General features: G+C 45.4%; 3 protein-coding genes across 5 annotated transcripts; 1 reads left to right on the top strand and 2 right to left on the bottom strand.

The window, feature by feature from the left end:
* Window positions 1–20,852: 20,852 nt before the first annotated feature.
* SMOC1 (SPARC related modular calcium binding 1) lies at window positions 20,853–201,363 on the bottom strand. 3 transcript variants are annotated; one of them, XM_075927325.2, is made up of 14 exons: window positions 201,117–201,248; window positions 192,425–192,559; window positions 146,360–146,531; window positions 128,944–129,056; window positions 114,265–114,364; window positions 107,897–107,944; window positions 75,161–75,250; window positions 70,998–71,078; window positions 49,155–49,347; window positions 45,651–45,733; window positions 41,908–42,013; window positions 33,194–33,441; window positions 29,627–29,677; window positions 20,853–26,453 (listed from the first exon to the last, which is right to left on the bottom strand). In XM_075927325.2, exons 2-14 carry the CDS (start codon window positions 192,458–192,460, stop codon window positions 26,437–26,439), a joined length of 1,338 nt encoding a protein of 445 aa, XP_075783440.1. In that variant the 5' UTR covers window positions 192,461–192,559; window positions 201,117–201,248; the 3' UTR covers window positions 20,853–26,436. The 3 variants fall into 3 exon arrangements, with proteins under 3 accessions (XP_075783440.1, XP_075783439.1, XP_075783438.1); XM_075927324.2 differs by lacking the exon at window positions 192,425–192,559 and having other exon boundaries at window positions 75,161–75,217; window positions 201,117–201,363; XM_075927323.2 differs by lacking the exon at window positions 192,425–192,559 and having other exon boundaries at window positions 201,117–201,363.
* Window positions 201,364–269,113: 67,750 nt separating this feature from the next.
* On the top strand, window positions 269,114–278,170 carry SLC10A1 (solute carrier family 10 member 1). The gene is given in 5 exon segments (XM_006130297.5): window positions 269,114–269,571; window positions 275,393–275,603; window positions 276,676–276,854; window positions 277,845–278,087; window positions 278,089–278,170. Coding segments are annotated over 5 exon segments (1,137 nt in total). The 5' UTR covers window positions 269,114–269,149.
* Window positions 278,171–283,146: 4,976 nt separating this feature from the next.
* On the bottom strand, window positions 283,147–287,852 carry SRSF5 (serine and arginine rich splicing factor 5). Its single transcript, XM_075927326.2, has 8 exons — window positions 287,692–287,852; window positions 286,874–287,025; window positions 286,355–286,425; window positions 286,060–286,158; window positions 285,736–285,805; window positions 284,432–284,505; window positions 284,004–284,114; window positions 283,147–283,840 (listed from the first exon to the last, which is right to left on the bottom strand). The coding sequence occupies exons 2-8, from the start codon at window positions 286,997–286,999 to the stop codon at window positions 283,594–283,596; spliced, it is 798 nt and encodes a 265-aa protein (XP_075783441.1). The 5' UTR covers window positions 287,000–287,025; window positions 287,692–287,852; the 3' UTR covers window positions 283,147–283,593.
* Window positions 287,853–288,358: the final 506 nt, after the last annotated feature.

A 288,358-nucleotide genomic window follows, 5' to 3' on the forward strand; every position in this document is an offset into this window, starting at 1 on the left:
TGAAAGTTAAAGGGGTTGGAAGTATTTGGGAGTTGGCCAGTTGGTTGTGATTTTTTTCCTCTTGGAGGTACTGCAGGAAACCTGTAAATCCCTCTTACCTCCTTGCTGAGCCCAGAAAGCATTTGAATGTCTTCATACAGCTGCTGAAACTGTTCCCAGTGCCAAACCGCATTTTGCTGGGCGAATCAGCCTTGCTCACTTTGACGGTGGAATAAATACTAAGAGCAGTGATAACATTTTGCATGCCGGGGAGATCAAAGAGCTTTGCAAAGCAACAGCTAGAGATTAAAATGGCCTCAAGCAATTTGGCTGAACAAGATTTCAAGCCTCCAAAAGATGCCTCGGTGCTACAAAAGAATGTTCCTGTGATGGGACAGGGAGTCCCACAGGCAATGTCAACACTTCCAGTGCTCCCCTATGAATGTCAGATACTTGGCCTAGTCAGGTTGAATTTAGCCTCATTTTAAAAGCAATTTTGTAAATAGGTTTTGCTTTTTCCTACCCCTACGTGAGCTGGATTTGGACTGGAATGCATCCAATCTGGTGGGGCAGCCAAAACCAACTGCCCTTGGCTCTATGGTAGCCCTTGTCTGAGCTATGAAGAGTGTTCGCCTTAGTCCTGTGTGGGTTTTCTCCTTATGCTGATGGCTGGCATCAGCTGGTCCTGGTGCTCAGGGGAATCCCCAAACTCTTTCACGCCTTAGGTCTAGCAGGGGGACAGTAGAAGAACCCAGGCACATCCACTACCCCAGGTTTCAGCTCAGTCAGCCAGTCAAGGCTCAACAACTCCTGTAACACTCTGAGCACTTACTAACCTACCTCCCTTGATTGCTGTAGGCAGCTGCAGCCTGTACGATCAGTCAGCTCATCACCATGTGGCATCTCAGCTACTTGCTGGCTGGAGTTTCTTCGCCAGCATCTTTGCTCCTCTGGCAGCTCTGCAAGCACTCAGAGACGGCCCCTAAGCAGTACCAGGCAGTTCTACCAGTAGCCCCTGGGTTCCTGGGCCAGGCTGGCGAATACGCACCACATAAACCCCAAGAGCCATTGTATTCATTTTAACAGTCAGTGGTGGATTGAGTCACTGCCCGAAGCACACAACTCTGGCAAGCTGGCTACCTGCTATTTTCCTGCAAAGCTCAGCTCTGTGTAGGGCTGGCATATGTCAGGGGTTTTTCCGCCCATTGCCTCTTTTTTGAGTCTCCATCCAGGTGAATGCCTGGCATTTTGCTGGAGCAGATACTGCAGCTCAGAAAACTGGTCTGCTTCCCAAGTGGTCCCTCCTCTAGAACTGCATTTGATTGGCCCCTGCCAGCTGCTAACTCCCCCCCCCCCCAGCCACCAGACTCAGATGCCCCTGCCAAGGAGCAGGGGGGCGATCCACAGAGAGACATGAATGTGACGGACAGCAGTCTGCTGCTCCCCACCGCCCACAGTAAAGCCCCAGGTACCTACTCCACCATCCCACAAGTACCAATCCCACACAGCCCCCAGCTACCCTTCCCAGTACATATGTCCTCCTTCTGCTATCCTCCATACAAACACAACTCTTCCAGAATCCAGCAGGCAGGCCTCCCAGTACCCAACCACCCCTCCAGTACCTGCATGCATGTGTATACACACATAGCCTACAACAATCCTGGTCCCCGCCAAGTACAACTTACAGTACACACACACATACTCTTCCAGCACCCCAGGTTCTCCCTTCCAGCATACATGTCCCCTAGCACATGCCAGGACCCTGGACGGCCAGTGACCTGGCTGCACAGGGAGGCTAGTCCCCAGCCCTCTCTCCTGGACCCCAACCTCTCATCCTTGCTCAAGCCCAAAGTGGCCCATAGCCCCAGCCCTGGTGTGCTGCATCTTCAGTTCCTGGGTGGCACATCCGCTGTGCCCACAGCCCCTGGGTTCTGGTCCCCAGAGCACTGGGCAAGCAACACATCCAATCCCAACTCCCTGCGGGAAGAGCACTGGCCTGGGGACGGGAGCACAATAGGCCGGTTGGGGCTGCTCAGCTTCCCCCTGCCTACAAGCCTGGCACTCGTGGTTCTATTCACACATGAATGAGCCAGACAGATTCCAGCTTTGTGTCTGTCACAGTGAGACACAGTGGCCTTGGCAAGGGGTGACGACTAGTCTGTCAACATCACAGCTATTTCTGGAGCTATTTTCTGACAGTGGCCAATCATAGAATCCTAGGGCTGGAAGAGACCTCAGGAGCTCATCAAGTTCAGCCCCCCACCCAAAGCAGGACCAACCCCAACTAAATCATCCCAGCCAGGGCTTTGTCACGCCAGGAGTGAAAAAACTCTAGGGATGGAGATTCCACCACCTCTCTAGGTAACCCATTCCAGTGCTTCACCACCCTCCTAGTGAAATAGTTTTTCCTAATATACAACCTAGACCTCTCCCACCGTAACTTGAGACCATTGCGCCTCATTCTGCCATCTGTCACCATTGAGGACAGCCCCTCTCCAGCCTCTTCAGAACCTCCCTTCAGGAAATTCAGCTATCAAATCCCACCTCACTCTTTTCTTCTGCGAACTAAATAAGCCCAAATCCCTCAGCTTCTCCTCGTAGTCCCCTAATCATTTTGTTTGCCCTCCACAGGACCCTCTCCAATGTGTCTACATCCTTACTATAATGGGGTGCCCAGAATTGGATGCAATACTCCAGATGTGGCCTCACTAGAGCAAATAAAGGGGAATAATCACTTCTCTGGATCTGCTGGGAGTGCTCCTCCTAATGCACCCTAATATGCCATTAGCCTTCTTGGCTACAAGGGCACACTGTTGACTCATATCCAGCTTCTCATCCATTGTAATCCCCAGGTCCTTTTCTGCTGAACTGCTACTTAGCCATTCGGTCCCAGCCTGCAACAATGCTTGGGATTCTGCACTTGTCTTTCTTGAACCTCATGAGATTTCTTTTGGCCCAATCCTCTAATTTGTCTAGGTCACACTGGACCCTTTCCCTGCCCTCCAATATATTTACCTCTCCCCCTAGCTTAGTGTCATCCACAAACTTGCTGAGGGTGCAATCCATCCCCTCATCCAGGTCATTAATAAAGATGTTGAATAAAACCGGTCCTAGAACTGATGCTTGAGGCACCCCACTTGAAATTGATCGCCTGCCAGACATTGAGCCATTGGTCGCTGCCCTGGGCCCAACAATCTAGCCAACTTTCTATCCACCTTACAGTCCATTTATCCAATCCATACTTCATTAAATTACTGGCAAGAATATTGTGGGAGACCATATAAAAAGCTTTGCTAAAGTCAAGGTATATCCCATCCACTGACCTCCCCACGTCCACAGAGCCAGTTAAATCATCATAGAAGCTAATCAAATTGGTCAGACATGACTTACCCTTGGTGAATCCATGTTGACTATTCCTGATCATTTTCCCCTCTTCCCAGTGCTTCAGAATGGATTCCTTGAGGATTCCCTCCAAGATTTTTCCAGGGACTGAACTAAGGCTGACTGGTCTATAGTTCCCTGGATTGTTCTTCTTCCCTTTTTTAAAGATGGGCACTACATTTGCCTTTTTCCAATCATCCGGGACCTCTCCTGATCGCCACGAGTTTTCAAAGATAATGGCCAAAGGCTCTGCAATGACATTTGCCAAATCTCTCAGTACCCTCAGATGCATTAAATCTGGACCCATGGATTTGTGTATGTCTAGCTTTCTAAATAGTTCTTAACCTGTTCTTTCTCCACCGAGGGCTGCCCACCGCCTTCCCATATTGCCTTGCCTAGTGCAGTAGTCTGGGTGCTGACCTCATCTGTGAAGACAGAGGCAAAGAAAGCATTGAGTAAATCAGCTTTTCCCACATGATCTGTCACTAGGTTACCTCCCTCATCCATTAAGGGCCGCGCACCCTCTCTGATCACCTTCTCATTGCTAACATGCCTGTAGAAACCTTTCTTGTTACCCTTCACTTCCCTTGCTAGCTGCAATTCCAATTGTGCTTTTGCGTTCCCGATTACTCCCCTGAATTCTTGAGCAATATATTTATACTCCTCCCTCGTCATCTGTCCAAATTTCCACTTCTTGTAAACTTCCTTTGTGTGTTTAAGCTCTCCAAGGATTTTCCTGGTAAGCCAATCTGATTGCCTACTATATTTGCTTTTCTTGCTGCGCATCAGGATGGTTTCTTCCTGTGCCTCCTATAAGGCTTCTTTAAAGTACTTCCAGCATTCCTGGACTCCTTTCCTCTTCGTTAGCATCCTGCCCATCAGTTCTCTGAGGGAATCAAAGCCTGCTTGTCTGAAGTCCAAGGTGTGTATTTTGCTTCTCTCCTTTCTTCCTTTTGTCAGGATCCTGAAATCTACAATCTCAAGATCACTGCTGCCCAGGGTTGCCACCCACATCTACTTCCCCTACTAGTTCCTCCCTGTTTGTAAGCAGCAGGTCAAGCTGTGCATGGTCCTTGGTCAGTTCCTTCAGCACTTGTACCAAGAAGTTATCCCCAACATTCTCCTCAAACTTCCTGGATTGTCTGTGTACTGGTCTCCTAACAGATGTCAGGTGGATTAAAGTCACCCATGAGAACTAGGGCCTGTGATCTGGAAGCTTCTGAGTTGTCTGAGGAAAGCCTTGTCTACCTCATCCACCTGATCTGGTGGTTTATAGCAGAAACCAACTACAACATTTCCCCTGTTGCTCCTGCTCTAAGCTTAACCCAAAGACTCTCAACAAGCTATTCTCTCTCTATATTCTGGAGTTCTGAACAATCATACTGCTCTCTTACATACTGTGCAACTCCTCCTCCTGCCTGTTCTTCCTGAACAGTTTATACCCTTCCATGACAGTGCTCCAGTCATGTGAGTCATCCCACTAAGTCTCTTGTTATTCCAGTCAAATCATAGTTCTTTGACTGTGCCAGGGCTTCTAATTCTTCCTATTTGTTTCCCAGGCTTTTTGCATTCGTGTACAAACAGCTTAGATAGTTGATTGCCCTACCATCTCCATTTGAATCAGGGGTCCTCCTTTGTTGCTTCTTCCAATGCCAATGCAGGTGGTCGGATGTGAAAGTTCCTTTGGCCTCTTCTGTTGACAGCTGGCCTTGTTCAGTAAATATGAAATGAGAATTGAGCCACTTACCTGCCCCTTGTGACTTCCTCTGTATTCCTGTGCTTTGGGTGCCTGTCCTGGAGGTGCTGGTTGAAGTCCCTGCTCTGCTTGTTGAGAAATGAGTGGCAGTGTAAGCTATTACCTTCAAGTGTTCCACTATTAACTGGGGCCCAGTAAGCTTCCAAGCCCTTCTGTGGCCTGGGGGTTAGGGCGCTTCTGGATCAAATCCCTGCTCTGCCAGGCAGGAGTCCTCTGGTGTGTGAGATCAGAGCCCTTGTAGCTGATTAAGAGGCTATTTGAAGCCCCTCTTACTCCCTTATTTAAAGAGGAATTGCTGCTGGGCAGTAACCCCACTCTTGTCCATCAGGATATAGGCCCATGTTGTGGCAGACCCCAGGGCACGGTCTCCTCCCTGCTCTTTCAAGGGGGGTGAAGTTGAACTGGAGGCTCCCACCTCCTTTGGATAGTCACTTGGGGTATGTCTACACTACCCCGCTATTTCGAACTAGCGGGGTAATGTAGGCATACCGCAATTGCAAATGAAGCCCGGGATTTGAATTTCCCGGGCTTCATTTGCATAAGCCGGGCGCCGCCATTTTTAAATCCCGGCTGGTTCGAACCTCCTCATTTCACAAGGAGTAACGGTAGTTCGAACTAGGAAGCCTAGTTCGAACTACCTAGTTCGTGCCCCGTGTAGCCGCGCTGCACAGGGTTCGAACGAGCGGGGTTTTAAAAATGGCGGCGCCCCGCTTATACAAATGAAGCCCGGGAAATTCAAATCCCGGGCTTCATTTGCAATTGCGGTATGCCTACATTACCCTCCTAGTTCAAAATAGGAGGGTAGTGTAGACATACCCTTGCAGGCCAATCCTGCCTGAATCCTCTCCCTGTGCCAAGACAACAACAGCCAGCCTCTTGAGAAAGAGAGGAGGCTTGGGACCAGGCTGACAGTCACCTAGGAGGCAGGAAACCTCTGTGCAAACCCCTGCTGAAAACACAGCTAGGGGATTTGAACCAGGATCCCCCACAACCCAGGTGAAGAGCCAAACCACTGGACTAGACAATGAGGGCAATAGGTGTAGCTGCTTCTGGGGAGGCAAGCTCCCGAGGCTGAGGCTCCTCCCAAACCTCATCACTGCACCACCCAGGCCCCTGCCCCTTCCCACTCATTCCAGCCAAATTCCTGAACATAAATGTAGCAAATGACCTCTGGGAAAACAACATTCTTCTAAAATGTTTTTCTAAAGAAAACGGAACAGGTTTTCCACTGCATGCCAGATTGAGACAACTGGACATGAAGAAGGTACCTAATTAAAAGCACTACATTCAAGAATAAAACATGTCAGTCACAGGTTTTTTTATATATACCCCAAATTTTGTCAGAGATTTATTTACAAAAAAACTTCATAATAGGGGCAAGTCAGCTACCCTGCTGAATACAACATTAAATACTATGCAACACATGATGCAGCCTCTCTGGTTTCCATTTATCTGCATCAGTATTTCTAAGCTGATTTTATATTTTAAATAAATGCTGAAGCCTTCGTAAAGTAATCGTTCCAGATTACTTCACTGAAACCTTGGCCTCTAGAAACTTGGATTTCAATCCTGAACTCCCCATTGTATATAAATCACTGTGGTGTGCGACCACAGGCTTCCTAACAGTAAATTATGTATAATATTAATTAACCACTTTAGCAATGTGTTTTATTGGTATGATTAAGTGTCTGTAGGGCAACCATCACCCTAGCATCTAAGACTGAGGACATGGTTGAAATGTACTAAGAACAAATAATAGGCTACTACTGTCAGCGTTCAAAGTCCCCAAAGGTGGACACAACACAGATGTCAGCATATGAACAACATCATCATGGAGACTCCATCACACAAGGTATGGCTGAGCTGTCATATCTACTGGGCATTGAGGGCCCTTAGCATCTTGCACATGGTACTCAGATTCTTATGGCCTTTGTCTGATGAGCAGCCCCATAGTCTCCACTTAAGATCTGCCTACATGGGCCTGAAGATGAAGTGACTCACCCTGTTCAGTAACAATGGTTCTTCAAGATGTGTGTCCCTATGGGTGCTCCACTCAGGTCTCGGTGCATCCTCACGCTGCTGATGGGAGATTTTTGCTCCATAGCGCCCCTCACTCCGTGCCTGCACACTCCGTGTTGCGTGTTGCTGCCGTTTGATGGATGCGCGTGCAGCAGGAGCCTCCCTCTGTTCCTTTTCTACCTGAAATCCATTAAAGAACTCCAAGCAGAGGGGAAGACGGGAGGGTAGTGGGGCACCCACAGAGACATACATCTCATAGAACCACAATCGGATATACATAAAGGGAACATTCAGAAGCCTGTTGGTGAGCATTTCAGCCTGCCAAACCACAGTCTGACAGACCTGCAAGTAGCTGTCTTGTCACAAATCAGCTCCACAATCCAGATCCACAGGGAGGCCCTGGAATCACAGTTAATCCGCAAATTCAATTCACATGCTAATGGACTCAATCGTGATATGGGCTGGTGGGGACTCTACCTACTTAGAATAACCACTGAAGGTGCTAACACAGCTCTCTGAGAGGTATCCTTCCTGTCTTGGGAATCTATCTATTGACTTTGATTTTTATCTGCTTAGGTTTAAGTACCCATTCTCCAGATACTTAATGATGCTCTGTCTTCCATCCCCCTCCCTTTTTCTCTTTCTCCCCCCTCCTCTTCCCCTCTCCTATTTATTTCGAGTTTTCATATCCCCAACTCATAACTCTGGTCATCTGAAGAAGTGGGCTGTGCCCACAAAAGCTCATACCACCATCTTCATGTTTTGTTAGTCTATAAAGTGCTACCAGACCATTTGTTGTTTTTTTCCTGTAAGGGTATGTCTACACTGCCACCCTATTTCGAACTAGGGTAGCTAATGTAGGCATTCGAAGTTGCAAATGAAGCCCGGGATTTAAATATCCCGGGATTCATTTGCATCTTGCCGGGCGCCGCCATTTTTAAATCCCCGTCAGAGCGGACTCCGTGCCTGCGGCTACACGCAGCACGGAGTAGGTAGTTCGAATTAGGCTCTCTAATTCGAACTACCGGTACACCTCGTTCCATGAGGAGTGACAGTAGTTCGAATTAGAGAGCCTAATTCGAACTACCTACTCCGTGCTGCGTGTAGCCGCGGGCACGGAGTCCGCACTAATGGGGATTTAAAAATGGCAGTGCCCGGCAAGATGCAAATGAAGCCCGGGCTATTTAAATCCCGGGCTTCATTTGCAACTTCGAATGCCTACATTAGCTACCCTAGTTCGAAATAGGGTGGCAGTGTAGACATATCCTAACAGATTAACTCGACTACCCCCTGAAGCTACTTTCTTCTCCATCGAGTGGTGTCCCCATGGGTGCTCCACTCAGGTGACTTAGTAGCAATACCTGCCAGATGGTGGTGGGCATTGGCATAATTTATGCAGAGGAAGGAAGGGCCGCATCTGCCAGAGATGTGGAAGGTACTGGTCCTTTCTATAGGGCGTAATGTTGTGCAAAGGTGTGATGGGAGGACCATGTAGCTGCTTTACAAACATCTGCCAATGGTACATTATGTAGGAAGGACATTGTTGTGGCCAGCACACATGTGGAGAGAGCCCTGGTAAGTCTGTGGTGGCTGCTTCCCTCGAAGTTCGTAAACTGTGTAAATGCAGCTGGCAATCCATTTGGATAGACGTTGTGCCAAGACCTTGTGCTCTTCCCCTATGTGGCTTGGACCAAGAGATGAAGAGTCTGTCTGACTTTCTGGTTTCTTTGGTTCTATCTAAGTAGAATGCAATAGCTCATCCAATGTGTGCAAGATGGCCTCTTTGAGAAAGTATGAGGTTTAGGGAAATATGAAGGAAAGTATATCAGTTTGTTTAGGTGGAAGTCGGATGTGACCTTGGGGAGGAACTTGGGGTGAGGCCTGAGTATGACTTTTTCTTTAGTAAACGTAGTGAAAGGTGGATCAGCCATGAGGGCTGCGATTTGGCCTACACGTCTTGCTGTGTTATTGCCACTATGAAGGCCACCTTCATGGACAGGTATTGTGGTGATGTAGTGGCTAATGGTTCAAAGGGTGGCCTGGTGAGCATGTCGAGAGCAAGGTTTAAGTCCCAAGGTGGCACTGGGGGATGCAGGTTTGGGTGTATTTTTGGCAGGCCTGTGAGGAATTGCTTCATCATGTGATGTGCAAAGAGAGAGAAATCATCCACAGGTTCGTGGAAAGCAGTGACTGCTGCCAGATGGACACAGAGCTGATGAAGAGACTTGCATCACTGAGGTTCATCAGGTACTTTAGTATGGTAGATGGGGGGGGAGGGCAGTATTAGGAAGTAAACGCTGAGTGATGCAGCACTGTTGAAAACATCTCCATTTGTTTTGGTAGGTGCTTCTAGTGGAGGGTCATCGACTGTTCAGTAGGATGTGTTTGACTCTGTCTGAACAGGTAAGTTCTTCATTTTAGAACCATGGAGAAGCCATGCTGAGAGTTTCAAAGTTTTAATATTCAGGCGGTGATGTTGCGTTAGGAAGTGTAGTGCCATGGGGCGGGGGATCGGTTGATCTACTGAAAGGCAGTCCAGATAGGGGAACCAGGGCTGTCTCGGCCAGGCAGGAGCTATCAGAATTACTGTGGCTTGGTCGGACCAGATCTTGTGGATCACCCTGGAGAGTAGTGGGATTGGTGGGAAAGCTGTAGGGGAGCTGTCCAGCAAATGGTGAAGGCAACCCCCTCCCCAATATCTTGTCCTTCCCTGCTTGGGAGCAGGGCCTATGGGATTTGTGGTTGAGTACGGTGGCAAAAAGATCTATGCACCAGCCAAAGCCAGTCACTAGCTGATGCTGTTTCCACCTTTGTTGCTCACCTGCAATTGTTTAGGCCTATCCTCCAGGACAAAGGAGCTTAGCTGAGTTAATGTAATTAGCAAATAGTTCAGCAAGAACTTTGTGGACTGTTAGCAAGTTTATAGGGAAGCTGCCGCCATCCAAGTCAGCCCAGCAGTAGGAGCGGGCACAAGCTGAGAAGTGCTCATTGCTATGAATAAACTTGGCAATATAATTCTTAAAAACACTTTTAATTACAACTGTCTTAGTTGCACTAGAAGCAGGTAGCTTGCTAAAAGGGAGGCTCTTTGTGGCAATGGCAGGTAGACTCCAATGAAAGAACCTGTGATTGGCCCTCATTTGCCAGGGGTGAATGGAACACTTATCAGAAAAACACAATGTTTAATTTCTAGGTAATTAATATTATGGGTAAAACAATGCCTCCTACCAGGCAGCTGTGTGCTGGGAAGACTTGGCTGTGCTTGACACTGCTGGATACCCCTTTGAATTGGGGGTAACAAACATGCCCAAATCACTGCCTCCTAAGATCATTAGAGCAAACAGTAGCAGTAGTAGTCCCCCGCCGTCCCCCCCAAAAATCTGCAAATTACATCTGCCTTTTGTGTGGTGTGCGAGTGAATATGGGGGAGGAGAGGTGCTTTGCCTGCTTTCCCAGGCATTAATTTGCCCCTAAATAGTCTGATTTTTACATTAGTACTAAATGTGGCTGGCAGCTGTTTTATGGTCTTTGACCTTTCATACCACCAATGTCATACAGCACATCACTCCCCTGCAATTCACTATGCAGCTCTGAAAAAACAGCCTGCCTGAAAAACTAGTTGTGCTGACAAGCTACAGTATGGAGGCACTAACTGTGGCACCTTTGTTGCGGTTGAGTTGAATGTTGCACTACAGCAGGGCTCCAGCCCCGTTAGGATTAATGACATACCCAAAATTTTATTGACACCATAAAGAGTCAGAAAATTAACAAGAATAATTGTCAATTAGTTGGAGCTAATTAAATACCGAGTCCTTTAAAAAATGTGTGTTGAAACTTCCAATTCCTGCCTAAGTGATTTTGAACATACCTAAGAGTGGCCATACTGGGTCAGACCAATGCTCATCTGAAGAAGTGGTTTTGCCCATGAGAGCTCACGATATACTCTCTCTCTCTCTAGCAAATTAATAAAAACATATATATATATATATATGTTTTTGTTAGTCTCGAAGGTGCCACAGGACTACTGGTTTTTAAAATTACAGACTAACACGGCTACCCTTATTAAACTGTTTAACAAACTATGTTAAATTCAAAGCAAAGTTTTTCACCACATGCTTTCAGCAATCTTACTGATCAAACTGCTTTGGTCAGGACCCCTTCTCACAAAATCTAAACAATGTTTCTTTTGTTCCAACTGCTATGAATGTGGTGGGCAAGGGGAGTGAGAGATGCACTTGGGTGCTTGTTCCTATTTTTTTTATAGCTTCAGTCTAGTCCCTCTTGAAAAAAAATTTACAGCTGGATACCAGGAGACAAAAAGTATAATTGGGAGGGATGTTACCAGCTGCTTTTTCCTCACCCATTTGAGCTTCCTTTGTTTCCCTTCTTGCTTGTGGAATGTTACTGTTTAAACACAAGTTAAGCATAGCACACATTACTTTGTTTGAGACGAACCTCTTTGCCAACCTCAGTTTGGAACTTGTGTTGATAACACCATACACTGGACTCTTATAATTTCATACCATGTGCTACACATTTTTTTATCAGGATAAGAATGATCAGCAAATTATGAGTTTTCAAATGATACCTCCCAGGCCATTTGTTCATAGAATCATAGGGTTGGAAGAGACCTCAGAAGGTCATCAAGTCCAACCCCTTGCCCAAAGCAGGACCAATCCCAACGAAATCATCCCAGCCAGTGATTTGACAAGCCAGGATTTAAAAACCTCTAGGGATGGAGATTCCACCATCTCCCTAAGTAATCCATTCCAGTGCTTCACCACCCTCCTGGTGAAATAGTTTTTCCTAATATCCAACCTAGACCTCTCCCACTGTAACTTGAGACCATTGCTCCTTGTTCTCTCATCTGTCACCACTGAACAGCTTGTCTCCATCCTCTTTGGAACCCCCCTTCAGGTAGTTGAAGGCCACTGTCAAGTCCCTGCTTATTCTTCTCTTCTATAGACTAAATAAGTCCAAATCCTTCAGCCTCTCTTTGTAGGTGACGTGCTCCAGCTCCCTATTCATTTTGGTTGCCCTCCACTGGACCCTCTCCAATGCATCCACATCCTTTCTGTAATGGGGGTCCCAGAACTGGATGCAATACTCCAGATGTAGCCTCACCAGTGCCAAATAAAGAGGCATAATCACTTCTCTAGGGGTACGTCTAGACTACATGCCTCTGGCGAGAGAGACATGTAGATTAGGCTACCGGACATAGTAAAATGAAGCGGCGATTTAAATAATTGCCGCTTCATTTAAATTTACATGGCTGCCGCGCTGAGCCAACAAACAGCTGATCAGCTGTTTGTCGTACAGTCTGGAAGCTCCCCTGCCGACATCAAAGGTATTTGTCGACCACCCTGGTATGCCTCCTGGGATGAGGTATACCTGGGTGGTCGACAAATACCTTTGATGTCGGCAGGGGAGCGTCCAGACTATCGCGCTGAGCCGACAAACAGCTGATCAGCTGTTTGTCGGCTCAGTGCGGCAGCCATGTAAATTTAAATGAAGCGGCGATTATTTAAATCGCCATTTCATTTTACTATGTCCGATAGCCTAATCTACATGCCTCTGGCGACAGAGGCATGTAGTCTAGACGTACCCTTAATCTGCTGGCAATGCTCTCCTACTGCTCCCTAATATGTCATTCTTGGTTACAAGGGCACACTGTTGCCACATATTCAGCTTCTTTGTTGTATAAAGAGGATTACAAACATGTGTGTTGTAGACACAGCAATACATTCAGTCACAATTGTTTTATTAGAAAGTCAGCTCAGCAACTTAGAGTCCGGCACCACTGCTCAGGTGGCTGTGTCAGAACTGCTTGTAGTTCCCCCTAGTGTATCTATTTAGATAAGTCACAGTCCTGAAAGGGACATAAGTTTAAACCTTCCCTTTTCCAATCAAAGAATGTATGCAGCTTAAGTCAAGCTATATCGACCTATACACGCTTAAGCTTGGCCTGTTACAATTCATCTCTGAGGTTTTCTGTGCAGTTTGGTGATCTACATGACAATGAGTACTGTCTTTGCTTCTGGTGGTCCAGCTCTCTTCTGATCTGTCACATAGTCTCCTGAACCTCCTCCTCTTCTGTAACATATTGTTGAGGTATCCTGTTTCAGCAATAACTGATTGTCCAGAAATCAATACTTGAAATTTCCTGCAACCATGCATCAAAGCTAAAGTCTTCTTCTCAATTTGTGTATATTGGCAGTTTTACTGAGTGCCATGGAAGCATATACCAGTGGTCTCCAGTGTTCATCATACTGCTGTAGTAAAGTTGCCAATGTGCCTCCCTTGAGACGTCTGTGGACACCTTAGTCCATCTTTTGCCACCATAAAATAGAAGGACAGGAGTCTTCTTAATTAACTGTTCCAAGTTTTCAAATTCCATGTCTAGATTGGCATCCCATGTTCACTGACTAGTTTCCTGCAAGAATGGTCTAAAGTTGCTGATTTTAGCAGTCCACTTAGGTGTATATCTTCTCACAAAGTTGACCATCCCTAAGATTCTTTGCACTCCTTTGTCTATTGGAGATTATGTTTTTATTTGCCTGGACTCTGTTAGATCCATTTGATTCCATACTGTGAGACTTTCTCCAGGTCCATCATAGCTCAAATCCAACATTTACATTTAATCCTACTGCCCTACTAATTTCCAATGCTCTTTGTAAATCTTAGAATGTTATCCAAGTATCCCTTAGCACCTTCTTTCAAATATTTGTTACACTGGCCCCTGAAGTGTGTCTGGTGCAACTCATAACCCAATTGGCAATCTGCAAAAGCAGTATCTTATATATAGTGTACTAAAAGTAAATAAATGTGCTACTCTCAAACTTTCTTCTCTAGGGCACATGGGGAAATGTGCTTAAGCTCTTCGGGGTTTCAGTACACTTTAAAGGTTCTCTTTCTTTTCTACAATTACTAAGCAATGAATCCATTCAGTAAATTGTTCTACTTTTTTATTATCTCTAGTGCAAATAATCAATCTAGTTCCTCAGTTTTTTTCTCAAGGTTAAAGGAACATTCCTAGTGAAATGTATGATGAGACAAATAGACTCTGTCATTTTGATATTCTTTGAGCATTTTTTCTACATTCTTAAAGGCATCCTGAAACTGCTCTTCAATACTTGCTCCTCTAATGAGTATAGTCTCTTTACTAGCCCTAGAGTTTGACATGTTTTCAAGCTCAGTACAGGTGATTTTTTCTTGGCACAATTATACATTTTCAGTATTATTTTTCAACTTTACCACTTGTTGATGTGCCCAGAGTAGAAATGAGCACTCCACTGTAAACCTTTAACTTTAGCTGTCTATTGTCAATGTACTGCACTTTTTTCTTTAAAACCTTTAAATATATATTCTGTAACCACATTTGCTTGAGTACTGATGTCTAGTCTGTAAGTCACTAAAATTCCATTTACTTACTGCACTGACTATTCAAATCTGCTAAAGAAAACTTTGGCTTTCAAATATCAATTACCATTTGATCTGATTATGGACTCAGTGAGCTTTCCATAATTACATGTTTGACAACAGTTTGAGATCCAATATAAATTCTGGAAATGACTCTCCTTCTCTCTGAGTTCTCATGTGAAATTTGTATTTTTCAAAAGTTTAATTTGTCTTGGACAGGCAGTAGTCAACCAATTTCTGAAGCACCGTCTGAGAGCATTTTTGTTCAGCCTCACTTAACTGCATAACATTATAAATAACTAGTGCTTCTGGCCCCACAATATTTGTTTAAAATATATAGCTTCTGATTATCTTCTTTCAACAAAGCAACTTACTTGCATATACATTTACGGTGAATTTTTTTCCAGTTACCTGCTGCACTGGCCGATAACTTCAATTGTAGTGGAACTCTCAGCTCCTAAATTGTCTTTACCCCTCCCCCCCAATCTAATATCCAATCACTCTTATCTATGCACTCCTGCTACCATGCAGCGTTTGTGGTTTTTATGTAGGCAGACAGACTCAGACTCAGTCAGGACTCTATGAAGGTCAGAATATATTGTTTATTATAGATTCCGCTCAGCAACACAGAGTCTGGTGTTATTCCCTAGGTGGCTGTGTCAGAACTGCAAGTAGCAGTTGATGTATCTATTCAGCTAAGGTGGCACAGCCCTTAAAAGGGAATACCCTCTCACCTTTTTTAAGAAGTGAGGGCTGTCGGTAAAATTTTGTTAGAATGAGGCCTGTAGTGACTGTATTTTTATATAAACCACCTAAACCCAGAAAATTATATTATTGAATTGCCTTCTAAAAAACACAGGGCACTATGGGCTTAAAGATCACTCTTACGAGTGACAGCATTGTAGTAGTGCAGTAGCTTCTTTGTAGTTAAGGCTGCATCAGGTCATCTACTTAAAGATCAACCTTTCTAAGTCCTCTACAATTGACTTGCACCATTGGATTGTTTAGAAATTTGGTGTGCTTCAGGAGAGTCAGGGTAACGTCAGAGACCCAAACTTGGAGTCACTAGAGTCAAGGCTTCCAGAGGGCTAAGCTTGGTAAAGAAATAGCAATTAAAAAAAAGTTGCCAGGGAATTTGGAGGGGGGGAAGGAGAAGGAGATAAGGGTCAAAATGGTCTAAATCTGTCTTGTTTACCCAAGGTAGCACATGGCACTCATTAAATCTTTAAAGGATTTAAATTAAGAATGGTATTTAAGAAAGTGGCCATTTTTACACTGTGTGCGCATCAATACAGAAAAGTAGCTAGAGGTTTTCCACTCTATATACATTAGAACTTGCCTTTTGGTAGTGCTCTAAAATCTGTAAGGTTAACCCTTGAATTAACATAGTTAAGGATAAATTAATCACAACTGCAGCTTAAGACAATCACCCTGCACCCCAATCACTATGTCACACACGTGGCTGTCTTTACTCCAGGCATGGGAGAGGATTCTGTTTATAGGAAAGAGAGGTAACTGCAACAGAAATGTTGGTGGATCAGAAAGTGAAAGCTTTAGGGAAAGGCATTCCCTGCTTGCAGTGGGGAGGGGCCAGGCTGGAGAGACAGCAGAGCATGTGTGTCAGGGGTTTAGCTCAGCATGCCACTTGCAGGACAATACATATACAGCTGCCTAAATGACTAACTGCAAACATAATTAACTTTGCCTGTTTAAAAACATAAACCTAGAAAATTCAACAAAGAGGAAGTTAAGGTTGCTTGGTGGGCTGATGTCCCCTTGCAAAATTCTGAGGTGAGCAAAACCCAAACTTCTTCAGGAAATGCAGAATTCAAGTGGCCCCTTTTACTCTGCCCAACCCCATCATTGCTGAAATGTACAAGCTCTTCATCTCCTTCGGCAGCCCATTCACGCTCCCCCACAGGATTCCATCTAATGCTATGAAAGAAAAAAAGGGGTTGAGAAGGAAGGTTGCCCCCATCACCTGCTCTCTCTCCTCCATATGCACACAAGCACCTCTCACACTAGTCCTTGGCACAATAAGATTCAGGAAGGGCCACAGTCTGGTGTACGCTCACGTTCATTGCCAACTCTCCAGACAGAAGACCAACACAAGCAGTTTAAGAACCACTTCACATTCTTTTTCATCTCCCTTATATTTACTTCCATCCCAGGCTTCCATCTCAACCTACACTTCCACTCAGCCTTAGAATCCTCTCAGTCCACCTTTGCTCCCCGCATAACTGCCGCAATTGTGCACTGAAATGAAGCATGCTGTAGCCTGAACATGCATCTCTTCCCTTTCCTCCCACACAAGAGTGAGGGAAACCATAGATCACCTTACATCATAGTCACAGCTCTGTCACACACCTCAAAGTAAGCCACACATCTACCTTTCCGTGCAGCTACACTTACCACCTCCTTATCCATGCTACTTGGACTACAGGCAGATACTATATGCTTTGACTATATGCTTTGACTGCTCTCATTCCCCAGCTCACTATATACAATGAGCCTTTTGCAATAGTCCTCCTGAGCCCTGTTTATTGTATGAAAGACTCATGAGGAGAGGCTGAGGGAATTGGGCTTATTTAGGCTGCAGAAGAGAAGAATGAGGGGGGTTTGATAGCAGCCTTCAACTATCTGAAGGGGGTTTACAAAGAGGATGGAGCCAGGTTATTCTCAGTAGTGACAGATGGCCGAACAAGGAGCAATGGTCTCAAGTTGAAGTGGGAGATCTAGGTTGGATATTAGGACAAACTATTTCACCAGGAGGATCCTGAAGCACTGGAATGGGTTGCCTAGAGAGGTGTATAATGCCAGGCTTGACAAAGACTTGGCTGGAATGATTTAGTTGGGGTTAGGGATGTAAGCAAGTAGCCGAGTACTCGAGTACCCAATAAGACTATGCTTACTTGGTAGTCAAGCCGAGTACTTGACTAATCACCGCTTCACTTGTTGTCTTTGTATGAGAGGCGGGGGGGGGGGGGGAGACGAGGACAGGAGCTGGTGCTAGGGAAAGCCATCTTAAAAGCCAGTTACCCCTAGCACCATCTTCATGGTGCCGCCCCCCCCCCCCCACTACTGCCAGGTGGCTCTTACTACATTTAAAATGCAGAACCACAACAGTCCCAGACCAACACAAAACAGCACTGGTCAGTTCCAGCTCATGCCTGGTCTGTGAACTATTCCCCTCTGTGGCACTGCAGTTTAAATGTAGTAGGAACCAAGCTGCCTGTGTGCCTGGCTCTTACTGTATTTAAACTGTAGAGCTGCAGCAGGGGTAGTTTCTGCACCGGCAGGAGCCAGGACCCAGCACCTTCCTTTATTGACTAATTGTGATTAGTCAATTACCTACCTCTTAACATCCCTAGTTGGGGTTGGTTCCACTTTCAGCAGGGGGTAAGACTAGATGATCTCCTCAAGTCTCTTCCCAATCTAATCTTCTATGATTCTATGACATATACAATGCTGCATTGAAGTAATGCATACTGGAACTTGAAGATACACATGCAGCTCTCCCCTTTGCTCATACACAGTGGAGGATGCAACTCTGAGCTCATCAGACAATCACAGCTCGTTACACATACCTCAATGCAATCCACAAGTCCTCATATCACAAACACTCCTTTACCACACATGCCCAGCTACTGCCTTCACCATTTTATGTCAGTACACCTAATATACTCCAGGTGCAATGAGTATCTAAATTCACCTTCGCTACTGCTAGCTTCAGGGGAACACAAGGGAGGCAGCATAGATAAATTATGTAATAGAAGTAGCTAGAATCCTGTGGGTGAGTGTGAATATGCTGTAGAAAGAGGTGAAGAGCTTGCACATTTCAGCAGCTGTGGGGTTGGCAGAGTAAAAAAAGTATGTAGTCAACTAAATAGGACACATTGGGCCACTGCTGACCAAGGGAAATGCTGTGCTGGTTTTCAGAAGTTTTGAGTTTTCTCAGCTCAACATTCTGCAAGGGGACAAAGTATCACTAAGCAACCTGTACTCAGCACTAACCTAAGGTTTTTCTGCTATGTGTATACTTGTGCTGCAATACATATTCATTGCTATCTCCACATCCGACCTCTTCAAATCTCAAAGCTTTTCTGAACTAAAGCTAGCTACAGCCTAGCGGTGTGGACTGCTTAAACCCCCTAAAAATGAAAATGCCCTTTGAAATAATTCATTCAAAAGAGGAGCATAAGAAAACATCAGAGTTTATAGAACAGGCCTGATAAGAAGGTTGCAAAACGATGTGCATAACCTGCATGTCCATGCTGTCTAGTACCTATTAGATGGAATAGAATTTCTAACTTCTACATTTTCTGAGTTTGGTGGTGGTTGTTTTTTTAAGAAGTGTTCTTGTAAGGTATTTTCCAAATATTTTGGTGAGTCTTCTGCTCATCCATCTCTCATTTACACAGGGGTTTGGAGTATGTTTGGGAGAGGAGGGGTGAGAGGTGTTTTTGCGCCTGGGAATTGGTTACAGGGCCTAGATTTTGAGAGGCTAAAAAAATCCATCTGATGCATTTTTATTATTTATTTCAAAGTTCAGAAAAATGAAATTGGAATGAAAGCTCTCTCAGAACAGCTCTGGGAGACACAGCTGGATTCCATTCTAATTCTTGGAGCATCAGCTGAACTTTCAGCTAAAATCTAACTCTGAAAGTCATACTTACAGATAATGATGGCAGAAATAACACAGCTGCAGTTTCAGATCCCAGGTGGATTTTATACAGTTAAGTTTGAAAAAACAAATTGACCATATTTACTTTGGACTCATTGAAAGATTGTTCCTCACAGTGTCCACTTTGCAGTTTACTTGTCTGTCTAGAACTAGAGAGACTGAGTGGCATTGCCTTTGGTGTGAAGAAAAATACATTTGCTGTGACATAATATTGGCACTTGAACATTTCAGGTTCTGCAGATTTACATTACACATTCTTTAATCAAAGCTGGTAACCTTGGTTGTGAGTAAAAGCTTCCCAGTGTGATCCTATTCAGGGCTGTCTGAACTGCAGAAACAGAACCAGTAGCTTTATGATGGGCATGGGCCACATTGTTGATTTCATTCTGATAACTAGAGGGACATGGTGTCAAGCAAATGGCTGACTTTTTCAAAAGTGGCACCTGATTTAGATGCCTCCTTTTCTGGGTGCCCAAATGAGGCACTTTAAAGGGACCAGCTTTTCTAAAAGTGCCAACCACCCAGCACCCTGAAAATCAGAACCCTTTTACGGGCACCCATGAATAGACACACATAAAAATTATTATTCTGTTTTGACCATTTTAATTCCTTCCTACTGCTTCAGTAACTTTCCGTTTGGACTCCCACTGATGTCCAGGGACCCCCAGCTCAATACAGGTCTCACCTTCATACCTTACCTGAGAAATGAGGGCCTGCTTAAAAAAAAAAAATACTCCTGAGCTTGGATCTCCACATGAGTTTAATTAACTCAATCTGGGAGTGTGGAATGAAAACTGAGGCCAGGAGACTCCCATGGTTTGGGATTCACAGATAGCATTTGACTGAGCCCTTCTAGAAACTCAGATGGGTGCAGACAGGAATGCAGGGACAGATTCATCACATTCTACTCCGCACTTAGGAAAATTCAGGTCCCATCTTCACAGCTCAGGCCTGTCTCTGTACTGGAGCCAGAACAAAGACCTTACTCAGGACATAGTCTGAATCCACCTGCCCTGAATGTTCTAACTAGAGGCTGGTCAGGAAGTTATTACCAGTCACTATTAAAACAGTGAGAGACTGTGCAGCCATTTCATAAGATAGGAGAAAGCATGTGTGACCAACACTTTAAAGAGCAATAGCTCTTTTCACTGATAAAGGTTAAAAATCCTCATGACCTGTAGGTGGCAGTAGTTGCTCTACTATTCAAGTCACTAAAGAAACATACTTATATAGTGACTTGCCCAAAGTATTTTACAAACTATGCAGACAGTACAACTGAAATGTTGCCACTTCTGGGTAAAAAGCTGCAGGGACACACATCCTTCTTCCTCTTTGAAGCCTCAGGCCCTTTAAGTGGTCCAGGGCTAGCAAACATTTACCACTTTTGACCAAGTTTCACTTTGTGCTCTTGGGAGTGTTTCATACTTCTTATATAGGCAACATTTGGGGGTGCGCCCCACGTGGATCAAAATAACCTACGGGTTGGTGTGGAGGGACCACTGTGAACAGAAACCGTCCCAACCCTTGCTTGGGGAACTGTCAGGGTGTGATGCAGAGGAGGGGGGATCAAGCCTGGAAATTAAAGCTCCACGGGAAGTCACCACAAGACTAAAGCAACATTTATCTGTTTTATTACAAAACCAGCCAAGCACTAACAAACAATGCTGTCAACAGAATTGTTGGGCGGGGGGAGGAGGAGAAGGGACAATACCAAATTTACTTCACCGGTTCTCTGTGAACAAGAAAGTATCTCCCCTCCACCCCAAAGAGAACCAGTACTGGATGTCGACTTACTCTGTAAGGCCCTGGGCCTCTGCTCCTTTGTCCTGGTGTTTTCCCCTCTTATTCACAGCAGCAATGAACATATTCAGAAGCATTCACAAAGGTCAGAGAACATGCAAAGTTCTGCTTTCATGTACACATGTCTAACCAATTGACTTTATGGAGCTGTACTGGTGAAAATGAGAACAGCATGTAGCCTACTACTGCTGGATATGGATGTACTCGGCTTCACTTCCTGTCAGACAGGGCTGGCTCTTAGCTCTCCAGTGGGAATCGTAGTGCTGCTGCTGCTGCAGGACTTGCTGTTAACATTTGTCGTTTCAGTTCTGGGAGAACTTTGAGAAATCTATAGTCACTGAGCAGCTCTGATATGGACAGTTAATTGACTGATTTATGCCTGAGGCATAGTTACCTCTAAGGTATGCACCTGCGCAGGTGCACACCAAGAATTTGCCTCCTGCCCACCTCCTCAGCAGAGCCATGAAGTGGCTGCTCAGCTGCTCCAGGGCGGGGCCATGTGGCAGGCAGCTACCCCACACCAGGAGCAGCTGGGTAGACACAAGCAGCCCAGTCCTAGCTTCAGCCCTTCCCCAGGGCTAGAGCTGTGGCCAGGATGGCAGCTGCCAAAGCTGAAGCTTGGGCTGCGGTACTAAAAGAAGCTCCTTGGCCCCGGGCCAGGAGCAGCTATGCTGCAGCCCCAGCTCCAGTTTTGGCCCATGGGGCAGCCACTCACCACGCAGCCGCGCCCCAGGTGCCAGGACTGTAGCCAGGGCCACGGTGCTATTTTTAGTACCAAGGTCCTGGCCCCAGCCCCAGCTGCTCTCAGGGTGGGACCACAGGGTGGGTGGCTGCCCTGTGTGCCAGGATTGGAGCCGTGCCATGGTGCAGCTGCTCCTGGGCCAGGGTACTAAAAAAGAACCGTGGTCCCAGCTCCAGCCCCGGCACATGGGGCAACTGCCCACCACACAGGCCAGCCCCAGCACCAGGGGGCCGAAGTGGGTTGAGGGGTGCAGGTGTCAGGAAGGCAGAAGGTGAGGGAAGAGGCAGGGGGAGAACTAAGGGGAAGATGGGGGGTGAGGAGAGGCAGGGACTTGCGCCAATGGGAGAAGAGGGGGCCCGGAAAGGAAAAGAAAGGGGAAGGCACCAAAGGGCAGGGTGGAGGAGAGACAAATGCCAGGGGGCCAACAGACAACAATGAGAGGAAAGGGCGAGGGCGAGGGGGGGGGAAGGTGTCACTGGGGGTGGGAAAAGGGAAGGGGCAGGGTGATGCTGGGAGAGGAAAGGGGACGGGCAGAGGAAAGGGGCAATGGAGCAAGAGGAATGAAGATGAGAGGGAGGAGTGGGTGCCGGGAGAAGAGGGGTTGAAAGGAGGGGTGGGCATGGGGAAGGCAGAGGATGGAGCAAGTTATGTGTGAGGGTGCAGAGGGGCATGAGGAGAACTGGGGCAGAGGATGGTGAGGGAGTGGGCACATGGGAGAAAAAGGGCAAGAGGGGCAGGTGTCGGGAAGGCAGGGGCAGTGAGGGAAGGGGAAGGCACCGGGAGAGTGCAGGGGGTAAAGGAAGGTGCAGGTGTCAGTGGGATTGTGGAGGTGAAGCAGAAGGGCAGACATAGGGAGGGGAGGAATGGGCAGCAGAGGACAGAGAAGAGAGGCAGGGTAGGTGGGTAGAGGAAGGTGTTCGGAGATGGGATGGGGAGAGGAGCTAGAAGAGGGGTGGGCACAGGGGAAAAGGGCAGGTGCAGGAGTTAGAGAGGATGGGGGGTGGGGCAAGTCCCAGGAGGGCAGAGGGGAGTGAGAAGGGCAGGAGCCAAGACAGCAGTGGAGGGTGAAGGGTGGGGGGGGCAGCAGCAGGCACCAGGGGAACAGATGGGGCAGCAGAGGGGAAAAGGGAGAGGTTTATAGCTTGGGTGCCATGGCGAGACACACTAGTGCACAAGACAAAACTCACTCTGCTCAAGGACGGAAAATCTTAGAGGGAACACTGGCTACAGGGCCAGGATAGTCTGTGCGACTGCACAAAAAGCTAGATGACATTAAAGCTGTAATTATGGTCCAGCCACACAAGATCACTCAGCCCCTCATGTGCGCACAGTAACAGGCAGCACATGCTATGCAAGAGACTGCTCAGGACCCTATGCAAACCCAGCAACTCAGAATGCTGAAAGTCTCTCTCCAGTGGGCATGGAAAGGGAAACGGCATGCTGCTTGATTCCCAACCCACAAGTAGAACAAGGCTGGAAGGCAACCCGCTGGCAGATTTCATCACCAGGTTCGGATGCTGGCCCCATAAGCCAACAATAGCTTGGCTTCCTCGAAGATGTGCACAAACTAGTAACTTGCAGACAAGTGGTGGGCAAATACTACTTAAGCACTCAGACACCAGGGAGGCGGGGAGGACAGCAGGACAAAGGATGCAGAAGGGTTTAATTGGCAAAGACACAGTGTGCTCAGTGGCTGAAAGTTTTCAGTAAAAAAAGATTCAATGAGTCTTAGCAAAGCATCAGCCAGGAAGATTGGATTTAGGAGATTTTACTGCCCTGAGCAAATAGGTAATGACCACCTCTACCAGCCTGCTTCTGCTGCTGAATATCTGCAGCTCTCAGAGACTTTATGAGAGAGCCCACCCTCGCATCCAACCCTCTGCTCATGCCATAAGTGAGAACGGCAGCCAGAGTCCATCATTCCTAGAACTAATATACAAAGAAAGGAGTTTTTACAAAACAGGTTCATTCTTCATTCCTACAATAGGATTAGAGGAGGAAACTCATTTCTCATTATACACCAAGCCAAATCATTTCAATGCACATATACTCCCCTCTCTAAGAGTCCAGGGTATATAAAAAGGAAAAGCAAAGAGAGCACGTACAATGTGCTGCTGTTCAGAAAGGACAATGGTTCCTCTTATGGTGGGCTTGGGAGCTCCGTGCTTCAGGAAGCCACTTGTGAAGTTTGTTTGGTCTGGATTTAAAAAAGCCCGAAACACTTTGACCAAACCTGCTCTCATCCAGAAAGCCCCACGCTCTGAAATCCAATGAGCAATTTATTTTTGCAGTCGAGCCCTGCTCCCTCTCAACAGTTAGTTAGTGAGCAGTGTGGTGTGAACCTGTGCCGAGACATCAGGACATTTGGGTCGCGACACAAGCTGTTCAGCCAAAGCTGCTTGTCACCACGTGATGCCATTGCAGTTGCCTCTGAGTGCGCTGTGTCACAACACCGAGTTGCAAAGCCACGGCCGCCAGCATGATGCAAGGCCTTTCTGCCACACAGTGCTGCTGTGAAGACATGTTGTGAGGCCTGGCACTACCATGAGTATCCATTTTAGGACCCTTCAATGGTATTGCACGCAGAGCTTTCCCAGTGGGCAGGACAGGTTGCAAACCCAAACGGGGGCCTGCTTGCCATTTCTCATTAGCCCAAGAGCAGATTTCTTATCGTGAGCGTACAAGTGAGAGAGAAGGGAGATCCCATTCTCCACCTCACGTGCAGCAACACAGCAACTACCTTGTGAGCAAAACATCCAAAGTACTTGGATAACAATGTTGCCAGAGACCTGCTGCTTCTCTTGCAGCACAATGCAGACAGCTGGTAGTATTGAGTTGCCAGTTTTGGTTGGACATATTCCTGGCGGCAGGCGGGGGGGGGGGGGTCATCACATGACACGATCTTTAATAAACGTTAATCTTTAATTCTTGGAGACCCCTGGAGGGTTGGCAACCCTAGTTTGGGTAGAGAAGAGGTGCATGAAAGCTGAACAGAAAGGCTGTGGTCCAAATCTGAGTGGCAGGAGAGCACGTTTGACATCGGAGAAGCTGCTGTAAATAATGTGGTCCTCTTCCCCAGCATGCACATGGTCAAACAGCTAGACATGCACAAAGCAGGAATGTGTTTCCCATCATGCTCCATAAACCCTACTGCCTAATGCACAGACCTAGCTGATTCCGCCACAGATTTGACAAGTGCGTCTGAGATGAACAAGACAATAACTTTGGCCACGGCACCACAAACTGAAGTGGTCACCGTGACCCCTGAAAGCAGCAGCCTGTTCAAGCTTCAATATTTCCACTGTTTCAATAGTGTGCACAATTACAACTTCCACTAGACACATAAGAATCAGAGCATCATGTGAGGTGGTTACAATGACCTAATAGATCACACTGCCACATGGGAAGATAGTTCTGGATTCACATGCAGCAAGCACTGGAACCCGTGGTCCACTGAGCAGCTATCGTTCAGCGCATAATGAACAATGCTTTCCTAAAGAGCATGGGCTAAAACAACAGCGGTGAAACTACCAACTCCCCGCCTTTTGCTATATCTTGCTATGAGGACATATGAGTGCTCATCTCTTCACTGTCGCACTAAGCAGACTATAAAGGGGCTTAGAGGCATTGCTGAGCTACTTCATGCTTTGTCTTTTGTATTCTGATCTGAACAGGCGGTATTTCCATGGTCACGTTGTGACACGAAGACGCGTGACTTCTGTGCCTTCCTCTTACTCCACTGCTCTACCAGGGCCTACACCAAGCTTCCCTACTGATGGCATCCTCCTTGTTCTCCTAGTGCCACTAGATTCCCAAAATATGGCATCTGCCGTGCATGTCGTCTTTGTCTGGTTTGGCAACCAGTTTGTTGTTCTCCACTACCCAATCTGCTGCTGCTCCTGGAGCCATCTTTGTGCATCAGGTTTGAGCTTTGCACCCATTCCTTCTCATTTCTTGGCAGTTCTCCAGTGTGTTGATGGAAAGGAGCATTGCTCTCTAAGGCCCAATCTTGTACATTGCAGTGGTTCCTCAACTCCACTGGCAGTTGGGTGTATTCTCCACTGGGTGTATTAACTCCAAGGAGGCATCTGGCCGACTGCATGAATGAAACTCCCGTGCACATCTGTGAACACAACCTATGCCAATACACTTGCTTTTATGCAAGCAGAGATGCTAGAAAAAGAGAGCGCAATTTGTGGCCAGAGGTTGGATAGTTTGCAGACATCACTACATTACTGGATACCAGAAGTCAAGGTGTCCCTTTTAACTCTAACAGCCTATGAAATTGAGGGGAGGGACCAAGCAGTGACTCCTACCCCTGTACAAGACAACTGTACAATTTACATATATATTTATATACAGTATATAAACATCTCTTTCTTCTTGAGTCCCCATGAACTCAGAAACTTAAGTTGTCAGTAGCTGTCCAATTTTTTTTTTTAAGTCATGCTCTCTTTTTCCCACTCTCCAAAGTATTAGATAATGGCATTAACAACAAACCAAAAACCCAAACCAATCATTTTAAAAAGTGCAAACATTCTGGGTGCCACTTCTGCTATGCTGGATGTTGCCAATGCCACATGCATGGTTGCAGGCAGCAAGGTGTCCGTCTGTCCATCCTTGGGTGGCCCTCCTGTCTTCTATTCAGATCTGCTACTAGACCAGGCGTCCTACTGAAGCGGGTGGGTCAGGCAGAATATTGGTGGGGGAGGTGAGAGAAAAAAAACAAAATTAAAACCAAAATTACAGACTGAGAGTGTAAGTGTGCCATACACAGCTGCAGTACACAGCTTCTGTGTGACAGAAAAGGCTTCTGGAGGACAAAGATTTCATAGAAATCTGCACAGCAGAGAAGGGCTAGGACTTAAGGAGAAATAGCCTTGTGGAACAGGCAGCTTTGAATGAGTCAGATACACAGCCTAAGGCATGGCTGTATTTTTAAAACACAAAGCCTCTCTGCTCATTCCCTGCTGGGGAATGGGAGAATAGTCTGGGAACAACCACCACGCCCTCTCTTTCATCTAAGGCTCATTCTTGTTTCCACTAAAGAGCAGAACTCCTATGGATTCCAGTGAAAGTAGGATGGAGCTCTCACTGCTCTACCAATATAAATCAACTTCAAGGGTGATCATCTGGGTTCCTTCCCCATCAGAGAGCAGGTCTGTGAGGAATTAAAAAAGCATCTCTCTCTGGCCCTCCAGCAACAGGACCCAAAAACCTCTCTGCTAACCCCTCCTAGCAGCATTCCTGGACAACATGCTCTCAAAGCCCACTGTGCTACTGAAGGCCTGACTCCAAAGCTAAGACTGGGGTTTTAGCAAATCCTGCAAACTGAGAGCATGGATTCAGTGGAAGGGGAGAGATGTCAATACTTAAAAAGCTAAAGAGCTCTGGTAAGATCTGGGGGAGCCATGGCACTGAGGTTAATTAGTTGGTTGTATTGAGGGTCAGATCTACTGCTGTTATGAAATCCTGAAGCTACAAACTGCTGCCATGTGGCTCTAATAGCAACTGTCTGAGATCAGAAATTCCACTGAGCAGCATAGGGCTAGGCAGAGAGCTATTGCAAGCAAAGCTGCAACTTGCACTAACACACTCATCTTTACTTAACTGGAAATGAGTGAGAGACAACGTAGCCTTTTACTTTAATGGAGTTACACATTTTCCCCAGCAGTATTGTATATCTCCTCTTGCGGCTTCTCCAGTCCTGTTAGTCAAGACTGGCATACTGATGGTGTTCACTCTACTGGTCCTTGCTAGCACAATGGATCAGGTTGTGGATGGCCCTTTTATAGGTACACAGAAGGTTTATTGCAGGAAGGACGCAGAACTACAACTCTGTCACCTTCTGTACTGGCCAGCAGAGATGGTCAGTCATGGAGAGCAATTGCATTCTCTTACATGGCTGCTTAATGACCATATTGCACATATGCCAGAGGGAGCTCACGGAGGACTAAAAATTGCCAACTTTACCTGAAGGCAAAGGAGAATGTTCCTGCAAAGTTGGATGTAAATGCATTTTGAGTTAATGTCCGTTAGAAAACTGTCCTGCTTTGAAATTTTGACTCGCCTAATACTCTTTCTAATCTAGTCTCTAGCAACAGCAATTAAAATATTTTAACAAAAATTCTTGTAACTGATATCTTCTCTTGTCAATTGATCAATGTTCTAAGGGTTACAGTTACATGCAAAATACGAAGATACAAGATCAAGATAACTCAGAAGAAATGTAATAATCCATGGGTGAAAGTGACAGATTGTTCAATTATTTTAATAGATGCTGAAACTTTAAAATCAGAAGAGATCATTCTATCACCTAGTTGGACCTCCTGTCTATCACAGGCCATTGCTTTTTCACACTGTACCCCAGTACTGAGCCCAATAACTTGTGTCTGACTAAAGCAATTCTTCCCAACAGGCACCCCTAAGTCTTGGCTCAAAGACTTCAAGAGCCAGAGAATCCACTACTTCCCTTGGTAGTTAATCACTTGATTGTTCAAAATGCCTGCCTAATTTCCAATCTGAGTTTGACTTCAGCTTCCAAGCAATGGTTATGCTTTTCTCCGCTTCATCAAAGAGCCCTTTTGTACTCAGCATTCTTGCCCCATGGAAGTACCTGGATACTGTAATTAAGCCACCTCTGAATCTTCCTTTTGCTAAACTGAACAGGGAGAGCTTTACGTTTCTCATGGAAGTTTTTCTCCAGCCCTCATAATTTTTGTGGCTCTTTGTGCAATCTGTTCTATTTTTCATCATCCTTTTTAAAATGCTGTGCAGCATTTCATTATCTATCTGACCAATGCCATATACAAAGATAAAATCATCTCCATAGCCCTCATCACTACTACCTTGATTATACATGTAAGAATCACTTTAGCCCTTTTTTGGCACAGTTTATGTTGAGTAGTTTGTACTGTATGATCCTTAAGTCCTTTTCAGAGCCACTACTTTCCAGTTCCCCATTCTGTAGCTATGGCCTATATTCCTTGTTCCCAGAAGCATGATCTGGCAAATGTATTAAAAAGCATTTTGTTTGAATGGGCAACCATTCCTAAGCAACCCAGATTACTTTGTGCAACTGTCCTGTCCTCATCATTATTTGTCACTATGCCAATCCCTGTATCATCCACAAATTTTAAATTAGTAGTGATTCTATATTTACTTCCAGGTCATTAATAAATATCAAATACCATCAGTTCTAGAGCTGATCCTGATGGAATCCCTCTAGAAACAGTTCCATTCCACATTAACATACCTCAGGACATAGTTGTCAGTTAGTTCTTAATCCATTTAAAATGTGTTTTATAGATGCTGAACAGTGCTAATTTTTTTAAAGAGACTGTTGTGTGGTACTAAGTCAAACATCTAACAAATGTCTAGTATATCTATACATTTACCTTCACCAATGACAACTGTATTGTGCATTTCTTAATTCTTGTAAAGAATCATGTGCTTGTTTATTATGTGGGCAACATAAAATTTACCATGTCCTTCAACTAGCTTTCGGAAATTGTAAGTATATGTGAATAGGAAGCACTGCTGAATAAGACCTGAAGTAAATGTAAGGTTCCTTAATAACATACTTTACAAACAGTGGATATTATTATCCCCATTTGGAAAACTGTGGCTCAAATTTAAAAATTACCCAAAAATCACACAATTTGGCTGGGAGAAAGGGGGGAATGAAACAAAGTTCATTGACTCCAATTCCACATTTTAACTTCTCTTAATCTCTTAAACTGTATTGCAAAGTCAACTCATTGGACAGATGTCAGGCAAGAAAATAGGGAAGGCCTCATGAATTTTAAGGTATGTGAGTGTTAAAGAAGAAAAAGGAAATACTTACTGAAAGGGTTAATGCCTTGTCTTTTTCCATGGGGGAAACTGCTAGCACTACCTGCAAAATCCAAGAATATTATTTGTTTAGTACTATGAACAGTTTGGGGTTCTTCTAAATTTCAGAGATAATTTTTGTAAAATGCAATGATTGTTCTGCTAATAACAATGGAAGATAATTGCTGACTGCAGTGGGGTGCAGTAATGTAGGAAGGCTCTGGGCAAAACTCACTTATATTTACACACATGTATCTCAACAGTGCATCTCAGCTTTGGCTGCATCATCTCTGAGCCCTGATCTACACTAGGACTTTATTTTGAAACCCCCTTAAAGTCAAATTTATAAGCAGTGCGTCCACACTATCAAACCCATTATTTTGAAATAACAGGCCTTGGAATTCAAAATCTGTACTATTGCTTTTTATCAGGAGTAATGCTAATTCCAAAGTAGTTCTATAATGTGGCTGCTCTACTGCTGGTATTTTGAAATAACTACTCCCCAGAGTAAATCAAATTAAATACTCCCTAGTGCTTCCTGGGGCTCTAAGCCTGAGGTAGCGTGTCCATATTAACAGAAACTGTCTCAGACTAATTTTGAGGCTTCCCCGTAGTGTGGACACGCTAGTTCGAATTTGTTAAATCAGGAGTTAAGTTGAATTTAACTCTAAGGCCATGTCTACACTAGGAAACTATTTTGAAATTAGTAGACTTTAACTGGATTAAAATATAGATGTTAAAGGTCTTGGATTACATTGTAAGTAGTGTAGATGCCGCGTAAGATTTCTCTAAAGACCACCAACCTGAATGAACAGTTTTATAAGGTGCTCAGACTGCATGAATGTATGGCTCAACCTTATTTGGATCTCTGGAGTCTACAATGTTAAGCCAAAGTGTTCATAGTTGGATACTTACATCCATATTCAGGTACTGAATGAGAAGAATGAGAGAAATGGCCTGACCTTCTATCAGGGGGTACACCCCTGTCAAGGGGTTCGGCCCCCTCCTAACGGGCCTATATAGTACCCCAAAGTCCCAACGTAAAAGTCCAGGCCCCTCTATCAGGGCATATAAGGTACTACAGGCCTAGCCGCTCTGAGAAGCCTCCCCTGGCCTGGGGTTTGCTTATCCAGGGTAGGGGAAAGGGGCGGTGGGGGGACCCAGGCCCTCCCTCTCCACTGGGTCCCAGCCCAGGGCCCTTTAGGCAGGGCCTATGGCTCCTGCCCGCTTGGCGGGGGATCCGGCCGATACACACCGAGCCAAACTTTATATCCTTTGCCCTGGGCTGCTTCCTACTGCGCCCTGGTTCTCCCCGGGCCCCTTTTCCTCTGAGTCGGTACCTGCCGGGGTTGTGGGCGCGCTCCTGCCGCCCTGGGTCGGCGGCTGCTTTCTCCGTGTCAGGGTCAGGCGCGGGCGGCAACTCTGGTCCCACCGGCTGCAGGAACACTGGCCCGGCCTGGTCTCCTCCCTCACCCTGCGGCCTCCCTGACTGCAGGGCTCCTTCTGCCTTTATACCCGGCCGCTGCTGGGAGCATGCCCAGCAGGGTCGGATGGGCGGGGCTTCCTCCGCCAGCTGGGCCTGGGCTATCCCCTGTTCGTCAGTGCGGGGCCTGTCCGCCCCGTCACACCTTCCAAGGTGCTGAGCACCATAACAGTCATTGAATTCAGTGGGAAGGTGCACAGCACTTCTGAAAGTGAGCCCATGTGTGGCTTTTAGATGCTGATTTTAGACACCAAAATTCGATCATTTTGGTCAGTATCTGAAATCTGAGGAAAGTCAGTATGCCTACTTCCAGTCAGAACCAGAAAGTGTGCTACCTATTTCTATGCCAGGCTGGAGACAGATGCATGCACGATTCTGGGACTTTGCAGTAGGTTTTGGCTCTCTGATGTGCAGTCTTTTTTCTTCTCAATATTTTGGGTGTATTACAGAAGCAAGCACCCTTCCTATTTCTCCCATCATTAGCCACATACATTTAAAACACTCCCTTCCCCTGGAACTCTCATTAGTGGAAATCACACTATAATATATAGTAAGGCTCCTTACACACCCCTAAGCAATTCCTCCAACATTGCACCCAAGTCTGATGAGAAAGAACTCAGAAGCCAAGCCTACTGTCTCACGGGAATTAGACCTTCCATGAAATCAGGGGTATGAAACAGCTTCCACATGAGAGATTGATAAGACCCCTCCCCCACCCCCCCGATTAAGGGGGGATATTATAGAGGCCTATAAAATCATGACTGATGTGGAGAAAGGGAATAAGGATGTGCTATTTATGCCTTCTCATAACCCAAGAACTACAGGTCACCTGATGAAATTAATAGGCAGCAGGTTTAAAAACAAACATAAGGAAGTACTTCTTCACACAATGCACAGTCAACCTGTAGTTCTTTCGAACATTCTAAAGCCATATAGTACTAATGCTGATTTCACATGTTAATTTCAGTGGTAGAAAGTAATAAAATTAAGGAATACAGTTACTATGACTGTCCATAGCAAGTTATAGCGGAATAGAGAAAAGCTTCCATAACACTAGGGAAGCCAGCTGATTTAGTCCTCTGGACCAACAATGTAACAGGCTTGCATTAAAGTTTATAATATATGCACATAAAAGATGTAACATTAACATTAAGATGCTAACTTCCAAACAATCCCTGACTCCCTCCCACGCAGTGCTCAGTTGGAGCAAATTAGTTTTGCATGTGGCATCAAAGACAGGGCTGATTGGGAGAAGAGCATACATGTACCGGCCCTCTTCCCCCAATGGTTTGGCCCATGAGCTATAACTGTAGCCAATGCCCACACATGCCCATATGCCCCAACACTAGGGATGTAAGCAACTAGTTAACTATCCGAGAAGAATAAACGTATCGGATAATCGACTAGTGATGTGACTAGTTGCTTCCCCGCACTTGAGGAGCAGGGACTAGCACTGGGGGGAGCTGGCTTAAAAGCCATGTTCCCCCAGCACGGTCTCCATGGGAGACAGGGGAGGTAGAGGCACAGCAGGAAACGGCATGAGTGGGGACTGAAGCAGTCTCCACTCACGCCGCTTCTACTGAGATTCTGCTTTTGAAATGTACATTTCAAAGGCTCAGGTGTTGCAGAGAGCACTGGGCCAGCAGGGAAGTCGTCCTGCGCTCTTTGCAGGGCTTCCTTTTGAAATGTAGCAAGAACCCACCGGGGCTCTTGTACGCTTCAAAGGTGGAGGCACCCTTATAGACTAATCAAATAATCAATGGAAATCGCATCGACTATTCAATTGGTTAATTAATCTAAATTTAACATCCTTACTCAACACAGCATGTTAAATATACAGAACTTCCTGTGGTGAACATCACTGGTTGTGCCCTTTCCTTCCTTCCTTATGCACTATTGCAAGACAAACATTCAGTAAAATAATAAAATAACACAAATTAAGTTTTGAAGGGCTCACCGTTAGAAACACACAATCTTTTTGCTTGTAAACTGAGCAGCTCAAAGATTCAATGCCATGTTGCTGATTTTATTTTCATTCAGCGCACTAGACTGCCTTATGGGATATGTTCCTCCACTTCTGAAAGGAAAATAGCTCACCTCCATCCTTACCAACTCCCAAGCACCCCTTTAGCTCCAGCAGTGAGATAGACTTGTCCTTGTTGAGGTCGCAGTAGTCAGCAAAGCGTCGAGCACATTTCTTGGGCTTGGCTTTCTTCTTCACATACCGCTTGAAGGGCTTCATCTCCCGCTTGTTGATATCACTGCTGCTATTGTTATCCAGCTGGCTGAAGTACCAATGTACCACTCGTTCCTCCAGTGTGTGACTGGGATCTGGCTCAGAGAACCTAGAAAACAAAATGAGTCCCCAAATAACCAGAATGTGCTTGTTAATTATTGTAAATGCCTTCTGCCTGGCCACATGGCTGGCTCAGTTTGTGACAACCTGTATCACATTTTGCCTCCTATGACCAGAAAAAGTAGATTCCTGGTCCATGAGGCTGTTATTTTTAGGTACCCTTGGTAAATGTTCCCTTATGACCAGAGGTCTGAAAACACCTCCCTCTATAATTAAGTTTCATAGGCAAGGGTTGGTTTGGGAAAGGAATGAACAGAAAAAGAATGGATTTGAGCACCAGTGAAAGGTAGAAGATGAAGAGCCCTAATGAACTACATCTTTTGTGTATCCACCGAGCAAAGACAACATGAGCAGCAGCAATACACACTTCTCTACCACTTTCTCCCAAGCACTATGCCTCAGCCTCTCTTCTCTGGTGAGACAGCAATTCAGTCATCATGGCCCATTTAGTCCTTGGTCTCTCAATTGAGACTGGCAGCAAGAGGAACAATTAGTACTAAGCATGTCAGTAGTTTCTATGATGTGGACCCCAACCATTAGGAACAGGATCCAGCTTCTTGAATTCATTCATGCAAGATGAATTTATTTATTTGAAAAAGTCTTTGGACAATTGTGCTGTGTCAATTTATGTGATCTCACCACCCATGTTTTATTCGCTGAATGGTTTCCAGAGGTGGCCTCCCTTCACTGCAGGTGAGTGTAGAGAAGGGCCAAAGCAGAGTAAGACTGATTAAAACAGGACAAGGACTTTAGTCTCTCAAGCCTGCTGTTTTAATCCATCCCAACGACAATAGGAGGAAGGCTGGGTTGATTGACCTATCAGGGAAGACTGTTTAGTTTAGAAGGGAGAAGACTGAGGGGGGGGGGGACATGATTGCAGTTTCCAAGTATCTAAAAGGGTGTCACAAGGAAGAGGGGAAAAAATTGTTCTCCTTGGCCTCTAATGGCAGGACAAGCAGCAATGGCTTAAATTGCAGCAAGGGAGGTTTAGGTTGGACATTAGGAATAATGTCATAACTGTCGGGATGGTTACGCACTGGAATAAATTATCTAGGGAAGTTGTGGAATCTCCATCACTGGAGATATTCAAGAGCAGGTTGGATAGACATCTATACTGGATGATCTAGATCAGTGGTGCACAACCCGGGGGTTGGTGGTCGCAGCTGTCTTGCTGGGGGTGGGGGGGGAAGGTCGCAGCTCCAGGACAGCTGCCATTTTGTTTTCCCAGCTCGGCGCCTGATGTACGCACAGCGAGGGGAGTGGCCCAGTGCTTGAATTTAAAGGGACTGCAACAAAATGTTCTGGCCAGCATTTTTTTTTTTTGCTCAACCAAATTTTCCTGGCCCTTGTGGGGGGGGGAGGGTCACAAATTAAAAAAGGTTGAGCACCACTGATCTAGATGGTGTTTGGCCCTGCCGTGAGGGCGGGGACTGGACTTGATGATCTCTTGAGGTCCCTTCCAGATCTAGTGTTCTGTGATTCTATGATAAATTCAGATTATCGTGAGGGCCTTGGGTTCTCTGGGTGCAGTATAAATACCTAGGCTCAATCCCATTAGAGGAGAAACTGCAAAACACACTGAAACAAAATCTGTGATCATCTAACCCCTGGTGTACACTAGGGGATAAGTTTGAATTCGGATATGCAACTTCAGCTATATTAATTGTGTATCTTAGGTCAAAGTATTTTAACTCAAATTTTAGTGCCACCCACACTGTGGGAAGTTGAAGGAAGCATCCTTTCCCTTCGGCTTCCATTACTCCACACAGAAGCAGGACTACCGGCATCAATGGGAGTGCCCTCTCAGTCTGAATTAATGTGTCTTCACTGGTCCTGCTAATTCAAACCCCGGAAGATTGACTGTGGCTGTTTTGATGTTATCTGTAGTGTAGACATGGCCTTAAAGACTAGTGGTCTCCTCTGGTGTGGGATAGCAAGGATGACATTTTTTCTGCTGTGCAGCCAGCAGGGGTTGGGGAGGGGGAAAGAAAGGGCTGCCATACTTCCAGCCCTCCAGCCTTCTCGGCATCCTTCGGCAAAGCAGGTACTGTTGTTTAAGCAAGTGGGGGAAAAAGACACATCAATCCGCACTAATTCAGAATAGTAAGGGGGCGGCATCTACAGCATGGCATGGAAGGTTGTGATCAGAGTATGGAGGAAGATGGGGATCATTGGCAAGCTTTACAAGTGATACAAAATAGATATATAAAGGGCAGCCTCTGGCCCCAACATCTGGGTAAACCTGAAATAATAAATACAAACTAACCTTAAAAACCAGGGGGAATAAAAACTACAAACCAGTTTTTAAAGATTTTACTTGCAGAATTCAGTTCTGGGCTGTGTAGCAGACCAGCACTTGGAATTACAGCACCTGCTCAGTGCACAGTAGAAGTCAGGGAGGCTGGCTTAGCTCTCAGAGCCAAAATACCAGCCAAACCACTGAAGCCATGGGAACATGCAAAACAACGACAGTATCATGAAGGTGAGGGGCTGTCCTCATTTTTCAGAGCCTTGAAACTCTGCATGAGGTACAAGTTGCCAAGGCTGGGGAAAACACAAACCAGATCTTGTTGTGACTTGCATTTGTGAATGTGGACATTGATGCTTTTAGTTTTTGGAAACAAGATGGCTATTGCCTGAGGACTGGCTGATTTCCCTGGACTTAGGGAACACCTGAATGTCGGTGTTGTCAAGGAGAGTGCAGTTTTGATCACAGGACAATGGAGCTAGGCTAGGACTCCTGACTGGAATGAGTCCTAACTGGCCTTACCTCCTACCTGCAAGAACACTTCCCTTACCTACCACATCTGCATGCCCTGCTGCTATGTCCTGGCCTCTTCATAAGGCTGGAAGTAGCAGGGCTGACGTGGGCTCATGGCAACAGTGGAGAGGGAAAAGGATGCAGAATTCAGAGCAGCGGCCAAAAGGAGACCAGGCAGGAAAGTGAGGATCTCTCTGTTTGTTGGAAGGACCAATAGTGGTGCTGGGTTGGGGCAGGAGCCCAGGCATGGAAGAAATCTCCCCGTGTTCAAGAAACATAGGAAGAGTGGGTGAGAAGCAGGGGCTCTTCTTGGAAGAGAAGGGAACGACAGAGAGCATGGGGAGTGCAACCAACTCCAATGCCTCGGTAAAGAACACCGAGGTCAGGTACCGCCCCCTGGGATTCTCAGGGTTACTGTAAACACACCAAAGCATGAGGCTAGGGTACATCAAACATGAGCAATCCAGCCAGTGCAGTGGCAGTAGTATGTGTGGACAGGGGAGGATAAATCCATAAGAGTTACTTTAACCAAGGGGCTGGTAGTGGGGAAGGGAAGATGTAGCCCACATTGGTCTTTAATACCCACTACGATTGCTACAGAGCCGCTAAGGTGGCAACCTTCCCCTGACTGCATAGATATAGACCAATTTAAGAGAGAATGGAACAGAAGAGGCTTAGAGGGCTCCCTTAAATATTGCAGCTCAAAAGTCCAGTGTTTCTTTGGTTTGCTATTAAACAACACAACAAAAGGTGAGATGATGACACACTGCCTCAGCATCCTGAGATCATCTGTGTGTGCAAATATGTCTCATGCTTCATCAATGTGACATGGTTTTAGGTGATCTCAAATCACCGCTGTGTTTCCATGCTCTGAGACTGCATTGTGACGCAACATCACTATATTAGAACAGCTAGATTGTATCTGGAACTAGAATTGTCCTGCAAAACACAAGTGCTCACAGGTTGTGGGACAGACTGGCAAATTGGAGAGGACATGCATTCCCACCACTGAAAAACAGAGAGAGTTCAAAGGATCATATGGAAGCATAGGCCCTTCCTGAGCTGGTTCTCTCCTGATTCAATCCACCAGGGACCATAGAATCATAGAATAATAGGACTGGAAGGGACCTCAAGAGGTCATCGAGTCCAGCCCCCCGCCCTCAAGGCAGAGAGACAGAGAGATATGTCACTTGCTCAGTATATTACGGTATCTTACTCTGACAACATCTGTGCTACACACTAGCCACATGAAAAGTACACAGGATACTCTAACTCTCTTGGAAAGGTGCAGTAACTGCTTGTGGAAAAGAAATCACACCGAACACCCAAAACAAAACAAGCCATGCACCCAGCACAGGACGTCTTCCCAGAGTTGAAGAGCACAGTTAGGAGAAAGGCCAGGGTGTTTTTGATGTGGTCAGTGAGAGAAGGCTGTGTGGGGAAGCAACCCATACAGGAAGGATGATTAATACTTCAGACAAACAAAAAACTGTTTTGCCCCCCACCTCAACATACTGTTAAGCCATCCAACAAAAGCAGGTCTTCAAAAGAGGGGTATGTATGTCATCATTTTGACAGAAGAGAATTAACAGACCTCAGAGAGATTGCCTCACTTTTGCACCCACTGTGCTAATAAATGTTTATATACCAATAAAGGAAGGAGCCTGGTCTATACGTCAAAGTGCATGGGTGGGAAGCAGAATTCCTAGGTTCCAATCCCAGCTCCCACACTGACTCACTGTATTGCCTTGGGCAAATTATTTCCTCGGGCAAATCATTTCCCCTAACTACATCTCCTTCTATAAAATGGGGAGAGCATCCATCCACCTCATGAGTAGAAAGAGAGTATTAATTTGTTAACTCACAAGCGCTTTGAGATTCCTGGATGAAAGGTGCCACATAAGAGCCAAGTGTTCTTATGACTGCTTTATACTTCTGGTAAAACACTGATGCTATTTAGTTAAACTGGCAAACAGACAAAAACGCAAGGAGGTTATGTAAGTACATGCGTGTTTTTAAGTTATTGTGCTGAACTCTGAAGCAGAGCAGGTGGGAACAATCTGAAAAGGTCAGATTCCTGAAGTGATGTCTGTGCACAATCAAAAACATCTTTAAGCCCCCAGGGCCAGAGAGTCTGTCCTGCTAGCAAGATGCAAAGAGCTAATGCAGCAGCAGAGAAATAAAGGATAATGTGGAGGAGAACAGCAGTACCAGACATCACTTACTGTCAGGACCACTGCATTTATTTACACTATGTGCAATCTCATTATCTTCCATAGGATTGCAGTGGGTATTGATCAGAGCACAATATGCTTCTCAGTGATTGGAAAGGGTAGATGTAGCTACTAAATTGAAATCTGTACGCACAGTGGCTGTTTCCAACTCACAGCAGCCTCATCATTTCCAAAGACAAGTGAGCACAATACACAATAGGCATGACTGATGTAATGTCTACGTCTATGTCTAATACAAAATAATTGTAGTTAGTGACCTACTATAAATAGTTAGCTAGCATAAGACTGGATGAGAATAGTCTTATCACCTTTCCTGTCACCCTGGCTTGCTATGCACAAGAAAAACTAAAAGGTATGTGCACGTTGGGAAACATGGCATGTATCTTTTTGAATCATCCTTTGTCTGGCAATGACAGAAGCTGCAGGATGGAAGGATGTGAATAGTGCAGTGCCACAAAGTCCATGGTTGCATACACAGGCTATTGACTATAAATCAGAGGAAGTTGGGCTAGTCCTGTGCAAGCTGGGAGGAAGAAGAGGAGAGGAATGCAAGGCTACTGGTAGAGTTAGGGAGGCCACATCTCCACTTGCTGGAGGAGCAACGCTCTGGAAATCAATCCTCCGAGGTTCTATTTAGTGGGTCTAGTGAAGATCTGCTAAATTGCTGAGGGCACCCCCATCGACGCGGGCACTCCTCACTGTTGTGAGCAATAAGGAAAGTCGATTACTTCAGCTAATATTAAAAAACTCCTCCTCTCTCCCCAATTTTCTTCTCTCTTCTCAGGTGTGCCCTGCCGTGTCAGAAAAGTGCAAAAGTTCACATTTATTATTGGCACAGTGACAAACTTTTGGTCCAATATCTCGTAAACCAAATGTGTTACAAATTATCAGGGATAATAATGAGTGTTTCAGCCTTTAGAGAATTAGGAATACTTCTTTCTACTAAGAAAAACCTTCAGTTTCTAGCACTAGTGAGAAGTTGGACATTGGAGATTAAAACATTATTGATAATAAAAGCATAATTTGAAGTCATTTTTAGAAATTTCTGAACTGTATTAGAATTTTTTTCCGTGGTAGGACTGCATTGCAAGACCTGTTATACGAAGGCAGCTTATACTAAGACTCTCCAGACAGAGATCCAAAACAAATTTACCAACACATTATTTAAAAGTCTTAGATTCCCAAGACACTTTCCCTGCAAGATGTATGGCACCAAAATTGTGTTCTGATGGAAAAGTTTGAGGCACCACCTGTGGAGATGGCGTGAATAACTAGTGCGTGTAGAAGTTTATGCCAGAAGAGTTGCTTGCATTTAATTATGGCAGCAGGCATGCAAAATATTTGGGTGGTGGAGCAATTTGCCTCACTTGGAATGGGCTGCTGAAAGGTTTCTCTTTTTCCTTGCACACTGGCTGTTGACACTGTAGCTTGAAACAAATCAGCATGAAGATTGTGAAGAGCAAGGTAGTGAAGGATGCTGCAAGAAAGAGCCCCATTTAAAAAGTTATAAATACTTGGAGACTTAGGAAGTAAGGTTTTTATAAGGGTAGTTGGTTCTTATTGACATCTCTCCTCCCTACAATACAGCTTTTTGATCAGCGTTATTTGCAAGAGTGCTGATTACATTGACATAGGCAGAGAAATCCAAAAGGGATGCTAAATCAATATGAAATATTCTCTAAGTCTTTCCTTCACCCACATAGACCATTTTTGCACTATGCCATTTCACAAAATAGACATTCAGAATTCTTATAAATTAGGAAGGGAACAATGTCTTTCCACTCTAGCATATTTAACTTGTACTGCTGTACAACCATTTTTCATTCTGAGATGCTAGGCATACTGGTATGTCATGGACTGTGCAATATGCAGTTCATAGATTCAACAGTGATTTGGCAGACTTTTGAATACGTATTGCTGTATAATGACCAGTACCGAAAACAACTGGGCATAAGGTGAAATCCTCAGAAATAAATATTTGTATCAGGCAATTAGAAACTATTCTATTCCATTTTGTATTGTAAAAGATGAAAGTCTGAGACATTTGTACATGTGTAACATCTAACACATACATGGCTCTCACTCCTCCAGACCAATAGGATGTGCCAGAGTGCCTGCCCTAAATAACACACACCCCTACCAGCATGTCTGTCATGCTCTCTTCTAGACACTTCAACATGTTGCGTCTTTCCACTGATGTTAAACACGTCCATGTTATCCAACAGATCATACATAAATCAGAATAATAATCCGCTTGCCTTTCTATACACTAAGACCTCACCGCCAACAACATATTAATCCTCACAACATTCCTGTGAGGTAGGACAGTGTTGCTGGGCAACCAGAGGCACCGAGACAAGAACAAAATGACTCATTATTCCTTGGAGGGGGAAGAAGGGAGCAGAGCTGTTGGGATACTTCTGCTCCCTCATCTCCTTCCCCTTCTGTCAGAATAGTGTCGGCTGCTCCTTCTCACCCCTCCCCCAACCAATAATTCCTCTTGGCTCCTAAGGGAAGGGGGAGAACTCTTCTTACCTCCCACAGCAGCCTGATTGGCTGCTCTTCCCCAGGAGGTGAGAACATGGGGAAGGCATCATAGGGGTTTTCCCCACAGATGCTGGAACAAGCGGTGCTGGTGGTGTTGTCACATCCCATGGTTTAAAAGCAGCGTGCACTCCTTGCAAGACGGGGGCAGGGCAGGATGAGACTTGGCACGATTCCCTCACCCCTAGGCCCAGACTGGCCTGGAGGCAGGGAGAGGCACAAAGTCTCCTCCCGCCCTGCTAGGGGCTTGGCACTTAGCTACCCGCCAGCTGAGCAGCAGCTGGCAGTTGACTAAGGACAGTGCTCCCTTGCAGGGCGGGGCAGACTTTGCGTACTCCCCCCGCCCCCAGGTTCTGACTAACCTGGGGGGCAAGGGAGGGGAGTGCGCGAAGTTTCCCCCCACCACCAGGGGCGTGGGCGCTTAGAGGGAACCACCAGCTGTTCAGAACAGCTGGCAGTTCTCTGTGGAGGGTGGGGGCAAAGACTTCACATCCTCCCCCAGACCAATCAGGGTGTGTGGGTGGGGAAGAACTGGAGTGTGTCCTGGCCCTGCCCCTTCTGCCTGAGGCCCCGCTCCTTCCAGGGCAGCCTGGGGAAATTTCAAAAATTTCTGGAGTGGCCCCTGGTCAAAAATTATTGTCCACCCCAGCTTTATGTAATACAGGATGAAAGACTTCCTTCTCCTGAGCTCTCATGACACTGTAAATGGGATGTGCTGGTCTTTATGCAGAACAGCTCCACAAGAGCAAGCACAGGTGATCAGGGTTATAGTGACAGAACAGAGTTTGGAGCTGTGGCATTAGTTCTTCTTAAAGCCAGTAGAATTAGGTGATCCCTAGTTGAAAGCAAGAAACCCTCTCCCTACTTCACCTGTGTTCAGACCTCTCATTCATGTCTGAATGCTTTCTAGACTCACCTCCCACCTCCAGCAGGTGCGGCTGAGTTAATGGCCTGTACCATGTCCGTAGTCAAAGCATCCAGTAAGCTGGTGATAAATTCTACTTTCTTCCCTTCTGGACAGCCTGCAAAACATGAAGAGGAAGAATAACTTGAGAACACAGAGTCAGTCTCCCAACCCTGATTTAACCCTCTTCAGTGTGGAGATCGTGGTATCGGTAAGGTTTAATATGGCACCCAAGTCTCTAACCAATGGGAGAAAAATCCTTGAACAGCTTTTAGCCTCACACATATAGTCAGCTTGTTCCAACCACCTCCAGATCTGCCTGTGTTTTGCATGAATACTACTTTTGTTCACGTCTGTCCTGGCTGGTGCCCCCAGTTGTCTGCCTTCTTTCTCACTTCACTAGTTGATTCCTCTGGGGTCTAGTAATGGCCTCAGATCACCAGCTTTCCCTGTTAAGCAGCATCAGCATTCACTGCTGATTCCTGGCATGCGCACGGTAACCCCTGCCAGAATGACAGCCTCCCACCAAAACAGAACACCTCTGTCAACGCTTTCTGCATTCCCAAACGAGCACACACAACCCATGACAAAGATCTAAAAACTTACCACAATCGCTTTGACAGTTGAAAAGGACCTGCAAATTATTATAACTAAATTCTTCTTTGCAGTAAAACAGACTCAATTTTCTGCCAGATTCAACCAAAGGAAAACAGTTACAAGCATCTCCCCATGTCATGTACATTACACACACACTCACCTGTCCCTTAGCACTCATTTGGCTCACAGTCCAGAAAATGTCAGCAACGTAAAAGCTAAGCTGCTACGGCAGCTGGAGTAGACTACTCACTTAAAGAGCTTTTTGTTGCAGAAATGAGACGGTTGAAAAACTGTGTGCTAAAAATCATCTCCCAGAGGTCTCAGCATCTAACCCTCTGCTGGGACTGGCAGTGTTGCTTGCAGGAAAGGGAATGACAAACTCTCCTTCCTTCTTTCTCCTGGGTCTTGTGGAAACAGCCATGGCATTATTTGTACAGCATAGCGTGCGTGCATACACATATGTGCATATTTGTGTGTGCGCATGTGTCTCTCCCCTTGGGATCTGCAGGATATTTTATAAGAGCAATAAATGTAGTGCTTGCAGTGATGTAAGCTTTAAAGGATGGGGTGACAGTTTGGACAGCCTCACCAAGTCCTCCAATAAAGGTGAACCTCTTGGACAATTAAGAATAACTGAAAGGGTCTCACTCGTGTTTGGTTTGGGGGTATTACAAAGCTGGGAATATAGCAATGGGAAAGAACACCCTATAGCTCTCCTCTCTTTTCCTCCTTCACTCCATTGATATAACTGTATGTATCACTAATGGCTCCCAATAGCTAAACCTGGTTAAATCAATGACAATGTGATAGAAACTGCCAGCCTGAATAAAATGGGCTGGTATATTGAGTACCTACAATGGTACATAGCCAGTCTGTGACTGCGAGCAGCAAAATACCCCCACAGGCCAGTGATGGGACATTATATGGGGAGGGCTCTGAATGACTGCAGAGAATTTTTTCCCAGATGTCTAGAGCAGATTTAAACTAGTATAAATGGTGGATTCCCTGGAACTTAAGGTCTTTAACTCATGGTTTGAACACTTCAGTAACTCAGCCAGCAGTTACTAGCTATTACAGGATTGGGTGGGTGCGGTTGTTTGGCCTACTGTGTGCAGGGGGTCAGACTAGACAGTCATGATGGTCCCTTGTGGCCATAAAAATCTAGGGCTGTGTCTACATTGGCACCCTTTTCCGGAAAAGGGATGCTAATGAGACCAGTCGGAATTGCAAATGCCGCAGGGGAATTTAAGAGGAATACGTGATCTTCCGGAAAAGGCTTTATATTCCGAAAGATCCCATCTAGACTGGCGCTTTTCTCCAGCAAAGCCCCGAGCCGGAAAAAAGCAGCAGCCATGTTCATGTAAATACCGCAGGGGATATTTAAATCCCCCGCGGCATTTGTAATTCCGACTGGTCTCATTAGCATCCCTTTTCCGGAAAAAGGTGCCAATGTAGACACAGCCTAGGGGTCTATAAATGGAGTCACAAATGAACAAATACAACAACAATTCTCAGACAGTTTACAGCTGGGGTCGGCAAACTCCCACCCACCCCACGGGGAGGCAGCGAATCCTGAGCTGCAGTGGCAGTAACCGCAGTGCAAGTCAATTCCTCCTTGACACAAGTTTCACCAACTCCATGTCGGCAGGCAATGCTCTCCCACCAACATAGATGCCGACATTCATTGGGGTGGTTTAAATATGCAGACAGGAGAGGTCTCTCCCATGAAGGAAAAGCAAAAAATGGCATGCACATTGCGTATTATGCTGGATTAAGGCTATGTCTACAGTACAGACCTTGCAGAGGTATAGAAGTAGTGGTACTCCAGCATAATACACAACTTGTATGCACATAGCAGGCATTACTTTTTTGCTAAACTAATTTTAGAAAGTGACTATGCCTGCCTTAAATTTGTTCTGCCTCTGCTTTTCCTTCACTCCACTTTTCCTTTCCATGCTGCTGAATCTTGTATCTTTTCTTGTATTTTTCAGCATTAATTTTTCTATTCTAATTCTCCAGCAAGTTTAATGAGCAAGTTTTAATTTCCTTCCCCACCATCTCCTAGTTCTCTGTTTTGTCCTCCCCTTTCTTAATTGTGTTATTTCAATTTCTCCTTCTTCCTTTCCCAGTTTCTCTCGTTCTCCCTCTATTCTATGAGCATTTGCCTCTCGACTTATAACTTCCACTTGCTTCTTTCTCCCCCTCACCCCACCTCCTGCCTATATACCATTTTTCTATCCTCAGACAGCCTGCATTTTCTTAAGTGTTCAGCCACGTACATGTACTAAATTGAGGCAATTTCTGTCCCCATGTCCAAGCTCCATACAATTGAAGGGAAAGGGCCAATTTTCATCTCTCCCTCCAAATGGCAAAGAAAGAGGCAGCAATTAATGGATACAAAAGGGAATTAGGAATCATAGGGAACCACTTTTTACACAGACACACCAGCAAGTTTGTACAATGTTCACCTTCTGCTCTAGGCAGGGGACTATTCTGAGTTGTAAAGAAAGAGGTGAGATTCTGGGACTAGGTGGCCAGGAGCAGCTACCAACCAAGCTGAGACCTGTAGCAGGCAGGAATGAGGGTGGAACTGAACCGACAGGCTGGAAAGGAGGGATTCAGCCTAGCTGAACTGAGCAACAAGAATTGATCACTATAGTACTGTCCTTTGTCTGCATTATTAGCAAAGGACTGGTTGGCCAGCCAGTCATGGCCAATCTAGGGGCAGCAGCTGTGAAGGTGTCACTGACTAGAAAGAAGTGGCCCTGTCCAGGCAAAGATCAAAGACTTTCTCAAGCTTGAACCTGCTGGTTCTAAGAGTCTCATTGAGCAAGGGATGGGTTACTTTCCCAATACAATTTTTTTTCAGGTATATTGCTTTGCTGTCAGAATTTTGTTTTCAAATGGCATAGATACACTAGGAAGGAAGGGAAGACAGGTGACAAGCCAGCCCATAGGAAACCTTTTCCATCTCCCTATAAACTAGTAGTGCCTCTACCTAGTACATTTCTTGCAAAGGACTCCAAAATGTGAAGAGACCATAACATACATACATATCAGAGAGAAAACCCATCAAATCCCCATTCTCTTAACACAGATTTTCCCCTTCTCTTGCTTCACCAACATTAAAGACAGATGGATGTCTGCTCCACTCTAACCTGGAAGCTCTCGGTCCTTGAATGGATCATCAATCTCTGTGCTCTTTGATCTAGCATCACTTTCACACACCGGTGTCTCATAGCTGGAAATGGGAGAGAGGAAGGAAGTTCAACCATCTGATATAATTACAGAGACAATAGGTTGCCATAAAGAGATTAGTGAACATTTCAGTCTCGCTTCATTATCCTAGTGCAGAGCGCGAACACACAAAAACCACAGGAATCCAAGGGGGAAATAAATGGACTCAAACTCAGCCTTCATACAACCAGGGTGATTCCTGTAGGAAGAGGGAAGCTAGAAAAGTAAATAGCATGTATGTGACTTTGCCTTATATCCCTGGCCTCTTCCCTTCTCTTGTTGGAGAGCTGTCAGGCTTCTCGGGCTTCTCAAGAACTATTCACCATCAGTGCTTGCCTAAATGGTAGAAGTGGCCAGAAAACTTTATGAACTTCAGCTGGCCAGGAGGTCAAGCTCCTTTCTGTTACATGTGAGCTTACCCACAGCAAGCCAGGCAGTCTGAAACCTAGACATAAGGGGAGTACAATGCATTGTACCTTGCAGAGTATATATTTCAGCATGTAAAAGCCTGTCTATTGAACAGAACAGACCAGTAAGATCATCTCTAGAGCTCACAGTAACTAGCAGGTCAAACAGTTCAAGTTCTGTTCCTTCCCTTAAAAAATTCTCAAAGAGCCCAGGAATGAACTTTTTCAACCCTTCTCTGCCCTTCTGAACAACAGATGTGTTCACAGAATTACTAAAGGTTGAACCTCTCAAGTCCAGCACCTTTGGGACCTGACCTGTGCCAAACCAGAGAATTTGCTGAACCGGGGAGGTCGGTATTGTCTAGCAGCATTACCAACACTTCCGCTGTTTGCTGGGCTCTGAGAAGACAGTTAGGAGTAAATTAGGGGCTAAATAATATCACAGAACATGAAGAGCCGAGACTGAGGGCTGTACACAAACATTATGGGACCACAGGGAACTTGGCCACACACATGATAAGTAGACATCTGGCTAACTAAACTCATGCTGGACCACAGAAATTGCCAGACCAGAGAGCCAGACTAGACGTGTTCAAACTGTACTGCTAACAAACCCAGGTTCAAACTCACAGCGGCTAGTTATCAGAGCTTGCTAGCGCTACAGTTTGCTCCTGTGGAGCTTTCAAGTTGTGTTGTGCAACAGATGTCTCCTGGAGAGCTTTACAATGTGCACACACAAAGATTTCAATATGGAATCTGTGTCTGTATTGAAATCTGACTGCACACAAAGTTTTCAACTTAGAGCTTTTTAGATCAGTACTAGCCATGACAACTTAGGTTCAGACTGTTTCTGGCCACAACATGGAACACAAGGCTGGGGATAATTCAAGCCACTTTCTTCCCAGTTGTCCCTGGCCATTGGCTGGGTGGTACAACAGGCCTGCAGCTTGTGTCCTTGACCTTAGGGACTGTTTTCTTCTAGTGCTCTAGAGCTGCAAGTCAGCTCAAAGACAGCAGGTGAGTGGAGGAAAGAGAACTGTTCCTCCTCTGAACTGGCCATCTTCTCTGGGTGGGCAGAAAAACAGAAGCATGTTGTACCTAAAGGATGGCCAAAGGTAACACTCCTTGTGCAGAAAAGGACTCCTCAATTTCCTCTCATGGGGATTCTGCTCCTCCATGATGCACACATGTGCCAATCCAACGCAACTGAGCCCTTAGTAGTCTAGTTAGTATCAGTGCTGTTAGTCTCAAGGAAAGCCGTTGCCACCATAACTCAGGAAAACCTCATTTCCCGGTGTCTATAACTCAGTGGTGGTGCTCTCTGCAGATAAAAACCAGGCTCCATCCTCAGAGAGGACCAGCCATTCTGAGTAGCTCAAGTTGTAAAGTTCAGCTGTGTTTGAGCTTTGTGTGAGCAAAAAAGATTCTTCAAATATAGTTTATATGGGAAGTGGTTGTTTATTTCACCTTTACATTAACTCTCCACAGTTTATTGGATTCGGGGGGGGGGGGGGGGGGAGAGGAGACTAAGAGTGATCAAGGAATATTTGAGCCAGAATTCTGCATTTTTCAGAACATTAAAAGCACGTGAAAACAGTGATAATGAAAGCCTGGACAAATCCTTAAGTTTGATGTGTGCTGCTAAATATGCTATAACACAGGTATTTTCCTCTCTGCTTCACTGAGTCCAGCATACACAACTGGAATGAATGATATATTCTTCCCCACTTGAAGTACATAAGAGTAATTAAAGTAGTGTGCATTCATGGGGCAAACACACATTTTCTCTTCCTCTGCCCCTCACCCTGCAAAGTAACAATATTTAGCACTCCTCAAGTATTTTTCCTCCCTATGCGTATGGATTAGTTTACTAGACATAGGAAAATGAAGTGGCGATTTAAATAATCACCGCATCATTTACATCAAAATGGCTGCCGTGCTGTGCCGATCAGCTGTTTGGCGGCACAGCGGGGCAGTCTGGACGCGCCGCGGTCGACAAGGAAAGCCTTTGTCGACCGCTCCGGTAAACCTCATTTCACGAGACATAAAGGAGTGGTCAACAAAGGCTTCCCTTGTCGACCACGGCGCATCCAGACTTCCCCACTGTGCCACCAAACAGCTGATCGGCACAGCGCAGCGGCCATTTTGATGTAAATGAACTGGCAATTATTTAAATCGCTGCTTCATTTTCCTATGTCTAATAAACTCATCTACATGGCTCCGTCGACAGAGCCATGTAGTCTAGACATACCCTAAGTCTCCCAGAGCTTTTCTGCTCATTTGACAGATGGAGAAACTGAAGCAGAGAAAGGTGAAATGGCTTGACAGTGAATCAGTAGCACAGCCAGGAACAGAACTAAAGTTTTCCAATTCCCACCCATATGCTTTATTCACTCACCTAAAGGTGCTCCCTTATGCTGAGATAATGGCAAAGATTAGAAAAGCTGAGTGTATGATAGGGAGAACCTTTCTAGTGCCATGGTGTTCAACCAGTTCTGAAGCAGTAGTCACTATAGTGGCTACTGCTATAGCAAACTAGCCACACCCAACAGCGCAAAAAGCCACACGTGGCTAGTGTGTTGGATACCATGGTTCTAGTGTATCTGTACTTGTGACTTTTGTGTGTGTGTTTGGAGGGGGGTTCTGTTGGAATTGTCCTTTCACCTTGCCCTGTTATTAAGTTCTGACAAATTCAGCAAACATAACAAAAATGTGAGATGCTAATTAGTCTATCTGGCTGTAGAAGCTACTCGATCCAAGAGAGGGGGAAATATTAAGAAAATATTAATAGTCATTCAGATAAGGAGGCTTAAGCACCCAACTCATGCCCAACTATGCTGGTTGCTAACTAGAGCATCTTCTGTTCTAAACAGGAAACTAGATTGGATAGCTCTGGCCTCTTCTGGCATGGCAATTCCCAGATTCTGATTCTTTTGTTTTCTCTGAATTGGTGCCTTCTCCATCATAATTATTTCATACTCTACCATACAGGGCAGGTTCACAGCGACTTGCTCTCACCGGGTAGAAGTACCAGGCAAGGGGCGTCCCGTGTCCACCAAGACACACCAGCAGTACCCTGTGGACTGATGACACTGCACTGGTTTGTACAGCCCGCCAGGAGCACACTCTGGGATGACAATACCCTCGCGGGGGTTCTGCCTGGCCTCCTCCAGGGCACTCTGTCGCTCCTGGTCACATGAGTGAACTTTCTCTGGAAAAGAAAGAAAAACAGAAATATCCCCCTCCGCAACAAATCATGGCTTCAGAGCAACTTACAGCGCTCATGATGCTAGTCAGTCTTGAGAATGCTAGATCCCTTTTTCTTCCCTAGGAAACTCCAATATTCAAAAAGTTCCCCAGCATGCACAGGGAGCTGTGTTACATTCCGGACCTGAAATCCTCCTCCTACTAACGACAGTGGCTACTTGTGAAGGGGTGCACCAAAAATATTTTCCGCTCTGGCTGTCAAAATGGCTAGGGCTTTTCCCACGTCCTAGAGAGAGTGCATTTTCTGTACACCCAGAGGGAACAAAAGATGGTCCTACCCTATCATGCCTCAGGCTTCTATCAAGTGTGTTAGAGAACAGACTCATTTAGCTGGCAGAAGTAGTAGGCTGCTGTGCTCTACATGGACCAGTGTCTGGGAGTGTGGGGGGTGGGGGAAGGTGATGAGACACACTTTACAAACCTATAATGTTAACATTTATTTAACTGAAACAACTGAGAGGAAATTTCTGTTAGAGAACTCAGATGTGTCCATCTGGCCTTTAATCTGAGGGCTGAGAAAATTGTTGCTTCACATTCTCTTGTCAACTAAGGAATCTAGAAAAGAATGGAAGACTGGATATTCATAAGGTTAAAAAATAGGTAGAGAACATCCCAATAAATGGATTGGATTTTCTTAAAATGTGGGAGACAAATGCTCCCCCATTCCTTACCCCCTTTTGCAGGTCACTTTAATAGGCCATATTGCCTGAAATCTTTTCCCATTTTCAGGGGCCACTTCAAGTTTTCAGTAAAGAAAATAACTCAGAACCCTGATAGGAGGTGTCTCAACCTGAACTTGTTGCCATTTTGATGACCAGCTGGGACATGCTGTATTACACAGCTGTCTGGTCTTTTGGGGAGAGAGCAAGGGGTTCCAACCACAGAATTAGTCTGGCAGTTCTGAATGCAGTTATTGGGCACAGATTGCGTCAGTTACCAGAGAGAGGCCAGGGCACCATGATTTCTAAATTGTAACATAGCAACCAAAAAAAAAAGGTTCCAAGAGACGACAGATGCCCTCCATCCCAAGCATTTCAGACCCTCCTTAAGGTAGTGAATAAAATAAAAAAAGATACTTGAACTTTGTCACACACAAATGAGATTTAATGTAAGAGCCTTAACTATGTGCAAGTCTGACTCAACCAGAAAGAAACTTGATTGGCAAGAAACAGGGGAGGAGGGGGGAAATAAAATCAACACAACTGAAAGGGCTCAAGTCTCGGCTGATATTTAAGCTGACTTCATTTTGCTGACAGATTTCACATCTTAAAAAAAATGTGACTGTTCCTGAGCTGTATGCAGACAGAGGAGTCATTCAGTAAGAGGTCTGTGGGCTTCTTAACAAATCAATTACATCACAAGGGGCCAGCTTACTCAAGGTCCCTGCCTGACAACAGTTTACACCTTGGCCATCGGGTGAGGGGTAATTCATTTTGTTTGACGAAGCAAACAAGGCAGCCAGGATTCCATGCCTACGATCACCCCATTTTTTATTAATTCTATTTATTTAATAACCAAAAGAAAAAACTCCATTGAAGGGAAGTGCATTCCAGGCATTTTTCTCTCTAAATCCCCAAAGCTTCCTCAGTACACAAATTCTCTAGAGTCCTTTGAGTCTTGCAAAACTGGCACTAAAAGTGCCCTTTGGGGGGGGGGGGAATAAATACCAAAGCTTTTTTTGGCCCCACACTCCTTGTTATAAATTAATCACTTTTCTTTTAATCAGATGTAACCATAGTTTATACACATGCACAGTACTGTGTGAGCATACATCACTATGCAAGTATATGCAGTGCACAGATGTGCATTCTATACCAGTGGTCATCAACCAGTAAATTGAGCCTGCCAAACAAGTTGATCCAGCTGGCAGAGGCCCTGCCACTTCCCTGGCCTATCAGGGCCTGGAGGCGACGGGAAGCGCACAAAGTCTCCTCCCACCCTGCAAGAAATGTGCGGTGCTTAGAAGCCTTGCAGGATGGGGGCAGGGCAAGAGGCGATTCTGCCCACTCCCCCTGCTCCCCGGACTAACCAGGGTTTGGGGGTAGGGGAAGCGTGTGAAGTCTCCCCACACCCTGCAAGGGGCTCAGCAGTTAAAGTCAACCGCCAGCTGCTGCTCAGCTGGTGGTTGACTAAGCGCGGTGCTCCCTTACAGGGAGGGGGCAGAGAGCAAGAGACTTCACGTGCTTCCCCTCCTCTGGCCCTGATTGACCTGGGGGCAGGAGGGAAGCTCGCAAAGTCTCCTCCCACTGCCAGGGGCATGGGCATTTAGAGGGAACCACCAGCTGTTCAGAACAGCTGGCAGTTCTCTCAGCTGGGGGGGGGGGGGGGGTTAAAGACTTTGCACGGTCCTCCATCCCCAGACCAATCAGGGTCTGTGGGTGGGGAAGCCAAGGAAGTGTCCTGGCCCCTCTGCTTCCACCTGAGGTCCCGCCCCTTCCAGGGCAGCCTGGTGCCACTTCAAAAATTTCTGAAGTGGCCCCCGGTCAAAAATTATTGCCCATCCCTACTCTAGGGTCTCACACCTGTGTATTGTAGCCTACTCAATTTTGCCAGAGCTGTGAAATGGGACTTCTTTACTAGCAGGTAGCGGCATATTTGCTATATCTATCTACTATATATTTGAGAGAGTGTCTGTACAAGAACTCATCCTAAACGATAAGAGCTGGGCCCACCAAATTCCATATGCAGCTTCCTCTTATCATAACTTAAAGCAAGGTCAGGGTTGTGCCAGGAAAATTGGATATGCCTGGAATGGGATTGCTTTTCAGAAAGTAACATAGAAAAACTGAATCACCAGACAGAGGAAAGGGGCCGGCTGGGGCACCCCACCCCCCCAGGACTGCCTCTTACCTCAAGGCACTCTTTATGGAGAACAAGGGGGTTGAAGCTCTCCCCCCCCCCCCCACCGACCGATTCATATGGCAACATTGTTGACTGTTCCCCTTTGTCAGGGAGTGAGGGGATGTGCACAGTTTGCTGCATTCCTCACTCTGGCTGGGGAGTGCAAGGGGCAGATGAACCTGGATCTGCCCTAGCTGGGGGACATGCAACCCTCTTCCGGCTGTACCTGTGGGAGCTGTAGCAGCTATGCTGAGGCATGCTTCTCACCTAGCCCCCAAGCTGCTGCGGTGAGGGCAGGCAGGGGTAGTCCTCTGTCCCTGGAGAACCCTCATCCCCAGCCTCACCACAGAGCAATGATTTAAAATACAGAAAAACAAAAATTAATTGAGTTAAGGACCTGAGCAATGCCGGGTAAATCTTCTAGTCTATTAAATAAATATGTCCTCAGTTTCACCTTTAGTACTTTCATTGGCCGTGAATAGAATTTGCAAGTGATATAAAATTGTGAAGCAACACCTGCAAAAACAGATAAAATACTCAGCGTTCCATATCTAGACACTCATGCAGTCACAACAGTTGCTGATAGCTAGATACGTAAGAATGGATAAAGTACAAAAAATAGAAAATAAAAAGAAATTCAACTTGGACAAATATATTAACAGGAAAAAATCTGAAACATTTTATAGGAAGCAATCTCTTGAAAAGCAGCACTATAATGCAAATTAGCTGGGATTGTGAACAGCTAACTATGTCCACTGCTATGTGTTAACAAAAAAAGGTTAATGCTCTTTAGAGTTAGATTAATTGATGCATCGTGCTAGAAAGCACTAAGCACTTATGAGATTGCTTTTTAGCTAGCATAAATTGGCACAGCTCGGGTGACTTCACTGGTTTATACCAATTGAGACTCTGACCTACTGTGCCCATATCTAGGCTCTTTATTACAAGAGACATGTGGAATTCAAAAAGTGACAGTGATTAAGGGGTTAGATGGATTAATTTATGAGGAAAGATTGAGAGAGAACTAAGGGCAGTAATTTTCAGAAGCACTTAGCACTGGTCAAACTCCATGCTTATTTATATCAATGGAAGTTTTACCATTGACTTCAACAGGGAAAGAATTAGATTGATGACGAGGGCTTCTGAAAATCCTAATCTAAATAACGTGTAACTTCCACAAATGGTAATGTCTAAAGGCTATGACAACCAATTATACGAGTATTAACATATCTAATGGAAAGGAATTGTTTAGACAGGTCCAAACCTCTTGCACAATGTAATGGAAAGCTATTACAACAATAATTTATACTTCCATAGCACTTTCCACCCAAGGATTTCAAAGAACTTTACAGATGTTAAATGAATTAGCTTTGGACCTCCCTGAAGTAGCAAGCAGTACTCTTCCCCTTTTATAGAAAGGAAACAGTGGCACAGAGTGTGTAAGTGATATGCCCATGGTTGCAGAGAAAGTTGGGGACAAAACACAGGTTAAAATTCAAATCTCCTGGGTTCTAGTTCTGCACTTAAACTGTAAGGCCAAGCTTGCTCTTATCAGGAAGGGTATGTCTACACTACCCTCCTAGTTCGAACTAGGAGGGTAATGTAGGCATACCGCACTTGCAAATGAAGCCCGGGATTTGAATTTCCCGGGCTTCATTCGCATAAACTGGGCGCCGCCATTTTTAAATCCCTGCTCGTTCGAACCCCGTGCCGCGCGGCTACATGCGGCACGAACTAGGTAGTTCGGAGTAGGAAGCCTAGTCTGAACTACCTAGTTCGTGCCGCGTGTAGCCGGGCGGCACGGGGTTCGAACAAGCAGGGATTTAAAAATGGTGGCGCCCAGTTTATGCGAATGAAGCCCGGGAACTTCAAATCCCGGGCTTCATTTGCAAGTGCGGTATGCCTACATTACCCTCCTAGTTCGAACTAGCAGGGTGGTGTAGACATACCCGAACAGAGTAAATAAGCTGGGGGGAGTTCCCTGATGCCCAGCTCTGGAAGAGTAAGGAACTGTGGCTAATAGTGGCCTCTCCATTGCTTGAGACATTTAAAAGTAGACTAGAGGAAACACTTGTGACTGTGCTGTAGACACCAAGTCGGCACCAACACAGAAGCAAAGATATCCAAACAGATTTCCTGTAATTCTCAGATCTCTGATTTGGTGAAGATCTGACATCATCGTCTAGAGTTAAGGCATTTGGAATGCCAAATAAGCAGTGAGCCAGACAGACACCTGCCATAAAATTCATCTGCAGCCCCCCAAAAAGAAGCTTGTCCTCTCAATGAAGTGCAGGGTATCTAGGAGCACAAATCCTTATTTGAGATAGCAGGAGTCAATAGGCAACAAGAGGCGAAAAGAAAGAAGAAACCTTAAAACATGTATGTATCTTCATTTAGTGAGAGAAGAGCATTTGTGACAGTGAATGGGAGCAGGATCGACAATACTACTGTAACCATTTTAAAAGAAAGACACTGTCACATGGTCCTATTTTCTGCTGCAACTTGTGAGAAGCTGTCAGCAAAAAAGGCCCAATAGCTCAGCCAAACTACTGCTGCTACTTGGAAACAAAATATCTGGGAGTCAGCAAATTAAGGCTGCATTACCCACTGACAGCAAGAAATAGAGATGGGTGACAAAGAGGGGGGAGTCAGTGGCAGAAATATCCATTTTAACTGTAGCTGCTCAGCTCCAAAAATGCTAACTACTATTTTTCACTCTTGACTGCTTTTAACATTCCTTAGAACATTTTAAAAACTGGCATCTTTTGAAACGACAGGCTCCAGCAAGAGAGACGGGGACAGGCCCGTCCCTTGCGGCTTATTTATTAAAGAAATTTTCCCTGGCAATGCTCTTTTTGAGAACTACATCATCACATTCCCAAAAGGTCTCTTGCTGTCTCACATTGAGAGAAGAGCATTTGTGACATGTTGTCTGACACAGCTCTGCCATCTCCACACCGAAACAGAAGTGGACTGATGAAGTAAAGGACTCATCCACTGTCTAATTAGCCAGATGATTATTAAAGAGCTGCAGGATTTGGTTATGCCAGGCAATGCTGGAGAAGAGCAAATGTCAAGAAGCACTAGTAGAATACATTACAAGCTTGCTTACACTCCTGCTTGGTGGGTAGATATTGATTTGTTGTTGCTCAGTGGTTAAACCCCCCTCCCCCCAAGACTTTCCCAAAATCTTTCTGTGTTAAATCATCTAAGCAATACAGTAATTGCTTAATCCTCTCTCAAGAGCTGATGAAATTTAGCAATCAAGCAGTCACTGAGTCCACTGGTTGAACACAGGTCCCCCAAAAATTCAGAGTTCCATTCCCAGCTTAGTGGAATATGTATGTGGATAATCACTTGATGGAGATATTAAAGTTTTATTCTTAGCTCTGCTGGATTTGTTAAGTAAGTAAGTCACTGAAGACATCCATGCCTCAGTTTCCCCATTGCTTACATGCCTCTTTTAAGTTAAATTTATCAATGAAATTGCTTTGAGAGCTTTGAAGGAAAGCACTAATACGAAGTCTTCTATTATTAATTGCTAAGGTAGCTCTGGTGCCAGTCAACCTTATTATCCAAACCAAAGTTCTCTCTAAGCTGTGCGGCCATACAGCTGCCTAATAAGCCCCCTGAAAGGGCCCAGGGTTACTGCACATGGAGCTGCCATGGCAGCTCCCTGCTGGGGCCAGAGGAGCATGCCTCTCCCCTGGTTGTGGCAGCTCCCTGCTGGGGCCAAAGAGAGGCATCTTCTCAACTCAGAGCCCCCTCCCACACTCTGAACTAATTGGTCCCATCCCCGCCCCAGATTATACATGTGCAGAATGAATTGTGTTATGTACACAAATACAGAGGTGATGTGTTGCACATCTTCTCCATATTGGTGCACATACCAAAATTCATTGCACCCACAGATATAAAAAAAAAATTAGAGGGACACTGATCCAAACCCATCAGTTCCTAGTAACACAGATGAGAGTCCATGAGGGATGGGAGTAGACTGGTTTAGGGTGACAAAGTGTCATGATTTTATAGGGACAGTCCTTACTCTCCACCCTTGTCTCAGTGTTTCACACTTTGTTTCTGGTCACACAACAAAGATCAGTATGAGCTGCCTGAAAGGAAAAGCATTTTGGAGACAAGCTGATTCACAACATAACCCAAGCTATTCAGTCTACAGAACTGCATCACTTTGCTCTGCCTTGTGAAGTGCGAACATGCCTGTGCTGTAGAAGCAACATACAGCATCTTCTCTCTGGCTGACGCACCAGGATTTCCTCACGAGCAGTTTCCTCTGAGTTCTGCCTGCAGTCCTGCTTGAGCCTGCATATTAAAATGCAAACAAATCCAGGAGGATCAGCTATAGAATCACTCTGTAGAGATGGTATTTGGCTCACAGCCTATTGCTAGCCCATGGACAGCAGGATCAATCCCTGATCTCTTGCCTGGTAGCACATCGTCAACAATGCAATTATGAGATCAGCCCAGCTAGAAATATAATTTTTAATTAAAAAATGCTATCTTGCCTAGCCAGTGTCACTTCATTCCAAACTCTGCTATAAGACAGGGAGCTAAACAAGAGTGCAGCAGCTGTCGGTGGATGGGATGAAACATCACAGACTTAGAGCCAAGACCCTTCACTTCTGTTACTAGTTCTGCCATTGATTCACTAGCTTTCAGCACGTAAGGGCCTCTGTGCCTCAGTTTCTAGATCTATAAAATGGGAATAACATTTGTTCATCTCAAAGCAATTAGTTCATTGAGTCTGATTCTCATTTGCATTTAGGCCAGTTTATACGGTTGGGGTAGAATCAAGGGGCCTTAAAATGTAAGATGATGTAAATTACATGAATATCCAGGCTCTTTGAGCAAGCCAGAGCAGTGCTGAGGAGGCTTAATGTAAGTGAGCAACATATTCATTGTGGTTTCTAGAGCACTGAACCCCAGGACCAGCAGGTGCCTTTCTGTCCAGCTATGACACTCAGAAGTAATGGATCAGAAGGAAGAAAAATTCTATCCAGGAAGCAATTTCAACAGGAATTGCTGCAGGTTTGCACCCCTTCTACTGCAAACACAAAGAAGGATTTTAAATAACCAGGAGGTACTGGCACACACAGGCTGGCAGGCCTGCTAAACCAGCATGGTGAACAAATACTGGACACCAATGTGCAAAGCAGGGATGTGAATGGAGGCGCAGAAACTACCCCTTCTGTTTTCTCTAAAAGCACAATACCAGCTGAGCAAATATAGGCCCTGGGTATAGTATACATTTCTCCCCACCTCTTACTCCTAAGCAGCACCACCACTGCAGCTTGTCTCAATTTTGGACACCTGGAAGAACATTCAGGGTTTATTTTATTTTTTAAAGTAAAAAAGAAATATTCTCTGCAGGTGTCCCCACTGCACACATTCAACTGCCCTCGCTTTGACTGTTCATCTCTGAGTAGACAACAGGGAAAACAGTTGCTGTATATACTGCACACTGCAGAATTTTGCCCATTGATTTATGATGTTCCAAGTGACTTTTATCAGGTGGCACATTAGATCTAAATTATTCAGAAATTCCCCTACACACACACACACACACACACACACACACACACACACACACACACACCCTACTGATGTGGCAAAGCTGCATTGAGTTATGCTGCAATATAACTAATTATAAACTATTCAATATACTCTGTGGTCCCCTCAACAAGGAACAGGGGTTAGCAGAAGGGATGAAGCACCATTTTGGGAATAAGGATAGACTTACAGAAGGAAGCACTTGCTACTCAGGCCTCTTAAACAGCAAAGGGACAGTGTGCTATTTTTGTGGGAATTAGCAGCTGCACTGCTAGGGAAGGGTCCTGCTATGCAGCACTCCTAAATTTTGCAGGAGCACAGCTCTGTTCTACTTGGATGGCAGCCACCTATTGCTGCAAGCCTACCCCTCCAGCCTGGCAGGCAGTGTTGGAACCTCTTTGGCTGCCTCGAGCAAGCAGTCACACAGCCCTTGCAAACCTTCTAAAACAGCAGCCAGACAAGTCAGAGCTAGAGGACAAAATGACCACATTATTTTTATGCATGCAGCTCACCATCCTGGCAAAATGATAAATTACAGCTACTATTTTGCCTGGCCACATAATCCTGTTACACACAGGACCCTGATTACATTACAGCTCATTAGATCACTTTGGAAGTTGTTTTGGTGTCATTTTGTTGACTTGATTGGATTAGCAGCTCATGGTACATAGAGATTGAGACTCTTTCTTAGATCCACATAGACCACTGAAGTCCCATTACTCAGGAAGCCTAAAATCCCCAATGACAGAGCCTGAACTCAACCCCCGGGCTGCTGAAGTTCCCAAACTTTTTGGAAATTTGCGTATGAATTTCACAGAGAGCCTGGTTTTCATTGAGCACCTTAGTGCAGTTTATCTAAGCATTAGCTCCAAAATGGCCAAACCACAACCCTGAACGACAACCCCTCTGAACTGAAAAGACTTGTACCCAAATCCAGCTATGAACAATGCTTCAGGCCAGCTCTACTCAGAGGATATGTCAAACAGGAGATGGATGGAAACAACAATTCGTCTTAGATGTTCTTGTTTGGGGAGGGAGCCAGATTACTGCATTCCCTTTTGTCTATGAAATTCCTCGTCATCAAATGGCAGCTTGTGGCATAGGTAATTCCTGGTTGCCTCCTGGGCTACAGCTGAACCCACTTCTTCACTCCCCCATTGCTTTCACTATTCTATCTTCTCTTCCTTTGCACCACTGAGGAGGAATAAGCATTGGACAAACCCTACCTGACTATAACAATGTGTATATTTCCACCCCAGCCATTCAATAACCATGGAAGATGACACTACATCCCCATGTTTTCATAGAAATAGTTTTTTAAATATGAATATGCATAACTTGAATATGCTTTAAGCAACACAAATCAAGTAACCTATCACTCAAAAGCCTGTGACCCCTTGAATGTATATATTCTATTTGTGTGCATGTATTATTCTTGTACGTGACATTAGAAATATTAAGTGGAAACCTGCTCATTAATCTAGAATTTCTAGCGAGAGCCAATGGCTTCATTTTACCTCAAACTCCAAACTATGGTTAGTCCAACAATGGCATGTGACCAAACTACTTGGTGCCAGAATCCATCTTGAATCTGGTATTTTCCATTGGGATGAGGTAACATGTTAAACAAAGGATTCCTGCTCTGGGGAAATTCTATTTAAAGAATGGGAAGCAATCAACAATCGTCCTCAGCTGGCTTTTGAAACTGCCTTGCCCACCCTAAGAGGATACACAAGAAGAAACCTGAAAACAAGGAGCTCTAAGGACACATGAAGCTCTTAGACCCAGAGAAAACATCAGCTGGGTCTTGAAGGACTTCACCTGGAATAAGGACTATGGTGAGAATTATGATCTATAATGATCTCTCTGAATGTATTGGGATTTGCTGGTGTGTTTTGTTTATTTTAGATTAGTAGCTTGTTTAGATCTGTTTTCACTTGCAATCACTTAAACCCTACTTTTTATACTTAATAAAAATACTTTTGATTAATACCAAACCTAATGTAAATAATTGTTACCTGGGAGGGAAGTGACAGCTGTGCATCTCTCTTTCATGGATAAAGAGAGCAACCTTATGAGCTTTCTTTTACATGAAGAAAGAGATTCATTGGGGTGTTGGTCCCTTTTAAAGGCTGTGCTCCTGGATGCTGTGAAGTCCTTATAACTGATTCCTTCCAGAGCTAAGCTGGTTCAGCATCTATATTGCTCAGCAGGAAGGCTGCTACCCTAACTCTGTGCCTTGGCTGGGGGAGACCAGAGCTTCTGGCTCAGCAGGTCAAGGTGATGGATTGCCCAGGGGGCAGGAAAGTGGGCTCAATGGTATGATCAGCACACCAGGTGAAGCCCCAAGGGAACCTCTGATCAAATCAGCCTCCCTCCCCCTTCTGCCTCTCCTGGCCCACCACCACTTTTTGTTAGCATCAGGAACTACTGTTGAGGAAAGTCACTTGCCTCTGATGGCTGAACTATGCAAGAACATTTTCCCCAATAGTACTGGGGATAAGGGACTATATGTAGGGTGCTATATGTGAGACAGTTTTAAACTGTGGCAGGCTAATTTACATTAAGCATGATTTGGCTGCCCACTACGATAGCCACCTTTGGCACATGGCTACACACAGACCAGGGCACGAATGTGGAGGGCAAACTAGTGCATGAGTGCCATGCAGGGTGGGAACAGCATCCCATAGGCATATACATGTGCATTTTTGTCACTACTGAGGGAATTCTCCCTGCAGTTTCACAGAATCCCTGCAATATAAAGTAGCCTTTGTAATGCCAAATTCACTTCTCTCCCGTCCCTCTCTCTCCATGGGCCAAAAATATCCCTGGTATAGTCTCCTGGCCTCAGCAGAAGTTCTTCAAGAGAATTTGACCCTCTTGTTTTTTATTTTAACCCTAAAAGGAAATCTGTGGGGGTTTAGCAAAGAGCTTTGCTCTGACTCCTGGCTATACCTCTCTTCTGCCCACCCCCACCCCAGCCGATTTTCCTTAACAGGCAGCTGTGGAGGTAGCAGTTATGACTGTGCATAGAGTAATTTGTTTTCTTTCTTTGGGAATGATTTATCACAGAGCACTAAGGGGTGCTTCATTTATTTGCCAGCTGCATATAGTTTAGCACCTAGGATTGCAAACTGATTATTATACTTTGTTATTTTTCCCACTTGTATACTTTGCACCTTTTCATAAAGTGGATTAACTGCTCCCTAATGGCACATTATTTATGTCTTTCTGTGCTGACTGGCTGGCTGGGAAGGGTCCTGTCTCTAGACTCTTCCAGTGCCCTCCTCCCTTCCTCCTCCCCGATTCATCCCCCTCATCTCAGACACTTCAGCTCTGCTGAAATATCATACTTGCTAGTGATATATCTGCCAACTAACTTTTAAATAGCCTCTAGGTAAGTGATGGAGTCTGAATCCCTCTGGCAAAAGCCAAGAAAAGAAGATGTGACTGGACTGCAGCTGTAATACGAGAGAGGAGTATGCACAGCCAGAAGGGGAGCTGCATGTACGTGCACACGTACATTCACAAACACACTATACTAGTGAAGGATCATAACTAGTACAACTGCTTAACTGGCCTGCAAGGCAGCAATTCAGCAGGAATCACCATTGATTCATCATGAAAATTAAGTAATCTGGATAAAAGTAAATCAAGGATTTTTAAAAAAAAACATGTATTTTTAAAATCAGCAGGTATAAAACAAACCTAAGGAAGTACTTCTTCACAAAATACATAATCAATCTGTGGAACTCATTGCAGGGAGATGCTGTGAAAGCCCAAAGTATAACTTGGTTCACAAAAGAATTTGATAAATTCCTGGAGAATAGGTTCATTGAGGACTATTAGCCAAGATGGGCAGGGGTATAACTCCATGTTCTGACACAGAAGCAGGGAGTGGATCACTCGATAAATTACCCTGTTCTGTTCATTCTTCGCTCCTGAGGTATCTGACATTGGCCGTGGCTGGAAGGGAGAATACTGGTCTAAGATGGATCATTGGTCTGACCCAATATGACCCTTCCTATCCTTCTCAAAACTTGTTTTGATAAACAAACAAAAAAGGATTGTACCAGCACATTTAACTAATAAAAAAATGCTATGATGCGCATATTCCAATTTCCATCTAAATGTCACTCAAGACAAATCATGAATAGAAAATTAACCTAGTAAATATGAAATGCTTCATTCACCATTTTCTAAAATAAAAAATAATCTGAATAAATGTAAGTATAGCAATATAATTTCTTAAACAAGTATAAATATAGTAAATCCTCCTGGTTAACAAAAAGAAGCGCTGCATTTCATGTATAGGCTGTATTTAGTTTTAAAGCAACATTTTTACAGCTACTAACCAGGTGAGGGGAAAAAATCAATATTTTTTAAAGAAAATAACTATAAGTACATATGCAACACACAAAATAAATCAATGATTAAAACCATGATTAAAATGAGTGATACAAAATCAATCCTGCTTGTAACTGAGTGACTTTACATTGGTGAATTTTTATACCAATGAAGGTTTCTCCTCGGTGCTGGCTGCTTAGTATAAGTTGCTGGCTCGACACCCAACAAAGGCCAAATGGAAATGTTGACTATAGAAGAAAGCACAAAGAGGGTACCCAACGGCACTGGGGAGAGGGTTAACTTAACTTGGGTGTTGTAGTTCAACACTTCTGGCATATTGAGAAAATAGTGTATGGGGAGGCATGGATTCAAGACGTGGGATTGCAGCCAGGAAAAGACATTTGATGGATACATAATAGTATGGCCACAAGGTCTCCAGCCATCTGTTCCCTCTATCAATCAGAGCCCTTTCCTGGGGTGAGAACTGAGCTTTGTTCTCTCTCCCTTTTAAGCCCTCAGGGACCAGTCATGTTGGAACAGTCCCATACACATGCCAAGAAGAGTCAGAGGCTTGGAAACAACACAAAAAGGACAGGGGGCACAGAGAGAGCACATCTCCTGTGTTTACATAGATTCTCTTGGTTCTAGCCAATCTTGTTTTGGTTTCACTAAAAGGAGCTCTGTCTAGTTATATTGTCTACATCTCTGGCTGATGCCCTCTCCCTTGTCTGTGAGGCCTAGTGATGCTTGCGCGATGCTCGAATGTGCTGTCAGTCCATGGACTTTGTGCCAACTACCAGCCGATGACTGAGGGCACAGTCTGGGGTGTTCTATAATCCACTGTACAGTGGTGTGGTAAATTCACTATGACTGACAGAGAAGAGTAACATGTTTGAGACAAAAGCAGCCAGCGCCAGTCTAGCAGTAATGGAGTGGGAGCGAGAGGCAAGAAGGCAGTAAAAGCTGGGCCCAACAGAGGCAGCTGGACTCAAAGGTCCTCTCAGACAGTGGGATGGAGGAAGGTGGAAAGTTCCATGAGTCACATGGGGAACAGCATCTTGGCTGGGGGATGACTAAAACCTGATGAGAAAGCCAGGTTATACCCTTTCCTTTCGGCCATCAGACGCTAATAGCACCAAAACTAGCAGGAATATACCCATCTACTCCCACCTGGTGCTTCCTGCAACTTTAGGCCACCAGGACATGAAAAAATTTACTTCTGACAGCACATGCTAATTAGCTCAACCAACAAATTGAAAGAGTTCAATGTCTCCCTGTCCTTAACACTGCATATAGACCTTGAGTTAAGGTGTAGGCCTACCACATTCCTGGGAGTTGGTTTTATTGGTAACAAGACAGTCAACAAACTTCAGTCTAAACTTCTCTTCACTCTCGATAGTGCCTAGCATTTCTCTCCAGTCTCTCCTCTGTCCCAGGCCTTTTATATCCTGATTGGACTCACCTGCCATTATGGCTCAGCAGTAATCATACTAATTCTTAATGCAAAGCTATGGCATCTGAGGTCCAAGTGACTCAACAGAAGAGTCCTGTGTTTGCACAGAGGGACTTAGTTTGCCATCCTGTTACAGTGACCAAGAATTGTCTGGTTAAGCATGTACACATGTATCTACATCTACTTCTTGAGAATTCTCACTGTCCTGTGTGCTCAAGTAAGGCGTGCAACAAGGTGATAGATAAGTGAAGAAGGCTGTTAGCTCTTAGGTTATGTCTATACACCAGTGGGGAGATGTAAATCCTAGCATGGATAGATGTGCACATGCTAGCTAACACCTAAAATAGCAGTGGGGCTGCTATGGCATTGGTGGTGTCTCAGGCCAGTTTCTTGATATGTACCTGGGGCCAGAAGACGTTATACTTAAACTGCTAGCTCAGGCTGCCACCAATGATCACTGTGGTCACACTGACTTTTTTTGTGCTAGCTTGAACTTAACTAGCGCATGTGTCTATCAAAGCTGGGAAGTGCACCTCCCCACTGCTGTGTAAACATATCCTCTGTTGTAACAAGCAGGTGCACACAGCCTAGCAAGTGGCACAAACAAAGCCAAGGGGGAAAGGGCTACAATGTGCATATGGGGGATGGGACTGGGGAAACTGATTCATCACCCCAAGGACTAGTAGACATGGCTCCCTATTCCACTCCTTAAGCAGATTTCTGGACAGTTGGAGATGAACTTTATAAAACCCAACCTCCAGCTATGCACATGATGCAACCACATTGCACCTCACCATGAAGATCTGTGGAGACCAACTTGGAAGATCTCCATGGTGCACATGGGGGTTCAATATCCCCTTGTGGGGTCTCTACTGATTTTGCTCCCTTAAACATCGGCCACCTGGATTTCATGCTGCTTCACGATGTTGTGCCTCCACGCAAGATACTCTGAGGTAAATTAATTTTTAAAACACATGCATTATACTATTCTGGTTTCTGTACGTTTATTTTTTCATAGCTCATTTATAGCTTTGCTCTGTGTTAGAAGTGTTTCAAAAAGCAAAAAATTGTCTCAGTGGAAAGCAGTAGTAAAGAGCACAGATGGCCTCTGGGTGCCAGAGTAGAAAAGGAAAACCTACAGGGAATGGCACCCATCCAAGGAACAGAATTGAGAAATGAACAGCAAGATTCAAAAAACACACACCTGTCTTTAGCAGCTAACCTTAATATATTACTCATTCTTCCTTTCAAGTAACGTCATGTTAAAAACCCTGGTGATTGCACAGTATTTACTTGAGACTACCACTGCTGGTTTTCCTAGAGCAGTTTATTTTTCCATGCATGAGCTCATTACATCACCCTGTGGTTTTCTTAAAGGTTGTCAGGATAGTTTGGCTACAAAAGGACAACTACTGGATTTATTTTATTGAAAATGAGATGAGTTTTCAAGAATTGCCCCAGAATAAGATTTTTAATAAAACAGCAAGAGTCTTCACTATAAAATATCAAAGATTATAAAGTGTGGGTGAGCAAGCAGTGCAAGAGCAGCTGCCATCTATCTATATTTTAAAATCACAGCACGTGGTTTAAAAGCCCATTTACACATTTTGCTGCAGTGGTAGTAAGAAATGGAAATGGCAAGTATATGTGGAGCATGTAACTGAGAGACTGTGGGGTCTGGTGGATCTATCTGGGAGTCAGATAGTAGTCCCAAAGCCCAATCCTGATTTAGCCACTGACTCCTTATTTTACCTCTGGCCACATACTCATCTTTCTGTACCTAAGTTTCCATTTTTATGGAAGTGGAGTAATACCAATTCACTTGGTTTGAATAGGAGGAGGATTAGTTAATTATGGTAAAGTGCTACATATGATATGAAAGTGTTATATCTGTAGTATACAAGAAAACAAAAGGAAGCAGAAAGAACGTGCTGTCGACTACTCAGTTACAGGTCCAGAAGCAGAACAAAACTTGAGAGGCTAGGCTACTGTATTTGGGGATTTGTTAACCGAGTCACAAGGTGGGAAGGTGCTAATGAAAGTGGTTTGTTTGTCTTGAGGAAAATAATAACTGAATTTCTATTGCTTTTATGAGTACCCAGTTTTGCGGTTCATCCCCCACACAACAAATGGAAGTTAAAAAGAAAGTCAGCAATTTATTGGAGATTCTAACAGCTTCCTCTGAAACATTTGATATTGGCCAAAGACAGGACACCAAACTATATGAACCCCTGATCTAATCTGGTGATTCTTATGTTCCTATCGTGATGAATGTGGCCACAAAGTCCTGTTTCCAGGATGGCCAATGCCAGTGCAGACTGGAATGACTCACACATCCTGTGAAAGTGGTATTTGCTTAAGCCTTGTTCACAATTGAAGTTGTGGCCAAAATATTATTATGGGGAACATGTGCATTAAGTAAAGGCATTTGAAGAATGTGAAGATGAAGGCATGAAAGGCTGATTTAGGCTGGTATAAAGAGGGAGTACCTGGAGTAATGAGAAGAAACAGAGACAAGAAATGTAGGCTAGACATCTGGAGAATAAGTTCCATTAGAAGCTGTGTTGTCTACCCTACAAGTCGGGTGAGATTCCCAGCTCACTTAGGCATTCATACACTAACTCAGATGAGAGCTAGTAACACCAAAAAAACCCTGGTTGTTGGCAGGTGGGATTGAACCTCAGGCCTCTGAAGTATAACATATGAGCCACTAATGCATGAGCTAAGAGCCAAATGCCTCTTCTCTAAGACTGTAGCAGACTCATTAATCTCTAAGTAGTCTAGAAGGAGACAGAGCACCAAACCCAGCAGGCATGGGTTACACAAGAATGCTAAAATAGTAAGGCAGACACAGTATCATGGGCAGCAGCAGAAGCCTATGCTTGCTGCTTCAAGTATAAACCTACCTGAACCTTGTGGGTACATACTTGGGGTGACTAATCTTATGCTGCTGCTGCCACTGCTACCTCAGTTTATAGTACTATTTTTAAATGTACTAGCTTAGATGTGAGCTAGCCCGAGTGCATCTATGTGACCTGGGAACCACACCCCTACCTCGTAATGTAGATGTAGCCAGAGAAGGGAAGAATCTCCCACAGGAAGCGATGGGAGCTTTATTGCTGGAAGCATTTAAATTACAATAGAAAACATTAGATGCTGTAAAGGGGGCAGAGAGTAGTCACCCAAGAAAGTTTTCCACCCCTAATTTCAATGAGTCCATTAAAATGCAGAGACAGGGTAGGTAAATTCTTATGTTGTCTTAATTTGAGAAGCTTTGGGCCCAGAAGCAATACAGCCACGCAAATGCAAAGAAAAACTGGCAGAAAAACTTACCGTGAACTGTTGAAAACAAAAAATACAACAAAAAACATTCTGCGTAATGAGATTTAAAACTGCTGTCGGTTAAGTTATCAAAAGCATCCACTAATTTTGGATGCCTGATTTAAGATAAATAAATACCTCATCCCAGGCATTCCAAATAATGGAAGCAATTACCATTCATCATATTTTCAAAAGTGCTCCTTGTTAAGCCTTAGTTCATACAGGCTACGTCTAGATTGCATCCCTTTTTCGTAAAAGGGATGCAAATTAGACATATCACAATTGCTAATGAAGCGGGGATTTAAATCTCCCCCGCTTCATTAGCATAAAAATGGCTGCCACTTTTTTTCAGCATGGAGCTTTGCCGGAAAAAAGCGCCAGTCTAGATGCGGATCTTTCGGAAAATAAAGCCTTTTCCGAAAGATCCCTTATCCCTCTTAAAATAAGCTCCGTGCCGAAAAAAAGCAGCAGCCATTTTTATGCTAATGAAGCGGGGGAGATTTAAATCCCTGCTTCATTTGCAATTGCGATATGTCTAATTTGCATCCCTTTTACGAAAAAGGGATGCAGTCTAGACACAGCCATATAGTGCTTTCCTTCCATAGCTTCCAAGTGCATGTCCCTGTCCTTCAATGGGAGACAAAGATCCAGAGTAAAAAATACCATGAAAAACAACAGGGAGGGAAAAGGAATGTGTCATCTGTTCAGTAACCTCTTCCATGATCTAGACTTTCCTGAGGTCAGTAATTCACTGCAACAAACATGACTGCAGGTTTGTGTGGCAGTATGAAAAACTGAGTCTAGAATTAGCAACTTTCCCCTTTTACAATGTATTATATACTTCAATAGGGTGGCAAGGACATCATATGGAGGGCAATCAATTGTGCTCCCTGAGATTTTTTTTTAACAACTCATTTTATTTTGCTGTGGTAGGTGTCTTTTTGGTATTCATTTGAAATTCTCCATCTGAATTTATTTTTGGATTAGTAATGTGTGTAATTTCTCCCATTACAATCTCCGAGTTCATTTATAGTCATTAAAAAAAAAATCACCAAGTAAGAATGAAATGGACCTAGCATAAGCTGACAAAGGAACTCCTTCTCAAGCAACACTCCCTCTTATATACAGCCATCTCCTCAGGGAAAGCGTGAACAGACAGCACTTGCAGCATGCCGGGAAGGTCAAATGACCTACAGAGCTAAGCAAGAGTGGTAGACATATTCTAGAATCAAAGACCACCACCTCCTTCCTTACAGAGGATACCCCATTTTTTAACTTTCTCCCTCCCAAATTCAGATCTGGGAACTGGAAGCAAGAGTCTTTCATTTGATCACAGATACCAGGAAACAGGAGGTTGTTAAAATACACAGATCCAAAATCAGATAAGGCTGTAAATAGCAAAACCACCGCTTTGGATAGCACCAGATATAAATTGGTAGCCAGTGAAGTCCATGGAGCACAGATGTGGTTTCCTCTGCATTTAAAACACTGTCTAAGCCAGATGGCCAACACTTCTACACCAGTTGAAGTTTTTGAATGGCCTTCTACGGTGGTCCCATGAGGAACCCGCTGCCATGAAGGCACCCAAAAGAGTCAGGATTCTGGTTCTAGCTTACTTTAGCTACATTACCTAATTAAGCTTACTTTATTTTTTCACTTTAGCTCCATATCACTCTCAATTTGAGACTGGGAAGAGGCACCATCAGGACATGAGTGGTCCCAAAGGAGGGAGTTTGCCAGACAAGAGGAGATCAGGCCTCGGGCTCTCCTGGGGCTCCCTGCCTGATCACTGGCCTGCCTGGTGCACTGTCCCCAGCCACTAGCAGGAGCTCCACTCCCAGATGCCACCCCACTCTAGCCAGTGGGGCTCCCTTCCCCTGGCCAGGAGCATCTCAGTGCTCCAAGCTGCAGGCGCTCCCTGTCTCTGGTAGGTGGTGGCTCTGCGCCTCTAGCCAAAGGGGCTTCCCTGACCCCGTCTGGTGATGGCTCCACGTCCCTTGAGGCAGGGCTCCCCTCCCAGCTCTGCTCTGGATGCTGGCCATGCTCCCTGCCCCCAAGCCACTGGCCCTCCAGGATGCCTGCCGGCTGAGCTCCCAGCTGCTGACAACCTCTGTGGCCAGGGCTCGCCGGTCCTGCCAGACGATAGATTTTGCTGGGCCAGAGAGTCCCTGACCACAGAGGTTCAAACTGTAGCTATTTGTCAAATGTTAAATCAGTATCTTGGTCATCTCCTAGCAGCCTCCTCCTGTCGCACTTCCCAATTCCCATATAATTTCCCTCAACCCTAGCCAAAATATTCAGCAGATCAAACTATCACCTTCACCCACTGCTCAGATCTCACTCCCTGCCTCAAGTTCCAGCTTTCCATTCTCACACTTCTGCTCACTTAGGTCTTCTTAGTGCCAACTGGCAGAGCACACAAGTGGTGCACAAGGATTTACAGGGATCCCCTGGCCTGGGATCTCCACCACAGTGTGCCAAAGGGCGGCATGTGAGGGCTCTACCAGCAGCATACACTGGCCGTCCTAACCATTGGGAGACATATACATGGATGACAGTGACAGAGTTATGAATCTACAGTTAAAACTACATTCTTAAGATAAATTAAGACAGGTCACCTGAAGATGACAAACACTCTGCTCAGGCAGGAGGCAGTAGACATCTCTCTCCCAGCTTGACCATTGGGTCTTATAATGTAAGTGCATTTGCACAGGGAACTAACAGCTAATGGAGACTGACTTTGACAAGAGTTCATAAAAGCTACAGAAAAAAAGCGCGCGCACACACACACACACACACACACACACACACACACACACACACACACACACACACGTGAGTGTGTCCTGTTTATGACCAAGATCAAAGAATGAGTCTGGCATATGAGAAGAATGCAGTGGGACACCCAACTATCCTTCATCTGGGAGACAAGCTGTCAGTTTGTTTGGGAGGCTCACAGTCACCCTTTTTACTGAACATGGGGAGAAGAATATGGCTGAGCTCAAATTCATTAGGAAAAGATCTTGTTGATTAAGCATTAAAATCTATAAAGAGCATTGTGATTTTATTTTACATGTAATCAATTACTTCCAATGCTTTACCTAGCTGCTATTATTTCAATCTTTGCTCTTTGTTAAACTTAGATAGCTCAATGAAAAGCATGGTTAGGTGTTGCATGTTAAGTGGAATGATGAAATTGATAAGATGAGATTCACTGTTCCTTTGTGACGTAGCCTAAGTGCAGAGGGCCAGCACAGCTGGCATTAGCTGAGAGGGGAGTGCTTGTTGTCTGTAGCAGTGAGTGCGCGGACAGCCAGCAGATACAGACAAAGCTTCTTCACGCTAAGGGCAGATGGTAGCAAAGTGCTTCACAGCCCTGGGTACTGCCACGCTGACTTACATCTCTGTTCTCATTTCTGCCTCCTCCACCTTTTGTTCTTTGTTCCATCTGAGCCTCTTACCTCCCTGATCCCGGTGACCTTTTCACATCTCTCTCTGTCATTCTTCTGGGCCGTTTTTCACATGTGGAGCTTCCTCCCAGCCTGCTACACAAAGCAATAACTCTCTCTTCACTCATGTACAGCTCATGTCTATTGCAAAGTCCACCAAGGAAACCCCACCTAAGAGTCACTGTTGCCCACTTATCCAAAATACCATTTCAGATGCATTGGGTGATCATAGCTACTTAGACTGGAGCCCAAGTTCAGCAACAATCTCAGTTTCTTGGGAACCACATGGAGCGCAATAAGGATGCTCTCAGGAAAGTGTTAGCTCATGGAGTTGTAAAAAATGGTTAATGAAAGAGCATGGGAGTGGAATGAAGCCTGACAGTCTGGTACAAAGCAAAGGGGGAAGAAATCCAAAATTTCCCTTAGTATCCCAAGTTCCTGTTTTAGGGACTGTAAACTCTCCTCAGCATATGCCTAGTATAAAGCGAAGAGACCCTCTCTTGTTGCCTGGATTTCCCTTGTAGCTGCAGCAGGGGAAGTATGAAGTGAGACATCCTAGAGAAAAAAGTGACCATGCTGCTTAGTTAACTACCAAATTTTTGAAGTAGGCTTTACCTGAATTTCTTATACTGGAGCTGTTCAGTTTGGAATCTTTGATAACCAAGTGCTTGATCCAAAGTGTGGGAGCTGTGATTTCTGAAAGACAATGAGAAAGACTTAACAAACATGTTGGTTCCACTAGTGGGGAGGGTGCATGATGGAGATGGAGATATTCTGACTAGTCCATTCTAGTTCTTGGGGTTTGACATGTCCACCAGAGAGTTCTTTTGTGCATTTTGTGTGGTCTGGACCTTTGCCTATCTCCCACCACAGGCACACACACAACATCTTCCTCTCTTTTCATGTATTACATCTGTTTTTCTTTCCTTTCCCCTAACCCACAGTATTTTGACTCATACTCTTCAGCCCTATCTCAGAAAAAGTACAGATTAATTTGTGTGAAACTGCAAGCTATGTTTTCTACTAACAGATGCATGATATTCAACAAAATAGTTTTAAATCAGAAACATAAACATTACTTAGATCCTAGCGAGCAACTCAATCACCCTCTTTGACAATTCCCTTTTAAAATACAAAAGCAAATAGATAAATAAAGAGAACTACTAGAAGCACTTAAAAGAAAGCATGTTAAAGAAATGAATCTACTTAAAGGACATGCATCTGATGCACTAAACCAAAACACATACAGATAGTGCATTTTAGAAAGTGCTTAGAGATCCTTGGATGAAACATGTTATACTGTTCAAGTTCAAAGTACAGCAAGCCCTGCCATATGCAACCCCTCAAGGGACTGAAACTGGTTGCTTAACAGAGATATTCAAATCAAGGCTGAGCAAAGTAATTGATGCTTGGTTTAAGTAATCTCTAAAAGTAACTTTTTAAAAACTAACTAAAGCATTCTCTATTGAAAACTGAAATATTTTTAAATAGTAGGGTCAGATTTATTTATTTTTAATATAAAACATTTTACAAGGGTTTTTCTGTTTCCCTATTGGCATTTATACAGGTCTGTCCATCAAGGAAGAAGCTGATGGACCATATATAACAAACTAAGAATAAAAAATAAGGGCACCAAATATACAAAGTAAACAAAGTGAAAGGTTAGGAGAGGAGACATTTCTCTCTCAGATACAGCAATCATAGGAGGGTTTGCTTGTAAAAGGAGAATAGAGGAACTTAGTTATCTGCCCCAGCCTTCCCAAATCAGGGTCTCATCTTTGTTTATTCTTTTCTCCTTGTCCCTTTGATACAGTTTGACTTGAGAGTGAGTCAAATTTAAGGGCAAAGTTTCCAGGAATGTTCTACTTCCACAAGTGGTGTCCCTTAAAACAAAACAAAAAACAAAACAGAAGTTCTGCTCTCATTCAGACACCTATGTACAGTGATTAGGCTTCCAAGAAAGCCTAGCACTTTGGGTTATAACCACATTTGGAAAAAAAAAAACCTGGCCTCAAACATAACCCAAGAGCTACCATCTAAAGCTGACCTTTCCATTTTCCCTAACAAAGATAATTGATGCCATTTAAGGGACTATTTCCAAGTAAGATTTTTCCCCTTTAAAGAATATGTGGAAATGTTAATTTTAAAAAAGTTACAACATTGTAACAGTAATTTAGAGCTTCAGGGTTTTGCTGCCAGGTTTTGCGGTTTGTATCTTGCTAAAGAAGAAACTGTTTTCAAACAGATTTCATGGAAAAAGCAGAGCATTTCAAACTCTAAACATCAAGTCAGCTTTCATTTTAACTCTCTGACATCCCAAAACCCAATGCGATACTCAAAAGGAGTTTTCCTTTTTGCATGCCATCTGAGTAATAAAATGCCTAAAGGCAAACTTAACTCCCTTACTTCCACTCCTGCAACCACAGTGCTCATGGTGACACTTGTGCAGCCCCAAGGCCTCCATGGCAGTAGCGTAGGTCTAACAGAGGATTTACTAAGACCCCATTTCTGGGCTAGAGGTGTTCACTGATTCTGTATACATAGGGTGAGATTTTCAAGAAGAGCCTAAAGAAGGTAAGCAAACAAATCCTACTGAAATTCAGTGGGATCTATACATGTAACTTTCATCTTCGAGACCCCAGCCATAATGAATAGATCACAACAATGATTTGACCTTCTCGGTCACGTCATTAGTTTGAGACTCTGATGGGAGATGACAACGTAATAAGTCTTACTTATCCCTGTTTCCCAGTGGGGCAAACTGACAGAGAGATAAAGTAACTTAGCTGAGGTCACACAGAGTCAGCCAGAACCAGAACTTGGATGATTCCCAGTCTCACGCTGCCTCTCCACTGGGTCAAAAGGAATGCTGCTCAAGTTAACAGAAGGCCTAAAATCTGACCCCTTCTGTTACAAGAGACATGCAGGGTACGGGGGGGGAAAAGTGACTGCATGACATATTGAAAGATTCGCCATAAAAAAAAACACAACATAAAGCATAGCAGGTAGGTACATAGTCCCTCATTATGCCATACAAACTTACTGTGGCCCATTTTCCACTTGGTTTCACCTACAGTCTCAGTGCAGAATGAAGGGTCCTTTGAATGACCAAAGTTTGGAGATTTCAAAGTGTCTTACACAGAAGAGGCAGATAAGAGCTGTTAGGCTCTATGGGCGTATCTAGACTACGCAGAACAGACGAAAGAGGAATTTGCAGAAATTTACATATCTTCTTCTGATCCCACTTTTGAAAGCAGAGCTTTCGAAAGTGAAAGTAGTTTAGATGCATTTTTTTTTACAACTCCCCCTCCCCCTTTTTTGAAAAGCCGTTTAAACTTAATGTTTTGAGGAAGAGCAGCTTTTCAACAAATGGGGGGCGGATTCACCGAAAAAGCTGCGTCTAAACTACTTTCACTTTCGAAAGCTCTGCTTTCAAAAGTGCAGTCAGAAGATATGTAAATTCCCGCAGGATTTGCATATCCTCTTTCGACTCTTCCACATAGTCTAGATGAGCCCTACATGTCCTCTGGGTGGCCAGGGCGGGACTGTCTCTGCAGCATAGTCTGGTGCTTTATCTGAATGATCTAAGTGCTGGGGACTTTCATCATTCCCTGAACAAGCTTCTGACAGGGCTTCCACAGACTAATATAGTGCATTGTTTGGTAATTATTCCTGTAGTTAAGTTCACCTTTTCTTTCTGCATTCACTACCACTATCTTGGGGTAAGCTGAAACATCAGCAGCATGCTGTTATTACAAAGAGCAATTTAATACAATACCAGAGGACTGCTAGAAGGAACAGGGTCTTTTTATGTAAACAGGAGACTTGACAACTAGGTTTTTGTTTCCTCTGTTTTGTTTATGTGGGAATGCAGTATTTTGGGCTAAGTATCTTTTTTGTTTTTTAAAGCTGGTACAAAGAATTTTATAAAAGCTAGGCCCATCCAAATGGAAGTGATGGAACTGCAATCACTTGCTATTACAAAAGCTTAATGTAGTAAAAAAAAAAACCCACCAAAATGTAAAACCTACCACAATCATTTATTCAAATGAGATGAAGGCAGGGAGAGAAGTTACCCACTATACCACCTGTTCTTGCCAAATCCCTTCTATTTTTAATTTCAACTCCATCTTAAAAATCTTAGGGACAGCATTAAAATCTGCATCTCTTCCCTGGCCAGGAAATTCTAATGGTTCATGCTGAAGGCTTTGGCTTTGGCCTTGGCCCAACTCTAATTATGAATGATCACAGTAATTTCATTTTAAGGATTCCAATGAATTGAGACAACAGTTCCTCAAAAGTCACTGAATCAGAACATCTGAAAAAGTAAATTGTGTCGGTAGTCCATAGATTAGGTGGGCCCTGAACGCTGATTTCATTTACTTAATAGAAAGAGCATCACTGAAGGCAAGCAATAAAGTTCCCAACATTTTTCCTCCAACTCAATATTGCAGACTGCAGGTCAGTCTTTTCCTCCCTTTGGGGAAGCTGCTGTGCTTTGCAGAAGTTATGAAAGTCCCTGCACTGATACCACAGAGCAGGAGGAAGGATGGGACATACAAAGCCACCATTGTGACTCAGCGAGCATTTTTTAGCCATGATACCTTCCTCTTTGAGGTTATCCAAAAGATCCATCCAACTGGATGACCAAGGGCATTCTGAACTGTAGACAACTTATAAGGTTCAGGGTGTTACTGCTTTGTAGGTTAATATCAGAGTTTGAAGAACAATAAATGTAAGGGAGGGAGAAAAAATATGTATGAAAGGGAGGCTCTTACCTTCACCATCAAAAATAGGCTGGGTCTCCATAGTGGGCGTGGGCTTCGAACCATCATCTGAATTGAGAGTTAAAAAGAACCGAAAAGAAACTACCATTATTGAGGTAAATACTATCTACTCTCCAGTACAGTTGAATGGTTGGGATTTGTACATGGCCCGGCCAAGTCCAGGAGAGAAGAGACAGACAGACAAGACAAAATAATGTTTCAGAGTTTACTTGGATATTAGTGGAATGTTGCAGTATACAGTAAACATTCAGTGATCACTATCTTGAAATTTGAGAGAATTCCTCCCTCCCCGTAACACTGACATGAACCACAGGTATTTTCCCCTTCTCTTTGATGCATTGATATCTTTTGGTATCAGGTGGGCTTCCTCTCACACAATTGGTATCCTGTGATACCAGGGAATGGGGAATTAATGGACTCACGTCTTTCCCATTAGCATCTTTACTAAAAGAACTCATCTTCTGAAACTTACCCACATGGCGCCTGGCATCACCAGTCACTGAAGCGCTGTTAGAAAAGGGCTGTGAATTATTTCTTACACTGGTAATGTCAAGCTGCCCTCTCTCTCCAATGTGATAAGAGATAGAAAGATAGGAAGAAAAACTTCTGACATTAGCTTTCCCTGATACATCATGCTCCAATGTCTGCTGGCAACAAGAGTGGAGTCTTTCCCTTTTAAAATCGTAAACCAAACAATTAAATCCACACACACAACACTACCGCGGCAACATAGGCAAAAGATTAGCTGCTGGTTACATTGTGTAGACAGGCATTGATAGTTAAGTTTGGATTCTGGTTGAAAGTTTACCCTTTCAAAGGTATGCAGTGTTTGAATTTTTTATCCCTTTCTGGCTCCATCTCTACATGGCCTTAAAATACAGCATATGTGGTTGTAGAGGAGGACATAAAGCAAAAACACTGAGTTATACTGAAAATAACTGGGAAAGTCCATTCAGCTCCTCAGTTCAGTCTTGTGATACAGCATTGTGGTGCTGTAGAAAGTGAAGGTGATGAGAAAACCTGGATATTTCTAGCATGTTGTGCTTTTTGAGAACTTACATCACAGCCTGTTACATGACCTCACACCAGACACTGATGGGGAAAGAAAGTGAATTCACAGTTACAAAGGACCTAGCAGAATATCTGAGTCTGGGGTGAGAGCAAAATCAGTAGAAAATAAGCCTATTGGGGCAATATTCTCATGATTAAAGTTTTTTTTTAATTCATTTCATTTTAAATACCTTTTCATTAGAGCATTTAGTATTTATTTCTAGGTACTTTAATGAAAAAGAGAACCCAAACTGAAAAAGTGTGATTCAAATTCCATTCCCCCTGTACAATTTCATGGAAGAAAAGGAGATGGGAGAAAGTGAGTAATGGAGGACTGCTATACATTTTTGCCCCTTTGATTCATGCATTGTCCATATGTTCAACAAATGTAGTTTGAATGCATTTGAACACACAAAGTATACAACTTTTACCATATGATGTATAAAACACCTACATTTCTGGACAAAATTCTCAGAGGAAACGACCAGCGCTAGAGGAATAAGTAGAGACTAGTAACTTAGTACTTAGCAGCTCACGGGATCTGGCTTGGGAAAGGCTGCCATTTAACATGGGTTTTGCTGACATAAAAACCTTCCACCGTTGGGCTTTAAAGTTAGCAAGCCCTTGTGATAAAATTACATCAGTATAGTCCTCCTTTACAACGGTCCTCTGACGCCTCTCACAACTTCATGTAAATCGCATGCCAAACATGCACATCCTAAATGTCTTCTTTAAACTAGAAGGGATAGAAATGCCTTTTTTTTTTCTTAACAAAAAAAGGAGGGTGGGGAGACTAGCTGGATAGACCCTGGCTGAATGCTAGTCTGATGTCCTGCTGAGTAACAGCCAAGTCCAACCTCTATTCTGGATAGCCACGTATATTAAGTAAATATACATTTGTAATTTATTTCCCTGTAGAACAAACATTTATTTATTCGAAGAGTAGGGGATTTGTCACACCAGCTCAGGTCATGGATTCTGCCAGTCCAACGCACTGTATCCTGACAGGCATGTTTGCCCCACGTCAGTGAAAAGGGTTAAAGCAGCTCTTGGGGAGGACTGCAGCTTACCTGTGAGGCAAGTGGCTAGACAGGAAGCTGTAGTCTGCTACCAAGGCAAGTAGATGGACTAAGAACAGCTGGTCCCCAGAAGGGGGTGAAGAAGTGGCTGCAGGCTGTGCCCTGAAAAGGCTTCTGCAAACTGGGGACCAACGCAGGTCCCAGCGATTAAGCGGAAGTGATGGCAGGCAAGACCTCACTAGAAGGCAGCACAATGTTGAACTGCAGAGCTAATTCCCAGTATGGCCAGCAGGAGGTACTACAGTGGGAGCCCCACCTTGTTAGTGATCAATATTTTAGTCTTTAGAGAAATGTGGAAACCTCCATAATAGATCTAGTCATGCTTAATACTTGATATAAAGTGATTTCTTTCTGTCCCCTGCAGGAAATCAGCTTGTTACCTGAAGCATCAGACTTGATAAAGTAAAACTAGAAATGTTACCAATCAAAGTTATCCAGCTCTTAAAAAAAAAACAAAAAAACCCACAAGTGTCTAGCCTCAGTACTGGGCTTCCTTCATAGGAGACAGTGTGTGGGTGAAGAGGTGGTTGCAAGAGTAGCTGGACTACTATTTACATGATGCAACAGCCTGACTAAGCCATGTTGTGCATGGCGGGAGATGTAGCCTAACTAGGGAGCCCAGCCCATAAGAAAAAAAGTGTGTCAGTCAAGAACGCCAATGAGGCAACAATGAGAATCAGTTTAACATTAAGCTGAATTTTAAAAAAATATTCCTAATTAGTCAATATTCCTAGTTAGTTCAACATACAAATAAAACATTACAAACATTACTCATACATACTTCATTTCAATTTTCTTGACAAAAGTATCAAAAAGTTTTGGAAAAGTTGAAATTCTATCATAATTCAATTATGGAGAAATTATATTCTGCCAAAAAGCCTTGATGGAAAATTCCTGACCAGGTCTGTACAAACAATGGATGAAATCCTGATCCTTTTGAAGTCAAATCAGAATTTTGTCTTTAGTTTCAGTGAGGTCAGGTTTTAACCTAACAAAGGAACAAAAAATTTTATGAAATTTTAAGGGATAGGTTTTGCCTTCAATTTAAATTTAGAATGTCTATATAGGGTCAAACCCTCACATGGATGGTTGAACCAGAAAATAAAACAGGAAAATGAAAGTGAAATTGTCCTGTTAGTGACAAAAGCTGAGGGAAGTGAAAGAAGTTCACAGACAGCAATGACGATGAAAAGTAAACCAAAGTGTTCTTAAGTAGAAGTGATAACATTTTTAGTTTAGAGATTTTTCTAACCAAAAATGGCCCCTTTATGGATGTGGAAATTTTCCAGTGTTTCCAAAAAAAACCCAAAATATTCTGGCTTGTAAGATGGGGAGGGGGAGTGGAAAACTAAAAACTTAAGACAGGAGCTTTTAATTTTTGTCAAAATTGAAAATTCCCAGTTAATTCATCACTACCACCATTTTGCTCCGTATCAAAGAATTTTGAACTTAGTTTTACAACAGTTCTTAATGTTAATGTTACTGAGTATTACTCTTCATAACAGTGATAAGGAAAAAATGTAGGTACACAGGGCAAATACTTTCCTAGTGTAACTCTTTTGGCTTCATAGGAATTAGAAATTGAGGGCCAAATTGCTCTCTATCTTGATGTTATCCCTTTAAAAATAAGGCTGTCTAATGAAAGGAAAGTTAATGAACATTCTTTGTCAGAACAGCATGCTGAACTTCAACATGATTCATGAAACCACAGCAATTGCTTTTCCATACACACAAATTATTGTTCTTAGGTGAGAACTGCTTCGGCTCCTAAGGATTTAGAAGTCAACATGACTCTACAGCAAAGATTACCACATACAACAGTCTGAAAAACATCTAATTAGGAAAGGACTGGGCATAATACCTGACAGTATATTAATAAATTTATTTATAATGTTACCATGAATGCTAAACCACCAAGTAATTCCAAAATTGTTTTTCGCGTGTAAAAACAATGAGTCAAATTAACAAGGGTGGGAAAATACCCACTCCCCAAAATAGATCTGAACCACAAATTTTGTATCCAAATTTGGATCTGAACTTTGGCAAACTTCAGCAGTTTAATCGGGGGTGGGGAGTTGTTTTAGTTTTATCTCAGAAAGAAAAACAAAACACTAATATACACAAGATTTTTGGTAAATACTGACTCCTTCTCAGGAACCCAAGCCTTTCCTTTAGATTTATCCAGAAATAGCCATTGGTTTTCACAATAACATACCAAGTAATGTTATATATTATATATAAAATAATAATCATCTTAAAAATTAAGTATCTTGATATTACAAATAGAACCTCATATACCTCTTTTCCCCAGTTAACTGCCATAGCTGAATTTGCAGTTACTAAATCCATTATGGCAGCACTCAAAACCATGTTTTCCAAACATAAGACTACACAGTACCTGTCCTGTTTAAGGAACTTGATTCCTCCTCACATTGATTTAAAAAAAATACAGCAGAGTTGAACTTGTCAAAACACAGGGACTCCTGGTATTTTTCTGTTTGTTTGTTTAGGGGGTCATGTAATAGTCATGAAACAAGTAGTACATTTTATTTTACAAAGTATATGCTACTGTTGCTGAAGCCAGCTGCATGTCTGAGGCCAGAGGATTTTTTTCAGTAAATCCATGTTCCCAACAAGTATTACTAAAACTTGTTCTTTATTTCACAATGCTTTCAACTTGGAGCATAACAGCAGCTACAATATTGCCTACTCTCATCTGACTTTTTTCACTCCAGCCACTGCTCATCACACTGACCTCTCATTCCTCTGGTGTCTTTGTTCCTGGTAAACTACTGAGTGAATTCCAATTGGCATAGCAGTAAGTTATAAAACATTTGTACTTATTTAAAAAAGCATTCTGGTTGATTAAATGAAAGCCCAGGGCATTTCAGATTTCCCAGAAGTTCCTAGCATACAACAATATTACAGGTAAAAAACAGGATTATGTAGTCCATTTAAAATGCCAAAAAAAAGTTTCATGATTAATTACAATCTATTTACTCCTGCAAGGAACTGAAATACCCTATAGCTTTTAGAAAAATCTACAAGTGTGGCAGCTCTCCATACAGAATATGTTCAGAAGGACTTAAGAATAGAATAATTATGTACTCCCTAGCACCACTAGATGGCACCATTTCCAGGTATGCACCTACTCCTACTGCATAAAGAGAACTTTGTTCTTGGCTGCAGTTTCCCAAAACTCTGGGTGAAGAGGGAGCATCTTTGTCCTATGGTTGGGGCGGTGGGTCAACCTCTGAATTGGGGAGACTAGCCTCCCATTCCCAGCCATTTGGCCTGCAGCCCCAACCCTTCCATGCCCACCAGAGCTCAGCCCCAGCCCCCACTATGGCTCCTGGACCCTGCCCAGCACCCCTAACTCCCCCTCTCCGCACCGTGCATTGTGATTGCTAGCCCTGGAGTGCCTGAGAGCCACACATGTAGTCCCAGCTACACTGGCTGGCCTGACCCCCAGTCGGCCTCCCTGCCCATGAAGCCTCTCCCCCAGAGCTGAACCACCAGTCCCAGGGCTGGGTAGCCAGAGCAACCCTAGTGCAAGGAGGACAGGTGACAGGATGTAACCCCCCAGCCTGCCTCAGCCTCTGGCACTGAAACAGAAGGCGGAAACTGGCCTGGAGGTGAAGCATGGGCGGGGCCACCTCAGGTAGTTTAGGAAGGCAAAGCCTTCCCTTGCCTACACTACCCACTGCCCGAGCCTACCCTCATATCCATAATAACCCAGCACAGATGATGGGATCATCTATTTCACGTCTCATGTTTTTTCCTGCCATTCAAAGAACACCGGTTACCTCCGTCCCGGCTGCTGTTCTTCAAGATGTATTGCTCACATCCATCCCTGTTTAGGTTTGCACACATCCACGTGTACAGCCATCTGAAACTTTTGCCCTATCAGTACCAGTCAGGTTGGCTGTGGCACCCTCTGTGTCACCATATGCATTGGTATATCAGGCACCACTGGCCCTACACCCACTCAGCTCCTTCCTGTCGTCAACAACAACAGAGGGGCAGGAGGGTGGGTAATGGAATGCACATGAGCTACACGTCTCAAGGAACAGTTAGGAACGGCAGGGAACCAAGTTTTCTTCTTCGAGAGCTTGCTCATGCCAGTTCCCTTCTAGGCAACGCACAAGTGTAACACCAGCCGCTGGGCCTGGCAGCAGAGCCCCCAGCACGCAGGGCTGGCAACAGAGCCTGGGCACACAGGGCTGGCACCTGGGACTCCAGGTGCAGAGCAGGCAGCAAAGCCCCTGGAGTGTGGTGAGGAAGCCGGGATCCTGGCCACTAGGCCAGGAGCCTGGGGGTGCTGCAGTACCCCCTGAACCTCTAGTTCATGCATCTATGCTTCTTGCTGATGTAAGACATTGTAGCAGTATTGTCCATCAGGACTGGAACCACCTTGCCCTTCAATTGTGACTGAAAAGCCTGATATGCCAAGCGAAGCACTCTGAGCTCCCTTTCCCCATCTACCTTTCCCCACCTCTAATATCATTAACTCACAGACACTTACCTTCCTTCCCCCCTGCCCCCTGCATCCCCCTTCTGTTCTGAAATGTGATTTGTCCTTTTCATAGGTGTTCACTTTTTTTAATTGTATCCTTTGGTATATATGGTTGTGACTATTTTCTTCCACTATTTGATCTGAGGAAGTGGGTCTGGCCCACGAAAGCTCATCATCTAATAAACCATCTTGTTAGTCTTTAAAGTGCTACATAGTCCTGCATTTTGCTTCAGCTATACCAGACTAACACGGCTACATTTCTATTACTATTCTGAGATCCCTGACACTTATGTGGAGAGTGTGATTGACCTGCAACTAGCAGCAGTGTATGCTCAGCTAGCCCAGGAGACTTCCTAGCCCAGGTCTGAGGTGTTGGAAACCAGGGTCAGTGAGGGGGAAAGTACTGTGAAGGAAACTCTCCAACACCAATTTGAGGTCCAAGCATCGTACCAGTGATGATCAGATGTGATCCAGTACCTTAACTACCAGGTGTAGCTCATGCCTGTTGGAAGTATACACTGACATCAGACACATCTGCAGTGGCCAAAGATGGAGTCGAGCATGATAGACCTCATAAATAGAGGCTGTCAGGTAGCCTAAAAACCTTAGACAAGTGTGTTGAGCAGGTGGCTCCATAAGGGAGATCTCTCTAACACAGCTTGGAAATGAGCCACCCATATGATGTTGAGGACCACCTCTATAAACTCTATTCATCACATTGGTATGAGTGTAATAATAAAAACAAAAATCCATCACAGATGGACATGATTTGTTGAGGAAGAATCAGTATGGCTTTTGTAAAAGGAAATCATGTCTCACCAATCTACTAGGATTCTTTGAGGTGATCAACAAGCATGTGGATAAAGATAATCTGGTGCATATAGTGCACTTAAAATTTTCAGAAAGCCTTGGACAAGGTCCCTCACTAGAGTCTCTTAAGCAAAGTAAGCTGTCATGGGATAAGAGGAAATGTCCTCTCATAGATCAGTCAGGGTATGTCTACACTACTCCGCTAGTTCGAACTAGCGGGGTAATGTAGGCATACCGCACTTGCAAATGAAGCCCGGGATTTGAATTTCCCGGGCTTCATTTGCATAAGCGGGGAGCCACCATTTTTAAAACCCCGCTGGTTCGAACCCCGTGCAGCGCGGCTACACGGGGCACGAACTAGGTAGTTCGAACTAGGCTTACTACCATTACTCCTCGTGAAATGAAGCCTAGGAAGCCTAGTTCGAACTACCTAGTTCGTGCCCCGTGTAGCCGCGCTGCACGGGGTTTGAACCAGCGGGGTTTTAAAAATGGTGGCTCCCCGCTTATGCAAATGAAGCCCGGGAAATTCAAATCCCGGGCTTCATTTGCAAGTGCGGTATGCCTACATTACCCCGCTAGTTCGAACTAGGAGGGTAGTGTAGACATACCCTAACTGGTTAAAAGATAGAAAACAAAGGGCAGAAATAAACCATCAGTTTTCAGAATGGAGTAGGATAATAGTGGTGTCCTCCAGATGTCTGTACTGAGATCTGCACTGTTCAATGTAGTCAACAAAGATCTGGAGAAGGGGGTAAACAGTGAGGTGACAAAATTGCAGATGATACAAAATTACTCATGTTACTCAAGTCCAAAGCAGACTGCAAAGAATTACAAAGGAACCTCACAAAACTGGGTGAATGGGCAACAAAGTGGCAGATAAACTTCAATGTTGACAAACACAAATTGGAAACCATAATCCTAACTATACATACAAAACAATGGGGTCTAAATTAGCTGTTAACACTCAAGAAATAGATACTGGAGTCATTGTGGATAGTTTTCTGAAAGCTTCTGCTCATCATGCAGCAACAGTCAAAAAAGCTAACAATGCTGGCAGTGATTAGGAAGGCTAGATAATGAGAGAAAATATCATAATGCCTCTATAAATCCACAGTACATTGACATCTTGAATATTACACTCAGATCTGGCTGCTCCATCTCAAAAATGGATTTACTAGAATTGGAAAAGAATCGGAAAAGGGCAACAATAGTTATTCGGGGTATAGAAAAACTTCCATATGTGACGTGATTAGAAAGACTGACTTTTCAATTCCGAAAAGAAATGACTAAGGGAGGACATGATAGAGGCCTATAAAATCATGACTGGTGTAGAGAATGTAAATAAGGACGTGTTTATTCCTCATCACACCACAAGAATTAGGTGGTCAACCCATTAAATGAATGGCAGCAGGTTTAAAACAAACAAAAGGAAGTATTTCTTCATACAATGCACAGTCAACCTGTGGAAATCTGTGTCAAAGGATGTTGTGAATGCTAAGAATTAAAAAGAGAACTAGATCCGTTCCTGGAGGATAGGTCCATCAATGGCTATTGGCCAGGATGGGCAGAAATGCAAAACCATGCTCTGAAGTGTCCCTAGCTTCTGTTTGCCAAATGCTTGCAATGGGCAACAGGTGGAAGATCACTTCATTACCTATTTGGTTCATTCCCTCTGAAACATCTGGCATTGGTCACTGTTGCAAGCCAGGATACAAGGTTAAATAGATCACTAATCTGAGCTAGATGGCCATTCTTCTGTTTAATCCCAGTAAAGAAAATCTCTCGGGGATGCCAAAGGAAAGGAACACTACTCATTTTTTCCCTTTTTAAAGGGTGCAATAAAATAAATAGATTTTTAAATCATGCATCCATCCAGGCTTCACATTACTGTGCAAACAGGAACTAGACAATTAGAAATATTGAGAGCCCAAGGACATATAGACTTCAATCAATTTGCTCACATTCAGAGATGCAAACTAACTGGGTTAGCACTAACTGTGCCCAAGGAAGACACTTTTTTTCGAAGCAGGTAGCATTTGTCCTGCTCTGGTCCACAGAGGGTGGACATCACAGGCTGGAATAAAAGTGCATGTGTTCTTTCTAGGTGAGCTTGGGAACATGATCCATGAGGGTGATCACAATGAGGCTAGAATTCTCATTTTACTGTTGAATATCACATTGCAAACTAAGTAAGCAAGGCCTCATTTCAGCTACTCAGTGTTCTACAACTGCCTAGCAAAGAGTTTAATATCTGGGAAAGTCCATATGAATATCTTTGTTGAAAGAACATTAAAATGGCAAAAGTGAACCACCAAATAATAAAAATTAACATAACCCATCCAACCTCAAGTCTACCCCTTTAGATGCACATATTACCATAAAGCAGGGAGTCTCAAACTTTTTCCACAGCAGGGATGACATAAAAGATTGCCTTGTGAGTCAACTTAATAAAAGAGAGCTTTCATTCTGTTATTTTCTGAAATTTGGATAACTGATTTTGCAATCTTTACTTTTTTTTTAAACCACTATTTGACTGAGCCTCTGAAGTTTTATTATAAATTATGGACAGCATCAGAACATCGCTTTAAGACCGATTTCAAGATCATAGCAACAGAACTTTGCATTATTTAATATGCATCTCCACACTGGAAGAAATGTGCTTTTTACAAGTTCTTAATAGGATATAAAATTCCATACAGCTGTTCTACGCGGAAACATGTTGCCAAAAAAGTGAAATATTAGTGCTCATGCAAGTATAAGTTTTTAAAACCTTATTATTTGGCCAGATCTAGACAATTTTTTCCCCGTCAGGCAACTGAAAAGTATACGTGCCTGATCTCCCTACCAGCTTTCTACACTTCTCTGCACCATAAGCCACTGAACTTCTACAGCTATTAAGGAAAACAGTTTTACACACACCCACACAGAACCTTCACTGTCTTCATTTTCAGAAATGCCTCACTCCCCTCTCCCCCCCATCCCGCTTACACTTAGCAATGACACCACCAGACCCTTGCATAGAGACCAGATCTGGAACATTTTACCTTTATAAAACTTCTGCTTTTCGGCCTAAACATGCAAAGACTCTTTAGGAACAGAAATGCACAGGAAGCTTCCCTCTATGGGGGCTGCTGTGCACTCCAGCAATAACAGACTCGCGTGCTTCTTAAATTAACTGTACCGTATGTTGTGCAAATGCTTATGGCATTTACTGAATTAGCCAAGTAGAAAGGGTAGCTTCCACTGGGCCTTCTGGAAGGCATTTGCTTTAGCCTTTCATGCTCCCTCCCCTTTTCACATCTTCTTGCAGGTGCGCCAATGTGGAAAAAAAAAAAACCTCTCAGACCCTGAGGACTTTGTGGTCCAATACAGTCAGGGCATTTGTGACAGCACAATTCTTTGCCCTACGAGAAAGCCTGTCCCACGCACAGTCCATTCTTCGACCCCTGATGACACGATTCAAAGCCTCTTCTGTTTGGCTTTTTGATTCCTGATTGACACATTCACTGCCAAGCGGAGATAAATGCTGCTAGAAGGACAATGTTGATCCGCTCCGACTATTCTTGTGAAGGACTTTCAGAATAATAAACAAAAAACATGGGTGCGCTTAAGTGCCTGAATAGAACTTGAGACAGACAGAGAGGGACTGGAGTGTTTTACAGAGGCTGGCAAGTCGATTGAAGAGTTAATTGTCTGGGTGTACAATGAGTTTATTCTGACTGCAAACAAAGAGCTCTCTCTTCCTGGTCCTGGTCCTTCAAAAGCAATGTGTCAAAAGGGCCCAGAGCAGCACTCTGTATTAATGGCATCACTCTGGTCTCTGGGATTCAGTGACTTTAAAAAAGAAAAGCCTTGCATCCTGACATTTGGATGGTATCTCTGCAATCCAAAGTCCTCATTTACTGCCCAAGTTCTCAAAATCCAACAAATAATTAGCCAAAACAAACCTATCTATACCCCCCTGCCTCTTTGTAGCCATTAATAACAGGCTTTTTTGAAAAAATAAAGAACTACCAGGCAAAGTTGATTTTGGAGGTAGTGTCTATTATTTGGTATGATTTTACATATCGATCATTATACATTTTCACTAGAGGCGGGTTCAAACAAAAACTCTGAATAGCTCAAATTTTGGGGTGCTTTCAGAATCCATATCTTCCAGATCAGAAATGGTACTATAACAGGTCAAACCAAAACCAGGTGCAAACTTTCCTGAGTTGTGGGAAAGTTTAGCTCCAGAGATGAACTCTGAAGGTCAAACTCATCTCTACAGTAATTATTACTTAAATACCTGGCTTACTTTGCACAATTCATGCCAGCATTAACAGAAAAGCCCTCCCCAATACACTGCATGATAGGCAATATGACCAAACAAACCATTGTATCATGCTGATTTGGTAACAACTGTTCTGGGATTTTGTTTTAATGTGGGGGAGGGAGGAACCATGGCTTTAGATTAATAATGAGTGAAATTCAAAAGGTTCTGAGGGTTAGTCAGAAAAGCACTCAAGTATGGATGCTTATCCGAGCTTACCCCATATTGCAGCCTTGATTTTTGGATAAGAATTGTCAGCCTCTTATAGCCAGAAAGTGAGCTAATGAAGAACTTGGAACTGAGATATAAAACATTAACAGTTTTGAAATCTTTAAGAGGGTCAGTCTGATATTTTGGAGAAAAGTTTGACTGGATGTAATTAGAGCCAATTTATTTGACTATCTCCCAGCCCATCTCTTTCATACCACTGGTGGGCATAGGATCAGATTTGGATTTGGTTTAGTTAAGGATTTGCATCTGAGGTCAAAATCAAGGGCTCTGCACAGAGTTCTGAAAATCTCCTGATCTATTCTTATGAATATTTAAGCCATAAATGGAAAAGATATTGCTGCTTATCTCATGATATCCCCATCATTTTGGGCCTTCATAGCCACATTCACACAAGAACTGCAAAACAGAGCCTCTTTGGGGTTTTAGAAGTCACAGGGAAATAAACCCACAAAGCTAGGTTTCAATCATGCTCCCTGAAATGCAAAAGAGCTCATAATTGAGGCTGCAGTGTTTAGTCATCTCTAGTTTAGACAGAAAGTTGCACAAAAATCTTTATTTTGATTCAAATAGAGAATAACGCCATTTCTAGACTACCGAAGCAACCGTGCCATTGTAAAGGTTGCTCATGTAGCCACTCTATGCAGATGTGAGAGAGCTCTCCCATTGATGTAATTAAATCACCTCCAAAAATAGCCAACATAGCGCTGTCCATACCAGCACATCTCTCAGTTTAACTTAAGTGGCTCTGGGTTTTTTTTTCAGACCCCAGAACAACGTAAGTTCTACCGAAAAAATGCTAGCACAGACAGCCTTAAATCATTCTCACAGAATGAAGAAATTAATAACAATGTACAGGAGATAACGTATTATATGTATCTCCCTCATGTGGCAGTCTCACATCTGTAGTCTCAGAGGGGTAGCTGTGTTAGTCTAACTAATAAACACTTTTAAAACAACAAATAGCTCTGCAGCACCTTAGAGACTAATAAAAAAATGTAGATGGTGTCATGAGCTTTCATGGACACAACCCACTCTTCAGATGAACGGAGAAAGGGGTCCAGGGTATAAATAAATAGCAGAGAAAGAGAGTGTATGGGCAGGAAAAGAGAAAGAAAAAAATAGGAAAAAAATATTGCCAATTAGAGTGTCTGTTCTAAATGAGGCTAACAAAGTGGGCTATAAGTCCCCGGTGCTTAGCTTTTTATGCCATTGGAGTGACGCTGCACCTCTGCTTTTTAAATGTATTAAGAGCCTGCAGTTAAAAGGTAGAGCCACAGCAAGGTTAGCTCCTGGGGCCACTGCATCTCCCCTGCTTATCGACTAATTGACCAGCTGATAGAAATTCCATCGACTACTAGACGATTAATTGATTAAACTAAATGTAACATCCCTAATTTAAGGAGGATGTGAACGACATTTAAGAGGATAGAGGTGACAAAGATGGCTTATGGGACTGGGTAAGTAAGGATAAGCAAGGCAACGGTTTTACAGCACCCTAAGCTTGCAATGACCAAAATACATTTCCATCTGATGGCCGTTTGTTAGTCTGAGGCTACATCTACACTACAGCAGGGATCAATGCTTTGTAGGGTTGCCAGATGGTTTCAACAAAAATACTGGACACACTTGACATTACATTACAATCTACATTACATCTTATTTAGAAAATACCAGACATTTATATTTTATCATTGATATTTTCTCAGTTTGTTTCCCCGAACAGAAAGCTCAAATACTGGACTGTCTGGTTCAAAACCAGATACCTGGAAACCCTAATGCTTTGAGATCAATCCACCAGCGGTAGGTCTAGCGATGATCTGCCAAATGGAGCACAGATCCAGTCAACCCCATTACCCTACCTCACATGAGAAGAGCAAGGAATGTCAAACTCACTGCAGTGTAGACCCCACGGTAACTTGACTTTAGGTAGCTCTCCTCTAGCTATCTTAAAAGCCAAGCAGATCTCAAAAGCCAAGGACTGAATGAGTCATGGAGACCACTCCCAGGTTTGAGGCACATCAACAGCAGAGTCTGGTAAAAGTCTTCACCACCGGCATCTATGTGTCCTTCCAGCCACTGTCAACCCAGCCCCTTTTCCCTAAAACTAAATTTCATTAGAGAAGGAACCAATAAAAACAGGCTGAAAAATTTAAAAAAGGGAGCAAAGGAGTGAAAAACCCAGCAAACAAATCAACCAAGTCCTGCATTTATTTAAAAGGGATGCACCAAGTGCAAGTCAGTGCAGATTTTGGCCCACTGACAAAGGGGAGATGGGCCACTTTCCTCTAGAAAATAAGTACTTATCCTGCCCCCAAGTAAAGTGGGAGGAGTTATGCTCCAAAAAACCTTCTGAACTCTAGATTTTGTGGGGTGATTTATGGTGAAGTGGGAAGAGAAAAGCATCACAAGCAGAACAATAATGCTGTCAGTGCGAGGTAAGTCATAAGCTCACTATCAACAAGCATCACTGAATACACTTTTTATTAGAGATGTCATTTTTCCCAGAACAGGCCCACTCCAGAGTGCTAGCATTATCATCTGAACTATAAAGTAAGCGATAAGGTCTAAATTAGGACACAAGCCCATGTTCTCTCTCAGTGCACAGGGCAATGACAAGTCCTAAAACCAGACTGGGGTGGGGAAAAGGAGGAGCTTCCCACACAGTGGGAGACATTTTATCTGATCCTGTAAGTATTGCTAGTATGACAATAAGGGTGTGTCTAGACTACATGCCTCCGTTGACAGAGGCATGTAGATTAGCCAGATCGGCAGAGGGAAATGAAGCCGCAATTAAAATAATTGCGGCTTCATTTAAATTTAAATGGCTGCCCCGCTCTGCCGATCAGCTGTTTGTCGGCAGATCGGGACAGTCTGGACGAGACGCGCCGACAAAGAAGCCTTTCTTGATCGGCACAGGTATGCCTCGTGAAACCAGGTTTACCTGTGCCGATCAAGAAAGGCTTCTTTTTCGGTGCGTTGCGTCCAGACTGCCCCGATCTGCCGACAAACAGCTGATCGGCAGAGCGGGGCAGCCATTTAAATTTAAATGAAGCCGCGATTATTTTAATCGCGGCTTCATTTCCCTCTGCCGATCTGGCTAATCTACATGCCTCCGTCGACAGAGGCATGTAGTTTAGACGTACCCTTAGACTGAGAATTCCGGGTATCTCTTAAAACCAAAATATATTAATTTGGAACGTTAAACCCAGCTCTTGTTTGCTGGTGGACTAGTGCAACTTTTATATGGGGTGCGGGGGTGGAATCTGCACAGATCTTATTTGAGACACCATCATTTTTAGCATCCAGACTCTTTGCTGCCCTTCCTTTCCACTCCCCACCACACAAATCTTGCTGCAGAGCTTTGTGCATTCATTCTCTATACCAGTGTTTCTGAAAATGCTCCGCAGAATCACTCTCAGAAACGCATTAACTGGCCGCCCTGGTTTGTTTATTTACCAGCGCCACGTCCACAGAGCCTAGCGGCTCCCATTGGCTCCGTTTTGCTCTTTGCAGCCAAGCGGAGCTGCAGGCAGCGGTGGGCACTTCCCACGGCTCCCCTCAGCTGCAACGGACGAAACAGCGCCAATGGGAACTGTGAGGCTCCATGGCCGCAGCGCAAACAAACCGGGGCGGCCAGCTAATGTGTTTCTGGGAGTGATTCTTCAGAGCGCTTTCAGAAACACTGCTCTCTACCACCCTAATGGCTCATAGCATAGGCAACAGCAACCACCACACTACTTGATTAAGATCTATAGTGCACAGAATACTGCCTAAAACATCTTCTTGCATGGTCCTCAGCTTTTGTAGAAAATATTTGTCTCGTCTCCCCTTCCACTCAAGTCCATCATGTCAGTTGCTGCTCTGGAATTTGCAGAAATTACCAAGTTGACAATGCCAGAAGGTACAGGAGACCTAACACCTGTGGGTATTTAAGGAGGGAGCACATATTTAAAAGGCAGGCAACATCTGCTTTTGAAGGGGTCTCCCTGAACAAAACTGCTTTTAAATTGCTTCAGGGCAGTCAGAAAAAAGAGAAGCCTAGGATGCTTTTTGCACTGAACTCCATGTGAGCTTTGCCTGTAAGGACTAGGACCATAAATTAGTATTTTTCAAAAATTTTTACCAGTTTCTCAAAATATATTTTTAAAAAGGCTTCCTCCCTCTCCTCTTCCAAACAAGCCCATACATACTGCCCTTTCCTCCTCCACTCCAGCCCTGGTCTTTCTGAGCTAAAGTCTGTATACAATCTCTTCATATCTTCAAGGCATAGGGCCTGGAATGGGGGTGGGGATGCCAGTAAGTTTCCTGGATCAATGGCCATTTGAAATTCAGACATATGGCTGAAGCCCTACAGCTGCATGTGTTAATTACCACACGTGTCCCCTGTAAAGCAGTCTGTTAAATACAAAAAGAAAACAGGAGGAAAAAAAGCTGTTCCAAGGAATTAAGTAAATAGTCTAAATTTTTGACCCCACTCTTCCAGACACATGAGCATGTATAAGAACACAAGTTGCTTTCCTAACTTCCTCACCACTTCTCCCACACAAACACCCCGCCACCCCTGACACCTGCATGTTTAGGAACCAGGACACCCTTTTACAGCTCTAATCATGTGCACTGAACCTAGGGAAAAGTTATCTCTAAGCGTACGTTCACCCCTCTGCCCACTCAGGCCTCTTCTCTCTCCCCCCCTCCCCTCTCCTTGTCTCCTTTAAAGGACTAATTCCTGGCTGACAACCAGACTAGTCTTGGGCTTACAATACGCCTTTTCATTTCCTCACAGGCAAAGAGAATGGATACCTCACTAGCTATGTCTGTAGCGCATGTGTGCAAGTGAGAGGAAGGGAGGGAAATTATTCCCCCCCTACCACCCAAGGTTTTTCTTTAGGACCACAAAGGGGAGAATTCAGAGCTGATGGGAGCAAATGCAACTCCGCTGATTCTGGCCCAGTCTGAATTTGTCCAGAAGAGTGTAATAATTCCATAATAAAAATATAATGTATAAACAGTCTTTGTATACTGGGGGGCAGGGGGCTATAGAGGAACACAGTCTAGGACCTCAAAAGAATCTAGCATGTTAAAAAAGATAACATGGCTCATAAGGGTTTCAAGAAAAAAAGCTAGAAGAGCAGAAGTAACGCTCTTCAATCTCCACCTCAAGTTAAAAAACCACCCCCATTATACATATGGGGGGGCAGATTCTTGGGGCCAAATTAATCCCTGGCACAGGCAAGGGTGAACTACAGGCTAGTTCCTATTCTTTGCTGGCATTCTGGTTGCACCTAAAGACTCAGTCAGCATCAGGGCCACAAAGAGCTAGGCACTACAGATTGTAAGCTCTTTGGGGCACCGTCTGTGTCCTCTATGGAGTTCTAGACGGTAAGTGCCACCAGTCACCACTGCAGTCTGTACTATACTGACAATAAATGGGCAGCTTGAACTCTTGAGGGGAAGGACTGGATGGCCATATGGTGAGGGATGCTTCCATGGCCCCTGGCTGTCTCTGTTCATTGGACACTTTAATCCCCACAGCTGTCAATTCACAAGTATTAGATTTGTCCCCACCCCCCAACTTTCCTGTAATCAATTTGCAGGCATAGGTGTTCAGTATGCACAGAATTTTCCATGTCACAACATAATATATCTCCCCTGTGCAAATTAACCCTATGGGGCCAGTGGGACAGGGAACAGAAAGTCAGGAGAGTACTTCCTGGTACTTTCTATAAATCCCTGTAGTTCTTGGGTCCTGGACCCCTGCTGCATTACACTAGTTTTACAGGAGAGAATGAAAAGCTAAAATATATAGTACAGGCAGTCCCCGGGTTACGTACAAGATAGGGACTATAGGTTTGTTCTTAAGTTGAATTTGTATGTAAGTCGGAACTGGCTCCAGATTCAGCTGCTGCCACTGAAACTGACCAGGGGCTGACTACAGGAAGCCGGAGGCAGAGTTGCTCTGCCCCCAGCTTCCTGGAATCAGCCTGATCAGTTTCAACAGCTGCTGAATCTGGAGCCTGGGACAGAACAGCTGGGGCGCTGCCCAGTAGGTTCCCACAGGACCAACCTGGCAGCACCCCAGCTGCTCTACCGGAGGCGTCCCGCAACAAAAGCCTGGTCTGCTGGGGGAGGGGGGCACTAGCTGCACCCCCTCCCCCCCCAGCAGACCAGGGAGACCCGAGAAAAGTCACACAGGCGGAGGGACCCTGCTGCCTGTGCGGCTTTGCTCGGGTCTCCCTGGTGTGCTGGAGGGCACAAGCTGTGCCCCCACCCCCCCCCCTGCTCCTGTCCCCCCCCCAGCAGACCAGGGACACCCGAGCAAAGCCGCCGCCTGGGCCGCTTTGCTCGTTTGCCCGGGAGCAAAGCCGCCCAGGCAGCGGGACCCCCGCCACCTGGGCGGCTTTGCTCCTGTCCCCCTGGTCTGCTGGGGGAGGTCCAGCGGCTTTGCCATAGGGCTACGTCTACACTGGCCCCTTTTCCGGAAGGGGCATGTAAATTTCACGAGTCGTCGTAGGGAAATCCGCGGGGGATTTAAATATCCCCCGCGGCATTTAAATAAAAATGTCCGCCGCTTTTTTCCGGCTTTTAAAAAAGCCGGAAAAGAGCGTCTAGACTGGCCCCGATCCTCCGGAAAAAGCGCCCTTTTCCGGAGGGTCTTATTCCTACTTCAAAGTAGGAATAAGACCCTCCGGAAAAGGGCACTTTTTCCGGAGGATCGGGGCCAGTCTAGACGCTCTTTTCCGGCTTTTTTAAAAGCCGGAAAAAAGCGGCGGACATTTTTATTTAAATGCCGCGGGGGATATTTAAATCCCCCGCGGATTTCCCTACGATGACTCGTGAAATTTACATGCCCCTTCCGGAAAAGGGGCCAGTGTAGACGTAGCCTAGGTGTTTAAGATTCACCATTAAAGGGTGGTTCTAGTCTGAAAAGTGACCCAGTAACAAATGCTACTGCTCTCTGTGCAAACTCAGATGTGATTCTGAGAGTCAAAAGAAGCACTCATTCTCTCTCCTCACCACCCCACAACTCCTTAGCAGTACTAAAGATTCTGCAATCTAAATTATGCTCTCATTAACAGCTGTAAAAACCACTGGCTTTCAACAGGTATAATGGATTGGAATTTAATCAACAATTCTATTGAGAATGCACAAGGAAAATCTAACTCACAATTTTTCACTCCCTCTTAGCATAAAGGCTCTTTGCCGGACTAGTTAGAATAAGGAGGAGTTTTTAGGCTCCTTTGAAAGTCCCAGCCTTTGTCATTAATGTGTGTAGATAGGATTGAATACCTACAGCAAGCAGATCTGCAACTTAAGGAGGTATTTCTATTGAACCACTTTTCAGAGGAGAACCACATAAGTACACACTGGAGCTGGTCAAATCTTTCCATCCAGATGAACTTTCACAGAAAATGTTTTACAAAAACAATTCAATTTCAATTAAGTTTGATTTCTAAAGAAAACTTTTTAAATCCATGTTCTCATTCCATTGAAAAGGGAAGGTGAGTGAGGTAGTATCTTTATTGGATCAACTTTTAGAGCTCTATAGAGCTCTTCTTCATGTTTCTTTCACCCACAGAAATTGGTCTAATAAAAGATATTACCTCACACACCTGGTCTCAGACTCTGGGAACACCACCACTACAACACTACAAACATTGACAAGTTTACAATTTCTGCAATAAAATTAAAATGAAATGCATTCCAATTTCATTACTATGAAAAACTGATGTTTTGACCTGCTCTGATCATAAATGGGGAGGGTCACACCACTTATTAAGGTTGCCCAACAGTTCCCATTATAAGATCCTGTTTTCGGTTACTTATATCTTTGTCAAACAAAGTTTACCATGCCAGGTGTCTGCCTGAGGCTGAATTTATTTAATTTAAATTTCAGCCAAAACAGTTCAGCTGTTTTCAAGAACAAGGCTAGTGAAAAAAATGTTTTGCACATGCAACCTTAATTCTGGTATTTCCTAACTATAGAACTTGACTTTTATATTTTAACATATTTTGTTGTAATATGCATATACCCACACATAGAGAGACTAGCAGATTACATGTTGTATTGGTGTCAAAGCTAGATTTGGCTGAATATTTATAGATTATTGAGATCCCCCTGCTGAGTGACAGGACATTAAGATGTTTCATGGGTCTGGGATCAGTTTAGCCCTTGCAAATAAATTAGTGGCAAACTCAAGGTATTTTCTAGTTTTTTTTCAAATTTACAAATCATACCCAAGACTTGTTTATTCTGAACAGAAAAGGCTAATGAATGCACAGACAATTTCACTTAAAATCACCATGGAATCAAGCTCTGTTGCCACAAAACCACTCCTCTGTCTCCTTTTCTTGGTCCCGGTTACTATTTGTTCCTCTTTGCCTCTGCCCTGCACTTTTCACATGGGACACCTTTTTCTCCAAATTACTAGCCATAAATATTTTTGTTGCACTGATTTTCCCCAGCTGCTTCTCATTCTACTGGGTAACCTTGATTAACTTGGGAGCATTGTAAGAGACACAGTTGAGCAGCTCTGTTCAGTGAAGAGATGCAGGAGGAAGAAGAGGTAGTTAAGCTGCTGCCCTGTGTTTTCTTCTCCCCATGCCAGCCCAATGGGCTGGGACTCTATATGATTCAGAAAACCCAAATGAGGACGCATTACAGATAATTAAGTGGCTGGCATCAGCCAGTTAGCATCTATTGACATTTTGCAAGAAAGTTTCCACAAGGCTATCCAGGCAAGTAACACAGCCACAGTCTGTAAGATCAACCACTGTACATCTTAGTGCTACAAAGTAGTTGCATCCGTTCCCCTGTTACCACAGCACAGAGGAGATTTCCCTCACCGCAGCTGCCACAAGCTGTTAAGGAGTTTGCTACAAAAGTAAAATAATTTGGAAGCAGTGAACATCCAGGGAAGGCTTCTGCAACTTCAGGAACCAGTTCATATCTAGATTTCCACCTTATTGAGCCCAAGGGAATATATACATCACGACATGTCAACTTAGTATCATGTGGGACTCTCCAACTGAAAGTAATTGTTATTAGGTCTGGTCCACACTCAAAATTTAGACCTATTTTGCTGCACTGCTCAGTAAAAGGAAGATTTCACAACCCTAAGAAACAGTTAATCCAACCGCTAGAGATCAGTTTCTATCTTGGAAGAGCAGAGAAATAAGGGGTGAACACAGGCCTCAGGGGGAAAAAAAAAGCTTGACCTTCTGCTCACAAACAGGGAGGAACTAATAGGGGAAGTAGAGGTAGGTGACAACCTGGGAAGCAGTGATCATGAGATGGTAGATTTCAGGATCCTGACCAAAGGAAGAAAAGAGAGTAGTAAAATACACACCTTGGACTTCAAAAAGGCAGATTTTGACTCCCTCAGAGACATGATGGGCAGAATCCCCTGGGATGCTAACATGAAGGGGAAAGGAGTCCAGGACAGCTGGCAGTATTTTAAAGAAGCCTTATTGAAAGCACAGAAAGAAACCATCCTGACACGTAGCAAGAGAGGCAAACATGGTAGGAGACCAGATTGGCTTACAGGGGAAATCCTTGGTGAACTTAAGCACAAAAGGAAGCTTACAAAAAGTGCAAACTTGGACAAATGACCAGGGAGGGGTTTAAGTGTATAGCTCGAGAATGCCGGGGGGGTTATCAGGAAGGCGAAAGCGCAAATGGAATTGCGACTGGCTAAGGATGTGAAGGTTAACAAGAAAGGTTTCTACACACATGTTAACAAGAAGAAGGTGATCAGAGAGGCTGTGAGGCCCCTACTGGATGAAGGAGGTAACCTAGTGACAGATGAAGTACTCAATGCTTTCTTTGCCTCTGTATTCACGGACAAGGTGGGCTCCCGAACTAATGTGCTAAGTGACGCAAGATGGGATGAAGATGGACAGCCCTTGGTGGGTAAAGAACAGGTTAGGAACTATTTAGAAAAGCTAAACGTACACAAATCCACGGGTCCGGACTTAATGCATCCAATGGTACTGAGGGAGTTGGCAAATGTCATTGAGGAGCCTTAGGCCATTATCTTTGAAAAGTCGTGGAGATCAGGAGAAATCCCGGATGATTGGAAAAAGGCAAATGTGGTGCCCATCTTCAAAAAAGGGAAGAAGGATGATCCAGGGAACTACAGGCCGGTCAGTCTTACTTCGGTTCCTGGAAAAATCATGGAAGGGATCCTTAAAGAATCCATTTTGAGGCACTTGGAAGAGAGGAAAGTGATTAGTAATAGTCAGCATGGATTCACAAAGGGCAAGTCATGCCTGACCAATCTGATTAGCTTCTATGATGAGGTAACTGGCTCTGTGGACATGGGAAAGTCAGTGGATGTGATATACCTTAACTTTAGCAAGGCTTTTGATACGGTCTCCCACAATATTCTTGCCAGCAAGTTAAGGGAATGTGGATTGGATAAATGGATGGTAAGATGGATAGAAAGATAGCTAGAAGGCTGGGCCCAGTGGGTAGTGATCAACGGCTTGATGTCAGGATGGCGGTCGGTTTCTAGCGGAGTGCCCCAAGGTTCGGTTCTAGGACCGGTTTTGTTCAATATCTTTATTAATGACCTGAATGAGGGGATAGATTGCACCCTCAGCAAGATTGCGGATGACACTAAGCTAGGGGGAGAGGTAGATACGCTTGAGGGCAGAGATAGGGTCCAGAGTGACTTAGACAAATTGAAGGATTGGGCCAAAAGAAACCTGATGAGGTTCAACAAGGACAAGTGCAGAGTCCTGAACTTGGGACGAAAGAATCCCAAGCATAGTTACAAGCTGGGGACCAACCAGTTAAGTAGTAGTTCTGCAGAAAAGGACCTGGGGGTTACAGTGGATGAGAAGCTGGATATGAGTCAACAGTGTGCCCTTGTAACCAAGAAGGCTAATGGCATATTAGGTTGCAGTAAGAGGAGCATTGCCAACAGATCCAGAGATGTCATTATTCCCCTTTATTTGGCTTTGGTGAGGCCACATCTGGGCTACGTCTACACTGGCCCCTTTTCCGGAAGGGGCATGTAAATTTCACTAGTCGTCGTAGGGAAATCCGCGGGGGATTTAAATATCCCCCGCGGCATTTAAATAAAAATGTCCGCCGCTTTTTTCCGGCTTTTAAAAAAGCCGGAAAAGAGCGTCTAGACCGGCCCCGATCCTCCGGAAAAAGTGCCCTTTTCCGGAGGCTCTTATTCTTCAAAGTAAGAATAAGAGCCTCCGGAAAAGGGCACTTTTTCCGGAGGATCGGGGCCGGTCTAGATGCTCTTTTCCGGCTTTTTTAAAAGCCGGAAAAAAGCGGCGGACATTTTTATTTAAATGCCGCGGGGGATATTTAAATCCCCCGCGGATTTCCCTACGACGACTAGTGAAATTTACATGCCCCTTCCGGAAAAGGGGCCAGTGTAGACGTAGCCCTGGAGTATTGTGTCCAGTTCTGGGCCCCCCACTACAAAAAGGATGTGGACGCACTGGAGAGGGTCCAGCGGAGGGCAACCAAAATGATTAGGGGGCTGGAGCATATGACTTATGAGGAGAGGCAGAGGGAGTTGGGTTTGTTTAGTCTGCAGAAGCAAAGAGTGAGGGGGGATTTGATAGCAGCCTTCAACTTCCTGAAGGGAGGTTCCAAAGAGGATGGAGAGAGGCTGTTCTCAGTAGTGACAGATGGCAGAACAAGGAACAATGGTCTCAAGTTGCGGTGGGAGAGGTCCAGGTTAGATATTAGGAAAAACTATTTCACAAGGGGTGTGTCTAGACTACATGCCTCCTTCGACGGAGGCATGTAGATTAGCGAGATCGGAAGAGGGAAATGAAGCCGCGATTAAAATAATCGCGGCTTCATTTAAATTTAAATGGCTGCCCCGATCTGCCGATCAGCTGTTTGTCGGCAGATCGGGGGAGTCTGGACGCGATGCCCCGACAAAGAAGCCTTTCTTCATCGACACAGGTAAGCCTGGTTTCACGAGGCTTACCTGTGTCGATGAAGAAAGGCTTCTTTGTCGGGGCATCGCGTCCAGACTCCCCCGATCTGCCGACAAACAGCTGATCGGCAGATCGGGGCAGCCATTTAAATTTAAATGAAGCCGCGATTATTTTAATCACGGCTTCATTTCCCTCTTCCGATCTCGCTAATCTACATGCCTCCGTCGAAGGAGGCATGTAGTCTAGACACACCCAAGGAGGGTAGTGAAGCACTGGAATGGGTTATCTAGGGAAGTAGTGGAGTCTCCATCCCTAGAGGTGTTTAAGTCTCGGCTTGACAAAGCCCTGGCCGGGTTGATTTAGCTGGGATTGGTGCTGCCTAGAGCAGGGGGCTGGACTTGATGACCTTCTGAAGTCTCTTCCAGCTCTATGGTTCTATGATTCTAAAACCAAAGGGAGGGTAGTTTAGGTTACTTTACATAAATGGAACTCTCCACACAGAAGCTTATCATGCCAGCAAAAAACTGGTGTGCAGCTAAGATCGGAGACTTTTATGGAGACAGAACTCTTTGAGGAACAACCCTGAGAAGAGAGGGTGACCGTTCCTATCAAGAATGCAGATGAAAGATTTGCCAAGATACCAGCTTCCTCATATCCAAGTCCTCCTTTATGCCTCACTTCTTCCTTGGAGCTAGTGTGAAGGAAGCCTACTGAAACATTCAAAGAACTAAACCAGTTGCAAGGGACTCGGGCCTGGCTTCCCAGTAAACGTCACCATCCCCACTCCCATCTATGGGATTGCGGACTGTTTTGGCAAAGAGCATAGTTTTGTGCTTGCTGTACAAGGCTGAGCACTTTTTTATTGTTTACACTCAAAGCTGGAAATCGCAAGAGATCTCATAACAAAATAAGCCTCTTCTCGTGTTACCAATGGTTACATTTCACTAACAACATCATAGGACCTTTTGCAGCATGAAGGAATCTCAAATAGCATCTCCAGGTTTTGCAAAGAGAAATAAAACCGCACTTGAATATTATACTTAATGATAATGTAGTTTATAAATGTGAATAGGTATTTAAATTGTTAAGTATATTGATATGGCCCTGACAGCTCACCCACAGCGCATTTATCCTTGCTTTGCATTATTCTGCTGAACATTAATTATAAAATCAAACCTGGCTTCCAGTTTTCTCTACCCGGGTGAGTAAAAGAATAACCTAAACACCTATTTAACAGCATTCAGGAGAAACAGTGTCAGCTTACTACAAGGCATGCTTACGTGTTCTTATTCACTTGAAAGCCATATCCCTTCTAGCTTCCCTCGCCTCTCTTTAATTCACTTGTTTTGTTGCCAGTTCTAAGCCAGCACATGGCTGCATAGGTCTGCTTTCTACAGCCTCTGCATCCTGAGCTGTGTGCTTTCTAAAGACTGCTTGATGACCAGGAACAGCACTACTTGTTGGCGGAGTTTGCGGAAGCTTGTGCATTGAGATCAAGACCTTGATGTTCATGGGAAGAAGAAGGAAGTTTTATTTTTGTGCTTGTTTTGCTTTGAGCCCATGTCACAATATACCTTTGGCCAGAAAGGGGTATACAGGCAGTCCCCGAGTTACGCGGATCCGACTTATGTCGGATCCGCAGTTACGAACGGGGCTTTTCTCGCCCCGGAGGACTGGAGCGGCGGGACGCCCAGATGCGCTGCAGTCCCGCCGCCCCCGTCCTCCGGGGCGAGAAAAGCTGCTCCACGTCTCCCTGGTCTGCTGGGGGGGGAATCCCCCCCAGCAGACCAGGGAAACGCGGAGCAAAGCCACAGAGCACGCCCGCAGCGGGACAGCCCGGGTGCGCCTGGGCTGTCCCACTGCGAGCGTGCTCCAAGGCTTTGCTCCCCGTCTCCCTGCAAACCAGGGAGCAAAGCCATGGAGGACGCGGGCGGTCCTGCCACCCGCGTCTCCCTGGTCTGCTGGGGGGGTGGGGGGGAGTGCAGCTAGTGCCCCCGCTTCCCCCCCTCCCAGCAGACCAGGCTTTTCTTGCCTACGCCTGGGGTAGAGCAGCTGGGGCGCTGCCGGGTTGGTCCCGCAGCGCTACTCCTCGGCGCTACTGTACCAACCCGGCAGCACCCCAGCTGCTCTGCCCCAGGCATCCTGATTGAGCCACTGCTGGTCAGTTTCAGCACTGGCTGAATCAGGACTCCTAGGGCAGAGCAGCTGGGGTGCTGCTGGGTTGCTCCAGCAGCACCCCAGCTGCTCTGCCCCAGGCATCCCCAAGTCAGCCGCTGCTGAAACTGACCAGGGGCTGACTACAGGAAGCCCGAGGCAGAGTTGCTCTGCCCCGAGCTTCCTGGAATCAGCCGCTGATCAGTTTCAGCAGCAGCTGACTTGGGGACGCCTGGGTTTCTTAAGTTGAATCTGTATGTAAGTCAGAACTGGCGTCCAGATTCAGCCGCTGTTGAAACTGATCAGTTTCAGCAGCGGCTGACGCCAGTTCCGACTTACATACAGTTTCAACTTAAGAACAAACCTACAGTCCCTATCTTGTACGTAACCCGGGGACTGCCTGTACTGGATTTCTTCCCTGCTTGAAGAATCCAATCACATGAGTGCACTTCATTGCCTTTCAGAACATAAACACTAGGTAGTGTGGGACAGCAGGGAGCCCACCATGGTGGGAACTACATTAAAACTTCTAACACTCCTGGGCTAATCAAGGTAACGCAGCAGAGTAGGATGCAATTGGGGTAAATCAGTTTAGCACAAATTCCTTATGGCAAAGTTCTAGTGATTTGGAGTTAACCGGTTTTCCAGGTGTCAAGTACAGGACACATGCTGTAATGAGGTAGGGATAGAGAGATCAAAGAAGAGACCCAGGGACACTTTATCCCACTCAGACCCAGACAGGTAGTCCTGGGATCTTCTTCAGAGAGGGTACTGGGAAAGCCTCTTTCACCTCCACCTGGGCAAGTGTTAGTATAGAACCCACCACCAGACTAAGCTTGCAAGAGGCCTCTTATCATACCATTCAATGCTTTTATCATTAAAAACTTTCCCTGGGTAGCCAGTAAGATACCAGTGTAACTTATTACACTGGTGGCAGAAAACAGCATATCTATCTCCCTCTTCAACTGCTGGAGAATGAAGGAGGAAGTGTCAGAAATCTATAAACATCTAGACGACTGGTTTCAAACTTTTTATATTGGTGACATCTTTCACAAAGCACGCCACTGAATGTGAGCCGCCTATATCAAAATAACCATCTTGCAACCCTAAAAGTGTCACAATCCCCAGTTTGAGAATCCCTGATCTAGGCCAATCCACTTATACAGGGGCACTTTGTATTGGTGCTGCGGATGGGAGGAAGAGAGTCACATATTCTCCCAGAGCACAAATCATTTCTAAGATTACAGGTGAGGCACATCTTTTATTAAAGCTCAGAAATGTATAAGACAACACTAGCCCTGAGCAATTTAAGGAGGCTGGTTCCTTATCACAGAAGGTCACATGACTAAGCAGACTCTTCCTGGAAGTTATTCATGATTAGTCAGTTCTTCCACAAAATGTATAGAGCAGCCTTAATCCTAGTCCTCCATTAGCATGGTGAGAGGTATGGCATAATAATCTGAGTACACTAGGAGTTTGATCTTGCACTGAAGGAATCAAGTCCTTCAGGGAAGGACACAAACAATGATCTCATCAAGCTCTCCCAGGCCTCCTGACAGCAGGGGGGCCAGAGGAGGTCTAGGAGGGCAAAGGGGGTAATTGCACAGAAGCCCGGCATTTCAAAGAGGCCAGGAGTTCCTGGCCACCACCATTGCTACTGTAGCAACGGTGGTGGCTGGAGCACTGGGCCCCTTTGAATCGCCGCAAGAGCACTCTCCACCCGCTGCTCAGGATGGTTCTGAGTGTCAGTTCTCTGCCCCTTCTGCCTGAGGCCCCACCCCTTCCAAGGGTTTGAAGCCAGCCCCCTCCCAAACCTGCTGTGACTGTTGGTCCCACTGAGCTCTCGTCTGGAGAAGCCTACAGCTCAGAAGTTGCCTTACTCTGGATTGTATTCACTGGTTTATATGGATTTTAGACCTATGCAACATGGTGATAAAACAAAGGCAGATCTTAAATATCAGAAATTCGTGCCTATGAGCTAAAACAACCCTAGCTGCAGGCTATGCTTTTCCTAGGGATTCCTTTATCAAAAAGCCAGTAAGCGGTCAACCATTGGTCTGGCTAGGCTGAGTAGCAGGTACCTGAGTAGCAGGTACCTGAGTAGCAGGCCTGCAAAAGGCATTGATGCTTGCTTTTGTCTTTCCTTTTACAAAGTCTTCCCAAATATACCATGCAAGTCAACAAGAGTGTCACTGCTTAGTTCATGAACTCATCCCTATGGCTGGCTGGCTCTTGAGCGAATTCTGCAGGCACAAGAGGGTTTGTCTTTGCTTCAAGCCCTACGTTTCTAGGATTCTGACATTTCCAAATGATAAAAATGTTTTTTTTCCAACCAAAATAGCTTGCCAAAATTGACACTAATTTGTGAAACACTTCAGCCAATCCGCATCCATAATTTGTGTTTATAAAAAAAAAAAAAAAAAAAAAAAAAAAAGTTTTACCTGAATAAAAGCTACACCTAGCTCAGAACCCCGACTGCTCCTCTGCATCCAAGCTCAGTGCTCTGGCTTTCTCAGGAGCAGGTACGCTTGCAGTTGGCTACTTGTTCCTGCCTCTGAGAAGATTCAGACTCTTCTGAGTAGAACTGGGTAAAGTTTTTCTCAACCCTTCTGTGCGAGCGCACACACTGATTCAGGTCAACTGAAACATTTAATACAATTAGTATCTATTTCAGCAAGTATTGGTCCAAATAAGCATACGTTTTGGAAAAGTCAGACTCTTTAGACTCAGACACGTGGGGCTGGAAGTGGCATAGTTTTCACAGAAAAGAGACCCACCGGAGATTAGCAAGTAGTCTGACAATTAAGCCACTCACCTTGAAAACAAAGACCTGGGTTCCAGAGTCCATATGCTGGAGCAGAGATTCAAACCAGAGCCTCCCACATCTCAGGGGAGTACCCTAAGCACTGGGCTATTAATGGGGTCCTACCAATTCAGTCTATTTTGGTCAATTTCATGATCATAGGATTTTAAAAATCGTAAGTTTCATTATTTTAGCTATTTACTTCTGACATTTCCTGGTGTGGTATTAACAGAGATCCTGACCCAAAAAGAGTTGTGGGGTGGTGGCAGTACTGCTACCCGTACTTCTGTGCTGCTGCAGGAGGCAGTGCTGCCTTCAGACTTGCAGCTGAAGGGTGGCGGCTGCTGGCCAGGAGCGCAGCTCTGAAAGCAGAGTCGCTGCCAAGCAGCAAGGACAGCATGGTATGTTATTGCACCCTTTCTTTTGTGCTGCTGTTGGCAGCACACTGCCTTCAGAGCTGGGTGCCAGGCCAACAGCTGCTGCTCTGACCACCCAGCTCTGACTGCAGTGCAGAAGTAAGAGTGACAATACTGTAACACATCCCCAAAAATAATCTTGCAACCCAACCCCTCTGCAACTTCCTTTCGGATGAAAACTCCAAATTTGGGAAACACTGGCCTCACCATGAAATCTGTATAAAGTATAAAACAAACAGCACACAAAAGACCAGATTTCATGGTCCGTAATGTTTTTTTCATGGCCATGAATTTGGTAGGGCCCTGGCTATTAGATACATTGGGGCATCCCAAGCAGTGGTTTTATGACTCTAGCCCCTCATTTCCTTTGTTTATGAATAAAGGTGCTTTTCCACCTTCCATTTATTAACTATTCAAATTTCAGTTGAACTTGAACTGATGGTTTGGGGGGAGGGGTATTATTATTTTTCAGAACTGGCAGGAAATAAAAAAGGAGGCAGTTATTGGCACAACTCTAGTTCCAAGAACTCCAATAGCTCCTCCATAGAGCTCTCAGCAAATAAACTCTCAGGAGAGTTCTAACTGGGTCCAACTGCTATACCAATGCAAATGACTGATCCAAGCAGGCCCTATTTTTCTGAGGATCCTTAGGATCTAGGGCAGATGGCCACACTTGGGTCTCGGCAGTCTCTTTCTTCTTCACTGTGCAACCGCCTTATGCCAGCATGAATTTTAAGACCAGAAGGGACCTTTATATTCATCACATCTGACCTCCTGACTAACACAGCGCAGACCACTAGAAACGGAAGAGTTGCTTTAACCAACAGAAGGGCACATAGCAATGAAAGAGAAATTCCTACAAAGACACATGTGTTCTCTATAAATCTGCCATTCATATCAAAACAAAGTAACTGACTCAATACTCAGTGAAACATCTTTTAAATTTAAAACAACAGAAGACGGGCAAATATCTCCCCTTCTCACTCCCAACATTTACTCATGAGTCTTATAAATTAGCTAGTGATGCTACAGAACTGTGTATAGGTCAAAACTCCATCACCCAGACTTCCCTGGACCAGCATTGTTGGGGTGACCCGGTGGCCTGAGGCCAGGAGCATTGCCAGACTAGAGGACTGCTGAGGTGGGAGTCCAGAGCGTCCCCCCTCCTGGAGCAGCAGCGAGGCCGCTGTGGGGAAAGCAGAGCCACTGTGGAGAGACTGGAGCCCCCACCAGGGGGAGAGTGGAGCCGTGGGTGGCAGTGGAGCCACGGGGTGGAGCAGAGCCCCTACCACTTTGGGGAGAGCAGAGCCACAGGTGACAGTGGAGCTGCCGGGGGGGAAATGGAGCCTCTTTCCCCATTGGCCTCCCCTACTCCAGCAAATTCCATGGTTCAGGACCAGTGAGGTCTCAAGGGTGCCAGACCAGGGAAGTTCAACCTGTACAAAACTTTGCTTACTCTTGTGATGGAGAAAAGGAAGACGCTGGTTGCATGCATAAGCAAGCAGGAACGAAGGCATGGTTACAGTGGCTGAGGTATTTATACTGGATCTAAGGCACATTGAGCTGGAAGGAATTGGATTTTTCCCTGAACTGCAGCTTCAACTGAAAATGGTTCCGTGGCTGGGCACACCATTTTTGCAACAGTGCTGTGCAGAGGCAAAGCCAAGGAAAAAGGATACATGTTTCTGACAAGGTTAGCCTCCAATTTGCAGTCTCCTGCACTATCTAGTCCCTCCCTACTTCCCTCCTTTCCTGCCCTGCCCCTGAGTTACTGCATAAAGGGATGAAAGGGAAAGAAATGGAGCACAAGCTTCCTGCAACCCTGTGGAAATTAGAGTGATACCAACTGCTTGAGATTCTAGCCTTGCAGTCAGCAAATGAAAGATCAGGAGAGATCTGTGAGTTTGCAAGGGCTGCAAGATAATCAGTGACCCAAGCAGCAACTTAATTTGCCTGCACTGTAGGCTAATACCTACAAGGAGAGTCTAACAGGCACCTGAACATACATTAATATATCCTGTTATACATTACTTCAGATTTAATACGTTACAGATTTACAGAGACACACTTTGCCTAAAATAAGCAGCAGGCTGACCAGTATTCTGCATTGTTTTATCTGAGGACAGCCAAATATTTTCTATCCACCTGTTCTCTCCCTGCCTCAAGCTGAGCCACATAAAATCTTGCTAAGAAATACCCTACATGTGCAAATATATGCTGGTGAATATACACAGGAGAAGAAATGAATTCTTGAAATGTATATTGATTTGACAAAAAAAATGTAGCATGTTCCCCTTGCTCCAAAGCCTCATCAAATTAAGATCAATGATCTAATAAGCAAATAACTTTACAATTTTAAGTGGTTTTGAAGACACCCCTCCATGAAAAAAGTTCTTCTGACTTCACAAAACAGGCATTTTCTTGGCAAAGCATCAGTGGTTATTGGTTTAGAAAAGAAAAAAAATAAGAATCCTACATCAGTTTCCATAGCAGTTATTCCACTTCAAGAAATGGCCTTCATCCTAATCATAAGAGTGTGAGACTGCAGAAGGCAGCATATGTCAGAGCCATTTTTTAGAAGCAAGGATAAACTGTGATGACACTAAATGGGGAGAAGGGGGTGCTGTATGATGGGGAATGGGCCAGGAACCAATGATTTCCCATTATACCCATTGGTCCCCAAACCCTTTCCCATCAACATCCGTTATCCTGTTTGAGACTTTTCAAAGATGTTGTACAAGACAAGGAAAGTGTATAAACTATAACAGGAGTGGCTGTGATATTTTCTAATCCTTTAATTTAATACTTTCCACACAAAAATTCATGCAGCACCTAAGGGTGCCATTTTCACAAGCATTCAGCCTAAACCTGCTTCCACTGAACTCAATGGGAGTTTTACCTGGCAGAGCACTTCCGAAAAAATCTCACCTTTAGTGACTTGCTCATGACTCCTAGAGTCCTGTGCTCTCACCACCTGACGGCTTAATAAATAAGTGTCAATAATAAAAGACAAGGCAAAAAATACAGGTTAATCTCAATCTGTTGCCCCTCCAGCAGACTCTACATGCCCTGTCATTCTCAAAGCAGAGTTCTATCCCATGCAGTGGTGAAAGTAACTTAAAATTTCTTACAGCTACTGTCCTATTGCAACCCAGGTTCCTGCCAGCTCTTTAAATAGCTCCCTGCTAGCTTTTGCTGCAGCTCAGCCAGCTCTTGCTGGAGCTGCATACTAGGATGCACCTGCTTAGTTTCACCTCTAATCCCATGAGGGCTGTGTTTTGGACTTGATGCCATCTTATTCCACATGCTTATTTCAAAAGCATGAGACTATTCTAGGACTTCATTTTGAAATTGAATTTCTATCAGATCTCAAAAGGTCTGGCTGGGCAACCCTATTCAAATAAATAAATGAACACTTTACTGAAGCACAGAACTCCACTTACCTTTCCTCCCTGAGTTACCCTGGCTCGATGGCTTATCAGTTACTGAACCTTAAAGGGAAACAAATAAAGACATAGTTTGTTTACAGGCAGCATGACAACACAGTCACACAAATATACTTCAATAGCCTGATCCTAGGGGATTGGTTTTTACCTGGCAAGAACTCCATCTAGGGTTCCAAGACCCCACTGTAAGAGTTCATGGCCAACACTTAAGGCAGTACAAGAGACAAATATTATGCATTAAGGCTATCAAAACAGGTCAAATTAGACAAGAGAGCTTCAGGCCTCATCTACACTACAAAGTTTTGCAAAATAAAAGTCAGGCTTCATTGACAGGACACTGGAGGCATACACACTGCAATGCCCTTCTACCAACAACACAAATCTTACTTTGCAGAAGAAACAAAACCATTTCGACAAAATGTTTTTTGCAGCAAAGTGATATCCACAAAATATCAGTGGAGACATCATGGCTCTGCAGGTGGACCCCCAGCTAACTGCGGGGCACCTCCTTTCCTTTCTCCACGCGCTACTCATGCAGCTCAACCCCACCCTCCCTCCTCTGCACACTGTGCACCGCCACTTCCAGCAACTGGATACTAGTTCAGACTGGTGGGACCAGATCATCATGGCACTGTGGAATGACCAGCAGTGGCTCCAGAGTTTCCACTTGCAGGAGGACACCTTCACAGAGCTGTGTGAGTGGCTCACCCCTACCCTCAGGCAACAGAACACCCACATGAAACCATCCATCCCCCTCCAGAACGGAGTCGCCATGCTGGACAGCTACCAATCTGTCGGGAATCAGTTTGATGTGTAGAGAACAACTGTTGGGACCGTGGTCATGCAGGTATAGGTCTCTCGTGCTATCGTCCCAGGAGGCTGGTGAACTGGGGGAACGGGGTTCCCTAGGGAAGGGGGAGGTGGAAGCCCCTTGCCTGGAAGGTTTTCAGTCCCGCCTTCACAAAGCCCTGCCAGGGGATGGAGCAAGTTGGGGTTACTCCTGGGGGGGGGGAGGAGCTCAGAAGTCTCAAGGGCCCTGGCAAACCCTGTGATTCCCTGTTTGTCTCCTTCTCCAGGTGGTGCAGGCCCTCAACACCATCCTGCTGCGCAGGATCATCATGTTGGAGGACATGCACCCCATCATCGCTAGCTTTGTCACTATGGGCTTCCCCAACTATCGAGGGGCCACTGACAGCTCCCATATCCCCATCCAGGCCCCTGACCACTAAGGCATCCAAATACATCAACCAGAAGGGGTACTTTTCTGTGGTGCTACAAGCCCTCATGGACCATTGAGGCCGCTTCACTGACATCTACAGCAGATGGTCGGGGAAGGCACACAACACCCATGTCTTCTGCAACTCCAGCCTCTTCCAGAAGGTGCGCGCACACGCACATGCACTTTTTTACCATCAGGTTCAGGGACGTGGACATGCCGATGTGCACTGTAGAGGAGGATGCAGCCTACCCGTTGCTCCCCTGACTAATAAAGCCCTACACTGGACACCTGGACTCTACCAAGGAACATTCTGATCCCAGCCTTAGCAGGGTCCACATGGTTGTGGAGGGCACTTCCATCCAGGTAAAGGGGAGATTCCGTTGCCTCCTCAACCGCCTGGATGTTGTCAAGCGGAACATCCCCCAAGTAGTGGCGGCCTGTTGTGTGCTCCACAATATTTATGAAAAAAAAGGGGGAGACATTCCTGCCAGGGTGGGGGGCAGAGGGCGACTGGCTCGGCAGGGCCTTTGAGCAGCCGCGCATGGCTGCCATCCGACAGGCCCATCAGGGGCTCTGCATAAACAAGAGCCCTGAGGGAGAGTTTCACACAAGGACCACAGTGACACTCCCTCCAAGCCTCCCCACAAGGGGTCTGTGCATTGCCCCTCTTTGCCCTTCCTCCCACACCCCTCCCTTCCCCTGCACAGACAATAAACCACGCTGTTTTGGAACAATAAACTGTTTTTTTAATTGGGGTATATGTAACTGGGAAGGAACTGGGGAAAGAACCTGGGAGGGAGGGAGGGAGAGAAAAAGGAGGAAAGACTCAGGGGTGGGGCTGGGAGTGGCACCTGCCTTGAGTCGGGGCCCTCGATGGCCATGTGGGGGAGGAGGGGAAGATGGGGGGAGGGAGAAGAGACGCCCAAGGATCAGGAGCTGGGGCAGGAGCAGCCACCAGGAGTGGAGGGCAGGGGTAAAAGCCATGCAGACGGTCTGGCCCTGCTGCAGCAGCTCCTGCCAGGGGTTTCGTTGCAGCTCCAGGTCCGCCTCCATTCTGCAGTCCTGCCAGTCCAGGAAGTGCTGCAGGGCATAAAGGGAGGCAATGTGCTCTCACTGCAGGTCATTCTGGGCTCACCTGCGCCTGCAGGTCACGTGGGGTCAGGAGGAAGACACAGGAGGTGTAGTACGCGCCCTTCTCGCGGTTGGCTCAGCTGTGTAGAACAAAGAGAAGGTCAGTCTTCCCGGGAGACACGGTGCCTGAAGCCAGCCCTCGTCCCACCACGGCGTTAGGAGTAAGGCCAGCCTCTCCAGGCACCCCGTGAGCAGGAGTGCAAGGCTCCTTCCCGGCAGGCTCCTGGGGCTGTGGACTGGTGCTCCATGTGCACAGGCTACTGTGCAGTCCCCAGGCTGAGAAGGCTGAGCAAGGAGCACGAAGCCCCTCACCACCTGATCCCTCCCCCTCCGTGAGTGTGTGTAAATAATGTAGCTCACCTAATGGGCCTTCCCCGCTGTCATCCGATCCCTGGCTGGCATCCTGGCTGGTGATACCGGCTCCACAGCTGGGATGGCTTCCTGGATGGCAGGCATTGTGTCCACTGGCCTCCTCCTCCACCTCCTCCTTCTCCTCATCCCCAGCCACACCCTCTGGGTGGCTCATGATGGGCATCTCTAGCCCTGAGTCCACAACAAGAGGAGGGGGAAATGGGACTGCCCCCCTCCCAGGATGCAATGGAGCTGCCCGTAGTAGGGGCAGGCCTGGAGTCCTGCCCCTGAACAGGAGCTGCACTCCCTAGCCTTCGTGCAGGCCTGGTGCAGTTTTGACCTTCTTGCACACCTGCTCCTGTGAGCACGTGTGGCCCAGGCTTTTGACCATCTGGCCACAAATGTCCATATTCCTGCACCTGGTGTGGAGATCCCGCTGGTTTTCTTCCTCATCCCAGATCTCAAAGAGATTCAGGATCTCTGCACCAGGCCAGGTCCTCCTCTTTTGGCTCTGGGCAGGGGCTTGGGAGCTGCCTGAGGTAGTGCTGGCAGCTGTGGAAGGCTTGGCTGGAGCACTGGGCTCAGCCATGTCAGCAGGGAAGGCTGTGCAGGGTCCTGCTATGTAGCACAATGCAATTATGGCCTGCTTCATGCCACAAGCCCTTTCCCTTCTGCCTGCAGCTTTAGGAGAAGCGGAACGATAGAGGGGAACGATAGAGCTCTGATGAGTGTGGACAGAGTGGCTACCAAAGTAGCGGTGTGATTTCCTGGAGGCCCCTTATTTCGAAATAACTCCATCTGCCTCAACTACACACATGCTATTCTGAAATAGCTATTTTGGAACAGGCATTATTCCTCGTAAAAGGGGGTAACAGAATCCAGAATAAGACGTCTGTGATTTCAATGATATTTTGAAATAAAGGGCTTGCTGTGTAGATGCTCTCTATTATTTCAAAATAACGCTACTGTGTAGATGTGCCCTAAGAAACCAAACCTAAGAAACCCAAGGGTGGCTAGGAATGCAATCAATACATCACAGAGAGAAGGGAATAGTAAAGGAAGAATTGATTTCTAAGTGTCAGGGGGGACGAGTCAGGTGACTAGAGGAGTTGGAAAAAGCCACTGAGCAGAGACAGTATGTTTGGGGAGAAGAGCTCTAAATGGGGCCTGGATTAACCCAGATAGTCTCTGTCCCTCCCTGAATGTCACCAGCTGCTATTGAGGGAACACGGCCCTGAACTGGTGCTGGCAGGAATTTGAATAAGGAATTGATTTAATTTTGAAGTGATTTAAAAAAAATCACTCTTAATAGTCATGTGAAATAGAACATTCTGTATTTGTTTCTTCAGTCAGTCTTAAGATGCACTGTCAATCAATTTCACATTAAAAGTGCAATTGGAGACAATGGCTATTTGGACAAATCTCTCCAAAGTGAGAAAGTTAAAAGAAAAAGCAGTGTTCTTGATTTGGTCCTTTTGGGAACCACAAATACAACTCTCTATGGGCTTTGAAGTGTCCTACCAAAAAAAAAAAAAAAGACTAAATTTTCCTAATGACAATAAAGTAAATAAGAGGGAAAAAAATACATTATCAGAAAGAACCATTCTACCAAATTATAGAGTGAAAATGTAAAGTAAACCATATTTCTGAAGCAAGCCAATTTGCCAGGGCACTTTATTTTCTACAGAAGATTACTCCAAAAAAAATATTTTCACACTTGGAGGGAAATTGTACATCAGGCCTATAAAGCATCAAGTGTTGTCTCAAGTTTCATTGTTCTCAGCCAGGAGTCAGTGCAACTCCTGGTTGGACAGAAATGTGACCTTCACAAATCTACTAGAGCAATGCACTGAGCCTTCCTCATTACCACGTGCTACATGATCATGACAAGTAAGTGAAGAATTTACTTGTTCTTTCTTCAGAATAGAATGGAAATTTACACAGCAAGGTGAGTATGGAGAATATATTCAAGATGCAGGTGTGTATATCACAAGGCCAGAGCTGTCTGAGGGATTTATATTTAGCACTTCTGAACATAATACAACTTTCATCATACACAGTATTTACAAATGCACTTTAGTGAGATGTCATGGGGACTCAACTTTCAAAGCCAAAGCAGGAGTTATCATTTGTAATCAGTTTTAAATGTAAGCATTAAGATTCTGGGTGTTCGAGTACAAGGTTCTCATGCTACAGTATGTCATCTAGCTCCAGTAACCCATAGCAGAAACTGGAGTATGGTCTCCCTTGCACTCTAAGACCCGCAAACTAATACAATTGCTGCCTTCATATTCTTACCTCTAGATACCTCATTTGATCCAATGGTGGGAGTCTGAGGTAATTAAATCACCCATTTTACCAGCTTTCAATAGTATAGCCATGATACAGAAGAGTAGCACTAGCTCAGTGGCATGGCAAGAAAAATTCTCCCCCCTGACTTCTCACCTTTTCATGACTCTACCATCATCTGTGAATACTCGTACATTCTTCATTTTGCTGTACAATCATTGCTGCCTCAAAACACCCTCACCTCTGAAGGGATCCTCTCTCCAAAGACCAGAGTAGAGCCAATACTGGTTTGCATGGCTGGGAAGAATCTTATTTTATAGTGTTTCCAGGCACTGCTGCAATCTACTTACTCTTTCTTTCTTGGAGTAAGAGAAGTAGCACTAAGGGTACGTCTAGACTACCGCGTTTTGTCGACGGAAGTTTTGTCGACAGATACTGTCGACAAAACTTCCGTCGACAATTTGCGTCCAGACACATGGAGTTCTGTCGACAAAGCAAGCCGCTTTGTCGACAGAACTCCGTAGTCTGGACGCAGAGTTACAGGCAATAACACCTTCTGTCGACAGAGTTCTGTCGACAGAAAGTGTTATGCCTCGTAAAATGAGGTATACCAGCGTCGACAAAACCGCGGAGTTCTGTCGACGTTATGTCGACAGAACTCCGCGGTAGTGTAGACGCTGGTATTGTTTTGTCGACAAAAGTCCACTTTTGTCGACAAAACTAGGTAGTCTAGACACACCCTAAGTCTTGACATCTAGCAGACCTCTCTAGCATGAACTGGAACAGCAGCCACGTATACAGAAGGGTCAGCAAGTCAGTAAATGTGAGGGGTGAAAATAGCTCATGACTTGAAAGTCATGTCTGTTGTGTTGCAAAAAAATGGCAATGCTCTCAAGAGAGGATCTAACTCTCTTGTCCTTCTGCACTAACTGAATAGTATGCGAGCTTTCCTTCCCACAAAGAACTTACCACATCTGCCGTCGTTAAAACTGTATTGCCCCATTCTTTAAACACTCCCATTAATCCTCTGATGTATAGTTAAAGTAAGAAGAGAACCCATCCCTGGGTTTCATGCTGCAGTTGCACTCCTCTACCTTAACAACTATCTTCTATAAGCCTTTCGTTGCATGTCTGCTGCCCAATGAACAACTGAGCTGCCACAACCATGACTGTGATTGGAAACACAAAGGTCCCACGTGGGCTAACATGCACATAACTGAGAGAGTAGTGGGTACAGTTGCAACTTTGGTTTGGCAAATTAGTAAAGCCATTCGCAGATTCCAAACAAGTGGCACTAGGAACAGAACTCACCCCTTCTCTTCCACCAGCATTTTAAAACATCAAAAAATACTTATTTATTCCCCCGCCACAGTACCTGAACATACAGGAGTTTTATTCTGTACAGAAGAGCCACTGATGGGTTTGCCATCAGGAGTGACACACCAACAGTATCCGGTGTAGGTATGGCATTGCACCTGTTTGGGAAAGGAAAGAGCAATGACTGAGACGTACCATTTCTCAAAGTATCCTTCACAATGCCCTTCTATCTTTGCTTTTGTGCCTCATTGCTTACCCAGCACCTTAAAAGTGAACCTCAGCTTGGAAGGCCCATCCTTTCATCATGGGAGTTTGTGAATAAGAAAGGCTTTTTCAGTTTTGGCAGACACTGGTTTGGACAATCATGGTGGTACTTGTTAGAATAAATGAGATGAAACTTTTGCCAACCCAGTTCACCTGTCTCCAGATCAGGACTTTAAGCAACTGTCAGAATCTCCTCTGAAAACATTTTATCTATCGTGTGGCATTACTGCCCACTCTGCCCCATCATTTAGCTCATATTTATTCATGCCACCATTTTACTTACCATTCTCCACACCTATAAATGGATATGACTGGTGTTTGTACTAGCCCTCTCGATTACAGTGGGTTAACCCTATCTCCTTTAGCCGTAGACCCAATGTCACAATGAGTGGCAGATGTTTGTGAGCACAGCTGTTTTTCCAGTCACAGGACAAAGTGATAGTATGCCTTGTTTTGGAATTACCATTTCTGCAGCTGAATCTGAACACTCCATTTTCCGCACCTTAGCATTCCAGCTCAATGGATAAGAACAATTATAATATGTTTGCATTTGTGTGTGGCCATGGATTCTAAAGCTACCAGCATGATATCCCTAGTAATGTCAGTGTGGGACATTGGTCAGGTGGCAGGTAGGGTTGCCAGATGGTTTAACCAAAAATACCGAACACACACACAACACGGCCCCTTTAAGAAATGCTTTTGAGGCTTTTTGGCCCTAACAGGCTGCTGACAGCAGTCTGCCATCTTGTCTTCCTGCTCCGGGCCAGACAGCTCCTTTGCGGAACCAGCTAAGCACCCGAGATTTTTGACTCCTGGCCAGCGGGGTTGGGGAAATTAGAAAATACCAGACATTTTAGGTGTCCGGTATTTTCTGAATTTTTTTTTTTTTTTTTTTTTTTTAGCAGCCAGAAGGTGAAAATACCAGACTGTCCGGGTCAATACCGGACACCTGGAAATCCTAGTGGCAGCACAACTCTTACTACATTAAACTAAACCATTCCAGATTTTCATGGAGGAGTCAGTAGCTGGCTGGAGGTCAACAAATCTTTTCACTTAACATTACAGGCAAGCAAGAGATGCCACAAGTGGCTGCTATGCCATTTGCACTGCACTAAAAGGCAGCATTTGAACTCCAATCACACTTTCAACACTGGCTAGATTTGTATAGGAGTACTTCCAGTAACACAGTGGTGGGCATCTATTCACAGTACATCTCTGTAAACTTAGAGAAGGCTCCTTACACCCAGTTCTGCAATGAGATTGGCCTAAGGAGGGCTGGACTCTGCCTGTCCATCTCTTTTTCAAGACTTCTAAGTAACATTCCCATCAGTCCTCTCCATGTCTGGTGGGACAGTGGTACTAACCCGCTATTGCACATCCCTCATTAGGGGTCACTTCAGACTCAGGGTATTTGCAGTCCAAGAGCTGGACCCAATTCTCTAAGATAGCCAAGTTTGTTCAGAGATTATGATGAGCTTTTAAAAGGTTTTGCATATTTTATATTAAATGTGATCTATCAGCAAGTATAAGCCCAGCAGTGTGTGTTTGTCTTGGGTTATAGTAACTTACAAGGCAATCATTTTGCCTCAAACCAAATCCACATCTAGAGGCCAAAATCAACAGTACGTATATGCGCAGATGCACACACATTTCTCGTCACTGTTCTTGCCGTTTGCACACTTGCACTATTATTCCTTCCAGATACATCATGGAACAGATTGCATTTATGGTGTATTTGAGTAATGAACAATTCATTGCTTTTTAGTAATGATTCTTGTGAATGCTCAGACTAGAGAAAAAAAATGTTAAAGTATAAAGGAACGGTTTTTCAATGTATTTTATGTTTATTTTGGTAACCACATTTTTCAGACACACACACACACACACACACACACACACACACACACACACAAAATTGTGCTGGTGTAAAGAGCACCCCCAGTAAAAATCTTGTCCGATAATTAGACTTACTGAGATTGGGATTTTAAATCTGTCAGAGAGCGTTACATATAGTCAATGACATTTTCTTTTGCAAGGCAATATTGGCAGAGCTCTTATTTCAGAGATGGCTAGCATATACTACAGCATTATCGTATGGTTTCTTCACTCAGTGGCTGTGTCTAGACTGCATCCCCTTTTCCGTAAAAGGGATGCAAATTAGACACATCGCAATTGCAAATGAAGCAGGGATTTAAATCCCCCCCACTTCATTTGCATAAACATGGCTGCCGCTTTTTTCCGGCTCTGAGCTTTGCCGGAAAAAAGCACCAGTCTAGACACGGATCTTTCAGAAAATCATAGAATCATAGAATCATAGAATAATAGGACTGGAAGGGACCTCGAGAGGTCATCGAGTCCAGCCCCCCGCCCTCAAGGCAGGATCAAGCTCCGTCTACACCATCCCTGACAGATGTCTATCTAACCTGTTCTTAAATATCTCCAGAGAGGGAGATTCCACCACCTCCCTTGGCAATTTATTCCAATATTTGACCACCCTGACAGTTAGGAATTTTTTCCTAATGTCCAATCTAAACCTCCCCTGCTGCACTTTAAGCCCATTACTCCTTGTCCTGTCCTCAGAAACCAAGAGGAACAAATTTTCGCCTTCCTCCTTGTGACACCCTTTTAGATATTTGAAAACCGCTATCATGTCCCCCCTTAATCTTCTTTTTTCCAAACTAAACAAGCCCAGTTCATGAAGCCTGGCTTCATAGGTCATGTTCTCTAGACCTTTAATCATTCTTGTCGCTCTTCTCTGCACCCTTTCCAATTTCTCCACATCTTTCTTGAAATGTGGCGCCCAGAACTGGACACAGTACTCCAGCTGAGGCCTAACTAGTGCAGAATAGAGCGGCAGAATGACTTCACGAGTTTTGCTTACAACACACCTGTTGATACAACCTAGAATCATATTTGCTTTTTTTGCAACAGCATCACACTGTTGACTCATATTCAACTTGTGGTCCACTATGACCCCTAGATCCCTTTCCGCCATGCTCCTTCCTAGACAGTCGCTTCCCATCTTGTATGTATGGAACTGATTGTTCCTTCCTAAGTGGAGCACTTTGCATTTCTCTTTATTAAACCTCATCCTGTTTACCTCTGACCATTTCTCTAACTTGCTAAGGTCATTTTGAATTATGTCCCTATCCTCCAAAGAAGTCGCAACCCCACCCAGTTTGGTATCATCTGCAAACTTAATAAGAGTACTCTCTATCCCAATATCTACATCATTGATGAAGATATTGAATAGTACGGGTCCCAAAACAGACCCTTGAGGAACTCCACTTGCTATCCCTTTCCAGCAGGATTTAGAACCATTAACAACAACTCTCTGACTACGGTTATCCAGCCAATTATGCACCCACCTTATCGTGGCCCTATCTAAGTTATATTTGCCTAGTTTATCAATAAGAATATCATGCGAGACCGTATCAAATGCCTTACTAAAGTCTAGGTATATGACATCCACCGCTTCTCCCTTATCCACAAGGCTCGTTATCTTATCAAAGAAAGCTATCAGATTAGTTTGGCATGACTTGTTCTTCACAAACCCATGCTGGCTATTCCCTATCACTTTATTACTTTCCAAGTGTTTGCATACGATTTCCTTAATTACCTGCTCCATTATCTTCCCTGGGACAGACGTTAAACTGACCGGTCTATAATTTCCTGGGTTGTTCTTATTCCCCTTTTTATAGATGGGCACAATATTTGCCCTTTTCCAGTCTTCTGGAATCTCCCCTGTCTGCCATGATTTTTCAAAGATCATAGCTAAAGGCTCAGATACCTCCTCTATCAGCTCCTTGAGTATCCTGGGATGCATTTCATCAGGACCTGGTGACTTGCTGACATCTAACTTTCCTAAGTGATTTTTAACTTGTTCTTTGTGTATCCTATCTTCTAAACTTACCCTCTCTCTGCTTGTATTCACTGCGTTAGGCACACCTCCAGACTTCTCGGTGAAGACCGAAACAAAGAAGTCATTGAGCATCTCCGCCATTTCCAAGTTCCCTGTTACTGCTTCTCCCTCCTCGCTAAGCAGTGGGCCTACCCTGTCCTTGGTCTTCCTCTTGCTTTTAATGTATTTATAAAAGGTCTTCTTGTTTCCCTTTATGCCTGTAGCTAGTTTGATCTCATTTTGTGCCTTTGCCTTTCTAATCTTGCCCCTGCATTCCCGTGTTGCTTGCCTATATTCATCCTTTGTTAGTTGTCCTAGTTTCCATTTTTTATGAGACTCCTTTTTTATTTTGAGATCATGCAAGATCTCCTTGTTAAGCCAAGCTGGTCTTTTGCCATATTTTCTATCTTTCCTACACAGCGGAATTGTTTGCTTTTGGGCCCTTAACAACGTCCCTTTGAAATACTTCCAACTCTCCTCAGTTGTTTTTCCCTTCAGTCTTGCTTCCCATGGGACCTTACCTACAAGTTCTCTGAGCTTATCAAAATCTGCCTTCCTGAAATCCATAACCTCAATTGTGCTGGTCTCCCTTCTGCCTTTCCTTAAGATCATGAACTCTATTATTTCGTGATCACTGTCCCCTATACTGTCTTCCACTTTCAAGTTCTCAACTAGTTCCTCCCTATTTGTTAAAACCAAATCCAGAACAGCTTCTCCTCTGGTAGCTTTTTCAACCTTCTGAAACAGAAAGTTGTCTCCAATGCAGTCCAGAAACTTATTGGATAGCCTGTGCCTCGCTGTGTTAGTTTCCCAACATATGTCTGGATAGTTGAAGTCCCCCATCACTACCAAATCTTGGGCTTTGGATAGTTTTGTTAATTGTTTAAAAAAGGCCTCATCCACCTCTTCCACCTGGCTAGGTGGCCTGTAGTAGACTCCTAGCATGATATCACCCTCGTTTTTTACCCCTTTTAGCTTAACCCAGAGACTCTCTACACAGCTATCTCCTACGTTCATCTCCACTTCAGTCCAAGTGTGTACATTTTTAATATACAAGGCAACCCCTCCTCCCTTTTTTCCCTGTCTGTCCTTCCTGAGCAAGCCGTACCCTTCCATACCAATATTCCAATCATGCGTCCCATCCCACCAGGTTTCTGTAATACCAATGATATCATAGTTGTATTTATTGGTTAGCAATTCCAGTTCTTCCTGCTTATTACCCATACTTCTCGCATTTGTATATAGGCATCTAAGATACTGATTTGATCTTGCCTCCCTGTTGTGCCCTGACCCTCCTTTCTCCTTGCCATTATAGGCCGTAGTCCCCCCCATTTCCAACCCATCTCCCAGTCCCGCACATTCAGCACTTACCTGTGGGCTTTGCTCACCTGCCCCCGACAAACCTAGTTTAAATAAGGAATAAGGGATCTTTCGGAAAAGGCTTTATTTTCCGAAAGATCCGCGTCTAGACTGGCGCTTTTTTCCGGCAAAGCTCCAAGCCGGAAAAAAGTGGCAGCCATGTTTATGCAAATGAAGCGGGGGGGGATATAAATCCCCGCTTCATTTGCAATTGCGATGTGTCTAATTTGCATCCCTTTTACAGATAAGGGATGCAGTCTAGACACAGCCAGTAGGTATAATAAGGGATTTACAACACTTTGTGCTCTTTGCTTTAACTACACAATTCACTTTTATTCTTGTTATATACATAAAATTGCGTGTGCGCAATGTGCTTTCTGGGAAGTACAGCATATCTGAATATATGCAATATCTGGAACAATTGGGCAACACGGTGTTGCACATGTAATTTAGATCACATGGCATTTTTTCAGCCAGTCAGTTTAGAAAAATATTTAAGTGGATTTTTTGTTTTACTACAATTAACACAAAAACACTGACTATAGAATGGTATTCTATAAGCTGTTTGTTGGCATTCATGTGGGGCAACTGAATTATTCAAAGGTGAGTTATACCCAAATGTGCTGATAAAACTCCCTGACACACAATCATGCAACCTTTGTACGTTACATACATTAGAGGAATTTTTCAAACTGATTCCACTTTTCGTAACCATCTACCTGTAAAGTCAAGTAGCTTAGTGGCTATGAGCTAGGCCACACCCAGAAATCAAGGCCTGATCTAACCTCCATAGACCGCAGTGGAGAGACCAGATTGCTTGAACAGGCTTTGGCTCGGGTCCTGCATAAACACAGAAAAAGAATGAACAGGACCTCCGTCTATGGCCTTGTCAACTTCCCTATGCATGAAAAGGAAGCAGCCATCACATCAACTAGTCCATGCCCCTTGTTCCCATTACTCTTCTAGATTTCTATTTTCTTTCCTCTTCCACTCCTATTTTCCAGGCAGATAAGGGCTCCTTGTGCTGGCAGAAGTGCTGTATGATGCCTCAGAGCTGTATGGCCAACTCCAAATATTCAGAAAAATGTCAGGCCCCACAAATATTCTGAGAATTAGAAGTTGGGGTTCATTTCCTTGTCTTCTGTTTGATTTTTTTGTGATCCCAGGGACACATTTTCAAGCTTTTCTCTACAATCACGAAAACCAGAAAATTTCAGGAGGCAGGGCTTGAAGTATGCCCCCCAAAATCGTAAGCCTCGTGATATAAAATCTCAGAAGCTTGCAACATTGCATCGCACTGCTCCTCCATCATTATACACTGAAAAGCTTCCTGCTGCTGCACTGAGACTATATGTGATGCTCAATGGCTCACAAGAGACGATACTGGGATCATCTATGCTTCGTCTTTTATCCCCTCCAGCATAGGGCTCAGACAACTACCCAGGAAAATGAGAACAGACAAAACCTACCTAAACTAGCTTTTGTTCAAGTCATAACATTCGGAGATTAAGGTCCAGAACACTAGATTTGACCACAGAATATTTAGAAGTCAGAACAGTGCTGTTCCAACAACCAAAGAGAAATTATGAGCCTGGAAGAATGTAACCAATCTCATTCTCATCTTATATTTCTATACTTAGTATTTACAGAAAAAGTAAGATAACAGATGTTCTAGCACTACTTCCAATAGCAGATAATTGGAAAAGTTAGTTTCTGAGGTCCGCTTCACCCCAATCAAACCAGATGATAGTTGGAAAGATTTATGTAGGCCTCACATCTCAGCAATGTTGAGAATTCTTGGCATTTTCCACACAGTTGTGTGCCTTCCAAATAGTATCTGAACTTTTGATGCTTATTTAAATCTAATCCATAGCTTCATGATTTACCCATAACTGTCCTCACCCTGCACAATGGCCAGACTATACAACATGGTTAGTCAGAAAAAAACATTAACATTTCATAGTAACTCTGCCTTAATCAAAAAGTTTCGCTTTTTTTTAAGTGCTAGTTTGCGGGAGTGGCGGAGAAGGAAAGAACTGATGCCTTATGTCACAGGTCTCTGTGGAAATCCGGAATTGAATTTAGGTGTCATCCTCCTATAAATGTTTAATATCATCTACTTTTATTGATAACATTTTAAGTTCCGCTCCTTTTTGCTCCCCTCAGTCTTGAAAACCAACAGTTATTGGGAACAGCAATGGACCCTGGTCTGTCTCATGCATAGGCAACAAAATCATTAGTTAAGTTCCAGTCTTCGTTACTGGTGAAGACGCAGGAGTCAAAGACACAGCTAGACTGTCAGAACCCACTGTGAATCTGTCTGAACATTTTAAGTTATAAACCTCAAGCATATATGAGGATATGAAATGACTGAGAAGGAAGTGATTGAACCCAACAATATTTTTACAAGTTTTCAGAACAAATTAAATTTTAGAAAAGAAACCTACGCCTACTGGACTTAAGTCATTAGGCAAGAAGAAGCTATCTCTATTCTTCAGGAGTAAGGGATGTGCCATCTCCATTATGCTTCGATTGAAGAATGAAAAGCAGAAATGATGCATCCAAAAATTGCTTTATCATTGTCACCGAATTAATTAAAAAGTGCTACATTGGCTCCCTCTATTCCCCCCACCCCACCCAACCATACAATATGTGAAATCAAACAGAAGCTAACACTCAAGCCATAGGAACCATGAATAAACTCCTGCCCTTGTCAAATTCATTAGAATATGAAAACATTAAAACTGTAGTCACTGGCAGACTCCTCTGCCTCTTAATTCTTGTCCAGAGAATGAAGCTATTGTTGTGGTCTCTTCAATACCACACTGGAGTTGCCAGAATGAGATTCCAAACCATTCCAAAATCTTTTAACAAGCTGGCTGGATCACACCGTTACAATGATTTGACAAGAGAACCAAGGGTTTGTTTTCCAGAAGATAGCCTGGAAATGGCAGAGAAGTTAGTTGTACGTGCCCGTGTGAAGTAGATATTAGGGGGCTAAACAGTAGCTGGATTAGCTTCAACCCATCTTTTTGGGGTTAGGGAAAACAAACTTCTTATAAGAAGCACTAGGGTGCCTGATATAGAACTGGAACAGCTCTGAGCAGCACTGCACCAAATATCTCAACAATGTTCAGACTACACAATAACTGCTGTTCAGACAGGGTGTTTGATAACTGATTCGTATCCAATGGCAGATTAGAAACAAAAAACAAACACTTCCTGATTCCTTCAGTAATACAGAAGGGCAGGGAGCAGAGGCAAGAAAAACATTCCTTTTACATTCAGAACAACATTTCCTCAAGAAAAGAAAAACAATTTTAGTTTTTAGAGCCCAGTGCAAAGGCAGGGAATGTACAGTGGAACTACTCCATACATGCAGCATACATGCCCTCCGTCCCCACACACACTGTGCCAGTTCCATTCAAATGTAGCTAACAGATACTGTAAAAACAGTTAAGATGATCTAAACAGTACGCAGATTTCTAAAGCCAGAAAGGACTATTCAATTTAATCTAACCTCCTGTGTAACCCAGGCCATAATCCCTCATCCAGAAATGTCTGGATTAAGACCATAACTTCTGTTTGCACTACAGCATTCCTTTTAGAAAGACAAAGTCTCTATTTATAGCCTTCAAGTGGTGGAAAACCCTCAACATACTAAGTGGTTCTAATTGTTACTCTTTTTAAATGAATTGCACCTTATTTCTGGACTGAATATTATATAGCTTCAATTTCTCATCATTGGCTCTCATTATGCTTTTTTCTGCTGGATTAGAGAGCATCAGAAATTCTTCCCTATGCAGATACTTCGAGACAGACATCTAACCCACCTTTAATCTTCTTTTGGGAGAACTGCAGATATTGAACACAAGTCTTTCATTAGGAGGAATGTTTTGCAGACTTCATATGATTCTTATAGCTCTTTCACATCTTTTGCAACTTTTTCCAACATCCTTTTTTAAACCACAAAACTCGTGACAAAACCACTGCCACTTTTCCTATACGGTGCATACCAAACTGGAGTAGGGAATACAAAACTTGTGAGCACAGGGAGATCTTTAGTCTTTGGTTTGCTTCAGGAAATGCCTCGTGTGGCATGCTCTACTGGCAATTCTAAAGAAACAATCTTTCAGAAAGGCTCCAAAATTGGGGCTCAGTCCTAGTGAGAGGTTGAACATTCTCTGCTCCCCCAGAAGTCACTGGGAACAGAGGATACTCATTTAGTATGAACTGATCAATACCTTGCAGAATTGCAGTCTAGAATCTTGACATTTCAAAGGGAAATGAATCAGAGCTGGCAGGAATAAGCAACATGCAGAAGTCCTGCCAGAAAGTCTAATTTGGTAAGGAATTAAGTTACCATGAGGGACCCCGTTACAAAGCAATGTTCTATTAAATCAGCCTTATAGAGGTGGATGTTAAGAGTGTCTCAGCCTGTTTAACGTGAGCAAAAAAGACATTCCTGACAATCAGCAGCAGTGTAATTACCACGTCTCAGGTTATTTTAAGAAAAGCACATGTGAAGCACTAGATTTAAGAGCACACGCTGTACCACAGCAGGCTGGTAAGACCACTGCGCCAGCAGTTGCTTCTTGGAATGAAGAAATTCCAAGTGAAGTAAGGCACTGGGAAAAAAAATGCTGCTCTTCTAGGATTGGTGTCAACCACATTTATGCCAACTTGCAAAGGAAAGGGACTGAACTTTGACAGTGGAAGCAAGAGGGACAAAACGAAACATGCCACAGAAAGCTACATGGGGTCATGCATCCAGAGCAGCAATGAGATTATTAACGTTCCCTTTGGTTTGTCCATAAAGGATTTTGTTTAAGCCTTAAGCCATCTTTTCTGCAAACCTGCTTGAGGGAAAACTATGAAGAATGCAATTCTCCCTGAGCCCATGGCAACAAGCCCTATGGCACTGAACTGCAAAAAAGTACAGCTTACCCAGTACAGTCTGTATTATTTAGGAAGATCAGATCACAGCAGGTTAAATACAGCTTGAAAACAAATGGCATTTATGCAAAATACACTAACAAAAAAGAACATACTGGAAATAGGAACCACTTTAAAGGTAACATGCAACTTAACATTAATTCTCAGCTGCATGCAATTAATTAATGGCAGATGAAATCCAATGTTGATAAATATAACGTAACACATATTGGAAAACAATCCCAACTGTACATATAAAAATGGAGTCTAAGCTAGCTGTTACCACTCGAGAGAGATCTTGAAGTCATTGTGGATAGCCAAAGATTTTAATTTAGTATCCATTTATTGTGTGGTGTCATTAATCAATATAGCCATACTACATGCATTAATTGTATGTAAGAATTGATTTGTAGGATAATAGAAGTAGAAGACTGATCAACGGATTTAGAGCAACTATGCAGTAGACATGGGTAAGACAAGCTGAAATGCAAGAATCTGGAGACTGAGGCCTGCAAGATACTAGTTTAGCTATTTCAGGCCTTAAAGAGACAAAGAAATAACCTGAGAATTATGGGAAAAGAGGTACCAAGTGGTAATATTGTCAAAGTTCTACTCTGAACTCTGAAGGTTAAATTATAAAATGCTGTAACAACAAATATTGTCTCCAACAAGCATGTTAACCCTAAGATAAAGTTGATACATCAACCTTAACCAGAACCTACACAGCCTATAGAATTGGAGTACCTTGTGTTTCTAGGGAACAGAGACAAATAAGAAAGGGGATTAACACGTTCATGTACATGTGAAGAATGTAGGTACAGACAGAATTAGATTATAAAAAAGGTGTCTAGAGTAGGAAAACGGAGTTTCCTATGGGAAACTCCATCATGAATCAGTCCATGAGAGTGCTAACAGACTTTAACACTATCTGGGACACTATTATGTCTGTAGTTATAACTGGTACATCTCTTTATTTGGAATTGTATATGCTGTGACATTTATGATTTTGTTGGTAACTTAATAAAACTAAGATAGATGTTCTTGTAATTGCACCTGTTATTTGCCTATGGTTTCATGTATTCCTGTGGGCTTTAAATACAGCAGAGAACTCTGTTGAACTTGAGACTAGCCATGAGAAATGAGCCAACTGAAGTATAATTAATTCTTTTTACTGCTCCTACACATTGTCCAGATGTAGGCTTTTATTCTATTTAAATATTAATGTTAGGAACCACTGGGAAAGGGATAGACAAGATGACAGTAAATATCATAATACCAACATATAAATCCACGGTATGCCCACACCTTGAATACTGCATGTAATTCTGGTCACCCTCTCTCATATAAAAGCTGTGTTGGAAATGGAAAAGGTACAGAGGAAGCACAACAAAAATTATTAGCAAGATGGAACAGCTTCCATGTGAGAGAGATTTAAAAGATTGGGATTCTTCAGCTTGGAAAAGAACAACTAAAGCAGGATATGCTAGTGGTCTATAAAGTCACAAAAGTTGTGGAGAAAGTGCATAAGGAAGTGTTATTTACCTCTTCATACAAACATATGAACCAAAGGACATCCAACAAAGTTAACAGGCTGACAGTTTAAAACAAACAAAAGGAAGTACTCCTTCACACAATGCATAGTTACCCTGTGGAACTTGTTGCTAGGGGAGTTTGTGAAGACCACGGTTTAACTGGGTTCAAAAAAGAATTCAATTAATGAAAGATAGATCTATCAATGGCTATTGGCAAAGACAGTCGGGGATGGAACCCCATTCTCTGGGTGTCCTAAGCCTCTAGCAGCCAGAAGCTGGGGATGGAAAAAAGGAGATGGATCATTCATAATTGCCCTGTTCTGTTCATTCCTTCCATTGGCCAATTTTGGAAGACAGGATACTGGGCGAGACAACTCTGATCTGTCCCAGTATGGCCATTCTTATGTTTGGCATAGGTTGGACCTCTCTCATTCAGCACCCTCAGGACCTGAGAGGATTTGCCGGACCAGGGGAGGTCCCTCCCAACACAGCCAGTACTGAACTCCTGCACCCTGTTAGGGCTCCAACCCGGCATCGCTGCTGCCTGCCCAACCATGGCTCCCCAGGCTGGAGCCCCCTAGCTGGTGCTGCCGGCCCCCGAGTTCCACGGCTGGAGCTCTGCAGCCGCCGCTGGCTCCTGCTACCTCTCTGCTATAAGGAGCAGAACTCTTCACTGCACCACCCGCCCCTCTGCACCCCCCTTCATGGGGCTCCCAGGTGAGTCGCCAACCCCCCTGCCATGCTCCTGCACCATGGCCCAATCTCCCGCACCATGGCTCTACCTCCCAATACCTGGGCTTTGTGGTCCAGGAACATCCCTGGTCCTGCCAAACCACGGATGTTGCCAGACCAGAGTGTCCCGGTTAAGGGAGGTACAACCTGTACCAAGTATGCTGTACAATAAATGCTCACCTAAGAGCTCTCCAGCTACTATCAGCAACATATTCAATACTCAGGTTGAGAAGAAAGGGCTGTCTATCAGCAAGTCTAAGTCCAGCAGTCAGGGCAGAAATTCCATCCCATCTTCTGATGTTTAATCTCTAGCTGTTGAAGGACAACTGATGGGGGACACACCAAAATTCAGCTCCAAAAAGAAAGAAGGAGGTGACAGGATTTTGGGCAAAGGATTGCTCATTCTGCCCTCAGTCATACCACCTCCCATTTAGGGAAATAAATCAGAGTTGTCTGAAGATAAAGTAACATACACAGCTGACACCTAATTAGCTTGTGGCTGTCTAAAAGCCTCCAGGGAAGAAGCCAAGGTGGGGAGCAGAAGGAAAGGGAAAAAGCAGGGAGTAGAAGCAGAGATTTAGCTTTTCCCTCCCTCCCGCCTGCAGCGGTGAAGGACCAACTGCATATGATGAAACAGTGGTGGGAACAAGACTCTGAATAAACTGCACCAGTGGTTACTTATCCTAAAATCTCAGAGTGACTTTGTGGACCTTGCAGCAGGACCTTTTGGTTCCTGCCTCTGCTTTCTGCTACACATACCAACCTCAATATAATCTACATAACCATGTACAAGGCTACATCTTAAAGACTGGCTCAAAGTGATGATATGGGATACTTGCCATTTCACACACACCCCATTTGTCACCTCTCCCAGAAATAAGGTACATATTTTACACAAATAGGCACAAACGGTTTAGGAAAAGAGGATAAAAAATAAAGGATCATACATGTCAGGAAGTTGGCAGGATCAATAAGATTGTATCCACTTTAAATGTAGAAAAATGCAGATGGACAGACAGAGGCAAGTGATGGGGGGGGAATAAAATAAGGATGAGCTAGCTTTGTATCTTCAAGAATCTCATTATTTGTGGGGGGAGTGGGAAGATGGAGAGATTTGATATTGCAAGGAGCATCCTTCCTCTCCCCTTCTCCAAGACATCCTGGATTGTTTAAACTGGCCCCAAAACTTTCCTTCTCATCATTTTGAAATCAGCATTAAATAATACTTAGACTTTTAATGTATAGAAACATTTTATACATGGGGATTTGAGGAGTAATTAGCTCACTATGTAGCAGGGAAATTCTATCCTAATTTTATCCATGGGGAAATGAATGCAGAGAAGTTATGCTACTTGGACAAGGTCACAAAGACAGGATTAGGGCCTCCAACTGCTGGCTTAGAGCCCTGTGCCAAGTCCAATAGACTATTCATCTCTCCCATTTACCCAGCTTCAGGGTTGAACTGCACATGGCTTCCTTTTACCTCCCTAGCCACTAGTGAGCTACACTGTTCTCATTAGCAGCCACGGCAACAGCCACTCCAGATTGCTGCATGCCAGAACATCAAGACTAAATTTCTTTTACCCTTTTAGTCCTTTTTCACCAAAACAGGTGAAGTATGAGCAGCAGCAGAGGAGGCTTGTCCCACCCTGTCCTGTCAGGCAGCCTTACCCTGCCATGGAAGAATGTCCATGTGGCTCAGGCTCATAGCACATTAAGTCCCAGGACAGATAGAGGACCTAACAAAGGAGCTAATTAGCACAGGTCATGCTGAAGGGGGATGCTGATGTACATGTCCTTTCGGTTCAGGAGTAGCCAACACTGTATCTTGCACAGTCCAAACAGCTATCAACTGGCAAGGCCTTTTGATCTCCAAGGCAGTGAGGATGTCTGCCTACCACAGTCTATTTTTACCACCTTGTCATCATTCCCCTTTGGTCAGACACTAGTACCGGTAGTTAATTCCTGCCAGCCAGAGGAAACGGCAACTGATATAGTCTGACTGAAATCTTACTTGTGTGAATGATCCATCCTCATTGCATTCTGGAATGAAGACCGCTTCTTGGGGCTTCTTTGCCTGTTCCAGCGCCTGGACCCTCTCTAATCGACACTTACTTTGGCCAGCATCTGCAAAGGGAACCAAAAGCCCACTCTTATTTTAAATAGAAACTGGCTTTCCAGAAGATAGAGAGAGGCTACATTCAGCTGCGCAAAGATGCAATGGGAAGCTATGCAATAAGACTTGTTTTCCCACCATCTTATGTTAGGAAGACAATCATTAGGCAATTTAACATCCCCTGGAAGGAAGACCCACGAGCTCAAAGGAACAGCCACAGCACACTTTTGTAAGCAGTAGCAAATGTTTATGGGAAACATTTGTTTACATTCATTCCTGGGAGACACTGACTCTGGTATTTGTTAGTAGAGGCCAAAGTCTACAGGAGTTGGAAGTCTACCAGAGCAAGCAGGGGAGTGCAAGACACTTATAACCCCTTCTCTCCTTGGATGGCTGCTAGCCAGTACAGGCCAAGCATTAGGCAATGCTGGCAGCAAAAGGGCCATAACCACAGCTCCAGAGGGGTGAGCCAGTCAAGCACATCCCACAGACAACTTTGGCAGGTAAGGCCAATACAGTTGAAATTGAAGAGCCTCTCAGGCAAGGATGTGCTATCACTAGCTTCCTTTCCTAAGGGGTAACTCCTACAATCGAGTACAATCTGGCTGGAGGGTGGGGTGCAATGTATCCCTCCTGCATCTCAGAAGACCGAGGGGGAACGTGATAGCAGTTTTCAGGTATATAAAAGAGTGTTACAAGGAGGAGGGGGGAAAACTGTTCTTTGGCCTCTAACAACAGGACCAGAAGCAATGGGCTTAAGCTGCAGAAAGGGAGGTTTAGGTTGGACATTAGGAAAAATTCCCAAAGGGTCAGGATGGTTAAACACTGGAATTAATTGCCTAGGGAGGTTGTGGAATCTCCATCACTGGAGATATTTAAGAACAGATTAGACAGACACCTGTCAGGTATGATATAGAACAGTGGTCTCCAACCTTTACACACCCAAGATCACTTTTTAAATAACAGAACAAGCCAAGATCTACAGCCCTGCCCCTTCCTTGAAGCCCCGCCCTCTCTATTCTCCACCTCTCCATCACTTGCTATCCCCAACCCTTATACTACTGCTTCCCCCCCCCCCCCAAATTCTTCTGCAGGAAGGGGCTTTTCCAACATTTGGCCGGTCTAGACTGGACCAAATGTCAGAAAAAAAGCCTTCTTTTGGAACCCCCCCTTATTCCTCGTGGAAAGAGGAATATAGGGGTGACCGAAAGATCATGTTTGCTCTTCCGCTAAAAAAAGCGGAAGAATAAACACATCCTTAGATGCAGAAGAGTTTTTCTGGGATGTCTCTGGAATCCTGAAAAACTCTTCAGTCTAGCTGTACCCTCGCTGGATTGAGACAGGATGTGTAGGCTCTGGGGTGGGAATGAGGGATTTGAGGGTGGGAAGGGGTGAGAGGTGCAAGCTCTGGGAGGAAATCTGGATGCAGGAGGAGGTGGATGAGGGAACGCTGGCTCGGGGAGGGGGCTCCAGGCCGGGCAGTGTTGGGGGTCAGATGTAGGGTTAGGGTACTAAGCAAGCCACAGACTTCTGGATGTGAGGGTTCAGGAATTTGGGTTAGGGTATGTGAGGGGCTCAGGCCAGGGGGTTCCAGTGTATGGTAGGCTCAGATGTAGGGTCTGGGGAAAGGGAAGTGCAGGAGGCCAGATGGGGGCTTGGCCCCAATTGGGGTTTTGTTGGCCAGGCTTCATTTTTAAATAAATGATATGTCAAACACAAAAAGTTTCTGCGTTGTCTTTATTTCTGAGAAGGGCAGGGAATCTGTCTTGTGTCAGGGGTCACTGAGCCACAGAAAAGTCAGTTGTGGTCACACAAGTGAGAAGTAAAAAAACCCTCCTCCAACCTCCCCCCACCCCAAGCTTCACTAATGTGTCCCCAACTGTGTTGGTGGGAGCAGGGGACATAGTACTGGGGAAGGGTGCTAGCGGGGATAGAATTCTGCTGCTGGGGGCAGGGGAGAGGGAACAGGGTTCTGCAGCTGGGGACAGAGTTCTGTGGCTGGGGAGTGGGAAGAGGGGGCAGGGAACACAGGCGCAGGGGGCCGGGAGTCTGCTGCATCTGCCCCCCCCCCCCCCTAGGGAAGCCAGCATGCGCCTCCTCCGGGCCCGACTTCCCGCTCCCGCAGCACGGGGGAAACCCCCGCGCATGCCTGCTCCGGGGCCAAACCCCACCCCGTGCATGCCTGCCCTGGGGCCGACTCCTCACCCCCCCCCCATAGCACAGGGAAATCCCCGCGCGTGCCTTCCCTGGGGCCAACTCACCCCTCCTGCAGCGCAGGGAAGCCACTGCGCTCCTCCTCCAGGGCAGACGCCCCCTCCCACAGCGTGCCTGGCATGCCACAGACCTGTGGGAGGGGAGCAGCCAGTGCACTTCCAGAAGAACCCCCGGAAGTGGCACGAAGCTGCAGGACTTCCGTCCACTCCGTAGGAGGCTGGCACTACCTCCATTGTCGCTGGAGGTAGGTAGTGGGGCTTCTCGGGGGTGGGAGGAAAATGGGGGGGTGGGCCGAACGCCTCGCGATTGACCAGTCAATCGCAATTGACTGGTTGGTGACCATGGATATAGACCGTGCTTGGTCCTACTGTGAGGGCAAGGGACTGGGCTTGATGATCTCCCTTCCAGTTCTAGTAATCTATCTGATGTAAGTCAGCCACAGAGTGAGCTGGGCTTGTGAGGGGTTAAGGTCTCAGCTCTGGCCTGTGTTTGAATCAGGTGATAGCACAGTTTGGAACCTCAACCCTTTATAGGCCCAGCTTATCCTGTGACAAAGGGTAAACAAATACTACACTTGATGAAACCTTGAGCTGATCACTTACAGTGTGTCAGGGCTACTCCCCACTCTGGCAATCTGAGTGCATAAGATGTGGGCCCACAAGGGACCTTAAATACTGTGCCTCTATAGGCTCTGCTTACAAAAACTCCTCAGGTCACACATTTACTGACTTTGGGAGGTAGTTGCCACCATCAAGTGATTTAACCTTTGGGGGGGAGAGAACAGGAAAGAACTCTTTAATTCCTTCCCCAAGCTCTTTTGCCCCCAAGAGAGCTTGAAAAAGAAGAAGCAAAAAGCACAGAAAAACAAACAGTATCTCTGATAGATGACCTTGAAGGTTAGGCAGACACACAGAACTCCTGTTACCTTCCAGGACCCAAGAGTCAAATCATTGCCTTTATAAAATCATAATTTTTTTTAAAAAAAAACAAAAAGATACAGTGGATAAAGCATACTTGATTGCTAGGTGTTACAGAGCAACTAAGAAAAGAACAGATCAAAACCACAAAGAATCATAGTTTTTTGGGCTGTAACTTAGGGTAGGTCTAGACTACAGGGCTCCGTTGATGGAGCCATGTAGATTTGTTTGTTCAGCAAAGGGAAATGAAGGCGCGATTTAAATAATCGTGGCTTCATTTAAATTTAAATGGCTGCCCCGCTCTGCCGATCAGCTGTTTGTCGGCAGATCGGGGCGGTCTGGACGCTCCCCTGTCGACATGAAAGTCCTTTATCGACCTCCCCGGTAAACCTCATCCTACAAGGCATAACGGGGAGGTCGATAAAGGGCTTTCATGTCGGCGTGGGAGCGTCCAGACTAGCGCGCTGAGCCAACAAACAGCTGATCAGCTGGTTGTCGGCTCAGCGCGGCAGCCATTTAAATTTAAATGAAGCCGTGATTATTTAAATTGCGGCTTCATTTCCCTCTGCCGATCAGCCTAATCTACATGGCTCCATGTAGAGCCATGTAGTTTAGACACACCCTTAAATGGTGAGTGGGGGAGGGAAGGCAAAGATTCACACAGAGAAGTTTAACCAAACAACCAAAAATAAAGAAAGATACCCTGATCACAAACTAAGACACTTTTTTTCCTTCTACTTATGATCCGTGCTGATCCGTACTTCAAGCCCCAATTCACTCCCATGTCCATATTTCTTATAGTCATGGTAATTCTGATTACTGCATCTGCTTCCTCCATCCCTTAATTTAGAATTTTTTTTTTAAACAAAGAGAGCAAGCAAGGTATCTAAATACAATTCAAAATTTCTGCATTGTATCCTCATTAGCTCTTCAGGTCCCCTGCCAACACCCTTGCTAGCTACCTGATTTTAATCCCTTAGTCACCAGATGCTGGCCCAGCACTCTGCCTATCCATCACACAGGGTCACAAACAAAACCTTCCTCTGCCCTGCAATGGTACGGTATCGTGTTAGCATTTACTTGATTTAAAAACCACACTCTTAGGCTGTGTCTACACTGGGCCACTTATTCCGGAAAATCAGCCGCTTTTCCGGAATAAGCTGCGAGCTGTCTACAGTGGCCCTTGAATTTCCGGAAAAGCAACGACACTCTACTGTACAAAATCAGCCGCTATTCCGGAAAAACTATTCTGCTCCCGCTCGGGCCTAAGTCCTTATTCCGGAACACTGTTCTGGAAAAGGGCCAGTGTAGACAGCCCAGTAGTCTTTTCCGGAAAAAAGCCCCGATAGCGATCGGGGCTCTTTTCCAGAAAAGCGCGTCTACATTGGCCACAGACGCTTTTCCAGAAAAAGGGCTTTTCCGGAAAAGCAGCCTGCCAATGTAGACGCTCCTTTTCCAGAAAAACTGAAAACGGAATAGTATTCCGTTTTAAGCAGTTCCAGAAATTCATGCCAGTGTAGACACAGCCTTAGAGTGCTGTTGGTAGAGTTTGGAAGAGGACTGAAAAACTGCAACTTCTTACTCAACATGTCTGCTCTGCAGAGCCAGATTCACCTACCCTTATGTATACTGAGTAGCACTTCCCCCACCATGGATCCCCATTTCTATGATGCTTCTCAGGGAAAGGATGGCAAGATCTGAGTTTCTAATTGATACTTGTGTTCCAGCAAAGCCAGTGATCAGAATTGAGGCGTCACTGTATACACATTGTAAATGTACAGAAGATAATCTCCATAGCAACAAACTTACAATCCAAGTCTAGGCAGAGACACATACATACATACAGAAGGGAGTGGAATTGAATGACAGTGGAGTGACAGTTATCCAGATAATATAATTGTTTAACTTTGTACTTTTAACACACCGCTACATAGCCCCCATCCTTCTGGCTTGTATCACGTATCCATGAAACAGAAGTCACCAATACATAAGTATTGTGCTTTAATGCACCTTGCAACTGCTTGTTTTTAAATTAGCGTATTGGTGACAATCTAAAATAAAAGAGCAAAAAATTGAACAGAGAAGAAAACAGCTTTTAATGGGGGTATAGTTACATTAGGTAGTGATCTACACATACAGAGCCAGACTCCTCATGTTAGCTACACTGACATGCAAGGTTCTATGGCGATTTAAGACAAGCGGATGATCTGAATGATAATATAACAGAGAAAGAGAGAACACGGGGTGAAGTGGAAAGGGTGACCAACTATCCAGTTTTTCACTGGAACTCTCAATCAAAAAGGAATCCGGTTGGCTCCAGCCAGCAATGTTGACTGCGCCATTGACTGTCTGGTAGGCAGTATTGCACAGTGGTGCTGGCAGGCTCCCTACTAGCCTCCATGCCATGTGGTCCCCAGGAAGCAGCCAGCAAGTCCCCTCTCCAGCCCCTATGCTTAAGGGCAGCCAGGGGGCTCTGCATGCTGTCTCCTCCCCAAGCACTGCTCCTACAGCTTGCATTGGCCATCTGGCCACACTCCCACGTGGCGCTGGAAGAGCGACAGGCTGCTGCTTCCAGAAGTTGCTCGAGGTAAGTGCCGCTTAGAGCTTGCATCCCTAAGCCCCCTTTCCATGCCTCAGTTCCCTAACCTGGTCCCCCTCAATCCAAGCCAAAAGCACCCCCTTGCACTATTCCTTACCCTAGCACAGTGCCCCTCCTGCAGCCTGAATGCCTTCGCCCCAGCCTGGAGGGCTTTCCTGTACCCCAAACTCCGCGCCCCTGGCTCAAACCCAGAACCCACAACCGCAGCCAGAGCCCTCACTGCCTGCTACTCACCAGACCCCTGAGCCAGCCCACTGAAAATTAGTGAGTGAAGGTGGGGAAGCAAGAAACTGATGGAGGGGGATGGAGTGAAAGAGACATGGCTTCACAGAAGGAGCAGGACAAGTGTGTTTGGTTTTGTTATAGTTGCTGTGACGGCGCGTTGGGGTCCCCCGTCTCCTGCACCCCGAAATGGCACAAACAGACTGCACCAGCCGGTGGGCTAGAGGAAGTTTATTGCCTCTCCAGGATACAGCACAGCACAGATGTAGTCTGGTCACAGAGCTGGGCTAGGATGCCTCAGGCCCCCTTGAGATGGGGGAGACTGGGCCCCTAAACTCCAGCCTCTTTCCCTAGGCTCTCCTCCATCTCCCAGACAGTAACTAACTAAATTCCCTTCCAGCCCTGCCCCCCAGTCAGGGCAGCATTCCGCCTTCCTTTGTTCCTCTCCATGGGGGGTGTCTGGCCACTGGTTCAACAAGTTTGGCACTACCTTTGCATAGTGAGGTTTTCCCTGCTGGATCTTGCTCCAGACAGCAGGGGTCACCACAGCCCAGCAAGTACCCCCACTACGTCACAGTTGCCAACCCCAGGAGGGAGCAATTCTAAGACCTCACTCGTTTGTTGTAAGGGTTTGGTCAAAGGTTCTCCACTTCCTCCTCCTCCCCCTTCACTGCTGAAAAGTGCTGCAGGTGTCCAAGCAAGAGGCCTCTTGCTGAGCCACCCTGCTCCCTGCCTCCTTTCTACTCACCTCCCCTGGCTTCCAATCATCTCCATGGCTCCAGAATGTCATTAGCTTAGACAGAGCAGATAAGAGAAGGGGCTGAATCTACAGGGCTTTGTATTTCTGCGCAGGGTTTCAGAGTTGTGTTGCAGGATCTTTTTAGCACCAGCACCGTAGGGGTCATGCTCCATTTTCTTTTCCCTTGAGAATGAACAGGGAGCTCAGAGTGAGAGAGACTCAACCTGAGGAGCAGATCTCAGCATCTGGAGCATGCTGACAGCCGGGCTCTGGGGGAGGGGGAGGGCACTGGATTAGAGCAGGGACACTGGGAATGACTGGCTCTGGATAGAGGAAGGGGATTGGGTTAGAGAGCGGGGGGGAGCTGAGGGTGCCTGGCTCTGGGGGAGGGGTGAGGCATTGGGTTACAGCGGGGGGGGGGGGGCTGTACCACCTTAAACTCAAAGTCTTCATGGATTCAGAATAAGGCAGCCAACACAGATGTCATTTAAATTCAAGGGCAAAAAAAGAATCAGCATGTATCTGATTTACACTAAGGGAAGGTCCTTTCATGGATTGAGAACTGGTTAAAAGACAGGAAACAAAGGGTAGGAATAAATGGTAGATTTTCAGAATGGAGAGGGGTAACTAGTGGTGTCCCCCAAGGGTCAGTCCTGGGACCAATCCTGTTCAACTGATTCATAAATGATCTGGAGAAAGGGGTAAGCAGTGAGGTGGTAAAGTTTGCGGATGACACCAAACTGTTTAGGATAGTCAAGGCAGAAGTAGACTGAAGGACTCCAAAAAGATCTCACCAAACTGAGTGATTGGGCAACAAAATGGCAAATGAAATTTAATGTGGATAAGTGTAAAGTAATGCACATCGGGAAAAATAACCCCAACTATACGTACAGTATGATGAGGGTTAATTTGGGTATGACAAATCAGGAAAGAGATCTTGTAGTTATCATGGATAGTTCTCTGAAAACTTCCACACAGTGTGCAGTGGCAGTCAAAAAGGCAAATAGGATGCTAGGAATTAAGAAAGGGATAGAAAACAAGACATAGAATATCTTACTGCCCCTGTATAAAACTATTGTACACCCACATCTTGAATACTGTGTACAGATGTGATCTCCTCACCTCAAAAAAGATATTTTAGCCTTGGAAAGGGTTCAGAAAAGGGCAACTAAAATGATTAGGGGTTTGGAACGGGTCCCATATGAAGAGAGGTTAAAACAACTGGGACTTTTCAGTTTAGAAAAGAGGAGACTGAGGGGGGATATGACAGAGGTATATAAAATCATGAGTGGTGTGGAGAGGGCGAATAAAGAAAAGTTATTTATTAGTTCCCATAATAGAAGAACTAGAGGACACCAAATGAAGTTAATGGGTACCAGGTTTAAAACTAATAAAAGAAAGTTCTTCTTCACACAGCATGTATTCAACCTGTGGAACTCCTTACCAGACGAAGCTGTGAAGGATAGGACTATAACAGAGTTTAAAGAGAAACTAGATAATTTCATGGAGGTTAGGTCCATAAAAGGCTGTTAGCCAGAGGATAGAAATGGTGTCCCTGGCCTCTGTCTGTCAAAGGCTGGAGAAGGATGGCAGGAGACAAATCGCTTGATCATTGTCTTCAGTCCACCCTCTCTGGGGCACCTGGTGCTGGCCACTGTCGGCAGACAGGATACTGGGCTAGATGGACCTTTGGTCCGACCTGGTACGGCCGTTCTTATGTTCTTACGTACACTGTTTCTTTAAAAAAAAATTCAAAGGATATTGTTTGCCAAGCTGAAGCATTTATTCTGATGTGTGGATCCCTTGATTAAACAATTGAGGTAGGGAAAGATGACTAATGTTTTGTCTTCTGAGAAAAGCTGTGACCACAGCTAGCATCTCCGAGAACACTCGAGGGGGCGGTAGAAAGACCAAAGGGGAGGACCCTGTATTGGTAACGGTCCTGACCTATGACAAATCTGAGAAATCTCTTGTGGGCAAAGTGGATGGTTACATGAAAATATGCATCTTGAAGGTTGAGGGCTGAGAATCAGTCCCCTTTGTCCAGTGCAGGTATAACAGTTGCAAGGGTCACCATTCTGAATTTTGTTGAGAATGAACTTGAGTTTCCTGAGATCCAAGATTGGTCTCCATCCCCCTGCTTTTTTTGAGATGTTAGGAAAAATAGTAGAAGTCTCTTCCTCGATATTCTGTGGGGACAGGTTCTATTGCCCCTAAGGTGAGTAACTTTTGTACCTCTCCTTGTAATAGGGGTTCATGAGATACTTCCCTGAAGAGGGACAGGGTAGGGAGTTGGGTAGGGGGTATGGATGTGAAGGGGATTGTGTAACCCAGTTTGATACTCTCCAGAACCCATTTGTCTGTAGTGATGTGGACCCACAGTTGGTAGAAGGGCCTCAGGTGGTGATGGAAAGTGACTTCTGAATGCACTGGATTTGTGGGGTGGTTGCTAAAACCCCCAACCAAGACTTCAAATTTGTTGCTTGTGTGAAGTGGAGTGAGTGTTGGAGGACGGATTCTGTTGTGTTCTTCTGTTGGAATGTTGCTTGGGCCTGCTGTCTGTCTGCTGTTGTCTGTAATAGTTAGAGTTATAGTCTCTTGGCCTTTAGTAGGGGACGTATTTGTATCTCTTGTTAGGCAGAGTGTACATCCCCAGAGTGTAGTACAAGAGTCCTTCATAGAGTGTAGGACTTCATCTGTCTTTGTGGCAAACAGCTGGTTTCTATTAAAGGGAAGGTCCTTCACCTTAGCTTGTAATTCTTTTGGGACCCCTGATGACTGCAGCCATGAGGCACTACGCATTACAATTGCTGTAGCTGTGGCCCTGGCTGCTGTGTCAGCAGCGACATCCATAGCAGCCTGGAGGGCAGTTTTTGCTATAGATAGACCCTCCTTAATAATGGACTGTAGGTGCAGTTTCTTATTCTCAGGAAGGTCCTGTGCCAGCTCCTGTAGTTTAGCATAGTTTGCATGATCAGTGTTAGCCAGGAGGGTTGTATAATTCGATATGCTGAATTGGAGAGTGGTGGCAGAGTATACCTTGCGGCCAAAGGTATCCAGCCGCTTATGCTCCTCGTCTCAGGGTGTAGACTTAAATTGTGGCTTTTTAGACCTGTGATTAACCAAGTTTACAACTAGTGAGTTTGGTTGGGGATGTGTAAAGAGGAAGTCCATGTCTTTTGCTGGGACAAAATATTTTCTGTCCACCCTGCAATTTGTTGGGGGGAACGGAGGCTGGAGTTTGCCAAAGCACATCTGATGGTTCCAAGATAACTTTGTTAATGGGTAGAGCTATCTTTGAGGATGCCATGGGTTGTAGTATCGTAAATACAGCAGGCCCCCCACTTTGCAACGGCCCGATTTATAAACCCTCACTTACGACCTTTTCCATAAGTGCGAAAGGGGCCTAAATCCCCCAACTTACATCCTCGGCCCTGCATTTACGATGCCGTACGAACACCTGTCATAAATGCAGACTCCAGTTACGATGCCCTCACTTGCGAAGCTATCTCTGGAGCTGATTGTGTCGCAAGTCGGGGGCAGCATGTAGTTTAGATTGGTTTTTTTGCACCTTTTGGAGTGTAGTGTCCTGTGACAGAGCTACCCATTTAAGTAATTCTTGAAATTGTTTTAGATCATCCGCCAGTGGAGAGGGCAATACCTGGAAAACTGCCTCATCTGGTCTAGTGGATGTGGAATTGTGTGCGGAACTCTCCGAGTCCGAGTGAGATAAGTAATCATTGTCATTGCAGCCAGCCTGTGTTATTACTGGGGGCAGGTGAGACGGTGAGGAACGTGTGGATATACAGGCAGTCCCCGGGTTACGTACAAGATAGGGACTGTAGGTTTGTTCTTAAGTTGAATCTGTATGCAAGTCGGAACTGGCGTCAGCCGCTGCTGAAACTGACCGCCAGTTCTGACTTACATACAGATTCAACTTAAGAACCCCAAGCGTCCCCAAGTCAGCTGCTGCTGAAACTGATCAGCAGCTGATTCCAGGAAGCCTGGGGCAGAGCAACTCTGCCTCGGGCTTCCTGTAGTCAGCGCTGGTCAGTTTCAGCAGCGGCTGACTTGGGGACGCCTGGGGCAGAGCAGCTGGGGTGCTGCTGGGTTGCTCCAGTAGCACCGCTCATCGGCGCTACTAGACCAACCCAGCAGCACCCCAGCTGCTCTGCCCCAGGCATCCTGATTCAGCCACTGCTGAAACTGACCAGCAGCGGCTGAATCAGAACGCCTGGGGCAGAGCAGCTGGGGTGCTGCCGGGTTGGAACAGTAGTGCCCAGAGCGGCGCTGCAGGACCAACCAGCAGCGCCCCAGCTGCTCTGCCCCAGGGTCCACAACAAAAGCCTGGTCTGCTGGGGGGGGGGCACACTAGCTGCGCCCCCCTCCAGCAGACCAGGGACACGGGGAGCAAAGCCGCAGCAGCAGCGGGGTGCCGCACCTCTGAGGCTTTGCTCTGGCAAAGCCTCAGAGGCGCGGGACCCCGCCGCTGCTGTGGCTTCGCTCCCGGTGCCCCTGGTCTGCTGGAGATGGTCTCCAGCAGACCAGGGGCACCGGGAGCAGCTTTTCTCGCCCCGGAGGTCGAGGTGGCGGATCGCTGCCTGCGAGCTCTGGGGCGAGAAAGCCCCGTTCGTAAGTGCGGATCCGACATAAGTCGGATCCGCGTAAGTCGGGGACTGCCTGTAGTCAGGAAGCACATAGTTGTGTGCTGTGGTAATGCTGAAGCTGTATCTCTTGGGTGGTAAGCATGGGAGCAATGTGGTCAGTACCCCTGTCATGGTTCCCAAGAGGGCCACTGAGGCTGAAATTGTTGTGGAGGATACATCCATGGCTGGCTAGCCAATGGGAGATGTTGTAGGGAATGATCCCGCTATGAATGCCAGGAAGCCATTGATCCTGATGAGGATGAACGGCACGATGAAAATCCACTCCTATGTCCACTGCTGTAGTCAGTTTGTGGTGAGAGCAGAGTAGGAGAGTGGGGAGCCCTTTCTGGCATATGAGTGTGCCCCTGGGCATGAGACACCAGCGAGGAGTGCAGTGAGCAGGGTCCTGGTCTGAGCGGTGTGCCCAGCTGTGGGGATTTTTGTAAATGACGCATCTTACGCAATGCTTTTTTATGCTGCGGTGCCAAAGCGCACTTCAGTTCGGGCTGACCAGGGATGGACTGTTCATTCATTGTAGAGGTGCCTGTGGGAGCCGGTCGTGTCATATGCGGCTTTTCTAGGTGCCGCTGCCTCAGTAGCACTGACCGATGTGAAGTGCTTATGTTCTGACTCACTCTCCTGGCTGGTGCAGACTTGCACATCTCTGTGGTGCTAGAGACTGACAACACCAGGGAACGAGAGGCTCGGGACACTGCAGAGTTCAGTTAGAATCCAGTGGAAGATGAAAAACAGAGGACATTCCAGTAGTAGTAGTTCCACTTAATTTAATTCAGAATAATTAGGACTGCCTGTATAAAAGTCTAAGCCAGTAGTAGTAGTCAGGGAAGCCTGGAAACTTGAGCGCCTTTGTGGGGTGGTGAAGCTGCTCTGTCAATGGGCTTCTGCTGTCCCCTTGTGTCCTCAGATTTGTCCCATGGTGGTTGTAGAGTTCTCCCAGAGGAGGTTTTTGAGCCACATTTCATGGTTTTTCTGGCTTTGGCTGTCATGTTCTGACAATGCGGACACTTATGTGCTGTATGAGTCTCTCCCAGGCATTTAACGCAGGAGGCATGCCCATCAGAAATAGGCATTGAGTCCCAACATGAGTGACATCTTTTAAAGCTGGGGGAACCCGGCATGTTGAAGGAAAAAAGCCTCAGCAGCAGCTCTTTTTTTTTTAAAAGTAAAGTAAACTTTGAAAACTGTTGTTAACTGACTAAACGATGAAGAAATTCTAAACTAACTATGGTATCCCTTTGTTTTTCCTGTCAGAAAGAGCACTGCTCTGACTCCATCTTCAGCCGAGGATGGTAGAAAAAGAACTGAGGGGGCTTGTGCTGCGCACGCACTCAGCAAACGGCAGGAGCGCAAGACACTGGATGCACAAGCGCAGCACGAGGGGCACTGCTCACCAAAAACCTCCAATCAGAGATGCAAGGACACACCAAGACCTGAGTGGAGCACCCACAGGGACATAACTTGATGAACAGCGATTTATTTCGAAATTAGATCAAGACAGGATATGCAATTAGCATAGCTCAAATTACGCATCTTATTGTGACCTACTTGTGCAGTGCAGATGCACCCCTAGAGTTTAGTTGTTTTCAGTTCATTTTAGTTAGCACCTTCTATTCAGAAGTCAGTCATTATTCCACAGCAAGAGGGCACTAAATATCTTCTGAGACTGGGAAGGTTTTCCATCCTGCTGTAACATACAAGCAACTGATGTAGCAATATTACACAGCTATCCACACTTTAGGTTCTTATGGGCACCCTTATTCATGGAGGGGGGGGGGGAAATCTTCATGCACCACTATTCAATAAGTTTCTATACTGGACTATAAAGAAATTGAAGCACCAGGGGGTAGCCGAGTTTGTTTTTTTTCCTGTACCGACTAATGGTCTGGTTGCACTTTATAGACTAACAAATCATGTAGATGGTGTCATGAGCTTTCGTGGGCACAGCCCACTTCCAGACTCTGATCATCTGAAGAAGTGGGCTGTGCCCATGAAAGCTCAAGATATCATCTACATGATTTGTTAGTCTATAAAGTACAAACAGACCATTATGTTGTTTTGTATAAAGAAAATTAGAGTAAATTGCAGCTGTACAGGGCCAGAAAGGCCCAAGCACTGTAGAGTTCAGTTAGAATCCAATTCCACTTAATTTAATTCAGAATACTTAGGACTGCCTGTATAAAAGTCTAAACCACTGCTGTCTGTCGAACACTGGGCATCCATGTCTAAGTGGTCTGTAAAAGGTTATCACTGCCATAGAATAGTGGATTTTGACCTATGTACTACCAACCCCTGAAAGGGTCTTCAAACTAAGTCCAAGATTTCCAAAGGTTCTGCACCACTATTTGACATTTTTTGGAGGTTCTCAAGCAGAAAAAAGGTCGAGAGCCGTTTTTCTAGCTTGTTGTGAAATCTTTAAAGCTACAAAGTTTCATTTGTAGATTGCAGCATGATGGGCTTTGCAGTTAGCTATGGGACAGTTTCACTGGAATGTGCTAATGACATTGAAATGTTTCACAGAATCATAAAGGATTTGTCAAAAGAAATCACCACAACATTCCCATTTCTAGAAGATGGAAACATGTCATTTCAGCTTTAATCTTCATTTAGAATGGAATAAAAACATTTCCATTTTAATCAAAATATTTTGAGAATATTTTGTTTCATGAAAACTCCTGTGATTGACTTTTCATCCAGAGTTGGGGGAGGAAGGGGGGGATGTTTCAAGATCTTGAATTCACTGTGGGATGAAAATTCTAAATAGTTTTGTTAAACTGTGTCCAACTAAAGCCATTTGGTATCATCTCAGTGACATTGTGAAGAATAATTAATGTTTGAAGAGCTAAATATTAGCACATCACAGAAACACACCCCCATTCTGAAATCAATGCAGCACTGGGATAGTAAGTAGTGCAGGGGGCACTCTGTATATTAGACCAGAGGGAAATTCAGAGTTTCCCTACCACATGAAATTCCAATATTTGTTTGATGAATGCGAAGGAGAAAACCAAGCTTTAAAATATTTGCAGTTCATCTTTTGAAGTAAAAGGTTCAAGTCTCCCATCTCAGTGTATGGCCAGAAGAACTGAATAAGTACTCATTCACTAGTTGAGACTGGCCAAATAAGGAACTTGTCAACAGTTTCTTCATTTCTTTAAAAAAAAAAAAAAAAGAAAAGTTACCAGTGTGCTTGAATGTCCCCCACACTATTGAAGGCTGTGTCCCCCAAGTAAAAAACTGGCTGAATTACCAGCTGAATATTGGCCATACTAACCTTTGTTCCAGTAACCGAAAACAATTGACAATGCTCCCATCCTAATGCCTTTGGCAGTACACATTAAACCTCTCAGCTATGTCTACACTCCACATTTTTGCGGCAGAAAATATGCTAATGAGGGACTCATTTGTATGAGTCATGATGTCAGTCGCATATTTTCTGCCAATTCTTTTTGTGCAAAGGGTTTTTGCACAAGATCCTTATGTCTCTCCAGGAGAGGGATAAGAATCTTGCGCAAAAGGGTTTTTGTGTGCAAAACAGAAGCAGCTACACTGCTTCTTTTTGCACATATTTTCTGCCACAAAAACATGTAGTATAGGACAAAGCCCTCTAGTCCAGCAGCCTTGGAACCTGGACAGATCCAAATGAGAATTTTCTGGACCATGGGAGATCAATATTGTTTAGCAGCATTACCAACCCTTCCACTGCCTTCTGGGCTGTTAGAGGACATTCAGGGGTATATTAGAGCTACAGAACAGCACAGAACACTGAGAGCTAAGACTGGTGGCTGTAAAAAACTTTATGGGACCACAGGAAATTTGGCCACATCCATGAAAAATGGACATCCAGCTGACTAAAATCATTCTGGATGAAGGATGTTTCCATACCAGAGGGTTACGGACTAGAGAGGTTCAACCTGTAGATGACCCAAGAAAGTTACACTTTTTTGGCTGAATGATTATATCTGATCGGGCATCTCCACAGCCTATGGAACCATCTAAAGCAGATGGTTTTCATTATTCAGAAGGCAGCTTGCGATGCAGGAAGGGACTTTTGAATCATGACAGGTGCTCAGTCTTGCAGTATGCCAAGACATAAGAGTGTATCATGTAGAAGGGGGAAAAAAACTCAAATGTTTAGGAAGCTCAAAATTAGTAGGGAGCCTTTTGGTGGGGGGTGGGGAGCACGTCTTATAGTTCAACTTTGTTGCCAGACTAATCATTTCTAAGACAAAAGATTGATGTCCCTGAATGAGAAGCTGTGACTGCACTGCTCGATCGCACTGAAGGGATAAAGAAGCTGTGAGAGAGAAAGTGCCCCCTCCACCTGTGCACACAGCTTCAAGGGTGGTAGGAAGAACAAAGAAACCAAATAGAACCATGTTGCTAATTCAGTGCAAAGATACTTTCCTTGCTAAACTTACCCATCTTTGGGTACACATACATCCATCAAAAGTACACCTACTCCAGACAGCAAATAGGAATGCAAACCCACTGGAGGAGAGGGTCAGATCCTGGATTCTCTGTGTAGCCAAACTCACAGCCCAATGGACACGGATTAGTCCTTTGTTTGGGGATATACCCTACTTCAGTGGTCTCCAACCTTTTTACACCTAAGATCACTTTTTAAATCTCAGAACAGGCAAAGATCTACCGCCCCGCCCCTTCCTTGAAGCCCTGCCCTCTCTATTCTCCTCCTGTCCATCACTTGCTATCCCCAGCCCTTACTTACACACTCTGATAAACAGTTTATTTTTAAATTATGCGATACATACAATTAAAATCACGTGTTTATAGTTATGAAATAAATGGTCTGTTTTTTATTCGTGCTATTTAAATCTAAAATGAAGCATTTATAATTATACATTTTGTGGGGACAGAGTTCTGCGGCTGGGGGCAGGGGAGAGGGAACAGGGTGCTGGGAGGGCAGAGGACAGGGTTCTGCAGCAGGGGACAGAGTGCCAGTGGGGACAGAGTTCGGGGAGTGGGGACGGGAATGGGGACAGAGTTCTGTAGCTGGGGACAGAGTTCGGGGAGTGGGGACAGGAATGGGGACCAAGTTCTGTGGCTGGGGCCAGGAGAGTGGGGACAGCATTCTGTAGGTGGGGACAGGGGAGTGGGGACAGCGTTCTGTAGGTGGGGACAGGGGAGTGGGGACAGCGTTCTGTAGGTGGGGACAGGGGAGTGGGGACAGCGTTCTGTGGCTGGGGAGTGGAGACTGGGGAGCCAGTGGAGGCAGAGAGTCCCCTGCATCTCCCTCCTCCCAGGATTCTCCCACCCTACCCAGGGAAACCAGCTCGTGCCTGCCCCGGGGCCAATCCCTCCCACCCCCCACGCAGGGAAGCCCCACGTGTGCCTGCCCAGGGGGCCGACACCCTCCCCCCCCGCGCAGGGAAGCCCCGCGTGCACGCCTGCCCCGGGGCCAACCCCCTCCGCGCGTGCCGGGAAACCCCCTGCGCACCTCCCGCGGGGCTGACTCACCCCTCCTGTGCAGTGCAGGGAGCCGATGCTCCCTCCCACAGTACACCTGGCCGGCAGAGCAGCTAGCGCACTTCTGGAATCGCCGGAAGTGGCGCTTAGCTGTGGGACTTCTGAAGCCAACACTACCTCCGTTTTCTCTTGAGGTAAGTAATGGGGCTTCTGGGGAGGGTGGGAGGGAAATGGGGGCAGGGCGGATAGGACGCCTCGCGAGTGACTGGTCAAGGCCTCACGATCAACCAGTAGCTCGCGATCGACCTGTTGGTGACCACGGCCCTACTTCCTCTGTAGTAGTCAGTAATCATCCCTTCCTCCATCCACTAATGGGACAGATTCAAAGACTCAGAACTCAGCATGAAGATATTACTTCAGTGGGTTACTTGTGGAATATGGTACTTTTTAATATATACATGTCAGAATTCAGCCTTAGAGTAAATAGGAAACCCACACTCACCTCAAAATAACCAGCGTGTAATTCACTTACCTTTGCATCTGCCTCGATGCACCACACTCAGAGCTGAGTCCCTGCATTTGGCTCTCTGGTAGTCACACATTGACTCGTAAGTCCTGCCATCCGAGGCGCAGAGAGGTTTGGACTGGGACCGGGAGCAGTGGAGGTTACATTGTGGGTCTCTGTCACGGTCACTTATTAAAAACTGAAGGTAAAAAAAAAGTGGGGCGGAAGGACACAAAAAACATTTGGTTTGTTTAAGTCAGCACAGACACTTGAAGAAAGCAAAGATAAATGATGCAGCTTAAATTCTTGACCTCAGTGTTGATTTTCACCACAAGAGTGGCTTGATTTAAAGTGTATTTTATTTTTGAAAGATAACACCATTCACCTTTTTTTTTTTAAACAAACAATACTACCACTCAGTGTGCTGCCTTGGAAACAGTGGGTATAAAGATGTAAAACCAAAAACAAACCCAACATAGGAAAATGCTGCACTGGATGGACTTGTGTTCAGATCACTTTATAATAACGGCCACCTGCTCCATGCAAACATGCAAGAAACACTGCAGGAGGCAAAGGTGGGGTAATCTGTATTAGATATTGGCTTAAGACCTGAAACAGAAAATCACACAAGAGGTCATCCAGCCAGGGCCGGCCCACAACATTTTGACACCTGAGGCAGGGAGCTCAAATGACGCCCCCAAGCCACTTTTTCTCCAGTCTGCCTGCCATGTCTCTTGTGCCCTCCTTCCTCCAGCACAGCACTCCACCATCTCTGTGCCTCTAGAGCAGAGAGAATACATATGCACCAGCAGCAGACAATTTTCTACACTCTGGGTCCTAGTGGCGCTTCCCACGCCCCCAGAGTCTGGCACCTGAGGCGGCCGCCTCAGTTCGCCTCATGGTAAGTAAGGCCAGCCCTGCATCCAGCCCACTTCCCCTGCACTGAGTAGGGACCAGTTGTCTCTAGGGCAGGGATGAGGAACTTAAGGCCCAGGGGCTGGATGCAGACCCCCGTTTCCCTAGATCTGGCCCCCGAGGCTTAGGGCTGCCCCCCCCCCCCAACGCTGGGAAGCCAACGCTGGGTCTCCAGCCCCCCCCCAGGGCTGGAGCAAACAAAACCTACCAGCTTGGGCTCCCCTGGGCTCTGGTGTGCGAGGGGAATATGGGAAGTGTCTTTCTGCTTGTCAAATTGGGAGCCACAATAAGGGTTTTTTGGATTTTTTTGCTTCTCACTTGTGTACAGCTCTCTACTGATTTTTCTGAGAGTCAGTGGCCCCAGACCCAAAAAAGGTTCCCAACTCCTGCCCTAGACCATCCCTATCAGTGGTTTAACCTGTTCTTAAAAACCTGGGGGGCTGCAGAGCCAGTGTGGGCTCCCCAGTGTTGAAAGGGGAAGCCCTAAGCCTTGGGGGCTGTATCCAGGGAAGCTGGTGTTAACTATCTTTATCATTAGATTAGAAATCAGGAAAAGCTTTCTAAGTGTCCTTTGAGGCTGATTAAGCCAATTACTTCTGTCTGACCTTCAGTGGACACCAAGAACAATTGACCTTTTTAACAGCCCTTAACATCTAAAGATTGTTTTTCAAAGGGATATAAATTATAATAAAATATGCATATATCTCAACAACTCTAGATGTCCCTTCTTTCCATAGAGATCTACAGTACATCCCAAACCCTGCCCTGAAGTGGCGCATTTAGGGTGGATGTACTTTCCATGAAAAAGTATTTCCTTTTTCCCCAGTCCGGACATTGACTGTCTACTTGTTCAACATAAAAACAGAAGTTGCCCCTCCCTACCATGTGTTATTTTATGTATTTCATGTCCCCTCTTATTTGTCTTTCTAAAAGGTAAACAATCCCAATCTTTTCATTCAAGAGTTTTTCCAGGTTATTGTCCTCATCTTTCTTTGAAACCTCTCTAATTCTGCAATATCCTTTCAGACACAGTGACCAGTGTGGCACACAGTGATTTGTGGAATGGCATATTTTCCATATTATTCTCCATCTTATTCCTCCTTGTGTCACAAAACCTGATTTGCTTTTTTAACTATAGCTGCACATTGAACGGAGGCCTTCATTAACCTGTCCACATTAATACCAAGGCTCTTTTCCTGTATTAATATGAACCAAGAAACATTTGTTGCCAGCACGCTGCTAGACTACAGGTTCAGTGGTTTGGGTTTTTCAAGTAGCCCCTTTTGCTTTTCCAATTTCCTCTTGGCATCTCTTATCTTTGGCCTTGTTTATTGGTAGATAGTGTCAGGCTTCAATTTCTGTGCCCATAATTATTCTGATTGTACAACAAAATTTCACTGGAGCTCCTATAATGCAACTTGTGAAGACCAGGCAGGAATTAAACTCTAGTCCGCTCCCATATTATACTTAATTTCACCCTTCTCAAAAGCACTTCCCTCTGCTGCCAGCTCAAGCCTGGGAATCAAAGTCTCTTTCTCAAGCATTAGTATCTCAGCCTGTTGCCAAAGCACTTATGAGCACAGCAGTCCAGAGCTGGCTAGCAAGTGGGCACTGACTGACACTCTCCTTGCATATACAAAAGGCACCGGTCTCCCAGTGCACTAATAGCTGGATTCTGAACAGGGAAATGTGAGTCATCACCATAATCACCTTGGTGTTCTAGCTGTCTACAGAACTGTCTGTTTTATGCTTAGAGGTTAAAGCTGTTGGAGGGAAAAAATGCCTACCATTCTAGTTTGGATTGGTTTTTATTACTACAAAAGACGCACTCCTCTGGTGCTATTATTATTATTTTAAAATAAGTCATTCATTCAGTTCAATAAGCTATAGAAGGTTTAAAAATCTTAATATCACAAACCTATCAAATTCATTCTTGTATGCCACTGAACATTTGGGTAGAAGTGAATTACTAGAAATCTCATTTGAACATCAACTGGCAAAAGTGAGCTCCACACTGGATTTAATCTGGATGTTGAATGCCAGTTTTATTCTAAACTTAAAAAACAACAAATGGTCTGGTAGCACTTTATAGACTAACAAAACATATAGATGGTATCATGAGCTTTCATGGGCACAGCCCACTTCTTCAGATGACCGGAGTTTATTCTAGATACCCGTTTGCCTGGGACCTGACAACTATCCAGTGGTAAAGTCCTTGAAGTTCATTCATTCCTTTCCTGCATTACCCATCCCAATTGAGAAATTCAGATTTATTATTATTTTTAAATGTTGGGCCAGGTCTTTGTAACATTATAGGATTGGACCCAATTTCTGTCTATTTGTCAGCATATACTAGGTTAGTTTAAATTTCTCTAAATTGCTATTCATCTATTTGTACCCACTGTAGGGCTAGAAATTTTTTCTGTGACCATCCAGTCAGGTGTGCTAAGGTCCAGAGACAGAGCTGGAGATTAGAGAGGTTAAGGCCTCCTACAAATTTGTGATAACAAAAGCAATTAAGATTGCTCTGGGGTTTCCAGCTTCCCATACATACACGGTTTTAAGAAGGAGTTTTAAGATGATAGGGTACATCTATAATCATTATAACAAAATGATAAAAAGGAAGAAAGTCATTCAAAAGCCATTCCCCATCAGGAGAAACAGGAGATTTTTCACATAATCCATTCGAAGGGCTTGAGCAGTTGGTTTAAAAGTTACATTATTGCAAACTCTTCAGGTCACATACTGAGCCCAAGATACCAAAAGACACCCTAAAACGGAATCAGTGTATCACTACACACTACCGCTTCTAATTTTCAGGCTGCAAGCTGAATTTCTAGAAGTTTACTAAAACAAACATTAAGTGGACTCTAATGAACCAATTTACAAGAAATCAAAAGCCTTTTCAACATTTGGAGTACAGTAGCACCTACATGGCATACAAGATAGTTTCCTTACATCTAGAAGGCCAATCCTGCAAAAAAGAGTAACAATCTAAGTAGTAACACAAACTGGTGCTTGTTTTATTGAAAAGTACATTCTGCTGAAAAGTCTGTATTAAATTCCCAAAGGATATAGAGTTCTGTATAGTACATGTGATTGGGAAGTAATCTATTTTTTAAATAATCCAGGAGTATTGCTAGGAGAGCTAGATGTCTTGGACATGTTGCTAAAGGGTTGCGTAATCTTACCTGTAGAATACAAATTCTAATCCAGCCCAAGCCATGGGTAGAGAACTAAAGCCATTTTCTTCAGACAGATCTGTTCGCTTACAAGAAAACAGATGGTTCTCAGATCTCAGTCTAGTTGGTGGTTTTCAGGACACTTTTGAGTTGTAGTGTGAACACTTTGCAGAAGTCTTTGTCACAGACAATAGTGATGAAAAGACCATCTGTTGATAGTTAGGGAGTCCATCATTTTAGTTTGTATATACAGTACTAGACCTGCAAGGCCACCTCACCATACACCCCTTTCAGGACAGCCTGGTAGTATACTTGCTAATGCTCTGCCCCATTTCAAATTTAAACATCATTATTGTCTGTCCCGGTAGCGAACCCTATAGAAAGGTCAAGAAGGGAACATGGTGTGGATGCTGAGCTAGATTTCAAACCCTGTAAGTGTGTGTAAGGCACTACAAAAGAGCATGAGAGGCATCCCTCCCCACCACAAATGCCTACAATTTGTAAGTCAGAATCTCACAATGCGAGGAGAAACTTAGAGGAAGCATTTCTCTCCCAGGACTTAAACCCCTCCCCACTGCTAAATTAATTTACACAGGTGCTCACTGAATCACTTCCCAAACCAGTTTCAGCTTCTTCAGACTTGAAAGAAAGAGATAAGAGGTCAGAATAAAGCAACATTTGGCAGCAAAGCATATCTGCTTTTTTTCCCCCCACACCTCAACACCACTGCTGACAAACAACACATGCTGATTAGATGGCTTTTAATGACTGTGAAGGAAAGCAGACTCCCTGCAGCTGCACAACAGCTGGAACCACTTGCGTTAGTTAGCAGAGACAGGTCTGACCCCACAAGTGAAAATGAGTTTGGTGGTCAATCATTCTAGTCTTCCCCCTCCTCTCCACTGTAAGCACAAACTCTTTAGTGTGGTCCTTTCTGAAATGGTAGGCTCTACTGAAGCAGCTGCCCTGAAACAGAAATAGAAGATTTGGATTGAAGAACTAACCGAGTGTGGAAGTAGTCACAAAGCATTGGCAGAACAGTATTTCAGAAGAGAGGTGCGCAAGATAAAAAATGTGCAAGTTGGCAGAACCTGTAGGGAGGGACATAGGCTGAAAAAGATGGGGAAGCAGGATGTAACATAGGTCAGAACTGAGGTAACTGAGGTAACCATGACGGCCAGAAACATTTTTAAAGTAAAGCTGAAATTCTCATATAGTCTCACCACTTCAGGATATAGGTTTAAGAAAATTCCCCCCACCCCCTCCCAATATAACGAGACTCACAAGCAAGTCACATGAATTGGCCACAGTATGTCTGTTTCTGAAAGAATGTTAGTGAAAGCCCTATCATTTGGCCATTTAATATTGCAGTACCCCATTTTTAAGAAAACTAGGGCACTCAGACTTCCAATATCTGTTTAACTTATACAGCAAAAAGATAAACTTAAACTTAAACAACAAATAGTCTTGCAGCACCTTAGAGACTAACTTTGAAGAAGTGGGTTATGACCATGAAAGCTCATGATACCATCTACATGTTTTGATAGTCTTGCAGCACCTTAGATACTATTTGTTGTTTAAGTTTTTCCAGTTACAGACTAACATGACTACTCCTCTGAAGCATTTCAGCAAAGACAGAGAAAGAGACCAGAATGTTCCCATAGATTGGTGAATAGGGCACTTTCCTATAATGTGGAAAACTCTCATTCAAATCCCTTTGCTTCAGGCAGAGACAAGTCTTAAACCCAGGCCTCCACAGCTTGGGTGAGTGCCCCAATCTGTGGGTTAAAGGTGGCTGCCTCCACCCCACTCCCTGAACATTGTTAAGCTAGTCCCACTCCAGTTTTGCCTAAGTGACATTTTTCATTTGCATAAGACTGATCACGACAAAGTTTCATTTTCACTATACTCGAAAAAAAAAACTTCATTAAAAGTTTGAGTTCTGGTTCAACCTCTGATTTATTTTTCCTTTGCATTGCCAACAAGCTACTGACCCGAGCAACATTTGAACTGGAGAGTCAGAAATAAATCATACATAACCCAATATCAGTACCAGAGTCAAAGATGTTCAGAGGGCTGAGTCTTCCTGAAGTGTTTGTATTTACCCTAGTCATGTCCAGAGCTGCCACCACAAATAAAGGAAGAATTCAAAGGAAATTCTCGGAATCTGACCTTACTTCTAAGAGCTCAGCCTTTGAATTAGAGGGAACAAGGATCAGATCCTTACAGAAATTAGGAATTACTATTATCTAAATTCCAAAGATGATTTGAGAAATAGTCTATGTACACAATCCCTTCATCACAATCCACATGGAACAGGATGGAAGATGTCAAGGTACTGGATAATTAGATGTAGTTCAGTTTAAATTGAACTACAAGTCGTGCCATTTAATAGGACAGAATACAATTTTTAAGACACATCAGTATCTGGCGGTTACAACTTCTGTTTTTGTAAGTCATTGCAAGTTTGCATAGCTAATCAAATGGTGTGTTTGGCAAAACCGACCCTAAATCATAAAACCAGAATAGGAGTGTAGCGCTCCCTCACTTTCCAATGGGGAGGGAGGCCACACTACATCATTGTTTTGTGGTTTAATTCTTGGCCTTGTATTGCACTGCTCAGGCCAAGTCATAAACAATCTACAGTTCTAGGTAGGGATGTAATAGAGTAATAGAATAGTTGATTAACTGATAAGCAAAAGCTTCTCGATTAATGCTATCAGCAACACACATTTAAATGTAGAGCCACAGCTTCGCTGCAGCTCTGCATTTTAAATGTAGTAAGAGCCAGGCAGCCCGGCTTAGTCCCAGCTCATACCAGGTAGGGGACTACCCCCACTGCCGTTCTGCAGTTTAAATGTAGTAGGAGCCAGGCTGCCTGCCCTCCTGGTTCTTACTACATTTAAATGACAGAGCTGCAGCAGGAGTAGTTATCAGACCCAGTGTGAGTGGGACAAAATGCTTTAACTTCCCCTTATCGACTAGTTTTGTAGTTGATAAAAATTCTATTGACTACACAATTAGCAAATCACCTTCTTCTTAACATCCCTAGCTCTAGGCCCATCTGACAGAGGCAAACACACTGTCTGAGGCCCTTGTTTCTGCCCCTGGGCGGGGGAGCAATTTGCAGAGTGCAGGGATGTTAAGCAGCGATACATTTGCTAGCTGAGTAGTCGATGGAGCCCCAGCGAGGGCTCTTGTGCATTTCAAAGTTGGAACACTGCATGGAGCCCAGGGCCAGAGGGAAGTCCCATTGACTCTGGGCTCCCCATGGGCTCCCCGCTGGGGATTCTTGTACATTTCAAAGCTGGCACGCCCTGTGAAGCCCAGGGTCAGCTGGGGACTCTCCAGCTGATCCCAGGCTCCATGCAGCCCTGCCACTTTGAAATGCCGCAAGAGGCCTGAAGCCAAACTCCCTGCAGCATTCAAAGCGGCAGCACTGCACGAAGCAACTAACCGTGGCTCCATGCAGCACTGTTGCTTTTAAGTACCCCCTTTTTCTCCCCCCTGCTTTGCTGCCTCTATCTGATAGAGGCAGCAAGTGTGGGAAAGTGACTAGTCAACTATCCTGTCATCTAGCCAATAAGTATTTGCTTATCGGATAGTCGACTAGTCCTTACACCCCTAGCAGAGTCTCTTGCTTGAGCAAACTATGGTCCTAGCCCACAGGCATGGCTGGATGGTAGTAGGCTGTAGCCTAAGCCTCCTAGTGCAAGGAGCCAGCAAACAGTCAATTAACTCTAGCCCTTTGGGAAGGCCAGAGCAAGAAGTCCAAGTTAAAGCCTGCTCAAGGGCTCAGGCAGCTAGCAAGCAAACAGTCCGGAAGTCCAGATAAGAGGGAGCACCCACACAGTCTAGGGGCTTTGAAAGAGGTTTACACACCTAGCACACAGCTTAGGGTTCTAGCAGGGGCTCCCCACAACACAAGTCTCCTAGTCAAACGTAGGAATCAGCAACCCAGGGGTTGCAATGGCAGGGATTCCCACCTTACTCTACCATGTCTCAGCCCAAGGCCCTAACAGTCCCAGAGGGATCTGCCACTGAGTTGGTAGAGTCCAGCCACAATGCAGCACTGGAATGGAATTGTGTAACTTTGTTAAAGAGACTAGAAGTACCCCTTTGTTCCATGCTGCAATTCTGTAAACGTACTGTTTGTGTGAATGAGAAAATGTTTTAGGAGAGATAAGTGTGAAGGCCACTGCATGCTCAAATGGTCAGAGGAGAGGCCGGAGACTCAGAAACACCAAATAATAATCAAAGCACACTGAAGACGCAGACTACCCGGGCAGATTGACGAATCCTGAAGCTAGAGGCAAGCACCCCTTGATAGGGAACCAATCCCAACTTTCCCCAGAAAGACAACACCCAGGAGGGGTCATCAGCATCCTGATATCAGATGATTGTGAGAACAACTTCTTCCCAATAAGCATACGTCATAGGAAGACTGACTGTGATTCTGAATGATTATTTACGGACCGACATGAACCAGGCTCCTTCCTCACACCCGACCTATCTGGCCAATAGGTTGGGCCGAGCAACAGACTGGTAACTATTCCATCAGCAGGATGTGTGTATGTGCAAATGCATACGCTACTTTGTTATATTGTCAATAAATGTGGCGTGGTGCCTTATCCTGTGTGCTTCTTATAAGCATAACAGCAGTATGCTGACAGATATGGTCAATCACGTAGCCAGCCAGTCAGCGGCAGCTCCTACCACCCTGGGCATTGGTACCGCTGGTATCCACAAATCTTTGGGGTACACAGCATGGTAGTCCCAACAACTCTTCATGTGAGCTTGTCTCTTCTGGGGCAGGATGCAGCAGAAGGCAGGTTCTACTCCTGGGTGGCGCAGCATGGCAGAGATGTCTATCTCTTCCTTTGGCCATGCCCAACAGAGCCTCTCTAATACTTCCTGTCCTGGTACTGCCTAAAAGAGGGCCTGGGCAGGTTTAGCTCCACCCACCAAGGGAAATGTAGTGCTCCCTTGCTCACCAGTACAGAGGGAGGCCACTCTGCCTTGCTACCAGGAGGTATCCTATTTAACCGCAAGTATATTGAAAATTAAATGCTGAAATACATAGTTCTGCTTAGCTTGTATATCAGTTAATACAAAAAATTTTTGCAAATCTTCTGCCCTAGGAATCAGCAATTTCAAGGCAAAAAAACTGGCATCACAACTAGTATGTTGAGTAGTTATGAGCGTAAGACAGTAACTGGGGAGAAGATATTTCAGTAGTAACTCACAGCAGAAAGTGAAAACATGTTATTCTCCTGAAAAGAAGATTTTTGGCTGCACTAATATTAGCCAAGATTGTATGGGTAGTCTGGGAAGCAGGAATGCACCCCATCAAGAAATTAATTTCACTCATTTAAAGTAGCAGCATTTTAGCAGTAGTTAAATGATATGCAACAAATACTGGAGCCATTAGAAGTTTGCACTGAAAAGAAATACAAGCCTAATCTACAAATAAAGAAAAATTAAACACACCAATGAACAAATACTTTTATGGGATGAATTTAGTGTCACCTCCTACCCCCAGTATTTAATTTTCCAATTATAAATGCTGGAAGAAAATGGGAAATCCAGATTCTCACCTATAGTCATGACAATAAATTCTGGTCCCATGAAGTCCATGGAAAAAACTGCTAGTAACTTCAATAAGAGTAGAATTTTATCCTGAAAGTTTTACTGTTTTTAGTAAAAAAAAAAATCAATGTTATTTAAAGAGAGTCCCCTGCTTGTTCAGGATAATTCAAGAATGAAGCCATACACATTGAATGTCATAGGATGTAGGTTATGCAAGTCATAGCTTACTACTGGGAGGACTAAAGAGATGAGGTTGTATTTTCCCTCCTCACTCTCAGGTAATAAATCAGTTACACCCTTGTTGCCACAACATGCTGAAAAATCAGCTATTGTAATATAATGGGATGCATCTTCTCTGAAAACAGCAAGGTTTCAGGGATTTAAAGCCAATAGGATGGAACAAACAGTAGAACGTACCTCCAGCTAAAAGAGATTTTGAACAACAGTGTCACAAATATATTTACAGATTCTTATGTTTATAAGAACAGTTCATCAGGGTTAGCCACTGACAGGCTGCCAGACTTTACCTGAGCTTCCACAAGCAGAGTCCTGCAGCTACTAGTGGCTGCCGATCGCTGTTCCTTGCCTGACAAACCACATGCAGCCCATGGGTTCCCCATAATCCCTATGCCTGTTTGATGTAACCTGGAAGGCACATCAGGTTGCTAGAGGTTATACCAAAATTCAAGAAATTCAGTTTTAAATTCTTAAAGTGTTAGAAGATGCAAGTGAACATAACTCAATGCAACTATATATTTAGGTCTCTCCCCTCATTCCCCATATATTCTGTAGGCCCCATGAAAATTTGGTTTGGTCATTCCATTCACGGAGAAAAGAAAGCTGTGAAGCCCCATCAGCATTTATTTTCTATCATCCATTTCCATAAGAAGTATCATTTTGCCAACCTTCCACTTGTGCATTCCCATAATAATCTACTGAGAACTGCAAGACCTCTTCTTTTTGCCTTTATTCAGTTAGTGATTAATGAGTTTAGAAACAGCTTAATTTCAAAATAAATCAAATAGTGGTTGTAATCTTGGAAGTGCGTGTGTGATATGCATGCCACACTGCACCATTTGGAAAAACATAACCAAGTTTGGGTAAGACATTCCTTTAAGATTTGTCCCATAGCCAAGAGGGTATGGTTTCCTCTAGTTATTCTGATCTGCAGGGTTTTTTTTTTAAAGGTGTTATTATTTAAGTGATATGGTAGCGATCTTTAATTTCTATGGGTTGCTATGCTTTGGTTAACTTCACAGCCTGAAGTTATTTAACACCACCATATCCTGCAGACTTTATGCAATCACTCTTTTCCCAAGAGCTTGCGGAGATGAGTAGCTAGGGGAAGGCACAAAACACTGTTCCATCTATACAGTTCCTGTAACTCCAGAAGCCAGCCCTGCTACAATATAGCTTAGGTGTTCTGCAGAGAAAGGACCAGTGGTGGAGACACCAGGTGCAAAACATGGCAGGGTGCAGTACCCCCTCACTTCTACTTCCCCATGCCTATGGCTTCTAGCCTGTCCTGTTTTAAAGGGACAGTCCTGTATATAAGCCCTCCTGCAGGTGTCCCAACTCTCTCTTTAAAGATGGCAAACTGTCCTATATTTTGCCACCTCTCCTTCCCCCTCCCCCCCATCAGTATTGGTGAGTCCTGCTGCTGTCTGGATTCATGCTTGCTAGTCACCTGCCCATGAGTGGTGACTAGGGGAGAGAGGGATGCAGTAGCTGACAATGGGGTGGGTGAACAAGGCTGGTGATGAGAAAAGATCCAGTGCATGGGCGGGTTGCTTCAGGCACTGTAGAATTTGTCACCCTCAAAATTTTAGTTAGTGATTACATGTGGATGCTTAGAGAGAGACCAGATTCTAGACTGGATGGGCGGCGAAGAGTCCTGTGGCGCCCTATAGACTAACTGAAGTGTAGGAGCATAAGCTTTCGTGGGCAAAGACCCACTTCATCAGATGCAGATTCAGACCAACACGGCTACCCCTCTGATACTAGACTGGATGGGTGTGAATGTGTGAGACCTGCCCACAAGAAAGAAGTTTCTTCATAACTTTCTAGCGCTTGTCTTGTGTCTTTACACATATTTGAACCTTTAGTATTGTAATTCTGGCGGTAATCAATGTATTTATTTAATTCTGCTAAGGAGCTCATGGCTTTTGTGCCCTATGGCAGTAAGGTGCACACCCAAACGTGTATTGTGTGGACAGATATTTTCTTTCGTGTTTTAAAATTTGACCTGATGGCAGGTAGATCTTTCAAGATTAGTCTTTGTTTTAATAAGGGTATGAGCTGTCCCTATGGCATCCTAAAGATGTTAAGATGAGGGTATAGTTTTAAAAAGTTTTAAAGTTAGCTATACGGGTAAAATAAAATATTTTTCCTTTATGCACTGTACATGCACAGGAACAGAGGTACACTGACAGACCTTGAAAGAATTCCTTCTAGTATATCAGATGGAGCCAGGTTCTGAATGTCAGGTGGATTCTGGTCTTAAAGCAATCAATGTATCTCCTTTTAGTACAGTGGGTTACACTGACACAGAGATCCTTGTGTTATTTTAACTAGGTGTACAAGGTTCGGTTTAAAAAGGAAAAATAATCTGTTAACCAAAGAAAGGATTGAAGGCAGCATGGAATTTAGAGCAATGTGGGGGTGGGGGAAGAATCAGGACATGCAAAAGAACTGAAACTTGTATTTCCACTCTAAGCAGGATTCCCATCCCCCCTCCCCCCGAATTCCCAAGGGCTGCCTAGCTTTAATACTGCTACTTTATTTGGCTATTTTCTCCCCTTCCCCCATACCTATTCAAGCCAAACACTCCTATCATTTCCAGGGATATAACCAAGAATGGTTTTGGTCCTTTTTGCATGAAGTTAGTGTTGATGAGTATCAGAACGACAGCCATGGCGAGTGGAGTCTTGTTCTCAGAAGTGGTATATAGCCTGGACAGCAAGAGGGAAAGTTTTCCCACCACCTTTCCAGTCCTCTTCAAGCTCTACCTGGAGGACCTCGACCCTCTTAAAACGGGATCTACCAGTAAAGGGAACAGTTAGGTGCTAGTTGTGATGGAAGACCATCATAATAGTCACGCTAGACAGGTAGAAGATGATGAAAGCTTTTTATAGCTGACCTCTATATAATTACATGGTATACCCCTCCATCTTGAATACCACATGCAGATGTGGTCAGCCCATCTCAAAAAGATATATTGGAATTGGAAAAGGTACAGAAAAGACAACAAAAACATTAGGGGTATGGATCAGCTTACATATGAGGTGAATTTAGCGGTCTCTTTTCCAAACTGAAAAGACCTAGACTGGATTAGAGGTCTATACAATCATGAAGGTTGTAGAGAAAAATAAGGTGTTATTTACTCTTCATAACAGAAGAGCTAAGGGTCACCAAATGTAATTAACAGGCAGCAGATTTAAAACTAAATGAAGTATTTCTTTTCACAACATGCAGTCAGTCAATCTGTAGAACTTTTTGCTAGGGGATGTGAAGGCCAAGGCTAAACACAACATCACCACCCCCAGCCCCCCCACCCAAATTTCCATCCTATTAGCCAGGATTGGTAGGAATGGTGTCCCTAGCCCCAGAAGCCAGAAATGGGAGACAGGGGATGGATCATTTGACGATATTACCTGTTCTGTTAATTCCCTCTGGGGCACCATTAGCCACTGTTGGAAGTCCGGATACTGTGCTAGATGAACATTTGGTCTGACTCACTACATCTGTTCTGATATTTTTATAACCAGATATCAGTACAAACTTTCAGAAAAACCACCAAGAAACTCCTCAGGAAGCAGTTCTAGAATAATTTAACCAAGATGAAGTTCCTTCCTAACCCCTCTCTGAATTGCTTGCACCCTGAAGCTAGGGATGTAATAGTATAGTCGATTAACTGATAAGCAAAAACTTACAGGTTAATGCATTTCCCTCCCCACACCCTTGCCAATAATTTTCTAGCAGGCTGGCCAGCTCAGCTCTGGCTCACACCAGGTCCAGAACCTACTCCTGCTGCAACTCTGCATTTAAAGTGTATTAAGAGCCAGGCAGGCAGGCAGCCTGGCTCAGTTCCGGCTCATGCCCCGCGGGGTCCAGGAGCTCAGACCCACCTTAGACAGTGGCTGCAGCAGCACTGGGCAACAGGCAGACAGTTCACAAGGGGAGCTGGTTTTTAAACTAGCTCCCCTCCTGGACCAGTTCCCGCCTGACACTTTGCACTGCTTCCTCTGATATAGTAGCTGCTAGCCCTACCCCCAGGGACTACAGAATAGTTGACTAACCAATAAGAATTCATGAGGTTACTCGACTATTCAATTAACCGATATTTAACATCCCTACCTGAAGCATGAGGGTTCAGATTCTGCCAGGTTATTTCTGTTTATATGATGTAACTATCTGTTCTCATCCACCATGCACATCCAGGACTTTATGTGAGTGTTTCTAAAACACAATACATTTTAGTTAACTTTGTTATAAAGAAGTTAAAGGGATCCTTACTAGGGAACAGTAGGAAATAAAGTTCAGTTACTGAGTGCTAACTCCACAAATCTAAGAAAAACAAACTAAGCCAATGGTTGCATCTACTTCCTAAGTCAAGTGCTATACTACTAGCACACAATCTGTAATCTCAAAGTGACTGCTAGTGGGTTGTACCAGTGTGTGAAGTTGTTCTGACCTATTCAAACCCAATCCTTTCATGTTTAGGAAGCAAAGTCCAATTTAGCTCCCAATTTACTAAAAATTAGTGGGGGCCGGTAAGGAAGGGGGATAATTCTTTAAGATATTTCAGTATCTAATGTTACTGCAACAAACTGCTTTCATTTTAGTTAAGGTGACAATGCTATTGTATTGTTAGCTTTTTCTCGATTTTTTCCTTTTTTAAAAAAGCTGTTTCAAAGAGTCAGGCTCTTTCTAAGCTAATAGCATGGCACAACAAGCCAAAGGAATCTTGACGGAGACTAAAGTTCTATTAATATGAAAGGTCTTTTACCAATGAGTTGACAAGGTATTTCCAGAACTTAAATGAAAAGGAATGATCGAGATTTTCCTTTAGGAATATCACGCATGTAAACATGCTACATGGAGTGCCAGCAAGCCATTAACATGGCCATTGAAGTATGCCTTCCAGAAAAGGAAAAATATCTATAGCTATTAAATCAAGGCGGGAGGGGCAGAACCTCCTTTTCCTCCCCCTCCCCCTCCCAAGAGAAGATCCCTATTACCTATATGGACATTAGAGGAAAATCCTCTCATTCCTTACTACTTATTCCTCCCCAATACAAGTCAAAATTCATTTTTTCTACATGCTTAATTCCTACATCCCTGCAAAAACTAAAACAGTGTTTTTAAAAGTGACTTAAATGTTAACAGAAAGATTTTATCTGTACACTTGTATTTCTTTCAGAGTCCAAAGGTTATGGACTGGATTTTGGCTTAGGCTGACAGATTTTGCATAATTTTGTACTGTTTTAGTGCTTGGTTTCTTTTAATCATAAGGGAGGCTGGCCACATAGTGAACTATTTTCACGCTCCCAGCTTGGACTGGCAGGCAATTCTTAAGGAAGAAGTCAAATTTGCAGAGATTCATTTCCAGCTGCACTCTACATTTCACCTCCAATGCATATAATGAAGTTTCCAACTTTATCAATCACCAGTATTCAGCTGCTTGCAGGCTCACACTGCAAGACTGAACTGTTTTCAGTGTTAGCCCCAAGCACAACCTAAGTAACAGAATCAAATATAAGGGCAACATGCACCTCTGTTCTTATTGCCAAACAGCTCTGCTCCAAATTCTGTCTTCCAAAATACATACTGAAAAAAGTCTTCAGATCAACTTTCAGAAGCATTTTGCAAGCCTGTGAGGGAACGCCAAGCTACGGTGTGCATGCAAGTCCCTTATGTCTGTTAATATAGCATAAACCCAGGCGCACACACTCTATTTTTGTAGCCTGTCTTGCTGAAGCGGGGTAGCACACCAATGTCTCTTAACATAAGACAGCAAGACCTGTGCACAATAAATCCTTGACACAGAATTGGCAAGATTATTGGGTGGTCCTCATCTTCTTTTGGAAAAGGTTATTGAGAAAGCAGTGGCAAAACATCTGTGGCTATACCTAGATTCCTCATATTTTCTGGATCTGTCTGTCTCAAGATCTGGCTGCAGTATAGAAACAGCCCTGGTCTCATTGGTCAGCAACCTTCTTCTGGCAAGAGATACAGATCAAAACAACTATTACAAGGACTATCAGCAGCCTGATACCTGTTCTGAGTTTAAGGTTTTAATGAGACATTTTCAGACTGTAAAATAGGCATTTTACATGAGCAGCAGCACTCGGGAGAGAGAGAGAGAGATCAGGAGGTCTATGTTGAATGGCTCTGTTCAAAGTTCAGCACATTCTTAATTCATGGGTTTGAGAGACTCCTGGTCAGAGAGTTATGTTATCTGGTCAATATGGCAAGGAGATGCTATATGAAATTTCCTTTCTAGCCAAGACAGTGGTTTGCACTGGTAGTTCCTAAGAATAAGGCCTGGATGAAACTCTATCCAGAAAGCAGGCTGGTTGGAAACATCTAGAAGAGACGGCAAAGTTTAGTCTCTGTTGTGGGCATGGTAGAAAGGAATGAGGAAGATAGGACATCTGTCCTAGATCACTAAGGAATCTATCAGATGAATGGCTGCTTCTAAATGAAATAGCAGCAGTGGCCAAATGTATTTCTCCATCTACAATCGATTAGAAGAATGTAACCTCTCCTTTCAAGATACAAGCTTGATATATGTGGATTCCTGCAATGGTGCTATAGCGGATGACTATGTGAAAGCCGAAACTACTTGCAGAACATGGTGGCCCTCTTGCTTAGTGGTGCTTAGTGGTCTTTTCTAGCTTTCACTTAATTCCTTGGGATAAGAGAAAAAAAAAGAATTCCACCATATTGGTGGTGACTTCCAGAGTTATGCACGGTATGACTTAGAATTCCCAGTATCTCTGGTGATTGTGCTGATCCCTTTTTAAATCAGGTGGGTGAGGGATCCTTAGGTCTAAAACTAATTCCTGGCCTATCCAGAAGAGCTCGCATCTGGACAGCCCATGAGGGATTTTCCTGAGGGATACAAGACAAGTGATCTAATTTCTTTCCTTTGGAGGAGGTAGTGCAGTTTAAATATTGTTGATACTAAACCAAGCTGCTCTCATACTAAAATGTACTGATTTAAAAATAAATAAAATTCTACATTGACTAGATTTTTTAAAGTTTTAATAGGCCTGGTTTAAACTAGGCCATTTTAAAGGAAAGTCTTACAATTACCACCACTGGTTTGGGCCCACCTACGGTGGCACCAGGGTAGACAAGTTATTAGCCAACAGAAGGGTTAGACTGCACAGGGCTAGACAGAACAGTGTTTAGAATGCCTGATGTAGTAACAGACTGCTTAGAGCACTGTCTAGACTAGTTCTCTCACTGTTACAATAATCTACATAACTCAGCCACTCCTAGAAACAGCAGCAAATTTTGTAACAAGAATCCTAGTGCCATCACAGTCCAACTTTACAAAACAATAGAAGCACTCATTACACCCTCAGCCACAAACTCTGCCTGGGGCTAATAAAAACTGCTTAGAAATCAGTATGATCAGAAGTCACAGTGGTTTACGCAAGTCATCGTGTCTCAAGAAGTTTAAAAAAAAAAAATCTATAAGAGATAGGAAACGAAAGGATTGCCTAGTGACTAAAATGTGGGTTTATGTGACTCTTGCAGCTCTTAGCATATGGTGTAGACATGCTCCATGATCTTGCAGAAGTAGCTAAGCTCTATGCCTCAGATTACATTACAAAAAACAAAGTAGGAATAAACACTTATCTACGGGGCACTGTGAAATAAAGCGTGGGACTGGGATCCCACTGCCACTTCTGCTGTTGTGGCAGGATCTACTGCCACAACAGCAGAAGGGGGATTAAAAAAAATTCACAATAGGGCTCTACTTGAAGCTTAGAGAACTGTACAGCGAGTGGACAGATCTTCATATGCAAGACACTACAGAAGTGCAAACTTTTACACAACTACATAGTATCCGAGGACACCAAAAGTGCCCAAAAGTCAGATGAATTCTCTCAGAACTTTAACCTTCCTCTCCACGTTTACACTAAGAATGTAAGCGACTAGTCAACTATCCGATAAGCTTTTGCCTATCGGATAGTCAACTAGTCCCTCAACTAGTCGCTCCCCTCCTTGCTGCCTCCAACAAAGGCAACAAGGGGGAGGGGGCGGGTGAAGAGCAGGAGCCGGTGCTAGAGGAAGACAGCTTAAAAGCCAGTTCCCCCCAGCACTATCTCTGTAGGGAGAAGGGGCAAGGATGCAGCAGGGCACTGATGGTACTTCTGCCTTTGAAATGTAGCAAGAGATGGGCTCTTGCTACATTTAAAAAAAAAAAAAGAGAGAGAGAGAAAAGCAGGAGCTCGGTGCCAGCCGGGGGACTCAAACAGTGCCCCTCTCTCCCAGCAGCGCTTTGCTTTTGAAATGTACAAGAACCCTCCCAGGGCTCTTGTACATTTCAGAAGCAAAGAGTGCCGGGAGCCAGCAGGGACTGCTTGAGTCCCCCACCGCTGTGCTTCTGCCTTTGAAATGTAGCAAGAGCCAACAGGGCTCTTGCTACATTTCAAAGGCAGAGGTGCCCTTATGGACTTATTGAATACTCAGTGCAAATTACATTGATAGAACTAAGGATGTTAAATTTAGATTAATCAACTAATTGAAGAGTCAATGTGGAAGTTCAGTCTTCTCCATTCTCATGAGATGCTGAGGGCTGAAAAAGCCTGCCCCATATTCCAAATGCACCCATATTACATACTGAAAGGTCACTGGTTGATAACAGTATGCAAAAGGTGCTGTCGGCATGGGTTGAAGTAAGTAGGCCCGACAGCGACTGTGGTCCCAGGAGCAAGGTGGAGGGGCAATTCTGCATCCCTCAGAAGGGGCAGGGCAGAGAGCAGTCAGCCCTCAGCACCGCCCAAAGCGAGGCGTCAGAGCCCTATGGAGCAGTGCTCCCACAGCATTTCAAAGGGGCCCAGAGTTCCTGGCTGCTGCAGTCACTCCTGTGGCCAGGTCCCTGCGCAATTGCCCTCTTTGTCCTCCACTGCTGGCAAGCCAGGTTAAAGTAGTCACTATTCAGTTTTGAGCAACTGTTTTTGCTTGATAGCTTCCTGGCATGCACCACTTAGCAAACAAAAAGGCACCAAAAAGATAGATTCACAGAAATGCATGTGACGTGTAACCCTACTGTTTGCTTTATGATCAGAGCACTTCAGTAACTGACGCTTTTGGTTCACTCTCCATTATTAAAAAAAAAAAAAAATTGGGGGGGGAGGAGGATTGGGTTTGGTTCAAACCAAAAACAGGATTCCAGAATTTTTTTTGTGGGGGAGGGGGGGAAATCAGAGGCACTGGAAAAATTTGATTTACGTTTAAAAAAAAAAAAAACTTTAAAAAGGGAGGAACAGAGTAAAGGAAATGAAGGGCTAGATTCATAGAGGTGACAACAGTGCAACCCTTCCTATGCTCCCACTTCCCAAGTTAGTGCCCTAACCACTGGCTAAATGTTATAATAGGGCACTGGCAGCACTACCACCACCTCCTACGTGAATGGTGCCTAAATCTTATAAACTCAACTTGCAAAAGCTTTTCAAAAAAAGAGGGCTTGTTTAAACATTCCTGAATTATCTTCCTGTTTGTTTTAGCCAAAACACTTAGACAAGAATCTACATGAGTTCTCCAAACATTTGTCAATCTGAATCTGCATTCAGAAACAAGTCTGGTTAGCCAGAAAGTTTTCACCCAGCTCTAATTAGGACCTCTGTGTCACAAACCCAATGTAAGAGAGGGATGAGAGAGTCTGATTAGTGCCTTATTTTAAGATAAGAAAGCCCTTTAAAACTGAATGACTCCTTTCACTGGCTCCTCAACCCCTGACTACTCTCCATCCAAGATCTTACAAATTAGATATGTCCAGTATGGCTTACATGAGTTAATGGGAGGCCACCAATGAGGAGTCAAGTGCTGCTATCTTAAAAAACAGCAGAGGCATGTAGATTAGGCTACTAGACATAGGAAAATGAAGCAGTGATTTAAATAATCGCCGCTTCATTTAAATTTACATGGCTGCCACGCTGAGCCGACAAACAGCTGATCAGCAGTATACTGTACCTGACCACTTCCCACCAAGCTTTGCAATACCTGATTCAGTTCCATAGGGTTTGAAAGAATTAATAAATTTGCATCAGTTCAAAGCATACAAAGGAATTTCAGCTTTAGAATTTAAAAAACCCATGCACAAATGTGTTGAAAGATCTACTCTAGGTGGTTTAAGTTGACCAATATCTGGAAATACTGAAAGCCAAGTTAAGTAGGGTTGGTTTTGTTTTAAAGGTCTAGTGATTAACCAGGAAGCATCCTTTCAACATGAAATAGATTTTTAAAGACTGGGTAAACAGATGATTAAAACCAGCCTTCAAAAATATTTGTCTAATTTTGGTTTGGGGGTTTAATGCGCAGGTGATCTGTTGGTATGCAGGTCAGCCAATGATCCAGTGGTCTCTTCTGGCCTTAACCTCTGTTTTGCTTCTCCCCTCCCTCTTCCTATGCTCCTGATTTTCTAAGGCCAAGATCTTTTAACAGGATACAGGTGCAGCGTTCACACCCTCACCTTGCAAGGATCCATGCACAACACTGAGACTTTAGATTACAGGCTACAAAGTAGAATTGTGCTTTCATGTGTGGTCAGTACTTAGTAAACTGCTGAAGCTAGCCAAAAAAAATACCAGCAGAGGCACAATCTCCTCTTCTACCCCTCTTCCCAGGGATAGGAAAAACTAGTGATGTTTTATTGGACCACTCCCCCTGTCCCTTCCAAAAAAGTCACGTACACACATGCTTCACCCAGAGGGCATACAATTGGAAGAGACTGAACTAGACTTTATACAAGTAGAGGTACCTCTCCTATGCTGCTTGGAGATCAGGATGAATCATTTTATCCCCAAAAGGGCCACAACTCTATTCACTGTTAGAGCAAATTTCAACTGCCTGATCACGTGCAAACAAGGTGCAGTCCTCTACTTTCTGGCTACTTACTAACACAGCTCTTGGCTTGGGCCAAGTTTGCGTAAGGCCCTTGGGTGCTCTTTGCTCAGACGTGCTGCTGTTGCCCACTAACAAGCCATTGAAACATTGGGATGTTTAGAGCATACCCGGCACATTCCACAGCACAGTAGGTCTGTGTAACCTGCAACATTTAGCAGTGGTCAAATGCTTAATAATTTGCCAGAAAGTTCAGAGTCCTAGAATTTTCCTGCTAAAGCAGATATCACAGGTTGCCTAAACCCATTTAGGCCCAGTTCTGATCTCACCAATTTTTACTCCGGTGACTTCATCAGTCGCAGTAGAAGCTACACTGGTGTAAATGTGTAAGTTCTCTGGCCCAGCATACTGCTCAGGAACATATGACCAGTTCACTGTATACAATTACACATCTGAATGCTTTCCAAACTCCTAAATGCGGGGGGGGGGGGGGGGGAGAGAGAGGGGAGATGGAAATCTGACTTCATAGCCTTTTATTTCTAGCTGACCAGTAATGGCTGCAAGAGCCTTTCTGGTGGGCTTCTACATTTTGCTTCTAGTCCCAGCACCTTGCAGGTCCACTAAATAAGGTTTTTGTAATGGCTTAACTTTTTCAACCCTCAAAGAAAAGGCATTCAGCTCAATTCAAGAGACAAATATATAGTTACTGGTGAAAGTTCAGTAGTTTCTTACTAAACTAAATGTATTCCCTTAATTCTGGTCAGTCTCTACATTGGTTTTTTGGACTTCTGCCCTGCCCAGGTCCCTTGCATATTTTAGCACTAAAACTTCAAAATACCCAGACGTCCCATGCGCCACAAACTCACTCCCTTTTAGTTCTAAAACGTATCTGTAGCACCTCGATTTTAGGAAACAGCCTCTTGATGGAAGCTTGCAGAGCTCTGAATTCTAGGTAGTGTTACAAGAACCATAATAAAAGAAGAAAGAAGCAGAACCAAGAAATCTACTCACCTCACAAGAAGATTATTCACTTTGTGAAATAACTGATATTCCATGAGATAACGTGGCACATCCCCAGGGACACTAAAGTGCTTTGGTGTCCTGCACATCTCAGTCTTTTGGTAGCAGTACCCTTGTTGGCCACACCACAACAAGCAGCTACTCCTGGGCACACAGCCAACCACCACCCAGTTCCTTCTCTACCCCAGAGGATCAAATTCAAACGCTGAAGCAGAGGGGAGAGGAGAGTGGGTAGTGCAGCACCAACAGGGACAACCATCTTGAAGAATTTCAGTTATCGAACACGGGGAGCAACTTCGTTGAGAAAAGTGTCCCTATTAGGGATGTTAAAGACTAGTAGACTATCCGATTAGCAAATGTTTATCAGATAATCAGTCGACTAGACGATTCCCTCCCCCTTGCTGCCTGGGACTCTTGTACATTTCCAAGCTGGCATCCATATGCAGCCTGGAGTCAGTGGGACTTTCTGCTGGCCCCGGGCTGCATGCGGAGTTCTGCATTCCTCCTTTGAAATGTACAGGCTCTTGTACATTTCAAAGGAGGAATGCGGAAGTGCCTATTGACTAGAGGAGTAGTTGACAGAAATTCCATCGACCACTCAATTAGCCGTTAGTAACATCCTTAGTCCCTAAGGGCGCTCCACTTCAGGTAACTGAAAACCAGTGCCCCTTGATGTAGAGGAGAGGCTTCAAAGTTGGTTTGTATTGTAGAGATCACAAATAGCCCAAAGTGAGCTTCTGCAGCTGACTGCTGTTCCAGGGTGTATTGTTCGATGAAAGTATGCATGAACCCCTAGGTAGCTGCCGTACAGATAGATACATATGGGGGGGAGCTATGGATGTGGATATTACACACACACACACACAAACACACACACACACACACACACACACCTAGAGCTATGTCCAGAAGGAACATGCAAATTGTAGTTTTGGTAACATAGCTTGATACAACTTAAAAAACAACAAAGTCTTGCAGCACTTTAGAGACTACACAAAACATATAGAAGGTGTCATGAGTTTTTGTGGGCACAACCCACTTCAGATGAATGGAGTTTAAGGAGTCCAGTTTTCAAACAAATAGCACAGAGAGAGGATGGGGGGGGGATGAGAAAAGAAAAAAAGGAAGTAAATTGTCAAATACAGCATCCATGCTAAATGAAGCGGACAAGAATACTTAGTACCCACTTTAAGTATCCTTTGTTTGGTTTTATGATGTCATTAGGATGTGGAATGTAGCTGGTCATCCAGCCAATGTCTTTGTTTAGACTTCTGTTGTAGGACTCAAACTTGTAAATGAAATTAACTTCTGTAGCTTCCCTGTCGAGGTGGCTTTTGAAAATGGTTTGAAATAATACGGTGACTGAGATCCATTAATGAGTACCCAGGCAAGTTTAGATACATTTAGAGATCTGTTTAGAACAGCTGTTTGGAAATGGTTTGGCCTCTGGATCATTCTGTTGTAGATTCAATAACCCTGGATGATTTTCTGAACATTTTTTTTTTCTTTCTACATAGAATGTCAGTGTTCTGTACGTGGCTAGCGAGTGAAGGGATGTGTCCCTGTTGTCAGTATGTGCAGCTTGAAAAGAATACAGGGAAATAATTAACCCATTTCAGATGGAAGGAGGCGGCAATCCTGGTTATGAATTTAGTGTATGGGTGTAGGGTTACTTTGTCTTTGAGGTATAAAGAGGGTGTGCCATTAGGGCACACAACTGATGTGATAGCTACTAAAAAGGCAGTCTTCATGGGTAAGTACAGTAATAAGCAGGTTGCTAGCAATTCAAAGGGTTCTCCAGGCCCTCAAGTCAAACAAGGTTGAAGTAGTGTTCTCAAAACCCTTGAGAAAGTGCTTGGTCCAGGGGTGGGCAATAGGGGAAAAAAAAAAAAAAAAAAAAAAAAAAGCAGACTGCTAGGCCACCACTGCTATATTTACCTATGCCTCCCTAGGTATCAGGCAATAACAGCTCTCATCAGCTATGGATTGCCATTCACAGCCAATGGGAGCAGTGGGAAGCAGTGTGGGCTGGGACACCACTTCCTGCCACTGCTATTGGCTGGAAATGGTGATCTGTGGCTGAGGTGAGTTGCAATCACCTGATACCTATGGGAAGTGCAAGTAAATATAGCAGTGGCAGCCCACCAGGGACTAACCCTGGCAGACCGGAACTTGCCCATCCCTGGCTTAGTCAGTGGATGGGTAAAGATAAGCATTTTGAACTGCATGACACTCCAGTATATTTATTGTGGACATCTGACTCCAGTAGCGACCATTGGCCCTTGATGGCCTTGTTGGCCAAGTGTGCCCCTCATCTACCAGAGTGACATCCATGAGGATAGGGACTGATGATGTTTCCCTTTGGAAAACAAATGTCTGCTCAGGCATTCCTATGTCCACCACCTAAGTGATTCTTTCATTCTGCTGGGCATCCTGAGCTGCCAGTTAAGTAGAGAACCTGAGGAACGTATACAGTGCATAGCCAGATTTGTAGATATAGCATATAGCCTGGCATGTTTCATGACAAACATGATAACCAACATGCATCCTAAAAGTTGTAGGCATATTCTGGTGGATGTTTGTTGACAGTTTCTTACTGTTACAATGTTTAAGGCAAGAAGCTATTGTTGGGGTTGCTGGGCTAATGCTGAGACACAATTGAGGTGTACCCCTAATGGATTGGGGTGAGGTTGGATTTCTGTAGGTTGATTTGTAACCCTAGGTTTGTAAACAGGGTTAAGGTGATGTGAGTGGCATGGACTGCCTCACTGTGGCTACATCTAGACTGGCATGATTTTCCGTTAAAAGCATTTTTGGAAAAGAGCGTCTAGATTGGCACGGACGCTTTTCCGCAAAAGCATTTTTTGCGGAAAAGCATCCGTGGCCAATCTAGAAGCACTTTTGCGTAAAAAAAAGCCCCGATTGCCATTTTCGCGATCAGGGCTTTTTTGTGCAAAAAAAGTCTCAGGTGTCTACACTGGCCCTTTTGTACAAAAGTTTTGCGCAAAAAGGACTTTTGCCCGAACGGGAGCAGCATAGGATTTCTGCAAAAAGCACTGATTTCTTACAGTAGGAAGTCAGTGCTTTTGCGGAAATTCAAACGGCCAGTGTAGACAGCTGGCAAGCTTTTCCAGAAAAGTGGCTGATTTTCCGGAAAAACTGGCCAGTCTAGACACAGCCTGTAGGTTGGTGCTTTTAGCAGGTAGGTAGCTGGACAGGGGAACAGTGTCACATGCTGCTTGTAAAGATGTGATGTTACCCAATCAGTACTTTGGAGAAAATGCTTAAAGATGTAGAAAAGCAAAAAGGAAGCAGAAAGAAAGGGAATGGAATAGCCCTCGGCTACGTCTAGACTGGCGTGATTTTCTGCAAATGCTTTTAACAGAAAATTTTTTCCGTTAAAAGCATTTGTGGAAAAGAGCATCTAGATTGGCACGGACGCTTTTCCGCAAAAGCATTTTTTGCGGAAAAGTGTCCGTGCCAATCTAGATGCGGTTTTGCGCAAGAAAGTCCTGACTGCCATTTTCGCCATCAGGACTTTTTTGCGTAAAACAGTTTTCAGCTGTCTACACTGGCCCTTTTGCGCAAAAGCATTTCCGGAAAAGGGCTTCTGCCCGAACGGGAGCAGCATAGTATTTGCGGAAGAACACTGACAATCTTACATTAGAAAAAGCGGCTGCTTTTGCAGAAAAACTTGCCAGTCTAGACGCAGCCCTTCTGTATAAGATTTCCAGAATCCACTTGTCTGTGGTGAGGGTTCTGCAGACTGTGTAAAATGGTGTAAAGGGAGTCCCAACACAGGCTGGAAATTGGGGAGCGTGGGACTCGAGTCCTCTACCAACCCTTCAAAATGATTGCCTAGAAGCAGATGGCTGAGATGTAAACAAGTGGGGCTTTGTCTGAGAGTGTCTGGTCAGGTGCTGCTTATGGCATTGATCATAATGCTGTTCAGGCTGAGTGTATGAGGCAGGATGAAATCATTTGTTGTCGGAGCTGCCCTGTTTAAGGTTGTATGTGAGTCCTTTAGGGTGTGTAAGGAGATATCTGCTTTCTGCAAACAATTTTTGCCCCTCAACGCACAAGTCCTCTGGACTGTCTTAGGGAGGCTGGAAACCCTCTGCATGACAATGGATGTGGTGATGGAGCAGGCTGCTGCGTCAGAATTCAGAGAAGGCTGCAGGGTAGTTATGGTGAGAAAAAAGCCTTCTACTAAATCAGCTTGATTTTTTTAAAATCAGCTGGGATGTGTTAAATAAAAGATGACATCTAAGCAGGGAATGGGGGGGAGGGGAGCGGAGGAGGGGAAGAGAACGGGAACGATAGACACTGCTCCAGCCAAGCCATGATGGGGAAGGGAGGGGAGGAGTGGGGAGTAGCCCCACTCCCTTTTCATTAGTTTAACCAGTTAACCAAGTAAATGAGATTTTACATCACTGGGTAGAACAGGCCTAGAAAACAAGAATTTCTTTTCTATTTTGCACAGAATGTCAACCTCATTCCAAGCAAGACCTTGGAGGGTAGGAAGAGGGACCACCAGACACACCCAAGAACAGCCAGTAACTTAGGGATCAGGAGCCTCACCTGGGATATAGGAGACCCTGTTCTAGGGATGTGAACAACTAGTCGACTATCCGATAAACAAGTGCTTATTGGATAGTTGACAGGCTAGTCGATTCCCCTCCCCCACACACCCCTTGCTGCCTCTATCAGAAAAAGGCAGACGGGAGGGAAAGAGTAGGGGGTACTCCAAAGCTGCAGCAGTGCTTGAAGCCTGGGGCCAGCCACTTTGAAACACCATGTGCAGCCCAGGACCAGCTGGGATGGCCCCAGGTGGCACACAGCATTTCAAAGTGGCAGGGCTATGTGGAGCCCGGGATCAGCTGTGGACTCCTCCAGGCTCTTCACGGCATTTCAAAGCAGCAGCACCGCACGTAGCCCAGGGTCAGCAGGGGAGTCCACAGCTGACCCCACATGGCGCTGTCACCTTTGACGTATAGCAAGAGCCTTTAATGTACAGCAAGAGGCTGTTGCAATACTTCAAAGGCTGAGGCGCCCTTATTGACTAGTCAAATAGTCAATGCAAAATGCATCAACTAGTCAATTAGTCGATATTTAACATCCTTAGCTACAACTAAGAATAGAAGTAGTCTCACGCAAGATTCTTTACCAATACACACACCCTGTAATTTAGCCAAATAAGATCTTTAGATACTAAAGAAGCCTGCTTGATAAGCTAGAAGACTTTTCCCTCAAGATAAATTCTAGACCAAAACCTGGGAAGATGCAACATCTTTTCTCTCTCAGCAGCACTTAATGTTCTCCCCTAGTCTGGGTAGAAAGTAGTAGTGTGGGAATTCTTGCATTTTCCATAGCCGCCCCGCCCTCTAACCCTACTCCACAAGTTAGACAGAAATCTTGTAGAGAGGGTAAGAGACTGTCCTACATTAGAAGGAAACCAGGAGTTGGGGGTGTCAGGGTTGACCGTCAGTTACCGTTGCGTCTTATTGCAGACTGTCTGGCTGGAGACAGTGGTGAGCCAGCTCTAACAGTGGTGAGCTGGTCCAAGACCTCCTTAGCTGCATAAACAAGTCGAGATAATTAAGCCCAAGGATACGATGTGTGGGGAACTGAACAGCAGTGGTGTCTCCTGCTAGAATCTGCCTGTGGATGTTTATGCCCCTCAGAAATAAATAGTTATAAAACGGCCAAAAGGCCCTGCTTGAACAGACAGTCCCACCTGTGGCTCTAGGCCGTGTGAATGCCCAGGAATTCCCCACACTGGAGCAGTGCCTACTCCCAGCCCACAAGATCACGGGGCGGGGGGGAGGGATTGTTGGTAGCAGAAGTGGCATAAGCATTGGATCATTGCTTGCTTGCTTCTCCGTGGTGAGAAGTACATATTTAGTAATGCGTGACAGCTGTAAGGCATAATATGCTTTGGCAATAAAACCTCTTATGCTTATGCACCCGGTGTGGCTTCACTGAGTGTATCCGAGCCTCCCAATTGACAGGCCCCTGTTGCCCACTTACCCCTCATGAGCACTCCCTGGCCAAGTGTGTATGCGCACTCAGTAAGTCCCACTGCTGCTCTAATTCCGTGGGCCACCTCCCCCACAGCCCTCACCTCAAGACTTCGTCCAAAGGGAGTCCCAAAAGAACAGCCCAGAGCACTATCTGCTCTCCTCAAGCTCCAGCAAGGAACATTCTTGCTTTGGCCCTCCAGATCTTATTCTGGCCTTCTGGCTACTGACTGCACACCGTTGCTTTAGGCAGCTTGGAGGACCTCTACTGCCCTTTTTTGGGGAAGGGAGTAGCAGGGCCACAAGGCCTCCAGCAGGGGGCCTGGCCCACCACATCACAAAGGCACATGTATCCATTTCAGATTTCTGAACAAAAAGTCTTGACTCTGCTCCTCTGGAAGTCCAGCTGCCTTTGGATTTATTGCACATCTACTAGCAGCTCTAGATCATTTGTCTTCTCTTTGAAACAGCAGACAACAAGTGGTTGAGGTTCTCAACTCCAGTTTAAGAAAAGAGATGTTAGATATTTGAGTCTTCACAGTTCCTAACAAATTGATAACGTGCATAATTGATTTGCGATCGCTTTACCACATATACCACCCTCCCCTTTCACACATTCAAATCTAAGAAACCCATAAGAACTCCTTGGCTCACCTCAACTCTAACAATAGCGCATGCCAAGTTCCCAGACACCAGGAGTAGCACAAATTCTATAGAACAGAGCTACTCAACAGGTAGCTTACAGGCCAGATGCAGCCTACAGCCCATTTGTTTGCAGCCCGCAGTGCAGTAGGGGATATGCGCTTTAGAAACTAAGTTCCTGGACTGCCATTGCTCATTAAAAGTGTTATCATTTGGGTAGAAATCGGGTAACTATTGCATTTTATTAATATCAGCAGAACCAAGTTAAATGGGGCCTGGGTGTAGCGTAATCTTGGTTTAATCTTTGTATTCATGTCCAGCGTGAAAGCAGCTATTTGCATATATATGCGCATCCACACAAGTTGCAGCCGTCAGCATATGCTGCGAGTATCTTTGTGGGCCTGGGGCTTCCAAAGTTGAGTAGCTCTGCTCTAGAATGTATTAGTTGAGCTGTTTGCAATATGCAGGCAATAAAAGCCAACAAGTGACCTGACGAGATACGAACCATATCAATCCCAGATTTATCTCCCCCACCCCGCATGTGTTAAGTCATTGCCTCATGGCGATGTTTGAGTTCAAGGCAGAAAGGAGTCACAGGCACTTCTGTCCCATTTGCAGACAGCAACATTGTTAGATTTCCCCATTGAGTTAAATCAAACTGCTGATGCTTTGTTCCAGATGTATTACGCCCATCAACACCTTGATACTAGATGGGAAGGGAACGCTTTGACATACTGTCCATATGGACAGCACGTTTTCATTTTCATGGATTACAAAACTAAACAAGGAGAAGGCCAAATGACAACCCAGGCTTTAGCCATAACAAGCAACAGGGGAATCTGAAAAGTCCAGCATGCATATAATCATTTCACTGTTCAGTTTCAAGCAAATCCTTATGAATTTGATAACTGAGAATAAGCAGCAGCTGTCAGGAATGCAGCAGATTGGCAGTGGGATTGTTTTAATAGTCAAAATTGTTTGGTACCAAGCTCAGAGTCCCTCATTAGTCTAGTTGAGCTGTTCTCAAAGCGTTGGTTGAAACTAGGGATGTGACTAACTAGTTGACTATCCAATAAGCAAATGCTTATCAGATAGCTGACATGCTAGTTGACTAGTTGCTCCCCCACCCCCTTGCTGCCTATCACAAAGAGGCAGCAAGGGGGCGGGGCAGGAGGGAGTCCTTCAAAGCAGAAACACCACTTTGAAATGCCACAGGGAGCATGGGGTCAGTGGGGGACTGCTTGAGACCTAGGGCTGTTGCTAAATTTCAAAGGCCTGAGGGACCCTTATCAATTAATCAAACAGTCAATGCAATTTGCACTATTTGATTAGCCAATTAATTGAAATTTTACATCCCTAGTTGAAACCCCAAAGGGGATCATGACCCCCTTTAAATGGGGTTGCCAGTGATGGCTTATACCTGTGGGACCCAGGGCTGAAGCCAAAGCTCAAGTGCTTCATCATGTCAAACCCATCTGATGGCTTGTTATCCTCTCAAAGAAAGCTTTGTGGAGAAAGAAGCAGTGGACATGGTATACCTAGACTTTAATAAGGCATGCACAGTTTAGCATGACCTTATCAATGAGCTAGGGAAATACAAGCTAGATTGGGCTAATGTAAGGTGGGTGTATAACTGGCTGGACAACCATTCTCAGAGTGTAGTTATCAATTTCACAGTCATGCTGGAAGGGGTGTAACAAGTGGGGGTTCCACAGGGAGTCTGTTTTGGGGCTGGTTTAGGGTTGCCAGCTGGGCAGTATTGATCTGGACAGTCCAGTATTTTTGCCTCCTGTCCGGTTAAAAAAAAGTCAGAAGATACAGATACCTAAAATGTCTGGTATTTTCTGGGGTTCTCTTCCCCCCCCGCCCCCCCAGGAGGTGAAAACACTGGACACCTGGCAACCCTACAATACACTCAGTAACCGGGCCCAGCCCTCTGCCCCCCCCTCCCCCCCCCCGCTTACTTGGTTCCACAGGGGCTTGTCTTTTGGCCGGAAAAGAAAAATAAGATAGCCGCCAGCAAAAAAGCCTCTTTAAGGGTCCATGGTGATTTTTGTTGTTGTTGTTGTTGGCTTAACTGCTGTCGGGGTCTTTTTTGCTCAATAACTTTGTTCTCCCCTTCTTCCCCCCCCCCCCCCAAGAATTTTTTCCCCCAGTGTTTTTTTTTTTGGAGGGGTCATAGTGGATGACAAGTTAAACATGGTTCTAGGATGCATGAACAGGAGTTGTGAGCAAGACACGAGAAGTAATTCTTCTGCTCTGCACTGATTAGGCCTCAATCGGAGTATTGTGTTCAGCTCTGGGCACCACATTTCAAGAAAGATGGGGAAATCTGAGAAGGTCCACAGAAAAGCAACAAAAATGACTGAAGATCTTAAAAAAAAAAATGACCTATGTGGGAAGGCTGAAAGAATTGGGCTTGTTTAGTTTAGAAAAGAGAAGACTGAGGGGATAGGATAGCAGTTTTCAAGTATCTAAAAGGGTTTTACAAGGACAATGGAGAGAAATTGTTTTCCTTGGCCTCTCAGGATAGGACCAGAAGCAATGGGCTTAAGTTGCAGCAAGGGAGGCTTAGGTTGGACATTAGGAAAAAACTTCCTAACTGTTAGGGTGGTTAAACAGTGGAATAAATTCTCTAGGGGGGTTGTGGAATCTCCATTACTGGAGATATTTAAGACCAGGTTAGACAGACACCTGACAGGGATGATCATTCTAGACACTACAGTCCCCTGCCCTCACAGCAGGACCAAGGACTTGATGACCTCTAGAGGTCCCTTCCAATTCTATGATTCCATACTTCAGCCCTGAGTGACAGGGCCCAGATTGCCTTTCAGACAAGTGCACAATATTATAACCACACAAGAATGTGTATATCAGTGCTTTCCCATTGTTAGAAACCAAACAATTCCACTTTTGCTAAAGTGGGTAGCCTGTGGATCAGCACTCTGTCTGCTGTGCAGTGAAGTTCAGCATAGCCATCCCTGAAGCATAGCAACAACTGCTAAAGCCCGCATGGCAGTTTATTTTTCATTCCAGTAGGAATTCATAACATGCTAATGAATTTTGATGTGTCAAAAAGCAGCTTAAATCACTTCAAAATGACTTTAGCCTGGCCACTAGGAAAGGTGTAAATTAGGATTAGGAATGGAAGGGACCTATTAAATCAGCTTGTCCACCTCCTCAGCTAATGCCAGCAAAAGTTCCCAGCAGCACATACTCCAGTGCTGCTTTCTAGTAGATCCTGCACTTTATTTCATTAAGCATCTTTTATACAAACTTACACCATTTAGGGTGTTACATTAGGAATAAAGAACAGTTAGAAAAAAACTACTGTTTAATTGAACTTTCATGATCTGCACATGCCTAAACTGAGTAACTCAGGCTATCTCTACATAGTGTTATTTCAGAATAACAGACATTTAAAAACAACACAGTCTGCATCTACACACAAGCAGTTATTTTGACAATGTCAAAATAATGTTGAGTTGGAGGGCTTCTTACTCCAACTCCTGTAACCCTTATTGTACAAAGGATAAGGAAAGCTGGAGGAAGTGCACTCTTGAAATAACTGCTGCATAGACAGAGCCAAGTCAAAATAAGCTATTTTGATGTAAGCTATACAATTGACGTAGCTCAAGTTGCATAGCTTATTTCCAGTTTAGCCCTGATGTGTAAGTGTGCCCTAAGTGATTTTTTTTAAGCTTTGCTTTCTGTACTGTTTGTTACCATTCACTGAGTCATGTGTAGAGTAAGGCACCTTTCCCAGAGAACTTATCTTCATTTAAGAGCTAGAAAATACCAAACACAGCACACCTTTGGTTACAATATTAGCGTCCCAAGCAATGCAATTTCCAGGTCACTGTTCTTCAGCTTGCCGGATGCTTTCACCAAAAATCCCGAACATGGCAGGAGAAAAAAAAAGGGGGGGGGGGAGGGAAGAGGGGAACAAAATTTGTTGAGCAAAAAGAACAAAAAACAGGTTGCTGCACCTTTAAGAATCCCTGCATTCCTTGCTTCCTCCCCCCCCCCCCCCCCGCACCCACACGAGTGTATATATTTTTTTTTTTTTACCAGGACAGGAGCCAGAAATGACAGACAGACCTGGCAAAAACTGGACACCTGGCAACTCTAACTGTTCTTGATACTCCACCTGCATTCTTTGTAGCTCTCAGATTTAAATAAGCTGCACTTTGAGCAGAGTGCTGCAGGAAGGCCTGGCCATCAGTAGAAGAGCTGCATATAAACAAATCAAAGTCAGCATCACACTTTGGCTTTAAAGTGCAAAAATAAATGCAAGGCCATGTTAAGGCTTGGAACCCACTGAGGCAGAAAATGAATCCCTCATGAGGCTTTGGGGAGAGGAGTTGGTTGCAAAGGCCTCAGCCCTTTGAGACTCATTTGTTGCAGGAAAATGAATAGATCTTGGGGTGTTCGAAAGTTTAAAGAACTTTAGCCTTCACCAAAATGGTTAGTTTCACTGCTCTTGGGAGGCCACTTGCGGTTGTGAAATCATTAGCCTTTGTGGTCCCAACAAAAGGGAGAAATTTAAAATAAATATTGAGGCAACAGGAAGGGTTCCAACTTCAAAAAAGAGCAAACTCTGCAAGCAGCTGATAATCAGAGATAAAAACACTGATCTTGGTCTTTGACATACTGGATATCTACCAGATAACAGAGGAGGTTCTAAGCACAGGCTTTTCTAAGAGAAAATAAATACACTGACTAGTCATAAACCCTGACGGACATTTAGTTTCCTCTCAGTCTCTGAAAATGGGCAATAGCTTATACAGTATCACTTCTATCAGTGTAGTTTGCATTTATTTCATAATCATGCTGTTTTCATTTACCTAGGGCCCACAAGTGATGTCAAAAGCCACACGATTATGATCAGACTTCAGTATGTAGTGACAACTCAGCAGTTCTAGTTTTGCTCCTCTCAGAAGAGTAAAATTAAGGACTTGTCTGACAGCTCCACTGGCATTTTAACCTGGGATAGTGTCTGCTGCTATACCCAACTCCAACAAGCTGAAAGAGGGGAAGACGTCCAAAATGTAGAGGTTTTAATATTTAATAAAGTTACATTGATGGTCATAGATTAAGGGAGAAGTTAGTTTCCTTTCAGATTATCCATGATTTTATAGCAGAAAAGCACCACTTCTGCCCTTCCCCTTTTTCCCCCCTCCCTCCTCCAATTGGCCATGTAGTGCATCAAAGTGGTCCCCTTCTCCCTCCCTTGATGGAAGCAGTGGAGCAGCCAGCACTATCAAGGCTTGCTGGAGTCAATAACTGGAGGCTTGTTACTGGGATTGTCAAGTGAGTTTAAGGGAGTTGGAGTGCCAAGCTCTTGTAGAACATCAAATGGAATTTGGTTGCATAAGCTCCTTGAGGTTTTGAAGTTCCCACCCCATATGGCTTTGTCTCAGAACCCACCCAGCTGGCTCTACTACCACGGGGCTTAGAACATCACCCCACTATCTGAAACCTCAAGAGCCTCCTGGAAGCCAAGATCCCAGAGTACTTCTCACATCTTTCCAGAGGTCAAAGGCCTAAGCTTTGCACTACCCAGCTGTCAAAACCTGCAGGTCGCCTCCTCAACTCACCCAGATCCAAATATCTAGGGTGTATCTATACTGCACCCTATCCCAAAATGAACTGCAAAAATTCTGTAGCTTCTGGTTCAATCAGGAAAACAAGATGGCCACCAGCAAAAAGCTTCAACGGCTTTTCTTAAAGGGGCCATGCTGGGTTTCTTTGCTTAACAACTCTCATGGTCTTTTTTGGTTTTGCTCAACAAGTTTGGTGTCTCCCCCCACCCCCCACAGAATTTTTTCCCCTGGTGGTTTTTTTGGGGGGCAGGAGGGGGTCAATATTTTTAGTCAAACCATCTGTCAACCCTAGTAAATCCAGAGATCTATGCAGTCAAAATTGTGGCTGAAGCAGGTGTCTTTAGGGCCCAATCCAGCCTTTGTTGGAATGTGAACTCCCCTTATCTCCATAGTAAACTGCTTTGCTGCCAACTAGTTCCAAAGTTGGGCACCTTCATATTATAGGTGCTGAACTACAATGGGAGCTAGGGCACTCAGACACCCCTCCTCCCCTCCTTGAAGTGGATTCCAGGGTATACAGGTTCAACCACTCTCAGCATACCCACTATACAAGTTGTTCTGAATGTCACCAGAATTGCTGACCACACTGCAGATTTCAGAGGCAGCCACATTTGTTTTTGGAGCCCACAGATGAGTAGATTGGGAAATATAGGCCGGAAATAGCTTTAAACCCTATCTTAATCTCCTTCCTGATAACATTCTGGACTTCTGTTCCCCAGAGTGCTTTACGTTAACAATGTCAGTCCCATCCATCCACTGTCTTTTCTTCGTCTTGTGCTACCATCTTACACTCAACTTACCTTTTAAAAAGAATACTTACACCATATTATGGTTAAAAATAAAGAGACAGTTTGATAAAAAAAAGCAGAGAGAATATTTCCTTCCCAGGTCTAAATAAATGGCTCAGCAGTTAACCAAGAAGGAGGAGGAATTGAATGCAAGTGTGATTAATTGCATTGTGTTTTAATCTTCTTGTGTTGATTGACACCAAGTCAGAGGTGCTTTGCCCTCCCTTTTTGCCATGAGAGCTATTGACCTTTCAGACTGATAAAGAAACATCTGCTTTTTTGCTTGTTTTTCTTGTGTGGTTTAAGAGTTCATATTGCAATTATCAGGGTTGGTCCAAGCTTCCACTAAAAAGGACACTTGCCAGTTATTTATTCAGCCCTCTAAATAGCCTCTTCAGCAGCTTGAAACATTTCTGAAGCATTGCCATTCAAAGTAAGTTTCAAGGGACAGTAAGATGCACCCGCAGTTTTTACAAGCCAGCCAATGCTCCAGACAAGATCATTTTCATGAACAGGGAAGAGTTTTTGTTTGTCATAGACCAGGGGTGCCCAAACTTTTTTCGAAGAGGGCCAGATTTGATGAAGTGAACATGAGTGAGGGCCAACCATTTTGCCTGACATTCTTTGAACCATTAAAATTAAATGCAAATTAACTATTTTATGCAAAGTTTATTGCAAACGGCATACTTTTCATTTCGTCACATGGATGACAAATCTAAACAGGTGTTAAATCATTCTGCCTTTCATATCTGAAGGCCAGATGAAAAAAAATCCAGGAAGCTGAAATATATGTCAGGAACATTGTAAAGTACATTACATATTATTGGTAATAAACGTTGTCTGTCAACTTTTAAGTTCAAAAAATATGAACAGGAACATAACACCAAGTATACATGTTGTGTCCAAATATATTTATAACTGACTTAGACCAACTGACATTAACTGAGATTTTACAATGTATTCATCTCAATACATATGGATTCGTTGGGGGCCATAAAAGATAGATATTGCCAAATTACCTGGGGGGCCGTATTAAACCGGAACACGGGCCGCAATTGGCCCGCGGGCTGGACTTTGGACATGCCTGTCATAGACCATCAAACAGTTTTGCAAGTGAAGTATTTAGCCGTTGCACCCTTGTGAGCTAAGAGGGCAATAGCTTAACTTTGGAATTAGAGGCCTACTCACCAACACTCCCGCAGAATGCTTGTTGAGTGGCAGGAATAGGGACCTGGTCTCTGTCAAGGGAAGGCTGCCATTTTAACCACAGAATAGTTTTGCCAACTCTTTTCTTTGAAGTGGCCCATCTCACTTGTTTAAAATAGGATTTTTCCAGCTATGCAATGAGAGTCCCATCCTGAGAAAAAGTCAGCAACCTCTCTCCTACTGCCTCCCAGCCTCCACAGACCTGGGCCTCTATACATGAGTGTCAGGAAGAAGACTGCCAAATTGATTTGCATGGTATTCTCCTGCCCCCTGCCAAGAAGGCAACCCAACTGCACTAAGTTGATGGAGCCCCATGCAGTCAGCTCCTTGTTTACTCAGTCAGTGGAAATCCCCTCCCTCCAATACCTCTTTATGGGGAAGAGTGCTTATGACACTTCCTGTAGTTATGTAGGCTAAACAAGGCTAGGGTTGCCAGATGGCTTCAACAAAAATACTGGACACACTTGACAGTCTATCACAATCTACATTACATCTTATTTAAAAAATGAGACTTATTTTCTCAATTTTTTTTCCTCAATGGAAAGCTCAAATACTGGACTGTTTGGTTCAAAACCAGATCTGGCAACTCTAAACAAAGCACCTCACCAAATGCCCTCGCAAAAGAGAACCTTGTCCATGCCTACTATGGGTCTGCTCTGCTCATGGGCAACACAAGACCTCCCTTCTAGGCCCATGCAGCTCCCATTCTTTCTATGGAGAGCAACAAGCACACTAATCCTCAAGGGACACTCTAGGGAGAGACTAAAAGCCTGTTACAATGGACAATCACACCAGTCACAGATCCACATTAATCCAAAGCATCAATATGCTCCATCTTACTATAGATCATCACTCTGCATGCTCGTACACTGCAAAGGATGTGGTTAGTGAAAATAAGCAGTTTTTTTAAAAAGTTAGAGATTCTAGTGATGGAAAGTTGCAGTACTGGAACACACACACACACACACACACACACACACACAAAATCACAGCACACAGTTTAAAGAATTCTAGTACAGGTTGTACCTCCCTTAATCAGGGCTCCTTGGTCTGGCAACAGCCACAGATATTCCTGGACCACAGAACCCAGCATTTCTGTCCCACCGCCGGACGAGGCGCTGGCAACTCGGGGGGAGCCCCAGTGTGTGTGTGGGGAGAGGGGGTAATGGGCACCCTAGTGGCAGCCAGGGAGCTCTAGGCGCAGCAACAGCCAGGGAGCTGCAGAGCTCTGGCCACAGAGCCAGGAGGCTGAGGAGCTCCAGCTCCAGCAGCAGCAGGGAAGGTGGCATCTAGAGAACCCAGGGGGCTGGGGCAGCAGTGGTGGCAGCCTGGGTCAAGAAAGGATAGACCTCCTCTGGTCCAGCAAATCCCCTCATTCAGGTCCCAAGGATGCCAGACCAGCGAGGTCCAACTTGTCTCTAGAACACTACATAAGTAGACACTCTCAAAAGTATATGAAAGTAACACCTCAGTTCCTTGACTAGTATGGGAGCTGCAGCCTGAAACTAAGCCTGCTGCCTGCCTGCTCGTAAGATGTGGGTAAGAGGTAAACCCTGGTTGGGCAGTGGCTCATGTGGGTTGATCACCCAGTGATTTACCCATTGTGGTGAGGAATCAATACATCTGACCAGCCACTGCCAGATCCACATTTCGACCAGAAAGTCTGGCCAACAACAGGACACCTGGCAACCCTATAGTATTTAGGGAGTATTGTAGAATTGTATGTTTTTTCATGGGAAGGGTAAATATGAGAACAGTGGGGAGAGGGTTAATCAAATTCACTCTGGTCTTTATGTCTCCAGAGAAGTCACCTCCCCGGAGAAGTTTGACTAAAGCAGTTTTAAACTGATTTAGGCCCTTCTTCCTGATCCAGCAAGTAGACAGGACCTCTGGTCCTTCGGATTGGAAGGACTGGGTGCTTGTTCTAAGCAGAAACCGTGATGAACTGGTAACAAGGAATCCCCTTGGGGGGCAGGCTGAAGTACTGTTTCTGCCAGGATCCATGTTAGGGTTGGGGTTAATTCTAGTAATCTTTTAACATGTTGGTTATTGTGGTTTGCTCGGTACAGTTTTACCTTAAGAATAAATCTAGACATGCAGAGGAAGTTGTGTTACTTCAAATGTAGTGATTATACCTGCTAATCATTTCCAAAAAGAAAACGAGTGCCCTTGGGCAACCTATCTGCACTGAGACCACTATGCTGTAGGCATGGAACTATTCAGCCTGGAAATATCCCAGCAAGAATTGGAGAACGATGTGGGTCTCCACCTAAGAAAAGCAACAGTTGAGGAGCTGGAAGCCTGAGTTTAGGTGCTCTTGCAGAGGAGCAATATTGATGCAGTTACCCTGAACTGGACAAAAGGAAGCCATAGATATGCCTTTTCCTAGATTTCCACCCTAGCACATAGAACCAAAATGTGCTTAACTAAGCAGTGTATCCCCTAAACTCAGATCTACTCAAAAGAGTGCCCTCCCCATCATTCGACATTCCTCCTATTGTTGGCTCCTGCAGGGACTTCACACTCTTGTTGGCATCCATTATACAGAAGCATCTGATGCAACAATGTGGACTTTGGTTACTTCACAGCAGGATTAAAGATACAAATAAAGTCACTGAATTTTGTGTTGAACATTAACAAGTGAAATCTTGGTTTGCTCTCATGCAACAAATCATAAGGGAATTACCTCCATGTTGAAGTCTACCTCTAAGCATCAGTCATTCCAAATGGTGGTTGACACAAGGTAGGGGGGATTACTACTTAATAGCAATATTCAAAATTGTGAACTGGGTTTTAAGTCTTCCCTAAATATAAAAACTAGTGGTAACGAATGTGCAATTCTTCTGAAATACATGTATATTCTTTTTTGTACAATAGGTGAATGAGGACTGACTGGAAGAAGGGATCGGACAGTCTTTACCATCCAGCTATCAAAGATTTGTTATCTGTTTCCCCCCCCCCCCCCCGCCAGAGATGAGCTTTTGCTTCCTAAAAATTTTCCAAAATAATCTGGGACAACTATAGATTCACCACAAACAGGATTAAAGGGAACTCTCTCTTTGTGTGGTGCATGCCAAACACATGTAGAAAGTGCCGGACAGTCTAAGGAGTTCTGTTCTCCCCTTGTAGGATTTTGTTTGAGATTTAAGGGAGGTTTTGTGGAAGTGGGGGGGAGATGGCGAGTGGCTTACATTGAAAAGAGCCTTCAATTCCTGTTAATAAAGGTCTCTGCAATAATTGTTTCTTCAAGTTGGAGTAAGATTACGAAAGTTCTAGAAGCAAGAACCTTCTGAATTCAAGCACTCACCACTTGGAGCATAAAGTTCTTGCCAGAAGCTTTCCATATGTAAGCATCCCCCAAAGGTAGTGCCAGAGGACGGGTGACCCAGTGTCAAAATGGAGACTTCGGGGACTGTGAAGACCTTCAAAGAGATCTCACCAAACTAAATTATTTGGCAACAAAATGGCAAATTTAATGTTGATATATGTAAAGTAGTTTAGCTCCAAGTACTAGAGAGATATCTTTGAATCATTGTGGATAGTTATCTGAAAACATCCATTCAGTGTACAGCAGCAGTCAAAAAAGCAAATAGAATGTTAGGAATCATTAAAAAGGGATAGAAAATTAAACGGAAAATATCTTATTGCCTCTATATAAAACCATGGTATGCCCACATCTTGAATACTGCATACAGTCAGGCTACGTCTAGACTGGCCCCTTCTTCAGAAGAGGCATGCTAATTTCTAACTTTGGAATAGGGAAATCCGCAGGGGATTTAAATAAACATGGCCGCCGCTTTTTTCCCGGCTTGGGGAAAAGCCGGAAAAGAGCGTCGACTGGCGTGATCCTCCGGAATAAAGCCCTTTTCCGGAGGATCTCTTATTCCTACTTCGAAGTAAGAAATAAGAGATCCTCCGGAAAAGGGCTTTATTCCGGAGGATCGCGCCAGTCTGGACGCTCTTTTCTGGCTTTTCCCCAAGCCGGAAAAAAGCGGCAGCCATGTTTATTTAAATCCCGCGTGGGATATTTAAATCCCCCGCGGATTTCCCTATTCCAAAGTTAGAAATTAGCATGCCTCTTCCAAAGAAGGGGCCAGTCTAGACGTAGCCTCACAGTATATCAAAAAAGATATACTGGCATTGGAAAAGGTTCAAAAGAGGGCAACAAAAATAATTTGGGGTTTGAACAGGTCCCATATGAAGAGAGAGTAAAAAGACTTGGACTTTTCAGCTTAGAAAAAAAAAAAGAGGAGACTAATAGGAGGGGATATGAGAGGTATATAAAATCATGACTGGTATGGAAAGTGAATAAGGAAAAGTTATTTACTTATTCCCACAATACAAAAACTAGGGGTCACCAAATGAAATAGGCAGCAAGTTTAAAACCAAACAAAAGGAAGTTTGTCTTTATGCAGCACACAACCAACCTGTGGAACTCCTTGCTGGAAGATATGATGAAAACAAGGATTTTAACAGGGTTCAAAAAAAGAGCTAGATAGCCTTTGATGGACCTAACCTCCATGAATCTATTAGTCAGGATGGGTAGGAATAGGGTCTCTAGCCTCTGTCTGGAAATGGATGACAGGAGAGGGATCATGTGATGATTACCTGTTGTGTTCCCTCCCTCTGGGACATCTGGTATTGACCACTGTCAGCATGACCTTTGGTCTGACCCACTGACCTTTGGTCTGACCCAGTATGGCCATTTTTATGTTTGTTCTTATGTTGGGCACTCCCTACCCTCTAAGTAGAGATCCCAACACAAGCAAAAAATGGGTACGTGTTGTGGAACTAGGGATGTCAACTGTATGATTTAACTGATAAGCATTTCCCCCCCTTGCTGCCTCTGTATCAGTTAGGAGGGGGTTAAGAGAAGCAGAAGCTAGTGCTGGGGAGAGCCTGTCATGGACAGAGGCTGGTCCCCAACAGCAGCCCCTGTTCGGCAGGTGTGAGCTCCCCATGGACAGCAGCCTCTTTCTGCAGGCACAGCAGCCTCTTTCTGCAGGGAGCTCAGATCCCCCCACCCCTCCATGGACAGGGGCTGCTGCCACTCCACACTGCTGTCTCTGATACAGAAGCAGCAGTGCAGAGTGGCAGGCAGCCAGTCCACGAGGGGAGCTGGTTTTGAACTGGCTCTCATGGACTGGATCTCACCTGGCATCCTGCACTGCTGCCTCTAGTGCAGGGGACTACAGAATAGTCAAGTAACCAATAAGAGTTCATGTGGTTACTTGACTATTCAGTTACCCAATTTCTAACACATCTGTGTAGAACACCACCCCATTACAGAAATATGGCAAATTACTTTAAGACAGGGAAATTCTGCCCCACACCCCAGAAAGAATACATCAGTATCCTGGTTGCATAGAGAATCACTAAAACAACAACAAGAAGAAGTTTGCCAGCTTAGGCTTCCCATTTGGGAATGCTACTCATTCAGCTACGAAAGCTTTTAGTGGTGTCGATCAGAACCTGCTTTACAAGCCACATAGTATTTGCCTACTCGATTCTATTTTGTGAGCTTTTAAGAAAAAACCCTTGAATATGAAAACCTCACTGTAGCTTCATCCCATGGTGTTTGTTTTGATGCCAGCAATTCTGTATTACAGGCAGCTCTTGAAGGGCCCAGCTCCAGGAGTCTGCCAACCAGGACAAAATTTTGAAATACTTATATCCTCCATGAAATGGAATTATCCTTCTCCACCTAGGCTATTGTGCTGTGCTTGAAAGTCAGGCCCCTTTAAGAAAACAAGTTGGGTTTTCAAGAGTTGAATCATGCACTCACTAGTCACTCGAGGCTTTTGGTCTATGGGCTCAGATAAACGTTAATATGCCACCACTACTAAGCTACATTTCTTGCTCCTCCAGAAGAGAAAAAAATGCCACCACCCACACACCCTAGTGTCTCAAGTGTAACCTGAGTGACACTGAGGTGATTTTCAAGAGGTGGCAGAAGCCAAAATTGTTGATCCTCCTTGCCTTGTAAATCCATACATGAGCCCTCCTGGAAGGATTCAGTTATCACAAGCCAGTTTCAATACAATCTGCCTTTCTACTAAAGAGAAGCTCTGACCAAAAAGAGAACAGAACCTTGTAAGGGTAGCATTTCAGTGTTTGAACGTGGCTGTTACTGGAAGGGTTCAAATGCATAGTTCTGACATGTTTGGGCTTCAATGTTTTGCTAATGAGTGCCATATTCTATGGAACTTGCAATAGACCATCACAACCAAAGCTCATACATATGCAGCTGTTACACTGTTTTCACAAGCAGCATTCACTAGAAGTAAGGAATCTGTGATTATGTTGTCACCTTCCCCCATCTCCAGCAAGCAGTATAACCTACTCTTGCTTCCTTTATATTTTAAGGAACAGCACCTTTGGGTTTCAGGCTGTCCTGCAAGGCTCTTAAGTCATAGTTCCAGTGATATTCCATGTGCCTCTGAGACAAGTGCTGGTGTTCAGCTAGACAGCATAAGTGGCATCAGGTATAGAACAAGAACTTTCCTAGCCAAAAAAAAGCAAAGCCACGTAAACTAATCCACAGAATTTCTGTGACTTCAACTAAGGAGGCTTCGTTAAAAGTAGTAGGGCTTTTTCTGCTATGAGACAGCCACTGCCTGGAGACATGAACACATAATGCACTCCTGAGCCCAGTCACCAACTGGATCTACCAGTAGATCTTGGAGCCTCTGATAGGGGATCGTGACAGATTTGGCCGGGAAGCTCTCAAGTGGCTGCACTTCAGTTGCCCCTGCAGCCACTGCCATGCTGCTCCTGCCCTTTGCCTTGGAGCTGCCCCTTAGAAGCCTCCTGCTTGCTGTACAGGATGTGGGAGGGAGAAGGGGGCGCAGATGTCGAGGTGTACTCCCTATCTCCACCCAGACAGAAGGGGATGGAGGGAGCCTGGCAACACAAATCTGTCACTCAGAGAGAGAGAGAGAGAGAGAGAAAGAATCCGAGACACACACTGTCCTTCACTCATCTCCTGACCCAACACATGTGGGGGATTGTTGTTATTTCTTGGACTGCTTGCAAAGTGGGTTAGTTTGGGTTTGTGACTGGTCTGTGCATTTCATGATTTTCATTTCTGATGCTTAAATTCAATTCTTTAAGTTCTAAAAATTTAACCTGTTGTGGCTGGAGTAATTATCCCAATGGTAATTGCTGCTTCTGAATGTGGCTAGCATGTCCCTGCAGCCCATGAGAGAGGCAGAGATGGGAATCGCCACATGCTGTCCTTGCCTGCAGACACCACTCCTGCAGCTCCCACTGATCAACAGGGAACTGTGGCCAGTAGAAGCTGTGGGCTCAGTGCCTGTAGATGAGGGGCAGCACATGGAGCCATTGATGTACATGCCAGCTGCTTTCAGGAGTGTTGCAGTGCCAGGGCAGGAGTAAGCCTGCCTTAGCCACACTGCTCCATCAGCCAGAAGCCATCTCAGGCTCTGAGTGGGCACCATTTAACTGTTTCCTGAACCCCTGTCACAGACCTGAACCACCTCCTGCATCTAACCTCCTGCCCCAGACATGAGTCCCTCTGCACCCAAACTCCTTCCCATAGTTTGCACCCTGACACACCTCCTGGACCCCAATGCCCCACCTGGGGCTAAGCCCAGAGTCCCTCCCACACTCCAAATCCCTTGATCCAAGAGAAGAGCCTGCAACTTAATCCCTATGCCCTGCCTGGAGAAAGTGAATGAGGTTCGGGGAGAAGGGGGATGGAGTGAGCAGGGTGAGTGAGGTGTCGGAGAAGTGGTGGAGCAGGGGCAGGGTGTCAAAGAAGGGGTGGGAAGGAAGTGGAACAAGGGTACTGGGTTTGAAGTAGATCTTACATTGCACTTACATTGAAAAAGTGATCTTGTGGTCAAAAAGGTTGGAGACCACTGCCTTAGCCTTTCCCTCATCGCCTCCCTGGCCCCTCTGTACCAGCATGCTTGGATAACTGTAGCTTCACCTTGCTCAATAGCACAGAGTAGTTTTTAAACCTAGTGCCAAAGGGACACCATTGCCAATAGCGATGGCAGCCTCAGCCATGCCACTTGCCAAAATCCCAGAGTAAGTGATCCAAGATAAAGGGCAGAAAGGTCTAAGTGACATGGAATTTAATTCCATAGCCTTAGCTTACCTAAATGGTAACACCCAAACAAAACTAAGATACCAGGTTTATGGAGGGACAGGAGCTACTACCCCCTTTCATTTAAGTGGAGAGTTTGAATTGCTGCCAAGAAGATTGCAGACTGCCTACAAATTCAGGAAGTTACAACTTTAAAGTGAATCTAGTGTAAAACTAATGCTGTCTTCACAGCCACATGTGATAACACTGTTTAAACAGCTGAAGCAAGAGATCCCTGCCATAGCAGAGTGATTTTTAACTTGTGGTCTTGGCAGACCCTTGAGGAGCTGCAGACTATGCTTGATTTTTCAAAACTGTCTGTATCTCTACTCAGAGTTAGGAGTCTACAAATGAAAGACTGACGACTGCTGCCAAAGCAAGTTCTTTAGCTTCATTAATGTGTGTTCAGGAACTTTACCTGTAACTGCAAGTAACAGGGTCAGGGACTGTATCTTTAGTACACCTACCCACTTTTTATACGTTAGCAGCCTTCATTAAAGCAAAATGCTAAATTCATCACTTGCAAGAGACAAATAGACAAGTAGAAACTCAGTTAAAACCAGTCTATTCCCAAAAATGAGGGTTTTAAGTGAAGTCCTAAAATGTAAACCAGCAGTAAAGTTGCTGAGAAAGCCACGGTAGTTGGTTAATCAAACATTTGATCAATAAATTTCTCAAATATTTCAGAATGAAGAATACTAAATACTGTAAAACTCACAGAATGTTAGCCCTGGGGTACCATGCTAAATAGATCTCAGAAGTTAAGTCAACTTCTATCCTATTAAACAACTGCATAACCAACAATGCAAGTCAGATCAGCACACTGAGCTTCTTGGGTGCATAGCAAAAAAAGCCTACCAGCTGTTTAAGGTTAGTCTTTACATAATCCAAATAGTAAAACTCTTCCCCTCCCCATCCCCAACAGCTGTCAACATCCTAAAAATCCAGCCACCCAAGACAGGCCTAAAGAACAATTTTAAAAGAGCTAGAATTGCCCTCAACTCAATGAAGTGAAGATCTTATCCACTCATGATTTAAACATGAGACGAGAAGCAATGCATAATACTATAGCAATTCTGCTACAACAGAAATAGTATGATGCTCTGAGGAATCTGGTCCAGAGTGTTGCCTTTTGGGGTGTACTTAGTTTTCCAGGACTGTAGTCTCTCCAAAAGGAACCATTAATGTTTCAGTCATTATTAAAAAAACCAGACAGAATTACATTTAAGATACAGCTCAGAGAAAGGAGCCCAAGCACCAATCATTAGGACAATTTTAATCCAGATCTGAACTATGCAGTGTGGACCCAAATCTTTTCAGTGTAACATACTAAGCAGAACTCCAAGCTAAAACAGACTGCAGTCTCTTATGATGGTACAATGGAGGGAAAACAGATTACCTGTATCAAAAAGCAGGTGGAGCCATCTCCCTTGCAGGAGGTAACAGAATGCTTGGACATTAGAACACAGGCATCCCTCTACCATTTTACCATTTCAAATTCCTTCAGGTGTTGTCTGTGCCTCTTTTGGAGAGAGGAGATTGCAGTCATCTATTTCAGTTCCTCGTTAATGGAAATTGTAATATGGGGTCCTTACTTATTGCCAGCTGTAGGGAAAGTTATTAAGCTGTGGGGACGGAGGTGCCTGCCTTCACTTCTTTCCAACACCAAGTGAGAAGAGCAGAGCAAGAGTGCACTATCCATCTGGTCTACTATTGGATGAACAAGTGCTACTAAATGGAACATAACAGGTTGAGATTTGTAGAGGGCCATCCAAGTGTTCTCCTCAGGCTGGAGGCATCACTGTCACTGATGCTCTGAAGACCAACAGCTGGAAGGGTAAGCTGCCAGAATTCATGGGTCTGGCTCTTCCATTCCAGCAGAGAGAGAGAAAGGGGAGGGGTCAGAGTAGAGAAAAGACACCAACTAACCTTTAGCCATCTGTAGAGCGCTCTCATTGAAGACATTCTTACCACTTTTCCATATGCAACTGATCATAGGAATATTAGACTGCACAGGAAGTGTAATGCAATCATGAGAGACCAGAAGTAATTGAAGAGAAGAGTCTGTTAAAATATCAGCCACATTATGAAATTAGATCAGGAATTCAAGTTATTTCTAGGGAATCCTAGGTACTAAACTCTTAATAAAGATTCTCAGTGAGAATCTTTATTATGAGTCTGAAAGCTGGTGAGACTACACATTCAAAATGAGGTGCTTTCTGCACAGCAAGTCACTTTGAAGCCTAGAATAGCAGCAAATAGACTCAAGCTGCTGTCATAATTGTCTTATACCAAGAGATATAGATACTCATACTTGCTATTGGTAAGCCCATTTTGAGCGCCACATAAAACCAAAATGAAGCAGCAAACCCATGTATCAGAACTCCAGTAGGGATATGGTGTCACGACAGTCAATTTGTACAAGAGACCCACCAAAATCACTCTGAAAGCTTATTCTGTTTTTACTTTTACTTTGCAAACACTGGCCCCTCTTACCTCCTACATATTAATATTCATACCATTTACTGGGTCTTTCATTTAGCAACAGAAGAAAAGCAGGATTTTAAAAAGCCACACAGCAACTAGATGGAAGACTCAGGCACAGGAGTAATACTTGAAACTACTCCAATAATTTGAGTGGCTAAATGAAGTTAGACAAGGTGGGTGAGGTAATCTTTTATTGGACCAATTTCTGTTGGCGGAAGGTACAAGTTTGAGCTTACATAGTTCTTCACATCTGCGGTAGGAAGCAGAGCATTGGTGTTGAAACAGTCTTGTTTAACAGTTAGAGGTGCTGAAGGCAGAAGACACATTGGCTACGTCTACACTGGCCCCTCTTCCGGAAGGGGCATGTAAATTTCAGCAGTCGTCGTAGGGAAATCCGCGGGGGATTTAAATATCCCCCTCGGCATTTAAATAAAAATGTCCGCCGCTTTTTTCCGGCTTTTAAAAAAAGCCGGAAAAGAGCGTCTAGACTGGCCCCGACCCTCCGGAAAAAGTGCCCTTTTCCGGAGGCTCTTATTCTTACTTACATGCCCCTTCCGGAAGAGGGGCCAGTGTAGACGTAGCCATTTAGATTACTATTTCAAGCCAGGGAGCATGGTAGCAGCCCCAGCATGTATGAAGAAGAAACTCTTGCTTAATAAACACTCAGGCTGTGTCTAAACTGGCAAGTTTTTCCGCAAAAGCAGATTTTGCGGAAAAACTTGCCAGATGTCTACACTGGCCGCTTGAATTTCCGCAAAAGCACTGACTATCTAATGTAAGATATTTCTGCAAAAGCACAGACTATTATACTGCTCCCATTCGGGCAAAAGTCTTTTTCCGAAAAACTTTTGCGCAGAAGGGCCAGTGTAGACAGCAGAGATTTATTTTCCACAAAAAAGCCCTGATCGCGAAAATGGCGATCAGGACTTTTTTGTGGAAAAGCGCGTCTAGATTGGCCACAGACGCTTTTCCGCAAAAAGTGCTTTTGCGGAAAAGCGTCCTGCCAATCTAGACGCGCTTTTCCGAAAATGCTTTTAATGGAAAGCTTTTCCGTTAAAAGCATTTCCGGAAAATCATGCCAGTGTAGACGTAGCCTCAACTTATTAACAGAAGAAGCAACAGAAATGACCACCTCCAACATCTTTCCCCAACTGTTATTTAGCTCATCCTCTGCTTCATCCCCCAGATGTAAAGTATTACTCTCTATAAGCTCAAATGTTCCACCAACAGAAGTCGGCCCAAGAAAGGTCTCACCTACCTGTTGCCTGTTGTATCCTGGGACCATCACAATTACAACTCTGCAAATTGAGTAAATTAGTAATAAAGCTTTAAGGATTGAATCCTATATTCACTGCAAGACATAGTGCCTACTGCCCTGCATAGCCAGATTTCACCCAAAACCAAGAGGCTGCAGAATCAAACCTTACAACTGCAACTAAGGAGTTAAATATCAGTTAATTGAACACTCAGAGGCAGCATGGGATGTCAGGTGGGAGCTGGTCCATCAGGGGAAATAGTTTAAAAAACAGCTCCCCTTGTGAACTGGCTACCTCAGATAAAGAGGCAACAGCATGGGGTGGCAGCAGCCCCTGTCTAAGGGGGTACCTGAGCTCCTGGACACAGTGCAAGTGGGAACTAAGCCGGGCTGCCTGCCCACCTGTCTCCTAACACACTTTAAATGCAGAGCCTCAGCAGAGGTACGTTCTAGACCTGGCATGAGCCAGAACTAAGCCAGGCTGCTGACCAGCCTGCAAAAAATTTACTGACAAGGGATGGGGAGGGAAATGCATGCAGTCTATAGTATTAACCTATAAGCTTTTGCTTATTGGTTAACCAGTTAATCAACTACACTATCACATCCCCAAGTGCAACCTTTTCCACTTCTAAAAAGAGTGTTTCCTGAAGGGTATTTCTCTTCACTTATCACAGATCTCTTCTCAGGATCAGAGAAACACTGTGGGTATCCCTCTTTTGAGAGAGGGATGCAAATGAAGACATTAGAAATGGCAAATGAAGCCAGGATTTAAATATCCCGCGCTTCATTTGTATATTAACGTTATAGCGCTATTTCAAAATAACAGACGCTGTTAAGACGCAGGAATTTCAAGAGAAAACCTCTCAAAATAACCCTTATTCCTCATACAATGAGGTTTATCAGTTATTTTGAGAGAAGGGTTCTCTCGAAATAGCTGCATTTTAACAGTATCTGTTATTTTGAAATAGCACAATATGCAAATGAAGCACAGGATATTTACATCCCAGCTTCATGTGCCATTTCAAATGTCTTCATTTGCATCCCTCTCCCAAAAGAGGGTGCAAGTGTAGACATACCTTGTATGATGTAGCCTAGCAGCCATAAAAAAATTAGCAATTCAAATAATTTGTCATGAAAATGGGAATCTAAAGCTTGGCACCTTTAAACCACCGATAGCTTTATTGGCGTGCCTAACTCCGTAGTCACCAACCCGTCGATCGCAATCAACTGGTCGATCCTGGGAGCCCAACCAGTTGATCGCGAGGCTTTCGGGGGCCCCCCTTCACTGCCCCCCCCCAGATGAATGGCACGCTGATGCTACCTCCAGGGACATGGAGGAGCGCAGGCTTCAGTCAGGGTGGGGGGGGGGAGGAGGGGGGAGTTCTGCAGCTGCACACCAGGTCCCAGAAGTGCACGGGCTGCTCTTCCTTCCCCACCTCACCCCTCCCCAACAGCCAGCACAGTACCTAAAATGCCGGTCTATCGTGCGCTGGGGACTTTTCCCCACGTGCAGGAAGGCAGCAGGGGAACAGAGGGTGGGGGTCCAGGACTGCACTGGCTCCAGCTGCTCAGGCGGCCTGCGCTGCCATGGGGAGCAGAGGAGTAAGGTGCACGCTGTTCAAGTGGTTGGGGCTGGCGCAGTCCAGGACTCCCCCTCCCTCCCACGCAGGAAGGCAGCAGGGGAATACAGTCTCCTGCACACCAGCTCCAGCTGGCGTGGCCCAGGACTCCCCCTCTCCCCATTCCCACCCCACACAGGAAAGCATCAGGCATGCAACAGACCAGTGTTTCAGGTACTGAGCCGCTGTTGGGGGGGGGATGGGGGAGCAGCCTGCACATTTCCTGGGCCTTGGCACGCAGCTGCAAGATCCCCAGGTACCAGTCCCTGTCCCCTCTCCCTACCCAGACCCCCACAAGTACCCTGCCCCAGCATCCACCAGCACTCTGTCCCCTGCCCCAGTCCTTTGCCCTGACACTCAGTCCCCAACAGCACAGTTGGGGCCACATTAGTGAAGCCTGAGGGGTTTGGAGGTGTTGTGTTTTTGTATCTCACTTGTGTAGCCCCTTGACTCAGACAGGTTTCCTGCCCCCTCAAAGACAAGGCTGAAATCTTGTGTTTGACATAGTATTTTATTTAAAAATGGAACCTGGCAAACAAGTCCCCCAACTGGGGCCAAGCCCTCATCTGGCCACAGCATTATACCATTCCTGTACCCCCCTCCCACCCCAACCCCAAATCTGAGCCTACCATATACTGGGAACCCCCTATCCTGAGCCTCTCATCCCCAAACTCCTGCACGCTCACATCCTCAGTCTTCTGCCACAACACACTTGCACCATTCACACACACTGCAAATCTGTGCCCTGAGCGGATCATACTCCCAACCTCCCAGCCCTGAGCCCCTCACATCCCAACCCAAACTCCTGCACCCTCACAGCCACAAGCCTGCAGCTTGCTCAGCACCCCAACCCTTCACCTGAGCCCAACACTCCCCAGCCTGGAGCCCTCCCCGAGCCAGCATCCCCTTCTCCACCTCCTCCTGCATCCAAATTCCCTCCCAGAAATTGCACCTTTCACTCTTTCCCACCCCTAAATCCCTCATTCCCACCCCAGAGCCCGCATCTCCTATCTCAACACAATGAGGCTAGACTGCTGGAGTTTTTCCAGCAAACACACTCTTTTGGCAGCCGCTGTACTCCTTGTTCCACAAGGAATGAGGGGGCTTCCAAAAGAAGGGGGTTTTCCGACACTTGGCCCAGTCTAGATGGACCAAATATCGGAAAAATTTCTTCCAACAGAATTATTGAATAAAAGCGGCAGTGTAGCCATGCCGTGAGAGTGTATAAGGGATGGATATAGCAAGTGATGGAGAGAAGGGGAACAGAGAGGGAGGTGCCTCAAGGAAAGAGTGGGGTCTTGGGGAAGGGATGGGGTAGATCTTGGCTTGTCCTGACATTAAAAAGTGATCTTGGGTATAAAAAGGTTGGAGACCACTGGCCTAACTCAAGATCATCTGAAATGGGTTTTGCCCATGAAAGCTCATAACACTATAGATATTTGTTGGTCTACAACTACTGTTTTTAATCAGGTGAGAGATTACTACAGGCAGTCCCCGACTTACACGGATCCAACTTATGTCGGATCCGCACTTACGAACGGGGCTCTCTCGCCCCGGAGGTCGAGGTAGCGGATTGCTACCTGCGAGCTCCGGGGTGAGAAAGCCCCGTTCGTAAGCTGCTCTGGTGCCCCTGATCTGCTGGAGACCGTCTCCAGCAGACCAGGGGCACCGGGCGGGTTCCCGCGCTTCTGAGGCTTTGCCAGAGCAAAGCCTCAGAAGCGCGGGAACCCGCCGCTGCTGCCGCTTCAGTCCGGGTGCCTGTGGTCTGCTGGGGACCGTCCCCAGCAGACCACAGGCACCGGGACTGGAGCCGCAGCCGCGGGGGGATCCTGCGCTTCTGAGGCTTTGCCAGAGCAAAGCCTCAGAGGCGCGGCACCCCGCTGCGGCTCTGCTCCCCGTGTCCCTGGTCTGCTGGGGGGGGTGGGGCGCGGCTAGTGTGCCCCTCCCCCAGCAGACCAGGCTTTTGTTTTGGACCCTGGAGCAGAGCAGCTGGGGCGCTGCCGATTGGTCCTGCAGCGCCGCTCTGGGCACTACTGGACCAATCCGGCAGCACCCCAGCTGCTCTGCCCCAGGTCCTGATTCAGCCGCTGCTGGTCAGTTTCAGCAGTGGCTGAATCAGGACGCCTGGGGCAGAGCAGCTGGGGTGCTGCTGGGTTGCTCCAGTAGCGCCGAGGAGCGGTGCTACTGGAGCAACCCAGCAGCACCTCAGCTGCTCTGCCCCAGGCGTCCCCAAGTCAGCCGCTGCTGAAACTGACCAGCGCTGACTACAGGAAGCCCGAGGCAGAGTTGGTCTGCCCCAGGCTTCCTGGAATCAGCGCTGATCAGTTTCAGCAGCAGCTGACTTGGGGAAGCTTGGTGTTCTTAAGTTGAATCTGTATGTAAGTCAGAACTGGCGGTCAGTTTCAGCAGCGGCTGAATCTGGACGCCAGTTCCGACTTACATACAGATTCAACTTAAGAACAAACCTACAGTCCCTATCTTGTACGTAACCCGGGGACTGCCTGTAGATGGAATTTGAATTTCAATATGCTAATGGAACAGGGGGAGGGGAGAGAAGAGAGAATTATGCTACACAACTTTTTAACAAGCTACTTGAAGAGGGGGACAAAGATTTACTAGTTAAAGACACAAAATCCATAATTATACCTCAAAGAACCCATACTTTAAACTTTTAAAGACACAGGTCTTTGCAATACACGTTGGCTACGGCTAGACTGGCATGATTTTCCGCAAATGCTTTTAACGGAAAAGTTTTTCCATTAAAAGCATTTGCGGAAAAGAGCGTCTAGATTGGCATGGACGCTTTTCTGCAAAAGCACTTTTTACGGAAAAGCATCCATGCCAATCTAGACGCGGTTTTGCGCAAGAAAGCCCTGATCACCATTTTCGCAATCGGGGCTTTTTTGCGCTAAAACAATACCACGTTGTCTACACTGGCCCTCTTGCGCAAAAGCATTTGCACAAGAGGGCTTTTGCCCAAACGGGAGCAGTATAGTATTTCCGCAAGAACACTGACAACCTTACATGAGATCGTCAGTGTTCTTGCGGAAATTCAAGTGGCCAGTGTAGACAGCTGGCAAATTTTTCCGCAAAAGCAATTGCTTTTGCGGAAAAACTTGCCAGTCTAGAAGCAGCCAAAAAGCTATGAAGCCAGATTATCTTTTCCCACTGACTGCAAAATTCTTTGGAGAAAAGTGAGTTCATTGAATTCATGGGGTGAGTAGAGACTCAGTAGCCGTTTGGATTTTAGAGTCTCTTGAAGTGACTTCTATTTTTTTTTTTTTTAAAGGATACAGTTCATGGAGCAATTAAACTGGCTTGTAAAATACAGTATATAAAAAAGGCCTACAAGGAACCTGATAGACAGGCTTGTTGTGCCATTATGCAGGCTGGCATCAGGATTTGTTTGTTTTATTCCTCATCTCATCTGTTCCTAATTAAGGCTCTGAGCTACTTCATTGAGGAGGGGCCATGTAAGTACCTAGATAATTAAAAAAAAAGAAAAAAAAAGCTGTTGAAGAATCTAACTGCCCAACATCAGACCTTTGGGAATTGGAAATTAAGTGCTTCACTATCAAACAATACAGTTTCATTTAGAATTCTTATGCATATCACAAAACCTTGTGTTTCCTCCAACTTTCAAAATTCCTGTCTCCAAGGATTTATGACACACACTGGATCTAATCTACCACATTCTAACTGCGGCTGTTACACATCTGGTCATAAAAGGGCTACAAGGTGCAGTTGAACACAAGGACACTTTTTTTTAATGGGGGTACAGGGCATCCCCGCTATAAGTCGCTCTGGTATCCATCCGTTCCGCACTAAAGTCATTGACACTTGTAGGAACTGATGCATTGTAAGTCTTCCCAAACCCCCCTCTTAAGTCATGCCAAAAAAAAAAAACCCCACACACACCACCCCAATTTGCACAAATGGAGCTCAGACAAAAAAAATTCCCCCTCTAAGTTGTTTTGCTAGAAGTCCAAGTTCTTTGGAACATGTCTTGGACTTATAGCAAGGCTGGCCCATAGCTAGTTTTTCCACAGCATTAAGCGTTTTTAAGTGAGTTTATATTACTCAGTAATACGGTTTAGTATGACACTTCAATTTCATGTAAAAAAATCTGATATATTCTGAGTGGAGAGTCCTACATAGAGCTTACCCTTATAGTTAGATTACATACTAATTATTCCAGACCAATCAGCAAAAAGGGTATATAAACCGTGCACCTAACATGTTTACATACAGATTAAGTTTTTCCACTTACCCGAAATTGTTTTTATTGCAGAATTTGACTTTAACACAACTAGTGTTTTACAGCTTTAGCAGTCAGAATCATTACCCAGTCTAGGAGACCGGCTGCAGGGGTAACATGTCAGCTGAAATACTGTATTTAGAACAGAGGTGTTCTTCCCCCAGAGCAGTTTAATACTCCGGTAAGTAAAATTAACAGCCTCAATAAGAGTCAAGCATATATTCAAAGACAGGACTAGAATCTTAAGGGGAGAAATCGTGAAGGCTGAAGGCATCTAGAAGGGATTCATTTAATCCCTACTTGGAAGCCTAACAGGGAAAGTCCCAAAGCTATGGTCTGGGAACCAAGTGATCCTATTAAACACAAAGCTAGCAATATAAAAATAAAGCACGTTAACTTTGTCCCCTCTTTTGTATCACTGGGGGATGTGTGCACCTGGGCTCTTGATTTTAGGGATCTTCCAAACAGCTAACTATATGAGTGCACTGCCGGAGTCTCTCCCCGCCTGTGAAGCAGAACTCCAGAGGCAGCCACAGGTACTGGCACTAGGGGGGTGGGGAGGAAGAGTAGGGGAGGAGAGCCGCCTGCTGCATCCCCTGGCTTCATGTAGTTTCCGTCTCACGCCGGGTTTGCAGTCGGGGTCAATGGGCTGGCAACGGGTCAGATGCCCCTGGAGGCAGTGATGGCTCAAGCCCAGCAGGGCCGGAGTAAGCCCACGAGCGACGCTCCGGCGCCCATTGGGGAGCCACTCTGGGATGGGAGGCAGACAACCGGCTCCAGCGTACGTATCAAATAGCGAGGTGTGCGCGTCCCGGGGGGGGGCGGGGGGGAGACATAACCAAAGCAGCCAGAAGCACCGCAGGACCGCGAGCGAGGCTCCGGGCCGCCGAGTGCACAAGAGCCCGCAGCGTCCCGGGCAAGCCTGAGGGGTCAGTGCGGGAGGCGGGGGCACCTGGCTAAGGACCTGCCCGGGCGCGGAGAATGCAGGAGTCTCGCACTTACCCGGGGCCCGGTCGCCCTGTGGCTCCCGACCTGAGGCAGCTGCGCCAGCAGCAGCCCCAGGAGCAGCTGGGGAGGGAGGAGGCTGCACCAGGCTCTGCAGAGCCGCATCGCCACTTGGGTGGGGGTGGGGGTCCAGACACGAGACACCCCCTCGCGGCTGGCCGGGCTGCAACTCGCTGCTGCCGTCAGCCTGCGGGACAAGAGGCGCCCGGAGAAGCCGGAGGCAGGAGGCAGCTCCGTGCCCTACCGGGGCGTGCGGCGCACTCGGGCAGCCCAGCTCTACCCCGTCCAGCGGCGCCAGGTCGAGTGCCTCAGCCCGGGCCATTGGGATCCCCGTTATAAAGACGCTGCCTGGGCGGGGCCAGGCAGGACTGACTGGGGGAGGCGCCCATCACAGCGGAGCGGCGCTGGGCGAGAGCCAATGACAGCGAGAGGTGGGTGTGCCCCCCTCCCCTCCTCTGCTGCTCCCCCTGCGCGGAAGGGGGCAGCGGGCTGCTCGGCTTGCCCCCTGCGGCTGCATGTTTGGGTTCCAGCGGCGGGGCTTCCGAGGGACGAGCAGCGCGAATCACGGAGAGGCACACGCGGGTGCAAAGCACCGTGCACCTCCATCGCCTCACCTCTGTCACTCGCAACAGCTGGGATCAGCCACACCAGCAGTGCCCTAGCCAGTCCCTTCCCTGTGCCCCGGGAATGCTGCTTGTGCACCGCTCTCCCAGCTCCCGCAAAGGAGAGGCTGTTTCTTTGGTTTATGACCGGTTGCACTCTCCAGTTGTCCTGTGCGGGCACACTGCGGGAAGGTTTGCCTGACACTGAAGGGTGATGGAGGAACATTTCCAGTTCACCTGCTTGTGATGGCCTAGAAACCTCCATGTAGGGTTCAGGAGCTAGTGGGAGCATCAGGTGATCTAGCAATCAAAGGTACAATAAGCACACCCCGGTATTTTCCTCAAACCCTAATTCTTGAGCCTTTATAAAGTCCAGTCATTGCAGAGGGGTGGGGAACAGTATGTTCTTACAGAAGATAGTAAATGGGTGGTGAGCTATGCCTTCCCCAAGGCAATTTGTCCCTATACCTGGTCCTATAATGTGTCCTTTCTGTCTGAAAATCTGATTGGGGCTTCAATCCTCAGCCCTGCTTCTTGCCCCTTGCACTTGGAGGAAGTCTGAGGCAAAGTAAAATCCCCCATGCTGAAAACCATGCAAGGTATCTATTCTGTAGCACACTTCAGTAAAGGTTGGGCTTTGCAAAGCTAGTATTTTGTGTCAAATTAGATCGAACACTATTTCTGACCCTTTGTGATAGTCAGGTTCATTTGTGTGTGTTTCTGTGGGGGAACGGAAAATATAGTCAAGTCCATATCCAGGCAGTGAATGAGCCAGCAGTTCATTTCAGAATGGATAGTCTCTGGCCAACTTGGTCTGTTCAGCAGAAGTTGGATTTATCTGTAAGCAGTTAGGCAAATCTGGTTTACACAGTTATGTTTAAAGCCAGCGTATTATTCAATTGTCAATTGCTACTGATGCACTGCATGCTGTACAAACAATGTAGAACTAATTACAGAAACACGTGAAACTCAAAGTACATCTGACCCAAGTAAACAAAGACTGGCGTGTCCCTTCTGCTGACCTGGAAAGGCAGCCATTCATCCCAGTCCCCTATCAGGTAATGAATAGGAGCCTCTGGCCCAGTGGAGTCTGGTAACGCACAGGGATGTCAAAGAAATGATGTGCTTGGTGTGTCAAAGAGGGGGATAATGCACTAATTGCATCATTTTCCACTACTTCCTATAGGCCTACTAATGACACAACATGAATGCCAGATTCTGTGCACTTCAACGCCTAGCAAAAGGGAGAGGTGATGGGTGGTGGGGCAGAGGTGTCAGTAGAGGGGAACTAAAGTCAGAAAAGATCAGCCAGCGGAAGTGGAGTATTTGCCTTTTTGGGGGCCTGGGATATCCCATGAATTAGGCTTTCTTATGTTTGTTTATTCCTCTCATCTTTGAGAGATGTAAAACTTGATTTTAAATGTTCTTTCCAAGTTTGATATTCATGAATGATGCTCTGCATGCTGCTGGCACAATACCAATATATAATCATTACCACTGTTCTTGAAATTGTAATCAGGAAGTCCTTTGCACCAAGAAGTTTCCTGTGATTCTTTGTGAGAATGCACAAGACATGCATGATCATTTCATTAGACTCTTTTAACTTTGGCTTATTCAATGATCTTATAAGAACCAGCCAAAATGTTCAGTAGTTTGGAATGGGAAGAGGCAGATGCCACCCACATGACAAAACTCTGCTATCTGGTTCATGTTCTGTAAAGATGGCATCTCTCTGGAAGCTAGGCAGTTAGCTGAGTGGTTACTTCAATTAAAAAAACAAAACCCTAATACAGAGAAATTTTACTTTCACCTACTCTGGGTAAACGATATGGCACTTAGAAAACTCTGCCTGTAATCATTTTTATTCCAGCTCACAGATACCACTAAGCACTAGGAATATACCATTATCCTAACCCGCACCATTCTCAGGCTTCAGTATAGCTGTGCCAGTTCTGGTTAATCCTGACCTACAGCATCCCCTACTATTCCAGTCCAGAGTCTTTCCTGGCTAGAGCACAATTTATGGAATCTTTTTAATCCCGCATATCCTGGGAAACATGGTATGAAGGATTAAAGATTTTGCCAGGCCCAGAAAAGTGCTGTGGTGTCTGTGTGGGATTGGATGAGGATGTGGCAACGTAGTTTTGCAACCGTCACCAGGGAAGCAGCTCTGCAGCAGGCAGAGCAGCTTCCTCCTCCATATCATGGGTGTTCCCAGACTAGGGACACCTATAGTACAGAGGTTCAAGTGCAACATACTCCTACTCTATACTGGCATCCATTTAGATTCCAGGACACGTCAGCTCTCCTAGACCACATACCATTTGCAGCAATGGTGTCCAGCCTGGCCAGTTCAGAAGAGCTAGAGTAGCAGCATTAAAAATCATGGCTAAATTTTAATGTGGGTAGCTACATGCTGCCTGCCTAACATTCCTCCTGCAACTTCAGTTGAACATTCTTTTCTTCTGTGCTAAACTGTTGTGTAGCTTTTTGTGTATTCTTAAACACTTGGTTTTTTCCATCTTAGAAATGGCAGCATCTCACAAAGGGTAACATGCTTCCTATAAATACCACTAGCAATGCATGCTGGGATTCTCCTCTAGATCAATATAATTGTATTATATTAAATAACACTGTGGAGAGATAGCCACTTTGTTAATCCTGCATAAAGAATAGCAACCCTAGTGGCACTGAGGGTTGTGATAAACTGATACTGAGGGCAGCAATACTCTGGCACTTAAGTAAAAATTCCTGAGTCAAAATCTCTCTACCATCATCATCTCAAAAGGGTCAAATTCCTTTGTGTTTAAAACTTTTTCTGATGTTATGTGCAACTCCCTCCAAAGCCAATAGTCCCTGCCACTAATGGTCATCTGCTGTTTCTCCCTGATAATGCACAGCTTCTGTGCTGGTGGCATAGAAGGCTCCATATAGTTCTATGAATATATGAAAACCTGCTTAGGGCTAGAAGAGACCACTAAATCATCTACTCTGAACTCTTGTTGAGCAGAGATCATTACATTTCACCCTCTTTTCCCTGCATTGAGCCCAATGACTTACTCCTATAAAGCTTGTCTTCCAGAAAGGCACCCAATGTTGAGTTGAAGACATAAAGAGAGAGAGAGAATCTACCACTTCCCTTGGTGGTTTTGTTCAAATGGTTAATCCCTCTGACTGTTAAACATTTGTATCTAATTTGACTTTGTGTAATATAGAATTTGATGTGCATATAGTATACTGCTATGTCATCTGAAAAAATCCCTAAGGAAGCAAAACAAGTTAGCCTTATGGAACGATCCTTGCAGTTTAATTGTCCACTGGGCTCTTCAAGAATGCCTGTCAAATGGGAAGAGATTGATTTGGGCATCAGGGAATTCCATATGCACTACTAAGCCTGGGGGAGTTGGGTGCCTCGCTGCCTCCCATAGGCTCTTTTGAAGATCCCAACCATGACTTGTGAGGACATGGGCCAAATTATCTGCTGGCAGAGCTCCACTTCAGTCAGTGATGTTACACCTGCAGAGAGCTTAACTGAGAGTTCTGAAATACTAAAGGAAGATAGATGAATGGTTGGGTGCTGTATAGCAAGTTCCAATGAGCCCCAGCATCCTGATACTTCAGAAGGAAGACATTAACCCCATCCTAACTGCACCTAATCAACTACACAATGTTGTTGAAGGTGAAATTCTACATCAGTGCAATTTGGGCTATTTGACATACCCAATAAGCACCTTACATCATTATCTCAAAACACTGATATCTGCATTGGAGATTGTGCTGAGTCTGCATACAGTGTTTTTTTTGAAATATTATACAAGGTAGTTATTAGTTATCTTTAGATAGTTACCTATCTCATAGAGCTAGAAGGGACCTTAAGAGGTCATTGAGTCCAGTCCCCTGCCCTTGCAACAGGACCAAGTGCCATCCATGACAGATTTTCCCCAGATCCCTAAACAGCCCCCTCAAGGATTAAACTCACAACCATGGGTCTAGCAGGCTAATGCTCAAACCACTGAGCTATCCCTCCTTCCAGTTAAATGTTTAACTGGACATATGTCTGTGTTACATGCCACAAAAATTACTATCCTGACTTGAATTGCATTGGAATAGACTGCAGAACCTTCACAGGACTTGTCTGTTGACCTATGTCTAGTAAAAGTCAAAGCCACATTTGCCTGTGTTTAATGTAAGTGATTGTTCTGACTTACGATAGACAATAATTTGCTGATTTCTAGGAATTATTACTACTTTAAGAAAAGGGAAAATTCAGTCCTGGATTAGTATGTACAGCTCCTTTGAAGTCAGTGGGTGTTGCAACGATTCCCAGCAAGGCTAAATTTGACTCTCTTTGCATAAGAAAAGAGAAGATTTTGGTTAAAAGAAGGAAGCAGGAAATATAATAGAAAGAAGAGATGCAAGTTTGAGGAAATCTTTTGAAGTCTGAAACTCTTGAATGCTCTGGATAATTATCATAGATGTGTGATCTGATATTTTCAGTAGCATATCCAGAAAACCCCAAACAAAGTAGTACTGGGAAAAGAAAACTATCTGGCCTTGGCTTATAACAGGGGTGTAGAACCTAAGGCCTGGAGGCTGGATATGGCCCCCAGCTTGCCTGGATAAACCTACAAAATTTACTAGGCTGTTCTCCCTGAGGCTCTGGAGTGCGAGGGGAACATGCAAAGTGTCTTTCCCCTTCTCCATCGAGGGCCACGTCAGTGAGGATTTGGATTTTTTATTTGTTTTGGGGGTTGTTTTTGGAGGGGGTTGTTTCTTGGTTTTCACTTGCATGCAGCCCTTGACTGATTTTTCTGTGGGTCAGTGGCCCCCAACCCAAAAAAGGCTCCCCACCCCTAACTTATAGAAAGAAGGTGAACATTATTGGATCAAGCCTTTCCACCCTCGTAGCAGATTGCACTGCTAGTGAAAGTCTGGGTTTAGAGTGAAACCTGTCCCTGGTGAGGGGGGCTAGCACAAAGCCTTCCACTGTCTAGAAGCTGCGAGAGGGGAAGAAGGCTTGCCAGCTCAGCAGTCACACAGCGATCCATGCCAGAATATGCAGTAGGGATGCAAGAGGGCAATTTGAGGGTGGGCTGGGGAAAAGCTGCAGATCCACATTTTCATCACAGGTCCACTGGCTCGAGTAGCCCACACACAGGCGAGAGTAGCAGCTGTGGCGTGCAGGAGATTATACAGCCATCTTAAACTGGGGATGAATTTCACCTTGCCTGCACAGAGCCTGAATACTTGGGCTTTATTTAGGTGAAATGAATTTTATCCTTATTAAACCTAAAGCATAAAATCCCTGAAATGATTTTATTTCTGAAAGGAATGAAATCACTGTGTGTGACAACATGACATTACTATGACTCTGCAGACATGGTGCTGCTATGTGTGGTACTAGGGGAATTTGCACTGGCAGGATAGCAATGGTTGTTGGACTCCCTATAGACATATTGCTGGTAACAGTTTCTACACGGGATTGTATTAATACAGAAGATGTGTAGAAAAAACTGCTGTCGAAAAAGCGATCGGAAGAATGTATGCAAATTAGCACCACATTTGCATATTGTCTTTCGAACGTGCTTCTTTTACTTGGTTGTTAAGACACTGTAGCACTTTTTTGGTTCTCTCAGGCTACGTCTACACTACGGCTTTTGCCGGAAGAGGTAATGCAAATGAAGCGCAGATTCGCATTTTCTCCCACTTTATTTGCATAATCTCTTCCAATCTGTTTTTGCACAAGGGGTTTTTGCACAATAACAAGCAGTGTGGATGTTTCCTTTTTGCTCAAGATCCTTATGCCTCCCTGTGACGGCGTGTTGGGGGTTCCCCGTCTCCTGCACCCCGAGATGGCACAAACAGACTGCACCAGCCAGTGGAATAGAGGAAGTTTATTGCCTCTCCAGGATACAGCATAGCACAGATGTAGTCTGGTCCCAGAGCTGGGCTAGGATGCCTCAGGCCCCCTTGAGTTGGGGGAGACTGGGCCCCTAAACTCCAGCTCCTCTCCCTAGGCTGTCTCCTCCATGCTCCCCCACAGTAGCAACTCACTCACTAACTTCCAGCCCTGCCCCCCAGCCAAGCCAGCATTCCACCTTCCTTTGTTCCTCTCCATGGGGGGTGTCTGGCCACTGGTTTGCATAGTGACTCATCCTGTTTTGCTGGGTCGTGGTACCCACGGCAGCCAGTGGGGGTTCCCCCAGAGCCAGCAGCATAGAAACCAGCCAGGTACCCCCACTACGTCACAGTTCTCCCCCCTCCGAGAGCGAACTGAGCAGGGTCACTCCGCTCGTGACCTAGGGAAGTTCGGGTCCTCTGCGTGGGAACCCGCCCCGGGGACATGGGTGCTCCCCTTGACTCGGGCCGGCCGTGGCGAGGCCCCACATGAATTGGCTTCCCTCCGTCCACTCGCCGCCCCGCTCCAGGGCGACTGGCCCAGGCCTGTCCTCGGGGGTCACACCCACCCTTCCGCTGGCCTTGATCTCTGGCCAGGGTCTCTCGGGCTGGGGCCATGAGCCCAGCGAGCCTTCTCTGGACAGCCAGGGCGGCTTCCACCCCCGATGCTCCATCCAGGGGGGTCTTCCCCTCCCATAACTCTCTCAGCAAGCCCAGAGGGTCTATCTGGGGTAGAGACCCCCAAGCCGCTTTCCTCCTGTCTTGGGCCTTCCCGCCCCTTTGGCAGGAGTCACAGGACCGGCAGTACCGCTGCACGGCTGTAAAGATTCCCGGCCAATAGAAGTGCTGGAGCAGCCTCAGCCGGGTGCTCCGGATCCCCCGGTGGCCCCCAACGGGGACATCGTGGGCCAAATACAGCAGCTTGAGGCGATACTTTCGGGGGACGACCAGCTGCCGCTGGACCCCCCATGCCCTCGCCTTCCTGGGGGGGAGCCACTCACGGAACAGGAGCCCACGCTCCCGCAGGAATCTCTCCTGGCCACCTCTCCCCCGGGGCTGAGCTGCATGGAGGCCAGCCTGGTCCCTCAGCCTCTGCAAGGAGGGGTCTGCCTGCACCTCAGCCTGGAATTCAGCTGCTGAGGCAGGGATCGGGACCTGTCCCCCACCTCTGCCTAGGTCCGGAGTCCCAGCCTGGCTGGACCCCGTGTCCACTGGGATGGGACCCTGAGGACGCTGCCAGGAGTCCTTCCCTGGACCCACGTTGTCAGCCCCCCGCTGGCTCTGGCTCCGGGTAGTGACTAGAGCCCGCTGGGATTCATGGGGCCACTCCTCTAGGTCATTCCCCATCAGCACCTCGGTGGGCAAGTGCGGGTGCACCCCCACTTCCTTGAGGCCCTCCTTGGCCCCCCATTTCAGATGCACCCTGGCTACAGGCACCTTAAACGGGGACCCGTCTATGCCCTTCAGGGTCAGCTGCGCGTGGGGTAGTATCCGCTCCGGGGCCACTATGTCGGATCGGGCCAGAGTCACCTCCGCCCCCGTGTCCCAGAAGCCCGTCACCTTCCTACCATCCACCTCCAGGGGTATGAGGCACTCGCTCCGCAGGGGCCGTCCTGCCCCCACCCGGTACACGGAGAAATCCGCCTCCTGAGAATCAGACCTCCCAGGGGAGGTGCACTGAGCATCCTTCCCCTCTCTCTGAGCTGAGGTTTGCCTGCCAGCCCCTGCCTCTGGGGCAGCCTGCCCTTCCTCCCGCCCCAGCCAGTTAACCCTGGAAAGTCCCCGGTCCTGGGACCTGGTGCACTGAGCCCTCTTGTGGCCTTTTTGCCCACAGCGCTGGCAAGTTAGGCTTTGGGTTGTCTCTGTCCAGGCCCTGGCTGGTTCTCTGGGGCGCAGACGACCTGTTCCTTGGTCTCGCCCCGTAGTTGACTCCCTCCGTCGCTCAGCCGAGATCCGGTCTCTGCGCGGTTCCCTCTCTCTCCGGGACTCCCGTTCACACCCGGACCGGCTCTCCGTGAACTCATCCGCCAGTCTCCCGGCCTCCTGGGGGTTCTCTGGTCTCCGGTCCTTGAGCCACAGCCTCAGTTTGGGTGGGCACACTTCATAGAACTGCTCCATCATGACCAGCTTGAGCAGCTCCTCTGCGGTCTGGGCTCCGACTCCAGACACCCACTTGCGGCAGTATTGCGCCAGGCGGGAGGCCAGATCCACATAGGTCTCCCGTGGCCCTTTCTGTACCCCCCGGAACTTCTTCCTGTACATCTCGGGGGTCAGCCCGAACTTGTGCAGCAGGGCCTCCTTGACTCGGTTGTAATCCCCTGGCTGTAGGTCCTCCAGCTGACTGAGCACTCCGGCCGCCTCCTGGTTCAGTGTGGGGACGAGCTCCTGCAGCCAGTCAGCCGGGGGGACCCGTTGCAGTCCACAGGCCCTCTCAAAGGCACTGAGGAACCCGTCTATGTCACCCATGTCCTTCAATTGGGCCACCACGAGCCTCTCCAAGCGTCTGGCAGTCCTGGGACCTTGGGGCTCATCCGCACTTGGCGCAGCCGGTGCCCCGCCGGTTCTCCGCTCTGCCATGGCCAGCTCATGCTGTCGCTGCCTCTCTCGGTCCTGGCGCTCCTTCTCTCGGTCCTGGCGTTCCTTCTCTCTGTCCTGTACTTCCAATTCCTTCATCCGCAGCTGGATCTCCAGCCGCCGCAGCTCCGCTGGGCTGGCCCCTGCCCTAGATGGGCTACGGCTTGCAGGCCTCCCGGGAGACGCTGTCTCATCTCTCCGGTGGGTTCCAGCGCTCCTCCCCCTCTCTGAGCCTGACACACTCTCAGGTGGGGTCTGGCTGCTTCCCCTGGGGACAAGATCCTGGCCCCGTGGCTGGTCATTCTCTTCCAGCTGGGTAATCAGCTGGGCCTTGGTTGCTTTCCGCACAGGCAAGCCCCTCTCTCTGCACAGCCCCACCAGCTCTGTCTTCAAGAGTCGGGCGTAGGCCATCTGCCCGCTGGGCCCCTCTGTGCAGACTCACCAGTCTAGTGCTGCAGCGCCCCACGATTCCCAGGAACCGCTTCGCTCTGTCTCCAGCACGCCTGGCTCCAGGGCTCTTGCTTCTACTGCGCCTTGTCGCTTGCCGCTGGGAGCTTCATCCACGGGGTGCAGTGCATCCCACTTCTGACACCAGTGTGACGGCGTGTTGGGGGTTCCCCGTCTCCTGCACCCCGAGATGGCACAAACAGACTGCACCAGCCAGTGGAATAGAGGAAGTTTATTGCCTCTCCAGGATACAGCATAGCACAGATGTAGTCTGGTCCCAGAGCTGGGCTAGGATGCCTCAGGCCCCCTTGAGTTGGGGGAGACTGGGCCCCTAAACTCCAGCTCCTCTCCCTAGGCTGTCTCCTCCATGCTCCCCCACAGTAGCAACTCACTCACTAACTTCCAGCCCTGCCCCCCAGCCAAGCCAGCATTCCACCTTCCTTTGTTCCTCTCCATGGGGGGTGTCTGGCCACTGGTTTGCATAGTGACTCATCCTGTTTTGCTGGGTCGTGGTACCCACGGCAGCCAGTGGGGGTTCCCCCAGAGCCAGCAGCATAGAAACCAGCCAGGTACCCCCACTACGTCACACTCCCCCATAGTGTACACGTAGCCTTACTGTATTTTTTAATTTGGGGTATACATTTAAGTTGGGCCTCTATTATGGTGTTTCTGAAAAGTTTCCATGCAGCTTGCAGGGATTTTACTTTTGTCACTCTAACTAACCCCATTTTAGTGTAGGTCCCCTTTCTGAAATTAAATGTCACAGTGTTGGGCTGCTGAGGTGTTTTTCCCACCACAGGGATGTTAAATTTTATTACATTATAGTCACTATTTTCAAACTTCCAGTTATATTTATCTTTTGGACCAGATCCTGAACTCTACTTAGAACTCTATCAAGAATTTCCTCTCCCCTTGTGGGTTCCAGAAACAGTTGCTTCAAGAAGTAGTCATTTAAAGTACCAAGAGATTTTATCTCTGCATCCCATCCTGAAGTGACATGTTCCCAGTCAATACGGGGATAGTTGAAATCCCCCACTATTATTGAGTTTTTTATTTTGACAGTCTCTCTAATCCCCTTAGCATTTCATAGTCACTATCACTATCTTGGGTCAGATGGTCGATAATATATCCCTACTGCTATATTCATATCAGAACATGAAATTACTATCCCTAGAGATTCTATGGAATATTTTGGTTCATTTAAAATTTTTACTTCATTTGATTCTACATTTTCTTTCACATATGGTGCCATTCACCGTCCCCTCCTCTCCTCCCCCCGCATGATACCTGTTCTGTACTTCTGATATATTCGGTACCCTGGTATGACTGTATCCCATTAATTGTCCTAATTCCACCAAATTTGTATGATGCCTATTTTATCAATGTAATCCTTTAAATAATAAGATGAGTGAAATATAGTGTCATATTAGACTTCTAGTTTTGTGTATAAGCACTTCAAAAACTTGTTACTATTTATCTGCCATTTCCTGATGTTAGACTCTTTTTCATTTGATTATTTCTCATCTGATCTTATCCATACTTTATCTATATTGTCGAATAAAATAGGAACCCTGTAAACATCACATCTAGACTATATCTATTAAACCTTCTTAACTATAATAGTACTCAGCACCTTCATAGAGATTTTCATCTTTACAGGGCTATACAAAACATTAGAAAGGTGAAGTGATGGAAAACCCTTTCCAAGAAGTATTAACTAGGTCAACAGAAGAATTTTTCTGTCAATTTTCTAACTATATACAAATGGAGATAGGTTAACCTAACTACAGTAATCAAGATAAATGTTTTCACAGGCCTGTACCTACGTCAGTATAATTTTTTTATGTAGACTTGGCCTTAGTCCCAAACAAAAGTCTTTTTTTTTTTTTTAATAAAGAGTTGAGATTGCAAGTGCATTTCAGCGAAGTCTGGCTAACACCCAAACACTGTTTTACACTTCAACTCTATACCTTTTAGAAAACCTGAACAGTTAAAAACCTTAACTTCATTCTTTTTTAATTTACTATATGTACACAGACATGGATATCATTTATTAAATGTGCAGTAAAGATTTTTGAAAGGAATATGGCCATATGGTCTGGTAAGTTGCAGACTTCTGTACATTTTGTTTTTATTGAAATAAGGTATTGGACCACAAGAATGTGGACAGCTTTGAAATGACTGATCTGGCTGGTGTTAAGAAATATGTTGATCAGATGGTTTTGCCAGTTTATGAAAGTATAGGTAGGTATTGCAATACAGAAGAATATTTAATATGTTTTTGTAGTGAGTAATATTTGAACATATGTATGATCCCTTGAATCTAAAAAAAGAGGGGGGATTTTATTGTTGGGGGTAAAGTTAAGATTTGGCAGGCAGTGACAAGTCAGTTGCGTGTCAGTGAATCTCCAGGGATTAAACAACATTGGGAAACAGAGTAAATTACCTAATGGTTTCTTACCAAGCTCGCTAAAATCTGGTCGGGGGCGGGGGAGGGGGAAGGTCCCAGTATCATTTTTCCAAAGAACATGGAGGGTTCTAATGGGGACTCCAATGAAATGCTTTTTCAACCTTAAAGTTGTTAGGGAATATCTCCGTTTTTTGAATAAGCTACACCGTTTAAGTTTCTGCTGGCATAATACGAGCTGCAAGGTTAACCAGAACAGTGTTATAAACTCATTGAGCTGTATCTTGACTGGCAAGTTTTTCCGCAAAAGCAGGTGCTTTTGCAGAAATAAAACTTGCCAGCTGTCTACACTGGCTGCTTGAATTTCCACAAGAACACTGACTTCCTACTGTCTGAAATCAGTGCTTCTTGCAGAAATACTATGCTTCTCCCGTTCGGGCAAAAGTCCTTTTGAGCAAAGCTTTTGCGCAAAAGGGCCAGTGTAGACAGCTCAGATTTGTTTTGTGCAAAAAAGCACCGATCGCAAAAATGGCAATCGGGGCTTTTTTGCAGAAAAGCGCGTCTAGATTGGCACAGACGCTTTTCCACAAAAAGTGCTTTTGCAGAAAAGCGTCCGTGCCAATCTAGATGCTCTTTTCCGCAAATGCTTTTAATGGAAAACTTTTCAGTTAAAAGCATTTGCGGAAAATCATGCCAGTCTAGACGTAGCCATTGTTGTCTACACTAAGCAGATGTGACTAAATACACACAGCAAGCACTTCTCTCCCCACCCAGGCAATTTTCTGACTATATCTGCCCTTTCAGGATAGAATGCAACTGCCATTGGGATATTTTCACATTGCAATGATATGAACTGCACAAGTCAGCTAGTAACACTAAAGCAGGGTTTCCCAACCTATGGGTCGGGACCCAAATATGGGTTGCCATTACATTTCAAAAGGGTTGCCAGGTGTCTTCCCAGGTGGCTCTTAAGGAGCCATTCACACATTTTTTGAATTGTCCTGGGTCACCAAGTCTTTATGAATTGTCAAAATGGGTCCCCATCTGGAAAAGGTTGGGAACCACTGCACTAGAGTCACTAGGAGTAGTACATCTACACCGCAACACTATTCCAAAATAACTTAGTCCAAATCTACACAGCAGGCAGTTATTTCAAAATAGCATCAAAATACTGTCAAGCTGAAGGACTTCTTACTCCGACACCTGTAACCCTCATTGTCCGAGGAGTAAAGGAACTCAGAGGAAGAGTGCTCTATTTCAAAATAAGCGCTGTGTAGATGCTCCCTATTTCAAAATAAGCTATTTTGAAATAAGATACTCATTTGACATAGCTCAATTTGTGTAGCTTATTTCAAGTTAAGCCCTGCTAGTATAGACTTGAATTTGTTTAATGAACCTAATTGTAGACATAACTAAATAAATGTACTGAAAGATTTAACTTTTCAGAAGTTGTTGCCTATTGGTCTTCTTTCAGGGACAATTCTGATTCTGTCTGGATTGTCCCATGTGTTGATACATAACACAGCTCAGACCCATATTCTATGAGGCCCTTTCTTCTATCCTTAGGGCTGGTGGAAAGAGAGGTGACAATAATAAGCAAATTTTAAGATGCCCTAGTCCAACTTTTTTTTTATCTGAGTCTAAAAAGTGGCACATTTTCTATAGTGCCTAGTAGTGCGTATGGCCTTACCAAATTCACAATCTGTTTTGGTCAATTTCACAGTCACAGGATTTTTTAAAAAGTAAATTTACATGATTTCAGCTATTAAAATCTGAAATTTTTCAGTCCTTATAGGGTTTCTTATCCAAAAAGGAGTTGTGGGAAGGAGGTCACAAGGTCATTATAGAAGGGTTGCAGTACTGCTACCCTTACTTCTGCACTACTGCAGTCATCAGTACTGCCTTCAGAGCTGAACAGGAGAGACTGCTGACTGGACGCCCAGCTCTGAAGAACACAACTGTCAGCAGCAGCCCAGGAGTAAGGATGGCATGGTATACTATTGTCATCCTTACTTCTGCGCTGCTGCCTGATGAGCTGGGCCTTCAGTCAGCAGTCACTACTCTCCAGCTGTCCAGCTCTTAAGGCAGCAACGCAGAAGTAAGGGTGGCATGATATGACAGTGCCAGCCTTCTGCGCTTCTGCTGATGGGGCGCTGCCTTCAAAGCTGAAGTGCCCAGCCAAATGCCGCTGCTCTCCAGCAACTCAGCTCTGAAGTCAGTGCAGACATGGGAGTGGCAATAGCACAGTCCCCCTTGAAATAATCTTGCAGCCCCCCTGCAAATCCCTTTTAGGTCAGGACCCCTGTCACGGGGCTGGGAAGAAGACCCTGTTCAGGTCTCTATTCACAGATGAATTGCCAGTTCTCCAGTGCCTGGGGTATTACTGTTACTGCTGGTGTCCGGAACCGGACAGGTCTCTAGATATGTCTGGTCTCCAGCCTCTGTGGTAGCGCCTCAGCATCTGAGCAGTCACTGGGCTTTGCCTGGAGCTGGCAAGGCACGTCCTCTCCTTCTGGCCATCAGCCCCAAATGAGCAGGGCTGCTCTCTTTTATAGCAGAGCAATTCAGGCATGCCCAATAAGACTCCGTGGGTGGAGCCTTCTCAGCCTGCAGGGCTAGTTTAATCCCCTCCTGCCAAGTGCACAACCCCAATTTAGAAAAATCAGGTCTCCCGCATGACATCTGTGTAGTAAAAAGTAAAAGCAAAAGGCGAGATTTCATGGTCAGGGACATGTTTTTCATGGCCATGAATTTAGTAGGGCCATGCTAATGTGGTAGGGATTTTTCCTTTCCTTCGCAATAGTGGAAGGACACCAGTGTCTTAACACTGACATCATCTGATCCCACATTCAATTGCAGCCTTAAGAACCAACTACATGCATCTGAAGTTGAGCAAGGTTCAAACCTTTGCACTAAACTGGTACAGAATTTATGTATATATAATTTCCCACCCATTTGGTATACCAGCTGCTGAGCCACATGTTCAAAGACCACATACAAGCTGCATGACTAAGTTCCAACATTGACACAAAGGAAATGGGAGCAAGAGATGAGGACAGAGAAGCTGACTGGAAGCTGGAGTGATCCAGGCTGAAAGCAGAGGTTGGAGCAAGTTTTACAGATGTTTCCTTCTCATACCCAGAAAGCTATAGCTATATGAGACTTCATAGGCTAAATTAGTAGAAGCTCCAAAAAGGAGGGTTGTCTAGTGGTTAGAGCAGATGACAGGTTGTCAGTTCCCAACACAGCCATTGATTTGGTGGGTGACCCTGAGAAAAAGTCATACAACTGCTTTGTGCTTCATTTCCCCTGTTCTAAGATGCAATTGACAAGATTTGTAAAGTGCTTTGAGACCGTCACATGAAATCCCTTACATGCCAATGCAACGTGTTATTGAATTCGCGTTCAACATGATTCTCCAGCTTACAAAAGAAGTCAAAGTGAAAGATTACTTATTTTCCCCCCCTCCCCCTTTCTATTCACCACCACCACAGGGCATGTTGATCTGAGGAAAGGTAACTAGGCTGCTAGGCAGGATTCCCACCTATTCTTGTTAACCTTGCAGAAAGACCAAATAATAACATTGTGACACTGCTTCATTATGATGCAAAGACATAAATAGCATGAAATTGTGTCCATCACATACTGACACAGCTTTATCGTGTCACAACACATCTTTTTTCCTAGGGGGAAAAAAAAAGAGTGGGGATTCTTTCCACTGTCTTACAAGCCAAACTTGCAGAGCCCTGGACAGAGCTATGAAATTCAGAACTACTCTGTGGATTTCAGTTCAGATGGCTTCCCTGTCAGCATTCTGCACTAATCCAACACTGTTTATCCTCAAAGACCTCACAGTGCTTTAAAAACGTCATAATCCATTGCTACACAATACAGAATGGATGCGTGTATTTTGTATGGACACTTCATAATTAAAATTGGAATTGAATTTTACGATAATTTTACCCATCATTGAAATGAAGCTGCCCTTAGAGTAGAATGTTGAAGCTCTCCAACAGTATGCAATAACACCACCCAGCAGTTTGGAACAAGAAGTGAAGGAGGCAATTTCCAAATGAGGTCACAGAAGGGAATTCAAGGAAGCAGAATGCAGTTTCTAGAGTTTGAATTTGGCCCAGAGACTAAAGCTACTAGCTCTACTCCTATGAGAGCTGCCAGGGAATCTGCAGTCAGCATAGTCAGTTGTGGCTTCAAATGGAAGAAGTCAGCTCTATCATTAGCTCCCCATAACATCATGTTGTGTGATTGGTTCAGAACAGATTAAAAAGGGAGGAGCTCTGCAATCTCTGTATACTAGACTATGAACCTCCCTGCTCCATTACTAAATCCCAGCTAGAAACTGTAATCAAACTAGAAATATGCTGGAAGCAAATGCTAGCGCAAAGTACCCCAAACCATAACCCCAGAGCTAAACACTGGGGTAGTTTGGACCCAGAGTCAAACACTATGACTGGCACTTCTCTCAATAAAGGGCTGAATCAAATCTGAACACTTGGGGCTGTGTCTACACTGGCATGAATTTCCGGAAATGCTTAAAACGGAATACTATTCCGTTTTCAGTTTTTCCGGAAAAGGAGCATCTACATTGGCAGGCTGCTTTTCCGGAAAAGCCCTTTTCCCGGAAAAGCACGTCTACATTGGCCACAGACGCTTTTCCGGAAAAAGGGCTTTTCCGGAAAAGCAGCCTGCCAATGTAGACGCTCCTTTCCTGGAAAAGACTACTGGGCTGTCTACACGGGCCCTTTTCCGGAACAGTGTTCCGGAATAAGGACTTATGCCCGAGCGGGAGCAGAATAGTTTTTCCGGAATAGCGGCTGATTTTGTACAGTAGAGTGTCGTTGCTCTTCCAGAAATTCAAGGGCCAGTGTAGACAGCTCTCAGCTTATTCCAGAAAAGCGGCTGATTTTCCGGAATAAGTGGCCCAGTGTAGACACAGCCTTGATGTGTTTGGGGTTTTTTGCATCGGGATCTAGATCTGGAGTTCGGAGAACAAGCACATCTCTTAAATGAGACATACTGACAGGAATTTATGCTAGTCAATCCAATCAGTCTGTGAATATCGCTACTCTTACACTTTAATTATTATAGATGTATAAAAGTTATCCTCTGACACCTGCCAGAAACCACATAGGGAGAGAAGCCATTCAGTAGATAATTGCCTGCAGAACTTTCTGAAGATCCCACTGAGGTACATATAACCCTTTTTCTTTTGATTGATAGACATTGCTGGGGAAACTTAACAGAACAGATGTGTGCACATGGGTGCCATCAAAGGAATGTTAATGCTGTTTCCCTCTCCACCACACACACTTATAAAAAAAAAAGAAGCTATTCTAAAAGACATGTGAATCCAAAATGAAGGTGGAGGGGACTTCAGGGATTAAGGGACATCTGAGGAAAGCAGTATAAAATAGCACTAAACACAAAAATCCTCCCAACCAGCCCACTTCCCCGCCCACACCAGTGTCAACAAATATGCAACCAATTAATGCAATTTCAGAGTTATTTATGGTGCACAGGAAAGCAAAGTCAGGGACCCTGAGAAACAAGGCAGTAGGGATAAGAAAGGGTTTCCCCCCCTTTTATCCCCTCCCCATTTGTAGATATTTAAATTGACTTGTGGTGTCCATGTGTCTGGTAACCAAGAGCCGGTCTACTCTGCTTGCAGGTGTTATTTGCTGCATGGGGGCTGGTAGGAAAGTGGGTGGTGGGAATTCAGACTGTGACTAAAAGATATGGATTGTTTTTAGATAGCCTCCTTTGCAGCTCACAATAGCTCTCATTTAATCCTCTTCTGATGACCCCTTTTGACAGCAGCAACAAAATTTGCACACAGCACTTAAAAAAATATATTTTTAATTCCAAGGATTTGATTGTTCGAGGTGACAGTTTTGTTACTGTTCAATGCCCTGCACAAGAGAGGTTTTAATTAGAGCTATTGAGTGGTTCGAATTGGCACAATTAGGGTAAGCATTAATGATTGCTGCATGTGTTCTTTTGAACAGTAAGGCCCTTTTTTTGTCCACGGACAGGAGGGGGTAGCAGCTAATGAACCAGGAGAGTACAAATGATCTTGGCAAAGTAGGGGCAAGTGTAACACATACTGAGGATGAAGTGAGGAGAAGTTTTTAAAAAGTCTTTTGTGGGCCATATCCTGAGCACCTCCCAAGAGGTGCTGAGCACTTTCAATTCCCATTTATCTCCTCTTAGGGGAGTATAGAACTTTGACAGGGAGACAAGAGGAAGGCTTCCTACTGGCAAAGGACATGCAATACTTGGTGTACATATAAAAAGGCAGAAGATGCAAGGAACAGAAATAAGTTTGAAAAGATTTATACAGGAGTACAGTCGCTATGAGCGGCTCTACGAGCTGATTCAGTTCTAAACCCTGGTGAGGAGGCAAGAACTGTCACAGCACCTGCAGCTTTAACGTAAAGAACAGGCAGCTTAAGGAATGCTTTTGAAGCTCTGTCCTTGCAAGTCTTATGAGATCTGCACATGCAGAGTCTTTAACATCTGTATTCAGCCCCAGCTGAGAAAGTTTGCTGGCCAAGGCAGAAAACATCTTTGGTGCCCCTCTCTTGAGTAGCCAAGCAAAGAGGGAGCCAGCCAACGAACCAAGCAAAAACAGCTAGCCAATCAAAATGAAGAAAAAAAAACAAAACCAAAAACCCCTAGTTAACTGTCAAGCAGCACCAGAGCAGTCCGGCGCTCCCTAGGGGGAAATAGACAGGGCATCTGGCCCACTTGCCCTCTCCAGAGTAGATTGGGAATCTCCTCAGAGATTTAAGAATTTCCCTCCAGACCATAGCCATAAACCAAGTTCAGAGCTGAGGTACCTTCCCTTCTGCCCGCACTTTCTGCTGCTCGCTGTATAGCAGCAGTTCCAGTAGCCCATCCCCATCTCCTCACTCTGGATCATGTAGGAAATCCTGACAGAACTAGCTGCCTAGATCAGTGGTGGGAAAACTGAGTGGCCTATTGGAAGTCTAGGTCCAGCAAGATGTTTTGTTTATTGTTGCCCATGTGCAGGATTGCCAGATACCACTGGTTTCCATCCACATAGATTTTTTTCCTTACCAATATTTCTCAAGTAACACACACGTAAAGCAAGGGTATGTGAAGTGAGGTGTGTGCTGATTGTACACAACATGGACTGTGAGAGCCGTGCACTCCCTCTCCATCCAAAGTGGTGCTACAGTTCAATCAGCACACCCTGAAAAATCAAGGTACACAAGCACAATTAGCAAACCTATCCTCTCTCGGGTATTGTTATGACAATCAACGGAGATGGAGAAGGGTCACTCATGCTGTCCACTCACTAGCCTAGGTTGCCCATCACTGGCCTAGAGGCTGTGCCTCCTCTAGGCAGCATGGTCATAGCATTTATTGGGCAGGCAGGTCCTTCCCAAAGTCATAGAGGATGGGGCATGATTTGCCCCTTTGGGAGAATTTCTCTTTACAGGTCAGATGCAAAGTTCAATGAAGTCAGTCCCCCAACTACAAGGGGCTTTGGATCAAGCACCACGATAGGGCCACAGAGCTCTTTTACTTTGAGATTGGAAGTGCAGACTGCTCAATGCCCCATTTCTTGATATGGTGGCTCCTTGCTGCCTCCCCTTGCCTTGAACAGCAAGTAAAACCCACTCCCCTCCAACAAGAAATTGCCTGTACATTTTGCAACACACATTCACACTCATACAAGAACTGGATTCATTTTTGGTCTGTAGTAAACACAAAGAGGTCAGTCAGGGAACAGGGTTCTACTGTGCTGGGGAGGGGAGGCATCATACACACATGGCCCCAGTCCCAAGGAACAGGTATATTAAAGCAACACTAGCACCACCAGTTTTAGAACCTACATACACTCTACAATGAGACTGTTCCTAGGGTACATCTACACTACATGGCTATTTCGGGATACTGGAGGTCTACACAACGTCTATACAAGCCACATGTTATTTTGAAATATTTTTGAAATAAAAGGTGCACTATTTCAGCATTCTGGTAACCCTTGTTCCACAAGGGTTAAGGGATGTCTTGAAATAGCACATTGTTTCAAAATTTGGTACTGTGTATATGTGCCAAGTTTCAAAATAAGCTATTTCAAAATAGATTTGCAATAAGATATGCAATTTGCGAAGCACAAATTGTGTATCTTATTTTGAGTTTTGGGTTCTGTGTAGACTCACCCCAAATTGATTTGTTTTCTAAACCATTATGGGCCAAATTTTCCAAAGCAGCCTCTCAATATGCCCATCCAGAATGGCACACCCCATGCTTTCAAGGCCTCCCTTTGCACAACCAGAAATTCAAGAGCTGCAGAGAGCAACACCACAAATTGCATAAATTCACTTGCAAAATCTGAATCAGGAATAGATAAAACCTTGGGGGGGGGGTTCAAGAACAAGATATACTGTCAGTTAAGACTAAGTCAGGTATTTCACCTCTATTATATACAAAAAAAAAAAAAAGCTAAGTTACAAAATATACTCAGACAGATGGCAAGGGATCATTTGGGTGGTTAAAGGACTGGTTTACCATGTATTTCTGTAAATAAATATATACAGGTCAATATTTAAGAATCTGTTGTAAGACACTGCTTAACTCGTCTATAAAACAAGCAATTTATTATATGTAGATTTGCAGCAGTTTAATTTTTACATTTGATTTAAATTTAAATTACTGATACTGTTGCATTCCAATGGCCAGCTGCAGCTTAAGGCGGATACATGACCTATTGCTGCCAACAGCTAATATTGATTCTCAGGTATTTTAAATTGAGGAAGGATGTGGCTTGTCCTAGGCACTATACCCTCTCTGCTCAGAAGTTGTGCATGCCACTACTGTACTGTGTTGTAGAGGGTGGAGTTGCCTCTGAATTGGGAAGGTATTTGTCGTGTGACAATTAGAATCAATTTGCTTCTTCATTCTAAAATCCTGTCTGAAAGATTAGTCATAATCATAGCTTTGAATGTGCTATCTTTCTGATATCAAACAATTTATGCCCTCTTTCTAATCACTGTTTAATCTGGAATGTATCTAAAACAAAGTACTGTAGTGAATTTTAACTGGCTAGGCAACAAAAGTGAGGCTTCCTTCTTGAACACAACCAGTCTCAGAGGGGTAAGATTGGTACAGCATAACATTCCCATGCACAAAAGGTAATACTGATATGAGCCAGATGTGGCTCTTCTGGAACCCCAACTCAGCACCCCCCTGCAGCAGGGAACCAGCGTTGGCACTGCAGCCTTATGGTGTCCCCCCCACAAGACTGGAACACCAATGCCGGATTCCTGCAAGAGGGGAGGAGTGGGGAGGAGAAAGCCCCAAGGGTCTGCGCCAGATCCAGTGCGTAGGGAACAAACAGGCTAAAAACGGCTCGGCCCAAGAACATTTTCCTTCTCCCTGTGTATGTGAAACCAGGAACCAAATATGATTCCCTGGGGCTGCTTTTTTTGTCCTCCCCCCGACAAACTTCCTGGAGGCCTTCGCCCCCCCCCCGTGCCCAGACCCACCACCCCCTGACCAGCTAAACAGCCTGCCCCCCAACCCCTGGCGAAAATCCCCCCTGCCCTCTGCCTCCTGGCCAAAATCCCCCCTGCCACCTCAGTCCTCCCTGCCCCTACCCCCACTATGGGGCTGGAGCTCCAGGGGAGTGAGATGTTTTGGAAGGGGTTTTTTTGCTTCTCACTTGTTTGGTCCCCAACTGATTTTTCTGTGGGCCAGTGGCCCCCAACCCAAAAAAGGTTCTCCACCTCGGCCATAGACAATACTGAAACCTTTTGGGTTGGACATAATATTTTACTTTATTTAAAAATGAAGCCTGGCCAACAAGCCCCCATCTGGCCACAGTGTCATAATGCTCCTGCACACACATCCCCCAACACCAACCCAGAGCCCATCATACACCTGAACTCCATGCCTGAGCCCCTCATCCATCCACATCCCCAGTTCCCTGCCATAACATGCCTGCACCCTCACACACGCCAACCTTGTGCCCTGAATCCATCATACGCCTCAATCTCCTGCCCTGAGCTCCCTGTACACCCCAACCCAGGCTCCTGCACCCCCACATCACCAGCCCCCTACCATAAGATTGTCAGAAGACATCCTGAATAGATGCATGGAGCTGGATTTGACCAGTTAGGATATAAACATCGAAGAACTGTGCAAAAAGATACAGCAGCAGAAGTCCCATTAAATAAAGTCTATAAGTACAATGTTTCATTTGTGCTATAATTAATCATGATCACTTGTTCTGAATTTTTATGTAGTTTGGCTCTTGGTTTGAAGAGGTTGCCGACCCCTGTTATAGTAGGTCGTTCCTAATGTAATGTGATAGCTGTAGTTAAGCTGCAAGTTTCTACACTGATCTTCAGTCTTCTGTTTATGTATGTACACACCCTGCCTCTTCCATACTGGCATCTCTCGCCCACTCAAATTTTCTCTAGTTAGCCATCTCGCTTATTGTTCAGATACATTTCACAAGAGAAGTCAGACATTAAGAGATCCCCATGCTCTCAACCTCACATCCAATAAAACCCAAGTATCGGATTTTTCAATGTCAATCCATAAGTTGGCTGGTGTTTTCTGGAAATGAAGGCCTGGATCACTCTCCTCCAGACAAACTTGGTCCAAGTTGAAAGAAAAGCCTAGGCATATTTGCGTAAATTCAGGTTCCATGATCAAAGCTCAGCACTGCGACAATAGATCATGGTAGTTTCATCATAGGATGGTCCTTAGTGATGCAGCAGGGCTCTGTTCAAACACAAAAGTTATTTCCAAGGTAATGACAGCGGTAGGACTCTCTATGGTGCATGCCAGGGCCTTCAGCTGCACTGGACTAATTATGCAAATTATTTATTTAAAAAATTAATAAATGATTTTTAATAAAACCCTGCTTGAGGGCTCTCCATGCCAAGCCCATAGCTGACTTTTTTTTTTTAAATACACACCAACTAAGAGACTAAAGAGGTGTCCATCAGAAAACCATTCACAAGAACTTGGGGGCTGCTTCTATGCAGGCAATAGAGACCAGGGTGCAAGTGGTCAGACCTACTTGGCAGAGACAGTTCAGTAGCCAGTACCCAAGCAAAGAGTTACAGCCAGAGTCAGGAACCAAGAGCTGGAGCCTCATGTCAGAGGCCAGTTATCAGAAATGAAATCTGATCGGAGCCTCAGAACCTGGTTACTTGGAGCAAGGCAGGGCTAGGGCAGAAGCAAGGCTAGGAACAAGCAGTAGCAAGAGCTATCACAGCTGTGGGCAATTGCTTTGAACAGCCAGCAAACCACTATTACTGCTGCTCCTAGACTTAACAGCAAGCCTGCTAGCTTCCTCCGGCAGGTGGGACATTCCATCAGGCTGTCTAGCTGATGCAGCCCAGCTGTGCTCATTACATTGCCAGGAGACTGAGCAGGCATAGCTCTTTGTTCCTGACAGCAGGAGACAGTGAGGAATCAAATGGGGTGAGTGAGAAAACTTTTCCTTTTACCACTTTCCATGGCCCAAGGTGAGCCAAAAGTCTCAGCAAAGGAGACCGGAGGAACTGGAGCAAAGCAGATGAATGTCTGAGCAACCTACCATCTTGCTCCTCTATGTATGCATCTTCAAAAAGCTTCACTGGCACCCAGATTAGTTCTTTTTGTTTTGTATTAAAGTCATGTCAGTGTAATGCTCTGATCTTAAGTTCTCTAGCAATAAAAGAAGGCAGAGCATGAGCAGCTGTGCCCCAAACCAGACCTGGGAGGACCATTTTCAGGGCAAAGAAAGGAGATCGGCACAATTCAGTAAGTCACTAACCCCGGCTGAGATGGTCAACAAGCAGGCCAATGAGTGACCACTTCAGAATGTTGCCCTGCCACGTAACGGACTGAGATTCCTTCCTCAAAGCACCTAGCAGATTGTCAGAGAACTTTTGTCCCTGCCTATCTAGAAGTGAAAGGCACCGAACTGTTTGCATTTGAATGCTGGAAAATGACTGTGGCAAAGTTTTACAAAAATTGGGACCCCCCCCCACCACCACCACCAGCATAGATGAGAAGCAAGATGTTTGCAAGAGAGAGGAAAAAACAGCGAATTATTTCACAAGCACTTTCAAAATGTGCCTTCATTTATACTTCTGTCACTCATCCCGTTCAATCTACCCATAATCTTTCATTAGGATTTGAACTATCATCAGGTTAGGCAAGTTTATTGGCAAAAACTCCAGGTTATTTTGGCTGTGTCTACACTGTAGGGAAAAGTTGGAAAAAAAACGCAAATTGCAAACCTCAATTTGCATATCTTTTCTTCCAAAAGAGGCTTTTCCAACATTTGGCCCATCTAAACAGGGCCAAATGTCGGGGGGGGACTTTCAGAACATCCCTTCATAGAATGAGGTTTACAGGGGTGCCAAAAAAAGAGCATCTGCTTTTCCAAAATTTTTGAATGTTCCTTGGACGCAGCAGAGGACACCTCAGACATTCTTTAAGGTGTGAAAGAAACCAACAAGAGGAGTAATTTTTTCACCCTTATTACATTGGAGGTGACATTCTTCACCTACCATGAAACATGTAACAACATCCACTATCATTTCATCACTTTCTCTGTTATTAAACTAGTAATCCTATCAGCTTTGACCTGCATTCTTGATGCAAGTTATTAATGATCTTCATGTAGATATTAAACAAACACTTTAAGTTTTACTTCACTATTTATTAATCAATTGGGATAAACTCAGAGAGCTAAAATGTCTGCACCAGCATAGGCTGTCATACAGCCAAGCAAAGATCTGAGATAGCAGATGACTTTTTGGAAGGATGTCACTGTGTTGCAAAGTTGCTGTAACCTCTCCTCAATCACACACCAAGCACTGACTGGAAAGACAGACAGCATGGCTAGAATGGTTGGTTGCAAGATGGGGAGAGATGTATGGAATCAATACATCAGAAGCCAGCATCAGATTTTGAGAATGCAAGACATATTTCCAGCTGCTGCCCATACCTGAGCATCACCACAAGGAATGTTAGAAAAACCTCCTTTTTAGCACTCCTAGAGAGAAGCCTCAGCAGGCTTAGCCAGTATGGTGATCAAAATGGCAGAAGCCAGAAGATCCTGATCTGGGGAGCTCCAGTATGCTTCTCCACTGGGAAATTCTCCCACATACAATCCCCAAATCCTCAGGTTAGATGTGGGGAAAGAAAGTCTCTGGGAACAGCATGAGACACATGGGCAACCACATTCGCAGCAAAATTGGATTTTAAATTCTTCTGAGACTAAACTTTGCATAGTAAACAGAACACTCACCAGCTTGGGAATGTCTAGACTGCATCCCTCTGCTGGCCGAGGGATGCAGATTTCGCCCTTCTGCCAGGCCGAGGGATGCAGATTTCGCCCTTCTGCCAGGCCGAGTAAATAGCAGCAAGGGTCGGGTTCAGTATCTAGGGGTCTCCTCCCAACAGTGGTAATACAACACCGGCTCGAGCCGCCTCAAAAGAGGCAATTCTTCCCCTCTCGCAAGCACAGAGCCTTAACATTAGCATTAAATTGGGGAAACGCCAGAACTCGGATTTACAGACCAAACATGAGCGAAGGCCCTCCCCCCAGTCACAAATCCCCCCAAAGTCCCAAAAGTCCAACACCCCAAAAGTCTCTGCTCCAGGTCAGTGCCGCCCCAGGGCTCAAAAGTTCACCGGCAGGGTTTCACCATCCCAACCTGGAGGGGCGGGGAGCGCTACACCTTACGTGGCATGCTGGTGGCTCTGCCGATGGCTCCGCCTTTCCGTGTGGTTCTGCCGCCGTCGACGCAAGTCACTCCGTCACACTCTGCCAGCCGTCTCCAGCCGTCTCAGTCCACGCCCCCGGCTGCCAGCTAGCTGCTCCTGCCGCTGGCTGTCTGCTGCCGCTCCTACCTCCCGTCAGCCGCTCTGCTGTCCGCCCGCACCCGCAGGTCACCCCCGCCAGCTCTATCTGCTGTCCGCCTGCAACCACCGGTCATCCCGGAAAACCGCTCTGCTGTCCGCCTGCACTTGCTGGTTGTCCCTTGCAAGCTGCTCTGCTAGTAGCCCAGCAGCACAGCGCCAGGCTCCCCTCAGCAACAGTGATTTCAGCCCTCATCCACAGCCCAGCACCAGGCTCCCCACAGCACACAGTGATTTCAGCTCATAACAGAAGAGCCTTAGCACTAGTGCTGCACTGGCCCACAGTGAAGTTAACTCCACAGCTCACAACTAGACCCCTAACAGAATCTAAATTAACTCTGATATTCCACAGTGGAGAGAGAGAAGGGGGTGCAATTGGTGTTGTATAGGCCCTCAGACAGGGCCCCACCACCAGGTACAAAGACCTGTCCCCAGCCTCTCTCAATTTGACTGGGTTTGGAACCCATGCCCCTTGTCTAGCGAGTGCTACTTAGTTTATGACAGAAGGATTCGCCATAAACAGTTCCACCAGTCCATTGTCCTTTATTCGCATAATCAGGGTAACAACACTTTTAACCCCCCTGCCTCAATAACAGAGAGACTGGGGATCCCACAGTGGCCAAAGTGACCATTTGGGCTGCTGTGAGCACATACTAGACAGGGTGGGTGTGTCTATGCAAATTGGGCTCAGCCCCTGACGTCTCTTTGTACCACTTGCCACAGTTCACCACCAGATGTCAGGATAGAGGTTAAATTGACCCCGCTTACACAGATTAAGCAGGTCGAAATTGCTAATGAAGCGGAGATTTAAATATCCTGTGCTTCATTAACATAAAAATGGCCACCTTTTTTTCGGCACGGAGCTTTGTCGGAGAAAAGTGGCAGTCTAGAGGCTGATCTTTCGCTAAAGAAAGCCTTTTCCAATAGATTCTGTATTCAAATCTAAATTATTGTGTTTAGCCATTTGATACGATGTTGACAAACACTCTAGAACTACCTTGAACAGATAGTCTAGAGAATAAATGTTGCAAGATCAGATCCCAAGGCTCAGAGGGGCCAACACCTTCCACTGGTTCCAGCACAAGGTGTGGAGGGGGCCCTGGCAGGACCTCAGGTGGAAGGGGCTGGGGTGGGGTAGCCAGCCTTCAGCGCTGCCTGGACTATGGTGCCAGGCTCTGCCCCCCGCCCTCAGAGCCACACAGAGCATACTGTGCTCCAGCAGCAATTTAAAGGGGCCCAGGGCTCTGGCTACTACCATTGCCATAGTAGCAGCAGCAGTGGCTGGGAGCCCCAGGCCCCTTTGAATCGCCAGGCTTTGGAGCAACTGCCCCCTTTGCCCCTCCCTCCCAGTAAACAGGCTTGTCAAGGCTCCATGAGGAATGTAGATGTTTTTGTTTCTATCTTTTGCAGTATCTAGCACTCTGGTATTGCTTAACAAACAATAAGCAAGAACTAGAACAGCCCTTCATCTCACATCTACAGCTCAATGGTGTTGCCCTATCAGGAGGCTCGGATACACTCAGAGAAGCCATGCTGGGTGCATAAACATAAGAAATTTTATTGCCAAAGCATATTACGCCTTACAGCCTTCACGCATTACTAAATATGTGCTTCTCGCCACGGAGAAGGAGGCAATTAAGCAAGCAAGCAAGCAGGCAAGCAAGGATCCAACAATCCCTTCTGCTACCAACAATCCCAGGCCCCCGTCTCGAGGGCTAGTAACAGGTGCTGCTCCAGCGTGGGGAATTCCTGGGCATCCACATGGCCTAGATCCACAGGTGGGACTGTCTGTTCAAGCAGGACCTTTCAGCCTTTTTATAACTATTCCTTTCTTACAGAGGCATAGTGAAGGGGGGTAAGGGAGGGGCAGTTGCCCCTGGGCACCACGCTAGGGGGTGCCAGGCTGGGGTGGGAGCAGAGCACATGCTGCACAGGCCCACCTGATGCTTAGAACAGTGAGCCAGCAGCTGGGCAACATGCTGCCGCCCAGAAAACACTGCGAGCCGAGGCAGCCAGCAGGAGCGGCCTCTTTTAAAAGTAAGATTAACTTACCCATGCCTGGCTCTGAGGGAGGGGGATTTGGTTGGGGGAGGGGGAGCTGGAGTTGCTTGGTCCTGAGGGAGGGGGATTTGGTTGGGGGGGGCTCTGGGGTCCTTGGTTGTGGGATGCGCTGGGGGTACCTGGCTTTGGTATCAGCTGATAGAAAACCTGCCAATCTCCAGCACCAGCCCCTGGTAGGGCAGGGCCAGGGGGCACGGGGCAGGGGATGGGGGGGCCAGAGGCATGTAAGGGCAGGCAATGGCAGGGGAGAGAGCACAAGCTGGGGGTGGGTCTTGGGAGGAAGAGGTAGCTCAGGAACATTTTTGTGGGGAGGAACATTGTGTGGGTGGGGCTTTGGGGCAAGAACAGCAGGGTGGGGGATCACAGGTCTGGGTGCTTGTGCCCCCCAACCCCACTTTTTGGGCACTTCTGTGATTGTGGGCTAGGAGAGCCAGGCCCTCCCCGGAGCAGTGCCCAGCCAAGGCAAGGGACAGCACGTGTTAAGGATCCGGAATAAAGTGATGGCTTGGCTGGCGGGGAAGCGAGAGGAGTTTTGTCATTTGTGAACGCTGCCCACAAGTGCTGGGAGCGGAGGCGTGGGGAGCCCTCTTCCCCGTACACCGAATTTGCCAGTGACCCGGCGCCTGGCACCCAGTTCCCTGCCCACTGACTTTCAGCCACTCGCCAACCTGTCATTGGACCACCTCTCTTGATTTCATACGGACACAAAGCGCTGTCACGCAATTGACGGCACCATCCGCCCACTGGAACAGTACCAAGCCCACATGACCAAGGCAAGGCTAATCCTCGCCAGCCCTCGCTCCACCCATTGGCAGCACTCAGAGGGCTTTCCCAAGGAGGCCAGCATTGTTCTCATTTTACAACTGGGGAAACTGAGGCACAGTGGGGTCTGTGACATGCCTGAGGTCACACACCAGGCTGGACTAGAAGCTCAGTTTCCAGTGGTTCAGGGGCTGTCTACATGGGTAGCGAAGATGTGACTGCAGCACAGCCTGGCATAACCCGGCTCGCTGCAATCCGACTAATGTGGGGAACAACCGCGGGGTGGGGGGGCTTCAGCAATCACGCCCTGGCTAGCTCATACTGCGATCAAACTGCCCCTGCTCAAAGGAGACAGTTCTGGAAGCTGCCTGCCCATGGTGCAGCCCAACTAATGGCAGCGAGGGACAGAGACTGATACCCGGCAGCCATCCTCTGCCCCCTCTTCCCCAGGCTTGCTGAGCCCTGTGTAGGGAACACTTCTGACCTAGCCAATTCACTCCCCTCGTGCCGCAACACCTGTCTAGAAGTACCACAGGGCCTGGCCCCTGGGACCCCACAGTGTGGGAGACAACCTGACCCCCAGTTCAAGGGATCCACTTGAGGGAGGGGCCTGGCACCAAAATCCCACTGGTGCACAGGAGGCTACAGGGCCTCTCCAGGGGGTGCTGGCTCCCATTCAGTCCCAGGGCAGAGGGCCCAGGCTGGCTCACAGAGGTATGGATGGGCTCTGGGGACCCGTTCCTTCTAGGAGGCACCAGCCCCATCTAACCCCATGCGGGCATTATAGAATCACTGAAGACAAGAGATGGAAGGGATCTCAAGAGGTCAGCAAGTCCAGTCCCCTGCCCTCACAGCAGGACCAAGCATCCAGGACTACTCAACACATGGCCCGTGGGCCACATGTTGCCCACGGCCGGTTTGTTTGTGGCCCGCAGTGCAGTTTGGGTTTATGTGGGGATCAACGGGTTGGAGTCAAAACAAAAAAAGTAGTCAGTGAAATGGTCTTCTGTTGAGATGCATTTTAGTAGTTACATTCTTGGACTGTCATTGCATGTGAAAAGTGCTGTCATATGGGTGGAAATTGGGTAAATGTTGCATTTTATTAATATCAGCAGAACTGTCTTAAATGGGGCCTGTGTGTTACCTTAATCTTTGTATTCATGGCTGTCAGTGTGAGAGAAGCTATTTGTATATATTTGCTTGCATAGGCAACCACATTTAAGTTGAAGCCCTCAGCATGTTCTGTATCAGTGTGGCCCCCGGGGCTTCCAAAGTTGAGTTGCCCTAGCTTATCCCTGACAGGTGTCTGTCTAACCTGGTCTTAAATATCTCTGGTGATGGAGATTCCGCAGTCTTCCTAGGCAATTTATTCCTATGATTAACCCCCCTGACAGGCAGGAAGTTTTTCCTAATGCCCAACCTAAGCCTCCCTTGCTGGAACTAAAGTTAGGCTCCCAAGTCCATAGTTCGGCATCTAAATAAAATAAGTAGCCTGATTTGCAAAAGTGTTCAGCACAGTTCACTTTGAATTTTGGCCAGCGGTTCTGGTGATTCAACTGACATTTTTTAGTACTGACATTTTACTTCTGTTACCCCTCCATTACTAACACAGCCACGGGTGAGTAAGTTGGAGTCTTTTCTGCCTAATATATCATCATCAGAATTGTTAATTGAGTGCCAGTTGCAAGATCTTTCTAGCTTATAGATCATAAAGGAACAAAATGGGTGAGGGAATATCTTTTATTGGGCTCTCTGCTGTTGGTGAGAGAGACAGGCATCTGAGCTTACAGAGAGCTCTTCTTCAGGTCCTGGAAAGGTACTCGGGCCAAGTCTACACTACATTGGCATATAGCCATTGCAGTTATCATATCATGTGTGCGTGGGCACACTTGGCTCTTTGTGCTTGTGGTACACCCCACAGGCCCACTTGTATCATCCCTGTGAGGCATTGTAGGAGGGCTCCTGAAAGCCAGTAATGGTTGATGTAAGCAACACAGGATCTACACTGACACTGCTTTAACATAATTACATTGACTATGACACTACGTCGCTTGGGAGGTGGTGTCACTAAATTGGCACAGAAGCATTTACGTCATCAGGAGCCAAACTTAAGTGAAAATACTCCTATAGTTTGTAAGGTTGCATTGTCCTAACCCTGTAGTATAGCCCAGGCCTCAGAGTGTCAAAGCTATAGACGAGATGCAACAAAGCATCCTTTGTTAAGCAAAGGAATTAACATAAACTGCAAGAAATCATTCAAGGTGAAGTGGGCAGCTCAGACCTTGTAGCTGCAGGATAAAGGAGGACTACTGGGTTATAGACTGTTGTAATGACCCATAAATCCGTGATTTTTTTAGTGTCTAGCGAAAGCGATGAAGTCTCTCACCAAGAGAAGTTGGTTTTATAAAAACAGCTACCTCACCCAGCTTGTCTCTCTAAAATCCTGGGACCAACCCAGGTACAACCCTATTGCCAAGACCATGAAGGATGGGAAAGAACACAGCACAACTGCCAGGTTCTAGGCTGAGTTCATGTTGCTGGCAGTTACTGTTACTTCCAAACTGAGCACATCAGAGATGGAATCGTGACAGACAAAGATCTAGAGCCACAAAGAGATTTACGCTCCCATCTTTCATTGATTACAGTGTAAATTAAGAGCCTAAATACTTCTGGGGATGTAGGCCTAGCTCTGGAACGTCACAATGAATTGTTACAGAGCCACTTCTCACTGCACTGCCAGGTCGGATTCCAGCAGTGACAATCCTAGTCACTGAAGTGGCTGTGAAACGCTCCTTTCAGAGGGAGGTAGCACTGTCAGGTTCAAGAAATGCATTGATCTCCATCCCCTCAAGAGTCTCCATCAGCAGGGCTGCTGGGTTTATCCATCACTCACTGTGGCCACTAGCAGAAAAAACATAAGCAACACTGCCAGCTGAGTGCAAGAGGCCAGGCTGTATAATTTAGACCTCTCGAGCCTGTCTTCTGTAAATCAAGCTCAGTTTCCAAATCTCCCATCTGTATGTATCTCTTTATGTGTACCAGAGTGTTGCACAAGGGAGACTTGTAAATATTGAATAGTGGCCACATTACTGAGGAGAATTTTCCTGTTTTCAGTGCAGCTGTGTTATTAATTTCCTGGCTTGTTTTGACTGCTTATCTCTCAAGATGAGGAATCTAGAGTTAAGCAGACACAGCAAAGAAGAGAGTCTGTAATATAAATATAAGCAATATTTATCACAGATACACCAACTGTTCTGTGACAATGTTTTGTTTTCAGTACAACTTGGGGAACATTAAATGCTTCTCAAATTCAGCTTTCTTGGATTTTCTTTCAAGTGCATCTCAGAGCAACTAGGATTGGATGCTTTGGCCCTTTAACAATCTTCCCTTGTCCGCCAGACTTCCTCCTTTCATAGCCCCCAATGTTCTCCCTCCTTTCTCCCCAGAGCTACTTAATATGTGCCAAGTCCTGACACCCTGAATGGTTTCCCAACGCCGATACTAATCACGTTTTAGGGAGCAGGTCAGCAGTGCAGGAGCTGAAATTCGTGTGAAAAAGTCCCTAGGATGGCCCCGGTGGCTCACACCTGCACACCCTATTCATCTGCACTGTTTACACATTGTCATCCACAATTAATTCTTTCCAGGGACGCTCCACTGATTGCCCTCCCGTTATACAGGGACCCCATTCTGAGCCGTTGTGTCTGTTAAATTGAGCATGGGGCGCTGTGATTAAATTAAGTTTTGTGGCTCTCTCTCCCACCTCTCCCTCCCCTTCTCTTTTCTCTCTGTTAATAACACTGCCTGATTGAGGACTGCTGGCACTGGCGTAAAGAGGTAATTATAGGCGCTAAATGTGGGGGGAAGAAAGGTTTATGTTTGGAAGTGTGAACCAGGACAGCAAGGGAAAATCTTTTTCTGGATGGTTAAAGCTGGTATGAAAGTACAGAGGGAGCAACAGTGCTGTGCATGTGGCAGGCAATTAAGGAAACGTCCCAAAAGCAATGAGTGAAGACATCAAGGTGGAAGTTTGAATCAGAGAATGTGACCAACCAGAGTCAGGTACCCATTGTGGAAGACAAATGTGAAAACATGCTAAAAGACTGTCCCTGATCCAGAGAACCATAGAGTTGCAATGTAACCATATTGTTGGATGAAATGTTTGTAATGAAAAAGGTTTTCTGAATTGGTTTGATTTTGTTGAGGTGGTGAGAGGGGAGTAGCAAGAAAGATCAAGTTTAAAGTTTACAAACTATAAAGGAAGTTGCAACATTTGTGCACAGTGCTTTGCATATACACACAATTTAACTAATGAGAGATACATGTCAAAGTCTGTGAAATTAAAAGACACTTTTGCTCAGTAACAGACATTTATACATGGGGGGGAACAGATTAGTGGATTGATCACAAGAGTGCTGGGCTTTAAGTCTTGAGTTCTGCTATTCACAGGACTTTGTACCACACTGTCTATGGCTATCTTGGACTTCATATTGTCAAAACGCTACAAGTCACATTCAGAATTTCACAGTGGCAACAACTGCAGAACTCAGTCCCTCCTGCTCCAAAAAGCACAAGCCTCTCCACTTGAGCTGAAGGGGAATCTGCATCAGCAGCTCCTAATATCTGTATCTGATACACAAGACAGGCTGAAAACTATGCTAGTGATGAGGTCCTCCTCATCAAGGTATTTAAAAAAAAAAAGTTCACCAGCTACTTATACCACCTTTTAGTAGCTGCAGGAATAACAGCCTCTTCTCTAAAGAATTAGCCCAGCAAAATCAAAGCTTTATGTTCACTACCAAAACAAGTCTCCATAGAAGGTGGTTTTTGCAAACAACTCTCATCTCAAACTTGACAAACTCATTATATTTAAATATATTGTTTACAGGGTATTTTCTAAGTAAGGTTACAGCATGGTCTCTTGGGGTACATCTACACTGCAATACTATTTCGGGACACCAGAGTATCCCGAAATAGCTATCCTGCATCTTCGCAGCAAACCCATCATTTCAGGCTCACTATATTGATGTCGCTACCTTGTTCTACGAAAAGTACGGGACATTTTGGAATGGCGCTTTATTTTGAAATTTGGCGCTGTGTAGAACTCCTCCTGTGCAGAGATGCTCCTTAGCACACCGACCTCCTACAGATCTCCCGCCAGCCGCCTCAGAGATTCTAGCAATAGGCACCTCTCAAGTGCATATGGAGACAGCACCAAGTGATGAAATACACAATTTTGAAATAGCATCAAAATAAGATACGCAATTTGAGCTATGCAAATAGCGTATCTTAATTCAAGTTACGGTGCAACGTAGATGCATCCTTGGGGTCTGTGCTTCCAGGGACTGCTTAGAAGATGAGTCCTGAGGCCTACTAACTACTAGTTGAGTGGGTGCTCTCAAGGCACTAGCTGCCTATCTTTGGATGATTGATCACCGTCTGAATGTTTTCATTGAACTCTGTGACAGGGCATCCGTGCCCTGCACTACGGCTAGGCCGGCCCCAGTATTGTGGGGCAAGAGGGTGCCGCAGCTCTGCCACACATACTCTGGGGCAGCTGGCAGCATAACTGGCCTGACAGTGGCCCAGGTTGGGAGGGTGGGGCTGGAAAGAGCATGTCAGCAGGGGAGGGTGGGGCAGCAACGTGGCAGTTTAAAATGCCGTGGCCGGTGCTGGGAAGGGGGCAACTCCCACACCGTGCCCACCCACCACAGCAGGCACTTCCAGCTAGCTCCACGGTCGTTGGTGGTCCGGACCGCTGGCGGAGTCTGCACAGGCCAGCAAACCTGACCAGAGGCCAGTCCTCTCCTCGGTACCCCAGGAAGAGGGGGCTTGGCGCCCCCTACACGGGAAACAGCCGAGGTAGTATTACTCCCTCCAGGGGCCCCCACCATCCTGCCAGCTGGTTACAGGTAGGCCTGTGGTCAGGTGAACGACACACCCTGCGTTCCAGACACTAGGATCCTCAGACTGGGGTAGGAAGTGGCTCGGGGGGGTGCTCTAAAAGAAATCTCCCCGTGGGTTGGTGTGTTGTGGGTGGCAACCCCACCAACTGGACAGAGGGTTACTTCCCCGTCCTTAGGGCTCTGGGTCAGGACCCGGTGGCGAGGGTGGGCCAGGGTCTCCTTACTCTTCCCCCTTCTTTGTTGCCTGTCGGGGATGAGTTGTATTCCCACCCGGAACTGTGAACTTTGGCTGGACAAGCTGTATTTCGGGTAATAGAGGCCTGGAACTGTGGACTTTGGCTGGTCAAGCCGTAATTCACGTTATAGAGGCCCAGAATAACAGACTTGGGTCGGGGTGGCCTTAATTTGGTTGTTTATTCATTTAATAAAATGAATAAGGGGTCGCATCCTAGCCGAGGTCGCGGTCGTGACAAACTCCTCCTGTGCAGAGATGCTCCTTCGCACACCAACCTCCTCCTGGAGATCTCCCACCAGCCACCTCAGAGATTCTAGCAATAGGCACCTTTCAAGAGCATATGGAAACCTCCAGGTCTGAGGAAGAAATCTAGCTGGAGAGGACTGCAGTAGCATCGTCAGCAGAGAAGAAAAATGCTCCTTCACAGCCAGGTTCCTAAATAATGGTTCCTTCAGACAGTGAGTCACCCCAGTTCCCAACCCACCATCCACAGAAAAAACCATGTCTTTAAAAACATCATGATGCTGCCGTGGCAATGAGAGATAAGGAATCGCCCCCACAAGGGGAAAAGACAACATGCACCCACAAGGCTGGGAGGAAATTAAGGGAGGTGGTGGCAGCCAATGACTCTCTTCTAAGAGGGACGGAGGCATCATCTGTGGCCTGACCTAGCATCCCAGAAGGAGAGCTGCCTGCCAGGGCCCACATCAAAGACATTACAGGATTGCCAAGCATCATCCAGCACACAGTACTACCCCATGCTATTCATCCAGAAGTGTCTATACAAGGGTCTGGAAGTGAGAATGAAGGAGCTGGGGGGAGCGGGTGGTGTTCTAAGTGATCCTTCCAGTCAAGAGTAGGGACCTGGGCAGAGACAGACACATCTTGGTAGTAAATACATGGCTGCGTGGATGGTGTCATCAGGAAGGCTTTGGATTTCTCAACCGAGGGATACTATTCCAAAAAGGACTGCTGAGCAGAGATGGGGTCCACCAATTGAAGAAGAACAAGAATATCTTTGAATACAGAGTGCCTAGCCCAGCCAAGGGGGCTGTAAACAAGGATTGGTGGGGGCAGGAGACAAAACCCCACAGATAAGTCCGAAACACGGAGACCTGGTTGAAGAGTTGGAACCAGAGGGGTGGGAAACATGGGTAATGGCAGCAGGGTCAAGAAAAAGAACTGAGCAAATATAGAGGGGAAACCTTAGGGGCTCGTCTACACTGGCCCCTTTTCCGGAAGGGGCATGTTAATTTCAGCTATCGTAGTAGGGAAATCCGTGGGGGATTTAAATATCCCCCACGGCATTTAAATAAAAATGTCCGCCGCTTTTTTCCGGCTTTTAGAAAAGCCGGAAAAGAGCGTCTACACTGGCCCCGATCCTCCGGAAAAAGCAGGAATAAGAGCCTCCGGAAAAGGGCGCTTTTTCCGGAGGATCGGGGCCAGTGTAGACGCTCTTTTCCAGCTTTTCTAAAAGCCGGAAAAAAGCGGCGGACATTTTTATTTAAATGCCGCGGCGGATATTTAAATCCCCCGCGGATTTCCCTGCTACGATAGCTGAAATTAACATGCCCCTTCCGAAAAAGGGGCCAGTGTAGACGTAGCCTAGATGTCTGTAAACTAAAAAGCAAGTACAAGGAATAACCCAGGAAAAATGAGATATACTAGTGAATAATCACAATTGGCGTCCCAGATTTAGAGGGATAATTCATGTGACTGGAACATTGGTATAGAAGGCTAGTTCAGAAAGGACAGGCAGGGAAAAAGGGAAGAAGCATTGTGCTTGCATTGAGGTTAAGATAGAAGTGGAAAGCAGACCTGTTGAAAGTCTCTAGGTAAGGATGAAAGGATGATGTCATGGTAAGTGTCTACCATAGACCACCTAACCAGAAGAAGAGGTGGAAGAGACTTAAAAAAAACTAACAAAATTATCCAAAACACAGGACTTGGCGGTGATGGGGAACTTCAAATACGGAGATGTATTGGGAAAATAATACAGCAGGGCACAGATTGTCCAACAAGTTGCATGGAGATGCTTTTTCCACCACCGGCAATGAAAAGTTAACTAGGGAACAGGCCATTCTGGATTTGATTCTGACAAACAGGGAGGAACTAGTTGAGAATCTGAAGGTGCAAGGCAGGTTGAGTAAAAGTGAGCACAAAATGAGAGCAATCGTGATTCTAAGGAATGGTAGGAGAAAAAACAGAAGCTGTATAGATCTGTAGGGTAAGGGAGGTTCCCTGTACAATGCCACATTCTGGGTGAGTGCATTCACACATACACACCTTGTTGGCTGGCTTTGGACCTGTAGTGATTGTTTTCAGACACGTTTATTCCCCCCCCCCATTCTCTTTCCCATGTCACGTCCAATCACACCACTTATCATGTTTCCACATATAATCATACGGCTGGAAGGGACCTCAAGAATTCATTTAGTCTAATTCCCTGCACTCAGGGCTTGACTACATATTATCTAGACCGTCCCTGACAGGTGTTTGTCTATCCTATTCTTGCAAATCTCCAATGACGGAGATTCCACAAACCCCCTGGCAATGTATTCCAGTTCTTAACTTCCCTGACAGTAGCAACGTTTTTCCTAACATCCTAAGTAAACCATTCTCTCTATAAATATGCATGTCAAGAGGCCAGTATTTAAACTAATTCTATTGACTAGACAGCAGGCAGCCCAGCTCAGCCCTGGCTCACTCTGGGTGTGGGACCGAACCTTGCTGTGGCTCTGCAATTTAACAGGCAGTAGGAGCTGGAGGGCAGATTGCCCAGCTCCTGCTGCCTTTTAAATTGCAGAGCTGCAGCAGGGTTTGGTCCCACACTCGTTGAGTCGGTACTGAGCCAGGCCGCCTTCTCAACCAGCAGCAGCCCCTGTCCACGGGGGTCCTAACTCCCCACTGGGACCCCCACAGACAGAGGCTGCTTACCAACAGCAGCCCCTTCCCCTCCCCCCACTGCCTCTAACAGAGGCAGCAGCGAGGGGGGAATGGGCAGCATCGCAGAGACAGTGCTGGGGGAAACCGGCTTTTAAGCCAGCTCCCCCCAGCACCGTCTCCTGCTGCCTCTCCTTGCTGCCTCTTCCACACTTGCCCCAGTCACCACAACAGCACACACACACACACACACACACAAAAACAAAATCATTAAGTTGGTATCTCTTTGTGTACAGGTGCAGGAAGACAGCTGGGATATTTCACCCTTAATTACTTGTTTGCTACAACAGAATAGCAGCACCTGAAGGGTCCCTACGGATATGGGCCCCAGCCTGCTCCTGCTGAATGCAGTGGGAGTTTTGCCAGTGTGTGCAGAGTGAGTAGGACTGGGCCTTATATAGCCCCATGCCCTGTTGCTCTCCCAGGGGGCACAATAGGAGCCACAGGGTAATAGATGGCATATCTTATACATTGATATATTAATGGTATTTTCCCCTTGCTTTGCCATTTTCCATCAAATGTCTTTGGTGCGTGAATTATCCTAAAGGGTTTTATTTACTAAATAATCCAGGCCAGCTATGCACTAACACCCCTCACAATCTCTGCCAACAACTAATAATGCATTTTAATTGTTTCTTGGCTCTTGATGCCTGAAGCCTTCTAGACAACGCTATCTTTGTTATTTATATACCACTGCAGGTGTACCACAGTGCTGCACAATAGATCAGATGTGCCAAGCACAAACTACACTTGTCTGTATTTGAAGTAGTTTGGGAGCTCCTAAGAACTGGGTCGCCTTTGTTCTAAAAGCACCATGCGCGCTGTTGGGCTCAGCATCCTTGGCTCAAAGCTTTTCCTTTCTAAAAGGTATGAACAGCTAGAACAGAGCACAGCACGAAACTGAAGACATTCATACATGTCACTATAGCTAGACACGTCAATGGAAGAATGAATGAGCCTTTGGAAGATTTTGAGAGGGAGGGCACTAGGTGAACATTACCAGGCAGGCAATTAATTCCCTGTGTACATAAAGGCTCTGTAAATCAAAACATTATTATAGCCAGAACACTAGCAAGCACTATTGTTAAGGTCACATGAAGATTGCCATTAACACAGTCCCACATTGTCAGTTATTCATAACTTTCCAATATACCCACTAAGCTGAATTTTTCATCAAACTGGTCCCTGCCCTCAGTGAATTTTTCTGGGAAGCTTGAGCAAAAAAGGTTTAGGTATTTCTGCATGAGAAGGGAGAAGCTGGGGTACATTCCCTCCCTTGCCAAAGCACCATTGTGGAGTTTGGTTATTAGAAGTGGCTGTAGTGCCGAAATGGATTAACCACATAAGAATGGCCTTACTGGGTCAGACCAGAGGCCCTACCCCATTCTCCTGTCTTCTGATAATGATCCGTGTCAAATTCATTGAAGAAAATGAACAGAGCAATTTTGAGTGATCCATCCACTGTTGTCCATTTCCAACCTCTGCAATTAGAGGTTTAGAGCAGGGGTGGGCAATAATTTTTGATGGGGGGGAGGGCACTCCAAGATTTTGGAAAGTGATTGAGGGCCACATTCTTCCATGATATGGAGGAAGTGCAGGATCTGGGATGGAGGTTGGGTGCAGAAGGGAGCTTGGGATAAAGGAGGGTGTTTGGGTGGAATAGGCCATTGTGACCTGGGGCACCGACTGTGGTGCCGAGGGTTGGATTTTTTCCCCCTAGAGAAGGGAATTGGGATACAGGAAGGGGTACAGGAATTTGGGTTGTGAGCTATGGCAGGAAGGGACTGTGATCTGGGGCAGAGGATTGGGGTGGGGAGGGGATATGGGTACAGGAGGGAAGCAGAGGATTTGTGTGTGTGGAGTTGGGGCAGGAGTGGGGGGGCAGAGGGTTGGGGAAGGGAGGGGTTGAGGTGCCAGAGGCAAGATCTGGCCAACAGACTTACCAGCCAGCAGCCATTCCTGAATCCGCCTTCCTGCCTGCCCTGCCCCCACACAGGCTGAAACCATGTGCTCTGGAGCCCCTTGTACTTCGTGGCTGCCTGTTATTGAAACAGGCAGTTCCCATTGGCCAGTTTCTGGCCAATGGGATTGTGCTGGGGGTGGGAGCAGCTCCTAAATCTTTCCCCTCTCCTCTCTGGGCTCACAGCTTTTAAAGAAAAAATGCCTCGCAGCTGTGTTTGAGCGGTGTGTGCATGGGGTGAGGCAAGCAGGGAACCTGACTGGGGCTCTGGATCTGGTGACTTGGCAGGCCAGATCCAGCCCGCGGGCCATATTTTGCCCAGGCCTGGTTTAGAGGCACTCAAAGCATGAGGTTGTATCATCTTGGCCAATAGCCATTGGTGGACCTATCCTCTGTTAACATATCTAATTTGTTTTTGATTGCAGTTATACTTTCATCTCTCACAACATGGTAATGAATTCTACAGGTTGGCTGGATATCATGTGAAGAAGTACTTTGTATTATTTGTTTCAAAGCTGCTGATGCCCATTAATTTCATGTTGTGACTTAGTTTGTGTATTATGTGAAGGACTAAATAACATTTCCTACGGACCTTAGCTACAGTACTCTATTCATGATTTCATAGACCTCTAGCATATCCCCCTGAACAATCTCAATCTTTTTAATCTCTCATACTGAATCTGTTCCAAATCCTTAAACATTTTTATTACCTTTTTCTCTACCTTATCTAATTCTAATATATATTCTGACAGGCAACCAAAACTGCATGCAATATTCAAGATTTGTGCATGCCAGGGTCACTGGTGTGCGTATGGGGTGTGCCAGGTGTGCCCCGGCACACCCTAATGTCTTAATGTTGCCAGGTGTCTGGTCTTCTACTGACAGTCCAGGTTTTTGGGGCTCTGTCCAGTAAAAAAAATCCAGAAAATACAGGACATGTGCAATGTACGATATTTTCTGGTTTTCTAACTGGGCGCCCAGAAGCCTGGTGGGGGGAGTGGCTAGAAGCCTTGGTTGCATGTGAGGAGAAGGGGCAGCCCAGTCTGGGCTCCTGCGTGCTGGTGGAACTCAAGCCAGACTGATTCACACTTCGCCTGGACCATGCGGGGGGCGGGAGCTCCCCGGGATCTGCACTGCCCGGGTCAGTCTCCCTCCCCACTGGCTGCCACGCTCCTCCTGGCCGATTCTCCCCCACTTCTCCCGATCTTCCCCGGCCAGCCCCGCTGCACCCGCCGCCAGCCCTGTTTCCAGCAGCCATTTCTCCCCTCCTCTCCCGACCTCCCTCTGCTAGCCCCACTGTTACTCAACCTCTGCCCCTGCCACCAGCTCTACCTCTCGCTGGCCGGTTCCTTCTCTCGATATTCCCTGGCCAGCCCCACTGCACACCCCGCCAGTGCTGCTTCCAGCAGCCAGTTCTCCCCTTCTCCTGAGCTCCTCCAGCCAGCCCCGCTCCCGCTGGCCACTGCCCTCCCCCATCCCTCCCAGCCAGCCCTGCTCCACCCAACTGCCTCTCCTCACCCACCAGCTCTGCTTCCCGTTGGCTGCCCTCCTCTGGCCAGCCCCCCGGCCAGCTCTGCTTCCCAGCCCCCCCCCCCCTTCCTCCTGGCCAGCCCCGCTCCCGTCCCGGCAGGGCCCCCTCCCCCCCATGAAATGTGTCCAGTATTTTTTATACTTTATTTCAAAATAAAAAACACTGTTTAGACGTGGTTAATTTGGGAGAAAATCCTTCTTCTGAAATACAAGGTTTACTGGTTATGTGGAATAAGGGTTATTTCAGAAGAAGGGTTTTCTCCTGAAATAACCATGTCTAAACAGTGTTTTTTATTTCGAAATAAAGTATTTCGAGATAGCGCCTGTCCGTGATTATGCAAATGAAATGAAGGATATTTAAATCAATTTTGAAGTCTGCACTTGCATCCCTCTCTTGAAAGTGGGTGCAAGTGTAGACATACCCTCATGGATTTATATGGTGGCATTAATGGTATTTGCTCTTTTATTATCTACATCTTTCTTAAGGCTCCTAACATTGTTAGTGTTTTTGACTGCTGCTGCACATTGAGCAGATGTTTTTTGAGAATTATCCACAATACAAGACTGAGTGGCAACAGCTAATTTAGACCGCCATCATTTTGTATGTACAGGCAGTCCCCGACTTACGCGGATCCGACTTACGTTGGATCCGCAGTTACGAACGAGGCTCGCCCTGGAGGACATGGACTGCGGGACCTCGCGGTCCTGCCGCCCGTGTACTCCGGGGCTTTCTCCCCCAGCAGACTAGGCTTTTCTCCGGACGCCTGTGGCAGAGCAGCTGGGGCGCTGCCGGTTGGTCCCGCAGCGCCGCTCTGGGCGCTACTGGATCAACCCGGCAGCACCCCAGCTGCTCTGCCCCAGGCGTCCCCAAGTCAGCTGCTGCTGAAACTGACCAGCGCTGACTACAGGAAGCCCGAGGCAGAGTTGCTCTGCCCCGGGCTTCCTAGAATCAGCTGCTGATCAGTTTCAGCAGCAGCTGACTTGGGGGACGCCTGGGTTTCTTAAGTTGATTCTGTATGTAAGTCGGAACTGGTGGTCAGTTTCAACAGCGGCTGAATCTGGACGCCAGTTCCGACTTACATACAGATTCAACTTAAGAACAAACCTACAGTCCCTATCTTGTACGTAACCCGGGGACTGCCTGTATAGTATGGATTGTTTTTCAATGTGCATAATCAACACTGAATTTCATCTGCTATTTTGTTGCCCAGTCACCCAGTTGAGTGAGATCCAATTTAAACTATTCACTGTCAGCTTTGGACTTAACTGCATTGAGCAATTGTGTCAACTGCAAATTTTGCCACTTCACTGTTCATCCTCTTCTCCAGATCATTTATGAAGATGTTGAACACCACTAGTCTCACTACAGGTCCTGAAGGAATCCTGCTATTTTCCTCTCTCCCTTCTGAGAAGTGACCATTGATTCCTGCCCTTTGTGACCTGTATTAACCAATCCATGAGAGGACCTTCCATCTTGTCCTATGACTGCTTACTTTAAGAGCCTCGGGTGAGGTACTTTGTCAAAGGCTTTCTGAAAGATTGAAACTGAAAGCTGAAATTGGGCAGAGAAATTGCTTTAGTTGAAGAGAAGCACCTGAGTGCTCAGGTGAAAATTGGTTTTGATTTGACTCAGTTAAGAGGGTTTAGAAATGGCACTTTCACATGTGCAGTGATTTCTACAGGATTCTGAAGCACATGTTGACATTATAAAGGAAGCAAGGAGGCTGCACTATGAGTGGGTCCATATGCTAACGTGCACCCTGTGGCCCCTGTTCTACAGAGCACTGGAGCTTGCGATGAGTAGCTGCACTGACTGCGATGGACATAAAGTTAGGCAAGTGCTTAAGGACCTTGCTGAACCAGGGCACAAAGGAGTCAGGGCGCCTCCTTCGTTTACTTTTAAAATTAGAGGACAGAGCATTACAGACAAGAAAAGAGAACAGATGCTAAATAACCATCTTGGGAGGTCTGGAGCACACAGCCAGGTGCATTTGCATTTAACAGCCTTCCAGCATGCTGTTCTGCCCTTCAAACTAATGTTGCCACCTCCACTTCCAGCTGTCCCTCTGTCAAAGCTGATTCCCCACTCTGGCACAAGGAATGCAGAAGTGGGGACAAAAGTACCCCAAAACCTTATCTTTCCAGGCTTTGGTATAAAGCTTACCCCCCCAAAATCTTAAAAACCTAGATTTTGGGGATAAAAATCTGCTGCCACCACCCTAGTAATGGTAAGAAAACCAGGGAAGAGATCACTTGGGAAATCTCAGCCCTAAAGTAAAACCAGGACACAAAAATTAACCAATACCAGGTTAATAAAAAAAAATTACCACCACACTATTCCTGTTACAAGCATAATGACTAGATGGAAAAAAGTCACTAATTAATATACTCATGGGGGACGACTCCCATGGACCAAAAACAATTATAAGGGAGAGGAAGACCCATTTCTAAATACAGACATCAGATTCCCATTCCCAAACTATAAAACAATAAAACCTAATAGATTTATTTAAACTGTACCTTGCTTACAGATAGCAAACAGTCTTTTCTTGGGAGAGAGATATGTTGTCTATCTCCCTGAGTATCTGGAGAGTCTATTGCCCAGAGACAAAGGAGGGAAAACCCAAACATTCCTTTGTCTCAGTTTGAAATCCCCATCTGCATTTCTATTGGCTAACTGCTACCTGGCTAGGTACAGTTAACACCTTAGTCCCCAGGTTGCTGGCTAACCCTCGTGGTCATGACATGCCCCCCAAAATCGCAGACGGTGCTGGACAGCTTCTGGTTGTGGTGAAGTGTAGAAGAACGTATCTAGGGCAGGGGCCATTCAGATATATAAAAGGCTAAAATTTACCTGCAAGAGTTATTCCCATTTGAAATATGTGGCTTGGGTAGAAGGTGACATCTTCTCCAATGCCAAGCATTCAAAAAAAAAAAAAAAAATCACAAGTTGGGCCCTCCGAGATCATGAGATTGCAATTTAAAAAATGCACTTTAAGCCATTCTTATTTGCCTTCTGGTTTCTAAGCCTTCAGGGAGCACTTAGGTCACATTTTCAAGCTTTTCTCCATAATCATGTGAGCTAAAAATGAAATGAAAGCTGAAAATCTCCCCTTATCACTTGAGTCCAGGAGCCAGGGCTTTAAGTAAATCCGCCAAGTATCACTAGATACATGACAAAATCATGAGCACTGGGAAACTGTCAGGTCCAGGGGTACCTATGTTGAGAGTCTCTTTTCCCACCACTTCCCTGTGACTGCGTGCTGAAAGTAATGCCCCTTCCCCCAAATTTAAAGACTTTAACTTTGAAAATGGCTCATTATCTGGTGTACAACTTGATCTAAGGCAGTGTTTATCAATTTTTTATAAAGTACTTCTTTAAAAAAAAATTATACGTACTCTCAGTACCTACAGTTTTCAGACAATTATTTTCTACCATTGCACCACATTTGTTTAAACAACTTTATCATTGCCCAGGGCAATGGAATATTTGGGTGTCAAAAGTAGAAAAACAAAGTGCTGTAAAACTTAAACAAAAATTCAGTTCTCCTGATTTCATTTGTGTTGACGTACCCCTCCCCCAGACTTCTCTCAAGTACCCCTAAAGGTACTCTTACCACTGGTTGCTCTAGGAGGTTCCTTATCTCAGATATGACCTAAAGACTGTCCTTCTGGACCTGTCCTGGCCAAAAAAAAAAAAGTCTGAACCTAGCTTTGGGGAACAAAATTTAATACAAATGTAGCTACGGAGCAGCTAGATACCACCTAGGTACCTTCTTCAGTTCCTCTCCTACACTATTGAAATAGTTGCCATGTTCACTTCAGAGGCATCTGAATCAGAATGCTGGGTGGAGTGAATCCTGCCTAGGAATTCTATCAGTTTGTAAAGTGTATAGTGATCCTCCCCACTAAATGGCTGTCATAAATATAAGTGCGTTATTACAATTCAAAGGCTCTAATAGGTTTACAATCTCAATTCCACTAATCTCGTTAGGTTCGTTTACATTAAAACTTCCTGATGCACCCTCTTGTAGATACAGCGTTTTCCTTTGCGCTAGTCACTGTTGTTGGCTGTTAAAATGAGCAGATGGATACTAAAGCGTGTTCCCAACAAGTGTGTCCTTGTTTTAAAGACACAAGACAAAAAACGGCTGCTCTTTGGGCCTGGGACTGTGTTTTGAGGATGCTTGGAAAATAGCCAGCACAGTGGGCTTGCTTCTGGAACACAAATAATAAAAAGATCCCAAAGCATATTTCATCTGTGGAACTCCACACTTCAAGCTGCCGTTGAGCCCAAGAGCTTAGTAAGCTTAAAAAAAAAAAAAAAAAAAAAAACCACACACATTAGAAATGCATATGGTTTGAGAGAACATCCACAGTTACATTAGACAGGACTTAAACAGAGCTATAAATTTCTAGCATCTACTTAAGCCAACAAGTAATTGATGGAATTAAGGTGGGGGAAGCTTCCTATGACAAATTCAGACCTGTACATGGGGGAGAGGGTGCATGAAGGGTGTCAACACCCCCCCAATGGTGCCCTATGGGGCCAATTCCATCCAATCTGGGGAGGCCCCAGCCTCCCTCCCTCCATGCTCCGGCCAGCCCAGCAAAGACTGGGGCTGGTTCTACCCCCCACTCCCATTGCCCAGGAGTGAGGCTGGGGGCAAGACCGGGCCCTGGGCACCCCCTGCCTACTCCCACCAGCTCCATCTGCACCCCCCAGCGTGCTTCCTGACACTGATGCCCAGCAGCTCAGTGTCTCCAGACAGACACAAGGGGCAGCCGCCTCCTCTGCCAGCTACCGGCCCACGGGCCAATCAGAGTCACCAGAGAAAGGCACCAGCCACCAGTGCCCAGCCAGCACTGAAGGAAAGGCCCCTGCACTCTGGGAGCTGTAGTCCCACCCCCATCCCTCCATGGCTGCCCAACATGGGGAAGAGAAGCAGGGGAGGCTAAAGAGGATTACAACTCCCAGCTTGCCATCCAGCTCTCCTGTGATGCATCTGAGAAGCCAGTCCTGTGGGTGGGGTGAGGGCCAGGCCTGGCCAAAATACCTTCTGGCCCACAGACACAGCAGAGAGCCTAGGCGAAAACTCCATGCTTGCCCCCTCCGCATGCCACTGAGAAAAGCTGCCCAGGAGGGAGGGAGATCAGCCCCAGCCTTCTTCAGGCCAGCTGGTCATGGGGCAGGGAGGATCAGCCAATGTGTTGCTCCTGCCTTCCCCAGTCAGCCAGAGCATGCTTACTTGGGGAACCATGGGGGGGAGAGAAAGGGGGGATTCACTCGCACCCTTGAAGTCCACATTTACAAAAAAGCACACCCCACAAAAATTCCTGCATATGGACCTGAGATTACTTCATAATTATCAGCTCTGGGGCACACGAATCAGCTTTCATACCACACTCCCCATCAGTACCCAGCCTGAGCCAGGGAAGACAGTGATCCAATCAGCGGACCAAATTTGGTGATGAATCCTGATCACATGCCAGCTGAAGCACCTTGCACATATGCTAAGAAGGAGCTACAGTATTCTTCCAGTGTGACTGATGGTAGCCAGTGTCACGGATAGGATAGTGGGCTAGATGGACCCTACTAATTTAATCCTGCACATCAGTTCCCATGCTGCTACACTGAGCTTTGTCATTTCTTTCTAGAATACATATCTGACTTCACCGAGTTCTGCATCAGGCCAAAGCCTCCAACATTGCATTACATGTAACAGGACAATCACTGCACCTGCTAGAGATGCCTCACACAGCTGGCAGGAAAAATACCCTTGTCTTCCACATTTAGGGGTTCTTTACCAAACTGTTCACTCAGAGCCAAGTCTAAAAGGTAAGCCCCGGGAACATAACAAAGAGAGCAGAGAGCCAGACTTCCAGAGCCTTTGTGTGATGAGAAACTTATAGAGCTTCCCTCTGCTGGCAACTGTGGATGGGGGTTGTGGTGGAGAAGCAATGACCCAATACTCTTGCTGCACGTAAGGGAACCACAAGATGGAGTAAGCTTTAGGTGTAGGGAATAAGGGAACCAAGACAAGTGGAAATTGCTCAAAAGGAGGGAGGTTCAGCTAAATAGCTGAACTTTCTGGCTTATCCACACTGAATTGAGATGCCAATGTTTGGTGGGTGACTGACCAACAATTCAACTGAAGTAGGATACAGCTGGGCAAGAGGGCTTCTTAGGATATCCTGGAGCTCTGGAACAAGGTAATCCAGTTCAGCTCTTGGGCAACCACCACAGTGACAGAAAAGACCCTGACTCACCCTCAGCTGAAAGGACCCATCTCTAACCCATAACCATTCTGTCAATACACTCACACATGTTATTGTTAGAGGTCCCTAGCTGGAACATCCTGAATCCAGAGTCACACTCTCCATTTGTCTGAGGTACTTATACCCCCAACCCCGACAGTCTGAGCACCTCACAAGCGTCATTGTATTTCTCCATGAGATGGGACTCTTCCTCCCATGTCACAGATGGGAACTGAGGCCCTGAGACATTAAATTTTTTGCCAAGATCATATGGGGTGCCTGTGGGTAACAAAGCAGGGAACTGAACTCCTGCTCTATTTATTACAGAGTCAAAAAAAGTAGTAAAGTAGGGAGTGGAAATTGACAGTAGATTCCAAAATGGAAGGAACTATTTAACAGATTGGCTGCCAGCTCCTGCTAGAAGTAGGTAGTCTTCTAACAAGCAGTTCATTGCTGCCATCTAGTGGAGCTCTCCTTCAATGTGACCTGTGTTTTGCAAAGTTAAGATCTGAATTTTGAATAAAAAAATAGGATTGGAATAATTTGATATTTATTATTTTGATGAATATCAGTGTTTATTTTGGTCAGTTTTAAGTTTTTAGCAATTTAAACATTCATTGTTTGGGGATATCTGGGGAGGAGCAGATACAGACAATTATTTTAAAAAAAAGACCTAAGATTCAAGAAGTTAAGCTCAATAGTCCTTAAAACATAGTATATTTTGCTGTGATGTTGACTAAGTCAATATCCTTAAATAAAATTCTAATAAGCTCTTAAGCAACACATTATTACTTTTCCTATCTGTAAATTTCTACATTACTAATGGAAATTTCTCTCATGGGTGTGTGTGTGTGTGTGTGTGCACACAATGAAATTAATGTTTAATTTACCAATAAATATCAAATCCTTCTAAGACTAAATAAAATCCATTCTTTTTAAAAAAAAACACACCAAATATCGTATATTCACCAAGAACTAAATTGCAGGAAGCTCCCACCATTTATTCTTCTACCTCCTTTGATTATTATGGACAAACTGCTGTGCGAGGACAAAAATCAAGAGTCCAGAGTGCTCCACTGCCAGCAATGCACTTTTAAATGTACCACCACCTGGTCACATGCCACGCTAGGGTAGGTCTTTACCCTACAATACTGTCAATACAGCTCTTTGCTTATTTGAGAGAATGTGTCTGAGCAAGCAAGTCTGACTGTCCATCCATCTAAGAACTCCTTCTAAACAGTAAAAGCTAGGACTACCAAATTTGGTAAGCAGCTTTCTCTTATAAGTTAGAGAAGTCAGGGTTTGGTTGTACCAGGAAAACGGGATCTGCCTAAAATGATTGTTTTTCATAATACAGAAAGAGACGGGACAGCTAGCAGAGACAGTTATTTTGTAATGAGCACAAGGGGGCAGCAAAGAGCCAGAGATGGGGAACAGGGCAGCTATAACTCCATTGGGGAAACAGGGATAGAGGTAAGCATCCTACCATTGCCCAGAGGGCATGGATCCTAGTGTGGCCCGCAATGAGGCATCACCATCTGGGCAATACGTGCCTCCATACACACTCAGTGCCTGACAGCAAGCCCTAGGGAGCCACCACCTGGGCAGCATGGTCTCTGCCAGCTCTTGCGCCCACCATACCTTCAGCCCCCTACCCTGAGCCCCTCCTCACCTCCCTGACCTGACTCCTGAACCCCCACAACTCTCAATCCTCCAAGGACCTACACAACACCAGATAAATCTTTCAGTATCCAAGTAATTTAAGCAGCAGTCCTCATCTAAGGGTAATCTCTAGCCTGCTCTGGATCAAAGTTATGGTAGAATAGCTTCACTTGTATCTCAAAGGTCACATGCTGCACTCACTTGTGTTCTGGTGCTTCTTTGTGGTCACTCTGGTGAGTAGCTGTTGAGGTCAAAACCCCCTTCAGCAACTTACATGCCATTGTTTCTCTCTCACATCCCAAGAACTACAGCATCCCTTATGACTCAGCCTTCCAGCTAGGTTACTCGGTGTTTCCCCCTATCAGGGTAGCAAAATCTCTTCTCCCTAGCTGTCTTCTCTCACTGCCACATGGTATCATTCCCACAGTAGCAGACAGTGGAACCTGGTCCCATCCTCTATTCAAGGTTTCATTGCAGGGACTCTGCTCAGCAGTTCTAGGCCTTCCTCTCTTGGCTCCTCCTTTGAACTACTTCCTACCATCTGGTTCCTCCAATACCCTCTTATCTCTTCCCAGAGGAAGGCAGCTGCCTACTTTCTCCATATCTGTAGCTAGCTACCTGACTTTATACAAGGCTCCATAACCCACCTGCTCCTCCACAGCTGAGCCATCTCTCAGTTATCTGCTGCATGGCTCCACCTCCCTGTGCAGCCTGTAAAATTAATTGGCCTTCATGGCCATCTTAATCCCTTCCAGCCCTGTATAAGGTGGACACCCAATCACAGGGGCTAAAACTAACTCCTACTGCGTCTGAGGCATTGAGAGGCCAATACTACCCTCTCAAACGTGGCGAGGAATGCTTGCAGATCATCACTGGGGTCCATCTTACTCAACTTCATGAGCACTGGTGGCATAGTTCCCCTGGTATATTGGGTCCTGCCAGGCTTCCCTGAGCAGAGGCTGGGTTTTTAACTGCTGCAAAAAATCTCTGGAGTTCTCTGGTGGATCACAATCTCTTCCAGCACCTGGTGTTGCTGTGCTGACTGGGGCAGCCCCTTGCTGACATATCTGCTGCCAGAATAGCTGTAGCCAGTTGGCTTGCTGCTTTTGCCATTTTCCCATCCATATCCAATTAAAAATAAACACAAATGTATAAAAATGCATTAATACAAAGACTCCTTTTAGTGTTTACACACTACATTCATAATAAAGCAAATTATACCCCAGTTCATTATGCCTAAATTAACTGCTCAGTTTTTCCACATAGAAATTGAATATGGCTAGATATTATCCACATCCTTACACAAGAGTTCACTGCTAACCTGGACAACACTGGTGCCACAAGAATCAGTCACTCGCAGGTCAACAAGTGGTTCTTTTACCTCCCCCAGTTTTTTTAAACCTGAGCATTATGAATTTTTCCCAGCTATTGATCCTTTTATGGTTGCTCTGCTGTAGAAGCAAAGACTTCTGAATGACAGTCACAGTTCAAGAAAGTAATTTCATTGAAAGAAATAATCCTAACCAAAGGTAAAATTACTCCATTATTGAGAATTATTCTCAGCCAATGGTGAGAACTGGTTTAAAAACAAAGCTGGCATTTGATCACAAGCTATGAAAACTGTTGAAAGTATTTGATGTGTGCCAAAGTGATTCTTTTGGCTTTTTGCCAAAGGCAATTTATGTCAAACCAGACGAAAGTTAATGTTTACTAATTAAGTTTTAAAACTATTTCAGCTAATCAGAGATTAGATTATAGGTATACTACATTAAATCACACTTAATAGGCCAGGTTCTGATTAGCCAGAGCACATGATTGGATATTTGGTCATGGCTTCCAGTCAAGCTGCAAAGAGAATATTCCTCACTCCATTCTTCTAATAGTTCATCATCAGTGTAATGGAGGAAAAGAGTCACAAGGTAAATGTTTCCTATTTCTATAACTATCTGGGTTTGTCCCTGGATTTCACAAAGCAACAGATACCATTAGCCCATGAACAACAGTTGATTCCACTGAATATCTTTGTTAAATAAATTTGGGTGGGCCACAATTCATTTGTGAAATTCATAATTGAGTAAATCTGGAAGCTGTGAGCCACCATAAATAATGCCACATCAGTCCATTCTGGGTGGTAATGCGGAAGGGGGGGGAGAACTACACAAAGCTTTAAAAAATGGTCTGGGGGTAAATAGTATTTGAGTCTTTTATCCCATGATAAGAAGGGAAAACTACACAGTACTACGGAAGGCCTCATGTCAGCTGAGCAGGTACTTAAATGCCATATCATAATGTACATGGCAAGAATCTACTGTAAGTTCCTATGGCTGTGAACCTTGAGCACAGGGAGGTGGGATCCACGAAAGTCTCAGGGGCCCATGTGCGGGTAAATAGGGTTACATCATGACATATTAGAATGGGGTAAATAATGCTGTACTGTGAGATAGAGATAGGAGCATCCAAAGGCCTTGAAATGGTGGATGGAGGCTGTGATGGAGTGGAACTACTGTTTTCTAGACTCCCAGCCATTCAGTTAATGAGTTGCCTGTAAGGGTTAAATCCAGACACTGGTTCCTAGAGAGTCTCCAGAAGTGTTGGCAGGAAGCCAGAAGAGGCAGTGAAAACAGAGTATGAGTTCTTGAACTGAAGTAGGACCATCTTGCTGCAGTCTGTGTGAGCGGAGGAGAGCTGGGAGAGATGGACTAAGCCAGAAACAAGACACGGAATTTTCAGTGATATCCATGCCTAGGCAAGGATTAAACCTAGGAACAGAGATGTAAGTACAACAGGGAATGTTTAGTCTCACACAATCCGGTTATTCTCTTTATTTTTGGGTTTGTTGGACTCCTCTGTGCTGAGTCCATGTATCTTCCTCCCCACACCCACATACACTGTAACTTAGAACATACAAGAACATAAAAACAGCCATACGGCATCAGACCAAAGGTCCATCTAGCCCTGTATCCTGTCTGCCAACAGTGGCCATGCCAGATGCCCCAGAGGGAGTGAACAGACCAGGTAATCATTATGTGTGTGATCCCTCACTTGTCATTCATTTCCAGCCTCTGGAATACCACTAGGGATACCGTTCCTATCCATCTTGGCTAATAGCCAGGGGTCAACAAATTATGGAAAACCCTACTCGCCAAACAAAAAAGGGACTCGCCACCCTCCCCCATAAAAAGTATTTTTTAATGGCATAAATTCCTAATAAGAATAAGAACAGCAATTACTAATAGTTAATAAATATCACCCAGGTTAATAAATATCTTATAAACCTCTACCTTTTCTCTCTGCCGCCATGTCTCCTCCCCTTGCTCCATCAGCTCCCCTGGTGCCTGCTTCCCCCCAACCCCTCACTCTCTGCTGTCCTAACTCCTGCCCTTCTTACTGCCCTCAGCCTTCCTGAGACCTGCCCCCCCCGCCAGCCCTTCTCTCCACCCTGTGCCCACTCCTCCAGTAGCCCCACTCTGATCGTGTGAGCTACCCCTCCTCATCTCCTCTCCTAAAACCTCCCACTACACACCTGCCCTGCCTCTCTCCTCTGGTGCTGGTCCCTCCCCTGCAGGTATCTGCCCTTCTGCTTCACCCTCAGAATCCCTTGGCACTTGCACTCTCCTGGTGCCTCCCCCTTCCCTCACTGCCCCTGCCCCCTTCGCTCTCTTTTTCCCTGATACTCACCCCCTCACCACCCTCTGCCCCCATTCTCCTCATGCCCCTGTGCCTCACAGATGTCTTGCTCCATCCCCACCTTCCTCATGCCCACCCCTTCTTTCAAGCCTTCTCCCAGCACCTCCCCCTCCAGCGCCCTTACCCGCTCCTCTCCCAGCATCACTGTCCCCCCCCTTCCCACTGACACCTCCCCTCCTGCCCTTTTCCTCATTGTCTGCACTTGGCCCCTGGGATTTGTCTCTCCTGCACCCCTGTCCCTTGGTGCCTTCCCCTTTCTTCTTATTCTTCTTCTGACCTCCTCCCCTCAGCACAAGCCCCTTCCCTGTATTTTTCCCTCCCCTCCCCACAGCCCAGCCCCTTCCCCTCCCCAGGGGCCAGCTCTAGGATTTTTGCTGCCCCAAGCAAAACATCCCCTCCCCCTTTGTTGTCTTTTACACATGTTCGCATTTTGCAATGGGTTTTTTCTGTTTTTTTTTTGTCACGACATTTTAGCCCTATAAATAGCAGATAGCATTTTCATTCTTTTTTTCCATAAAGGCAAAGGCGCTTCAAGTGAACTCCCCCTTTCACTCACTGCTGTATCACAGCAGCCTTTTCCCTGCCCTGTCCAGCCCCTCCCTATGGGTAAGCACCCTTCACTCCTGACCCACAGGGGGTGCAGGGACAGCACAGAGCCAGAGGGGTGCAGGGATCGGGGGTAGCAGGGTGCGGTGGAGGCACGGGGAATGGGACGCGGGGAATGGGAGGGGCAGAGGGATCGGGGTCTAGGGGCAGTGCAGGGAATGGGCAGCATAGAGCTGGGGGGCAGGGATCGGGGTGAGCAGGGTGTGGGCTGTGAGGGTGGTGCAGAGCCAAAGGGTCGCAGGGAAGAGGAAAAGCAGGGGGTCCGGAGTGCAGGGGAGGCATGGGGATCAGGCAGCGCAGAGACAAAGGGGGGCTGGAGCCCTGGCAGGACTGGAGCTGGCAGGGCGGGCCCTGGCTGTGCCGCACACCACAGCCAGCTCCGAGGGACATGCGGCCAGAGCCAAGCTGCCATGGCCCTTTAAAATCATCGGGGCCAGGTCACGCCAGTGTCCTGGTATCCCGCCCCCCCTTCTCGTACCAGAGCTGCACGCAGGCAGCCTGGTGGGAAGAATCTCCACACTTCCCCCTTACCAGCGGTGCTGTGCTCCTCTGCCAGCCGGCGGATCGGATGGGGCCGCGCCACCTGTAGTGCAGGCTTCGGCCGGCCTGTCACAACGGCTCACCGGACTAGTCTGCCTCTGCACTTGCCAGCTGGAAAAATCTACTCGCCACAGGCAAACGGGCGAGTGCATTTATCGAGCCCTGCTAATAGCCATTGAGGAATCTAACTTCCATGAATGTATCTAGTTCTTTTTTGAACCCTGTTAAATGCCTGGTCTTCACAATTTCCTCTGATAGTATGTTCCACAGGCTGACCAATGCGCTCTATGAAGAAAAGCTTTTTTGTTTTAAACTGCTGCCTATTAATTTCATTTGGTGACTCCTAGTTCTCACGTTATGGGAATAAGTAAATAACCTTTTCCTTACTCTTTTTCATAAGAACATAAGAATGGCCATACTGGGTCAGACCAAAGGTCCATCCAGCCCAGTATCCTGTCTGCTGATAGTGGCCAATGCCAGGTGTCACAGAGGAAGTGAACCGAACAGGTAATGATCAAGCCATCTCTCTCCTGCCATCCATCTCCACCTTTTGACAAACAGAAGCTAGGGACACCATTTCTTACCCATGCTGGCTAATAGCCATTAATGGACTTAACCTCCATGAATTTATCTAGTTCTCTTTAAAACCCTGTTATAGTCCTAGCCTTCACAACCTCCTCAGGCAAGGAGTTCCACAGGTTGACTATGCACTGTGTAAAGAAGAACTTCCTTTTATTTGTTTTAAACCTGCTGTCCATTAATTTCATTTGGTGGCCCCTAGTTCTTATATTATGGGAACAGCAAATAAGGAAAAGTTATTTACTTTTCTCCACACCACTCATGATTTTATATACCTCTATCATATCCCCCCTCAGTCTCCTTTTTTACAAGCTGAAAAGTCCCAGTCTCTTTAATCTCTCCTCATATGTGACCCGTTCCAAACCCCTAATCATTTTAGTTGCCCTTCTCTGAACCTTTTCTAATGCCAGTATATCTTTTTTGAGACGAGACCACATCGGTACACAGTATTCAAGATGTGGGCATACTATGGATTGATATAAGGGCAATATGATATTCTCCATCCTTTTTTAATGATTCCTAACATCCTGTTTGCTTTTTTTGATTGCCGCTGCACACTGCGTGGACGTCTTCAGAGAACTATCCACAATGACTCCAAGATCTTTCCTGATTAGTTGTAGCTAAATTAGCCCCCCTCATGTTATATGTATAGTTGAGGTTCCCTCCCCCCGCAATGTGCATTACTTCACATTTATCCACATGAAATTTCATTTGCCATTTTGTTACCCAATCACTTAGTTTTGTGAAATTTTTGAAGTTCTTCACAGTCTGCTTTAGTCTTAACTACCTTGAGCCAGTTTAGTATCATCTGCAAACTTTCCACCTCACTGTTTACCTTTCTCCAGATCATTTATGAATGAATTGAATAGGATTGGTCCTAGGACTGACCCTTGGGGGACACCACTAGTTACCCTGCTCCATTCTGAAAGTTTACCATTTATTCCTACCCTTTGTTTCCTGTCTTTTAAACCAGTTCTCAGTCCATGAAAGGATCTTCCCTCTTATCCCATGACAACTTACTTTACATAAGAGCCTTTGGTGAGGGACCTTGCCAGAGACTTTCTGGAAACCTAAGTACACTATAGCTACTGGATCTCCCTTGTCCACATTTGTTGACCCCTTCAAGGAACCCTAGTCGATTAGTAAGGCAGGATTTCCTTTTACAGAAACCATGTTGACTTTTGCCCAACAAATTGTGTTCTTCTATGTGTCTGACAATTTTATTCTTTAATACTGTTTCAACTAATTTGCCTGGTACTGATGCTAGACTTACCGGTCTGCAATTCCTGGGATCGCCTCTAGACCCCTTTTTAAATATTGACGTTACCTTAGCTATCTTCCAGTCATTGGGTACAGAAGCAGATTTAAAGGATAGGTTACAAACCATAGTTAATAGTTCCGCAATTTCCCATTTGAATTATTTCAAAACTCTTGGGTGAATACCATCTGCTCCCAGTGACTTGTTAATGTTAAGTTTATCAATTTGTTCCAAAATCCCTTGTGAGCCCCCACTTTCTGCACTCAGAAAGCGCCAGAGTAGGGAATGGCCTTGATGAAAGCATAAAAGCCCAAACAAAGCCTCTGTTTCACCACACATCAAGGGATGCACACTCACTGCCACAGCACTTCCTGCCAGTAGCCCTCGGAATTAGCTCTTATCAGACCACATGATGCCTGCCTCTGGCGAGTGTCTCTCCGTGTCCTCGCTCCATGCTCCAGTCTGGACCCGCGTCGCTCCTGGACCACAGTGTTCTCTTCAGGAGACTGTCCTCCAGCAGTGCCCACGCCAGTGTCTTTTGGCCCCCTTCTGGGGGCAGGGGGTGTTTTATCAGTAGTCCTCCCTCTGCACTCTGGGATCCTCCCCTTCCAGGGAACCCCATAGTCCCCTATACCCACCTTGCCTCAGTGACCCACTGCCAGTCTTCACCTAGGCCCTGCCTCAGGGGCAAACTGCAGTCTGAAATGACCACGCATCATTGGCAAGGAGGTGTGGACCTGTCACCTTTCTGCAGCCTTCCTGCACTCAGGCCTTGCCTCCCACCCAGCAGTGAGAGCTTGCTGGTTACAGCTTCACCAGCTCTGCCTGACTTTCTAGACTGCTGGCTCCAGGAAGCCTCCTGCTCCCCCAGGCAACCTGGTCCCTTCTGCTCTTCAGCAAGTGTGTGTCTGTGTTTCCTTCCCCCAGGAGCCCTTATAGCCCCCAGTTGGGCCCTAATTAGCAGTATCTGCATCAGCTGTGGCTTTGCTCGCAGCCCTCTCCCAGGGCTGAGTTTTGCCTTTAAAGGGCCAGTGCGGGGTAGATGCCCTGTCACACCATATATTTTGCAATCACCCAAAGACACAGGAAAAAAACTGGAAGAGGAGAGAGAATAGATCACTCCTCAAGAAGAGGAATGACTGAACATTGAGAGGCAAGGAAAGGAGATGGGGGCTCCTATGATGTATGTGTGGGTTCCAAGTTTGGGTTCTCTCCCAATGAGCAGAACAGCAGAGTCGTCCCTGCCGCCCAGCTTGGCTCCCCATGGCTACGTCTACACTGGCCCCTTTTCCGGAAGGAGCATGTAAATTTCACTAGTCGTCGTAGGGAAATCCGCGGGGGATTTAAATATCCCCCGCGGCATTTAAATAAAAATGTCCGCCGCTTTTTTCCGGCTTTTAAAAAAGCCGGAAAAGAGTGTCTAGACTGGCCCCGATCCTCCGGAAAAAGTGCCCTTTTCCGGAGGGTCTTATTCCTACTTCAAGGAGCATGTAAATTTCACTAGTCGTCGTAGGGAAATCTGCGGGGGATTTAAATATCCCCCGCGGCATTTAAATAAAAATGTCCGCCGCTTTTTTCCGGCTTTTAAAAAAGCCGGAAAAGAGCGTCTAGACTGGCCCCGATCCTCCGGAAAAAGTGCCCTTTTCCGGAGGGTCTTATTCCTACTTTGAAGTAGGAATAAGACCCTCCGGAAAAGGGCACTTTTTCCGGAGGATCGGGGCCAGTCTAGACGCTCTTTTCCGGCTTTTTTAAAAGCCGGAAAAAAGCGGCGGACATTTTTATTTAAATGCCGCGGGGGATATTTAAATCCCCCGCAGATTTCCCTACGACGACTAGTGAAATTTACATGCCCCTTCCGGAAAAGGGGCCAGTGTAGACGTAGCCAACGTGTTTGTAGGGGATTGCATTTCCCTGGGGCTATCTCTGTGGGTTGAGGAAGTGTGGATTTCCCCAGCCCTGCGGAGAGAGGAGGGGGAGGGGGAGGGGGAGCAGAAATGGAGACTGTAGGAGAATTTCCCTGACTACCCTGACTGTGGGGAGCTCCCCCTTCCAGTGGATCCCCACCCCACACAACCTGCAGCCAGTGTCCTCACAGCTCGGCTTGAGCTCAGGGCAGTAGAACGCCAGATGGGAGTGAGCATTCCTGCAGTTTCAATTGCAGGAGAATCAGCAGGATGTCGTGTGGTTTTTTTTTCTCACTAACCACCCCCAGCCAGGTGTGGGAGGATGCAGGGAGATCCTGTCACCAACAGAAAGAGGTGGAGGCTGCTGATGCTCCCACCAGCCTCATTGATTGCTTGATCCCTTCACCAGGTCATCCAAGAAGCCTTGCGCCAAGCACCGAGCCCAGCCCAGCCCAGCCGGCAGAGGACACAGCAGCTAAATCATCCTTCCCTAGCATCATGAGATTTTTCTGCTTCCCCTCCCCCCACACCTCACTCCCGGATTGGCCAGTGGTTCCATGGGCCTGTCACCCATGCATTAGTCCACTACTGGGAACAGGATGTACATTTCATTTTTGTAATATATTCATCATGATGTTTCTGTAAGCATGTACATAAAGTATCACAAACTACAAAATTAGTTGCCTATCCAACTAAATCTAAGCGATAACCCCACAATCAGCTAAGTAGAGATACACCTCTCCCTATAGGCAAAATCTCAATAAACAGAGGGGCTTTACATCATGCCCTGAAGGACAGTAGAATGCTTTCGTTGGACAAAGACCCTGGGAAAAACGACTGGAGTGTAGATAGGACCTCCATTCAATGAACTCTGCCACCAGCCCCTAGACCAAGGCTACATGGAACCTTGGAAGCTCCGGGGGCCACAATGATACTCACAGCACATGCAGAGGGCTACAACTTAAATGTGGTTGCATATACATGCAAATATATGCAAATAGCTTCTTTCACGCTGACGGGCATGGATACAAAGATTAAGGCAAGACTACACAACATGCAGGCCCCATTTAAGTCAATTCTGCTGATATTAATAAAGGGCAATATATACCCAATTTCCACCCATGTGACAGCACTTTTAGTGAGCAATGATAGTCCAGGAATTTAAGTACTAAAACATATATCAACAGAAGACCATTATGTTGACTCACCTTTGTGGAGAGAGTTCCCAGTGGAAGCCACGTTCAAAGGATCCCAGCTGTGGGCTGCATGTTGAGGCCTGCATAAACCCAAACCACACCACGGGCCACAAAGAAATGGGCCGCAGGCCGCATGTGGCCCCAGGCTGCTTGTTGAATAGCCTTGCCCTAGACAATCCAATCTATGGGCTGTTAGCAAAAGCACATCAACTTATGTCAGCTGTTAAATGAAACAAAGATGGCTTCTACAGTGAACCAGGTTCCAAACCATCTGTAACCAATGGCAACATACAGAATTACAGCCAGAATTGAATCAGAAGCCAGTGCAGTCTATGGAATAATGTGGTGGCATGCTGGGAGTGGCTAACTGCTCTGTAAGTGCTGCCATTCGACAAGAGCTTCATGCTGTATTCATGCTGTATTCCTGCAGAGAGGAGGTCACAAAGACCTGGATAACTATGACAAGGCCCAGAGTCTAGACAAACAGTTACCACCAGCAGATGGAGAACAAATGGGACAAGGCAGGCACTTACGGCCAGGGCAGGCCCTAAACCAAAGGGCACCTCAGGTGAGGAGCATGCTAACCCGCCCTCTGTTTGTTAAACTTTTGAATACTTTATATTTTATTGCACTTGTAGCCCATTTTGCTATCATTTCTCTTCAAATTCCCACCCATTATACTACTCAGAATGAGAATTCTGTAAGCATCATTCCTACAGCAAGCTTTTGTTAAAGAGACATTATAGAGGAATACAGCCAACAGATCACTCTGTTTAACAGGATGTTCCCATTTTACAGTGTGAGTGTCATTCCAGCCTCCATGACATGTCGTTTCTAGTGACTTTATTAAATGGAGTGAAATCTCAAATTACGTGCCTATCAAATGTTAATACTCAAGAATATTGGACAGGAGTGCTGCAGTGGGGAAGGGTTTCCAAGTGAGTGCACTTTGCCTGAGTATTGAATAAATAGGAACCAAATATCAAAGTATCCCATTGTCCTCTATTGTGCTGCATACATAATTAGTGTATTAATTTTTCCATATCGCCCATATTTTTGAACCACTCCTCTAGAGTTGGATTTTTTTTTTAATTTTCCAGTGAAAATGAGTAGCTGAGCAGCTGCTAGCAGAAGAAATTAAAATCTTCATTTCTTTTTGTGTGGCCATTTCCTCTGGGAGCATTTTAACCAGTCCCCTCTAGATCTGTAAAATGCTGGGTGACAGTGTAAAGCCTGAGGCTAATCAATTAGCGAGTGTCATAATTTAATATTTCTATTACAGTAACATGTAAAGGCCACAACCAAGTTGGGCCCCCTTGTAGTAATAACTGCACATGCATAAAATAAAAGCCAGTCCCTGCCCCAAAGACGCATGCCTCAGATTCCCCATGTGTAAAGTGGTAACATATTTACCTGTCTTGCAGTTGGATATAAGTGTTACGTTAATATTCGTGCAGTTCGCTGAATGTGTAAAGTGCTCACTCATTATACTGTATATCCAGGAAACTACAATATGAGGGTTCTTTAAAAAAAAAAAAAAAAAAAAAGCAAACACAGCATATCCTTTCACCCTTCATCAAAAAGTCCATAAACCTCTATGGAATGTTTAAAATATTTTTTAATGCAGGGAAGGGTAGTAAGTGTTCTGTGAGCAGCACCACTTATTTGGTTTACTTCTTCCAGAGAGATTAAGGACAAGAAACTAAACAGTGTCTGTTAATTTTGGGTGCCCAACTTATGGCTCCAAGGTCAAAACTATGCACTTAATATTTAGACCTTCTTTAAAAAGGAGTCCTAAAAAACCATTCAAGGATCTTACTTGCTTATAGTTTTAGGACTGACTATTGTTGTGCTATTAGAGTCTTCTAGGGATGCTCATGTGCATTATATCTTGCAATGCTATTTAGCTTTATATAACATTATAAGAATAAGGTCCTTTCTTTGTACTGTGGGAAAATATACTTGTACTTATTTGTATAATGGGGAAAAAACAAAGACTTAATTGTGTTAAGGTCTTAGTCCAGAGTAGGAAAAAATATCTGTGAGTGGACCAGGAGTCAGAAAATCTCTGCAGTGGGAATTAAACTGTCTTAGTTGAATGGATTTTAAATGGTTTGACCCGCTGACCTAGCAGTGAGGGCTCAGTTGTACCCTCACTTACAACCATGCAACCTTCATTGATCTCCCACTAGACTTCTACTTAGGGTCAGGGCAGAATGCAGCCACAGTCCCCACTGTGGATTAGGGATGTAGGTGACTAATCGACTAGCTGACTATCCGATAAGCAAAAGCTCATCGATTAGTCAACACACTAGTCAACTAGTCACTTCCTCCCCCTTTATGCCTCTATCTGAAAGAGGCAGCAAGGGGGAGAGAAAAGAGGGTGTTAAGGGGGAGCCGGCTTAAAAGCTGGTTCCTCCCCAGCTCCAGCTCTGTGGGAAGGGCACAGCAGCAGCGTTTCAGTCTTTGAAATGTACAAGAGTCGCCGCTGGGGCTCTTGTACATTTCAAAGGCAGAACGCTGCAGAGCACTTCCGCCTTTGAAATGTAGCAACAGCCCAGTGGGCTCTTGCTGCATTTCAAAGAGAAAGTGCCCTTATCGACTAATCTAATAGTCGATGGAAATTCCATCGACTTTTCAATTAGCTGATTAATCTAATTTTAGCATCCCTACTGTGGATGGGCCTTACCCAAGGCCTTGTCTACACTTTTTCCTTTTAAAGCTTTCCATCATTGCTATCAGCAGTCCAGCTCCACCACTGAGTGTCCGAGTAGCCTCAAGGCCCCACTGATTCTTAAATCAACATGCCACTTTGTGCATGCCCTATCCAGGGTTAGACAGCATGGAAGTCAAAATGCCAGTCGTTGGTTAACAACACTGCTCCCAGTGCTTCGCTGGCTGTTATTCAAGCACTAATGTACAGACACAGAGCAATATTAAATTTTCTGACTCCTGGTCCACTGACATCCTTAAGGGCAGGCAAGTCTGTTTATATTCCACCTGCAGCATGGCTTGATATTGCCCAGTTCATGTAAAAGGATTTGCTGATTTTAGTAGCTAAAGATTATATTTATGATCCTTTTCATGAGCTGATAGAAGAGAGATGGATATCACTGGCAAGTCTCCATATTCCATGTACTAGAAAGGATATTCCACAGAGGCAAGGCTGCTATATTTTGTTACAGTGGCCACATTTTAAATGGTTCTTCTGACACACATCACTGGTTCCAGTGGTGTTTCCCATTTTAACTATAGGGAATCACTTTCCAAACAGTAGAAACTTTTAAAGCACAAGCTCCTAGTAAGCATTTTTTTAATTGTTACTATTATTAGGATAGTTCAGAGACTTGCTGCACACTTAAAAACATAGATGGAGAGAAATATTTACAGTGCTGTCAATTTTTAAATGTTCAACTACTGCAGCTGAGCTTGTGATATTCCTTGGGCAACAAACACAGTGACACTGAATAAGATACCAAATGCTTTTGATTGATCCTCCTTGCATCTTATGGCAATATTCAATATTAAAATAGAAGAGCAGAGACAAATACAGTTGAAAGCAAACAACTGCCCAGAAATTCTGTTGATATTTGGAGAAAAGGAAGTGGGGGGATGGGAAAGAAATTGCTCAGGATTTTACCCCAAAATTCCCTATACATTTGTAATGCTCTTTCACATGTACTGGCTTGGATGTGTTTATTTCTCATACAACCCCTATATTATAGTATAACCCTTATACTATGTCCTCCCCTCAAAATAAAAATATATCCAAAAATCCTTTGCATAGCACCTTTTTCTTCTTGCTTAGCTAAGGCCCTAGAGACAAAGATATACCTTCATATTACACCATACCATTCACCTGCAGGTCTCAAAGTACTTAAACAAAAGAAGCTTCACAATGCCCTCTGCAAGGCAGGTAGTATTATCTCCATTTTACCAGGATAGGAATTATCCTTGCATGTGAGAAGTGATGAAACAAAAAGGTTAATTAAGGACAACATTGAAAGTTAATGGACAAGGCAGGGAAGAAGAACAACCTAGGAATCCCAATCCTCTGCCAAACCATTAGTCAATGTTCTTCTTAAATACCACCTTAGCTCCAGTTCCTTCTCCTAACCCAATTGGGAATGCCTATGCTACACTCAAAAAAGTTGTTGCTGCTCCAACTGCTCTTTCCTACCCTTGAGACAGCTTGGCTATTGCAGGCATTTTCAAATCAACACTAGAGAGAGGGAAAGGAACAGTCAAGAAAGGCGCCTACATTCCTGCCAGCTTGCCATCATGTTTCCAGAGCAATTGGGCTGGAAAGGTTGCTCACTGGTGAGCTCTGCTCTGAATAGAAGCAATGAATAGATTACTGCAGCTGACAAACTAGAACGCCAGCAAGAGGGAAGGGCTCACAGAGAACGCAGTGGGATGGGAAAAAATCCATTCCTCAACTCTGTACCCAGGAGGAAAAGTTATCCAGCCAGCAAAGAGTGCCTGTGGAACACATCCACAAACCAGAAGATTCCATTCTTGCTCTTCTAGGAGTTACTTTCATACTCTGTAAGCATAGTACCAAGCTTTGCCAGACGGGGAAGTGATTTTCCTGAATCATAATGGCTAAAGGTACCTCTGAGTTTTATTTCTTGGAGAACTCATCCAGGAATGGACCAAATAGCATGTAAACCCTTTGAAAACTGCAAAGACAATATCCACCTTCTGAAGCAGCAGGCTAAAGGTAAATTAATTAAATTTCTCCTCTGTACTTTATTGTGTCTGGGGATGGTGTGTTTTTGCAATCATCAGGTCTGATCCCAGTGGGAGTCTCTAGATGGCTTACTCCATAAATAATGGCAGTGTGTGGATAGGGCATGGGGAACAGGGAGCAAACAAGGTCAGGCACCAGTATGTGCAGTTCTCAAGTCTGGCGTGAGGAATAAAATGTGTCCTGCTGATACAGGTTTAGAATGGCAAGGACCCACGGGGGGATCAGAAGAGTCATTTCCACTTGTGAACTAGTTTCTTTAAAGAACAACACTCTATCCCCAGTGCCTCCTCACGCCCACCTGTGCAGCTCCCATTGACAGGGCTGCTGGTAGCTGCAGGTATAGCAGGAAACACGACTGCCTGTCCCATGCTTTCTCTGCTCTGCCACTGACTCAGTATGTGTCTTCGCACCGCCAGCCTTTCATCAGGGCAACCAGGACGGTAGCCCAGGGGGATGTGCTGAGGGGGACATATTTGATATGGGAGCTTAAGGAGGCTAACCCAGCCAGGGTCAGGGAGGGAAGGAAGGAGAAAACAGGGGGAAAAAATCACACAGCCAAGCTGCCGCTGGAGGCACTCACTCTCTCCCAGGTAAGTCCTCTGAGGAAGGGGCAGTAGCCATAGGTGTGGGTACCTAGGGAGGAGGCTTCCCCACTCTCCCAGGATAGAGGGCCCCTGCAGACACCATGTGGGGAGTGGGTGGGTCAGCCTGTGCTGGAAGAGGCTCAGGATGAGTGGCTGAGGTTGATGGAGTGAGGGAGGGGGTGTTGAACGAGGAGTGTGTGTGTTTTGGCTGGCTGGTGGCACAGTTGTCCCTACCAATACACAAACTACACAGCAGCATGTGGCCCCAGGGTATTTGGGGGTACCCCACAGCTGGCCAAGAGGGACAGCATTCCAAGCAAGTAGGTAAGGATGTGAGGGGACAGCTGAATGTACTGGCCCAGTTAACTTTTTAAATGGGGTTTTATTCCCCTAAGGGCCCCACTATGTCATACTAAGATTCTCTTGCTTTTCAGTGACTCAGTCTAGTTTTCGCCCAACCAGAGATTAGGCAACAAATAGTTTATGTTTTCACAATGTTTTGTCCAGCTTCCATGAAGTAAATACCTGGTTACTGTGAATTAACTGGATAATGCTATTGATCTATTCACAATACAGTTGATATCAAGTTGTAACTCTCATTACCTTGGCAACCACTACACACGAGCAGCTAATGACAGAGTGCAACAACCGAGAGAGCCCCCTCAAGCACAGTGACAGTTCTGATTTAAATGGACTTGAACTGCATGAAGCATTGAGTACATTGTCATCGACACTGCCACATGCAAAGTCGGTGGTGGATGCTGCACAGTTTATTCAACCCAGCAAACTTGTTGACCTCTATCCAAATTTTAAAACAAATCCTTGCCTCATTACCACTTCATAGTAATTTCCAATAAAATGTTATGCTGGCAGATTTAAAATATTTTATTATTTGCATCATCCTGGCAATAAAGCAGAATTTGTTTATATTGCTACTTCTTTACTGCAGCCGTAGTTCCTCAGTATTTAAGTTGTTTAAACTGTTTTTAATAAAGTGCACATGGCAGATTTTCCAACACTGTAAACTTCTGTTTGCTTTGCTAAGAGCACATCAGGCACAGGGGCACCAGTTTAACGATATTGTGTAGGGCACCAAAAATCATAAGGATGGCCCTGGGTGAGGGTTTGGAGCAGCCCTGCTATCTGGGTGTAGGTTAGTGTAACAGGTCCAGGTCTACCTCCCTTCTCCTGCCCTGCCACCCTAGCAGGCCCACTTGTCCAGGAAAGGGCTCTTTCCCTAGGCATTGCCAGCAGCACACATTTAGCTCTGCACAGTGAGCACTGCTAATCAGAGCACTGCTTGCAGACTACCTGCTCCCATCTCTTCCCTGAAGGGAGGGGACACATGGGAGGTGGGGGGGGGGCATGCACTACATGACCCCCAGTTTTCTGCCAGGGCTGGCTGGCTGGCTTGCCTGCCAAGCTCGCTCCCTCCCTCCCCGGTTTGGGACCAGGACACAAGAGGTAAATAAACAGCACCTGCACCAATAAGCTTCACTGGCTTGCTCCCAAAGCCAGGCAGGTGGGTACAGATGGAGATAAATGAGTGTGGCTGAGATCAGCTGCCCTACGACTTGATTACCTGCATCCTGTTTCAAAGGCCTTTTAAGACTACAGAAAGAGAATCCTCTGAACTGTCATTCATGCTTAAATTTGACACTTTACATCTAAGTTTGAATAAAGACGCTAATTATCTTACCCATTACAAAGATAGCTTCCCCAATTATCACCTCTAATATCATTAACTCACAGACATTTACCCCCCTCCCCTCCCATCCCTGTTCTGTTCTGAAATTTGATTTGTCCTTTTCATATGTGTTCATTTTTTAAATTGTATCCTTTGGTATATATGGTTGTGAAAATTTTCTTCCACTATTTGATCTGAGGAAGTGGGTCTGGCCCACGAAAGCTCATCACCTAATAAACCATCTTGGTAGTCTTTAAAGTGCTACATAGTCCTGTTTTTTGCCTATGTTATCTGTCTGCCTTCTGGGACCTGCTTGAAACCCAACTACCTTTCATTCAGCCCCTGATTTCTGAGTCACCGCCTCAGGCTCTATATTTTTAACTGTTTCTGTTTCCACTACAAGTTGTACTGAAATTCCTTGGGGCAAAGGGTCTCCCACAGAAGCAGCAAAGTGGGCGGGGGAGGGAAAGCTGCCATGGAGCTGTATCAGAGGCAGCAGCACGGGGCGGCAGGCAGCCAGTCTGAGTCGGGAGGTGGTTTTTAAACCAACTTCCCTCATAGACCAGCTCCCCACCTGCCACAGGGCTCTGCTGCCTCTGATAAAGAGGCAACAGTGTGGGATAGCAGGGGGCTCCCTGAGCATGGGGCCAGGAGCACACTGGCTGCTGGCCCCGCCCCCGGGGACTATCAAATAGTCATGTAACCACTAAAATTTCATGCGGTTACATGACTACTCAATTACACAATCTCTAACATCCCTAGTGCAGTGTTTCCCAATTTTTTTTGACCATGGAACCCTTACATTTTGGAGTGACTTATGTCAAAGTCAAGAATATTCATCTTTATCAAGACATGCAATTCGTCAGCTGTTACCCTTTGCCAGTACATACTTGTGCGAAACTGGGTTCTCGAACTATGCAGCAATGAAAACGAAATACAGAAATCGACTGAATGCTGCGCCAGATATGCGAATCCAACTTTCTAGTATTAAACCAAATATAAAAAGAATTTGCCAAGAAAAGAAGAAAAACCACTCTTCGCATTGAAAACTATGAATATAATTAATATTATTTGATAGTTTTATTTTTTGTACATATTTAATATGATTTTTGTTGAATATAAATGAATGGTGTTATATTCAATATGTTGAATTTAAATGAATGGTGATCTCATGACCGTATTTATTACTACCAATTGTGGTGTACTGGCAGTCTGTGTGTGTTTGGGTGTGGTTTTTGGGGGGTTTTTTTGCTCGACAAACTTAATCCCTGGCTAGGGAGTTCCTTGAAATTTTTCTGAGTTTGAAAGGGTTCCATGGTCAAAAAAAATTGGGAAACACTGCTCTATCTGATAGAAGCAGCCGGGGGGAGGGGTGGAATCAACTAGTCAACTAACCATCCGATAAGCATTTGCTTATCGGATAGTCAACTAGTCCTTAACATCCTTAGCGTATAAAAATTTTTAGATCTGTGGTAATTTTTTTTAAAAAATTAAATGACTAAATGTCATAGCCCCCAATGTTTATCACTAAGGACGGTAATTTTGTCAAGTGTCTGTTGTGCAACAGGATGTTGCCAACCCCTGAAATTAGCTGCCTTTCATTTTCATTGACTGTGCCCTTGTTCTGATGTTGTGGGAAAGTCTAAGAAAGCTAGAGAGAGGAGTCAAGGCAACCAGTTTTAAGTCTTGGAAAGCTAGAAAATAGTGGAAGGTTTATTTCTGAAATCAATAGGCTCTGTTTCATGGCTATCAATGAATAGCCATAAGACAAAAGCTGAAATTGTGTCATGCATGAAATATCAGCCCGCGGTCAATGTGGATATTAGAGGGGTTATTCCAGTCCTAAAAATAAATAGAATGCTTTGAATTCCTACGGCAGGAAGGTGCAAACTATTAAAAATATGACAAAATAGCCCTCAGTTGTAGTCAGTGCTACATGACGAGAGCTGTGGCCTGAAGAAAAGGTACTGACTGCAGGAACGGGTACTGTTGGCTGTGACGTTTACTTGCATTGGATTTGCATTGTTTCAGGCTTCCTTCCTCACATTGCCAACCACACTAGGAAGAAGGGATGGCTGATCTCATAGTGACAATGAACAGCACTGGAGAATCCTTCGGGAGCCCTGAATCCTGGAATCCAGAACACACAGAGAATGCCTCCTTGCCCAACTTTACACTGCCTTTCTCTTTTGGCCAACGGGTGGCTGACCGAGTGCTGAATGGAATCCTCATTGCTGTCCTCTGCATTGTCATGGTGTCACTGGGATGCACCATGCAGATCTCTAAGATCAAGACTCACTTCTGGAACCCTAAAGGGGTGGCCATTGCTGTGGCGGCCCAATATGGCATAATGCCTCTGACAGCCTTTGCCCTGGGCAAACTCTTCCAATTGGGCCCTATTGAGTGTCTGGTCGTGCTCATCTGTGGCTGCTGTCCAGGTGGAAACCTGTCAAACATTTACAGTCTGGCATCAAAAGGAGATATGAACCTCAGGTAAGGAGAGCTAAGTACAACCTCATCATTGTCACTGGCCAGGCCATTTCAGTTGGGAGAATGGTCTAACTTATCAGTTCGCTCTACCCTAATGCTTCAGGCAGGAAGGTAGTTGGTATCATACTCAAAGTAGTTTTAGAGTACTCCTCAGCATGTTGCTAAATGCTGCTTAGTCACTATTGCTCCAGAGTGGCACCTGAAATCTAGGATGGAGCTACACTATAGCACTTGCAAAAGCGACGAGGAGTCCTGTGGCACCTTATAGACTAACTGAAGTGTAGGAGCATAAGCTTTCGTGGGCAAAGACCCACTTCGTCAGATGCATGTAGTGGAAATTTCCAGAGGCAGGAATAAATATGCAGGCCAGGATCAGGCTGGAGATGATGAGGTGATCCAATCAAGGAGGATGAGGCCCACTTCTAGCAGCTGATCTGGAGGTGTGAATTCCAAGGGAACAGAAGCTGCTTTTGTAGTTAGCAAGCCATTCACAGTCTTTGTTTAATCCAGAGTTGATTGTGTCAAACTTAAAGATGAACTGTAGCTCAGCAGTTTCTCTTTGAAGTCTGGTCCTGAAGTTTTTTTTGCTGCAGGATGGCTACTTTTAGATCTGCAATTGTGTGTCCAGGAAGATTGAAGTGTTCCCCTACAGGTTTTTGTATGTTGCCATTCCTAATATCAGATTTGTGTCCATTGATTCTTTTACGTAGGGACTGTCCTGTTTGGCCGATGTATATAGCAGTGGGGCATTGTTGGCACATGATGGCATATATTACGTTGGTGGATGTGCAGGAGAATGTACCAGTGACAGTATGGCTGATCTGGTTAGGTCCTGTGATGGTGTTGCTGGTGTAAATATGTGGGCAGAGTTGGCACCGAGGTTTGTTGCAAGGATTGGTTCCTGAGTTCGAGTTATTATGGTGCGGTGTGTAGTTGCTGGTGAGAATATGCTTCAGGTTGGCGGGTTGTCTGTGGGCAAGGACCGGCCTACCTCCCAAGGCCTGTGAAAGCGAGGGATCATTGTCCAGGATGGGTTGAAGATCACTAATGATGCGTTGGAGAGGTTTTAGCTGGGGACTATAGGTGATGGCCAGTGGTGTTCTGTTGGTTTCTTTCTTGGGCTTGTCCCGTAGCAGGAGGCTTCTGGGTACACGTCTGGCTCTCTCAATCTGTCTCCTCACTTCCTCGTGTGGGTATCGTAGTTTACAGAATGCTTGTTGAAGATCTTGTAGGTGTAGGTCTCTGTCTGAGGGGTTGGAGCATATGTGGTTGTACCTCAGTGCTTGGCTGTAAACAATGGATCGTGTAGTGTGTCCGGGATGGAAACTGGAGGCATGCAGGTAAGTATAGCGGTCGGTAGGTTTTCGGTATAGGGTGGTATTGATATGACCGTCACTAAATTGTATCGTGGTGTCCAGGAAATGGACCTCCCGTGTAGATTGGATTAAACAAAGACTGTGAATGGCTTGCTAACTACAAAAGCAGCTTCTGTTCCCTTGGAATTCACACCTCCAGATCAGCTGCTAGAAGTGGGCCTCATCCTCCTTGATTGGATCACCTCATCATCTCCAGCCTGATCCTGGCCTGCATATTTATTCCTGCCTCTGGAAATTTCCACTACATGCATCTGACGAAGTGGGTCTTTGCCCACGAAAGCTTATGCTCCTACACTTCAGTTAGTCTATAAGGTGCCACAGGACTCATCGTCGCTTTTGCAGATTCAGACTAACACGGCTACCCCTCTGATACTTGACACTATAGCACTTGGAGTCACATCACCACTAAATTTTGATGTGGCTACCCCCTCCATAATGCTGGCCAGAGCAGTGGATAAGCCAGATTTCACTGGTGGTGTGTCCTAGAGTGCCAGGTTGCCACACCACTCAAATTTAGCCCAGCCATCAATGTTTCCTCGTTCTCACACATGCACTCATGAACACTCCCCGCCATGTGAGGTAGTAACTAACACCAGGGTTGGACTCGCCTGCCAGAATCCATGTAGCAGCTCCTCTCAGCACTGGAGAAGCATCAAACCAGTAGGAAGAAGAGATGGTAAGGAGCCAGGTGAAGTGGAAAGAAGGCCAGCCAACAGCTAGATCCCATTCTGCCTGCTGAGACCTGCCAGAACCCACAGCAGCTCCTCTCGGTGCTGCTACTCTGAGGACTTATAGGAAGCTCTGAGCCAGCCACCAGGGAGAAAAGTGGGGAGAGGATGTTATACCTTCCTAGGGACCCAGGTACAAGCTGAAGCAAGTAGGGAAGACAAAGTAAGGAGCACTGTGGGGTGGGCAGAAAACTAGCAGAGTTCCACCAGTCTTGCAGTTAGGACCCAGGAATTAGAATCCGGCACAGATTATAGCTATAGGGAAAGAAACACTCTATAGTGGAAGACAAAGTGTGTACTTTTACTGGTGCCTGTCGAGGGGCGCCTTGTCCACCCACCAGAGAGGACAGCAACAGGTCAGGAGCGGCCCCTCGAACTCTCACTCAGGATAGGGTGACCTAACAGCCACAGAGTATATGCATTGCAACCGGCATTCAAAACTATTATGCCATTGCATAAACCCAAACCACACCATGAGCTCCTGCAGCACCTCCTTTCCCTGGGGCAGTCAACCGTGACTGAGCAACTCCAGAGGCCTTTATAGTTGGCTTCCAGTTGGAGCATGCCTAGCAGGGCTGTGGGGGTGGGGCCTCCTCAGCAAGCTGAGCCAGGTTAACCTCTTCTGGCCCAGAGTGGGGTTGATATACCCTGTCTCAGTGCCATGTATCTTACCTATGGCATGCTTGCTAGTCTTGTTACTCAGCACACTATTGGCCTACAAACTACATTTCAAAGAACTTAAATGCAAGTTTAAACCTCTTCAACTCAGGAATCAACAAAATAGATGTTGTGGCTAATTACAAATTGGCTGGGTTAAATAAATAGATTAGGGAGACAAAGTAGGGCCGGCCCACAACATTTTGGCACCTGAGGCAGGGAGCTAAAATGATGCCCCCACACTCCCTCGCTTGGGCCAAAACGTTGAAAGGTCTCAATTCTCTAGGTCCTAGTGAGGCCCACCCCCCACGCCACCGCCCGTCTGGCACCTGAGGCAGCCGCCTCAGTTCGCCTCATATTAAGGCCAGCTCTGAGGCAAAGGACTACCTAAACATAATAAAAATATAATGATAAATTAAAGCCAAATAGGAGTGGGCCCTGTTCTCTCAGCCTTTCATTAACAAATTCAACTGGGTGAAATAAAATAAGGTTCCACTTTGATGCTTTTGGTTATTGTAATCATGTTTTTTTTGTTTTGATGGTGGTTGATTTTATTTTTGTTGCATGGCACTATGGATCCTTGTGTTTAGTTATGCTATACAAAGAACACATTTCCAAGAGTGGGCTGCATAGTTGTGACAATGCTTATTTGCATTTGGTGCCCACAATAATTTGTGAATGCAGCAAAGCAAAGGCTGTTTGTCCTCAAAAACTGCCAGTTTGTCCATTAACAAAACCATAGGTCCAGCTATAAAACTTGGGATTTGCACCCCAAATTTGCATTAATTCCCCTTTCATAGTGGTATAACTCCATTCATTTAGATCAGGAGTGAGGAACCTTTTTTGGGTCAGGGGCTACTGACCCAAAGAAAAAATCAGTTGTTTAATAGTGATAGAAATGTAGCCGTGTTAGTCTGGGGTAGCTGACTATTTGATCTGAGGAAGTGGGTCTGGCCCACGAAAGCTCATCATCTAATAAATCATCTTGTTAGTCTTTAAAGTGCTACATTGTCCTGCATTTTGCTATAATGTTTAAGAGCCACTCCATGGCTTCATTCCAGCACTCAGCGTTCACCTTCCATTCCCTCTGCTCATTGTCCCTCCAGTCCTTTCATTCTTTCTTTTAGGCAGCCGCCTGAAGCATAGCCTCATGCATCAAGTCATCTTTACTTTTCCATAGCCACTTCCTTGCCCTGAGCAGGCAATAACAAGGCAGGCTGGGATCCTAAGGTTAAATCTGGGGAACCAAAATGCAACATTTTACAGAGGGACCCTTTTTAACACCACACAGAGCATTGACATGACCCAATTTAAGCACATAGGTAACACTGACTGGCGATCCATGAGAGACACAAGATCCACAAAATGGTGAGTTAATCACTAGAGCAGGGGAATTCATTGTTGTAGGGCCTAATGTATTCTGGGCTGATGTGTCTTGGGCAAAGCCTACAATGCAGGGGGGTAGACCTATAAGCAGTAATGTCCACACATTTTCCACAGCCTGAACGCATCCTGTAAGATATTTCACTGCTGAAGGTGAGAAGGGAAGCAAAGGAGGATCTTGTGTAAGACTGCGGCTTCCCTCCTGGCCCTTATGCAATTTGGCTGTGTCAGCAATGGTGTCCTCTCCCACCCTTTATGGCACAGTGGCATGCAGGGTTGCCAGGTGTGGGAGTAGCAGGTATCCCCCCAGGAGCCACTGCCATAAGGGGGTGCCCCATTTAAGCATAACATCCCCCTCTCCTCCCACCCACCCTCTTGTGTACCCCATGGCCTCCAGAACTTGCACCCTCTCCCCCATGACACATGCTGCCCCCAAACTCTCCCCCTCAGCCCCAAAACTCCCTCTCAGAATCTGCACCCAGGACCCATAACACCTAGCTCAGGCTAGAGACAACACCCAAACTCCCTCCCAAAGCCTGCACCCACTCCTGCCCCTGAATCCCCTGCTTCAGCCCAGAGCCTCCACCCAAACTCCCTCTCAGAGCCTTAGGCGGGGTGGGAAAGAGTTTGTGGGGGGGAAGGGTGTGAGCTTTGGGCACCACCACCATTTCTGAAAGTCTGCCACCCCTGCATCCCACTATGCTGTAAGGGGAGGGGGAGGACACCAGTGCTGCACGCAAATAAGGTGTGCACTACTGCTGCACTCTCATCAAGGTCATTTACCTAGAGCACAGCAACTGCAGAGTTCTACCTAAGTGTCCTCACTATGAGCAGAGATTCTTACAGCACTGTGTGTCTTGTCAGTGTGGACACCTCAGGAGTTACAGCGCTGGCAGCTGATTTATTGCACTGTAATTTGCCAGTGTAGACAAGGCCTCGGTATTTGGAAACAAATCAACCCAACAGCTTTAGAGAGGACATAAATCCTTATGTTTCCGGGCATTAGTCAACTTATGGGTGGAGGGAAGGATTTAAGAAGTTTTTTCTGTGGGCAGGTTATTGCATAACCAGGCCTACTGATGGGGGGCTAAGGGAGCAACTGCCCCAGGACTGGTGATTCTCAAGGGCCCAGGGCTCCCAGCCACCGTGGCCAGAGCCCCACTGCGGGAGCCCCATGCAGCATGCTCCAGCGTTGCCTGGGGGAAGTGCGGCATGCTCTAGGCAACACTGAGGGCTCCCTGGGAGAGGCTAGCCCCACCCCTTCCAGGGGCAGAGAGCAGAGTCCCCTCCCCCCACACCGCCATGCCCAGGGTCCTGACAAGGCTGTCAGCCCACTGTCAATAACTGCGCTTCTTCTAAAGCAACTGATGCCAGCCACTGCTGGAGACAAGATACTAGACTAGCTGGACCACAAGTCTGATGCAGCTGGAAATGTCTATGAATCAAGATGCAGATTTTTGAGCCTTAACCTTAACTACCCTTAACCTTCCCCTTTGCTTCCATTCCTGCAGGTCCTTCCCTTACCTGGTAATGCTGAGGAAACCTCTGTGAGGGAAAGGGGAGAAATGGGAAGTGAGCTGAAAGTGTAGGTAGATGCATGTGTCCAATGAGTTAGATAAAGAGGAGAATATTCCAGCAAAGGATTTTATTCTGCTGCTTTACTTTTTCCCTTCATCTCAGTATTGTGATGACCACTTGCTCAACACTCCTGGCACTTGGGCTGATGCCTCTTCTCCTGTATCTCTACTCAAGAGGGCTCCACCAGGGCAACCTACATGGCAAAGTCCCTTACAAGGAAATAGTCATCTCCTTGGCCATGATGCTCATTCCCTGCACCTTTGGCATCTTCCTGAGCGAGAAGAAGCCACAGTATACACACATCATCATCAAGGTACGAATTAGAATTACCTGATTTACAGATGGGAGAACTGAAGCACAGAAGGGTTAAGTAACTTCTTTGAGGTCATGCCACAAATGACTGAAAGAGCTGAAGACAGGACCTGTCACCCAGGTATGGGGAGTCACTGGGCCCTGTGGCTCAGCCAGCAGGTAGAACAGAAGGTTTTTTAGCTGACAGGGATACACTGTAGAACAGACCTGTCGGGACACTAACCAGAAGCAATCAATACAATCCATCCTGGGGAGAGGGGGCTCCGAGTCAATTCCCTGATCTCCTCCTGCACCTTGAAGCCAACTAAGACTGACCCCCCCAGCCTCTCCTGTGCCATTTGTTCCCCTTCCCAGGCAAAGGATGTCACCTGGCTGCACCTCCTCCTGAGCTCAGGTTACAAAGGGCATCAGCCATTGTGTGCATACTGTGGCTAGAGTGAGTGTCACACCCAAAATCCCCATCACCATCTAGGTATTGGTGCAGTACCTGGGAACCTGAGGCGCACACAGAGTTACTATAGGACATTAGAACTCATGTGCAACATAGTATAGCGAATACAATCCTCACTTCATCACAAGACCCGAGAGTGTTTCAAAGGCAGCATTTACACTGGGGGAGGGTGGCACACAATGGCCAGCCTAGGTGCACTGCTCAGATCCCATTCTGTTATCACCACCCTTCAGGATAAAACACAAACCTGGGGACTTCTGACAGTTTCTTGCTAAGCAGCGGAAACTCATTCTAAGGGTTAGATTCGACCTCCCAACATTTCTCATGCACTTCAGTTGGATATGGTCTTCTCTTCACTTCCTTTGCTGAATTATTAGGAAGTGTTGCTATAAACTGAAAAAGCAGCAATCATGTTCCACCTAAGCAGTGCTTATGTCCTCATTATGAGTAGAGTAGAGATTCTTACAGAGTCGGTTAAGCACGTTGAGATGAAGGTGCTACGTTAATATAAGTAGGAAAATATTCGTTTAACAGACACTGGGACAGTTGCTTCCAAACATCTTGGCTAATTTTAATGGGATTTTTGTCTTGTCTTTCCCAACTCCTGATACACTGATTTCAGGCAGGGATGATTGTGTTGCTTGTATCATCTGTTCCAATAATCGTTCTGTTTGTGACAACTGTTGGAAACAGTATTTTGATCATCTTCTCACCATCCCTCCTGGGAACTGCTGCCTTGATGCCTTTTATTGGTTTCCTGCTTGGCTACGTGCTATCTTCATTCTTCAAGCTCAGTGACAGGTAGGTCCCTCCACATCCCTTATCACCCTCATTCCTTTTTGCCCAGGAGTTCTAGGAAAGGGGACTGAGTATAAAACCATGACCCTGGAATCTTAGGAGATGCTGAATGAGTTGTTTTCAGCATGGAAGTTCTGATGCACTCTAATATCGTCCTTTGAATATGATCTCCCGGTGCTGATGGCTAGAAGTATGGGCACAAATAAGAAAAGCTGTCTACACAGCTCCCACCCTCTCAGCTCCTCCACTCCATAAGATTTTGTAGTGGTAAAATGGTGCCAGTAGCAACCCTGGAGATTGATGTTTGTTATTTAACTACAAAACACCCGATATAGGCAGTCACAGTGCAAGCTACCTCTACTGGCCCTAGCCTGTGTGCCTCAACCCTTACTGGGAGGAGTGATGAGTAAAGTTTTATGGATCAATTTATTCCTTGGACTTCCTAAGTCTACCAGAAGTCAAATGGGTACCTGAAAACCCACCACAGCCTCTGAACAAGCTGATGGATGGTTGTACCATTTGGTCACCAAAGACCTGCTCATTTTGGAATTCTCAGTTACTGACAGTGAAATATGAAAGAGAAAAGTCCCCACTACACAATTCTGAATCATCTCTTCCCATGCCTGGAGCCCTTGGTAAACCAGCCAAAATAACCCTCTTCACACATGCAAACCTCCCCTAACCTTACCCTGGTGAATATCTCTGCACTTTTTAACCAGTTTTTTTTCCTCCTTTGGGATGGCAGCAACTCCTAGAGAATCTAAGATTCATGACCACCAAGTATTACTGGGTAGGATTTTCACCCACGCACACCAACCTCTCTCACTACCTACCCTTGCACACGCACATCTCATTAGCATTCTCAGCATTGCTTTGACCGCAGTTTCTTTTACCATGCTAAATGCATAGATCAGCACAGAGTATTCATGTTAAGCTGTGTAGAAACTTAGCAGTTCTGCAATTCACGTCTGTGTTTATCTCCTTTCTGTACAGGTGCAAGCGGACAGTCTGCATGGAGACTGGTTGCCAAAATGTGCTGCTCTGCTCTACCATCCTCAAGGTGGCCTTTGCCCCTGATGTTATTGGACCCCTTTTCTTCTTTCCATACCTCTACATGGTATTCCAGCTTGGAGAAGGCATTCTCCTGATACTAGCCTTCAGGATTCATGAAAAGATAAAGAACCCAAATGGCAAGTGTAGTGTAACCAAAACCTCTCTCCAGTTCCTACACACTTTTCAAAGTAGTGTATAAAGCATCTACTGGTATCACCCACCATGAACTGCTGCTGTGGCTGAGGTGGAAATCAGTTGCTATATAAACAGCACACAGCAAAACTAAACAACAGCTAGAAGTGAAGAATAGTCTCTCCAGTTGCTACTGCATAGGGAATAGAGGATACTATACTAGGGACCACAACTTCAGGTATCAAAAGTTCAGGTGTGAGAGTTACAGATTGCAACCTACCAAATGGTCACAGCTTTCCAGACAATCCTGGGCTTCAGTGCACAAGCACATTCCAAAAGCAGGGATCTGTTCTGACACCTCTCAGAGACAATGGGTATCAAAACTCAGAGAGAACACATCCTGGGTATCACTGCATGCTGTAAGGGAAAGGAATGCCCCTCACCCCATATGCAAGTCACATAAGTCATTTAATTAGAAAGTAAATCTTAGGAGCAGCCTAGTAGACAGATTTTTGCAGAATAGAAGTGAAAGGCTCCAACCCTGGAAGCTCTGTAGTATGGGAATAAAAAGCTTTTCACCTTAATTATTTTGATTCCCTGGCCTGGCCAGTAACATCATACTCCTCTGATAACTGTTAGATCACTCCAGGGGGCAACCTTGGAGTGCACCCCTTTGGGACACAACATTGTCCTGTGACTACACTGCCTTAGTTTCCATTCATACATCGTACGGCCTATCCAGCCATAGCAACCTAGTCCTCCAGCCAAGTGACCTCAAAGCATCTAGCCCAGGGATAGGGATCCTGAGGCCCAGGAGCCAAATACAGCCCCCTGCTAGCCTGGATCCAGCCCCCGAGGCTCAGGGACCCCCCCTGCAATATTGGGGAGCCCACACTGCCACTCCAGCTCTCCATTGCCCCCACTGTGAGCTGGAGCACACGAAAACTACTTGGCAAAGCCCCCCTAGGCTCTGGTGTGTGAGGGGAACGTAGGGAATGTCTTTCTCCTTTTCTCAGTCGGGGGCAGGTCAGTGAGGGTTTTCCCCACCCCTGATGTAGCCTCTACCAGGTAAAGGAATCTCCCAAAAACAAAATATCAAAAAAATAAAAAACAAAGGAATCATCTGTCCAGCCAGGTTCTGGCTCCAGTCTTGTGCTGTGATTGCCAGCCATTGCATGCTAATTCCATATATCTCAAATAGTTTAGTTTCATAGATGCAGCAAGTAAAGCCTTTAACCTTTTCTGGAACAGGATTAGTCTCACCCCAGCACACTGGTCTAAGAAAAATGAGTTGATTGTATTTTGAAGTTCTTAATGAACACAAATTCATTTACCTCTGCCAGATGGTGCTCATCTGGACCAATATTGTAATAAGACAAGAATGCTTAATCCAAGTGGGTGGGTTGCTTTCTAGCAGATTGCAGGCAAGTATTGCAGTGGGGAAGGGAGACAAGTTGAAGTGCATAAGCAGATTCAGCAGCTGCCTTTGTGGTATTTAACAAAAAAAGCTGTAGGCCAGATTCATGGCAATAAAGACAGCTGTTCCAGACCAGTACCACTGCAGCTCTCTCTCTGGAGAACAGCTTTAGAAGCCATTGGGCCTCACAACACAGCTGATTGGGAGAGCCACTCAAACAGAACATCTAGCAGCCATTCTAGCCCTGCCCTTGCCCTAATCAGCTGGCTCCACCTACTTTGGGAGGCAGGGTAAAGGTAGATTGGCACCTTGGAGCACAGTGATAAAGTTTTACCATATTTTTTGTAAGTTTTGCTGATAGACAATGTAAAAGCAGCATGCACTAGAAACATACACAAAAAGTTGACATTTTCCACATACTGTTAAATGGACTTTTCTAAAAATTCCATGCAAACTGAAGTCTGGTTTGTGAAATGACTTGAAACAAAATAGCTTCAGGAATTTTTTTGGAGTGGGAAGTGGAGGGGAATGCCACTTTTATGTTGCACAGCTGTCTCTTGGGCACCGCTCAGTGCAATATAGGAATCCCTACATTAAAGCAACCATTCATCTTTCCTGCAGCATTACCTTCCAATGCTATGGGTTAAGGACACTGTGGTCTTATAAAACTTTTTTTTCCACCTCTTCTTTAGATACAGCAAAAATCATCTATACAGCTGTGGATATTGCCCAAGAAACAAAAGTCACCCTGGCCCCTAAGAACCACACCACAGACACACATACCCATGTTTCAGTTATATCTTCTGCACCTGATTTGCTGAATTCCAGCAGTTTTGCATGAAATGTGAAGCAATATCAATTTTAAAGCAAAGGCGGAGCAGATCCTCTTCCAGGCCTCCTTGCACCCCAATTGGATGTTCTCAAGAAAGGACACTAAGGACTATGGCGTTTGAGACTCCTTGAACATTTTTTGGTTATTTACAAATCATTCATATTTTGGCTGATGAGGAAATGGTGTGGTCCCAATGGCCTTCTCCCAGTTTTCCATGAGCATTGGAACCCACAATATGATAGAACTTAATATTACTATCCTTAATGGAGCCAATCCTACCCATTTGAGTCCTGTTTTTCCAGGTATGTTGTGTTATCTGACTGCCTCATACATGGGGCCCTACTAAATTCAGTCTATTTGGTCACTCACAGTCACATAACCTTAAGTATGGTAAATTTCATTTCAGATATTTAAATCTGAAATTTCACTGTTGTAATTGCAGGGGCTCTGATCCAAGAGAGTTGTGGGGAGGTACTGATAGGTTATTGTATGAGCATTGCAATAGTTACCCTTAGTTCTGTGCAGCTGCTGGCAGCAGCATTGCTTTCAAGAAAACAGGCCATCCTTCCATGTTATTGCCACCCTTCTGTACTGCTGCCTACAGAAGCTACAGCTAGACTGCAAGGATCTATCGGGAAAAATGCACTCCACATCTGGTATATCTTTTTCTGATACTTTTGTCAGAAGAGAATTTTCTGAAATTTGTCCTGTCTAGACTGGGCCAAATTTTGGAAAAAAGTGTGTTAACGCAACAGTTTAATGTAAGTAGAACTGAATATATAAGAAATTGTAGCATAATCACATTTGCAAGGCCAAGAAGAGTGACTAAAAATCCAGGTGGCCTATTTGAACACTGTCTACCAACACTAACAAGAGTTAACATGGAAATGAGAAACTTCTCTGCATGTGTTAAACAAGTAGGTTGTGTCTACACTGGACCACTTTTATTCCGGAAAATCAGCCGCTTTTCCAGAATAAGCTGTGAGCTGTCTACATTGGCCCTTGAATTTCTGGAAAAGCAACGACACTCTACTGTACAAAATCAGCCGCTATTCGGGAAAAGCTATGCTGCTCCTGCTCGGGCATAAGTCCTTATTCTGGAACACTGTTCTGGAAAAGGGCCAGTGTAGACAGCCCAGTAGTCTTTTCCGAAAAAAAGCCCCGATCGTGGAAATGATGATCGGGGCTCTTTTCCGGAAAAGCGCGTCTACATTGGCCACAGATGCTTTTCCGGCAAAGCCCTTTTTCCAGAAAAGCATCTGTGGCCAATGTAGACGCTCTTCTCCGGAAATACTTTAACAAAAACTATTCTGTTTTAAGCATTTCCGGAAATTCATGCCAGTGTAGACATACCTGTAGGTTTTAAGCTGTATTCTCTAGTGCAAGAACCAACTTAAGTCATTAATTGAGCTTCCCATTTTATAATTGGCATTACTTGCCAGCTGTTTGCCTTAAAGATTAGAGCCAAAAGTCACTCAAACTAATAATACACTGCATGATGTTCAGTAGCAGTCTGAACTGGAAGAAGTTGCACATGGACACCACTGAACACAGAAAAAGTAGAAAACAAGAGCCTGACATTTAAATGGAGGGGGAACTTTTTAGTGACAAATATGCAACTCCTTGCAACAAAAACTAGAGTGTACTTGTGTGTATGCAGTGAGACAAGAAGCAGGGCATCTTTAAGTTAAAAAAAGCACAGCCAGACTGGGTCAAACCAAAGCCCTGTCTAATTCACTATCCTGTTTTTCCCCAACCCCATAACCCATTCCCTCTGGCATAAAGGCTAATCCCCCCCATCCTTGTACCTGCTGGCCAATATGATGGACATTTAATGTTTTTAGATTTGTCCTTTACAACATCTGACAGGTCCATGGTGTGCACTAGGTGAAGAAATTCTATCACAGGTACTGATACCTCATGATTACTAAAAGGAGTAACACTTCCACTGCAGTTATGACTTACACACTATCATATACCCCCTTAAATCTCAAAATTTTTAAAGACTCAGTTCTACCAATTGCTGCAAACTCCTAAACTGTTTAATATTAAAGGTCGATAAAATGGTTCTCTTTTAAGATGGAGCAATGCTGCATTAGAGGGAGGAGAGGCATGAAGGAGTTGCATGGATTTATAGTCTGCGTGTGCATGCATGCTCTATCTATCCTTCAACACATCAGGCTTATACAACTACACATCCTCTAATGTAATATGCCATCAATGCTCCTCTGATGTGTATTGGTCAACTTGGACCACCTGACAGATAAATGGATGCAAATCAGACATCAGAAATGGTAACAAACCTGTAAGGGAACATTTTAACCTGCGTGGTCACTCAATCTCACTGATTTAGAAGTAGCTATTCTCACCAGCCAATGAAAGAGTACAGAATTGGTATTCATCAACAAATCTGACAGTTTCCTTGGCTTGAACAAAGACATTAACTGGATGTTGCATTAGAAAGTTAGTATTTTTTACAGCAAAAGCTATAGGACACTTCTAGCCAACTTAATTAGCTTCATTAGCATTGTTCCTACAAATCACAAATAATCTATTTCCATTTAGGTGTGCTTATTCACAATCAGCTGTGCCTTGAAAAATAAATGCATGTGTCAAAATGTGTTTTTTGTGGCTAAGTTATTTCTACTTCTGCACTAAGGCATGGGAGGCTCTACAGTAACACCATAAACTCTGGCCAGAGACAAGTGTGTTTTTTTTAAAATGAGCTGTAAAAACTTGAACAGCATAGATGTTTTGGGTTGAGTGAAGAATCATTTAAAATGATGAGACAGGTTTTTTTAAATAAAGACTTTATTAATCTTGAGCAGCATAATCTAGAGTTTGCTGACTCAACTGAAACAGTTGTTGGAAGCACAAAAAAAACCCTGATATAAAGCTTTATGTACAGCACATATGTAGAGCTCGTAAGTGTCTAAAGCTATTAGTTTAAATGTCTTTCAATTAAACTAATATCTTGAATTACCATTCACGTTTGAATACACTAGGAACTAAAACGTTCAGATGATTTTTTTTGAGTACAAAAAATTAAAGTTATTAGCTTTAGTTATAAAGAGCTCTCTCCATATACAAGAACTATACACTTGACATCCACAAAAAAAGTTAAGCAAGAAAAGGATATCAAAAGACATTTAATACATTTAATTCATACCCCCCTTCGTGGTCCACATCTACAAAGTTTTTTGCCCATCCCTCCCCCCCATCCAAACCCCTCCCCACAGAAAAATCACATACTTACCACAAGTTTTAGCAAGTATGCTTTAAAAAAGGCCCTCAGCCAAGTTTATAGTTCAATTTCCACTGTCAACTGATCTGGATCTTGATCGAGATCTCTGCCTATCCACTGATGGAGATTTTGATCTACTAGAAGACCCTCGTTTCTGGCTCTTCTCAGGCGCTGGAGACCTACTAACTGAACGAGACTTGCTACGGCTCCTACTCCTGGACCTGGTGTAAGACTTGCGGCTTCGGGAACGAGAACGGCTGCGAGACCTGGATGAGCTCCTGCTTCGGGAACGAGACCTGCTTCTGGACCTACTAATGAAATTATACATACCCATGTTAGACTCTTACATTCATGTTGTACTGCTATACGAATACTTAATAGCCAAGTGCTTTATCAAACACACAAGTGTTTAGAGAAATGAAGTCACATTTTAGTTTGTACTTTTGCATAATTTGGAGATTTAAAAACTCATACCTGTGCCTTTTGCTGCCTTCAATTAGTTTAATTTTCCTTCCATTGATTTCTTTGCCAGACAGCTTTTCAATAGCATTCTTTAAGTCACTGTAAGAGGCAAACTCAACCACCCTTTAAGAAAAAAAAACAAAAACCATGATTCACATTAAGTGACACGAATTACCTACCCAACATCGTAAAATTTTTAAGATTGTTGCAACGTATCGTCAATTTATTCCACATCAGTAACTAAGCCGTGAAATCAGATTATTCCCCCACCCAAGTAGTATTCATCTTTTTTGCTGAAATCAAGGGATAAATGTTTCAAGATAGCAAGAGTAACTCAATCTATAGGCAACCATTAAGAGTTTTGAAACGAAATTCAGTATTTAAGAACACTAAAGTTTAGAAACGTTCAACAAAGTTTAAGACAAATTTCAGATATTTACCCTTCATTTAGTTTAGGCCTGTGTGCATCTGCAAAGGTTACTTCCCCAGCTTGTCTCATGAAGTCTTTGAGATCCTAACACGAGACCAAATTTGTTATACAAAGAAACAGAACTAATGCTTACGTACATATACATATATATAGATAGATAGATAAAAAAAGAACAAAAACTACTGAAAGAGAAGATGTTAGATAAATTACAAACATGGCACTTGCCATACTTGTATTCTATCAAAACTGAATTGACATTATCTACATCAGGGCACGAAATAAATGAAAATAGCATTTTGCTTAAAGCAATGTGCTGGTATAGTTTTAACATTAAAGAAAGTATTAGTCTATATATGGAACTGAGTGCATAATATTACCTATGTATTTTTGAAGCATAAAAAGAAACTGCAATAGAATAAGCCTTATATGTTTAAACAGAATGTTTACAATACACCAGTTATTTTGTGCCCCATATGTCATAAAAATATAGTTTACTTTACCTTCATTAAAATTTCCCTAGGCTAGCCAAGCAGCAAACTGCATTAAGCGATCGAAGATACCGTCATGATTTATGCCCGACTGGCTCTTCGCCACCCATTTGAAGAACACTACCCAGTCGATGGAAGCCTTTAATCGCACAGCCCTCCCTATTAGCAGACTACAGACGGATGCAGACATTTTCTACTCTTGTGGAGTTACCAAGGACCACTTTACTGCGATCAGGATTCCAACGACCGACCACCTAATTTCGTATCTTTCAATTCTTTTCGACCAGGACCTCATTCGGAAGCGTTACAGGAGGAACAGCTTTCAACTTAAGGATCAGATCTCGTTAACTCTCTGGGATCGCTGCAATCTGGCACTTTAAGGAAGTGCATCGATTACGTCTAGACCAGCAAACACAGATCTAGAGGTGGCCAACTGCTACATTGTAGGAGCTGACTGGAAAAGTCAACCAGGCCCAACCAAGAGTGACCAAGACAGAACGATTAGGATAACCCACAGGCACTCCTCGTCATAAGGCCACGACACAGATAGGCTGGCAAATAAAGGGTTTAATATGTGGTTAAAATTGATTTTCAACAAGAAAAAAAATATATATATAATATATAAAATATATAAATAATTTCCTCAAATATTTACATTGAGTATTTACATATTACGTAAATTTTGAAAATACCATAATTTTATCATTTAAACTAACATTAATACATTTTTCCAAATATATATTTTATCAAAATATTTTCAATAAATATATTTTACATTACATACCTATTAAATGAAGTCAAAATAGTTAATTATGTTTTAACAAACCTGCCAGCTGACTCGGGAAGACAGATTCTCTACAATCAGACGATTTTCTGTCCGTACAGGCGGGGCATTTCTACATAGAAAAATATTTAGTTTCGTCTTCAGTATTTAAAGTTAAGGACACTAGTTTTACTTCAGTTTTACAGAGCCAATACTAAAAGATTGTTGAAGTTTAAGACCTGGCTCCAATTCAGAGCATCAACTACAATGCAAACTTCTACATAAATAAGCCAAATCAAAGGGGAGGGGAGCGTTAAATCAGTTAGCTAGGGGTCTGACATGTAATTAACTAGATCATATCCACTAAGACTATTCAGCCATATATACCTCCTGTCATTACGAGGTCGGCGGCTACTAAAGCGATCAGAATATCGCCCTCTTCCTCTACCACCTCTGGAACGAGCCCGTGCATGTTCAATTGTAACCCTGAAACAAAACAGAACTCAACTTCATCTGCATACCTGTGTTACAAACTTCTTGTATTTTCTCAACAACAGCACAAGAGAACTCATGTTAACATTTTATATGAAGAGAAACTGAATTCATGAATTTGATTTACTCTAGATTTATTTTTAAGCTACATATGAAGCAGCATTCTGGATACTACTATCAAAACATTTACCTCTCACTGCAGAGCTCCTTTCCATCCAATTCATAGACTGCATCATCTGCATCCCTTGGATCCTCAAATTCCTATTGGATAAGAAAACATATTTGATACCCATATTTAATAGAAACACATGCAAACTGTATTGTTGGTAGATTACTACAGTGTTATAAAGGCACTAGAAGCAGCTCCCCATTATATAAAAAAAATTAAGCCCTGGTACACTCCTTAATGGTGTAGTTATACCAGCTGCATTTTGTAGAGTGAAAAAACCCACCCTTCTGACCCTACAGTTCAACAAACTTCAAGCCACAGTGAAGGTAGATCTAGGTTGATGGGAGAGGAAACACCTTTTATTTTTTAGGGAAATAAATCACCTGGCAGGACAAGCCCTACAGGGGCATAGCTGTTTACCACTGCAGTGTCTCTCAAAGAACAACAAAAATCATTATGCAGTTACACAAATCCGAACTTCCTGGACAAAAGGTTTTTAGCCCGGGCGGCACGAGGCAGGGCTGGTGCGACAGCGCTTACCACAAATCCAAAGCCTCTTTTCAGATCGATGTCCCGGATGCGCCCGTAGCCCTTGAAGAATCGCTCCACGTCCTTCTCCCGGGCGGCGGGGTTCAGCCTCCCGATAAACACGCGGCAGCCGCTCATGGCGTCGATGGTGGCGACTAAGTCGGCTGCGGGAGAAGAAAGACGCGCATCAGGCAGCGGCAGGGAACAGGCCCCCACCTCCTTTGTCCGCCCGCAACGCCCACCCCGCCCGCACTGCGCAGCCGCAAAGCCCCGCCCTGTGCCGCAGTCTGGAAAATCCGAGAACGTAGGAGAGGCCAGCCAGCCCCGCCCCTCTCGCCCAGCCCCAATGGGAGCGCGCCAAGTATGACATCACCCTTCTCCGCACCAATGGGAACGAGCCAAGACACCACCCTTCTCCACACCAATAGGAACGCGCTCTCGTCTCCCCTCCCCCAACCACTCCGCCTCCGAACTTTTCTGTGGAGCTCAGCGCCCCGCGCGTGCGCGGAAGATCCCGAAGTTGATGAGGAAACAGAAGACGCCGCCATTTCCATTTCACAAAATGGCCGCCCGTGCCGCGCCCGATTAACAGTAGAGACGCGCGTCCCCACCCGTAGATCGGCCCTTGCCCTTCCACGGGAAAACGAGGCACTAAGAACGAGCCAACCCCACCTCGCCCTTGCCCCGCTACTTCACTCTCCCCGACCGCAGACTGGCTGCCCTGCTCTGCGTGTCTTTCCCACCCCGATCCTCGCCACCCACGTCGCGCGTTCCCCGGCTCAGCTTCCCAGTCGCTCGTCCGTAGCGAGGCTCGCCGGGGCCTCACCAACCTGCGCTGCAATGGTATCGCGGTGCGGGCCGAAGCCAGACAGGTGCGCAGCGAGGATGATCAGCAGCCTCCTGCTCGATCCTTCCTCTACAGCAGCTGGCTCCCGACTGGCGAGTCTGACGTGCAGCTGCGCCACAAAATGGAGGCTGTCAGCACGTGACCCTGGCACCACGTGACCCATTTCCGGCTCGCCGATGGGTGGAAAGGCGAGGGGCTGGTGCGCCCCTTCTGGCAAAGAGAATCTAGGTCAGCGGGTGGGCGGGGCTCGTCCAGGCTCCCCTCCCGCTGCGGCTCAGCTCTGGGGCCGGGCACCCCGCCAAGTTGCTGTGTCACTTGAGCTGGGCCGGGGGGGGGGGGGGCGGCGGCCATTGCAGCCCAGTCACAGCAGCCGCGAGCCTCGGCCTTCGTAGCGCGGGAGCGGCGCCGTGAGGCGGGCTCGGGCCTAGCTGCCGCCTGGCCGCAGAGCCAAGCGAAAGTCTCCCCTTTGCCCCGGGGGGTGGCGAAACCTGCCGTGCGCCCCCTCCCGTAGAACCCCCCCCCCCTTTCTCAGCCCGTCTCGGCTGCGGCCCTGGGGCAGGCCGCGGTAACAGCGGAGCTGGCTCTGCCCGAGCAGCCCATCGCAGCTAGAGCTTCGCTAGCGCTGGGCGGGCGGGCACCGTGTGTGTCGC

The sequence above is a fragment of the Pelodiscus sinensis genome, chromosome 5, assembly GCF_052426305.1.
Source record: "Pelodiscus sinensis isolate ZL-2025 chromosome 5, ASM5242630v1, whole genome shotgun sequence".
Taxonomy (NCBI): domain Eukaryota; kingdom Metazoa; phylum Chordata; order Testudines; family Trionychidae; genus Pelodiscus; species Pelodiscus sinensis.

Bases quoted from the DNA above. Each gene is read 5' to 3' on its own strand.
- SRSF5 (XM_075927326.2), bottom strand. From the start codon at position 286,999: ATGAGCGGCTGCCGCGTGTTTATCGGGAGGCTGAACCCCGCCGCCCGG. The intron at 286,426-286,873 runs GTAAGCGCTGTC...CTTATCCAATAG, and splicing joins AAAGAGGCTTTGGATTTGTG to GAATTTGAGGATCCAAGGGA. The intron at 284,115-284,431 runs GTAAATATCTGA...TTTTTCTTAAAG, and splicing joins AGGCCTAAACTAAATGAAGG to GGTGGTTGAGTTTGCCTCTT.
- SMOC1 (XM_075927323.2), bottom strand. From the start codon at position 201,224: ATGCGGCTCTGCAGAGCCTGGTGCAGCCTCCTCCCTCCCCAGCTGCTC. The intron at 129,057-146,359 runs GTAAGTGAATTA...TTCCCTTTGCAG, and splicing joins GCATCGAGGCAGATGCAAAG to ATGCTGGCCAAAGTAAGTGT. The intron at 75,251-107,896 runs GTAAGTGGAGTT...CAATAATGGTAG, and splicing joins GGGTAACTCAGGGAGGAAAG to TTTCTTTTCGGTTCTTTTTA.